The 275,803-nt window shown below is 42.6% G+C and overlaps 2 protein-coding genes across 2 annotated transcripts; one reads left to right on the forward strand and one right to left on the reverse strand.

The window, feature by feature from the left end:
* The first annotated feature begins 36,190 nt into the window (after positions 1-36,190).
* Positions 36,191-176,508, forward strand: LOC117530562 (proteasome activator complex subunit 4B-like). Its single transcript, XM_034193454.1, has 48 exons — positions 36,191-36,387; positions 42,279-42,425; positions 55,418-55,534; positions 66,866-66,910; positions 67,018-67,167; positions 67,835-67,898; positions 75,933-76,007; positions 77,450-77,572; positions 77,648-77,740; positions 77,817-77,995; positions 83,013-83,099; positions 87,572-87,758; positions 88,136-88,225; positions 98,327-98,391; positions 98,576-98,726; positions 102,840-102,938; positions 103,621-103,690; positions 109,110-109,177; positions 114,250-114,453; positions 118,687-118,844; positions 124,637-124,732; positions 124,822-124,877; positions 125,001-125,057; positions 125,139-125,194; positions 125,294-125,392; positions 125,491-125,553; positions 134,467-134,528; positions 134,990-135,008; positions 135,297-135,428; positions 138,499-138,708; positions 138,814-138,950; positions 139,229-139,282; positions 141,418-141,547; positions 144,865-144,946; positions 147,393-147,546; positions 147,986-148,052; positions 148,141-148,266; positions 148,450-148,602; positions 148,701-148,805; positions 153,575-153,666; positions 153,763-153,894; positions 154,110-154,312; positions 155,958-156,043; positions 156,202-156,330; positions 165,947-166,102; positions 168,992-169,130; positions 169,465-169,596; positions 176,164-176,508. Exons 1-48 carry the CDS (start codon positions 36,191-36,193, stop codon positions 176,298-176,300), a joined length of 5,433 nt encoding a protein of 1,810 aa, XP_034049345.1. The 3' UTR covers positions 176,301-176,508.
* A 4,527-nt stretch (positions 176,509-181,035) lies between these two features.
* Positions 181,036-190,131, reverse strand: chac2 (ChaC, cation transport regulator homolog 2 (E. coli)). The gene is made up of 3 exons (XM_034194443.1): positions 189,866-190,131; positions 189,710-189,745; positions 181,036-181,743 (listed from the first exon to the last, which is right to left on the reverse strand). Exons 1-3 carry the CDS (start codon positions 189,998-190,000, stop codon positions 181,366-181,368), a joined length of 549 nt encoding a protein of 182 aa, XP_034050334.1. The 5' UTR covers positions 190,001-190,131; the 3' UTR covers positions 181,036-181,365.
* Positions 190,132-275,803: the final 85,672 nt, after the last annotated feature.

A 275,803-nucleotide genomic window follows, 5' to 3' on the forward strand; every position in this document is an offset into this window, starting at 1 on the left:
TTCGCCCCGGTGCGTCATCAAATAGGAGGAGCTTCCATTCCGCTTGCTGGCTCAGGTTGTCAGTCAAGTTAACATGACGGACCTTGATCACACGAAGTGAGTTGTTGTGGAAAGCTGACAAACGTCATGAGACGTTCCCAATTCAGGGAGTATCATTATTTGCTGCAGGAGCTGCGTCTGGATGATGTCGCTTTCAGCCGTCCTTCCGCCTCTGCGGGACCCAGTTCGAGGACCTCCTGTCCCGTGCACGAGCGCACATGTAATAAAAAAAAAAAAGAAAAAAAAAGAAACTGCTGCTTGCTGTGGGGCTGCTCCTCGCTCTTCCCCCAAAAACTCTGTCATAATTGTGTTTAGAAACCAGTCACCATTTGTTTTATTATACATCTGTGTAGTTAATGAGTAAAATAATCTTCATGGACGATTCGCTCGCGCATGCACGTAAAGTAAGAAGGAAAAGAAACTCGCTCCCCGCTGCTGTGGAGCTGCTGCTCGCTCCAAAAACTCATAATTGTGAAATAAAGGACAAAAGGGACATAAGTCCTGCTCACAGGCTGCTACCAGATACAGGACATGTTCACATCTTCAGTCAAACTCTAGACATCTCCACGTCACTACATATTCAGTCCCTGATTGGTCATCGCGGCGCGACGAGACGAAAAAGTTCAGATTTTTCAACTTGGGGAGGAGGGCAACGCGATGTGATGCGACACAATATCGTGCCACAAATGCACCAATCGCTCAAAATCGCTTCATTCCCGTCCATTGTGTCGCGCTGCGTGACTTGGCGCCAAAACGAGTCGTTCCATAAGGAATACATGGCAGCCTGTCGCTGCTGTCGCTCACATCACGCCCGGTGTGAACGCAGCATTAGAGAATCCACAACACTACGGAACCACCTTGGGTCCTGGATGGCAACCAGCCAGGCAGACAACTGGTTCATACCCACATCTCTAACATAACCATCTATCTGCTTCAGCAAGGTAAAAAGTGGGCATCCCCATGGCCTTCACCAGCCACTGGGGTCCTCAACAATGAGGCACCTGCATGCTGGATCATGCACAGAGAAACGGCCATATGGCGTTTCATATCAACCCTAAAGTGAAATGATTTTTTCTTTTTCTTTTTTTTTCTTTGGATGGCACAAAGTAACCTCTTAGATGCAGCTGTCAGGTTTGGTATAAAACTGATGTTCAAATTAGATGCCATTAATGGAGTTAAGCCATTGCTATAATAAGGAAACAAAACAGGAAAAAATGTTGCAGAGCGCTACCAAAGGTTCACAGTAGTTTCTCAAGCATTCACGTTTGTTGCCCAGTCTTCAGCCTTTTTGTGGTTCTGGTTGTACTCACCTCACACGGTGAGTGAATTTATTGTAGAGTTGTCGGATTGTACCTACTCAGGTTTCAAATTGCTCTTTCCATACCAGCACTTGTTTTCCACATTTTTGTGCTCCTGAGGAATATAGGTCATGGGCATAACTTGCTGACATTTTCTATTAAATACATATTGAGAACATTTTCAGTACAAATGCCAGCTTGGCTCCCTCCCTTGGAAGATGGATTAACAATGTGACCTACTTATAAATGTACAACTCTGTTATTGTATATTAAAAAAAATAACCTGTTTGACGAAATTAAATGCAACCAAGACTCGTTTATTACCTACAATTAAAAGGGCAATCATAGGATTAATGTTGTCAATCAGTGAGTAGGTCTACAAAATTTCCATAAGTAACTCCACAAGAAGTGCCACACATTTTAGAGTCTAATAGCTACAGGCGATGACCACTGAACCTCCTATTTTGTGTCATGTTGGCATCTTTTAACGTGCAAAATGACCATATCACCAAATAGTGACAGACTGACCAAGCAAGTTGCTTGTGGAAGCCTTGATGTTGAGTGCATTAAGGCAACTATGCTTGTTTTCTATTGTAAGAAATTCACTGTCATCTACAAGCTGATGTGGAAGCAGTGTAGGGCTGCAGCCTGGATGTTTATGTTGCCACTATATTTGCTTTTGATGCTGTTATTGTGATGTTGTGAGAGCCCACATGGAAGCTTGTCTGATGCCACAATTGTGAAAATATCCACTTGATTTTACTGGGGTGAATTTGAATAGGATGTACAAGAATATTGGGTAATAACCACTGCAGAACTATGAATCAATTAAGGGCTAGACCAGCATGGAAGATTACAAGCAACCTTCCATCTAGCCCAGGGCCAGAGTCAAGGATGCAAGCAGAGACAGGGTACTATGTGTATATACAACCTAGGGATGGGTACTGATAAGATTTTATCAATATGATTCCGCTTATCGATCCGATTCCTTATGGATTCCCTTATCGATACCTCTTGTGGATTTTCTGTGTACTAAAAGTAAGCTTGACAGGTTTTCTATGTCAACAACATTTTAAATTGGTCACTGAATCCATCTCTGGACATAAATAAAAATAAATAAAATCTGTAGTTTTTGTCAAAAGCATTTCCTTTCAGACATTTTGGCATGAATGTCTCTCCATACCTCTGAGCTGAGCTCAGCCGGCTGCTGCATGTCAGCGCAGGACGTCTCATTTTGGGAGTAAAAAAAAACAAAAAACGTTTTGATTGATTGCAGTTTGTATTACAACATTTGGAAAGATTTGTCATTTGATTTAAACAGCGTTTCGCTTTGAAGTTATTAATTCCGACTGGACTCTATCGTTCTAACTTGACTCAGTAGAGAGCTGCGCAGCGTTTGGAGCTGTGTGAACAGAACGGAGGACGATTCTCATTTTTTCTTGCAACAAGACAGGAGTCCCAGTTAGTGACTTTAATCCACACAAAAGTGACTCACGATTGACATATTCAGGGATGAAAGTGGTGAAAAACAAAAAAGGTGAAACCCAAATTACCCCCCAACACCACCCGCATGAAAATGTTTGAATTCTAGAAGCTCTGAAATGCAATCTGGGACTATTCCAGACAAACTGCAGTGAGTGCAGCATCCATTTTGGTGAGAAAAAAAACAACTTTCCTTATTCAAATTCATTCCAGTAGTATTCTGCTCTTACTAGGATGCAGCAGTTTTCTAGCTTGGCAGATAGTTTTGGAGGAAATCACTTAAGAAATTAACAAATTGAAATATGGTTTGACCAAAAGAAATTGTCATTAAACTTAAATAAAACAGGGATGAAATGGAGGTGTAAGAGTCACTCGGTGTTCAAATCAATTTTATTTATATAGCGCCAAATCACAACAAACAGTTGCCCAAGGCGCTTTATATTGTAAGGCAAGGCCATACAATAATTACGGAAAAACCCCAACGGTCAAAACGGCCACAGTTCACAGGACCAAGTGTTCACAGGAAACACTTATTTATTTCTATATTTATTTATTTATGTTCATTGTTAGTTGGGTTATCTTTTCTGTTGTTTTGTTTTATTAGGTTATTTTTGTCTCTTTCTTTAAAATTGTACTGTAGCATTGTTAGTTATTACTACTATTGTTGCTGTTGTTGTTGTTAATATATAAATAAAAATAAATTAAAAAATTACCATTTTTAATACATTTGACTCTTTTACAGCAACAAACACTGAACCATTCATTATTATACAGAAAACAAATGCACACAAACGTGCTGAGATGTGAACAGCTTAATGCTAACTTTAACATTGAAAATGCCATAGACATGCTAACGTGTTAGCATCGGTCCCGTTTTTTAAGTTATAAAATACATCTGTCAACTCTTTCAGAAGACCATAACAGGTAGGTTAACATAAAAAAGGTAAATAATACTCACAGACATAACTTCTTTAGGGTTTAGTGAGGAAAAATTAAGATGAAGCGAAATAAAACAAAGAACCAACGAAGCAGCAGATTGAAGCATTGCTTCATTGGTTCAAGGTTTAAAGCAAAACTGTGCTGCCGAAATGGTTGCAGACCCTGCAGCGGGTCTGTAAGCAATGTAGAGAAATGATCATTTTCCCAGGAAACACCCTCAAAAACAACAGCCACTCTGAAGGATCGATAAGGGAATCGTTAAGCAAAAAGGCTATTGATGTCGGTGGATCGAATCATTTCTTAACCATACCCGAAAAGAACCAGTTTCTGATACCCATCCCTAATACAACCCCAAATCAGCACTGGTAGGCATGGCATTTACCACTTTAAGTTGCATTTGTGAATGTAATTCCATGTTGTACTGCTTGACAAAAGTTTCCCAAAGTAATCCTTTGCCCATGTGGTTATATCAGCTATTGATGAATGGTGGTTCTTGGTGCAGAGCCATCTGCGGGATCGGATATCACAGGTGAAAATCTTCTTGAATTCTTGAATCTTTCAATGAAATGATGCACTGTAGACAGAGAGATATGCAAATCCTTTCCTATTCTTTAAAAAATTTTTCAAATATTTCAATAATTTTGTCATACATTTCTTGACAAACTGGAGATCCTCTGCCCATCCTTGCTTCTCAAAGTCTCAGACAACTTTTTTGGTAATGTGTAGGCCTGCAATGCAGGAATGGATGTATATTATTATTTTTAATGTGCATATATTACTCATTGAAATAGTTACATAATGTAACGTGAAGTGGAACTGTAAATGTGTGACTTGAAATGAAAGTGTGACGGGCAGTTTATTTATTATTCATAGATTTTTGTATGTGTGCTTTCACGACAGACTGGCGTCTTGTCCAGGGTGTACCCCCCGCTTTACGATTGCTGAGATACGCTCCAGCCCCCTGTGACCCTTAATTGGAGTAAGTGGTTGAAGATGAGTGTGTGTGTGCTTTCACAGTGCTTGAAATTTATTCAAGGATTCAAAGGATTCAAAAGAATTTTATTGTCATATGCACAAAGGAACATGTTCCCTGCACAATGAAATGTTTACTGCATTTAACCCATCCTAATTGCCAGTTAGGAGCAGAAGTCGCCTCTTTGTTGTTATAATTGATGCCAAGGGCTGCTGCAGTGAAAACTCGATGCTGCACTGGTCTGTCCACCCCTGCTGTGCCAGTAGCTTCATCAAAAGTTATCTCCTGATGTCCTGCATATTAATGTCCAGATGCCACATCTGCAGGAAAAGTCTTTAGAGGACAACAGAGTGAAATTAACCACACTGACGCATATAGAATTAAGGTTGTGGTCATAGTTTTGACAAATGTGAGGTTCAAGAGTGAATCTAAGATGAGTGGTATGTCATGAAAACACCACTTTAATATTATTCAAACGGTCATTAACTATAGAGTGTTAGCAGTGTTTTGTTTGAGGTTTTGCTTTATTTTCTGTATTGTTTCTTGATTTATGTGTCTTGAGTATAAATGTCAGATTTGAGTGCTATTTCATAGTAACACAGGTTTAAAGCCACCATTCATTGAAATTTGAATCTAGACATAACGGCTTTAAAAGACCAGCAGCATGACATGTCCATCTGACAGGTGGACATCCCCCCAGAGACACTTGTCAGTTCACGCTCCAGAGAGCAAAACCTAACAAAAAGGGGCCACATAATGCACCAACAGGGAGGGAAGAAAAATGAAATGGCATATAGCAAGTTTTGTGACTTATGGAAGGGGGTGGCAAAGGAGATAAGAGTGAGGTTAAAAGTTTTCACTCACCTGTGTCGTGATTGGACTTGTGGGGTTTGTCTGGGGTTTTATTGTTGTTTTGTTTGCTGTCTTTTTGGGTTTTGTGTTAAGGTGCCTTGACACTTGCAGAAATTTGATCCGAGCACTTGCACGCACTCTGCCGTGCAGAAGAGTAAACTCGTTGTAAACTGTGTGGCTTCACGCAAGTGCGCATAGAAAATTTTGACTGTCACACATTAATTATGTGAACTTCACATGAACATTGCGCAATTACACACTGCGTGTGAGTGCAAGTCATTGCATTAGCGCACTGCATCACAGTGCAGCTGATCGACTATAAAGAGATGTTAAATCTATCGTAAACATACTTTTACAGCTGCTCAAAAGAAGGAATGAACCTGCAACTGTTTTACCAAGCTGTTACAATATAAACATTACAAATAATTACCTTTTAGACTATTCCAAATGCATTCTCCACCTCATGAAGCGCACGAGAGAGACGGGGGGGAAGGCTCCAGCTGAAACTGTCCTCTGTGATTCCAGGAAGCGATTAGAGGTGTTTTCAACAGCCAAACTCTGAGAGGAATATAATTATTTTATATATATGCAGCGTCCAGCGCACAAAACGCAGCATCCAGCTGGGAACACAGTGGGTGGTATTATCATGACGAAGTGCGCAAGAGTGCAGAGCCAAAATGCATGCAAGTGTCAACACACCTTTAGGGATTTCTCTTGTCTGTTGGCTGGGTGTTTGGTGTTGGGCGTTTCCCTCCTGCTTGCCACGCCCTGTTCCAGATCCTTTCACCATGCCTGTCCTGCATTTCCTGCTTATCACTCCCTCTTTATTAGTTGCTCTTCCCTCACTTCTCTGTGAGATCATTGTGCCTTCTTTTGAGTGTTTCCGCTGAGTGTTTAGACCTGTTTTGACCCGCTTGCCTATGTTTCTGAACCTGTTTTTTTGCCTGATGCTTTGGATACTGTTGCTTGTTACGGCCAGCCTTTTTGTGTACTGAACCCTGCTCGAACTCTCATTAAACCCCGATTGAACTCATGTCTGAATCCTGCAGTTGTGCCAACCACCTTGCATCACAGAGTCTGACAACCTGAAGACCTTGATGGAACTCAAAGGGACATTAAAGCCAAGGACCTCATAGTGCAGCAGCTGTCACAACAATATTACAACACCAGATATTGTCAAAAGAATGGATGCATATGTTACACTGACAGATGAGATTTGTGATTTTGCAAGTAAACTGTTGTGAAAGTGTAGTGACACGAACCCACAACAGGGGGTGTAAATGAATGGACAATGAATGAGCCGAAAATAGAACACTTTACTGTTGTGAATGTGCACAACGAAATACAGATGATTACAGAATTTGTATGCAGTCAGTCTACAAAGGTGACTGTGGGCAGGCTTGAGGATAGAAGACATCCGTCCAGAGAGGAGCCGGAACCCACATGATTTCCACCGCCACCTAACCCGGAGAATACTGGAGCCACCAAGTCCTGAGTCCCCAGGTGGTCACCGTCTCCGGCTGTCGGATCTGGTACTGCTGGCAGGAAGCAGAAACAATCAAGAGTGGGTGTGTCCACACCCAGTAACACAGTCAGATCCGTTAGATTTCTCCTTTTGTGGGAGAATCTCCACCTCCAACACAAAAACACAGAAACGTGCAGAGACCGACTGTTACTTCTCTGGTTTGGAAAGAGGAGTGAAGTCCGTCACTCTTCTATGTCCAAAACCCAGCTCCCAGCTGACTGAAGATAACAGGTACTCCTGCAAAGGTTTCAAAAGACAATGATAAGTGCGTTCAGCACAGACATGGCTGAGAGTTTTACCTTCTTCGCTTGAAGATATCTCGGCAGCGAGGTGGAGATGTCATCCAGCTTTATGGAGTGGTTGATGAATGACAGCTGTTGGAGATGATGATTGACAGCTGTCCTGAAGAGGCGGCAGCACCCTCTCGTGCCTGAAGCCCGCACTTCAGGCAGGGCGCCCTGGTGGAGGCAGCAGTAGTCCTCCTCTTCAGCGGCCCACACAACATAAACCACTAGAAAATACAGACAAGACATTTCAAGGATCAACATCAGAAAGAGGTATTAAAATGATGGTATTAAATAATGACAAGTATGGGTCTATCATTGACAAGGCGCAATTTACTAGATCTTCTAGTAAATGTGCCGATGCAGAAGTGGACCTTCAGCCAAACTACAGTCTGCAAAATCAATTCAAGAAATAGATGCGCAGCAAGCAGACATCAATAATCTGGAGAGTGAACGAGAACTCAGATGTCAAACACAAGGAAGCTGAGATGAAACAGACCAGAGAGAGAGAGAAAACAAGATTACCACAGCTAAAACAGAAAAAGTAGTAAAGGCAGCAACTCAGTTGAGAACATACAATGCCTTTATTGTTCCTGAAAGCTATGAGGAAGAGTGTGACCACAAAATACAAAATAATTGGCAAAATACTAAATTTGAACTCTTATAAATCGACAAGCTTTGCCATTTCCACCCCACTATTTACCAAGTCAAGTCTGGGAGCATGCATTGGTGGTACGCTTTACTGCATCCATGACAACTTAGGTGACCTTGGGTCCTGGATGGTAACCACCCAGGCAGACAACCAGTCCATTCCCACATCTCTAAAGTTAGCATCTATCTGCCACAGCCAGTTGAAATGTGGGTATCCCCTTGGCCTTCTCCAGCTACTGGGGTCCTCAACATTCAGGCACCTGCATGCTGGATCATGCACAGCGAAAGGGCCACATGCATTTCATATCAACAAGTGTTGAAGCTGGTACTCCCTCACAATGCAAGTGATATTCCTTATCTTAGTCTCTCTTAATAGCAGCTTATTTGATACAAAGTCAGTCCAGTGATACCCAAAGATCATCTGAAGAGACCAAATACCAAAGACATCCAGTTGTCAACTTAGGTAACTGGTTAGTATCCAAATCTCGCAACCATACAGCAAGACAGGTAGCACCAGAACCCTAAAGACTTAGACCTTTGTTCGACTGCAAAATATGTGCATCGCCAAACACCTTTGTCCAACATCCTTTGTCCAGAGACCTCATAAGCTCTTCCCAGGCACCTCTTGTTCTCTAAAGCTGAGGAACCAGAGACACGAGTGTCACTGCCAAGGTTAGTAAATGTCTCTACAAGTTCAACACTTTCAACATATACAGATACACTTTTGATGGCTGAGTCCAGGAAGTCATTAAAAGCCTGAACCTTAGTCTTGATCCAGGACAATAACAAACCCAGACACTGCACGCCCCCAAGTCTTTAAGAAACCAAGAGGAGGTTAGTCTAATTCAAGTACTTGCAAGCTCATTTATTTTAAATCTGCTTGTACCTGAACCTACACTGTTTATTAACAATAGCTTAAGGTTCATAGATTGTAAGATATCTTTAGGATACTTATTGCCCAGAAGCATCTCCTGCAAGTGAGGAAATGTTATATCTAATGAGTTTTCTTGCAGGGGAGGCACGCAAGGCTGTAGAAATCCTACGTTGTCCTTTGACCTCCACATTAGAGATATTAGGAGGACTGTTTTCTTTCACCTGCGAATATAGCGAAGATTCGTCCCATCCTGTCTATGGCTGATGCTGAGACCCTGATTCATGCATTTGTCTGTTCTAGATTGGACTTCACCTGAAATATCAGTTTGGGCTTACCAGGTATGATCAGACCAGATGACCAGATGATGATAAGTTGACAGCTCTCCAGAGCATGCAGCCTCAGATCACAAAATCACAAAATTGATCATTGACCTTGGGTCTAGGGTGCTCTGGTACCATGTACACTTATGAGCATCCTTATGTTTGGACATGATGTTCATTATGGACAGTCCATGACCAGCACAGAAGTCCAACACCAAACGACCCCCCGTGTCCCAGTCACGCCTCTCCAGGTGTCTGTCATTGCTCACGTGTGTGTGAAGTCCCCCAGCAGAACAATGGAGTCTCCCACTGGAGCCGCATACAGGACTCCATTTAGGGACCCCAAGAAGGCCAAATACTCTGAACTGCTGTTTGGTGCATACGCACAAACAACAGTCAGTTTTCCCACCACCACACCCTCCCTCTTCCACCCAAAGGCACAGGAAGGTGTCCCTCTCATCTAAACAACAATGTAGCAACACTCGGCCGGGAACTCATAAGTATCCCAACACACGCCCAGCACCTCCAACCCCTATCAAGGAGAGTGGTTCTGGAGCTGAGGCTAGTCGTGGAGGTGAGACCCACCAGATCTAACTGGTAGTGCTCCACCTCCCACACAAGCTCCGGCTCCTTCCCCACAGCGAGGTGACTTTTCATGCCCCCAAAGCTAGCCTCTGATGCCCGGGATTGGTCCGTCAAGGCCCTCGACTTTCACTGCCACACATGGGACAATGCCCCCAACCCCAGTGGCTTTCACCTGCAGCTGGTGAGTCCACAGGGTGGAGATGGAAAGTCCACATTGCCTTTCAAGCTATGCCCAACCACGCTCGGTGGCACCACCATGTGCGCACTGAAAGGCCCTCTGTCCAGGCCTGGCTCCAGACCATGGCCCCAGGCTTCTTCCAGGCCGAGTCACGTTTCCTCTTCCTCATTTTTTCATGGAGTCATTGTGAACCATTCTAAGTCTGGCCCTCACCTGAGACCAATTTGCCATGGGAGACCTTATCAGGAGCACGAAGGCGCCAGACAACACAGCTCTTAGGTTCATACTGGCACACAAACCTTTCTACCATGATAACCTCTCAGCATGAATCTCGATGGAACACCAGAAGGACAAGTACTTGGCTTAGTGGTAAATTTAAAATGACACCTTCAATTTCAACATTGACACAAGTAACCCCTTTCTAACTCACCGTGGTGTCCTGTTGGTTGTTTCATCTCTCTACAATTCATTTGATTTGGTGGCTCCGGGTTATCCTGTGTGATAAATGCATCATGCAAGGGCTGTGTCACAAAGGCATAGGATAGGACGATCCCACTTCCTTCGAATTTATGCTCACCACCTTTATAGTGAACTAGAGCAGAAAAGGATTTTAAACAAAGAGATCAAATCTAGCCTTTGAGTGTCCACTGGTGGTAAAACAGACAAAACTTGCACTCTGCAGGTTCCTGATCACACCCACAGAAGCCTATAACTCCTTCAGGATTGTCATTGCTGTCTTGTGGCTTCCCTCACTAATTTAATTCTTCCATGACTGTCCAACTTTACAGATACAAATGACAGAAAATCATCTCGTAATGAACCAACACATCAGCATGGATACATGTGGGAGTGGAAACCAGTGTCACAGCAGTTTGTGATGACATTATGAAAAGTAATTTAATCTATGGTTCATGATACCGTCACAAAAATTGGGTGCTTTTTGTGAAGGGGGCACAAAATGCAAGGTGACACGGGGGTATGGTTAGGGGAAGGGAGACACTTACGTATGGTTATGGTTGGAGTTAGGAGAAGGGGTAGGGTTAGAAATAGAAAAAAAAAGCATCATGAAAATGTCACCCATTTGTGACAGGGGCATGAAAAAAAGCATGAGACTGGGCTGGGGAGTCAACATGTTATAGTAGAGCGGTTAAGGCCAACTTTTCACAAGAATGTTCAGTTTTTGAAGAAAGCATGAAACTTTGCACAGGGATACTATGGGACCTAAGGACCATGAAAAAAAATAGACCCCAAAAATTGCCCCCTGGTGGCTGCCATATTGAATTTTAAAATGGCCACTGAAATTGACCAATTTTTAATTATTTCAATTTATGATATGCAAAGGACAGTAATTACAGCATCTATCACTGTTTTCAATATCAGGGTATATTTCAATGAAGTTCTGAATCTAGTCATATGGCAGCCATGTTGGATTTCAAGATGGCTGCCTTGTTTTTTACTTTTCTTTGCTTTTCTTAAAAATGACAGTAATGCAGGGAAAGAAGTTGATCAAAGTTTAGTATTTTTGGTTCTAAAATCAGTAAATATCAATGAAAGTCAACCTCAAAGGGTCTTGAGGTTCTTATACCAGTGTTATGTAATAATAAAAACACCTATATGGATGCTATGGCACTATTTTATGCTGCCAAGCTGCCCAATACATCAGAGATTACAGTTAAGACAGTGCTAAATTTCCAAAGCAAAAGTGCAACTTAAAATCCTATTTAAATTCTTTATCTCTTGTTTGCTTAATAATGCTTATCTTTAATGCATTTCACGATGTTTGGCAAGCTGCTTCATGGTATATGGGGTGCCATATGAGCATAGTATATGATGCAGATGTCAATTCTGCCCGGATGACATTCTTCACAAAATGCTCCAGAAACATTGACAATATTCCTCCAACAAGGGCAGCACTCGAGGAGCACATCAGGAGATCAGTCTTTCAGGCAGGTTACATCTGGGGTCAATGTTTGCATCTTCAGCCAAAACTCCCACAACCAACAGACTGGGGTTGGCAAAAATCTGCAAATGGAGGTTATCAACCATTTTGGACCACATTACCAGTGGCTGAGAAGGCATGCATGGAGCTTGTTGCATGCGGCTGCACAAAGTCTTGCACAGGCAATTGCAAATGTTTTAAGACATTCAAAACTAAAAATACTTGCACCCAGCTGTGCAAATGCAATGGGGAGTGCTACGATGGATAAGCTTCTGACATTGATCAGACACATGCCAGCAGGGCAACTTTTAATTATAAACTTGCTGGACATTTGGCCATCTGGGTAAGATTTCCCCACACTTGGGCTATTTGAAATGGACGAAAACGTTCATATATGTTTTTAAAGCACTAAACATTTACTGATGCAACTTTAAATCATTCTGTTTGAAAACAAAAACAAAAAAATTGAATATTCAAGTTTGCTGTAACAAAGATAGCATAAAAATCTCCAGTTTTTGCATTGTGCTTTTTAAATAATCTGTTTTGTTCTGTTACAGATCTACACGTTTAATTATAATAAATCAGCTGTTTGTTATAATTTAATTATTTTTTTTATAAATTTGGGTCAATAATATCAGTTTGCGCAGGTAATTCCTTGTAAATAACACACTTTATAATGAAGTATCCCAGGAGCGATACAGATTATTCCACTATGGCTAAAATAATTCAACTGAAATGTGGAACTGGCATTAGCTGGATATGGCTAATACGAACCATATCTTTTGGCCTTGTTTATATTCATTTGGCAGCCCACCCATCTATTTTACCTTTAAAGTTGCCATGGTGCATGGACATGTTTGAACTAGATTTCTGCCTCCAGGATTTAAACATAGATCTTTATTACCAGTTACTTAATTTGAAAGGTAATTCTCTGATGTATACTCAACATATGGCACTGTATGCTAAGTAGGATGCATGGAAAAATAGAAGAAAAATATTTTGACAATAGAGTGAAATATGGCAGCCATCTTGAAATCCAGTATGACAAACATCTAGTAGATGAATTGTGAATGAAACTATTGCAATCACTACTTCATAGATACAAAGGCCTGAGGCTTGAATTTTGAATTTGTCACTAAAATAGCAGAGATAATCAATACTTAATTTTAATTGCAGCCATTTTGGAATCCAATATGGCCGGCATCAGGCAATTAATGTAATAGGTTAATTGGACTCCTCATTACTTATGGGTAACTTTTACAATTACGCTTCCATCTTTACAGAGGACTATTTTTCATAATCTTCATTTTAATGGTGGCCATCTTGGAATCCAATATGGCCTCCATCTCACAAAGTTGAAAATGAGTCCATTGGATTCCCTGACCCCAAAAACATGGGTAAATATTTTGGAATTGTGCTTTTATCTGCCTTAATTTGAAAGTAAATGGCAAAAATATGTTGAAAATAATGGCCATTTTTTAATCCAATATTGCAGCCACCAGGGGGCGTTATTTTTTGGGGTCTATTTTTTTCATGATCCCTAGGTCCTATAGTATGACTGTGCCAAGTTTCATGCTTTCTTCAAAAACTGAACAATTTCTGCCTTAACCGCTCCACTATTAAAATTTCCACACATCCTGTCAGGTCTGATCCTCAATTCTCACAGCGTTCTTGAATAGTTTGTACTTCTAATTTTCAAGGACTTCTATGAAAGGCTGAGTGCAAGTAATTCAGTTAGTCACCTGAAGTTTACATAAATGCGTGCCAAGTTTCAGTGATCTGATATCACTTTCGTAGTTGGCCTGGAAAAGTTTAATCCACTTCAAATGGAACGGGAGATGTTTGGGTGTGCTGTCTCAACTGATCTTATCAAAGGAACACATTGCTGGTTTGATCTTTACATTATATAGAACTTTGTTCAGTACTGACCTTGCAACCGCAACTGGTGCAGCTGTCGACCTCCCACTGCTCCCCCTGTTTGTACACTCGCCCGTCCTGCACACACCAGGCCTCCCCATCCTTGTCTCGGTCCAAGTCTGGATCCTCAGTGCTGTGCTCCTTCTGCTGCTGTTGCTCAACTCAGCCAAAGTTATGCGCATCTCTCATTTTCTTTAGTCTAAGGCATATGTACATTTATCAGAGAAAGGACACTCGCAACTGCATCATCCTATAAAGCAACACATTAGACATTTGCAATCTGATAGTTTCCATTTTTATTCAAGAGCCAATAAGTAGGCTAAAATGGAGACTTAAAGTATTAACAGCCAAAATTTCAACACTGTGGTATTCTTTCTGTTTGGGTATCTTTTCCAAATTTCATTCACCACAAACCACTTTGGTTCCCTGCCAGAAAAAAGAATGCAGCTTAGTGTTCCATTTGCACTGGGTGGAGGGGACCTCTTTTTTCTGTTTGGACTCTCAAAGCCACAAACCCAATATTGTGGATGTAAAGTTTAGGGTTTTTTGTCATTATCATGTGCAATCTTACACTATATTGTCATGCATGTTTACCATAAATCTTTTTGTTTTTAAAGTTACATCAAAAAGGTGTGGATGTTGAATTCCATACAAGTCAAAGAGGACAGAATGGAATATGATGTTTGTTTTATCATGAAACTGACTCAACTTTGTAAAAAAAATAAATTACCATTGTAACTGTCACCATAGATTTGTACTACTCATCATGAAAAGTGCCATGGAAATGAAAACTAGGATTTAGGAATGTTGTATCAGAATTACTATGGAGTGTTTCTGTGAAATCGATTTAATTTATTTTCCCATTGTACAAGGAAAACCATGTAATATGCCAAATGATCTCAGTTTTGTTGTTAATTGGAATGAAGGAAGGGATTTTCTATTTAACCTGATTGTTCAATGCCACATCAAAAATTTGCTTTGGGGCAAAAAAGTTCACTCAGATCTGCTTCATAACTTCACTGAGTGTCATACAATACAACTAGTAACAGATAGTTAAACGTCGACGACAAAATTTACATTTTGAAATTCGAGGATTTTATTTGCCGTAAGTTGGACATTTGCCCACTTTGATAATGATTATATTATGCCTGTACAGGAATAGTTCCTAGCATCATGTCAGCTATGAAGCAGATACACCAAATGGTTGCAGAACTCTTGGCCACAACTGAGAAGTCAGTGTTGTATTCATTAAACCGATCATTTAGCTGAAATTACATACAGTTGTCACCAGGCCAATAAAAAGAAGTGTAAGTCCGATATAGGCCAGCAGGTCCATTGGTGCCTGTGCTTATCCTTAGATTTTGTAACGTGAATCATCTGAGAGCCTATGATTTTAAGGGAAATGCCCATTTACAGCTGGGTGGACAGAGACAATGCAGATGATGTCTTGTCCAACAACAAAAACGATGCAACTGGGAATTGAAACCAGATCTACATATTGGTTGCCCACCTAGTATCCCACGGAGCTACCTGCTCTTGAGGGCCAGGATTGATATAATACCAGATATGAAGCACATTTCCTGAGCAGTTGCCAAGATCTATTTCAAGACAGATGGATGGATTCCCACAACCTCAAGCAGTTCTAATGTGCACCACAGAATAATCAGTGTTCAAACGGAACCTACTAAGGCTTACAAACCTGGCCCTCAATCCTCTGTAATAGTGTCAGAAACACACTCACAAAATAAGATCTCTGTATAGTAGTCATGCATGAATCCTTATGCTTTTGTGTAATTCCTGGAAATAAATGGAATTGTAACCAACCAGTAGATAGAGCAGAGTAAGATTGGGGGGGCACGAAGCGAAGCATACTGTTTACTCTGTTACCATAATAGCTGTTGGAAACTACGCCATCTAGCCACTGGTGACCCACAAGTTCTTAGCTTTGTTTTAACACCTTGTTTAAGTAAAGTGAGCAAGTAGAAATGCACAGTGCTTGGATTTATTCAGTCTGTAATTTCTTAGACCATTTACATTAAGTAGCCTTTATTATGTGTGACGTGCAACTAGAAAGTCTCACTGTTTGATCTTTGGAGGGTGGACAGTCGCTCAAACAGATGGAGCCAAGACCGAAAGCGTTTGCCTGCTTGGGGATTGGGCTACTTGCTATGTCCAGACACACAGCATCACGTCAGCAGATTTAGAATTACATTTGAGTCTTTTTGACTTTACATTTACTTATGAAAACTTTAAGGGACAGCATGCATGTGCATACGTTTGTGCGCATCTTACTACTCTCTCCAGGTCTTCCAGCAGGTTGTTGGTGATGATGCGTAGGCCGTGGATCTCTGTGAACAAGTCCACCAGGTCCTCACATGGGCGACGACACACTCGTGACACGCTGTCGACCTCCGCCCCACCCAACACCTGCACAGGAGGCGTGAGTGTGTGCGGTCAGTTTGTACTTGTTTGTGTGTGCCAGTGGTGTGTGTGTGTGCAGTACCTGATCAAACAGCTGCCGCATGGACGAGATCACAAACCGTGGAAGACCTCTCAGCAGAGGTCATTCCTGTTCAGACATCAATCACATGTGAAGAATGAAATCGGTACTGTTCCTCTATGACGGACACACGTGACGGCAGCCAAGGAGGAAAAGAAGGATTTAACTTTGCCTTGTATACCTGCGTGCTCCCCTCTGCTGTGCCGTTGTCTGCGATTAGAATAATAATAACGACTGGAAGACTCGTTCGTCCCTGCTGCAGCTCCACAGGGGCTGTAATAGAATGCGTGTCTCCTTTTCCCCCTTAATTCCCTTCCTTGTCTCCTTGTTTCTTCCTTACCTTGGCATCTGGACCAACGATAACAAGCGCACAGCTTCCTCAGATATTTCTCACTGCAGCATCCAAGAGAAATAAAAATGAGGAAAGATTTGGGGAAAGAGATCCGACTAAAGAACATGCAGAGAGCCACTTTGGTTCTGTAGGAAGTTTTAATGTGGTTATGTATTTGTGTGTGTGTGTGTGTGTGTGTGGTGTGTGTGTGTGTGTGTGTGTGTGTTGTGTGTGTGTGTGTGTGTGTGTGTGTGTGTGTGTGTGTGTGTGTGTGTGTGAGGCGGGAGCAGGGGGCCATATATTTTCATCTGTCTGGCGATGAACTGGCGTGCATATCTCCCACAGAGAAACCCAGCTGGATGAAGGAACGCTGTCTGTGTGACATCCCGATGTAGGTTCCCAGACACATTATTAACATTATTCTTTTTCCAAATTGACCCACATACACAAAAGCATGTGCCCACGTGTCCTCACACACGCTCCAGCTGCCTTTTCCAATATCCAAGAACCACAAACCTGGCATTGCCACAAATCCATAGCGGAAAAGAGAAGCATGGCCTCAGAGTGTACTTGGGACTTCTTCAAGCATATAGATGATGGGCTTGACAATACCAGTGGCTACTGGATACTTCGGAAAATAAGCGGGCTTCCTTGTTGCCCGCAGGTCAGACACCAAAGTCTTGGCATTGCTAGTCAAAGGTCAAGATAGGCAAGCTGACATGAAAATTTACAATGGCTAGAACATTTGAAGTTCCCAAATCAGACATACTTTAAAAGACACTTTGATTAGTAGAGAAATGTACTGAAGAGCAAACAAAACAAAATCCACTGCCCTGAGTTATCATCTGCATATTTTCAGCTTGATGACTGAGAGTCTTCATGAACGGTGACGTCCTACCTCTACTTGCTAACATGCCACAGCCAAAATAGATATAGACTCTGTTGGCTCGAACACTTTCTTGACTTGACGTTACTCCTGGAAATGAGTTAGTAATTCAGAACTAAATACACATTCAGATTCATATTTGATTAATATCCTCCTGACTACCGGGACACACATATATATGTATATATGTGTGTGTTTGTATGTATGTCCTGGTAGTCAGGAGGTACCTCAAGCCAGTTATCCAAGATGGCGTCCAAGATGGCCACCAAAATAGGGTTTTTTCACTAAAACACCAATGATTTCTGTCATTATTAAGTCTATTGTTTGTTCCTGCTATGTATTTTAATGATAAGGGTCCATTGGTGGCCATTTTGGACACCATTTTGAATCTTAAACCATGAATGAATTTAGGCACAAATGAGTTGGCTGTGATCAGCAATGGTCTTCCCATTGAATCTCTGTGATATTTAAGTTGTTTATATGTTGTGTAAAGGTGTTTTAGTGGGGAAAAAAATTATTTTGGTGGCCATCTTGGATAACTGGCTTGAGGCCAGTTTTAATTTTTAGGAACATCCTGATTGTGTTTTGGCGTCATCTAAGGAACCTAAAACAGTTGGTTTGGTTTAGTCCTGGGGGGGGGGGGGGGGGGGGGGTGCAAAGGTCGTGGTCGTAGCTCCCCTAGTATTGTAGCAGGGATGCCCAAATTCTTTTCTATGGCTCAAATATGAGTCTCGGTGGAGGGCCATGGGCCAAAAATAAATTTTAATGTGAAATCAAAGTCCATTATTTTGTATTTGTGTACGAAGTTAACATTTAAAATCAAAAACTAAATTTTAATATATTAAAAAGACTTGGCTGTTTTGTCCTTGCAGCATTTTATTAATATGCAGACTTCAGAGATAATAAAACGTTTTGTTTTTTTTAAATAACATGCTGTATTTCAAAGGAAGGTCGAAATGAGCTATATTGTAAAATGTCCCCAGACAGACCTTACATTACATTCTTCAATGATGTGGTGAAGGCAAAACAGGCCTCATGAAAACTCTGCCTTTTTTCTGAGCTCAATGGATGGCAGTGTTCATTCAAAGAAGGACTGACCATCATAGGGACTACACGGCGCCCCACAATTTCTACATGTAAAATTGTGGCCAGATATGGAACTGCAGCAAGCCCCATCAGACTGCCATTGGAGTGGAAATAAATATACATCTTTTGCTGTAAACATCATGCTGGGAAACTTAATGGCCAAAATGATGGGAGCACACACTAAACGTTAGCCCGTGGGCCCCAGATTGGGTGGCCCTACCTTATAGTTTTGCAACATTGATTTCTTTTCCATTTGCATTTCGAGAAGACATTAACAGATTTTAGTGGGATTTGGTGGCGACATAGGTATAAAAAAAAAAAACCTTAAGTTTTGAACCAGATGCAGATCTATAATTACTAAAGCCCCTTTCACACCAGGCTTGCATACAGTTGCGTTGTGATGTGTATGGAGTATGCTGGAAAATTGCGCAGATTTGGCATAGTCCCTGTGTAGGCTGGTGTAAGATGGTGTATGGTTGTGTTCCTAGGTTGCTTACAGGCTTGCTTACTGTATGCTTACTGCTACATTTCTGGCCCTTTGCACTATTTTTCTGCCTCTCACAGTCCACTCTTGCCTACTTTTTGTTTTTTTTTGGCAATGTGGAAATGCACTCCATTCTCAAAATGGTACATGAAAAGCAAATAGCACTCACGTTTCCAGACGTACAGCGGAACACAAGCTGGTGGCTCTTCATGGCTGTGTGTGTGTGTGTGTGTGTGTGTGTGTGTGTGTGTGTGTGTGTGTGTGTGTGTGTGTGTGTGTGTGTGTGTGTGTGTGTGTGTGTGTGTGTGTGTGTGTGTGAGAGAGAGAGAGAGAGAGAGAGAGAGAGAGAGAGAGAGAGAGAGAGAGAGAGAATGCTAGACTGCCTGGACACGCAGATGGATTTGATACATTAGAAAAAGTTAGAAGACATTATTTTCAGGAGTTAGTGAACTTTATTAATGTGCCACAATCGTGAGAGAACTTAAGAAGGGGAAAGTAAAGTGCCATGAAGCGGCATTCTGTCCATGAAGAGTGACGGTGGGCATGTCCTCTCGCTGGCCATCCATCCGTGAGAAGTTATACTGTACATGGACATGTTCTCTTGCTGGTGATCAGTCCATTAGCAGGAGTTAATGGGCTTTATTTAACTTGCCACAATCTTGAGAGAACTTGGAGGTGACAGAAGCTGCAGCGCAATGATGCAAGCGAGCCGTCCATGAGGAGTGAACGTGCACATTTCCTCTTGCTGGCGATTTGTCCATGAGGAGTGGATGTGGACATGTCCTCTGAATGTGGAAGCTTGGCCCCCCTCTTCTTCTTCCGTGGTTTTGAAGCTTCACTGCCAGCGAAGTGAAGCGGGATGGATCAAATCTATCAATGTGGTACTGATACAAAACCGATTATTGATTTAAAAACAACAACAAAAAAAAACGAAAAGGTTTTTTTGCCCTGGTGTAGTACTGTGTAGAACTGCGGAGACATGGTGTATAGTAGCGCAGTGTTGTACAGATTTACATATAATAGCAGAGTGCATACTTTCTGCGTCCAGTGCTCTATGCCAAAAAAAATAAACGTATAATTTTTTGCATCTGCATCACGTACCCCTCAGCATACTGCTGCGTAAGGGAGCAAAAACTTGGCGCTGAGCTGCTTAAAGTCATTGTTGCATATGCGAGTGCATTGTTGCAAGTTATGCAGAGTTGCATAACTCGGCATAGTCGATACGCCGCAATACGCAACTCTACGTTGGCCCCGGTGTGAAAGGGGCTTTAATGACAGATAAAGAGGAATGCTGCATGGGCCTTGGTGGATGTGTGTACATTATGGCTGCCCTCTAGTGGTGTATGTGATACATCGCAACACTTTTGCACAAGACAAGTCTTATGCTGCGTTCACACCGGGAGTGATCAGACGCTACAAATTCGCGGGGGTTGCGTGGCGACGGACGCGCCACCATCGCCCGGTGTGTCGCTCTGCTTTTGCTGCGAAAATTCGCCCCGGTGCGTCATCAAATAGGAGGAGCTTCCATTCCGCTTGCTGGCTCAGGTTGTCAGTCAAGTTAACATGACGGACCTTGATCACACGAAGTGAGTTGTTGTGGAAAGCTGACAAACGTCATGAGACGTTCCCAATTCAGGGAGTATCATTATTTGCTGCAGGAGCTGCGTCTGGATGATGTCCGCTTTCAGCCGTCCTTCCGCCTCTGCGGGACCCAGTTCGAGGACCTCCTGTCCCGTGCACGAGCGCACATGTAAACAATAAAAAAAAAGAAAAAAAAAGAAACTCTGCTGCTTGCTGTGGGGCTGCTCCTCGCTCTTCCCCCAAAAACTCTGTCATAATTGTGTTTAGAAACCAGTCACCATTTGTTTTATTATACATCTGTGTAGTTAATGAGTAAAATAATCTTCATGGACGATTCGCTCGCGCATGCACGTAAAGTAAGAAGGAAAAGAAACTCCGCTCCCCGCTGCTGTGGAGCTGCTGCTCGCTCCAAAAACTCATAATTGTGAAATAAAGGACAAAAGGGACATAAGTCCTGCTCACAGGCTGCTACCAGATACAGGACATGTTCACATCTTCAGTCAAACTCTAGACATCTCCACGTCACTACATATTCAGTCCCTGATTGGTCATCGCGGCGCGACGAGACGAAAAAGTTCAGATTTTTCAACTTGGGGAGGAGGGCAACGCGATGTGATGCGACACAATATCGTGCCACAAATGCACCAATCGCTCAAAATCGCTTCATTCCCGTCCATTGTGTCGCGCTGCGTGACTTGGCGCCAAAACGAGTCGTTCCATAAGGAATACATGGCAGCCTGTCGCTGCTGTCGCTCACATCACGCCCGTGTGAACGCAGCATTAGAGAATCCACAACACTACGGAACCACCTTGGGTCCTGGATGGCAACCAGCCAGGCAGACAACTGGTTCATACCCACATCTCTAACATAACCATCTATCTGCTTCAGCAAGGTAAAAAGTGGGCATCCCCATGGCCTTCACCAGCCACTGGGGTCCTCAACAATGAGGCACCTGCATGCTGGATCATGCACAGAGAAACGGCCATATGGCGTTTCATATCAACCCTAAAGTGAAATGATTTTTTTCTTTTTTCTTTTTTTTTCTTTGGATGGCACAAAGTAACCTCTTAGATGCAGCTGTCAGGTTTGGTATAAAACTGATGTTCAAATTAGATGCCATTAATGGAGTTAAGCCATTGCTATAATAAGGAAACAAAACAGGAAAAAATGTTGCAGAGCGCTACCAAAGGTTCACAGTAGTTTCTCAAGCATTCACGTTTGTTGCCCAGTCTTCAGCCTTCCTTGGTGTGGTTCTGGTTGTACTCACCTCACACGGTGAGTGAATTTATTGTAGAGTTGTCGGATTGTACCTACTCAGGTTTCAAATTGCTCTTTCCATACCAGCACTTGTTTTCCACACTTTTTGTGCTCCTGAGGAATATAGGTCATGGGCATAACTTGCTGACATGTTTCTATTAAATACATATTGAGAACATTTTCAGTACAAATGCCAGCTTGGCTCCCTCCCTTTGGAAGATGGATTAACAATGTGACCTACTTATAAATGTACAACTCTGTTATTGTATATTAAAAAAAATAACCTGTTTGACGAAATTAAATGCAACCAAGACTCGTTTATTACCTACAATTAAAAGGGCAATCATAGGATTAATGTTGTCAATCAGTGAGTAGGTCTACAAAATTTCCATAAGTAACTCCACAAGAAGTGCCACACATTTTAGAGTCTAATAGCTACAGGCGATGACCACTGAACCTCCTATTTTGTGTCATGTTGGCATCTTTTAACGTGCAAAATGACCATATCACCAAATAGTGACAGACTGACCAAGCAAGTTGCTTGTGGAAGCCTTGATGTTGAGTGCATTAAGGCAACTATGCTTGTTTTCTATTGTAAGAAATTCACTGTCATCTACAAGCTGATGTGGAAGCAGTGTAGGGCTGCAGCCTGGATGTTTATGTTGCCACTATATTTGCTTTTGATGCTGTTATTTGTGATGTTGTGAGAGCCCACATGGAAGCTTTGTCTGATGCCACAATTGTGAAAATATCCACTTGATTTTACTGGGGTGAATTTGAATAGGATGTACAAGAATATTGGGTAATAACCACTGCAGAACTATGAATCAATTAAGGGCTAGACCAGCATGGAAGATTACAAGCAACCTTCCATCTAGCCCAGGGCCAGAGTCAAGGATGCAAGCAGAGACAGGGTACTATGGTGTATATACAACCTAGGGATGGGTACTGATAAGATTTTATCAATATTGATTCCGCTTATCGATCCGATTCCTTATGGATTCCCTTATCGATACCTCTTGTGGATTTTCTGTGTACTAAAAGTAAGCTTGACAGGTTTTCTATGTCAACAACATTTTAAATTGGTCACTGAATCCATCTCTGGACATAAATAAAAATAAATAAAATCTGTAGTTTTTGTCAAAAGCATTTCCTTTCAGACATTTTGGCATGAATGTCTCTCCATACCTCTGAGCTGAGCTCAGCCGGCTGCTGCATGTCAGCGCAGGACGTCTCATTTTGGGAGTAAAAAAAACAAAAAACGTTTTGATTGATTGCAGTTTGTATTACAACATTTGGAAAGATTTGTCATTTGATTTAAACAGCGTTTCGCTTTGAAGTTATTAATTCCGACTGGACTCTATCGTTCTAACTTGACTCAGTAGAGAGCTGCGCAGCGTTTGGAGCTGTGTGAACAGAACGGAGGACGATTCTCATTTTTTTCTTGCAACAAGACAGGAGTCCCAGTTAGTGACTTTAATCCACACAAAAGTGACTCACGATTGACATATTCAGGGATGAAAGTGGTGAAAAACAAAAAAGGTGAAACCCAAATTACCCCCCAACACCACCCGCATGAAAATGTTTGAATTCTAGAAGCTCTGAAATGCAATCTGGGACTATTCCAGACAAACTGCAGCGAGTGCAGCATCCATTTTGGTGAGAAAAAACCCAACTTTCCTTATTCAAATTCATTCCAGTAGTATTCTGCTCTTACTAGGATGCAGCAGTTTTCTAGCTTGGCAGATAGTTTTGGAGGAAATCACTTAAGAAATTAACAAATTGAAATATGGTTTGACCAAAAGAAATTGTCATTAAACTTAAATAAAACAGGGATGAAATGGAGGTGTAAGAGTCACTCGGTGTTCAAATCAATTTTATTTATATAGCGCCAAATCACAACAAACAGTTGCCCCAAGGCGCTTTATATTGTAAGGCAAGGCCATACAATAATTACGGAAAAACCCCAACGGTCAAAACGGCCACAGTTCACAGGACCAAGTGTTCACAGGAAACACTTATTTATTTCTATATTTATTTATTTATGTTCATTGTTAGTTGGGTTTATCTTTTCTGTTGTTTTGTTTTATTAGGTTATTTTTGTCTCTTTCTTTAAAATTGTACTGTAGCATTGTTAGTTATTACTACTATTGTTGCTGTTGTTGTTGTTAATATATAAATAAAAATAAATTTAAAAAATTACCATTTTTAATACATTTGACTCTTTTACAGCAACAAACACTGAACCATTCATTATTATACAGAAAACAAATGCACACAAACGTGCTGAGATGTGAACAGCTTAATGCTAACTTTAACATTGAAAATGCCATAGACATGCTAACGTGTTAGCATCGGTCCCGTTTTTTAAGTTATAAAATACATCTGTCAACTCTTTCAGAAGACCATAACAGGTAGGTTTAACATAAAAAAGGTAAATAATACTCACAGACATAACTTCTTTAGGGTTTTAGCGAGGAAAAATTAAGATGAAGCGAAATAAAACAAGAACCAACGAAGCAGCAGATTGAAGCATTGCTTCATTGGTTCAAGGTTTAAAGCAAAACTGTGCTGCAGAAATGGTTGCAGACCCTGCAGCGGGTCTGTAAGCAATGTAGAGAAATGATCATTTTCCCAGGAAACACCCTCAAAAACAACAGCCACTCTGAAGGATCGATAAGGGAATCGTTAAGCAAAAAGGCTATTGATGTCGGTGGATCGAATCATTTCTTAACCATACCCGAAAAGAACCAGTTTCTGATACCCATCCCTAATACAACCCCAAATCAGCACTGGTAGGCATGGCATTTACCACTTTAAGTTGCATTTGTGAATGTAATTCCATGTTGTACTGCTTGACAAAAGTTTCCCAAAGTAATCCTTTGCCCATGTGGTTATATCAGCTATTGATGAATGGTGGTTCTTGGTGCAGAGCCATCTGCGGGATCGGATATCACAGGTGAAAATCTTCTTGAATTCTTGAATCTTTCAATGAAATGATGCACTGTAGACAGAGAGATATGCAAATCCTTTCCTATCTTTCTTTAAAAAACTTTTTCAAATATTTCAATAATTTTGTCATACATTTCTTGACAAACTGGAGATCCTCTGCCCATCCTTGCTTCTCAAAGTCTCAGACAACTTTTTTGGTAATGTGTAGGCCTGCAATGCAGGAATGGATGTATATTATTTATTTTTAATGTGCATATATTACTCATTGAAATAGTTACATAATGTAACGTGAAGTGGAACTGTAAATGTGTGACTTGAAATGAAATGTGTGACGGGCAGTTTATTTATTTATTCATAGATTTTTGTATGTGTGCTTTCACGACAGACTGGCGTCTTGTCCAGGGTGTACCCCACCTCACGCTTTACGATTGCTGAGATAGGCTCCAGCCCCCTGTGACCCTTAATTGGAGTAAGTGGTTGAAGATGAGTGTGTGTGTGCTTTCACAGTGCTTGAAATTTATTCAAGGATTCAAAGGATTCAAAAGAATTTTATTGTCATATGCACAAAGGAACATGTTCCCTGCACAATGAAATGTTTACTGCATTTAACCCATCCTAATTGCCAGTTAGGAGCAGAAGTCGCCTCTTTGTTGTTATAATTGATGCCAAGGGCTGCTGCAGTGAAAACTCGATGCTGCACTGGTCTGTCCACCCCTGCTGTGCCAGTAGCTTCATCAAAAGTTATCTCCTGATGTCCTGCATATTAATGTCCAGATGCCACATCTGCAGGAAAAGTCTTTAGCGGACAACAGAGTGAAATTAACCACACTGACGCATATAGAATTAAGGTTGTGGTCATAGTTTTGACAAATGTGAGGTTCAAGAGTGAATCTAAGATGAGTGGTATGTCATGAAAACATCACTTTAATATTATTCAAACGGTCATTAACTATAGAGTGTTAGCAGTGTTTTGTTTGAGGTTTTGCTTTATTTTCTGTATTGTTTCTTGATTTGATGTGTCTTGAGTATAAATGTCAGATTTGAGTGCTATTTCATAGTAAACACAGGTTTAAAGCCACCATTCATTGAAATTTGAATCTAGACATAACGGCTTTAAAAGACCAGCAGCATGACATGTCCATCTGACAGGTGGACATCCCCCCAGAGACACTTGTCAGTTCACGCTCCAGAGAGCAAAACCTAACAAAAAGGGGCCACATAATGCACCAACAGGGAGGGAAGAAAAATGAAATGGCATATAGCAAGTTTTGTGACTTATGGAAGGGGGTGGCAAAGGAGATAAGAGTGAGGTTAAAAGCTTTTCACTCACCTGTGTCGTGATTGGACTTGTGGGGTTTGTCTGGGGTTTTATTGTTGTTTTGTTTGCTGTCTTTTTGGGTTTTGTGTTAAGGTGCCTTGACACTTGCAGAAATTTGATCCGAGCACTTGCACGCACTCTGCCGTGCAGAAGAGTAAACTCGTTGTAAACTGTGTGGCTTCACGCAAGTGCGCATAGAAAATTTTGACTGTCACACATTAATTATGTGAACTTCACATGAACATTGCGCAATTACACACTGCGTGTGAGTGCAAGTCATTGCATTAGCGCACTGCATCACAGTGCAGCTGATCGACTATAAAGAGATGTTAAATCTATCGTAAACATACTTTTACAGCTGCTCAAAAGAAGGAATGAACCTGCAACTGTTTTACCAAGCTGTTACAATATAAACATTACAAATAATTACCTTTTAGACTATTCCAAATGCATTCTCCACCTCATGAAGCGCACGAGAGAGACGGGGGGGAAGGCTCCAGCTGAAACTGTCCTCTGTGATTCCGGAAGCGATTAGAGGTGTTTTCAACAGCCAAACTCTGAGAGGAATATAATTATTTTATATATATGCAGCGTCCAGCGCACAAAACGCAGCATCCAGCTGGGAACACAGTGGGTGGTATTATCATGACGAAGTGCGCAAGAGTGCAGAGCCAAAATGCATGCAAGTGTCAACACACCTTTAGGGATTTCTCTTGTCTGTTGGCTGGGTGTTTGGTGTTGGGCGTTTCCCTCCTGCTTGCCACGCCCTGTTCCAGATCCTTTCACCATGCCTGTCCTGCATTTCCTGCTTATCACTCCCTCTTTATTAGTTGCTCCTCTTCCCTCACTTCTCTGTGAGATCATTGTGCCTTCTTTTGAGTGTTTCCGCTGAGTGTTTAGACCTGTTTTTGACCCGCTTGCCTATGTTTCTGAACCTGTTTTTTTGCCTGATGCTTTGGATACTGTTGCTTGTTACGGCCAGCCTTTTTGTGTACTGAACCCTGCTCGAACTCTCATTAAACCCCGTTGAACTCATGTCTGAATCCTGCAGTTGTGTCCAACCACCTTGCATCACAGAGTCTGACAACCTGAAGACCTTGATGGAACTCAAAGGGACATTAAAGCCAAGGACCTCATAGTGCAGCAGCTGTCACAACAATATTACAACACCAGATATTGTCAAAAGAATGGATGCATATGTTACACTGACAGATGAGATTTGTGATTTTGCAAGTAAACTGTTGTGAAAGTGTAGTGACACGAACCCACAACAGGGGGTGTAAATGAATGGACAATGAATGAGCCGAAAATAGAACACTTTACTGTTGTGAATGTGCACAACGAAATACAGATGATTACAGAATTTGTATGCAGTCAGTCTACAAAGGTGACGTGTGGGCAGGCTTGAGGATAGAAGACATCCGTCCAGAGAGGAGCCGGAACCCACATGATTTCCACCGCCACCTAACCCGGAGAATACTGGAGCCACCAAGTCCTGAGTCCCCAGGTGGTCACCGTCTCCGGCTGTCGGATCTGGTACTGCTGGCAGGAAGCAGAAACAATCAAGAGTGGGTGTGTCCACACCCAGTAACACAGTCAGATCCGTTAGATTTCTCCTTTTGTGGGAGAATCTCCACCTCCAACACAAAAACACAGAAACGTGCAGAGACCGACTGTTACTTCTCTGGTTTGGAAAGAGGAGTGAAGTCCGTCACTCTTCTATGTCCAAAACCCAGCTCCCAGCTGACTGAAGATAACAGGTACTCCTGCAAAGGTTTCAAAAGACAATGATAAGTGCGTTCAGCACAGACATGGCTGAGAGTTTTACCTTCTTCGCTTGAAGATATCTCGGCAGCGAGGTGGAGATGTCATCCAGCTTTATGGAGTGGTTGATGAATGACAGCTGTTGGAGATGATGATTGACAGCTGTCCTGAAGAGGCGGCAGCACCCTCTCGTGCCTGAAGCCCGCACTTCAGGCAGGGCGCCCTCGGGTGGAGGCCAGCAGTACCTCCTCTTCAGCGGCCCACACAACATAAACCACTAGAAAATACAGACAAGACATTTCAAGGATCAACATCAGAAAGAGGTATTAAAATGATGGTATTAAATAATGACAAGTATGGGTCTATCATTGACAAGGCGCAATTTACTAGATCTTCTAGTAAATGTGCCGATGCAGAAGTGGACCTTTCAGCCAAACTACAGTCTGCAAAATCAATTCAAGAAATAGATGCGCAGCAAGCAGACATCAATAATCTGGAGAGTGAACGAGAACTCAGATGTCAAACACAAGGAAGCTGAGATGAAACAGACCAGAAGAGGAGAAAACAAGATTACCACAGCTACAAACAGAAAAAGTAGTAAAGGCAGCAACTCAGTTGAGAACATACAATGCCTTTATTGTTCCTGAAAGCTATGAGGAAGAGTGTGACCACAAAATACAAAATAATTGGCAAAATACTAAATTTTGAACTCTTATAAATCGACAAGCTTTGCCATTTCCACCCCACTATTTACCAAGTCAAGTCTGGGAGCATGCATTGGTGGTACGCTTTACTGCATCCATGACAACTTAGGTGACCTTGGGTCCTGGATGGTAACCACCCAGGCAGACAACCAGTCCATTCCCACATCTCTAAAGTTAGCATCTATCTGCCACAGCCAGTTGAAATGTGGGTATCCCCTTGGCCTTCTCCAGCTACTGGGGTCCTCAACATTCAGGCACCTGCATGCTGGATCATGCACAGCGAAAGGGCCACATGCATTTCATATCAACAAGTGTTGAAGCTGGTACTCCCTCACAATGCAAGTGATATTCCTTATCTTAGTCTCTCTTAATAGCAGCTTATTTGATACAAAGTCAGTCCAGTGATACCCAAAGATCATCTGAAGAGACCAAATACCAAAGACATCCAGTTGTCAACTTAGGTAACTGGTTAGTATCCAAATCTCGCAACCATACAGCAAGACAGGTAGCACCAGAACCCTAAAGACTTAGACCTTTGTTCGACTGCAAAATATGTGCATCGCCAAACACCTTTGTCCAACATCCTTTGTCCAGAGACCTCATAAGCTCTTCCCAGGCACCTCTTGTTCTCTAAAGCTGAGGAACCAGAGACACGAGTGTCACTGCCAAGGTTAGTAAATGTCTCTACAAGTTCAACACTTTCAACATATACAGATACACTTTTGATGGCTGAGTCCAGGAAGTCATTAAAAGCCTGAACCTTAGTCTTGATCCAGGACAATAACAAACCCAGACACTGCACGCCCCCAAGTCTTTAAGAAACCAAGAGGAGGTTAGTCTAATTCAAGTACTTGCAAGCTCATTTATTTTAAATCTGCTTGTACCTGAACCTACACTGTTTATTAACAATAGCTTAAGGTTCATAGATTGTAAGATATCCTTTAGGATACTTATTGCCCAGAAGCATCTCCCTGCAAGTGAGGAAATGTTATATCTAATGAGTTTTCTTGCAGGGGAGGCACGCAAGGCTGTAGAAATCCTACGTTGTCCTTTGACCTCCACATTAGAGATATTAGGAGGACTGTTTTCTTTCACCTGCGAAATATAGCGAAGATTCGTCCCATCCTGTCTATGGCTGATGCTGAGACCCTGATTCATGCATTTGTCTGTTCTAGATTGGACTTCACCTGAAATATCAGTTTGGGCTTACCAGGTATGATCAGACCAGATGACCAGATGATGATAAGTTGACAGCTCTCCAGAGCATGCAGCCTCAGATCACAAAATCACAAAATTGATCATTGACCTTGGGTCTAGGGTGCTCTGGTACCATGTACACTTATGAGCATCCTTATGTTTGGACATGATGTTCATTATGGACAGTCCATGACCAGCACAGAAGTCCAACACCAAACGACCCCCCGTGTCCCAGTCACGCCTCTCCAGGTGTCTGTCATTGCTCACGTGTGTGTTGAAGTCCCCCAGCAGAACAATGGAGTCTCCCACTGGAGCCGCATACAGGACTCCATTTAGGGACCCCAAGAAGGCCAAATACTCTGAACTGCTGTTTGGTGCATACGCACAAACAACAGTCAGTTTTCCCACCACCACCCCCTCCCTCTTCCACCCAAAGGCACAGGAAGGTGTCCCTCTCATCTAAACAACAATGTAGCAACACTCGGCCGGGAACTCTTAAGTATCCCAACACACGCCCAGCACCTCCAACCCCTATCAAGGAGAGTGGTTCTGGAGCTGAGGCTAGTCGTGGAGGTGAGACCCACCAGATCTAACTGGTAGTGCTCCACCTCCCACACAAGCTCCGGCTCCTTCCCCACAGCGAGGTGACTTTTCATGCCCCCAAAGCTAGCCTCTGATGCCCGGGATTGGTCCGTCAAGGCCCTCGACTTTCACTGCCACACATGGGACAATGCCCCCAACCCCAGTGGCTTTCACCTGCAGCTGGTGAGTCCACAGGGTGGAGATGGAAAGTCCACATTGCCTTTCAAGCTATGCCCAACCACGCTCGGTGGCACCACCATGTGCGCACTGAAAGGCCCTCTGTCCAGGCCTGGCTCCAGACCATGGCCCCAGGCTTCTTCCAGGCCGAGTCACGTTTCCTCTTCCTCATTTTTTCATGGAGTCATTGTGAACCATTCTAAGTCTGGCCCTCACCTGAGACCAATTTGCCATGGGAGACCTTATCAGGAGCACGAAGGCGCCAGACAACACAGCTCTTAGGTTCATACTGGCACACAAACCTTTCTACCATGATAACCTCTCAGCATGAATCTCGATGGAACACCAGAAGGACAAGTACTTGGCTTAGTGGTAAATTTAAAATGACACCTTCAATTTCAACATTGACACAAGTAACCCCTTTCTAACTCACCGTGGTGTCCTGTTGGTTGTTTCATCTCTCTACAATTCATTTGATTTGGTGGCTCCGGGTTATCCTGTGTGATAAATGCATCATGCAAGGGCTGTGTCACAAAGGCATAGGATAGGACGATCCACTTCCTTCGAATTTATGCTCACGGTGGGAGAACATTGAAAGAAAAGGTGGTACTATGTTACCACCCTCCAGATTTAGGTAACATTGTTAGTTTGGAATGACACCACGTCTCTGATGTCAGCAATGTGGGTTATGGTGCATGTTCTTACCTCAAATACAGGAATGATAAAATTGAACTCAATTACCACTTTGTAGCAGCCAAAGCAAGGTTTCATCTGCAATATTTACAAGCATCCCAAGATTGGAGCTAGGATGCAGCTAGGATGAGTGTCCTGTTGAAAACTAAACTTCAGATGCAGATTGATGGAGAATTCTTTTTGGCTGACTCTCAAGTAGTTTTTTCCTATATAAACAACAAGGCACGAAGGTTCCATGTTTTTCTTGCAAACTGTGTTCAACTGATAAGAGAGAGTACCAATCCAAGCCAGTTGTACTACAGTGATACAGCACAAAACTTAGCATTCTTTGTGCAGCAGACAAGTTGGTTATCAGGGCCAAAGTTTTTATGGGAATCAGATGTGCTCCCATCGTCTAACCCTTCACCCAAACTGAAGCTTGATATGGTGGTTGCAAAGATAAAGAAAAAAGGGTCCAAACTTGGACAGCATGGCAACTTTGTGACTGTCGAGGAATGTACAACAGGGGTTGAGGTGGCGATGAATCTCATCCAGCAGCAAGCTTTTCCCCAGCACATGAAACTGGAAACGGTCTTCCAAGTTCAAGTCTTCTTGTCTGCCTTTACCCCATTCTGGATCAGGGACTTCTTCATGGGTGGAAGACTCACAAAGTTGACTCTTTGTCCCAAAGGGCAGGCACATCATCATGTTGATTTTGTCTTACCACATGCCATTGCCTGTCATCGGGGGCAAAGTCAAGCCATAATGCAACTCGGAACCAATGGATTTTGGGTGGTTGGTGTAAGCAAAAGTCATCTTCAAGTTGATACTTGGATGAACAGGTTGAAACCTTAGCTCCTTTCACTTTGTGTGGAATGGACTGCTTTGGTCCATTTGTTATCAAGCAGGGCTGTAAAGAATATGATATGAACTCATGCATTCATGCCTGGCTTCAAGTGCAGTTCATATCGAAATGCTTCAAGACACGTCCACGGATTCTTTCATTAATGGATTAACATGCTTTACGAGGTCTGTCCGAAAAGTAACGGACCTTTTTATTTTTTAAAAACTATATGAATATGAATCATGTGCACTTGCATCAGCCAAGCTTGAACCTTCGTGCGCATGCGTGAGTTTTTTCACACCTGTCGGTTGCGTCATTCGCCTGTGGGCAGGCTTTGAGTGAGCACTGGTCCAGCCCCCTTGTCGGATTTTCATTGTCAGGGAAATGGCTGAGCGACTGCCGCTTTGCTCCATGAAATTTTTTTTAGAAACTGTGTGAGACAGCCAGGTGGAAACCATTCGGAAAATTCAGATGGCTTTCAGTGAAGATTCTATCAGCATCACACAGATTAAGGACCATTACAACCGGATTACAGACGGTCCACACCAGCGGAGGGCGCGCCGCACTCCGAGCGGCCATCGACAGGCTGAAACGACCAGATCATTTCCAAAGTGAAGGCTGTGTTGATCCGGGATGTCGTGTGACTACCAGAGAAACCGCAGAAAATGAGGACATCAGCACTTTTGCGGCACATTCCACTGTTACAAGAGATTTTGTAATGAAAGACGTGCGGAGGAATTCGTGCGTCGAGATGGAGCCGCTCATGGTGCACAACAAACACCTCCGTGTTGGAAGTCTCACAGGACATGTTGTGGCATGCCCAGCTGTTACACAATTTCTCGGATACTCACTCGACTGAAAAGCCATCGAAAGCCTTCTGAATCTTCTGAATGGTTTCCAACACGGAGGTGTTTTTTGTTGTGCGCCATGAGCGGCTCTGTCCCGACGCGCGAATTCCTCCGCACGTCTTTCATTGCAAAATCTCCTGTAACAGTGGAATGTGCCACAGAAGTGCTGATGTCCACATTTTCTGCGATTTCTCTGGTAGTCACACAACGTCCCGGATCAACACAGCCTTCACTTTGGAAATTATCTGGTCATTTCAGCCTGTCGATGGCTGCTCGGAGCGCGGCGTGCCCTCCGCCGGTGTGGGCCGTCTTTAATCCGGTTGTAATGGTCCTTAATCTGTGTGACGCCAATAGAATCTTCACCGAAAGCCATCTGAATTTTCCGAATGGTTTCCACCTGGCTGTCTCACACAGTTTCTGGAAAAATTTTCATGGAGCAAATCGGCAGTCGCTCAGCCATTTCCCTGACAATGAAAATCTGACGAGGGGGGTGGATCAGTGCTCACTCAAAGCCTGCCCACAGGCGAATGACGCAACTGACAGGTGTGAAAAAACACACATGCGCACGAAGGTTCAAGCTTGGCTGATGCAAGCGCACGTGATTCAAATCCATATAGTTTTTGAAAAAAATAAAAAGGTCCGTTACTTTTCGGACAGACCTCGTATTAGCGTAAGAGGAACTGTTCACCAACTTCACAAGGGCACAATCTTTATGGGAGCCAGAAATGACTTCACGGAAGCTCTCAAGCAATGTGATGTTCAGTTTATGGAAGATGTCCTAGCAGATAAACAGTATAGGTTCATTGTCAATGTTCCCTCTGATAATGTTTCACTTAGAAAACTGTTTTATGACATTGTAGCCATGCTCAGTAGTCATCCTTGAACTGGACTCTGTGACTTTACCAAAATGTGAATGACATAATCCTCTTCAAGGAAGATATACAGCCAAGGAGCCAGTAGAAATTAGGCTGCATGACAAAAACTACCAAAGGGACTGATGGCTTAGTTTGTCAAGCCAAGGATCGAGTTAGGTATCGGAAACTGACAAAGAAACACAGTCAAGCTTCCAAGCCCTCAGTAATCAAGCAGCCCCTCCAAAAGCTGGTAGTGCTTATTGTAAGTGAATGATTAACTGTCATTTCCTGACAAATTGTTACTTCAGACATAAAATTTTGTCTTTTGTTGTTAAGGTGACCTATAGGCTGTTTAAAAAAAAAAAAAAAAACTTTCTCTTTAAGAGTGTTAATTTGTAATAGCCTAGAAATCATGTATGATCCATTAGAGCCTAGTAAAACAAACAAACAGTTTATCATCCTTGACATCAGAAAAAAGTGATGAGCGAGGGCGAATTATTATTTTTTTAATATTGTTATGTTTAGTTTTAAACAAGAGATACAACAAGATAAAGGATTTTCTTCAAAAGATGATGTGAAATTTCAGCTACAATTTGCCAGAAGACATGCAGAGTAGAATGTGTCAGCACAGTGCTACAACTCCCTGAGGAAAAACTCACCTTGCAACCATTGTACTTGGCGTCCAAGCTACCTCCATTGTCAGGCAGCAAGTTCCAGGCCCGGCTTGGTAAGCTTTGGCTGTCTTCAGCCAAAGCTTACCCTCCACCTAGCGGATGTGCCAGTTCTTGCAACAGCTGTACTGCAATCAATGAAATTTGCCAATAAAAAACGGGATGATTTCAGCATGCGAGCAGGGATGATAAATTAATGTTTTTTGTTGTTTTTTTAATGGGGCCTTAGTCTATTTTGTAGTTGATGCCAATGGCTGCTACATATAGACTGTACTTTTCTACATGGTTCCAGGCAGGAGTCATTTCTTTACTTTGTATTTTAATATTCACCCTCAAAATCTTTGGCCACCCCTCTGGTACCCCATTCTGAATTTTCTGCATACTCCCCTGCCTGCAGACTCCAAGTTGTAAACTAGAGATGCGCAAGCTGACAAAAAACCAAGGCATCTTTTTCCAACGGGATTATCCTCTTTCCCTTCCTCATCTCTCTCTCTCTCTCTCTCTCTCTCTCTCTCTCTCTCTCTCTCTCTCTCTCTCTCTCTCTCTCTCTCTCTCTCTCTCTCTCTTTCTCACTTGCTCTCTGTCTTCTCCCTGCTGAGTCAAAAAGGCATCATCCTGAATCAAATTTTCCATCTGTAGATCCTGCTTGTGGAGTAATGAGTCTCACAGATGTGTGTACACACACACACACACACACACGTGAGTGCAAATGCATGTACAAATGTGCACACATTTCCTGCAGTCAAACTCTCTTGTTTTCAAATACCTAGAAACACCAGAGTGAAGAACAAATAGAAATGGGCAACAGGTTTCTTTCTGGAAGCCAAAGCAGGTGCTGTCAGTGCTACATAAAACAGAAAATCCCAAAAGTAATAAGATTTCAGGGGATATAAAAAGTAACAACCTGGGAGAGATTACTTGGTAAAGACCACTGTGACACTCATGGAGTAATAAGTCAGCCCAGCCAGGTGGAAGGTACGTTCTGTTTTGGGAATCTTGTGTCTTATGACTCTGAATTTAAGGAGGAAAAAGAGATATGAAGACGGCACTACACCTGTCCTCTCACAGGGAGGACCAAGAAACAGTGTTTTATGCAGCTGACATCTTGAATATGGACGTCCAAAAATGACGCGTGTAAATGTGTGCCACAGCACACTAAAGTCCATTTGCTTGGTTCAGTGTGCAGCTTCAAGCAGTTTAGAGAAAAGGAAGTGACACATTTCTTCTGCTATGGGTCAGTGGCACTAAAGTCCATTAATCCTATTAGCAGATCATTCTCCCAGATTAGCGCTGACGTGCACGTTCGCCGCGCCTGTGGGATTTGTAGTGTTAAAGGAGTCATGCCTGTTATCACTGAAGGACTTCATGTGGCAGAACCTCAAAGTTAATCACGTGTTAAAACACCCTCATCTCCAGCACAACCTGCCGTGCGTCATGGCCAGCGCGCTCACTGCACCATCTTCTCTAAAAGCACACAGGGCCTCTGTGCAGTGTGCACCTGCCCTGTACGCTCAGGCTTTTCACGGGTCATTGAGAGTGACACACTTGCACAGTGATTCCTCTGCGCAGACGGACTCAGCAGATTAACGTTTCTTTACCCATAAATGCACGAGTCCTGACACGGTATGACTGTGCATGTGGAGATGGCTGACCCGCACGCGTTCGTCCCACAAAAGGAGATCGTTTACAACAACCTGCTGCCTTACGCAGAGCGGCTGCAGCGGGAGGCCACCATGTTGTTGGAGGAAATCAAAGCCAACCTGTCCAGAGCGGTTCTTCTCAGAGAACTATGGCCTGGAGTTGCATTCTGGACGAGAAGACTCATGGTGTAAGTAATGCAGTAGATAACTAGATGGGCACTCAGAGCACATGGCTCAGTCAGCACTGGAACCTTACACTCATCTCACTCATCTTCAACTGATTATCCTGGATTGGGTCGTGGGGGTAACAGCTACAGTCGGGGACCCCAAACTTCTCAGGCCACATTGACCATCTCTGACTGGGTGATCCCGAGGCGTTCCCATGCCAGTGTGGAGATATAATCTCTCCACCTAGTCCTGGGTCTTCCCCGGGGTCTCCTCCCAAATGGATGTGCCTGGAACACCTCCCCAGGGAGGCGCCCAGGGGGCATCTTTACCAGATGCCTGAACTACCTCAGCTGGCTGCTTTCAACGTGATGGAGCAGTAGCTCTACTCTGAGCTTCTCACGAATGACCAATCTTCTCACCTCATCTTTAAGGGAGACCCCAGCCACCCTCCGGAGGAAGCCTATTTTGGCTGCTTGTACCCGCAATCTAGTTCTTTCAGTCATGACCCAACCCTCATGACCATAGATGAGTAGGAATGGAGATTGACCAGAAGATCAAGAGCTTAACCTTTTGGCTGAGCTCCCTTTTCATCACAACAGTACGGCAGAGCGAATGCAATCCTGCCCCTGCTGCGCCAACTCTCTGATCAATCTCACGCTCCATTGTCCTCTCACTCGTGAACAAAACCCCAAGGTACTTGAACTCCTTGACCTCATTCCCTACCCAGAGTAGGCAATCTATCGTTTTTTTTTATAATTTATTTGTATGTTACTGCTTGCAAATAAGTATTTGAACACCTGTGAAAATCAATGTTAATATTTGGTACAGTAGCCTTTGTTTGCAATTACAAAGGTCAAACATTTCCTGGAGTTTTTCACTAGGTTTTCACACACTGCAGCAGGGATTTTGGTCCACCCCTCCACACAGATCTTCTCCAAATCTTTCAGGTTTGGAGTTTCAGCTCCCTCCAAAGATTTTCTATTGAGTTCAGGTCTGGAGACTGGCCAGGCCACTCCAGGACCTTCAAATGCTTCTTACGGAGCCCCTCCTTAGTTGCCCTGGCTGTGTGTTTGGGGTCATTGTCATGCTGGAAGACCCAGCCATGACCCATCTTCTATGCTCTTACTGAGGGAAGGAGGTTGTTTGCCAAAATCTTGCAATACATGACCCCATCCATCCTCCCTTCAATACGGTGCAGTCGTCTTGTCCCCTTTTCAGAAGACCACCCAGAGAGTATGATGCTTCATGGTTGGGATTGTTTTCTTGGGGTTGTTCTCATCCTCCAAACATGGTAAGTGGAGTTGATTCCAAAAAGCTCTATTCTGGTCTCATCTGACCACATGACCTTCTCCCATGCCTCCTCTGGATCATCCAGATAGTCAGTGGTGAACTTGAAACGGGCCTGGACATGTGCTGGCTTGAGCAGGGGGACCTTGCTGCCCTGCAGGATTATAAACCATGACAGCATCATGTGTTACTAATGTAATCTTTGTGACTGTGGTCCCAGCTCTCTTCAGGTCATTGACCAGGTCCTCCTGTGTAGTTCTGAGCTTTCTCAGAATCATCCTTACCCCACACAGTGAGATCTTGCATGGAATCCCAGACTGAGGGAGATTGACAGTCATCTTGTGTTTCTTCCACTTTCTAATAAATAATCATAACAGTTGTTGTCTTCTACCAAGCTGCTTGCCTGTTGTCCTGTAGTCCATCCCAGTCTTGTGCAGGTCTACAGTTTTGTCCCTGATGTCCTTAGACAGCTCTTTGGTCTTGCTATAGTGGACAGGTTGGAGTGTGATTGACTGAGTGTGTGAACAGGTGTCTTTTATACAGGGAACAAGTTCAAACAGGTGCAATTAATACAGGTAAAGAGTGCAGAATAAGAGGGCTTCTTAAAGAAAAATTAACAGGTCTGTGTGAGCCAGAATTCTTGCTGTTTGGTAGGTGTTCAAATACTTATTTGCAGCAGTAACATACAAATAAATTATTTAAAAAATCATACATTGTGATTTCCGGATTTTTTTTTTTTTTTTTAAGATTATGTCTCTCACAGTGGACATGCACCTATGAAAATTTCAGACCCCCTCCATGATTTCTAAGTGGGAGAAATTGCAAAATCGCATGGTGTTCAAATACTTATTTTCCTCACTTTATGTATATGAACATGCAAACTTACAGTATGGCCTGAATATGAAAGCTGCTGACAGCTTTGGGCTCATAGTCAGACCTGTTCAGTTTCTTCACCTCCACGAAGAACTTGGGTGGTAAACTTTCAATCTGTGTGCATTTTCCTATGCTGTTTCGATATTTATGGAGTACGTTTTTTACTGTCTGGTTTATAATGAATCTGATACGCAATCTGGATGGATTGTTGTGGTAACAGTCTGATATGGGAAAATATCAGTCTGGAAATCAGCCAGTGAGAGTGCGCGTAGTGTTGTAGCCATATAATAATAGGTTTTATTTCTATACACACAAATGCATTGACAACACTGCACATTCTATTCCAAATCAAAATGTAAAGAAAAAAATAGCAAATTTGTTATTAGTTTTCAGAAAGTGAAGAAAAAAGATTAGGCTGTCCAAAAGCAAATAAATAAAGAAAAATACAGTGCTGCGTTTTTCTTTACAAACCCAAACATTTACTTTATAAAGTGGAAAATGCTTGAAGATTTCTCTTTCATGTGAATGACAGAACTAATATTTAGTTCTGTGACCACTGTTTCTGAGAACTGCTTCATATCTGTGTTGCACGCAACGTCTTTCACCTGTATTTCAGCCCAGGATGATTAGACTACATTCCACAACTACTCTGCCTTTCTTGGTTTGCCTCAGAAACAGCATTTTTAATGTCACCTCACAAGTTTTCTATTGGATTAAGGTCCCGGGATTGGGCTGGCCACTCCATAACATTAATGTTGTTGGTCTGAAACCAAGATGCTGCTCACTTGCTGGTGTGTTTGGGGTTGTTGTCTTGCTGAAACACCCATTTGAAGGCAATTTCCTCTTCAGCATAAGGCAACATCACCTGTTCAAGTATTTTGACGTATTCAAACTCTATCCATGATCCCTGGAATGTGATACATAGCCCCAACACCATAGTGTGAAAAACATCCTCATACCATGATGTTTGCACCACCAAAATAATTTTTTTGCGGGGGGTGCATCTTTTGATTTGATTTATTTGGGAATAACATGCATGTATAAAAAATAAACAATACAGTTCATAAAACTGCAGAGGATAACACAATAAAGTATGAAAGTTATTCCCATTGTGGTCCTCAAAAAAATAAAAATGGAATAAATCCAGATGCTCATCCAGCATCGGACAGATGTCCCAGTGGGTTGTAGCTGGGCAGCAGTATTGAACTTATATCTCTCAAAAAAAAAAGAAAAATAAAAGAAGAAATCCAGATGGGGCTTCCCCCACCACTGGACGAGACTCATCCAGCCCACTGCCCCTGCCTGCTCCCTAGCTACTGGATTAGTTCGGCCACTTCCAGAAGCGCTATTCCTGTCTGATCATATAAAACTAAAAGTGTGCCGTCAACAAGTTGTCTCACATGATGCATACTTTCTGAGTCATGGAAACTACACTCAACAAAAATATAAACGCAACACTTTTGGTTTTGCTCCCATTTTGTATGAGATGAACTCAAAGATCTAAAACTTTTTCCACATACACAATATCACCATTTCCCTCAAATATTGTTCACAAACCAGTCTAAATCTGTGATAGTGAGCACTTCTCCTTTACTGAGATAATCCATCCCACCTCACAGGTGTGCCATATCAAGATGCTGATTAGACACCATGATTAGTGCACAGGTGTGCCTTAGACTGCCCACAATAAAAGGCCACTCTGAAAGGTGCAGTTTTCTTTTACTGGGGGGGGGATACCAGTCAGTATCTGGTGTGACCACCATTTGCCTCATGCAGTGCAACACATCTCCTTCGCATAGAGTTGATCAGGTTGTCAATTGTGGCCTGTGGAATGTTGGTCCACTCCTCTTCAATGGCTGTGTGAAGTTGCTGGATATTGGCAGGAACTGGTACACGCTGTCGTATACGCCAGTCCAGAGCATCCCAAACATGCTCAATGGGTGACATGTCTGGTGAGTATGCCGGCCATGCAAGAACTGGGACATTTTCAGCTTCCAAGAACTGTATACAGATCCTTGCAACATGGGGCCGTGCATTATCCTGCTGCAACATGAGGTGATGTTCTTGGATGTATGGCAAAACAATGGGCCTCAGGATCTCGTCACGGTATCTCTGTGCATTCAAAATGCCATCAATAAAATGCACCTGTGTTCTTCGTCCATAACAGACGCCTGCCCATACCATAACCCCACCGCCACCATGGGCCACTCGATCCACAACATTGACATCAGAAAACCGCTCACCCACACGACGCCACACACGCTGTCTGCCATCTGCCCTGAACAGTGTGAACCGGGATTCATCCATGAAGAGAACAGCTCTCCAACGTGCCAAAAGCCAGCAAATGTGAGCATTTGCCCACTCAAGTCGGTTACGACGACGAACTGGAGTCAGGTCGAGACCCCGATGAGGACGACGAGCATGCAGATGAGCTTCCCTGAGACGGTTTCTGACAGTTTGTGCAGAAATTCTTTGGCTATGCAAACCGATTGTTTCAGCAGCTGTCTGAGTGGCTGGTCTCAGACGATCTTGGAGGTGAACATGCTGGATGTGGAGGTCCTGGGCTGGTGTGGTTACATGTGGTCTGCGGTTGTGAGGCTGGTTGGATGTACTGCCAAATTCTCTGAAACGCCTTTGGAGACAGCTTATGGTAGAGAAATTAACATTCAATACATGAGCAACAGCTCTGGTTGACATTCCTGCTGTCAGCATGCCAATTGCACGCTCCCTCAAATCTTGCGACATCTGTGGCATTGTGCTGTGTGATAAAACTGCACCTTTCAGAGTGGCCTTTTATTGTGGGCAGTCTGAGGCACACCTGTGCACTAATCATGGTGTCTAATCAGCATCTTGATATGGCACACCTGTGAGGTGGGATGGATTATCTCAGCAAAGAAGTGCTCACTATCACAGATTTAGACTGGTTTGTGAACAATATTTGAGGGAAATGGTGATATTGTGTATGTGGAAAAAGTTTTAGATCTTTGAGTTCATCGCATACAAAATGGAAGCAAAACCAAAAGTGTTGCGTTTATATTTTTGTTGAGTGTAAATTAAGAGGGATTTGAGATGCCTGTGAGGACTACGTGACTATTTAGAGAGAAAAATTTGTCAGTGTGCAATTGTTGAACTAATCCAAATTGAACCAACACAAGAGCAACATGCTGCGAGTCACACCAAGAGAATGCAAACCACGCCCCCCACTACATTTTGCAAAATTTCACAAATTCCCCCACGAATGCTCGTCGCACTCTGTCACAGCCCGGTGAGATACCACCCTAACCAACACAGGAAGATCTCAAACCATATTATCACAGAAGATGAATTAAGATCATTCTAGTAAATTGGCAAAATTAAATGAGACAATTTACAACCTTCACAGATGTGTCACATTTGTTGCAGGACTGCTTGAGTGGATGAGTGTTCTCGGTATTCCTAACACAGGGTTTGAAAAATGTCTATATGAGATTTTTAGAGTCTAGAATTGCAAAATCCTCAGTGTGATAGTTCTCATTCTCAAAGGTTCAAAAATAAAACAAAGTATTTAAAGACGAGCCTGTTCTGCCCTTTAACTTTAACCACCAGATCTTTAATTGACTTTGTCATTTGGCACGACTCTTGGATTCAGAGAGGTTAGTCTGTTTTAAGCAGAGCCGCCGCTGACATACTGAGAATATAGGTCAGAAGCGGGAAGTGACCACATGCTCGATGACTTTCCACCCGTGTGTGCTCACGTAACCTTCACCCTCAATTTTCTGAAGCTGTACGGCCGGAGGTTCAGCAAAGAGGACCACGTTCTCTTCATCAAGCTGCTCTATGAGTTGGTCACTCTGCCCAACCTGGAGCCCCACATGATGCAGAGCTACGCCCGGCTGCTCATTCACCTTCTCAAGTGGGTGTGGCAAAAACACACACACACACACGGACACACGTGCATAACGCTTTCATAAGGTTGGATTAAACCAGTTCAGCTACATAGATATCCAGGAGGAGCTCAAGTCAATTTTGATAAACCTTTTAGCAGTATATTGGTTTATCGTCATAAAAGATAACTTTTCAGTTATCTGATTAATGGTTATCGAAGCTAACTTTTTGGTTAGCTGTGCCCACCACTGGTGATAAACAATATGTAATATAATCCATCCATCCATCCATCCATCTTCTACTGCTTAGTCCAATTAAGGGTCGCGGGGGGCTGGAGCCTATCCCAGCAGTCATATAGCGCGAGGCGGGGTACACCCAGGACAGGACGCTAGTCTGTCGCAGGGCCACAAATAGACAAACACAGACACACCCACACCCACACCTACGGAGAATTTTAAAGATTCCAATCCACCTAACCCGCATGTCTTTGGATGTGGGAGGAAACCGGAGCACCCGGAGGAAACCCACGCAAACACGGGGAGGACATGCAAACTCCACACAGAAAGGCCATGGGAATTGAACCCACAACCTTCTCGCTGTGAGGCAACAGTGCTAACCACTAAGCCACCGTGCTACCCTGTAATATAATCCATTACTCGAAAATTAAGGTTCTCAACTTTGTTAGACTGCACTAGCAACCAGTAAACTGTTAAACAGGGAAGCAAGTACTAGTGCAGCAGATAAGAGAATCCTTCAAATGGTGATACAAGCACCAAAGTTGGCACAAATACTCCTTAAACATGACTCTTTTGAAAAAACTGAGTATCCGCTTGAATTTTCAATAGGCGGCCTGGTAGGGGTCAATTGAAGAATTACACAGAGGTCAAAAATTTAAAATGTCACAATCATATTGAAAGCTTCACCACATTATTTGTCTGAACATAAATATTCCAAAAAGGTATAGTTGGGACTAAATATGATTGAATGTTATGGGGTCAAAACAGCAAGAATGGTAACAAAGGTCAGTTTCAGTTTGTACAGGGGTCAGAAGTTAAAATTGCTCCAAATATTGTAAAACATGATGCAACTGGTTATTGGTTAAGTTAATGGGATTTTAAAAAGGAATAGTTTGCACCATGTGTCATATTTAGTTATCACGTTACAGGGTAACATATGTCACATGCTATAGAATCCAACGGATGTCGACAGTGTCTGACCTTTACTTTGCAACACAGTTAAAATGATTCCATTTGTTAATCCTATTAGTTGAACCAATAATTTGCACCACTTGTGTACCAAAATTGGAGCAAGTTTAATTTCTGACCACTGTACAACTGAAATTAACCTTTTGTTGTGTGGGCCGCTGAAGAGGAGGTACTGCTGGCCCACCACCACCAGATGGCGCCCTGCTTGAAGTGCGGGCTTCAAGAACGAGAGGGCGTCGGAGCAACCGGGAGTGACAGCTGTCACTCATCATCAGCACCAGCTGTCACTCATCCACAGTTCATCACCACCACCATAAAGGCCGGACTACAACTCCACCTCCCCGCTGAGAAATCAGCCAGTAGAGAGGTAATTTTCTCTGCTGAAGTAAACCCTGACTTATAGTCTGAACTTATTTGCAGCCGTTTTCCTGTGGTGTTGCCTTATCTGGGGGATTGGCGTTTGGTGTGATCAGCGACGGCTTCGCTTCACACTCCAACCAGATAAGTGGTTAGACAGGAGCTGCACGAGTGTGTGACTGGAGGTGGAGATGCTCCCTCCCAAAAGAACACAGACTGTGGGATTACTGAGTGTGCGAACTCACACTCATCAATACTGTTTCTGTTCTCTGCCAGCAGTACCAGGTCTGACAGCTGGAGACGGTGGCCACCTGGGGATCCAGGACTTGGCGGCTCCGGTGTTCTTCAGATCCGTTGGCAGGGAGGGCCGTGTGGGATCCGGCTCGGTTCGGGACGGACGTCTCCTATCCTCAAGCCTGCCCACACGTCACGCTACATATAGTTGTCTGTGGTACCAAAACTGTTACTGTCTGTATTCCGTTGTGCACTTCACAACATTAAATTGTTACTGTTTGGCTTATCCATTGTCCGTTCATTTAACGCCCCCTGTTGTGGGTCCGTGTTCCTACACCTTCACAACAGGATTTCTCGGCCAACGTCATGGATCCCGAGGGGTGTCAACCATCGCTTGAACAGCCAATGGAAGAGCGAGGTGCACAGGCGTCAGCAGGAGGCGTGTTAGGTGAGCTGCAGCAAATCTTAACCGCTTTCACTGCTCGGCTGGACTTAGTCACCGAGCAGAGTGTGATTCTCAATCGGAGGATGGAGGCTCTCACCGCCAAGGTGGAAGCGCATGCTCAGGGCGCTGCGGCAACACCTCCCCCTGCTGACCGGAGGCCTGAAACAGACATTCCGCTGGTCGTTCAACGAACCCCCCCCACCGTCCCCTGAAGCATACATAAGCCCTCCGGAGCCGTACGGAGGTTGTGTCGAGACGTGCGCGGACTTCTTAATGCAGTGTTCGCTCGTCTTTTCACAGCGTCCCGTCATGTACGCGTCAGACGCTAGCCGGGTGGCTTACGTAATAAATCTGCTTCGAGGAGAGGCACGCGCCTGGGCTACGGCGCTCTGGGAGCAGAATTCACGGCTCCTAACGACGTATACTGGGTTTGTGAGGGAGTTCAAGCAGGTTTTTGATCACCCCCATACAGGCGAATCTGCTTCGAACTTGCTGCTGGCAATCAGGCAGGGGTGTTGGAGCGCAGTTAAGTATGCAGTCGACTTCCGCATTGCGGCAGCACAAGCCGGCTGGAATGCTGTTGCGCTCCGCGCCGCCTTTGTAAACAGACTGTCTCTGGTCCTTAAGGAGCACCTGGTGGTGAAGGACGAGCCGCGGGATTTAGACGGGCTTATCGACCTGGTTATACGGTTAGACAACCGATTAACAGAACACCGACGGGAGCAAGACGAAGGGCGTGGTCAGGCACAAGCCGTCCCTCTTCCTCCCGGGTCCGAAAAGGAGCCATCTTCCCCACGCTCCACAGCCAGGGCACTCCACGTGACGACAGCTCCCCCTGCTGACGTTGCTATGGAAAGGAGCAGGGCCAAAAGGCAATCAGATCAGAGACAAAGGAGGCTGGTCCGTGGGGAGTGTTTTCTCTGCAGCTCAACCGAGCACACGCAGAAAAACTGCCCCAAACGGTCAATACAGCAGCACTCGTCCTTAGAGACTGGGCTAAGGGTGGGTCACAATACCCACGCGGGGAGACCCCAAAAATCTGCACGCATCCCAGTCACGATCCTGAGTGGGGATCTAACTCTTCACGCCCCAGCACTGGTGGACACGGGGTCGGAGGGGAATCTGCTGGACAGCAGATGGGCAAGGGAAGTCTGGCTCCCTCTAGTGGCTCTACCTTCACCTTTGAAGGTACAGGCACTAGATGGCACCCTTCTTCCATTAATCACACACCAGACACAGCCAGTGACATTGGTGGTGTCTAGTAATCACAGGGAGGAGATTGTGTTTTATGTAACACCTTCTACCTCCCGTGTGATATTGGGTTATACTTGGATGATAAAACACAATCCCCAGATTGATTGGCCGTCTGGGGTTGTGGCTCAGTGGAGCGAAACCTGCCACCGGGAATGTCTCGGATCCTTGGTTCCGCCTGGTGTGACAGCTAGTGAGGAGGTTAAAGTCCCACCCCAATCTGATGGTGGTGCCAAGTGAGTACCATGATCTTGCTGACGTTTTCAGCAAAGATCTGGCGCTCACCCTTCCCCCGCACCGTCCGTACGATTGTGCCATTGATTTGATCCCGGGCGTTGAGTACCCGTCCAGCAGGCTGTACAACCTCTCACGTCCTGAGCGAGAATCAATGGAGACCTACATCCGGGACTCATTAGCTGCCGGGCTGATCCGGAATTCCACCTCCCCGATGGGTGCTGGTTTCTTTTTTGTGGGAAAGAAAGACGGCAGACTCCGTCCATGCATTGATTACAGGGGGCTGAACGAAATCACGGTTCGCAACCGATACCCTCTGCCCCTGTTAGATTCAGTGTTCACGCCCCTGCATGGAGCCCAAATATTCACAAAACTGGATCTTAGGAATGCGTACCATCTGGTTCAGATCCGGAAGGGAGACGAATGGAAGACGGCATTTAACACCCCGTTAGGTCACTTTGAGTACCTGGTCATGCCGTTCGGCCTCACTAACGCCCCCGCGACGTTCCAAGCTTTGGTAAACGATGTCTTGCGGGACTTCCTGCATTGGTTTGTCTTCGTATATCTGGACGATATACTCATCTTTTCCCCGGATCCTGAGACTCATGTTACGCATGTACGTCAGGTCCTGCAGCGGTTGTTGGAGAATGGCTGTTTGTGAAGGGCGAGAAGTGCGAGTTCCACCGCACTTCTTTGTCCTTCCTGGGGTTCATAATCTCCTCCAACTCCGTTGCCCCTGATCCGGCCAAGGTAGTGGTGGTAAGAGATTGGCCCCAACCAACAAACCGTAGGAAACTACAACAGTTCCTTGGTTTTGCTAATTTTTACCGGCGGTTCATCAAGGGCTATAGTCAGGTGGTTAGTCCCCTGACAGCCCTGACCTCCACAAAAGTCCCCTTCACCTGGTCAGATCAGTGTGAAGCCGCGTTTAGGGAGTTGAAACGCCGGTTCTCGACTGCACCAGTTCTGGTGCAGCCCGATCCAAGTCGCCAGTTTGTAGTCGAAGTGGACGCCTCTGATTCAGGGATAGGAGCCGTGCTGTCCCAGAGCAGGGAGTCCGACAAGGTTCTCCACCCATGTGCCTATTTTTCCCGCAGGTTGACCCCGGCTGAAAGGAATTATGACGTCGGCCCCGGCTGAAAGGAATTATGACGTTGGCAATCGGGAACTTCTTGCGGTGAAGGAGGCTCTGGAGTAGTGGAGACACCTGTTGGAGGGAGCTTCGGTACCGTTCATGGTTTTCACTGACCATCGGAACCTGGAGTACATTCGGACCGCCAAGCGTCTGAACCCCAGGCAAGCCCGCTGGTCACTGTTCTTTGGGCGTTTTGACTTTTGACTTTCGGATCACATACCACCCCGGGACGAAGAACCAATGATCTGACGCCCTGTCCCGGGTGCACAAAGAGGAGGTCAGGACCGAGCTGTCAGACCCAACCAAAACCATCATCCCCGAGTCCACTGTCGTGGCCACCCTCATCTGGGACGTGGAGAAGACCATCCAGGAGGCCCTGACACGGAACCCGGACCCGGGGACCGGCCCAAAGAACAGACTATACGTCCCACCAGAAGCAAGAGCTGCCGTCCTGGACTTCTGTCACGGCTCCAAGCTCTCCTGCCACCCAGGGGTGCGAAGAACCGTGGCAGCTGTCCGGCAGCGCTTCTGGTGGGCGTCTCTAGAAGCCGACGTCTGGGAGTACGTCCAGGCCTGCACCACCTGCGCCAGGGGCAAAGCGGACCATCAAAAGACCCAGGGCCTCCTCCAGCCTTTGCCCGTGCCTCATCGCCCCTGGTTTCACATCGGCCTGGACTTCGTCATGGGCCTCCCGCCATCCCAGGGCAAGACCACCATCCTCACGATAGTGGACCAGTTCTCCAAGGCGGCCCGCTTCGTGGCCCTCCCGAAGCTCCCGACGGCCCAGGAGACTGCAGACCTCCTGGTCCACCATGTCGTGCGTCTGCATGGGATTCCATCTGACATTGTCTCGGATCGTGGTCCTCAGTTCTCCTCCCAGGTTTGGAGGAGCTTCTGCAGGGAACTGGGGGCCACCGTAAGTCTCTTTTCCGGGTACCATCCCCAGACGAATGGGCAGGCAGAGCGGATGAATCAGGAACTGGAGCAGGCCCTCCGCTGCGTGACCTCCGCGCACCCGACGGCTTGGAGTGACCATCTGGCCTGGATTGAGTACGGTCATAATAGCCAGGTATCATCGGCTACCGGCCTCTCTCCGTTTGAGGTGTGTTTGGGGTACCAGCCCCCATTGTTCCCACTAGTGGAGGGAGAGGTCGGGGTGCCCTCGGTCCAGGCCCCTCTGAGGAGGTGCCGTCGGGTGTGGCGTACCACCCGCTCTGCCCTGCTCAAGGCCCGGACGCGGGGCTAAGGCCATGCAGCACCGCCGGCGTGCCCCGGCCCCTACGTATAAGCCCGGACAGGCGGTTTGGCTATCCACGAAGGAACATTCCACTACAGGTAGAATCCCAAAAAACTAAAGGACAGGTTCATTGGACCTTTTCCATACTTAAAGTCTCAGTCCGGCCAGCTTCAGCTTCACTGCGGATTCATCCAGTGTTCCATGTTTCACGAATCAAACCCTACCACACATCAACTCTCTGCACCCCCGGACCGGCGCCGCCTCCATGCCCGGATCATAGATGGAGAGCCTGCCTGGACCGTGCGCAGGCTCCTGACGTCCGTTGAAAGGGCCGGGGGTTTCAGTATCTGGTGGACTGGGAGCCCGGTTATGGCCCTGAAGAGCGCTCCTGGGTGAAGAGGAGCTTCATCCTGGAACCCGGCCCCTCTGGCGACTTCTACACCGTCACCCGGACAAGCCGGGTCGGGCGCCAGGAGGCGCCCGTTGAGGGGGGGTCCTGTTGTTGTGGGCTGCTGAAGAGGAGGTACTGCTGGCCCACCACCACCAGATGGCGCCCTGCTGAAGGTGCGGGCTTCAAGCACGACGAGGGCGTCGGAGCAACCGGAGTGACAGCTGTCACTCACATCAGCACAGCTGTCACTCACCCACAGTTCATCACCACCACCATAAAGGCCGGACTACAACTCCACCTCCCCGCCGAGAAATCAGTCACTAGAGAGGTAATTTTCTCTGCTGAACTAAACCCTGACTTATAGTCTGAACTTATTTGCAGCCGTTTTCCTGTGGTGTTGCCTTATCTGAGGGATTGGCGTTTGGTGTGATCAGCGACGGCTTCGCTTCACACTCCAACCAGATAAATGGTTAGACAGGAGCTGCACGAGTGTGTGATTGGAGGTGGAGGTGCTCCCTCCAAAGAACACAGGACTGTGGGATTACGAGTGTGCGAACTCACACTCATCATACTGTTTCTGTTCTCTGCCAACAGTACCAGGTCTGACAGCTGGAGAAGGTGGCCACCTGGGGATCCAGGACTTGGCGGCTCCGGAGTTCTTCAGATCCATTGGCGGTGAGGGCCATGTGGATCCGGCTCGGTTCAGGACGGACGTCTCCTATCCTCAAGCCTGCCCACACGTCACGCTACATAAATTGGTCTGTGGTACCAAAACTGTTGTCTGTATTCCGTTGTGCACTTCACAACATTAAATTGTTACTGTTTGGCTTATCCATTGTCCGTTCATTTAACGCCCCCTGTTGTGGGTCCGTGTTCCTACACCTTCACAACACCTTTGTCACCATTCCTAATGTTTTTACCCCATAACTCCATAACATTCAGTCATAGGTAGTCCAAACTATACCTTTTTGGAATCTTTGTGATCTGACAAATAATATAGTATAGCTCTCAATATGATTGGAACATTTTTAAATTGTGAAATTCAAGTGGATACTCAGTTTTTCAAAGGAGTATGTGTGCCAATTTTGGTGCTTGTTTCCAGAAATGAACAGTTGTTACAGTTATCTGCTCCATTAAACTGGTTCCTTTTCTTTTTTGTCTTCACTCTTTCAGCTGTCCTGCAAAATTAAAAATGTAGAATAAGTATATCCCATTTGGGCTCTTCTATCAGCATAGTGCTGCAACATGGCAGCCTCCATGAGGGGACTGCGACTCCCATGTACTATAGCTAAGAAACAGATGGTTTTGAATTCCATTCCTCCTGATAAATGCACCTACACTCACCAATCTCCAACCTTCCTTTTCTCTCAAAGATTCTTGAGAGGGTAGTTGTAAAACAGCTAACTGATCACCTGCAGAGGAATGGTCTATTTGAAGAGGTTCAGTCAGGTTTTAGAATTCATCATAGTACAGAAACAGCATTAGTGAAGGTTACAAATGATCTTCTTATGGCTTCGGACAGTGGACTTATCTCTGTGCTTGTTCTGTTGGACCTCAGTGCTGCTTTTGATACTGTTGACCATAAAATTTTATTACAGAGATTAGAGCATGTCATAGGTATTAAAGGCACTGCGCTGCGGTGGTTTGAATCATATTTGTCTAATAGATTACAGTTTGTTCATGTAAATGGGGAATCTTCTTCACAGACTAAAGTTAATTATGGAGTTCCACAAGGTTCTGTGCTAGGACCAATTTTATTCACTTTATACATGCTTCCCTTAGGCAGTATTATTAGACGGTATTGCTTAAATTTTCATTGTTACGCAGATGATACCCAGCTTTATCTATCCATGAAGCCAGAGGACACACACCAATTAGCTAAACTGCAGGATTGTCTTACAGACATAAAGACATGGATGACCTCTAATTTCCTGCTTTTAAACTCAGATAAAACTGAAGTTATTGTACTTGGCCCCACAAATCTTAGAAGCATGGTGTCTAACCAGATCTTTACTCTGGATGGCATTTCCCTGACCTCTAGTAATACTGTGAGAAATCTTGGAATCATTTTTGATCAGGATATGTCATTCAAAGCGCATATTAAACAAATATGTAGGACTGCCTTTTTGCATTTACGCAATATCTCTAAATCAGAAAGGTCTTGTCTCAGAGTGATGCTGAAAAACTAATTCATGCATTTATTTCCTCTAGGCTGGACTATTGTAATTCTTTATTATCAGGTTGTCCTATAAGTTCCCTAAAAAGCCTTCAGTTAATTCAAAATGCTGCAGCTAGAGTACTGACGGGGACTAGCAGAGCATATCTCACCCGTGTTGGCCTCTCTTCATTGGCTTCCTGTTAATTCTAGAATAGAATTTAAAATTCTTCTTCTTACTTATAAGGTTTTGAATAATCAGGTCCCATCTTATCTTAGGGACCTCGTAGTACCATATCACCCTAATAGAGCGCTTCGCTCTCAGACTGCAGGCTTACTTGTAGTTCCTAGGGTTTGTAAGAGTAGAATGGGAGGCAGAGCCTTCAGCTTTCAGGCTCCTCTCCTGTGGAACCAGCTCCCAATTCAGATCAGGGAGACAGATACCCTCTCTACTTTTAAGATTAGGCTTAAAACTTTCCTTTTCGCTAAGGCTTATAGTTAGGGCTGGATCGGGTGACCCTGGACTATCCCTTGGTTATGCTGCTTTAGACGTAGACTGTGGGGGGGTTCCCATGATGCACTGTTTCTTTCTCTTTTTGCTCTGTATGCATCACTCCGCATTAATCATTAGTGATCGATCTCTGCCCCCCTCCACAGCATGTCTTTTTCCTGGTTCTTTCCCTCAGCCCCAACCAGTCTCAGCAGAAGACTGCCCCTCCCTGAGCCTGGTTCTGCTGGAGGTTTCTTCCTGTTAAGAGGGAGTTTTTCCTTCCCACTGTTGCCAAGTGCTTGCTCACAGGGGGTCGTTTTGACCGTTGGGGTTTTTCATAATTATTGTATGGCCTTGCCTTACAATATAAAGCGCCTTGGGGCAACTGTTTGTTGTGATTTGGCGCTATATAAAAAAAAAGTTGATTGATTGATTGATACTTTAATAGGTACACCTATTCAAATGCTTGTTAACACAAGTATCTAATCAGCCAGTCACATGGTAGCAACTCAATGCATTTAGTCATCTAGATGTGGTGAAGACGACTTGCTGAAGTTCAAACTGAGCATCAGAATGGGCAAGAAAGAGGATTTAAGTGACTTTGAATGCGGCATGGTTGTTGGTGCCAGATGGGCTGGTCTGAATATTTCAGAAACTGATGATTTACTGGGATTTTCACTCACAACCATCTCTAGGGTTTACAGAGAATGGTCCTAAAAAGAGAAGATATCCAGTGAGCGGCGGTTGTGTGGACGAAACTACCTTGTTGAGGTCAAAGGAGAATGGACAGACTGGTTGAATGGGCAACTGCATGATGCTATCATGTCAATATGGGCCAACATCTCTGAGGAATGTTTCCAACACCTTGTTGAATCTATGCTGTGAAGAATTAAGGCAGTTCTGCAGGCAAAAGGGGTCCAACCCCATATTAGCAAAGTGTACCTAATAAAGTGGTGAGTATAAATCATACACATTGTAGCTTTAAAGAATATCACACAAAAGAGTTGAATTTTCGCACCTGTCTGCTAAAGTCCAGTTACTTTTGGTGCCTTAAATGTAGGGACTTAAAAAAAAAATAACAGGACAAGCACTATTTCATTGTTGACAGCGATACTAAAACCACGGGTGAGCTTAAAATGACTTTGCTTGTTATTTGTGATAAAAACATGAAAATTCACACTAAAGCACTAAATCTTAAGTATTACACCTGTTAGCACATCTAGCTTATGTGAATAAGTAATAATGTGATTGTGAGCAGGATATGAATTAATATTGTTTTGGACACATGAACATTCACTCACCCTCAGTTGGGCAGTTGTATAATAATGAAGTGGTACTTTAATTGTTTGGCCCTTATAAAGCCTCACTGTGTGACGTGCTGCATTTGTATAGAATATGGGATCTGCCACTCATCCGGCGACGGGAGGAAATTCTCCATGACATTTGCATTCGTCACTCCCCATTAATCTTCAGTTGTTTCCATGACTTTTGCATTCATCACAAAGCAACGGCATAATGTAGATGTCAGTCATCCGAGTGTTTTCCATGAGAGGAAAAAAGGAATTTCTAAGTGACTCATATATTAAGTGCAGGTCTCATCGCTGAGAGAAATATTTAAAACTCCAAATCAAATCTTGCTCATCTTTTTTCTTTATGACAGTGTTTCAACATTACTTATCCTCTTGTATCTTCTTGCCATCATTAAAAAAAAAATGTCTATGAAGAGAGCCCCGTTCTGTAGCTGTTAAATGAATGAGAGAGGAGGAGACGACAGGAATCCAAGGATGTGGAAAATGTGTGTTTGAGTGTGCGCTGGGCTTCCCGACCTTTCTGTGGTGTTTATTTAAGGATGTAAAGCACATAAAAAAAAAATCTAAATTAATGAATCTATTATAACGCAGCCGATTTGGACCGAATGAGCATCACCTGGGGTAAATAAACAACACTTACAATCCACAAACATGAAGCACAACCTTCACAGAGTAGTAGCCTTTAGGAAGGTAGGGGGCTACACAGAGGTCAAAATAAAAAAAATGCTTAAATCATGTTGAAAAATTACAATAAATATAGTTTGAACTTTCTATATCTGCTTCCTGTCATCCCCCCTTCTGATAAAGTCAGATTTCATAGCTAAATATTTGATCCAAACTAGCAATATTTTGAAATTTCTTACCGCATAAACTGCCCACACCATCTCAAAATGCAATATGGCTGTCTCAGGTGGTGCATATTGCATGATACAGATGAGTAATATACAGTAGGTGGTGCAAGTTATGCATCCCTATCACGCAATATGCACCACATGATGCATATTGTGCATCCATATCTCGCAATATCAGTGGTAGCACAGCTAACCAAAAACTTAGCATTGATAACCGCTAATCAGCTAACTGAAAGGTTATCTTTTATAATGCTAAACCAATAAACTGGGTGCCAGTAGATGGCAGTGTTCTATGCATTTTGACCCTGGTTATATCACGCGTTTGTCGACTTGAATCACAACTTAACAGACTTTTCGGTTTTGCAAATGCCTTTTTTTACAAAGAAAAATATTTATTTCACAAAAGCACATTTATTTGTAAACACCAACACATACGTTACATTCACTTGTGTTGGTTTTTACATAGAATGAATTAGTCAACCAGTCAGTATGAGCAGAGGCTAAGTTTACCGATAATCCCTTTGGGCAGCTGCGTGTTAATGTTCAAATCTTCAGAATTAGTATATTTTTAAATTAACAGATGTGTTATATATTCGCTTTGTACATTTTAAGAGTTTACATTAATGTAGTTATTCTATCTGGATTAATTTGATTTATAAATCAAAACCATAAGTCAAACCTGCTTTCCTTTTCAAGACGTCTGCGTCACGGCTGGACCACTGTATGCTGTCAAGGTTAATGACTTTTTTTGCAGCAGTCTGGTGGCCAGGCTCCTTCTGCTGGGGTAAAGTTGAGCTCAGCTCCTCTCAGCTGCCTCACTGCTCCAAAATACATAGCAGACATGAGCCAACAGGGTTTCTAAATGTCTTTCACCGTTACTAACTATGTAGAAAAACATTAGCGGTCTATAAGTTATCAGAACTAAATTTATCGGAAGCTAATTGGTTCACCGATGGTTTTTGAAGTTAGCTGAAAAGCTAACCCGCTAACAAAAAAGTTAGCTTCACTAATTAGCGGATTAGCGGAACTGTGCCCAACCTTGCATGTATATAGCCGGTCTGTTAAATGGGTGTTTTGAAACAAAATAAAGTAAGAAGCTCAAAATTTGTCTGGAGATTAAAGCATGTGTTCTTATTATTGCTGTTAAGTCACTCAAAATGGCTACTGCAAGGTGCGGGATGAAGAAGTGTGAGAAAAGTCACCCTCAGACACCAAAAAGCCTCTGATTTAAGTCCTAGAGGAGGATAAAAACCAGCACAGTCTTCACCTGTGTTTGCACATCTGGAAAAACGAGTGTGTCCCGCTGAGAAACGCCGTATAACCATTTCCCAGAGTTTTCAAACATTCTGCAGCTTTTGATTTTCCAGCATTTTATTGTTATTATTATTAAGATATGTGGCAGGGGTGGTGGCCAAGTGGTTAATGCACTTGGTTTCAGTGCAGAAGGTTCTGGGTTCAAATCCCACCCCTGCCATATTTCTCCATGTAATGTGGAGTTGCGTCAGGAAGTTCATCCGGCGTAAAACCTGTGCCAATTCAACATGCAGATCCACCTTGGATTTGCTGTGGGGACCCCGAGTGCAAACAAGGGAGCAGCCGAAGGGACTTTATTATTATTAAGAAATGTTTCAAAGGTTTGAAAGTCAAAGCCCCCTGGAGTCCTGAAAAATGTTGGACAGAAACACTGGGAGGACAGCTGATAAATATTAACGTCTTTTCCAACAGGAAGAAGGAGCTGCTCTCACGGAATGACCTGCAGTTGCCATGGAGACCACTCTATAATCTCTATGAGAGGATTGCCTACTCCAAAACCGAACATCTCGGCCTCATTTGGTTTCCCAAGTATGTTGTTTTACCTTTACCTGATACTTGTCATGTTTTGATGTGTATATATTTTGTAGACATTGTAGACCTCATACAGTACAGCCCATCTTGTAGGGTGCTCAAAAACACTATTGACTAAACACAATGCGGTTGCACCACAATGTATTTAATGTAAAAGTCTGACATACAAAATGTTGAAGTAAAATGTGCTCAGAATTGCAATGAGTTAAAACAAACATACTTATTAGCCAGTCAAAATGGCCATACTGGGTGAAAACAAGGATAGCTGATAATTACATTGAAATTAGCTGAAATTCAGTCAGAAAATTAGTCTACACAATCATTCATTTCATTCATTTATTTTTTTATATTTTATATAGCCTCAAATCACAACAAAGTTGCCTCAAGGTGCTTCACACAAGTAAGGTCTAACCTTACTAACCCCTAGAGCAAGCACACAGGTGACAGTGGTAAGGAAAAACTCTCTCTGATGATTTCAGGAAGAAACCTCAAGCAGACCAGACTCAAAGGGGTGACCCTCTGCTTGGGCCATGCTATCGATACAATTGAAAATACAAATATACAGAAAATTTTGGGAGACCATACTGGTGAACGGGGGTCCACAGATCCCGTCTATTTCATGACCATTGCAGAAAAAAACACCCACTCCCACTTCTGGATGGAGCTGCACCTCGGACAGAGAGAAAAAACAGACTCAGACAGCAGAAAGACAACAAATAAGGTATAATTTGTCAAAATAAAGCAACAAGAAAAACAGAAGAAATGCTAAGGTGATTGCCGGTGTTGTAGCCCAAACAGTCTGCCCTAAAAAATTGGTCCACCCTGCCTTCACTGCGCATGCATCATTAGCCGCGGTTCACAGATTAACACCTCATTTATGCTTAAAACTGCACTTCAGTCATCAGTGACAGATATCTGAAGCTTTTGTACAACAATCATGTCCACATAAATTCAGCATTATTTCATCATAAAAGACCATCCGGATGAAGCGATCAGAGCACAGTAGCTAAACAAGCTGCTAGCTGACGCGTTCACTGCACGTCTGGCATTTCAAAGCAGAGTTTCTGCTTAAAGTGGCCTCATTTCTGCTTAAAACTGACTTTAGAATGATTTAAGAGGTGTTACCTTTATCATCTGATGGTTCATAATCAAATTAATCCATTTGATTGCTTTGGGTGAAGAGACTCCATCTCAGACGTGCTGCTGTGGTCTGAATTGATGCATGTGCAGTGAAGCAAGGTGGACCGATTTTTAGGGGTGGGGGGGGGGCATTCTGTGTGCGACACCGGCCACTAGCCCTAAGCTTCACTAAAAGCCACAGACTTTAGATAAAGTTGAGGCTGTGGGCCACTCTATTTACTAATAAAATTAATTTAAAAGGGTAGGAAGCATAGTAACATACTAATCAGGTCATCTGCAAGTGATTTAGCACCAGGTTCTCCACAAACATGAGGTGTGAGGGAGGAGAGGGGCGGCCGCATATCCGCCCGCGCCGCAGTCCAGTCACGAGCGGCTCTGCTCACCAGCCCAGCTATCAGGAACCAACCGAAAATCCACGGCGCTGTTGGGGAAAGTGTAGTGACACGGACCCACAACAGGGGGCGCAAATGAACGGTCAATAGATGAGCCAAAAGGTAACAATTTAATGTTGTGAAGGTGCACAACGATTATACAGACAATCACAGAATCTGATAGCAGTCAATACACAAAGGTGACGTGTGGGCAGGCTCGAGGATAGAAGACGTCTGTCCTGAGAAGAGCCGGAACCACACGATTTCCACCGCCAAAGAACCCGGTGAATACTGGAGCCGCCAAGTCCCGAATTCCCAGGTGATCACCGTCCCCGACTGTCGGATCTGGTACTGCTGGCGAGGAGCACAAACAGTGAGATGTGGGTGTGTGCACACCCAGTAACAAAACAGTCAGAAGGTGGAAAGTCACCTCCACCTCTAATCACACACTCGTGCAGCTCCTGTTAACCCACTTATCTGGATTGGGTGTGAAGCGTAGCCGTCGCTGTTCACACCAAACGCCAATCCAGCTGATAAGGCACACCACAGGAAAACGGCTGCAAAAGAGTTCAGACTATTATTTAAGTTTAAGTCAGCAGAGAAATTACCTTCACAGGTAGATGATATCTCGGCAGCGAGGTGGAGATGACGTCCGGCTTTTATGGAGTGGATTGATGAAGTGGAGATGGGTGACAGCTGTCATGAGTTGATGAGTGACAGCTGTCAACCCCAGCTGTGTCCATGGCGGCAGCGCCCTCTCGTGCCTGAAGCCCGCACTTCAGGCAGGGCGCCCTCTGGTGGTGGGCCAGCAGTACCTCCTCTTCTAGCGGCCCACACAACAGGACCCCTCCCTCAACGGGCGCCTCCTGGCGCCTGACCAGGCTTGTTCGGGTGACGGTGGTAGAAGTCGGCCAGGAGGGCCGGGTCCAGGATGAAGCTCCTCTTCACCCAGGAGCATTCTTCTGGTCCATACCCCTCCCAGTCCACCAAATACTGAAACCCCCGGCCCTTACGACGGACATCCAGGAGCCTGCACACTGTCCATGCAGGCTCCCCGTCGATGATCCGGGCAGGAGGCGGCACCGGTCCAGGAGTGCAGAGGGTGGAGGTGTGGTATGGCTTGACATGTGAGACATGAAAGACTGGGTGGACCAGCTTCACTGCGGCCGGACTGAGGACTTTGAGGATCTGGAATGGTCCAATGTAACGTTCCTTCAGCTTAGGGGAGTCCACTTGTAAGGGGATGTCCTTCGTTGATAGCCATACCTCCTGCCCGGGCTGGTAAGCAGGGGCCGGGGAACGCCGGCGGTCTGCATGGGCCTTAGCCCTCGTCCGGGCCTTCAACAAGGCAGAGCGGGCAGTACGCCACACCCGTCGGCATCTTCGCAGGTGGGCCTGGACCGAGGGCACACCGACCTCTCCCTCCACCACGGGGAACAGTGGGGGCTGATACCCCAGACACACTTCGAACGGGGAGAGGCCGGTGGCAGAGGACACCTGGCTGTTATGGGCGTACTCGATCCAGGCCAGATGGTCACTCCAGGCCGACGGGTGCGCGGACGTGATGCAGCGGAGAGCCTGTTCAAGTTCTTGGTTGGCCCGCTCTGCCTGTCCGTTCGTCTGAGGATGATACCCGGATGAGAGGCTCACGCTGGCCCCCAGTTCCCTGCAGAAACTCCTCCACACCTGTGAGGAGAACTGAGGACCATGGTCCGAGACGATGTCCGCTGGTATCCCATGCAGACGCACGACGTGGTGGACCAGGAGGTCTGCTGTCTCCTGGGCCGTTGGGAGCTTCGGGAGGGCCACGAAGTGGGCCGCCTTGGAGAATCGGTCCACTATCGTGAAGATGGTCGTCATGCCCTGGGACGGTGGGAGACCCGTGACAAAGTCCAGGCCAATGTGGGACCAGGGGCGACGAGGCACCGGTAGAGGCTGCAGAAGTCCTTGTGTCTTCGTGTGGTCTGCCTTGCCCCTGGCACAGGTGGTACAGGCCTGGACATACTCCCAGATGTCGGCCTCCATAGACGCCCACCAGAAGTGCTGCCGGACAACTGCCACGGTCCTTCGCACCCCCGGATGACAGGAGAGCTTGGAACCGTGACAGACGTCCAAGACCGCAGCTCTGGCCTCTGGTGGGACGTATAAACGGTTCTTCGGACCGGTTCCTGGGTCCGGGCTCCATGCCAGGGCCTCCCGGACGGTCTTCTCCACGTCCCAGGTGAGGGTGGCCACGTTAGTGGACTCAGGAATGATGGACTCCGGTGGATCCGACAGCTCCGTCTTGACTTCATCTTCGTGTACCCCGGGACAAGGCATCCAATCTCTGGTTCTTGGTCCCGGGGCGATAGGTGATCCGGAAGTCAAAACGCCCCGAAGAACAGTGACCAGCAGGCTTGCCTGGGGTTCAGCCGCTTGGCGGTCCTGATATACTCCAGGTTCCGATGGTCAGTGAAAACCGTGAACGGCACAGACGCTCCCTCCAACAGGTGTCTCCACTCCTCAAGAGCCTCTTTCACCGCAAGGAGTTCTCGATTGCCGACGTCATAGTTCCGTTCAGCTGGGGTCAACCTGCGAGAAAAGTAGGCACACGGGTGAAGAACCTTATCGGTCTCTCCACTCTGGGATAGCACGGCTCCTATCCCTAAGTCAGAGGCGTCCACTTAAACCACAAACTGGCGGCTAGGGTCGGGCTGCACCAGAACTGGCGCAGACGAGAACCGGCGTTTCAACTCCTTGAACGCGGCTTCGCACTGATCCGACCAGGTGAAGGGGACTTTTGGAGAGGTCAGGGCTGTCAGGGGGCTAACTACCTGACTGTAGCCCTTAATGAACCTCCTGTAGAAATTTGCAAAGCCGAGGAACTGTTGCAGCTTCCTACGGCTTGTTGGTTGGGGCCAATCTCTCACCGCTGCAGCCTTGGCCGGATCAGGGGCGACGGAGTTGGAGGAGATGATGAACCCCAGGAAGGACAAAGAGGTGCGGTGAACTCACACTTCTCGCCCTTCACAAACAGCCGGTTCTCCAACAACCGCTGCAGGACCTGACGTACATGCTGGACATGAGTCTCAGGGTCCGGGGAAAAGATGAGTATGTCATCGAGATATACGAAGACGAATCGGTGCAGGAAGTCCCGCAAGACGTCGTTTACCAATGCTTGGAACGTCGCGGGGGCGTTAGTGAGGCCGAACGGCATGACCAGGTACTCAAAATGACCTAATGGGTTGTTGAATGCCGTCTTCCATTCGTCTCCCTTCCGGATCCAAACCAGGTGGTACACATTCCTAAGGTCCAGTTTGGTGAAAATTTGGGCTCCATGCAGGGGCGTGAACACTGAATCCAACAGGGGTAAAGGGTATCGATTACGAACCGTTATGTCGTTCAACCCCCTGTAATCAATGCATGGACGGAGTCCACCATCTTTCTTGCCCAAAAAAAAGAAACCTGCACCCATCGGGGAGGTGGAATTCCGGATCAGCCCGGCAGCTAATGAGTCCCGGATGTAGGTCTCCATTGATTCGCGCTCAGGACGTGAGAGATTGTACAGCCTGCTGGACGGGAACTCAACGCCCGGGACCAAATCAATGGCACAATCGTACGGACGGTGCGGGGGAAGGGTGAGCGCCAGATCCTTGCTGAAGACGTCAGCAAGATCGTGGTACTCAACCGGCACCGCCGTCAGATTGGGAGGGACTTTAACCTCCTCATTAGCATTTACACCGGGAGGAACCGAGGATCCTAAACAATTCCGGTGGCAGGTTTCGCTCCAGTGAGCCACAACCCCAGATGGCCAATCAATCCAGGGATTGTGTTTAATCATCCATGGGAAGCCCAAAATCACGCGGGAGGTAGAAGGAGTTACAAAAAACTCAATCTCCTCCCGGTGATTCCCAGACACTACCAGGGTTACAGGTAGTGTCTTGTGTGTGATAAAAGGGAGAAGAGTGCCATCTAGTGCTCGCACCTTCACTGGCGAAGAAAGTGCCACCAGAGGGAGCCCTACCTCCCTTGCCCATCTGCTGTCCAGCAGATTCCCTTCTGACCCCGTGTCCACCAGTGCTGGGGCTTGAAGGGTTAAATCCCCGCTCAGGATTGTAACTGGGAGTCGTGTTGAAAGATGTGTATGACCCACGTGAATGTTCTGACCCCCCCTCAGCCCAGTCTCTAAGGGCGGGCGTTTGTGTTTTGACCGTTTGAGGCAGTCTCTCTGCTGATGCTCACTCGAGCCGCAGACAAAGCACTCCCCGCGGACCAGCCTCCTCTGTCTGACTGTGGCCCTGCTCGTGTTCCTAGCATTGTCAGCAGGGGGAGCTGTAGCCACACGGAGCGCTGTGGCTGTGGAGCGTGGGGAAGCCGGCTCCCTTTCGGACCCGGAGGAAGAGGGACGGCTTGTGCCTGACCACGCCCTTCGCCTCGCTCTCGTCGGCGTTCTTCTAACCGATTGTCCAATCGTATAACCAAATCGATAAGCTCAGCCAAATCCCGTGATTCCTCCTTAGCCACCAGGTGCTCCTTCAGGGCCGACGACGGTCCGTTTATGAAGGCGGCGCGGAGCGCAGTCATATTCCAGCCGGATCTCGCAGCCGTGATGCGGAAGTCGACTGCATATTCGGCTGTGCTCCGGCGCCCCTGTCTCGTTGACAGCAGCACGGTAGACACGGTTTCGCCTCTGTTAGGGTGATCAAAAACAGTTCTGAGCTCCCTCACAAACCCAGTACAAGAGGCAAGGAGCCATGAACTTTGTTCCCAAAGCACTGTAGCCCAAGCGCGTGCCTCACCTCGAAGCAAATTAATCACGTAAGCCACCTTACTGGTGTCAGATGCGTACATCATGGGACGTTGTGCACAGACGAGCGAACACTGCATAAGAAAGTCCGCGCACGTCTCCACACAACCTCCGTACGGCTCTGGGGAGCTTATGTATGCTTCAGGGCATGGTGGGGGGGTTCGTTGAATGACCAGTGGAATGTCTGTATTTGGCACCGGGTCGGCAGGAGGAGGAGCTGCAGCAGCGCCCTGAGCGCGCGCTTCCACCTGCGCGGTGAGAGCGTCCATCCTGCGATTAAGGATGATGTGTTGCTCGGTCATCAGGTCCATCCGAGCGGTAAAGGCGGTGAGGATGTGCTGCAACTCACCAATCACGCCTCCAGCCGACGCCTGTGCACCCTGCTCTTCCATTGGCTGTCCAACAGATGGTTGATGCCCCTCGGGATCCATGACGCTGGCCGAGATATCCTGTTGGGGAAAGTGTAGTGACACGGACCCACAACAGGGGGCGCAAATGAACGGTCAATAGATGAGCCAAAAGGTAACAATTTAATGTTGTGAATGTGCACAACGATTATACAGACAATCACAGAATCTGATAGCAGTCAATACACAAAGGTGACGTGTGGGCAGGCTCGAGGATAGAAGACGTCTGTCCTGAGAAGAGCCGGAACCACACGATTTCCACCGCCACAGAACCCGGTGAATACTGGAGCCGCCAAGTCCCGAATTCCCAGGTGATCACCGTCCCCGACTGTCGGATCTGGTACTGCTGGCGAGGAGCACAAACAGTGAGATGTGGGTGTGTGCACACCCAGTAACAAAACAGTCAGAAGGTGGAAAGTCACCTCCACCTCTAATCACACACTCGTGCAGCTCCTGTTAAACCACTTATCTGGATTGGGTGTGAAGCGAAGCCGTCGCTGTTCACACCAAACGCCAATCCAGCTGATAAGGCACACCACAGGAAAACGGCTGCAAAAGAGTTCAGACTATTATTTAAGTTTAAGTCAGCAGAGAAATTACCTTCACAGGTAGATGATATCTCGGCAGCGAGGTGGAGATGACGTCCAGCTTTTATGGAGTGGATTGATGAAGTGGAGATGGGTGACAGCTGTCATGAGTTGATGAGTGACAGCTGTCAACCCCAGCTGTGTCCATGGCGGCAGCGCCCTCTCGTGCCTGAAGCCCGCACTTCAGGCAGGGCGCCCTCTGGTGGTGGGCCAGCAGTACCTCCTCTTCTGGCGGCCCACACAACAGGCGCTTCGGTATCACTTTGTCTAGGCAGGATTCTGACTTAGAGGTGTTCAGTCATATTCCCACAGATGGGAGCTTCGCACCATTGGCCCCTCAGCACATACACCAAATGTCTGAATCTGCGGTTCCTCTCATACTGAGCAGGATTACTATTGAAACAACACATCATCAGCAGGGTAAAACTAACCCGTCTCACGATGGTCTAAAATGGCCATCAGTACATCAAAGTCTGGACTTAAAAGTCTCTACAGAATCTGGCTGTTTTATTGATGCAAGGAGATTATTGCACAATGCAAATATGATTGTGGCATAGACCCACAAGCCCGTAGTCTGCAGCCCTCGACATGTACCATGTGTCATTAAATACAACCTGTGTGATAAATGTGTAGAGTTGCATATAGGAAGTTGTCTTTTCCTCTCAGGGGCCTATGTACAGTTACAGTAAAAGGTGAAGTTGTCAGGAAGAGTGTCGAACTGAACACAGGATTGCTGGTGATGATAATTTACTCACAACTGTACAGGCAGGATTAAAAAAAAGGCAGACCTGCTGCCTGTAGCATTGTCACAGCAGGAGATGGACGAGAGGGCAGACGGAACATGAATGACAAACAGCTGGAACAGGAATTGGACACGATCCAACGGTGACAAAATATGAAGAACAATCAGGAAAGGACTCACAGAAAACATGACATTGATACATGAATGCTGATCATATAAAACTGAAGACAAGTGAGTGATTGGATAAAAGACACAGGTGGACATCTAGTTTTAGAGAAAACTGCTGTGTGAATCTTGAGCAGAAGCTAGCAAGAGTCAAGTCAATCCACAACATCACAGCAAAGTGATGTTGTAATGTGATGTGTGTGAATTCCTGGATTGGGCCATCGCACTGCATGTGGTGAAAGTATTGCACTTGCAAAGAGTTCACTTATCTCCGCAGTGATGTTCATGCCTCTGGGTGTTCGACCTTTGACATCCAGGAAGAGTTTATGGAGTCATGAGCTCACTGGACCGAGGTGTTTGGTGATGGTAATACCTTTACAGAAGAACAAAGGTTCAAATCTGTTCAGGTCCTGGTGCTTCATGTCTTACCATGTGGTTGTGACACTTGAATAGTAATAATTCACCTTATGTGATGATTGCATGCCTCTTTGAATTAAGATGATGCTCCTGTTAGGCAATATCAGCTGGGACATTGTGGCCATCAATTCTTTGGGCATGATCTAGTGCACACTGCACAGGTGTCTGAGTGGTGAGGATTCCAGCAAGTGGAAAATACTAAAGGAATACCCATATTCATGTGGTTGCTGCAGATAGATGGATACTGTACTTTTGAGATGTGGTACTGAACTGTTTGTCTGCCTGTGTGGTTACTATTGAGGGCCCAAAATGGTTCTAATGTGTGGTAGATGCAACGACATACAGTAGTGTTCAGAATAATAGTAGTGCTATGTGACTAAAAAGATTAATCCGGGTTTTGAGTATATTTCTTATTGTTACATGGGAAACAAGGTAGCAGTAGATTCAGTAGATTCTCACAAATCCAACAAGACCGAGCATTCATGATATGCACACTCTTAAGGCTATGAAATTGGGCTATTAGTAAAAAAAAGTAGAAAAGGGGGTGTTCACAATAATAGTAGCATCTGCTGTTGACACTACAAACTCAAAACTATTATGTTCAAACTGCTTTTTTAGCAATCCTGTGAATCACTAAACTAGTATTTAGTTGTATAACCACAGTTTTTCATGATTTCTTCACATCTGCAAGGCATTAATTTTGTTGGTTTGGAACCAAGATTTTGTCCGTTTACTAGTGTGCTTGGGGTCATTGTCTTGTTGAAACACCCATTTCAAGGGCATGTCCTCTTCAAGTATTCTGACATATCCAAACTGATCCATGATACCTGGTATGCAATATATAGGCCCAACACCATAGTAGGAGAATTTTACACATTTTACCACATTGCAGTTGTTTTTTAATGAAAACTCAACCTATCATTCTTGTTGAGTTCTACACATGTGGTGATACCTTATTTACACCAGGATGTTAATAAAATCAATGCTGGCTATTCTCAGAATAAAGTACTTATCAGGGCAGTATATAGGAATGTGAAGGGGGGGGTCAAATCCTTGAGTTGGGGGTTCATTGGGCCACAGGGCCTCCGGTGGGGTCGAGGGGCAACGCCCTCGTAGGGGGCTCAGGGGGGCGAAGCCCCCCGAAGCAGAAGCTTTTTGAGGATTTCGAGGGGTAAAAAGCTACATAAATTTCATTTGAAACCCAAAATGTATCATTTTAGGAAATACCGTTTTATATACAAATAGTCCTTGCTTGGGATTGGATCAGTTGTCATAAGAACCACCCAGGAAGAACCAAGATAACATTAATGCAAACTTTATACCTGCCTGTCGGTTGCGAATGACGCAACTGACAGGCGTGAAAAAACTCACGCATGTGCACGAAGGTTCAAGCTTGGCTGATGCAAGCGCACATGATTCAAATCCATATAGTTTTTGCAAAAAATAAGAAGGTCGGATAGTTTTCTAACAGACCTCGTATTTGGCGGTATTAATATTCGCGTTTACATTATGAATATGTACGTATATGTATGTTATGTATTAAAATAGCGGTATTTAATTTGGTGACCTTGTTTAACTCGCGAAATTCGCATAATAAATCCCACACGAATATTTGCCCCTTTACAGTATTTGCAACAGGCTCCCTTTATTTCTCAGCTTATACATACAAACATGTTTTTACAAACCAGACAAGTGTAATTGTGTGTCTACATGGGTATTTACAAGCCTACTAATCTGTTTGATATCATGGGAGGATAGGGACCAGGGAGCAAAAATTCTCAACCCCCATGGGAAAAGTTTATCTAGCAGTTTCCCCTTTCATCACTTAAGGGATTACTCTGGCAGAGGAAATTGAAACTTGAGGGTGTGTGATAATAGCTGTGTAACAGTTAGTGCTTGTTGCTTATTATCAATGAAAAGAAAATACATAACGTTGATATCCAGATCAGAAAAAAATCAGCAGAATTCTCGGGGGGGGGGGGGGGGGGTGTTCGGTTGAACCCCCTGAACCCCCTCTATATACGGGCATGCTTATATCCACAGTTTCAAATTGCATAAATCAAATGGTGTCCACTTTATGGTCTTCTCAAAACATTAAAATTACTGTTCTGGATGCTAAGAATGCATCTGAGCTTATCTAGAAACTGTTGGCTTCTGGGGGCCTAAAGTGGCCCCCAGACTCCCAGCCTATGGGCTTCGGCCCTGCAGGCCTCACACTTTGTCCCCCCAATTTCTAGTTCTAAATTGTGTCCCACATTGCCTTAGAATGCAGGTAAAAAGGCTATATATAGATTTTTATGATCTTCTGTTTGGGGAGGGGGCATGTTTCTGGGAATCCCATCACCACCACCACCTCCAACTAAGTCACACCGCCCCTTCAAAGCTGGCTCCGCCCCTGCATAAAAATAGCTAATTTGTGCTTTTTGAGGCAAAAATAGCATTATTGCACAAGCACAGCCTGTTGCTTTAAGCAGATGTTGGAATTTTTATTTTAGGAATGTGGTGTAATCTTACCGAGCTTCCTGTGTTTAATCTTTATAGCAGCAGGAACACTTGTACAAATTAAAACTATGATAAACAAATGGGACTGTCCTTTTTTTGGCATTTGCAGTCTGTGGACATCTGTGCTATTGATGCGTCTGGAATAAAGACTCGACTCTGGTTCTTTGTATCTCATTTATCTTTCACTCATCTCCTCTTTATCTCTTTGCAGCTCACTGGACCACATACTGAAGGCTTTGATCAAAAGTTGCAGACTGTAAGTCTCAAATTCTGCAGTCACACCATTTGTGAATGGAAACTGCATGTTGCATTTGTCTCTGCATGGGGGCCGCTTGTCCTTTATGCTCTGTCCTTGATTTAAAGGTATTTCCCTGCATCATCTACAAAGGAGATGCTGGATGAGTGGCGCCCCCTGCTGTGCGTGTTTGATGTGGTCATGCAGAAGGCCATCAGTAACATGGAACTGTTCCTGCCCACCATCATGCCCCCGCAGGAACACAGCCAGGGCTTCCAGTAAGCGGGCCAGCTCTCCTCGTCACACTCGCGTTGTTTAGAAAACTGAATTGTGCGCCAAGTGCAGGACGTTGGAGCCAAAGCTCGCACACAGGCTTTATAAAGTCTTAGCACTCTGTTTATTTATTGATAATTCTCTGCCAGGATAAAAAGCCAAAAAATCTTCACTGTTTTGCTCATTTATTGAACAATCGAGCCTGCTTGTTAAACCCTTTATTTGCTTTAATCTTTGTTCCTTTTAAGTGCTTTGCTCTATAGTATTATATAGCACTTACACTTTTTCTATTGGGGTGATCACCTTGACTTGATTTTGTTTTTTTGGAAAACCTCTGCCCCGTTCTCAGCAGGCTTCATGGTTGTTCCACTTCCTAAAGCTCCTCAGAGCATTTCGGGCATTTTTTTTTTCACTCTTTTGAGAGCTATTTGTCTGGTTTTAGTCTTGGATTCATCTGCAGATCCTGTGCCGTTTCCACAATACATCATCTTTAATACACTATTTTTCCATCTCAGTTTCCCTAGTCCATCGCAAATCTATGGAGGATGGCTTGAGATCATTTTTTGGGGAGGGGGGAGTGGAGATAGATGAGGAGGACTCGGTCACTGCATCAGGTGTGTGTTTGGGTGTAAATATAATTAATTTTGTCTTTCTTCTCTCCCATCTTTTCAGTTTGTGGTTTGATGAGTTAATGAATCTTTGGATGTCGGTGCAAAATCAGCCAAGTTGGGAACTGGTGAGACACACATGCACACGCACACGCGCACTTGGATTGTCACTTTGGAGAACATTAAATTGAATAATATTAAATCCCTAGACTGTGATCATAAGTGGTAAAGAAAATATTGTTTTCAGTACAAAGGGTTTGACTTTAGTTTGGCAGCTAGCGATGTTTTACTCGTCCCGTGGGCTGCTCCGGATATAAATACAGATCCATCAGAATGATTGGTACCCCTATATTTTAACTACGGGAGTTAAAATATCTTCAGAAATAAATGCAAATGAAACAACTCTATGCAATCAGAATATTTTTCAAATTGTCCAGTTATTGAGCAATTAAAAAAAAGCTTTCATTTTGTGAAATTAAAATTGCTTATACAAAATGTACGCTGGTGACAACCATTGGAACCCGCTGAATTTACAGTAGTTCATCACTTTCACAAATAATTAATTTTCGACTAATTGTTTGGGCATGAGGGCTGCACGGTGGCTTAATCGTTAGCACTGTTGCCTCACAGCGAGAAGGTCATGGGTTCAAATCCCGCCTGTGGCCTTTCTGTGTGGAGTTTGCATGTTGTCCACACCCAAAGACATGCGGGTTAGGTGGATTGGAATCTTTAAATTGTCCGTGGGTGTGGATGTGTTTGTTTGTCTGTTTGTGGCCCAGTGGCAGACTGGCGTCCTGTCCTGGGTGTACCCCGCCTCACGCTATATGACTGCTTCGATAGGCTCCAGCCCCTGCGACCCTTAATTGGACTAAGCGGTTGAAGATGAGTGTGTGAGTGTTTGGGCGTGTCAGTAGAGTTGAGGAGATCCTCAGATTGTTCCTTCCACCACCTGACAATGTCCCCTGCCCAGTTAAGCAGCTCTCCACCCTTGCTGAAAACACCTTGGCCCAAGAACTGCCTCCCTTTCCTGATTTATCTTACGGTTTTGCCAGAACCGCTGAGGTGGGCTAAAAGTCTTTGCCACCAAGTGTCAGTCCGTTTGGGATTACACTCCTGTCCACCACCCATCGAGCAGTACACCAGACCCTTCGGCCTGTCCTTGCAGGTGGTGGGTCCACATGGATGTGACACCATGTTGTTTATTCTGGCTGAGCCCCTTATGCTCACATTACAGTCTAATTCCTCTACAGCTCAATGGAACTTGGACTATAGCAGTGTTAACCTTAACCATAACCTAATCTTACTCCACCCCCACCCTAACCATAACCATAACCACCCCGACCCCCCGCCCCTCCGCTTCACTTTTAATTTCGTGCAGCCATCACGGAATGAATTAGAATGAATTCATGCTGCCGTGATGAAAATGAGACGCTTTTCGTCACAATATCACGAACCAGTAGATTAATGTATATTTCGTGCTGCTGAATCACGACTTGCCGTGAGACTGGGTTGTGTCTGTCACGTGCTGGAGTGTTGCCCGCCTTCAAGTCAACCAAGAACTTAAGATAGCAGCTGCAGGAGAAACACGATACCCACAAAGCCACCAAATACTGGATCAAAAGTGCAACATAAGAATAACAATAAGATGAACTTTATTATCCCGAAGGAAATTATTTTGCCACAGTACTGACGAGTAAACAGTGAACTTTTTTATACAATTGGTACAGCAAATTTATGTGAAATGACTGAAGATATTTTCACAGATGTTCACGAATATTGCACATAACTGAGCAATTATTCATCCTGCAGAAGGGGGAGCAATTATAGCCTCTGACTGCCACAGGTAGGAAAGACCTCCTGTGGCAATCTGTGGTGCACCTTGGGGGTCTCAGTCTATGGCTGAAGGTGCTTTGACAGGACATCAGTGTGGCATGCAGGGGGTGGGAGGTGTTGTCCCGGATGCTGCGCAGTTTCCTCGACATCCTCCTCTCTGACACCTGCACCACCGACTCTCAGTACTCATGTCCACCTCAGTTTCATTGATGGTAAATATAACAGGAAGGTAAATCCAAAATTAGTTGGGTCGAACATGTGAATTGGGACGTTTCGAAACTTTTCGTTGGTACTGCAAGCAAGTGACATAAACTCAAAGCACTGTTTTGAAAACTTTGAAACACCCGTGATTTCAGCATCTGGAGTCCACATGAAAAGGAAGAAATCATATGTTGTTCTGTCACCTGCTGGACAGTTCTGAAGGTACATCATGTCAAATCAAGTATTTCATATTTAACGCATGTACATTGGTTGAATTGAAAGAAATGCAAATTTACTCTGGTCTAATGAATGTAAAATGTAAAACGAGGTTGGGTGCTTTTTAGAGACATCGTATATTTACTGCATTTTCAACAAATCATTTTTTGTTTTTCAGTAATGAATGCTGTAGTTTCCTATTTTCCTACTCAAGCATATTGGAATCACTTTTGCATCTTTCCCTACGAAGAGTGAAAAGGTTTTGACCGTTTCCATCGAGAACATTTTCCATTCAGCTCCTCCGCTTACATCCAGCCTGCAGGGCCAGTGTGACCTGGCTATAGGCTATATGCATCTTCTTTTTTTTTATGTAGCTACATATAATTCCTGGAATGATGAGGTTTACTGTTGTGTGGGCCGCTGAAGAGGAGGTACTGCTGGCCCACCACCACAAGATGGCGCCCTGCTTGAAGTGCGGGCTTCAAGCACGAGAGGGCGTCGGAGCGACCAGGAGTGACAGCTGTCACTCATCATCCGTACCAGCTGTCACTCACCCACTACTCATCACCACCACCATAAAGGCTGGACTGCAACTCCACCTCCCCGCCGAGAAATCAACTACCAATCAGGTAATTTTCTCTGCTGAACAAAGACATTGTGTAATAGTCTGAACTTCTTTTGCAGCCGTTTTCCTGTGGTGTTTGCCTTATCTGTGGGACTGGCGTTTGGTGTGATCAGCCACGGCTTCGCTTCACACTCCAACCAGATAAGTGGTTAGACAGGAGCTGCACAAGTGTGTGATTGGAGGTGGAGGTTCTCCCTCCTTTACTGAATACAGACTGTGGGATTACTGAGTGTGCGACCTCACACTCATCTGGACTGTCTCTGTTCTCTGCCAGCAGTACCGGGTCTGACTACTGAAGACAGCGGCCACCTGGGGCGCAGGGCTTGGCGGCTCCGGTGTTCTTCAGCTCCGTTGGCGGTGGAAGCTGTGTGGATCCGGCTTCTCTCTCGCCAGGCGTCTTCTATCGTCGAGCCTGCCCACACGTCACCTGGTGTATGATTGACAGTCACTGTATTGTTATTGTCTGTACGTTGTTGTGTGATTCACAACATTAAATTGTTAGTTTTGGCTTATCCATTGTCCGTTCATTAACGCCCCCTGTTGTGGGTCCGTGTCACGACACTTTCACAACAGGATTTCTCGGCCAGCGTCATGGATCCCGAGGGGCGTCAACCATCGCTTGAACAGCCAATGGGAGAGCGAGGTGCACAGGCGCCAGCAGGAGGCGTGTTGGGTGAGCTGCAGCACATCATAACCGCCTTTACCGCTTGGTTGGACTTAATTACCGAGCAGAGCAGTGTTCTCAATCGTAGGATGGAGGCTCTCACCGCCCAGGTGGAAGCACGTGCTCAGGGCGCTGCTGCAGCACCTCCTCCTGCTGACCGTGTGCCAGAAACAGACATTCCGCTGGTCGTTCAACGAACCCCCCCACCTTCCCCTGAAGCATACATAAGTCCTCCAGAGCCGTACGGAGGCTGTGTGGAGACGTGCGCGGACTTCTTGATGCAGTGCTCGCTCGTCTTTTCACAGCGTCCCGTCATGTACACAGCAGATGCCAGCCGGGTGGCTCATGTGATCAATTTGCTTCGAGGAGAGGCACGCGCCTGGGCTACGGCGCTTTGGGAGCAGAATTCACGGCTCCTAACGGTTTATACTGAGTTTGTGAGGGAGTTCCGACAGGTGTTCGACCACCCTCATAGAGGCGAGACCACTTCAAGTGTGCTGCTGTCGATACGGCAGGGGCGTCGGAGCGCAGCGAAGTATGCAGTCGACTTCCGCATCGCGGCAGCGCGAGCCGGCTGGAATGCTGTTGCGCTCCGCGCCGCCTTTGTAAACGGACTGTCTCTGGTCCTTAAGGAGCACCTGGTGGCGAAGGACGAGCCGCGGGATTTAGATGGGCTTATCGACCTGGTTATACGGTTAGACAACCGATTAACGGAACACCGACGGGAACGAGACGAGGGGCGTGGCCAGGCACAAGCCGTCCCTCTTCCTCCCGGGTCCGAAAGGAAGCCGACTTCCCCACGCTCCACTGCCAGGGCTCTCCACGTGACAACAGCTCCCCCTGCTGACGTTGCTATGGAAACGAGCTGGGCCAAAAAACGATCAGATCAGAGACAAAGGAGGCTGATCCATGGAGAGTGTTTTCTCTGCAGCTCTACCGAGCACATACAGAGAGAATGCCCCAAACGGTCAAAACAACAGCACTCGTCCTTAGAGACTGGGCTAAGGGTGGGTCACAACACCCACGTGGGGAAACCCCGACGATCTGCACGAATCCCAGTCACGATCCTGAGTGGGGATCTAACCCTTCACGCCCCAGCACTGATGGACACGGGGTCGGAGGGGAATCTGCTGGATAGCAGATGGGCAAAGGAGGATGGGCTCCCTCTAGTGGCCTTACCGTCACCGTTGTCGGTGCGGGCGCTAGATGGCACCCTTCTTCCACTAATCACACACCAGACACAGCCAGTGACATTGGTGGTGTCTGGGAATCACAGGGAGGAGATTGTGTTTTATGTAACACCGTCTACCTCCCGAGTGATTTTGGGTTTTCCATGGGTGTTAAAACACAATCCCCGGATTGATTGGCCGTCTGGGGTTGTGGTTCAGTGGAGCGAAACCTGCCACCGGGAGTGTTTAGGATCCTCGGTTCCACCCGGTGTGACAGCTAAGGAGGAGGCTTTAGTCCCCCCCAATCTGGCGGTGGTGCCAGCCGAGTACCACGACCTTGCTGACGTCTTCAGCAAGGATCTGGCACTCACGCTGCCCCCGCACCGTCCGTACGATTGTGCCATTGATTTGATACCGGGCGCTGAGTACCCGTCCAGCAGGCTGTACAACCTCTCACGTCCGGAACGCGAATCAATGGAGACCTACATAAGGGACTCGTTAGCTGCCGGGTTGATCCGGAACTCCACCTCCCCGATGGGTGCTGGTTTCTTTTTTGTGGGCAAGAAGGACGGCGGACTCCGTCCATGCATTGATTACAGAGGGCTGAACGAGATCACGGTTCGCAACCGATACCCGTTACCTCTGTTGGATTCAGTGTTCACGCCCCTGCATGGAGCCCAAATTTTCATGAAATTGGATCTTAGGAATGCTTATCACCTGGTTCGGATCTGGGAGGGAGACGAGTGGAAGACGGCATTTAACACCCCGTTAGGTCACTTTGAGTACCTGGTCATGCCGTTCGGCCTCACCAATGCGCCCGCGACGTTCCAAGCATTGGTTAATGACGTCTTGTGGGACTTCCTGCATCGGTTTGTCTTCGTATATCTAGACGATATACTCATCTTTTCTCCGGATCCTGAGACCCATGTCAAGCATGTACGTCAGGTCCTACAGCGGTTGTTGGAGAACCGGCTGTTTGTGAAGGGCGAGAAGTGTGAGTTCCACCGCACTTCTTTGTCCTTCTTGGGGTTCATCATCTCTGCCAACTCCGTCGCCCCTGATCCGGCCAAGGTTGCGGCGGTGAGAGATTGGCCCCAACCAACGAACCGTAGGAAACTACAACAGTTCCTCTGTTTTGCAAATTTCTACCGGAGGTTCATCAAGGGCTACAGTCAGGTAGTTAGCCCCCTGACAGCCCTGACCTCCACAAAAGTCCCCTTCACCTGGTCGGATCGGTGCGAAGCCGCGTTTAGGGAGTTGAAACGCCGGTTCTTGACTGCACCGGTTCTGGTGCAGCCCGATCCCAAGCGCCAGTTTGTTGTTGAAGTGGATGCCTCTGACTCAGGGATAGGAGCCGTGCTGTCCCAGAGCGGGGAGTCCGACAAGGTTCTCCATCCATGTGCCTACTTTTCCCGCAGGTTGACCCCAGCTGAACGGAACTATGACGTCGGCAATCGGGAACTTCTTGCGGTGAAGGAGGCTCTTGAGGAGTGGAGACATCTGTTGGAGGGAGCATCGGTACCATTTACGGTTTTCACGGACCATCGGAACCTGGAGTACATCCGGACCGCGAAGCGTCTGAACCCCAGGCAAGCCCGCTGGTCGCTGTTCTTCAGGCGTTTTGACTTCCGGATCACCTACCGCCCCGGGACAAAGAACCAACGATCTGACGCCCTGTCCCGGGTGCACGAAGAGGAGGTCAAGACCGAGCTGTCAGACCCCCCTGAAACCATCATCCCCGAGTCCACTGTCGTGGCCGCCCTTACCTGGGACGTGGAGAAGACCGTCCGGGAGGCCCTGACACGGAGCCCGGACTCGGGGACAGGTCCGAAGAACAAACTGTACGTCCCACCAGAGGCCAGGGCTGCGGTCCTTGACTTCTGTCACGGTTCCAAGCTCTCCTGTCACCCAGGGGTGCGAAGGACCGTGGCAGTGGTCCGGCAGCGCTTCTGGTGGGCGTCTATGGAAGCCGACGTCCGGGAGTATGTCCAGGCCTGCACCACCTGTGCCAGGGGCAAAGCTGACCATCACAAGGCCCAAGGCCTCCTCCAGCCTCTGCCTGTGCCTCGTCGCCCCTGGTCTCATATCGGCCTGGACTTTGTCACGGGCCTCCCGCCGTCCCAGGGCAACACCACCATCTTAACGATAGTGGACCGGTTCTCCAAGGCGGCCCACTTCGTGGCCCTCCCGAAGCTCCCGACGGCCCAGGAGACTGCAGACCTCCTGGTCCACCACGTCGTGCGTCTGCATGGGATTCCATCAGACATTGTCTCGGATCGTGGTCCTCAGTTCTCCTCCCAGGTCTGGAGGAGTTTCTGCAGGGAACTGGGGGCCACCGTCAGTCTCTCGTCTGGGTACCACCCCCAGACGAACGGGCAGGCAGAGCGTACTAACCAGGAACTGGAGCAGGCCCTCCGCTGCGTGACCTCCACGCACCCGACGGCCTGGAGTGACCATGGCCTGGATCGAGTACGCTCATAATAGCCAAGTCTCATCTGCCACCGGCCTCTCCCCGTTTGAGGTGTGTTTGGGGTACCAGCCCGTGTGGACGGTACGCCGGCTCCTGGATGTCCGTCGAAAGGGCCGGGGGTTCCAGTATCTGGTGGACTGGGAGGGTTATGGCCCCGAAGAGCGCTCCTGGGTGAAGAGGAGCTTCATCCTGGACCCGGCCCTCCTGGCTGACTTCTACACCCGTCACCCGGACAAGCCTGGTCGGGCGCCAGGAGGCGCCCGTTGAGGGGGGGTCGTGTTGTGTGGGCCGCTGAAGAGGAGGTACTGCTGGCCCACCACCACAAGATGGCGCCCTGCTTGAAGTGCGGGCTTCAAGCACGAGAGGGCATCGGAGCGACCAGGAGTGACAGCTGTCACTCATCATCCGTACCAGCTGTCACTCATCCACTACTCATCACCACCACCATAAAGGCCGGACTGCAACTCCACCTCCCCGCCGAGAAATCAACTACCAATCAGGTAATTTTCTCTGCTGAACAAAGACATTGTGTAATAGTCTGAACTTCTTTTGCAGCCGTTTTCCTGTGGTGTTTGCCTTATCTGTGGGATTGGCGTTTGGTGTGATCAGCGACGGCTTCGCTTCACACTCCAACCAGATAAGTGGTTAGACCGGGTCTGACTGCTGAAGACAGCGGCCACCTGGGGCGCAGGGCTTGGCGGCTCCGGTGTTCTTCAGCTTTGTTGGCGGTGGAAGCTGTGTGGATCCGGCTTCTCTCTCGCCAGGCATCTTCTATCGTCGAGCCTGCCCACACGTCACCTGGTGTATGATTGTCTGTACGTCGTTGTGTGATTCACAACATTAAATTGTTACTTTTTGGCTTATCCATTGTCCGTTCATTAACGCCCCCTGTTGTGGGTCCGTGTCACGACACTTTCACAACAGTTTACATCCTGAAATTCTCTATGTACTCTCTGCTTGTTTATTTCTGATGTTGTCTTGCAGCACCTAGTGAACCTGTTTGCACGGCTGGCCAATGATAACATTGGCTTTGTGGACTGGAGCTTTTATATTCCCACAGTGAGTTATTAGCTACATTATGTGGATATACGAGGTCTCTTAGATAATAAACCGACCCTTTTATTTTTTTTTTTAACTATATGGATTTGAATGACATGCGATTACACCAATCATGCTTGAACCCTCGTGCGCATGCGTGAGTTTTTTCACGCGTGTCGGTGATGTCATTTCCCTGTGGGCAGGCCTTGAGTGAGATGTGGTCCCGCCCTCTCGGCTGAATTCCTTTGTTTCACACGCTGCTCGAGACGGCGCGCGTTGCTTTATCAAAATTTTTTCTGGACCTGTGAGGAATATCCGAGTGGACACTATTCGAGAAATTAAGCTGGTTTTCTGTGAAAAGTTTAACGGCTGATGAGAGATTATGGGGTGTTTCTGTCGGTGTAAGGACTTCCCACGGAGCGGGACGTCCTGCAGCGCTTCCAGGCGCTGTCGTTGGCCTGTTTCGAGCTGAAAACATCCTAATTTAAGGCTTAATTCACCCAGGACATCGTGAGAGAACAGAGAAGATTCAGAAGAGGCCGGCATGAGGAATTTATGCGGACATTCCACTGTTTAAGGACATTTTTTTAATGAAAGACGTACGCGCAAATTCGCCGAGTCGTTTCCGTGACGACTCGGCAAATCTGTGTGCGCCGCGACAGGAAAAACACCTCCGTGTTGAAAACCATTTGTAGAATTCAGGCGGCTTTTAATGGCTTTCAACAAGTGAGTAACTGAGAAATTGTTTAACAGCTTGGGCATGTTCCAACTTGCCCGTTAAGATTTCCAACGGAGGTGTTTTTCCTGCCGCGACCCCCCGCGGTCGGGTCCAGCCCGACATGCGACTCTGCCCGCACGTTCTTTCATTACAAAATGACCGTTAACAATGGAATGTCCGAATAAACTCCTCATGCCGACTTCTTCTGAAAGTTCTCTGTTCTCTGACGACTTACTGCGTCAACAGAGCCTGAAATGTGGAAGTTTTCAACTTGAAACGGCGAGACGCTGCCGCCTCGAAGCGCAGATCGGCGTCAGGCGCCGTGGACCGTCCTTAAAGCGACACTACCAGACCAAAATCTCTCATCAGCCGTTAAAATTTTTACCGAAAACCAGCTGAATTTATTGAATGGTGTCCACTCAGTTGTGCCTTACAGTTTTGAAAAAAATTTTATCAAACAAAGCAACAGTCTCTGAGCCATTCCTAAACAATGAAAAAAATCGACGAGCGGGTGGACGACTCCTCACTCAAAGACTGCCCACAGGCGAATGACGTAACCGACAGGCGTGAAAAAACTCTCGCATGCCCACGAGGGTTCAAGCATGTCTGATGTAATCACACGTGATTCAAATCCATATGGTTTTTGAAAAAATAATAAGGTCGGATACTTTTCTAATAGACCTCGTATACTGGTATGTCTGCTCATGTTGAATATTTGGAACTTCTGTGTGTTGTGTTTGTGTAGATCTTCACCAGGATCTTGCGAAGTCTGAACCTTCCAGTCGGGGTCAATCAGATGGTTGCGCCGCGGTATCTCACCAATGCCTGTGACATGGGACACTTAGTGTTGTGGATTACAGCCCTTCTGGTAAACTTTCTGCAGCCTATGTGTGTTTGTGTTTTAATTTCAACTCATGTTTTGTGTTTGCTTTATTTCCTGCAGGGTGGACCAGGGAATCCTGCACAGAAAGAGCTAACTACCCTCTTCAATAGCATTGCCTCCTTTTACCATCCAAGCAATCACGGCCGTTGGCAGGTAAGTCCAGAATACCATCGGAAATATATCACCGATCTGTTCAGGGAAAGCTAATATTTACCGTGTGTTCCTGCAGTCTCGTCTGATGCGACTGCTTCAGCGTCTCCCGGATGGCGTTGTACGCCGAGTTCGGCGAGAGCGTCACGCGGCCCCCAGCTGGATCACATTAGTCCCAGAGAACAAGAGACTGACTGATGAAGACCTGCAAGAGTTCACCCGTAGCCTCATTGGACCTGCCCTGCTGGCCATGTTTAGGTACTGCACACTTTCTCTATACAATCTTGTGTGCCAACCTGGATTTTAACAATTTGGGAAAATGTATTCAGATTAATGTATTTGTCATCTGTCCAAAATGAGCCATGAAGAGAAAAAAAACAGATATAAGTCGTATCAGTCTACAAGTAGCATTTATTTGTGAAACATGGTGCTATGGCTTCACACAATGTGATGCTACATGAATTTAATGTGCATTATTTATTAGAATACAAATGTTAGCAAGCAGAAGCTAAAGAGCTAATTAATGTTATTGTATGAGGCTGTAATGCCTTGATGCTTGAGCATTTCTGGTGCTTCACAATAGGGATGCACCTGGCCACACCTCATTCTAAGACCAACCTGCCCATGAGTACAGATGAGTGCAAGTGCATTTGTGATTTGCAAAACAAGTGCTGTGGAAGGAAACTACTATGCACTAATACTACTGTGCACCCCACTGTGCCAAGTGGAAGATTGGACTCTTAGGGCCTGATTTACTAAAGATTTGCATGTGTTAAAACATGTGCAAACACCATAGTACTTGCAAAATAACATGCATGCTTACTAACAGAGTGCACTGAGGAATTTTGTCTTTGAGATGCGCATAATAGTGTGTATTAATAACAATAATAATTACTAAATTTTATTTATAATGCACTTTACATTTACAATAAATCTCAAAATGCATAATGTCTGTTTGGTGTATTTGCCATCATGAATATGCATTTTGGGGTTTGTCTACCAAACTGTGCAAAATTGTGGGAGAGAACGCGAAAATATAAGGTTTGTACCAACCCAATCTCATGCCATTTAGTAATGTATCATGAAAAGTAAATTAATCTATGATTCATGTTCCTGTGACAGGAGCATGAATTCATTTCATGACTGGAGCACGAAATGCGGGGGTTATGGTTAGGGGAAAGGAGAGGGTTATGGTTAGGGGTAGGGTTAGACATAGTAAAACAAAAGAAAAATGCATCATGAAAATATCACTCATTTTGTGATAGGAGCACGAAAAAAAACATGAGACTGGGCTGTTTGTACATGCATGATTTATCAAGTTAAAAAGGAAATTTAGTGGATATTTTGTCTGTTAGAAAATTTTGTGTTTGCTGCACTTGACAGAATACTGTTCCAGCAGCACAGAGGCTGCTGCCTCCTCATACACAGAAGGATTAAGTCCTATGTAGACCCGTTGGTCCAGTACTTATCTCCAGATTCCTTAGTGTGAAGCAGATGAGTCTGCGCCTCCCCCTGGATGGAATGGCAGTGGGACACAGGGATTTATAATCAGCTTGTATCATGTACCAACTCACAGTACTCCAACTCGTAGCACCCGCTTGGTCAAGTCGTACCACTTTGCACGGGCAGTTTTCACAGTAGGGATTAAAGTATTTGCAAACGTCATCTTCCAAAACAAGGCTGTCTTGTATGGATAACAGTTTTCGTCAGGCTGTGATGATGAATCCGGGTGAAAGGACGCAATAACAGGTAGGATTTATTTCCTCTGTCGGGTTTGGTCACTACTCTATTGGACACAGGGATTTGATTGGAATGAAAATAACAGAGACATTAAGGGTGTCAGGTTCAGACAGAAACATCAAAATGCATGTTGGGTTTGGTCACTTGAGTTAACCAATGAAAAGTGCTAAAATTTGACCAACGGGCTACTAGTTGACCAAGCAAGCACTACGAGTTGGTGTGCTAAGATTTAACCTGACACGACACAGGTTATTTCCCCACCCAACGCCGGTGACCTGTACCCATTTACAGCTTGGTGGACTGAGACAATCTAGATTAAGTGTCTTGTCCAAGGACACAGACAAGTAATGTGCAGGATTCTAACCTAGGTCTAGTTCCTTATCCACTCAGTTCCATGCTCTTATACACATAATTAAAAAAATTATTTCTTTGTGAACGTCAGGCATATTTGAAGAGTTAATAGTATACTTCATAATTGTTTCTTTGAGAAAAAATGGCTCCATGCAACCCATGATAATTACAGTTACTGATGTGTCACAGAAACACACACATCTCAGAGTCTGTGTGAGATAATGCACAGCTGTCTGTACGCACTGTGTGCAATCTGCCAGTGGAACGCACACAGGCAACTGTATGCACAGCCACGGACTCAGAGTTGTGTACGCAGTGCACACAGACAACTGTGCACAATGTGGACAATGTGCACTCTGTGCGCAGAGTTGTCTGTGTGCACTGCATACACAACTCTGAGTCCGTGGCTGTGCATACAGTTGCCTGTGTGCATTCCACCGGCAGAACACAGAGTAATTACTAACTAGTTTGTTTACATACTGTGGTTGAGAAGAATAATTGTTTGAAATAGGAGTTGTTGGGGTTTTTTGTTTAAATTGCCAGTGCATAAACACTCAGTTAGGTAGGAAAGTTTGTGTGTGAGAAAGCACAAGGCACAAACCTACAAGTGGCTGATTTAATGTTATTTTGTGCTTATGACCATTAACACACACACAATCCTCATTTACAGTGGGGCCAAAAAGTATTTAGTCAGCCCCTGATTGTGCAAGTTCTCCTACTTAGAAAGATGAGAGAGGTCTGTAATTTTCATCATAGGTCCACTTCAACTATGAGAGACAAAATGAGAAAAAAAATTCAGAAAATCACATTGTAGGATTTTTAAAGAATTCATTTGTAAATTGTGGTGGAAAATAAGTATTTGGTCACCCACAAATAAGCAAGATTTCTGGCTCTCACAGACCTGTAACTTCTTCTTTAAGAAGCTCCACCTGTTACCTGTATTAATGGCATCTGTTGGAACTCGTTATCTGTATAAAAGACACCTATCCACAGCCTCAAACAGTCAGACTCCAAACTCAATCATGGCCAAGACCAAAGAGCTGTCAAAGGACACCAGGAAGAAAATTGTAGATGTGCACCAGGCTGGGAAGAGTGATTCTACAATAGTCACGCAGGATGGTGTGAATAAATCAATTGTGGGAGCAATTGTAAGAAAATGGAAGACATACAAGACCACTGATAATCTCCCTCGATCTGGAGGTCCACGCAAGATGTCCCCCTGCTTAAGCCAGTACATGTCCAGGCCCATCTGAAGTTTGCCAGAGAGCATATGGATGATCCAGAAGAGGATTGGGAGAATATCATGTGGTCAGATGAAACCAAAATGAAACCTTTTAATAAAAACTCAACTAGACATGTTTGGAGGAAGAAGAATGCTGAGTTGCATTCCAAGATCACCATAGCTACTCTGAAGCATGGGGGATGGAAACATCATGCTTTGGGGCTGTTTTTCTGCAAAGGGGACAGGACCACTGAGCTGTGTTAAGGGAAGAATGAACGGGGCCATGTATCATGAGATTTTAAGCCAAAACCTCCTTCCATCAGTGAGTGCATTGAAGATGAAACGTGGCTGGATCTTTCAGCATGACAGTGATCCCAAACACACCGCTCAGGCAACAAAGGAGTGGCTCCGTAAAAAGCATTTCAATGTCCTGGAGTGGCCAACCCAGTCTCCAGACCTCAACCCCATAGAAAATTTGTGCAGGGAGTTGAAAGTCCATGTTGCCCAGCAACAGCCCCAAAACATCACTGCTCTAGACGAGATCAACATGGAGGAATGGGCCAAAATACCAACTACAGTGTGTGCAAACCTGGTGAAGACTGACAGGAAACATTTGACCTCTGTCATTGCCAACAAAGATTATGTTACAAAGTACTGAGTTGAACTTTTGTTATTGACCAAATACTTATTTTCCAACATAATTTACAAATAAATTCTTCAAAAATCCTACAATGTTATTTCCTGGATTTTTTTTCTCATTTTGTCTCTCTTAGTTGAAGTGTACATATGTTGAAAATTACAGACCTTGCTCATCTTTCTAAGTAGGAGAACTTGCACAATCAGGGACTGACTAAATACTTTTTGCCCCCACTGTATGTATTGTTGTCTATGCCACCTTACCAGCCACTATCAATTAGTAAATCATTATCAAATCTGTCTACACCCCAACGTCTAAAAGTTTGTAAAGCCCATGCAATTTAGCACTCATTATCTGGGATCTTAGTAAATCAGGCCCCTGGCATTTAATGTTGGTTGGTTTGTGAAGGACACATCGCTGTAAAAGGAATGTCTTACACTAATGAAGAAAACAGACCCCAAAAGCTGCACTTTTGTTTAAATTCTATGGCACTGAAAAAGAGACCAACATATAAATATCACATGTGCTGTAAAAGGTTAGAAGCAAAGTGTGAGTTGGATCGCAATAACAATAACGCAATGACTAAAGCTTGCTAGTGAGTGATGGAGCTTGTTTCTTCTGAGGCAGAAACAGCAGAGGAGCTGCAGTGGGTGTACGTGTGAACATTCGGTATCACAGCCTGAACCAGTCAGTGGTCTCATTATCCCATCTGTAATGGCAAAACGAGAAAGAAAGCATTGTTGATCAACAGTACCGGTTGCATTTTTGTTTGGCAACACTATGAGAGTCAAAATACATAATGGTCACAACCGCCTTAACTTTCACTCCAACCAGTGATTTGTAAATGTGTCTATTTGCAGAAATGTTCATTAGTGTATAATTACTGTGCATCTAGAAATTATTCACAGCACTTCACTTTTACATTTTGTTATGTTACAGACTTACTCCAGAATAAATTCATTTTTCCCTCAAAATTCTACTCACAACACCCCATAACGACACCATGAAAAAGTCTTTTTGTTTTTTTTGTAACTTTATTAAAAATTAAAAAAAATACTAAGAAATCACGTATACATAAGTATTCACACCCTTTGCTCAATACTTTGTTGATGCACCTTTGGCAGCAATTACAGCTTCAAGCCTTGAATATGATGCCACAAGCTTGGTGCACCTATCTTTGGGCTCAGTCACTTGAAGGTTTATATTGTTTGTAACGCCCAACTGTGTGTGTGTGTGTGTGTGTGTGTGTCTGCCTGCATAAATGTAGGCTGTTGACAGTAATTTTGTGTCTTTGCGTGTTTGGTCGCCCCCTGCTGCTCGTGCAGTAAAACAGGGAGTACGAATGCAGCCTACGCTCTGCAGAATCTGGCTCTACTTGCTCCTGAACTTGCCATAGCACCTGTACTGGAGAAGTGCCACATCCACTTATCTGGTACAAACCTATGAAAAACTTATACGTACATATATGATATAAAGTGTATAAAGTGCATTCAGAAAGAAAAAAAAACAGATTCTTGTTATTTAAAGTGCCACCAGCTTCAGGAGCAGGTTGTTTTGTGCACTGGTGTTTTAAATTTAAAATCATGCCATAAACTACACAAGGGTTTACAAACCATACACATTTTATATGTGTTATTTATTTTTATTTTTTAATTACCATGTCCAAAACTAACTGTGCTGTTCAGTCAAAATTGCTGTAATCAGAATCACGACCAAAGGTCTTTGGAGATATTCTGCTAACAGGCAATCCCCATCCTCCTCGACAGACTTTGCATTTGCATCACATAGGATCTGCCAGCAATCAGCACCTAAGGGCACTGATGAGGATCAAAGGTCAGAGATCATCATCAAAGATCAGCATTGAAGACCAAAGAAAGGAAAATGTCAACAGAGCCCATGTAAACACATCCCTGTTGGAGACTGGCAGATGTACAGTGTCCTCCAAAAATATTGGGCTACTTGATATTTCTCACATTTTAATTTGTTTAAGCCATTTTAAATAGAAAAAGTAAATCAGGCTTCTCAATATAAAAGATTCTAAAATTATCCTCCTTAAACTCAAACTCAAAACACATCTCTACAACTTGATATAAATTAATTAAAACTTTAAAAGCCAAGATGATGGATTGCATAAGTAATGGGCTACTTTGGTATAATACCTGTATATATCAATTTTATTGCCAGTTTTCTTCAGACAAGTCAGGGGATGCATACATGAACATTTCCAAGTCAACAATTAAAATGTGTGAAATATCAAGTGGCCCAATACTTTTGGAGGGCACTGTACAGTTTAACTGCATGTGGTCCATCTCCATATCTTGAAAGTAACCATCTATCTGCCACAGTGGGGTTGAACACGGGTGTCCTCTTGGCCTTCTTCAACTGTTGGGGTCCTTAACACTGAGGTGCTAGATCATGCAAAAAGAAATGCACCACATAGATAAAATGTCATCGCTGATGGTCCCTCACAATACAAGTGATACCTCTCATCTGAGTGGGCCCAAGTAACCAATCATTTCACATCAGCACCAAAGGATCCTCCAAATGGACCTGGTACCAATGACATCCAGTCATCATCTTAGGTCAGTGGTTAGTCTCACAAACATACAGTAAGACAGGAAGCACCAAGAACCTAAAGACTTGGACCTTCATTCTCCTGCAAAGGTATCGGCATTGCTAACTACCTCTGTACATCACTCATGACTCCACAAGTTCTACCCAGGTGTCTCTTAATCTCTAAGTCCAAGAGCCCAGAGACACAAATGTCATTGCCGAGTCCGTGGCATCATTAAGAGAAGGCAGTGGATATTTTGCCGGATACGGCAAACACGCACCTAGCACTGTTTGACCGGATCGCCTCACTGATTGGCTAGTTAAAATGACGTCATCGCAGAATTTATTTCAACAGTGTGGACTTCTGTATTTTTGTTTTTATTCTGTCTTGAATTTGCAGGTTTTATTTATCATCCCCACCCAACACAGAAAATGACAAAGACTGCAAAAAATTATTTCCACCGCGTGGCGAAAAAAGCACCGGTGGAAATAATTTTCGCCACACGGTGGAAATAATTTCGGGCACGGCTATGCCACGTTTTTGAGCTGCTTTTAGCGTCTGAGAATCCCTCGAGCTGCTTTTACCGTCCGAGAATTCGTCCGCCAGTAGGTGATTTTCTGTTCCGATTCAAACGACTTTATGGCACCCAAAACGGCGTGCAAAGATGAAAAATTAGCACCAACACTCAATGCCGAGGGTGCCACAACATACCATGATGAAATACCCTCTGTGATGACGTCATTTGAACTAGCCAATCAGCAAGGAGATCCAGTCAAATAGTGTTAGATGCGTGTTTGCTGTATCCGGCAAAATATCCACTTCGTTAAAAGAATGGATCTTGTTTCTAAACCCACACATCCTGACTCTTCACTCAGGTTCTTAAGTGTTGCAGTCAGTGTATCCATTGATGTCCACAAACCTACCCAGCCCAGGCAAACATTGATAAGTATAGGAGCTCGGACACATTCCTGTAATTTATAAATGTGAAAGTAAAGTAATGATGAAAATTTCTAAACTTGTTCTTTAAAGTGTGCAAAATAATTAACCTATTGTGACACAGTTCACGAGACTTTGGGGAAGGAAAAAGTTATTTATTCCACATTTCTTCTGAATTTCTTCTTATTCATTCTTATTAATTAATTCTTCTTAATTGTACATTTTCAACTTTGTGTTCCAAAGTTTGTGTTCCAACTTTGTGGGTCTTATAAACTTTCCACGTCATCCACTTTTTCCTAAAGCTGTGTTTCATACCACCTCTAAGTTTTTGTAGCAAACATATTTCTTCATCTTCACTCACAGTTGGTCTGTAGGTGGACCAGCTTTATCCGATTTCCCTGTAATAGCTTTTGTACTTGGCAGTAATAATATCCGAGCCATATATCTGTTCTTTCCTTGAATAATTCCTTCACAAAAAATTACAAAGATAAAGTGCACTGCATCCAGCACCTTCTCAAACACTTCCTACTTCACACAACCAAGTCATTTTAGAACAAAATATATCCCAATTAAAATGGGCTATATATAAATATTGATTTTAATCTTAGTTTTGCAAACTTCTTCAGTAACCATGAATTAGTTGATTAATGGACGATATTTTGTCAGCTGTTATCCAGTAGCATATTGATGACTTCCTTTACCTGCTTTTCAGTCATTTAGTTTCATAGCTCTTCATCGCTTCTTTATGAAACAAGGATGCATTATGATTTATGTTTATTTGAGTGTTATTTTCATTGTAGTTTGAGCAGTTAATACCATAAAAGCTATGAAGTTTTCCAAAATTACCAGATTTCTGGGTTTGGAGTGTGCTTCCTATGACGGTCATTGCTACATTGATGCTAATGCTAACCGCTAACTGTCACAATAAGAATTTAGCTTTGGATTATTTTTAATTAATTTTATTGGCTCTAAAACCTTGAAAAACAAATCTAAAGAGCTAAAGTTTTAATGTGCTGAGGCTTAAACCAGTTTTAGCAAGCCAAGATCAGACGATGATGAAAATGTTCATAAATAATTAAATGAATAAATGAATTAAACCATAGTTTCATTCAACTGTTTATTCACGGCATAGAAAGTATTAAGAAATATAAAGAAGTGAAAAAGACATATTGAAAATACATTTAACAACCTAATTAATGCTTTTACTCTGTCTTGCCCACCTGCTCCTCGGCCTGCTCGAGGTGATGCTTGTTGCTTTTATGCAATGTGTCAAATTTGCTTATTGGTTTACTGTATAAGCTTCAACAGGAACAAACATGATTTTAGGGTTTGGAAACATTTATGATGATTTTTTTTCAAAGGTAGCTGAATTAAAGTTACCAGAAGTAAAGTTGGAGGAAGCTAACTGTCAGCTAATGGTTTTCAAATTAGCTGGAAAGCTATTCTGTTAACAAAAAGTTAGCGTTGTTAATTAGCTGTTAGCTGATTAGCTGAACTGTGACCACCACTAATGGGTGATTCTTTAACTACGGACACTATTGGCCTTGTAAATGTAATTTCCACCACACCATTGCCTTACAATATAAAGCGCCTTGGGGCAACTGTTTGTTGTGATTTGGCACTATATACATGTGCTCTGATGTCACTGTTTATCTCCATAGAAACTACCCAAACAATCTTTCATACAAACTGTTTAAAGGGACATTACAGTGTTGTGGTGGAAATTACGGCAATAGTGTGGGACAACTACATTTTGTTTAAAAAAATCACAACAGTTGTATGATATTGAATACCCCAATTATGTTTTGATTATTTTACTGATATTTTATTCAGAGATATTTTAAAACATTAGAAAAAACGTTTCTTTACCATTCATTTTTATCATTGAAGATCAAAAGTCTGGGTGTGGGACAAGCACAAAACGGCAACATTTGCATATAATGATGCTGAAAAAAGGTGAAAAAGTCATCATAGACTACTAGAACAAATTTCTTAACACACTTTCATTGTAAAGATAACTATAAAAGTGTGAAATTTCCCCTTTTTTCTGTTTTTCATACAATATGATCAAAGGACATAAGTGCCCGTAGTCTAAGAATCACTCTAATATTCATTCATCTTTTTCCTTTTTTCATTTGGGAATGGGAAAAAAATGTTGAAAAATATCTGTTAGCAGTGTTAAACAAGGTGAGGTTAAAAAAAAGAATTCTTGGAGCTGCCATTATCTGGACCCACAATTTCAAGCCTGCTTCGTTAGCTCCAAAATTTCATCGGTTTCAAGAAAATTGGTTCAGCACGCTTTGAGAAATTGATGAAAGTATCCCTCAAAGAACATGAGGGGAAAAAAACATCTGCTTGAAATGTTAACGGATGAATTTGATGTTTCTTTTGTAGGACTTATGCATCGATGGTGACCCTGACAGAGCCGCACACCCTCACGGCCACACTCAGCTGCATGGTCGGCATGGCTCGCAGCATCGTTTCAGCGAACAGCAATTACCCAGAAGGCCGGGTGCATGTGCTCCCGCTGCTCATAGGCTCTCTGCCAGGAGTGGACCCGAATGACTTCAGCAAATGCATGGTGAATAATGTGCATGCTGACTATTAATGAAGACAAACTTTGACACAAGTTGATAATAGAATCCTGAGTGATTAAATTTCCCCCTCGTCTACTTTGGTCTATAATATTAGTAGCTGTTCAAAGCATGATGGATGTCTCAGTTTGAAGAACTCACAATATCACTGATCCAGGATTCCTTTCTGCTCAGATTGTAAAATGGATCAGTTTTCTCTTTTGGCCCACTCATTGTCTCCAGACTATATTAATCCATCACCCCAAAATAAGTACCTACATTTCAGAAAGTTCTTCCTCCAACATCTGTTCGGTAAATTAGTGCCGGCTGTGATCACTCCACATGACGTGACTCGGTCTATTTGCTGTGTTGTCACTCTGTCCAGATAACGTTCCAGTTCATCACCACCTTTACCACTCTGGTGCCTTTAGTGGATTGTTTTTCTGCTCCTTCCCGACACAGCGACCTCGACGAGGTACACAAACACAACACATCAAGAATGTAGTTCTTAAAGAGATTTACCCCCTGAAGAACTGCAGAGCTCTACACCAACTGTTTCTTTTGAAACATCACTGTAATACCATTTCACGGCTGTCCTGCGGTTCCTCCGGCTGTACGCCATCCTGTGATGTTGCCAAAATCATTTCCAAAACAAGTGATTGATTAAATCCATCATGAATCATTGCTTTAAGGTGCTCACCTTGGACCGGTCAACCATAGACTGAAAACAAACTTAACACATGTGAATAAATACAAATAAAACTACTTCTTTTTTAATATTTATCTACAGATCCCAAATCAGCTTTAAGGGTTCATAGTGCCACCTACTGTACTGGAGCGTGTGGAATCATAGCATTAATTATTCTAAGTCAATACAATACAGAACGTGAAACACTAAAATGAAAAGTACAATCACCAAAATATTAAATAAATATCTAAACACTATTAGGAAACAACATTTTAGAACAGTCATACAGTACTTATAAAAAACTGAACAAATGCGTTCTGTGAGGGCTGTAGTTTATTTATAGCCTAAAGCAGGGGTGGGCAACTTGTTCCAGAAAGGGCCAAGAGGGTGCAGGTTTGCTTTGCAGCCACTGATTCCACCAGGTGATTTCAGTGAAATCACCTGGTGGAATCAGTGGCTGCAAAGCAAACCTGCACCCTCTTGGCCCTTTCTCAGAGGTGTCAAGTAAGGAAGTACAAATACTTCGTTACTGTACTTAAGTACACTTTTTAGGTATCTATTCTTTACTCCATTACTTATTTTTCTGCCTACTTCTGACTTCTACTTATTACATTTTCACACAAGTATCTGTACTTTCTATTCCTTACATTTTTAAAACAAACAGCCTCGTTACTCTTGGCTTCAGCGCCGGTGGATGTGCGCTGAGGTGTCAGCGCACATCTACCGGCGCGGCTCCACCTGAAGCCCGAGGCGCCAGCGCAGTTCCACCGGCGCGGCTTTACCGAGGCGCCAGCGCGGAGTTATCTGACCATGGGTCCGAAGAAGGCACTAACGGCGGAGGAGGGAGACGATATCAAGAAGTCCCTGGACTTTTTGTCTGAGGAAATCTCTGTTGTTAAAATGCAGCAGAAATCCATTATGGAGCTGGTGGAAGAAGTGAAGGCTCTCCGGATCCAGAATGCCAAGAAAGACCGGCGTCTGGTGCACCTGGAGAACCGTGTTGCGGAGTTGGAACAGTACACAAGGATGAACGACATTATTACAGGAATTCATATTAAACCTTGATCCTACGCACGGGCGGTGTCAGAAGACAGCGGAGGGGAGGCCAGTGAGCAGGAGGCCAGCTCAGTGGAACAACAGGTGGCTGACTTCCTGCAATCTAAAGATATTCAAATGGACTGTAATAACATTGAAGCGTGCCACCCCCTGCCCAGGAGAGAGGATGGAGACAAGCGAGCTGTTATAATGAGGTTTGTCAACAGAAAACATAAAATGGCATTGTTAAAACAGGGACGTAAACTCAAAGGAACAAACGTATTCATCTGTGAACATCTGACCAAAAGAAACGCAGACATCGCCAGGAAAGCTCGTCTCTTACAAAAGCAGGCAAAAATTCAACAGACGGACATCCAACTGCAAAACATTCATCAAACTGAACGGAACACCAGAACAAGCGAAGGTTATGGTAATCAGGAACATCGAGGAACTGGACAAATACGATCAATAAGGTATGAGGACACAAACACATCACAACACCATGACACAGACCAGAGGAACCTATTCATCTACTACAGGGGTGGGCAACCTGTTCCAGAAAGAGCCAAGAGGGTGCAGGTTTTCTTTGCAGCCACTGACTCCACCAGGTGATTTCACTGATTAACTGATTCCATCTGCTCAAAGTGATATTAATCAGTAAAATCACCTGGTGGAGTCAGTGGCTGCAAAGAAAACCTGCACCCTCTTGGCTCTTTCTGGAACAGGTTGCCCACCCCTGATCTACTACATCATCTACATCTGGAGACAAGAAGGATATAACTCACAGGATTGCTGATCATGGAAAACTAGAACTGAGAACATTTAAATACACAGACCACAATGTACTGGACTTGGAGCACGATATAGACTCGGACAATAATTTCTTCTCAAATCTCAATGACAGTTGTTGCTAATATACATATGAACAGTTTAATCGGATCATTAAAACGGATAACAAATTATCAATAATCCATTTCAACAGCAGAAGTCTGTATGCAAACTTTAACAACATTAAAGAATATTTAAGTCAATTTAAAAAAATATTTAACATAATTGCTATATCAGAAACATGGATCAATGAAGATAAAGGAATGGATTTTGAACCAATCGAAGCAGTGGTTCGCAGATTGAAGCAATGCTTCAACCTATTGTTTCGTTTATTCTTTCTTTCTTTCGCTTAATTTTCCCCCGCTAAAACCCTAAAGAGCATACTTCTGTGAGTATTATTTACCTTTTCTATGGTAAACCGACCTGTTATGGTCTTCTGAAACAGTTGATAGATGTATTTTATAACTTAAAAACGGGAGCGACGCTAATGCGTTAGCATGTCTATGGCATTTTCAATGTTAAAAGTTAGCATGAAGCAGTTCCAGTTGTCATCACGTTCGGGTGCATTTGTTTTCAAATTGTAATATTTCTTAAATTTATTTTTGTTTATATATTAATAATCTAATGATTATTATATACAATTTCAGAGAAAGAGACCAAAAGAACCTGAATAGAAACACAACAGAAAATAAAATATAAAAGCAACTAACAATGAACATACATAAATACATACATACATAAATAAGTGTTTCCTGTGAACACCTAGTGACTCTCACACCTCCATTTCATCCCTGTCTTATTTAAGTTTAATGACAGTTTGTTTCGGTCAAACCATATTTTCAATGTGTTAATTTCTTCAGTGATTTCCTCCAGAACTATCTGCCAAACTAGAAAACTGCTGCATCCTAGTAAGAGCAGAATACTACTGGAATGAATCTGAATAAGGAAAGTTGTTTTTTTTTCTTCACTAAATAGATGCTGCACTCACTGCAGTTTATCGTCTGGAATAGTCCCAGATTGCATTTCAGAGCTTCTAGAATTGAAACATTTTCGTGCAGGTGGTGTTGGGGGGTAATTTGGGGTTTTGGGTCTTGGGCCACATGTAGAACGAATCAGTTTTTAAATTAAGCTTTCAATTCATATAGTGGCATCTACCTTTTTTTTTTTTAAAAGGTTACTTTATACTTTTATACTTTAAGTAGGTTTTCTAGCACATACTTTTTCACTTTTACTTGAGTAAAGAGGTCAAGTTGATACTTCAACTTTTACCAGAGTGTTTTTAAACTGCAGTATCTATACTTGTACTTAAGTAACAAATGTGTGTACTTTTGAAACCACTGCCCTTTCTGGAACAAGTTGTCCACCTCTGGCCGAAAGCCACCACATTGATGTTTCTGATTAAATGGTGTGGTTATTTTTTTAATCTTTCTTCTCATGCAAATCCCTTAAAACTTGGTAATGACTCTTCAGCAAATGGAATGTTATCTCTGCTAGTCACTACAAACAACCCATAGCTACCTGATTTTGTCATTTTCTCATCTCTACATACTCTTTATTGAAATTAATGGTGCTCAGACTCATTAACATTATTACAGTACCTCACAGCTGTTTTCTATTTAAACATTTAGTTGCTGAATGATGTTCTATATGTAGAATGAAGCAACACTCCCTTTGTGCTGTGAGCTTTTCTGTCCCCTGTTTATAATTTTGGTCTTGCCACATGTGCATGTTTAGTGCATGAGATTTCCATGCATGCATGTTTCACCGTCCTGCCCTGTGAAGCCATTACATCTCCCTACTTTTATAAAGAGATAATAGTACTTGCTAATCACTGCACAGCTCTTGAATTTCTTTCACAATTTTAGATGGCAGTGACCATCCAGAAATGCGCACAAAAATCACATTGAGAAGCTAAACTTCTCACTAAGAATGTCGTCTGAGTAATATACTGTAAATTTGTTTTGTTTTGTTGTCTCCCATGTTGTTTTCACCAAATTTTGATGCTGCCATCTGAATATTGCAGCAGAATTCCAACTGAATGATTCCACACAGATGCTGAGATGAACAGGTGATAATTTATTCAATACAAAACCGTAGAAACAGGTGAAAAATACAAAAGTAACTGGACTCATACATTCACCAGCCATTTTTGTAGGTGCACCTACTTTAAGACTGGATTGAACCAAGCTTTTGTTTGAAAACTGGTGCATTTTTCATTCGAAAAATATGTTTGTGAACCGACTTGTTCGTAAAGAGATCACTTCGAAAACTGAGGTTCCAGTGTGCTCTTCTGCCACATCCCTTGGTTAAAACAAGTGTTTACTTCAATTACTAAATTCATTTGATTGGACATGAATTGAAAAGGCACATACCTGTCTAAATATAAGGTCCCACAGTTGACAGTGCATGTCAGAGCACAAACCAAGCATGAAGTCAAAGGAATTGTCTGTAGACCTCCAAGACAGGAATGTCTCGACGCAAATCTGGGGAAATGTACAGAAACATTTCTGCTGCTTTGAAGGTCCCAATGAGCACAGTGGTGTCCATCATCCCTAAATGGAAGACGTTCGGCTCCACTAGGACTCTTCCTAGAGCTGGCCGCCCTTCCAAACTGAGTGATCGGGGCAGAAGGGCCTTAGTCAGGGAGGTGACCAAGAACCCAATGGTCACTCTGTCAGAGCTCCAGCATTCCTCTGTGGAGAGCGGAGAACCTTCCAGAAGGACAACCATCTCTGCAGCAATCCACCAATTAGGCCTGTATGGTAGAGTGACCAGACAGAAGTCACTCCTTAGTAAAAGGCACATGGCAGCCTGCCTGGAGTTTACCAAAAGGCACCTGAAGGACTCCCAGACCATGAGAAACAAAATTCTCTAGTCTGATGAGAAAAGATTGAACTCTTTGACGTGAATGCCAGGTGTCATGTTTGGAGGAAACCAGGCACCATCCCTACAGTGAAGCATGGTGGTGGCAGCATCATGCTGTGGGGATGTTTTTCAGCAGCAGGAACTGGGAGACTAGTCAGGATTGAGGGATGCAGGAATGTACAGAGACATCCTGGATGAAAACTTGCTCCAGAGTGCTCTTGACCTCGGATTGGGGCGACGGTTCATCTTTCAGCATGATAATGACCCTAAGCCAAGATATCAAAGGAGTGGCTTCAGGACAACCCCCGTGAATGTTCTTGAGTGGCCCAGCCAGAACCCAGATGTGAATCTGATTGAACATCTCTCGAGAGATCTGAAAATGGCTGTGCACTGACGATCCCCATCCAACCTGATGGAGCTTGAAAGGTGCTGCAAAGAGGAATGGGCAAAACTGCCCAAAGACAGGTGCACCAAGCTTGTGACATCATATTCAAGAAGACTTGAGGCTGTAATTGCTGCCAAAGGTGCATCAACAAAGTACTGGACAAAGGGTCTGATTACTTGGATATATGTGATTTCTTAATTTTTTATTTTTAATAAATTTGCAAATATTTCAAAAAAACATTTTTCATGTTATCATTATGGGGTGTTGTGAGTAGAATTTTGAGGGGAAAAAAATAATTTGCTCCATTTTGGAATAAGGCTATAACATAACAAAATGTGGAAAAAGTGAAGCACTGCGAATACTTTCTGGATGGACTGTAAGCACTTGAACATGTGTATGGAATGAAGTGGCTGGTGAGCACAAAATTGAAAGGTTGAGGTAAAACTGGGTGTGAATGATTTAAGTTAAGATTAAATTCTATGGAACTTGTATCAAGACTGGAGTGTTGTGGGTGGGGTGCCTGGCGTGCCTGGCTGGCTTTTGTTTGTCTTTTGTTTTCTGTCTTTTGTTTTTCCTTCCAGGTGGCATGCGTTCAGGACTGAGTGGCTGTGTGGCTGAGTTATTAGGACCTCACCCTGATCACCTGAGGCTGGTCATGTGCAGCTCGTCAGGACTCACAGCTGTGGTGCATCTTTATGGATTGGGGCATGGTTGCATTTAAGTCTGGAGTACACAGTGTGTATTTGCCAGAGACTCGACCTTGTGACCAGACGGGTGAGATCGTCGTCTAGAGAGCCATCTCATCATCATGGATGCAGAGACCGTACCAGGTTTGATGCCATGGTCTGTGAAAGAGGAGGGGGTGAGGTCTCACGCTCGTCAGCACACTTCCTGAGGTACTTTAGGTTTTGTGACTAACATGAGTACAGTCAGCAAATGTGGTGTCCCTCACACCTTATTATATTGAGCTGTTATGTTAGTCGTTTAATCAGCTTCCACTGCAGTGGAGAATTGAACTGGGTGTTCCATGCCTGCAGGGTGGGAAGCTGATTGGTAATTAAGCCAGGAAGTGTTTGCTGTTTATGTACACCTTTGAGTGGTCTCTCTGTGTGTGGAGTGGTGGACTCACATGATGGTTTCTTCTTTCACAGACTCGGTTGGTCGCGGCCACCTGGGGGGTGTCGGCGGGGTCCTTGGGTCCGAACTGTTCTGGCTCCGGACTGTTTGTGCTGCTGGGAGCGCACCGTTATTCCACCTCGCCAGACCGCGCACTTATTTGTTGTTATTTAGCACTCACTGTTATGTTATTAAATTCTGTTATCCTTTGTACCATGCTCTGTTTCCTTTTTGCTGGGTCCTGTCAAACGCTGGTCGGTACTCCGCCCGCATCCGACACATAACAGTAGTCTCTGGCCAATACATCACGGACCCAGCGGTAGCAGAGGCGGTACTGCGCCGGGAAGGTGGCAGCAGACGTCAGAAGTTATCCGGATCAGTTGCGGGTGCTCTCCGCCCGGATGGTGCGTGTCGGAGAACCCATTATTGAATAGTGATTTGAGCTCTCTTGCAGCCATGTTCCTGTAGTGTTGCCTTATCCGTGGGTTGTTGTGGAGTGTGAATAGCGACGGCTTCGCATCACACTTCGACCGGATAAGAGGTAAAACGGGAGCTGCATGAGTGTGTCTTTAATGGGTGAACGCGCACGGCGGAGTTCTGTGGCACGGGTCGCTGTGCTTCCTGTTGTTACAGTTGTAGCCCCGTCTCCCCGGGTGAAGATAGCTACTGCGTCTGTTGTATCAGCTCCGGCGTAATTTGGTTGAAGCACATTTTGGTTGTGTGTTACACGTAGCTGCGCACAGGGAAAGCAGCGTGAGTTGTTTTCTCGGTTACCAAAGGGGTTTTTTATTTTTAGCACTTTGGCTCCCCCTGTTGGTGACTGAGTCACATTACCGTCATAGCTCTTAAGGTGGAACAGGTGTGTTCCATTTGTTTGAGCTTGACGGTAATGTGACTCAGTCACCAACAGGGGGAGCCAAAGTGTTCTGGGGTCGTGACCTTGCAGGCTGTCTGGAGCATAGAAGGGACCCAGGTAACCTTATGTTAGTCTGTTAGTCTTTCTTTTTATTTCTTTGGTTTCACCTCCCAGGGTTTGATGGGACGGTCCTCTGGGGGGTGATGGGGGGGTAATTGGGTTGTTTTTTCTTTTTTCTTTGGTGGCGCCGTTTTGTGCCGTCTGCCATTACCGCTGTTCCACTCCTCCCGGTTGACTTCTGGGGTATAGTCGTGGTTGGTGACACTGGACGTACTTCCAGTTTCCACTGCGCCGAGGGGGTGGGGTTGGGGTTGTTTTGTTTGTATGTTTTTTTTTCTTTTGTTTTTTCCCCCCAGTTTCCGCCCTCAGTGTGTGACTGTGGTGTCCTCTTGGGGGGGAAAGGGCTGTGGGTCCATCTAGCCATAGACGGCCGGGGCTGGGTCCGTTAGTCATGAGGGGGGGGCGTCTCCTGGGGTTTGATGGAACGGTCCTCTGGGAGGCGCTGGGAGTCCCCGTGGGTGACTTTGGATCCCAGAGGGACCTCGGCTGTGGTTATTACTCCTGGAGCTGGCGGGATGTCCTCTGGGGGTGTTGGTCCCTACATGGGGGGGGGGGGGGGGGTGTTAGCGTTTTTTGTTTGCAAGCTTAAGTTTGGGTTGTGTTTTTCTTTTCTCCTCTTCCCGGGGTTTGATGGGACGGTCCTCTGGGGGGGGGGGGTTTGGTTGTTTGTGTTTGTCTTTTTTGTTTTATGACTAAACAGACTTTAAACATGGTTGGACAAAGGCTGACCGCACAGGTTTAAGAACTCCTGGCCACACCTGTGCAAATTGATTGACAGAAACAAAGGCAAAGATGCAGTCAGAGGTGAAGACGTCAACAGTTCTGTTAAATGAAGATTCAGTTGGAAGATGAATGCAGATACTGTTTCCAGCCATGGTCCCTGGAGGGGGGTGTTTTTCCTGGGCCAGGTTTGTGTGGTCACCGGGAGGCTTCCCGTGAGGGTGGGGTGCTGTTGTGGCTGGGGTGCCTGGCGTGCCTGGCTGGCTTTTGTTTGTCTTTTGTTTTTCCTTCCAGGTGGCATGCGTTCAGGACTGAGTGGCTGTGTGGCTGAGTTATTAGGACCTCACCCTGATCACCTGAGGCTGGTCATGTGCAGCTCGTCAGGACTCACAGCTGTGGTGCATCTTTTTGGATTGGGGCATGGTTGCATTTAAGTCTGGAGTACACAGTGTGTATTTGCCAGAGACTCGACCTTGTGACCAGACGGGTGAGATCGTCGTCTAGAGAGCCATCTCATCATCATGGATGCAGAGACCGTACCAGGTTTGATGCCATGGTCTGTGAAAGAGGAGGGGGTGAGGTCTCACGCTCGTCAGCACACTTCCTGAGGTACTTTAGGTTTTGTGACTAACATGAGTACAGTCAGTAAATGTGGTGTCCCTCACACCTTATTATATTGAGCTGTTATGTTAGTCGTTTAATCAGCTTCCACTGCAGTGGAGAATTGAACTGGGTGTTCCATGCCTGCAGGGTGGGAAGCTGATTGGTAATTAAGCCAGGAAGTGTTTGCTGTTTATGTACACCTTTGAGTGGTCTCTCTGTGTGTGGAGTGGTGGACTCACATGATGGTTTCTTCTTTCACAGACTCGGTTGGTCGCGGCCACCTGGGGGGTGTCGGCGGGGTCCTTGGGTGCGAACTGTTCTGTCTCAGGACCGCTTGTGCTGCTGGGAGCGCACTGTTATTCCACCTCGCCAGACCGCGCACTTATTTGTTGTTATTTAGCACTCACTGTTATGTTATTAAATTCTGTTATCCTTTGTACCGTGCTCTGTTTCCTTTTTGCTGGGTCCTGTCAAACGCTGGTCGGTTCTCCGCCCGCGTCCGACACATAACATGGAGGCTGTTATTTAATTTTTAAAAAAGGGATTTACTTTGAATTCAGTGCTACAGAAAAACAGGATATGTTCAATCTGGTTCGTGACTCGATGACTGTAATCTGGGGTGATGGAATGAACATGGTTATTTGTACAGAGGGAAAAAAAAATCACGATTATGCATCCCAAAAGCACTACACATGAGTAGGATCTGAGCTTTGCCTTTTTTTTTAGTTTAGTTTTTACTATTATAGTTATTATTATTAGTAGTAGTAGTAGTAGTAGTACTATTATAAGAAGACGCATCAAGCAGACCAGAATCAGTGGGGTGCCCATCTGTTTTGGCCATAATAACAAAAATAAATTAAAATAAAACAAAGCACAACAAACAATTGACAAATGTAGAGACAGAAATGTTGCAGCTGAACAACTGTGTGCATGTTAGTGTCCAGTGACGACAAGAACTAATGTCTGAAAAAGCAACCAAGAGGTGAAGAGTAGAGTCCCAGTAAAATGGACCACAACTGGCAAGTCTGTGTTTTCAGGTCTGAGGTGTGATGGTCCAGACCTCATACAGCTCCCACATAGACCTCCCCCACACATCCCAGTCATGGATGGATGGATGGATGGTTTTGTGTGGATCTGGATGGATCAGGATCCAGTGAAGATAAGTTCAAATCAGGAGGCATTGGGTAGTTTAAAGGATTATAGGCCAAAGATTTGGAATATATGTTGACAGCCAGCTACAGAACACAACAAAATCAACTGAGTCAGATGCAAGTGAAAGAAATCCATATAATTTGCAACAAAGTGAAGCAGATTATGCAAATGTCACAGCTTCTCATCTCTTTTATTCTTTATTTTTCAGATTGAGAAAAGTCTGTGTTTTGCTTCAGCTGAGTTTGAAGACTTTATTCTCCAGTTTCTGGACAGGTAGAGACACGCACTTAAGTTGGGCTGTCACTTGGTAAAGAGACATCTACTTTTTAATGTGAATGTGTCTCCTTCTCCTTGGAAGGCACCAGAATGCACTGCTGGCTCTGTTAGCCATGTAAAACAGACTTTAATTTGACATTTTCAGTTTTTGGTAGCTGATATTTTCAGTATTTCTGTGCAGGTGTTTTGTCCTGATAGGCAGCAGCACACTGGAACAGACGAGAGATGAGACTGAGGCGGATACCCAGACCCAGCTGGAGAGGCTGGTGGAACTCGGCATCTCCTCGACTGTTAGCACCGTTCTGACTCAGTGCTCCACAAAAATATACAAGGTACCAAACACACAGATGCTACGCTGGTGACAGACCAGAAGGATCGCTGCTACTAGCACCACTGTGCAAACATGAAACATGAGCTAATTATAGGCCAATCTCCAACCTTCCTTTTCTCTCAAAAATTCTTGAAAGGGTAGTTGTAAAACAGCTAACTGATCATCTGCAGAGGAATGGTCTATTTGAAGAGTTGCAGTCAGGTTTTAGAATTCATCATAGTACAGAAACGGCATTAGTGAAGGTTACAAATGATCTTCTTATGGCCTCAGACAGTGGACTTATCTCTGTACTTGTTCTGTTAGACCTCAGTGCTGCTTTTGATACTGTTGACCATAAAATTTTATTACAGAGATTAGTGCATGCCATAGGTATTAAAGGCACTGCGCTGCGGTGGTTTGAATCATATTTATCTAATAGATTACAATTTGTTCATGTAAATGGGGAATCTTCTTCACAGACTAAGGTTAATTATGGAGCTCCACAAGGTTCTGCGCTAGGACTGATTTTATTCACTTTATACATGCTTCCCTTAGGCAGTATTATTAGAACGCATTGCTTAAATTTTCATTGTTACGCAGATGATACCCAGCTTTATCTATCCATGAAGCCAGAGGACACACATCAATTAGCTAAACTGCAGGATTGTCTTACAGACATAAAGACATGGATGACCTCTAATTTCCTGCTTTTAAATTCAGATAAAACTGAAGTTATTGTACTTGGCCCCACAAATCTTAGAAACATGGTGTCTAAACAGATCCTTACTCTGGATGGCATTACCCTGACCTCTAGTAATACTGTGAGAAATCTTGGAGTCATTTTTGATCAGGATATGTCCTTCAATGCGCATATTAAGCAAATATGTAGGACTGCTTTTTTGCATTTGCGCAATATCTCTAAAATTAGAAAGGTCTTGTCTCAGAGTGATGCTGAAAAACTAATTCATGCATTTATTTCCTCTAGGCTGGACTATTGTAATTCATTATTATCAGGTTGTCCTAAAAGTTCCCTGAAAAGCCTTCAGTTAATTCAAAATTCTGCAGCTAGAGTACTGACAGGGACTAGAAGGAGAGAGCATATCTCACCCATATTGGCCTCTCTTCATTGGCTTCCTGTTAATTCTAGAATAGAATTTAAAATTCTTCTTCTTACTTATAAGGTTTTGAATAATCAGGTCCCATCTTATCTTAGGGACCTCATAGTACCATATCACCCCAATAGAGCGCTTCGCTCTCAGACTGCAGGCTTACTTGTAGTTCCTAGGGTTTGTAAGAGTAGAATGGGAGGCAGAGCCTTCAGCTTTCAGGCTCCTCTCCTGTGGAACCAGCTCCCAATTCGGATCAGGGAGACAGACACCCTCTCTACTTTTAAGATTAGGCTCAAAACTTTTCTTTTTTACTAAAGCTTTTAGTTAGGGCTGGATCAGGTGACCCTGAACCATCCCTTAGTTATGCTGCTATAGACTTAGACTGCTGGGGGGTTCCCATGATGCACTGAGTGTTTCTTTCTCTTTTTGCTCTGTATGCACCACTCTGCATTTAATCATTAGTGATTGATCTCTGCTGTCTTCCACAGCATGTCTTTTTCCTGATTCTCTCCCTCAGCCCCAACCAGTCCCAGCAGAAGACTGCCCCTCCCTGAGCCTGGTTCTGCTGGAGGTTTCTTCCTGTTAAAAGGGAGTTTTTCCTTCCCACTGTCGCCAAGTGCTTGCTCACAGGGGGTCGTTTTGACCGTTGGGGTTTTTCTGTAATTATTGTATGGCTTTTGCCTTACAATATAAAGCGCCTTGGGGCAACTGTTTTGTGATTTGGCGCTATATAAATAAAATTGATCTGATTTGATTTGAACATGAAGCCAAAACAGCAGTCATAAAACAGCAGGCCAAAATACCATTCTGCATCAGACAGCCAAAATATCACAGCAAAACCAGTATTTATTAAAGGGGACATATTTTCCAAAAATTGCTTTGGCAGTTATGTTGAGGTTTCATGTTAAATATCATCAAAGTCACACAACTCTATCTGTACAAGTCTAAATCAAAATTTACTACTGAAGTGGCTCTGGGTTTTTATTTTTTTATTTATTGTTCATTTTTGATGATGTACATTATAGGACTTCATATCTGGGCTCCTGCTTGCTCTCTAAGACACGCCCACTGTACAAGTCTACAATCTGTCACGCACATTTCTCATGCTTGGACTACTTCAGTGAGTAGCTCAGTGGATGAGCAGTTAGGCTAACCAATATGTAGACCTGGGTTTGATTCCCGGTTGCCCTACCTGTCTGTGTTCTTGGACACTTTAGTGTTCCAGTTCACACAGCTGTATGTAAATACGTAAAGTAACCTCAATCAGACTTTCTTCCTGTCCAATCGTAGCAGACTTTCATTTGCTTTTGTCCACAGAATCTGGGGATAAGCCATATTTACCATAGTTTCTGGACCGTATGTTGCAACAAAGAAGTACTTGGGTCTCTCCAAAAAGGCATCATCAAGAGGAAACAAATATATAAGCACATCAATCTATAACTCATTTATTTTTGAAACCTGGTGCTGCTTCATGCAACAAAATGCAAATTGAATTTAATTGGTGCATTATTTATTTACAAGGCAATCACTACATTAATGACCAGAACAGCCAAATTAACGTTACTGTATGCATCACAACGGAATTAGGAATAAAGTACTTGTCACCAATGAACACACAAAAACTTCAAGGAGCTAAACGTGCATGGTTACCTCACTAAACATAATTAACCTTTGTTATTGATTATACATGTTTAAAACATTATAGTTAGCCTTACTTTAGCCTAGCTGTCTTCCTCTTTGCTATACAACTGTTCCATAAAGTGCAAACAAGTTGAGTGTTGAATATTGCTAAGGTTATTTCCCCTCTTTATTCAAGAATATATGAATGTCAGTCCCTGCCTTTATTTAGGAGTGTGGTCTTTCAGTTTGAGAGCATTATTTATTAATTGTCACTCATTCTTTAAAACCTCATTCCGATCTTCTTCTTCTTGTATTCCAGTGGTTCATGTCCAACTTAACTGACATTATCGCCGCCACCTTCTTTTCCTGAATGTGGGTCAAACATACCTCATTCAACATAGTATAGCTTGTCATGCATGTAAATGGTGCCAGCTTGTGGCAGTACATAATATTTTTTTATATACAAGATATACAGTTTTGACATATTCACCTTCAAAGTCCACAAAATACACTGATTTCACACTGTAAAAAAAATTACACTTTCTCCCATTTATTTTAGGGGTGGAACCTGATGATGACACAAAAATTCCTCACAGCTTGAGATTTTGTAGCATTTATCAGAGGCAGGTGAAATCATGCTGATTTCCTCATGTTTATAATATAATTCCTCTGAGCATACAGTACAAATAAAACAAAATGCATCAATATTTTCATAATTATTTCTTTATTTAGAATAGTCAGCTCATTTAACATTTTATTTACAAGTAATACACACTTTAAACTCAAACTAAAAGTAAATCTTTACAACTTGATATAAATTAAATAAAAACATCAAAGACAAGATGATGGGTTGCATATGTAATTGTCCCCTATAACACGTGTAAATAAACTGTTTTACTGCCAGTTTTCTTTAGACAAGTTAGGAGATGGATACATGAACATTTCCAAGTCATGGAATATGTCTTTGTCTTTATTTGCATCAGTCTTTAACAAACAGTATAGCACTGTATGGTAACTCAAATACTAAGCGACTGTGCAAGAAGAGTGAGGGAAGCCACCAAGATACCCAAACAACCCAGAAGAAGTTTTAGTTACATTGCAAGTTTTGTATTTTGCCTCACCAGCTATACAGCTTCATGATGAAGATTTTCTCTAAAAGAAGACTTGAAAGTTCAGCTACAATTTGCCAGAAGGTTCATCTGAGATACAAGCCTAGATTTCGGGTGGGCAACTTGTTCCAGAAAGGTTACCCCCTGCTCTCAGCTTCACTCCACTATGAAGCTGAGAGCAGTGATGCAAAATGCAAAACATCTGTTCACCCTGCAAGACACTTTGGGCCTTGTTGAAAAAACATACTGTTGTGTTTTGCTTTTTGGACCAAAATATTTGAACACCCTTGTCTTTAGGTGGCGCTGCAAAAAGTGTATACTTTTTCCACCTCAAACACCTTTGAGACGTGCGTGTCAGGCAGGATGGTGGCTCACATGTGCAGGGCTGCAGCAAAGGTACGTGCAGTAGGGAGGACATTTCATTTCTGCATTTCAGTTTCATTTTTCGTTTTTGAAAATATGAGCACCAGCGGATTAGCAGCAATGCTTCACAAGCAACTTGACAGGCATGTTTGTGTTTATTTTGTGTTGTGGGTTTCATGCATGTTCATAGATGCCAACATGACCCCAAGATGGAAGTTCAGTTGTCCCCACTTGTATCTATGTTTTAGATTTAGCGCAAAGGCCAGTTTTTGTTTTTTTAATTGTTGTTTGACTAAATATTTGACCAGTTTTTTGATTAGATTAGATCAAACTTTATTACGTAATCCCTTGGGAACACTCCGGCAGGGAAATTGAGGAGAGAAATTGATAGTTACTTATGGAAATTTTGCCCACTGAAAAGATTACTTTGTTGATCCTATAACTTGCCCAGATGGTCACAGGGAATATAATCACAGAAGAAAGAATTGGGTGTAATCTTTAGGATTACACCTATTATACCCATAAGATTGTGGTATTATTGTCAGAAAATTAGTCATAAAATGATGATAGTGTTTGTTTGTGTGTCATTTATTTCGATTCCATTCTGCAACATACATATTTTGTTAATATTTTCATGTGTTTACTTCTCTGAATAAGAATAAATCTTAACAACACTGTGAATAATTAATTTTATAATTGTGTTGTGTGTTTTCAGTGTAATCCGGCTGAGTCTCTTCGTCTGTTTGTTCCTCACTGCTGTGGCGTCATTTTCCACATTACTGACAGTCAGTACCACACTGTGTGTGTGTGTGTGTGTGTGTGTGTGTGTGTGTGTGTGTGTGTGTGTGTGTGTGTGTGTGTGTGTGTGTGTGTGTGGTGTGTGTGTGTGTGTGTGTGTGTGTGTGTGTGTGTGTGTGTGTGTGTGTGTGTGTGTGGAGTAGATGCTACTGACCTGTGCTGGCATAAAATCTTTTGAAGTCTCCAGAATCTCCTCATGTTTTCACCAGGGGGACTCTTGTACCTCGACTGCTTGTTACAAGCTGATGAGGATCATAAATCTCACTTTGCTTTGACCTCACAACATAACATCAGTTGTTAATAACCTCTGCCAACGAGGTTGGGTGGAAGTTACGCTTTCACCCCTGTTTGTTTTTTGTTTGTATGTTTGTGAACAGCCTGTAATCCCCAATTTTTCATATATCCTTATGACTTTTTACAGAGGATTCCTATCCTGATAGGCAAGAACTGATTCACTTTTCAAGTTCATAGGTCAACGGGCAAAATCAGGAAAAATCTTGGAAAATTGGAAAAATCCCTACTCTAACATTGAATGAACTTTCAGAAATTCATAACTTTTGTCAAAAAGATCAAATTTCTTTCATATTTGACAGAATTATGTAGGATAGTAAATGGACTGCATTTATATAGCGCTTTTCCATCTGCATCAGACGCTCAAAGCGCTTTACAATAATGCCTTACATTCATCCCGATGTCAGGGTGCTGCCATACAAGGCGCTCACTACACACCGGGAGCAATAGGGGATTAAAGACCTTGCCCAAGGACCCTTAGTGATTTTCCAGTCAGGCAGGGATTTGAACCCAGGATCTTCTGGTCTCAAGCCCAACACCTTAACCACTAGACCATCACCTGACAAAGTTTGATCCAGATCTGATCCGGATTACAGATTTTGTGGGCATTTAAGATTAACATTAAAACCCCCTTTTAATGTATATTTTACATTATATCTTTATCAAATGTGCCCCGATCACTCTCATATTTGAAAGTGAGGTGCAGACTGGCACTCACTGTCACCTGACAAAGTGTGATCCAGATCTCATCCGGATTACTGATTTTGTGGCCATTTAGATTTAACATTGAAAATCCAATTTGGTGTACATTTTGCATTATATCTCAATCAAAAGTGCCTCAGTCACTCTCATTTGTGACAATAAGGTGCAAACTGGCACTCTGAATGAATAGACTAAGTTTGATCTGCATCTGAGCTGTATTGTGGATTCAGTGGATATTTGATTTTAACATTGAAAAGCCCTTTTGAGCTATATTTTGTATTATATTTTAGCTTATGAAAACTCACTTCTAACAGGACTTTGACCTTGACAATGGTTTCCAAGGTAGAAATTTGTGGAAATGGAAACTAGTGCTCTCTACGGACGCAGTGCTCTACTTAACAGCACAAATGCTGTAACAAATGAACTAACTAACTTAACAGACTTGTAAACATCGCTGATTGACAGTACGACTCAAACTCTGTCATTAAGTCATACATAGGTTGTGCTCTAAATCACTGGGACAAGTCTACCAGGGATTTTGTGGTATTAGGAGTTGATTTTCCACAACAGCAACTAGATTGTGAGTGACCAAATTCTCTCCATCCAGTCAGTCATGCCTGCTCTTCTGGAAATACCCAAAACCTTGTGGAAATTTGGAACTAATTTTGCTGTCACAGCAAGTAAAACGGTGTCCTGCTGTCTTACATACTGATCAATCAGTGCCATTTAATGTAGAAAGTTCCACTCCTGACTGTGCTACAACACAAAGTGCAACAAGCGAGGTAGCAACCAAAAAAAATACAATTCCAAGTCATTCCAATCAAGTTGGGACTGTAAGGAAAATTTAAATCGTAAAAAAGAAATAGCAGTAATTCTTGCATTTACTTTGACTTCTATTTCATTGCAGACAGTATGAAACCAAGATATTGAAGGGACTTTTTTGTGGTTAACTTCCATTTCATTTTCTGCATTTCAGGGCTGCAACACATTCCAGAAAAGTTTAGATGCTAAAGCATTTACTATTTTCATTGTAATGTTGCCATTCTTTTTCACAACACTTAAAAGATGTTTAAGTATTGATGATACCAAGCAATGAAGTGTGTCAAGTGTTATTTTTGTCCCATTTTTTCCTGCAGACACATCTTCAGATGAGTAAGGTTGTTGTTGATTTATTTATTTATTTTTTAATTTCCAAATTCTCCACACATTACTATGACTGGGGACAGGTCAGGACTCCAGACAGGCCAGTCCAGTATCCGTACTTTCTTCTTCCACAGCCAGACCTTTGTATTCTGTACAGAATGTGGTTTTGCAATGTCTCATTGTCTCATTGAAGAGGACATCCCTGGAAAAGATGTCCTCTTGAAGGCAACATATCTTGCTTTAAAATCCCAGTGTAGTTGCCTGCATTAATGGTGCCATCACAGAAGTGTAAATTACCACTGACACAGCCCCATACTATGACAAACACCGACTTTTGCACGTTACTGATAACAGTCTGGATGAGCGTTTTTGTGTTTGGTTTGGAGCACACAGTGTCCATTTCTTCCAAAAAAAGAATACACATTTCCACTACGTGATGGTCTGACCCAGATGCCTCTGATGCCACTTTTGGACAAGGTTAACATGCTCTAAGGTTTGTTTTTGCACAGTAAAGTTTTAAGTGGTATTTGTGAATGTAATTCTATATGCTCATTGCTTGGCAAAGGTTTCCCAAAGTAATCCCTTACCAATGTGGGAACATCAGTTATTGATGAGTGGTGGATGTTGAAGCAGTGCAGTATGAGGGTTCATAGAATTCTGAATGCTGAAATTCCTCCAGATTGCCCGAGATCATGCACTGTAGAGGGAGGAGTATTCAAATCCCATCCATTGTTTCTTTGAGGAACATTTTTATTAAACATTTCAATAGTTTTCTTACACATTGTTGATATTTGTAGATCTTCTGTCCAACTTTGTTCCACAAGACTCAGCCTTTCATGGATACTGCTTTTGTACTAAGTATTGATTACAATCACCCGCCGACATCACCTGTTTGAAATCACATCATTATTTTATTTTCTGCCTTCATCTCAACTTTTGTTTTGGAATGTGTTGCAGACTTGAAGTGTAGGAAGTATATTACAAAATCAAATGAAGGTGACCAAACAATCTTGGGTTCTTAGTCTCTGCAATGAAATAGAAATGGTAAATGGACTGCATTTATATAGCGCTTTTCCATCTGCATCAGACGCTCAAAGCGCTTTACAATTATGCCTCACATTCACCCCGATGTCAGGGTGCTGCCATACAAGGCGCTCACTACACACCGGGAGCAATAAGATAGAATAGAAGTCAAAGTATCATATTTTCCAGAGTATGTCATGTATTTTTTTTTTTTCCACTGATTTTGGGAGGACCTGCAACTTACACTCTGGTGTGACTTATATACCGTAAATTCACAAATTTGTTATTAATAATAGTAATTATAATGACTATTTATATTGAACTTTCCCAAGAATCGAAGCACTAAACAAAATAAACTCAAATAATAAAAGAATAAATTCTAGTAATAAAAAATATGCTACAACAGTGCACAAAAATCTCAAATTAAAGTGCTCATAACACATTTTGATACCTTACAGCCTTATTCCAAAATGGAGTAATTCTCTTTTTCTCCTCAAACTTCTACTCACAACACCCCATAATGACAACATGATTTTTTTTGAAAATTTATTAAATATAAAAACTAAGAAATCACATTTACATAGGTATTCACACACTTTGCTCCATACTTTGTTGACATACCTTTGACAGCAATTACAGCCTCAAGTCTTCTTGAATATGATGTCACAAGGTTGGCGCACCTATTGTTGGTCAGTTTTGCACATTCCCCTTTGCAGCACCTCTCAAACTCCATCAGGTTGGATGTGGAGCGTCGGTGCACAGCTATTTTCAGATCTCTCCAGAGGTCTGGGCTCTGGTTTGGCCACTCAAGGACATTCACAGAGTTGTCCTGAAACCACTCCTTTGATATCTTGGCTGTGTGCTTAGGGTCATTGTCCTGCTGAAAGATGAACTGTCACCACAGTCTGAGGTCAAGAGCGCTCTGGAGCAGGTTTTTATACAGAATTTGTTTGTACATTGCTGCATTCATCTTTCCCACAATCCTGACTAGTCTCCCAGTTCGTGCCACTGAAAAACATCCTCACAGCGTGATGCTGCCACCACCATGCTTCACTGTAGGGATGGTGCCTGGTTTCCTCCAAGCATGACGTCTGGCATTCATGCCAAAAAGTTCAATCTTTGTCTTATCAAACCAGAGAATTTTGTTTCTCATGGTCTGAGAGTCCTTCAGGTGCCCTTTGGCAAACTCCAGGTGGGCTGCCATGTGCCTTTTACTAAGGAGTGGCTTCTGTCTGGTCACTCTAGAATACAGGCCTGATTGGTGGATTGCTTCAGAAATGGTTGTTCTTCTGGAAGGGTCTCTCTCCACAGAGGAATGCTGGAGCTATGACAGAGTGATCATAAGTTCTTGGTCACCTCCCTGACTAAGGCCCTTCTCCCTCGATCACACAGTTTAGATAGGCAGCCAGCTCTAGGAAGAGTCCTGGTGGATCTGAACTTATTCCATTTATGGATGATGGAGGCCACTGTGCTCATTGGGACCTTCAAAGCAGCAGAAATGTTTCTGTATCCTTCCTCAGATTTGTGCCTCAAGACTATGCTGTCTTGGAGGTCTACAGACAACTCCTCTGACTTCTCTGCTCTGACATGCACTGTCAACTGTGGGACTTTATATGTAGACAGGTGTGTGTCTTTCCAAATTATGTCCAATGAACTGATTTTATCCCAGGTGGACTCCAATTAAGCTGTAGAAACATCTCAAGGATGATCAGTGGAAACAGGATGCACCTGAGGTCAATTTTGAGCTTCATGACAAAGGCTGTGAATACGGTTTTTGTTTTTAATAAATTTGCAAAAATCTCAAAAAAAATAATGTTTTTCATGTCATCATTATGGAGTGTTGTGAGTAGAATTTTTTTTTTTTTTTTGGGGGGGGGGGGGCGAAATTCATCCATTTAGGTATAAGTTTTAACAACAAAATGTGGAAGAAAGTGAAGTGCTGTGAATACTTTCCTGATGCACTATAAATGTAAGAATCAGGAATCATAAAATGTTCATCATTTTCTTCCACTAATGTAGTCTTATGACATTTAGCAAATAGTGGTCAAAGGATGCAAAATGGAGTATGAACATGTGACAACTTTAACAATAATGTTTAAATTAAGTATGTATGTTTATGTGAATCCCATAAACCCACAAGAAATGTCAGAACATACAAACAGCTACTAATTTTGTTGTAAAATAATAAGAAAATAAACTTGTCATTGCAGCCATACAATATGTAACGGGGCTTCTTTCTTTGTGTAGATGAGGAGCTGCAGAATGAAGAGGAGCTTGATAAGGAGCTGCTGTGGAACCTCCAGCTGCTGTCTGAGGTGAGAGAAGGACCTCCAAGTTAAAATAAATAAAATAAAAATTCCAGGAGATGCACTTTTATGGGCTGTGTAGCAAAAGAGGCCGATTGTGGAAACGTCGGTACTATACTCTCTTTTCCAGCGATGTTTCTTGTATTCCATGGCAAACCACATAAATCATCATTAACAGCAAAAATGACTTCAAAAGGGGCTTTCAGATATGACGAAGGAACTGGGCCTAGCAGATATCTGGCGACAACTCCACCCTAATGAGAGGGACTTCACTTTTATGTCTCAAGTACACAGAAGCTATTCGATGATAGACCTTTTCTCTTTAAAAAACTGAATTGTGTAGAGTAAAAGAAAGTACAATTCAGCCCTTCACAATCTCAGATCATGGCCCTGTGACCATGAAAATTAATTTGGGAGTAGTCAATCATTTTAGACACTGGAGCCTTAATGTCTCTTTACTAACAGATACAGACATTAGGCATGAAATTCAAGAGGCCTTGACTGAATACTTCACTATAAATGACGATGGTAGTGTCTCCCCCTCAGTTGTATGGCATGCCATTAAAGCCTCGATGAGAGGGAAGTTTATTTCTATAGGATCTAAAATAAAGAAACAAAGGAAAGCAAAACAGCAGGGATTGGAAGCTGAAATAAAAAGATTAACAAGGGAACACAAGCAATATAGAAAAGAAGACACTTTAAAAAAAAGTTAAGGGAAGTTAGACAACAAGTAGATGAAGCTCTGACATATAAGGCAGAGGCGGCTCTTTGATATACTAATAGAAAATATTGTGAAATGGGTAATAGAGCTAGCTTTTCAACTTAGAAAAGCCCAATCAAACCATGCAGTTCCCAAAATCAGGAACCCAGAAACCAGCCAGATTGAGACCGATCCAACTAAAATTCCAGGCTCGTTTGCAACATATTACAAACTCTGTATAGGGCTGAGGAACTATAGAACTCAAGGAAGAAAAAATTAGAGTTTCTGAGTCCCCTTAAACTGAATAAACTATCGAGTGAAGAAGCAGGACTATTAATAAAATCCATTACAGAAAGTGAAATCAAAGAAATCATTGCCAAATTAAAAAATAATAAATCACGGTTGGTTTTTCTGGAGAATACTACAAAATATTTATGAATGAACTTGCTCCCATATTGTGTAAATTATATAACTATGTAATAAAATCAGGAGATCCCCCAAATTCATAGTCGGAAGCCGTACTAACAGTCATACATAAGGAGGGAAAGGACCCCATTCAATGTGCCAGTTATCGCCCAATAAATTTACTCTGTGTGGATTATAAAATCCTGACTTCTATAATAGCTACCAGAATTCAAAAAATATTAAGAAATCAATACAGCCAGATCAAACTGGATTCATACTTGGATGCCAAGGAACAAACAACATAAGGAGAGCCCTTAACCTGCAGACAATAGCAGTAAGAGACAACCAACCATCAATGTTTCTCAGCTTAGATGCTGAGAAGGCATTTATTGAGTCGGCTGGGCATTTCTGAAGCTGACTCTGATGGACATGGATTTTTTAATAGAATTTGTTACCTGGATCAATCTATTGTACAAGGAACCTAGCTCCAAAGTTAGAGTTAATGGTCACTGTTCTAGTTGTTTCAGGATTGAGCAAGGTGTGAGACAGGGGGGCTCGTTGTCTCCCATATTATTTACCCTAAGCATTGAACCTCTGGCAGAGGCAATACGCCAAAATTTACAAATTGAAGGGATAGCAGATGAAGGAGGGTCAGTTCTTAAGATAGCTCTATTTGCAGATGATATTTTACTTTGGTAAAAAAAAAAAACACTTAGTTCCATTCCTGCACTTACGAAATGCCTACATGAATACGGGTCAGTGTCTGGATACAAAATTAATGAGACTAAAACAGAAGCCATGATGATTTCAGGTACCTGCACACACAATTAAATAACAATATCTCTTTTTACTGGTCCAAACAAGGATTTAGGTATTTGGGAATTATTATTACATCTAATCCCACTCACTTGTTTGAAGTCAATTACAGCAAATTAATTAGACAAATAAGAAATGATGTGACGCGTTGGGAGGTCCTTTCCCATTCTTTAATAGGTCAAGATTGTAAAAAATGAACCTATTGCCTAGACTTCTCTTCTTGTTTCAGTCCCTTCTGGTAAGAGTACCTGCTTTCACTTGAAACATGCTAGACAAACTAATCTTAACATTTATCTGTCAAAATAAGAGGCCGAAGGTTGAAATGCCTCCATCTACCTAAGGACAAGCACCCAATAGAGAATTGTAATTCCTTTCAACTTCTCCCTTATTTCACTGGGTTTGCCACAGCATATCCAAGGTGGATCTGCATGTTTTATGCCAGATGCTCTTCCTGATGTGTGACAGAGGCCAACAGGAATCGATGTGCACATGGTAGTCAATAGCCCCCGACAGCTAAAGGATTCTCTGGCCACTCAGGCCAGAGCCCAGGATTTAGCTGACTGGTCAGAGTGTCCGCCTCCCATGCGGGAGATCGTGAGTTCAAGTCATGGAGGAGGGGTGAGTGGAAGGAGTCAAAAACACAGCGTAGAGCAAAGCTGCTACACACGACAGGGAGCCTTGAAACGAGAACCTTCCACACCAGTAACAACCTCTTGACTACCCCTGTCCCCAATAGACAGTGTGTTCAGAATGCTGAAGCAAAAAATACGACGACGACTCTGTACTGTTGCACACCTGAAGACAAGTCTGCAGGAACAATGGGACAAACTAACAACTAACTGAAGCTTTACATCACTTGGTATCCTCAATGCTTAAAGATCTTTAAGTGTTGTGAGAAATAATGGCAACAAAACAATGTGGGAAATGTTTTAGAGTCCCATCTTTTTTTTAAAAAATGTATTGCCAGCCTTAAATGCAGGAATGGATGAATATTAACAAATGTAATGACATTGACCACACAAAACATGAAACATCGGTTCATACTGTCTGCAATCACATATAAGTCAAAGTAAATGTAAGAATCACTGCCTTTTTTCCATCTTCTATACTGCCCAACTTTTTCTGATTTGGGGTTGTAATGTCAACTACTCACAATGGGCCTCATGTATCAACGTGCGTACGGCGATATTTGAGCGTATATGGGGTGTACACCAAAACGGCTGCGCTACTTGGCATTTATCAATGTGGTCGTTGGCGTACGCTGCGCTGAAAATATACACCAGGTCGAGAGGTGGCGTAAATTATACACCAAAATGAACCAGCACTGGAATCCACATAAAAATGAAACTGATCAACATGATAAACAGTGCCATTATACAAATCAATGCATATGTTACATAAATAACACTTTCCTGATTATACTACATAATAATCAATACAAATCCCGCTTTTGCGGGATTGCTGGTCTATCGAGCACGATCCGTGGCCACAGCGCTGACCGCAAAGAAAGCGCTGCTTGGCTTTTTCTCCAGAACCTGGAGCCAGAGCAGCGCTGAGCTTAACTTTATGTGGTGTGATCGTTTTAGACAATGAAATTGATCATTACAACTGCAGTGTTGTCATTCCCTTCACCCGTGCTGCAATCAGGTTTTGTCGTCTCCATTCGTTTGTCACAATAAAATAAATAAAGAAATACATCTTAAGAATAAAGAAATCTGAAAAATTAGGCGTGTCTTATTAATTGAGCGAGCAAATATCCACATGTCAAGAATTATTGACATGTGAAAAGAGGAATACAGTGGTCCCTCGCTATAACGCCGTTACCTTTCGCGGCCTCGCCGTTTCACAGAGTTTTTAGTCCAATTTTGCATGCCTTTTTTTTTTACAGTGCATTGTGGTCTGTGTGTCTGTTTATAAGAATCTTTTCGCCCAGAAGAAAAAAGAGCGCCAACAACTACTCATAACTGTGTTTGTCACTCAGAAACAGACACCTGCTGCGAGGTGTGAGTGGGAAAAGGCGCGGCGTCAGGACGCAGAGGCGCGATCTGTGAAATACTGGTCAGTCACTATTAATAATTTCTTATGTGTCCAACCTCGTACATTGATCGTTAAAATTAAATTTGTTAGTTCTAAAAGCCATCATATTTATAGGAAAACATTCTATTTTTATTTCTCAAACAAATGTTTGGGCCTGAAAACAGTTTGGTCTTATTTTTCTACTAAGATTTGAACTTTGAGAGTGTTTACACACGAGAGAAAATTGAGAAAATGTTAATGCCTGATTGAGAAAAGTGTATAAAGTGGTTTTACAGGGTTTTTGCAGCTTTAAAACGTCTATAATAATTGTAAAAAAAAATAACGCTTACTACGTCGCGGACTTCGCTTTTTGCGGACTATTTTTAGAACATAACTCCTGCGATAAACAAAGGACCACTGTAACACTTTTTTGATTATACTACAAAACAATTAATACGACGGCCGCTTTTGATGCTCTATTGGCACGCGTCATGATTGGTGGAGTTCTTTTTCTTTGCCGTCTTCCTGGCTTCCATGTCGTAAAATGAGGGTGTGTCTGAAGCGGAGTCTGAATATTTATGGGCGTGTTTATTATAATTACGATTGTTTTCACCCGCCGCATTTATCAAGTACACGTCAGGCATATGCCAGAAATGGGCAGGTGCGCACTGCTTGATACATGTCACTGCAACTTTGGTGTACTTCAAATTTACACCGTAAATTTACGCCACAAGTGCGCAATGTTGATACATGAGGCCCAATGTGTAAAATCAAGTGAAACTATGATCAAAATGAGTGCAAAAGACACATTTTCATTTCTTTTTACATGTGAAAATGTGCGTTGTGCACTCTGCACTTTCATAAATGGCAGGGAGCCACATTGTTAACTAGAACATAGTGATGCCCTCTCTGTTCTCTTGTATTACTCCAGGGAGCATAATGTGTGTGAGAATGAGCCAGATGCTGCGATTTACTGGAGAAGCTCAGTATTTACGACACAGGTCTCCACTGAATTGTGTGTATGTGTCTCTGTGCCTGTGTGTGTGTGTGTGTGTGTGTGTGTGTGTGTGTGTGTGTGTGTGTGTGTGTGTGTGTGTGTGTGTGTGTGTGTGTGTGTGTGTGTGTGTGTGTGTGTTGTTTTTAGGTAACTCGTGTGGATGGCCAACAGCTGTTGAAATACCAAGGGGACTTGGAGCGCATCCTGTGTGTGTGTCTGCACCTGCACTGTAAAAGGGCATACACACTCGCCTGCAGTCTGCTGGAACACACACTCCGATCGCTGTCGCTCATCTATCCCACCGAGTACCGCAGCACCCCTGGAGGATTCGATACTGAGCTCCCCATACGGGTAAATACATACTTTCACAAACTGTGGTGCTGCTTTGTGGTTAAAACAGAGGTCCAATATAGAAAAGTTTCTCTATCCGCAGTCTACAGACCGGTATCAGGTCTTAGGTGGGTTTGTATATAAGGTGATCCTAGTGGTTGCAAATACCGGATGCTCAAGTGCCTTGGTTGACTTCACAGATGATGCTGTGATCTTTGTGGAATCAGTGGATACCCTGATTGCAGCACTTAGGAAGCTGAGTGAAGAATCTGAGTATCTGGGTTTCTGATTGTCCTCGATCAAATCTAAGATTCGGGCTTTCAATAACTTCTTGGACTCCACCATCAGAAGTGTATCTGTATGTGGTGAAAGTGTTGAACCTGTAGACGCGTTCACTTATCTTGGCAGTAACATTCACATCTCTGGGTCCTCAGCCTTTGAGATCGAGAGACACCTCGGAATTACTCATGGACTCGTGAGATCATTAGACAGAGGTGTTTGGTGATACCAATATGTTTACAGGAGAATGAAGACCCAAGTCTTCAGGATACTGGTTCTTTCTGTCTTACTGCATGGTTGTGAAGACTTGGACACTAACCAGATGTAAGATGATGATTAGATGTCTTTGGAAGCAGATCTTTTTGGACGATCCTCAGTGTTGAGGACCCCAACAGATGGACCATTTGTCTTCCTGGGTGGTTGCCATCCAGCATCCAAGACAGTTCTGTAATACGGTGGTTACACTTGAATCTGTTGCAGTTGAATCTATCACAGATTCAACTTAATCGATTTCTGTACAAGTGCTGTTCTCAATGTGCCACCGTCTGTAATTGAAGATACGATAGTTTAGGATTATTACACTGTAATTAGGGAATACTGATCCAAGGTGAGAACATGGTGGATTTGTTGCTTAGGACCACAGCAAGTTGGTATTTTCCAACAGTCCTCCTTCACATTTGGTGTTTTTGTACCAGGGCAGAGGACACAGAGTGGAAGTTTTATTCAAGTCAAGCAGCACCATGTTTTTGGTGTTTTGGTGAAAATAAGCCTCTCATTATTTTCCTTGAGCAAAGTCACTTTGCAGTTTCCACGGTAATTACTGATCAAAAATGAAGGTTTAATGGGAATGTAGCAGCAAATTCATTAAAGGGAGTTTGTTCTGATCTATCAATTTAATGTTCAGAAAAACATGGTGTAATTCCGACACTGTTTACACAATTTGGATGTAATTACCCTCAAATTGAGGCAGATAGTTTGCTTTATGAGCTCATACAATTATTCTGTTTTTACTCTTAATATGCCAACTAAAACATCCAAAAGCTGGACATTGCTACCATTTAGAACAGAATTTGTTTTTAATTGTGCGACTAGTTGGACATCAGTATCGAAACTAAACAATCCAGACTTCACTGGATTATTATGGTTTGTTTGTCTGTTTGTTTCTTCTGTGTTTATGTGCATTTTGAAGTCATCAAATGTGCAGACAGTTTACATTTATGTGCGGAGTTAATGGGACTGTCAAAGTCAACTGAAGTCTGGGTGTGTTGATGTCCTGCATTGTTGTATTCACCACACCGTGGAACTGCCTTGGGTCCTGGATGACAATCACCTAGGCAGACAACCGGTCCATCCCCACCTCTCGAGAATAACCTTGTATCTTCCTCAGCCAGGTGAAAAGTAGCGTTTTCCACTGTGGAGAGACCTGGTATCAAAAACATCTACTTCTCACCTTGGTCACTGGTTGGCATCCAAATCTCACAACCATAGATTAAGACAGGAAGCACCAGGACCCTCATTTATCAAATGGTGTGTTGAAAAGGTTCTAAATGCTATTGTATGGACAAACTTTAGTATGTGTAAGTCCAAAACTATGCATTTATCAAACAGGTAGACGTTGGTTGTGTTTGGTTTGCTGTCACAGTTAGAAAATGAACCCAATATGCAGGCAGCCGAGACGGGAGGTATAATTAAACACCAGTGATTTATTGTCCAAGTTCACACCCATCAGCAGTCACGTGTATACAACGTCCAGCAAATGAATAGGGAATCTGGGGAGAAAAAGTAGGAGAACATAAATACAGTGCCAATACTAAGCCTGTAAACTATATAAAGACTGTGGAGACAGTGACTGTGGAGACAGGGAAACTACTTAGACTATACAAAAGAACAAAGCAACAATCACAGACAAATTAACAAACCAGAGTACTTACACACAAGGGGTGTTACCAAACAAGCACACATGAAAATGTAGGAACCCACGAAAAACCAGGGACCAGGTGCAGACTTAAAAACAGAGATACTAATGAGACAAGAATGTGACAGGTGCGGAAAACCGGAACTAAAGAAACACGTGAATTAACCAACAGAATAAAGCACATACAAAGTGATACAAGACATAACCAAAGACAGGGGTTGTGGAACTAAAAAAACATGATAAATGATAAACAACTCAAACAATGATCAAATTAACCAAGAGACAAATGCAGACAAAACCCACAAAGACAACGACAACCAAGATTAACAGACTACACACACAGAGGCCGGACCACAAGGATGATGAACACAAATGACCAACACACACAGGGGAGTTAACACAATGGGTGACAGACACATAAGACTCAGACACAAACGGCAAATAAGGAGGACACACACACACACACATAAGAGTCAGACACAAACAACAAATAAGGAGGACACACAAACACACAGAAACCCAAAAGGGGATGTGAGTACATAAACTGAATATACAGAAACAGACAGGACTGAACACAAATGAAAGGAACAGACATGGCAGATGGATGTACACACAATTGGTTGGGCATACATCAGTTAGTGTCATCCATCCATCCATCCATCCATTTTCTACACATGATTGCTCCAATTAAGGGTCATAGGGGGTGCTGGAGCCTATCCCAGCAGTCAGTAAATCCCACATGTTCTAAACAAATCAATCTATCACTCTCAGTTCACCATGTATGATTTGTTGCTTGTGCTCCTCACCACAGTCATGGAACAAGGAAAAGAAGAAAAGAACCTTTTGTGAAACAGCTATTGAGATGCATGTGTGTAGTCACAGCCATTCCCAGTGACCATTCACTCATGGTATTGTGTTGTTTATCAAGTTAGACATCACAGTGGACATAAATTTAATAACAAGCTCACCACAAGAACCAGCATTACATTTTCCAATTAATTGAATAAGTAGACAATTGTTTATTGTTACAGTTGTCTCAGAATCCTTTGCACTTCTGTGATGTCATCATGCTGCTGTCTTAAAACTCTCCCCTCATGAAATGTGTCCAGCCAAAATATTGTGGATTGTGGAAGCTTTTCTTGAGCTGCTGCCCCCGCGACCCGACTCCGGATAAAGCGGAAGAAAATGGATGGATGGATGGATGTTTTTTAAAATAAAATTGCAGGAGGGAAAGTATGATTTTTTTTTATGCTCTGCAGTTACGGGTGGAGATCAAGGTGCTTGTAGATGGAAAGGGGTGTTTTTTTTTATTGATCAGGTCAAAAGCTGTAGTTTACTTCACACAGGTGTATTTTGTATGTTTTGACACCAATGAGGCTATATGTCTGTTTCTAACTCTACATAATTCCTAATCATGTACTTAATAATGAGGAAATAAGGAACGTATGTGTATGAATTTGCATGTTACGACAGTAGCAATGATTTCTAGTTGCACATTTCCTGTTTTACCACTAGATGCTGTGCGTTTGCATGGTCAGAACTTACACATTTCTAATTACACAAGTCAAAGCTGGTAAATCACAAAGAAAATGTATATATGCATGGTTTAAGCACTAATCTGTAAGTACAAATGCCAGATAAATGAGGATCCATGACCCTAAAGACTTGGACCTTCAGTTTCCTGTATATTGGCATTGCCAAAAAACCTCTGTGCATGCCACCTCTTGGGACTATGGCTCCCCTAAAATTCAGATGATTAGGCTTTTTGGACCCTGTTTTAGCTACATCATGTGATGAAATAAATGATCTGGACCTACTAAAAAGTCATATTAGACAGAACAAACAAGGAACTGCTCAGCAGGGACGAGAGTCTGCACCTTTGATTTGTTTTTATTTCTTGGTTGTTTAGTGCCGTCACAGTATAACTATGTGCGTGATTGATGACATGGGCCTGTGGTTTGGATTTAGACAGCGATGGTTTTTCTCCAAGCCAGTTCCTGCAGTCACACGACATGGAAACAGCTCACAGCTTTCTCAAACTAATCTCTCTCTCTCTCCAGGACTGGGGCAGAGCTGGAGACGTGAAGGCTTTGGGTGTTTGCTGGCATGTGCCTAGTCAGAAGGAGAAGAACTTTGTGTTCCAGCTGCTGTCCCGCCTACTGCACCCCGGGCTTCAGCGAATCAGGAACCACATCTGTGAAACGCAGTTAATGAGCAGGTGGGCTATCACTTTTGTCAGTGTTCCAGGTTTTCTGAGATAATTTAGAAGCTTGAAATAAAAGACAAAAAGCAGAGAAACTGTAACACTTGATCAGGCATCCAGTAAATTTGTTTTATGTGGGTCCCAAATATAAATCTGTGTTTAATTTCTGTCTTAATCAAGAATCAAGATTTTAGATGTGCGAGAATATCACTAAAATAAAACTGAGCAATGATCTCATACCGTATTGAAAACATCAGTTAATACAAGACATTTGATGAGTTTTATTTATTTATTTATCCTTGACTAATACACCATGATTAAAACATATTGGGTCCATATTGGCTGCACATTATTTGTTAAATATTTATAACTTTGACCATTCAAGGTCACCCAAAGTCAAAGGTCATGTGCCTAAGAGAAAGGTGATATATTCATATCATATTCATAATATTGACATATTTAACCAGTTTCTCAGAAAAGAAAATTAAAACATCCCCTATATATAGTATAAGGACTGGGCCCGAATTTTGACCTTGGCCCATGACCTTGACATTTAACGATCTGATGTGAACAGTAATGTAGTAGCCAATAACTATTTTCAGTGAACATCTGTAGTAGGATCCGTCATACAACACTCCCTCTGTGTGTGTTGTAAATGAGGGATTTTGGTTCCTTGTTTTCATAGTCGGACCGGCCACACGTGCATGTTTAGTGCAAATCACGCCCTGTAAACCCCACGTTCAAAAAGAGACAGTCGTGACTGTCCATGTACCTCATCACAAATGTTCAGTTCTGCTCTTCTTTGTTTTGTGCCACTTTCAGTTTTTGGCTTCACAGGACCTCTTTGGGAAAGAAAAAAAAAAAAAAAAAAAAACAGAGGGAGGAGTAGGCAGTTTTTGGAGCTGAGATGCTGTTGTTAGTGCAACTGAATAATGTCTGACTTTTTAACTTATTTTTCAAAATCAAATTACTTTTTTCCTTCATTGACCAATCCGTTTGATCCAAATTGGAACAAAAAGTTTCAAATTACTTTGTTCGCATGCAGACAGACAGATGGACACAAACTCCCTCCATGTACTGCTGAGCACAGGTATAAATACACTTAGGTATATATGTATTGAGTACTTTGTCATTTTTGTTACGATTTATGATTTTGTATGTTTGGCTAAAGGTGGTACAAAACAAAATGATTTGTTGCATTTACGCTTAAACACACACACACACTTGGAAATAAAACATTTTAATATGCATGCAGTAGTTGAATATTTAGTGCAGAGTACTTTGCAGTTTGAATGGCATGTCCTTGCATGTGGAAATACAGCTTTGTGAACAAGGCGGACAGCAAGATAGTCAAGGACATCACTGGAAAAATGTCACTCTGAAACAGAAACGTAAAGCTGTACAGCCTTTCCAATTTCATCTAACTGAAAAAAAAAATTAGCTTTTACCTAAATCTAAGCATCATAATGTCAGTTTATTTTTGAAACATGTTGAAAAATTACAGCTCATTTTAATGAAGAGAACATATTTATAAGAAAAGTTTCTGTGTAGGCTCTCAGTTGTCCAGGTGGTTTCCATAGTAGAGAAGCTTGAATCTTCGACTGGACTGGGTTGCTTGACGCGAGGACGTTTCGCTTCAAATCGCAGAAGCTTCCTCAGCTAAAATTCTTGCTCTGGAAGTCTGACTTCTGTCTGACTCTTGTAGAGAAGAATAAAACAGAAGCCATCAAAAGCTGGAGTTTTAAACCTATCCAGACCCCTCCTACTGAGAGGCAGACTGCTATAGGCTAGTGACTAAACAATAGCTCTAATTAGCAACTATTGTGCTGTAGTTAGCACACCTAATGGCAGGACAGCTGTCCCTCTAATGATGGGATGGATGCCTTTCTGATGGCTCTCTTGATGATGTGAATGACTCATTACCATGAACAAAAGACTGAAACTCCTTTGACCAGAGTACCCCATTGTAAACAGGGGATAAAGTGTGTCTCAGACCCCCTCCCCGGTTAAGGCTGGGTTTCAAACGCTTCACAAAGAATGCCTCCTTGACCCCTCTCTCAAACCATTTCTTCTCTCTGGCTAATATTTTAACTTCCTTGTCCTCAAACGTGTGGTTAGTGTCTTTAAGGTGGAGGTGAACTGCAGGGAGAGAGAGGAGAGGAGTGTCTCTACCTTATTTAGCAGGAGTAGGGGAAAAACTACAGAGGATCTTCAGACAGCACAAAATCCCAGTTTACTTTAAACCGGTTAACACCTTGAGACAGAAATTAGTTCACCCTAAGGACATGATCCCTAGTTACAAACAGAGCAATGTAGTGTATTCTATCAGATGTCAGGAAAACTGTAACGAACACTACATAGGTGAAACGAAGCAACCTTTACACAAAAGGCTATACCAGCACCGCAGAGAGGGTGCCAGTGGACCTCAGTCTGCGGTTCACCTCCACCTTAAAGACACTAACCACACGTTTGAGGACAAGGAAGTTAAAATATTAGCCAGAGAGAAGAAATGGTTTGAGAGAGGGGTCAAGGAGGCATTCTTTGTGAAACATTTGAAACCCAGCCTTAACCGGGGAGGGGTCACACTTTATCCCCTGTTTACAATGGGGTACTCTGGTCAAAGGAGTTTCAGTCTTTTGTTCATGGTAATGAGTCATTCACGCCATCAAGAGAGCCATCAGAAAGGCATCCATCCCATCATTAGAGGGACAGCTGTCCTGCCATTAGGTGTGCTAACTACAGCACAATAGTTGCTAAGTAGAGCTATTGTTTAGTCACTAGCCTATAGCAGTCTGCCTCTCAGTAGGAGGGGTCTGGTTAGGTTTAAAACTCCAGCTTTTGTTGGCTTCTGTTTTATTCTTCTCTACAAGAGTCAGACAGAACTCAGACTTCCAGAGCAAGAATTTTAGCTGAGGAAGCTTCTGCAATTTGAAGCGAAACGTCCTCGCGTCAAGCAACCCAGTCCAGTCGAAGATTCAAGCTTCTCTACTATTTATAAGAAAAATTTTATTTTATTTTTAATGCTGTCTGCAGTAGGATGTGTATGTGCATGTGCACATGCATGAGGTTTTGAAATTACCGGAAGTTACCTTTTGACCATGCGTGTGTGTACAATGTCTTGTTAATCACTTCAGAGGTGTTATCTGGTTTCAAAAACAAAGTTTTTAAATTTTTTTTCTCACTAACATTTAAACATATCGGAGAAACATATTAGATTTATGCAGAAATGCAGCTGTTTCAGAGCGTTTAATTACCTCCACCAAGGAGGTTATGTTTTCGGTTGCGTCCGTTTGTTGGTTGGTTGGTTGGTTGGTTGGTTTGTTAGCAGGGTTACCCAAAAAAAATCCTCAACGGATTTCAATGAAATTTTTAAAAGGAGTGTATCTTGGCCTAACTTAGAAGTCATTAAATTTTGGTAATGATCCGGAACACCATCCGGATCCAGTAATTTTTTAAAGGATTCGTTATCATTGCAGGATAGGGCCAATTTCAATATTTTTACATCTAACTTCATGAAGACAGGTCACAAAGGCTGAACAAAAATTAAGTTACGACACAACAATAATTCAGCATTTGTTTCTCCTCAGTGAATAAACTTGTTATTAGAAAATAAAAAAACTTGTATAGTTCATGCAGTTCCTCGTTATAAATACATTTGCTGAATATCTAAGGGTTTAACCCTCTGGGGCCGACGCCGTTGTATACGATGGCTGAGACCAAACTTTACTAAATTATAAATAACTTTTTAATGATATGAGATAGAAACTTACTTTTTTTGCTGAAAAGTTAACTCCGTGGACTTTCGAGCCACTGTCCACCATCTTTCTACTCCTCATAGAAGCTGTGTGATGACGTGAGCAATGTGAGTGTCCAACTGGAATTGGTTCACTGTCACATGGTTTTCCAAAATCCAATTGTAGGGCAGATTCACCTCACGTGACACACCAAAGATTGTTTTTAGGAGTGATGTGTTACTAGTTGGCCTGTTTGAATAGCCCCCTGGCTGCTCCAATGCACCCTGCGCCATTACGCACAGCGAAAGTGAAAGTGAGCAGACGGAGAGCCTCTCATACAATCTCACATGCTCAAACAGTGTGTGAGTATCAGGATTGCTCGACTAGTTTTCCTGTGAATGTTACTGGATAAGCCTGTGGCAAGCTCTCTCGCTCCGGCATAAAGCACTGTTTACTATATGAATGGAGCAAGGGGGAGGGGCCGCTCCTCAAACTGAATGAGCCTCAAAGTGTGAATGTTGCTTTCAGAGCAGGAGAGAACAAACACACAGTCAACTTCTTAGTAGAAGTTTGTGATGTGACCTTTGGGTAATAGCAGACAGAAATTGCTTTGAGATGAAGACAAAACACATAGACCATTTTGTATATATTGTGTTCAAAATGTGCATTTGTGTTTATTGTTTGAACCTTTCTGATGTACAGACTTTCACACAAGAGCCCAAATTACCTTTATAAAGTGTCAAAACAGTTGTTTATTATAGTTTGCTGTGTGTTTTGAATAAATGTGTGTGGAAAATATTTTCCGCTTTACTTTTACCTTTCTTATTTCTGATCGTAAACCTTTATTACACTTATAAAACACAACTATAGCATATATATTTTGAAAGTACAGGTTGTCCTGAAAAAAGAGACATAAAACTTGATTGTGGGATGCAGGGAGAGCTGTTAACAGCAAAAATAAAACATTTATGCCAGGTGAGTGAACTGTCCAAAAAAATACCCTCGGACCCCAGAGGGTTAACCACTGAATCTGAAACATGACGGTAGATGTGTGAAACAACATGGAATAAGTCTCTTTGCCAAAGGGTATTCCATGTGATGTCAGTGACCTTCTAGCCTTGGTGGGGGTTTACGCTCTCCGAGTGCTTCTAGTTATTTTGCTGTTGTTGTTGTTGTTGTTCGAGCGGGCAGCCACCTGACATTACCGTGCCTCTCTACTCTGATTGGCTGTCACCGTGTGCTTCCCAGTATCCCTCACGTGAGACAGGGGAAGCACACAAGTGATCTATGACATCACTATCATAGACGGACTCCATGTGTCGCTGCTGGATGTAGTTCAAGGACATCTGTTTGTTAGAATTTTTCCCTATACACTCAAAACACTGACGCATTGGCTAGGATTTCCATCTAATAAATATATGTAGTCCCAACTAAATTAAATTAAATTATCTTGCATGGATGTGCTTTTTTTGAGTTGGGGCTAAATATAATTATTAGATGAAATCCTGCACATAACTGAACTGAGTTCATTCAATGATTCATTTTTTTCCAGACAATGCGAATTTTGATCCCCTATTTAAAGGTTTATAAATAAAAGTATAGTGGTGCCAAAGAAAATTATTTTTATGACTTAAATCTTAAATACGCTTTTAATGAAATAGCCTGTATAATTTTTCTTGTGATAAAAGTAGAGCAGCATTCATTGCGACAGATCCCTCCATCAAATGAATGACCCCCCCCCCCCCCCCCCCCCACCCCCCCCACACACACACACCATCAAAGGCACACATGCCTTTGAATTTTGTATCAGCATATGTTAGTGTTGAGTTAGTGGTTAAAAACTAGAGGGTCACCTATCAGAGTGCATCCCACAGATGAAAACATGAATGGAAATATTTCCCAGACTTTCCAGTTTATCTTGATTTAAACCCCAAAATCCAGTGGTTTCATAATTGTTTATCAGATTTTGGGGGGAAAAAAATCATACAAACACACAAATGGGTTAAAGCACATTCATTTAGATTGAAACGTTTGCATATGCAGAAGGCCTGTAATGTGCATCCTGACTCACAGGGAGGAGCTGTTGCAGAGTCTTGCGATCGTGCAGCACTGCCTTCTGGGAGCTGGAAGCCTGCTGCCCCCTCTGGACGGGCCTCTCGTGTGTGACCTGTGAGTCCTGCACATACACATATATGTATTTAAAATGACAAAACACACACACACAATAGACCTTCCTGGTTGTGGCTTTTTCTTCTCAGCGTGTCCTCCATGGTGAACCTGTGGGAGCTCAAGCTTCACACTGGTGTTGACTACGGTAAAAAAAAATAGAACAAATAAATCTACATGTATATGTTGCTTCTGTGCGAGCTGTTTCTGTGCATGATGCTGCCACTCATCTTGCATTCTGCTTCCATACAGGATGTCTCCTCCCCTTCAGATGATTCGCAGGAGAATTACAGAGAGTCCATCTGCCAAACCATGAGACTGCTGCTACGTGAGTGAAGATTATATCCTCACTCTGTCTCACATTAGTGAACAAACAAAGTAGCACTTGTACTTTTTCCCACCCACACAGATCACATTTTGGAGCACTGTGAAGACGACACAAAGTCACTGTTCGTCATCATTAAGGTAATTGTTCAAGTAGCCTTGCATGAAATGTTAATGTCCCACACGCTTGTAGGCCGGTGAAGATCTCATAAATCCCTCTGTGCGTCTGTCTCAACACAGATCATCAGTGACCTCATGTTTTTCCGCGGCACTCAAAAGAAGGAGTTCGACTCGCGCTGGAAAAGCTTCACCCTTGTCAAGAAGTCTCTGGAAAACAGAGTGAGTCAAGAAAAAGGCGCACAAAGCCGCTGATTGTTGCCGGCTTCGAGTGAGTTACTTTGCATCCCAATTAAAGCGTGTTGTTTTCTCTCCTGCAGCTTCTTGGCAAAAAGCACCACATTCGAGCGCTGCTCATTGACCGGGTTTTGCTCCAGCATGAGGTCAGCAGAACAATGTGCACCTGACATTTTACAGTGTACTATTTGTTGCTACAGCTACACTTTAAAAGTTGTTCAGTCAGCCTGCTCATGCAGACTTTTTATATATATACAGTCACAGTTGAGGTGATGTTTCCACAGCAATCACTGATATTGAGCAGGAAGCTCAGTGGGTTAGGAGCTGGGCTGCCAATACGTATGTAGACCTAGGTTTGATTCCCAGTGACACTTCATCTGCTTTGTCTCAGTCCACCCAGTTGTTAATGGGTAGTATATGATGCCTAAATAGATCCTTGTCATTTGATTAGTAGTTTGCAGTGGTGGGCAAAGATAACTAGGGCTGCAGCTATCAATTATTTTACTAATCGAGTATTCTATCGATTATTCTGGCGATTATTCGAGTAATCGGATAAAAAGTACTTCTGCGTTTTTAAACATCAATACGAGGTCTGTCCATAAAGTATAGGTCCTTTTTATTTTTTTCAAAAACTATATGGATTTCATTCATATGTTTTTACGTCAGACATGCTTGAACCCTCGTCCAGCCCCTCGGCGGAATTCCTTTGTCTGAGAAGTTGCTGAGAGACTGGCGCTTTGTTTGATCAAAATTTTTTCTAAACCTGTGAGACACATCAAAGTGGACATGGTTCGAAAAATTAAGCTGGTTTTCAGTGAAAATTTTAACGGCTGATGAGAGATTTTGAGGTGATACTGTCGCTTTAAGGACTTCTCACGGAGCGAGACGTCGTGCAGCGCTCTCAGGCGCCGTCGTCAGCCTGTTTCAAGCTGAAAACCTCCACATTTCAGGCTCTATTGATCCAGGACGTCGTGAGAGAACAGAGAAGTTTCAGAAGAAGTCGGTTTCAGCATTTTATCCGGATATTCCTCTGTTAAAGGAGTTTTTTTTAATGAAAGACGTGCGGGCGGATTGCAGCGTCGGCTCGCAGCCGGCGCGGTGCGGCGGCACAGGAAAAACACCTCCGTGTTGATAACCATTTGTAAAATCCAGGCGGCTTTTGATGGCTTTCAGTGGAGTGAGTATATGAGAAATTGTTTAACAGCTGGACATGTTCCAACTTGTCCTTAAGGCTTCCAATGGAGGTGTTTTTCCTGTGGCGGAGCGTCGCGGCGGCTGCGAGCCGACGCTGCAATCCACCCGCACGTCTTTCATTAAAAAAAATCTCCTTTAACTCCTTCCACAAGGAGTGCTCACAGGCTAATGACGTCACCGACAGGCGTGGAAAAACTCACGCATGCGCACAAGGGTTCAAGCATGTCTGACGTTAAAACATATGAATGAAATCCATATAGTTTTTGAAAAAAATTAAAAGGACCTATACTTTATGGACAGACCTCGTAGTCCAGGGCTCTCCCTAAGCAGTGGCACAATGCCACTGCACCAAAGTCTTGACATTTTGCTGAAATGGTGATGGGATGTGGCTTTCTGTTTTGTTTTCTACAACTTGTAAAACGTAACCATTTTTATGTTTTTTTTTTTTTTAATAAAGGTTGATGGACTGGTCCCTTATTTTATTTTTTTTTTTTATCCCTCGTTCTCTGCAATTCAGCAGATGCATTTCAGCTGGAGGTTGAACATGCAAGCCTCAGTCAGGTTTTTTTTTTTATTATTTTATTTAAGTTACCGTGTTTGTGAAGTGTTGTGTGTTGCCCAAAAAGCAAAAATTAAAACGTCAAGCAGTGTGAGTCTGAGGGAAACAGAAGAAAGAGTGGACTTCTGCTGTTTGTCAATGTAGCCGGGGACAGAGCTGTGACTCGCCTGCTCTGAGAGCCCCTCACACTGGGTAGAGAGAGACAGCAGCTGGCCACCGGGTCCGTGTGTTTTTTAAAAATACACAAACACACTGCTTCGCTTTAAATGCACAGTAAGTCTATTTCAGATGATCAGCATGGACCATCTTTCTCTTAAAGGGCTTTATTTTACTCTATGTGTCACGTTGGAAAGCGGTAACTGTCATTGCTAATTTGATTAGCTGTTATGCTCCAGTCTTCTTCTGTTTTTTTTTTTTCTGCGGCCGTTGCAGCACCACACACAGGCCTGGCATATGTACTACAACGTTAAACGAAGCTTAGAGGCACAGAATTTGCCTCGAACATTTTTTGTAATCGAATTATTCGAGTTACTCGATTAATCGTTTCAGCCCTACAGATAACCAAAAAATTAACTTTGATAACAGATAATCAGATAACTGAAAAGTTATCTTTGATAAAGATAAACCGATAAACCACCCAAAAATGTATTGGAAGTTACAGATAATCGATAACCGATAAATTCCAGTATTGGCTCTGGTACATTTGCAGTTACTAAGAAGCTGAAATTGGCTTTTAACAGATGGCTTTGAAAAGCATCAAAAGCAATAAAAGACCCAAAGAATGAGCCAGTATTTCCATGTTTGGCCATGCTGCCCCCTGTAGGAAGCTGCACAGAAGAATCCTGAAAGCACCCACAAAATGAGCTCTCTACTAATTACATGCTCCGGTCAGGCGGAGGTCTTGAAAAATAAAGTCATACTAACTTATGGTTTTGAGAAAATACTGATAGAATAACTCCATTAATGTCAATTCTGTCATTTGTACAAAGTTAAAATATAACATATATCTTTTAATGTTGAATAATGCACTAATTCTGAGGTTTTGTAACAAACACAGACTGCAAAGCATTCTGGGTAAAAGTGCCTCTGCTAACCACTGATTGGTTCAGTCATTCATTATGTAAACCAACACGTTAATGTGACGTGTGTCGTGTGTTGGTTTAAAGATAAATGTACTTTTGTAAAATAAAACAGGCATTTTTACAGAGCCCTGGAAGTGTCATCGCAAAATGTTTTGCATGTGGAGAGAATGTTTGATGATGTGCGCACGTTTTATGATGTTGTAAAAAGTGCACGCAATATTAGTAAGTAAGTAAATTTATTTATATAGTGCCTTTCACAGACATAAGTCACAAAGCACTTCACAGGTTAAAATGCAATAATAAATAATAAAAACATAGATAAAACAAAGGACAAGGTTAACAATTGGTCAGTTCTGAAAAGCCTTATCTTGACACATAAATGTTGGCTTTACACTGTGCGTGTTTTGGCCATTTTTCAGATGATTTTTCATTCGTGCGAGAATTTTTTGGACCGAGTTTCAGGTTAATCGCACGTCCTGCATCTCCTTTGCCTACAGAGGATAGAGTAGTATTTTCTGAAAACAGCTCTCTTCTGTTTGCAGAGGGTAGAACAATATACTTATTAGGAAACTTTTAACAGGTAGGCCTCAGCTTTTAGTTTTCAAGGTTTAAAAATGTTTTTCACTGTTCAGCTTGATTTACTACGTTATCGGTCTAAAAGTTATCGGTCGGCAATTGATCGGAAGATAATTAGTCAGATTATGGTTTTTAAAGTTATCTAAAAAGATAATCTGATAATGAAAACATTATCTTCAATAATTATCTGTTATCGGATTATCGGAAGTGTGCCCACCACTGGTAGTTTGTATACAGTGGTGGGCACAGCTAACCAAAAAGTTAGCTTTGATAACCATTAATCCAATAACTGAAAAGTTATCTTTTATGATGCGAAACCGATAAACTGCTAAAAAATTTATCTTTATTACAGATAACCGATAACCAATAACCTTTAGTACTGTTTCGGATGCCACATCAGATTACACTGGCAGCTTCTGATAAACCAGTTTTACTTTAAGTGCCGCAGGGGCTGCTGGGTAAATTCAAGGATCACAAACACAAAAAAAACGTATGAAAAATGAATGAATAAAAAAATAAAACCCCAAACACTGTCATTGTCTTTCAAAAGCAGTAAAACACAGTATTACAACCCCTGGCAATAATTATGGAATCACCGGCCTCGGAGGATGTTCATTCAGTTGTTTAATTTTGTAGAAAAAAGTAGATCACAGACATGACACAAAACTAAAGTCATTTCAAATGGCAACTTTCTGGCTTTAAGAAACACTATAAGAAATCAGGAAAAATAATTGTGGCAGTCAGTAACAGTTACTTTTTTAGACCAAACAGAGGGAAAAAAATATGGACTCACTCAATTCTGAGGAATAAATTATGGAATTACCCCCTACATTTTCATCCCCAAAACTGACACCTGCATCAAATCAGATCTGCTCATTAGTCTGCATCTAAAAAGGAGTGATCACACCTTGGAGAGCTGTTGCACCAAGTGGACTGACATGAATCATGGCTCCAACACCGAGAGATGTCAATTGAAACAAAGGAGAGGATTATCAAACTCTTAAAAGAGGGTAAATCATCACGCAATGTTGCAAAAGATGTTGGTTGTTCACAGTCAGCTGTGTCTAAACTCTGGACCAAATACAAACAACATGGAAAGGTTGTTAAAGGCAAACATACTGGTAGACCAAGGAAGACATCAAAGCGTCAAGACAGAAAACTTAAAGCAATATGTCTCAAAAATCAAAAATGCACAACAAAACAAATGAGGAACGAATGGGAGGAAACTGGAGTCAACGTCTGTGACCGAACTGTAAGAAGCCGCCTAAAGGAAATGGGATTTACATACAGAAAAGCTAAACAAAGCCATCATTAACACCTAAACAGAAAAAACAAGGTTACAATGGGCTAAGGAAAAGCAATCGTGGACTGTGGATGACTGGATGAAAGTGATATTCAGTGATGAATCACGAATCTGCATTGGGCAAGGTGATGATGCTGGAACTTTTGTTTGGTGCCGTTCCAATGAGATTTATAAAGATGACTGCCTGAAGAGAACATCTAAATTTTCACAGTCATTGATGATATGGGGCTGCATGTCAGGTAAAGGCACTGGGGAGATGGCTGTCATTACATCATCAATAAATGCACAAGTTTACGTTGATATTTTGGACACTTTTCTTATCACATCAATTGAAAGGATGTTTGGGGATGATGAAATCATTTTTCAAGATGATAAGGCATCTTGCCATAGAGCAAAAACTGTGAAAACATTCCTTGCAAAAAGACACATACGGTCAATGTCATGGCCGGCAAATAGTCCAGATCTTAATCCAATTGAAAATCTTTGGTGGAAGTTGAAGAAAATGGTCCATGACAAGGCTCCAACCTGCAAAGCTGATCTGGCAACAGCAATCAGAGAAAGTTGGAGCCTTGTCATGCAACAAAATACTAGTGATGTGTTGGAGCGTTCTTTTGTTTTTCATGATTCCATAATTTTTTTCCTCAGAATTGAGTGATTCCATATTTTTTTCCCTCTGCTTGGTCTAAAAAAGTAACCGTTACTGACTGCCACAATTTTTTTTCCTAATTTCTTATAGTGTTTCTTAAAGCCAGAAAGTTGCCATTTGAAATGACTTTAGTTTTGTGTCATGTCTGTGATCTGCTTTTTTTCTACAAAATTAAACAACTGAATGAACATCCTCCGAGGTCGGTGATTCCCTAATTTTTGCCAGGGGTTGTAGAAGTCACAGTTTATCTCGGTATTATATACACCATCATTTACGAACTAAAAGTTGCTGCTTTTTTCACACGCTTTGAACCCTGCGGCTTAAACAACCAAAATGCGTCCATTAATGTATTGATTGGCAGAGTAAAAGACACGTAGTAAATATAAATTCTTACCTGTTAGTTTTAGTGGGATTCATGAAGAGAATCCACATAAAGTCTCCTGATTATCCAAAACGGTGTCTAAAACAGTGAAGCAAAGTCCCTCTGTAACACAGCTGTGCCGTGAGAGCTCCTCTCTCCCACAGAGTCTTGGCAATTAAATTATCCTGTCATCCACAAAGAAATAAAATAAAATAATGTTAAAAGTCCATTTGTTTGTGTCAAGCAGACGATAGCAATGTAACATCCAAAGTGAACCTGAACTACACTACCCACAATGCTCCCTGCGTCGATAGGCCAATCATGTTTTGCGCTTAATGATGACGTCATCAGCAAGCGACAGCCAGTCTGCCAGAAACCACTGATCTACACATGGAAATAGAGACCTGGAATGGACGTCACGTGACTAGCGGCGTGCCGCATGGCGGCCATTACTAAGGGTAGACAGAGCACCTTGAGCCAGTTAAACAGAAGCAAAATGAGGGAAAAAAAGGTAGCCAGTGCTTCACCATCAACTGCACCAACTACAAAAACAAATTCAAATATATATATATATATATATATATATATATATATATATATATATATATATATATATATATAGTTGCAGTTGTTGTTTAATATGATATGAAAATTCAGTAAGGTATATCTTATATATTATATTCCAATATAAGGTGGAACTATGCTAGTATATAAAGGTATATCTAAAGAGGAAAATAGGAGAGTAGAAAAGAGAAGAGTAGAGCCACTTAGGTGCCTGGTCTTGAGAACCAGGGATGGTGAATGGCTTTATATCTACTTGTAATAAAATGCTAGTAAAAATCATATATACGAGGGCTGTCAATAAAGTAAGGGTCCTTTTTATTTTTTTCAAAAACTATATGGATTTCATTCATATGTTTTTACGTCAGACATGCTTGAACCCTCGTGCGCATGCGTGAGTTTTTCCACGCCTGTCGGTGACGTCATTCGCCTGTGAGCACTCCTTGTGGGAGGAGTCGTCCAGCCCCTCGTCGGAATTCCTTTGTCTGAGAAGTTGCTGAGAGACTGGCGCGTTGTTTGATCAAAATTTTTTCTAAACCTGTGAGACACATTGAAGTGGACACGGTTCGAAAAATTAAGCTGGTTTTCAGTGAAAATTTTAACGGCTGATGAGAGATTTTGAGGTGATTCTGTCGCTTTAAGGACTTCCCACGGTGCGAGACATCGCGCAGCGCTCTCAGCCGCCGTCGTCAGCCTGTTCAAGCTGAAAACCTCCACATTTCAGGTTCTATTGATCCAGGACGTCGTGAGAGAACAGAGAAGTTTCAGAAGAAGTCGGTTTCAGCATTTTATCCGGATATTCCACTGTTAAAGGAGATTTTTTTAATGAAAGACGTGCGGACGCGGTGCGGCGGCACAGGAAAAACACCTCCGTGTTGATAACCATTTGTAAAATCCAGGCGGCTTTTGATGGCTTTCAGTGGAGTGAGTATATGAGAAATTGTTTAACAGGCAGGACATGTTCCAACTTGTCCTTAAGGCTTTCAACAGAGGTGTTTTTCCTGTGGCGGAGCGTCGCGGCGGCTGCGTCCCGACGCGCGGACCCGTCCGCACGTCTTTCATTAAAAAAATCTCCTTTAACAGTGGAATATCCGGATAAAATGCTGAAACCGACTTCTTCTGAAACTTCTCTGTTCTCTCACGACGTCCTGGATCAGTAGAACCTGAAATGTGGAGGTTTTCAGCTTGAACAGGCTGACGACGGCGGCTGAGAGCGCTGCGCGACGTCTCGCACCGTGGGAAGTCCTTAAAGCGACAGAATCACCTCAAAATCTCTCATCAGCCGTTAAAATTTTCACTGAAAACCAGCTTAATTTTTCGAACCGTGTCCACTTCGATGTGTCTCACAGGTTTAGAAAAACTTTTGATCAAACAACGCGCCAGTCTCTCAGCAACTTCTCAGACAAAGGAATTCCGACGAGGGGCTGGACGACTCCTCCCACAAGGAGTGCTCACAGGCGAATGACGTCACCGACAGGCGTGGAAAAACTCACGCATGCGCACGAGGGTTCAAGCATGTCTGACGTAAAAACATATGAATGAAATCCATATAGTTTTTGAAAAAAATAAAAAGGACCGTTACTTTATTGACAGCCCTCGTATATATATATATACACGTTGTTGTCATTAAAAGACTAGCAGTAATATTAATGTGGAAAAGCAGCAAGGTAAATGACCACAATGGCAAGGCATATTTCAGATTTATATTTTAATACATAAGGATTTTTTATCCGAGCTTTTAATCAGCTTGAATACAACTTACAAGGCTTCATTTATAAAAATCCATCGAGAATTATGATGACAGGGGAAAAAAAACCCCCCCACAGTAAATTCCCCAAATTTCCACACTTTACATAAAACATTTTTTTCTACCCAGGCATGTATGGGTTTATTAGAAAGAGCAATTAAAGGGCTTTAATACAAGCCTACTTTTATTAAAATTTGTTAACAAATAGCGACAATAGAGTGAGAAAAGCAGCAGTTTGTCATAATTTCCCCAAATTTCTGCATTTTACATAAAAGTTTTTTTTCACTCACACATGCATAGTTTCATTGGAAAGGGCTTTAAAACAAGCCTATATCAAAATCCGTTAAGAAATAGTGACGCTAGTGCAAAAAAGCGGTCAGTTTATTATTGATGATCTGCACATCTCCACCCTTAGTAATGGCGCCTTCCTGTCCTGAGTGACGCTAATAGATTGAGGTGCGCACGTCCATTCCAGTCTATATTTCCACTGATCTACGACAGGGACTAAAATGTTTGACTGTTAAACTTTGCTCACTTTACCAACAAAAAAAAAAAATAAAATGTTAGCGGACTAAAAGTTATTGGAACTAAATTTATCGGAAGATAATTCGTCTGCTGATGGTTTTTAAACTTATCCGAAAAGCTAATCCGTGGACAAAAACATTAGCTTTGATAATTATCGGTTATCGAATTAGCTGAACAGTGCCCCCCACTGTTTGTATGTCATGCGATATGGATCATTCATGCCATTTTGTTCCATTTAGCGTGCAATTTTGATTCTATACGTTTTGTGCTACTGCACGCTGACCACTGCGCACTCACACTAGTGCTGATGGTGCTTAGCTTAACAAACAAGATTATTGATGGTACTAATTCTTCTAACACACACATTAACAAAAAAATAAATCCACTACGCAGTAAGCCACCTGGAAGCATTTGCAGTATTCACTGGGACGTCTCTAGCTGAAGCAGAAATGTTGTCGGATGAAGTGCTCAGCAAATTTCTGTTGCAGTTTTTTGCTGGACTGAGGAAAGCAGACTGCGGTCTGTACATGAAGAAGTCGGTGCACGGCATCAGCTACGGTTTATATCGTCAGGATGGTTTTTGGACTGTCTGATTGTTTATGCAAGTTGACTGAGAACAATTTTGGTTCTCCAAGTACAGTGTGTGTGTGTGTCCTCTTGATCTTCTATGGCCACTGGGGTCCTCAACACTGAGGCACCTGTGTGGTGGATGATGCACAGAGAAACACACCACATGGCCAAACTTTTGACGCTGACGCTCCCTCACAGTGCAACTGATACTCTTCTGTTCATCTCTCTAAGTAGCAGCTCATTTAACACAAAGTCATTCCAGTGGTACCCAAGGATCCTCCAAAGGGATCTAATACCAGAGACATCCAGTCTTTGCCTTAGGCTTGTGTCCAAGTCTCACAGCCATACAGTAAGACAGGAAGTCTTTCTCATAAAACACAAGCGTGAATATCAGCAGTGCATCTTTGCAGCCAAAATGCTGATTTTGTCCGTGGTGTTGTGGATGTGGCAAAGTGCAGCACCAGCACACACTCCCAGGTTTCACTTGACTTGTTGGGGAGGTTGTTTGTTCAATGCAAATTTAGATTTTTTTTTTTAAATCCAAACAGCTTTATCCACCTGAAATCATGTGTGAAACAGGGGTGGTGTTTCTTTTTAAATTATATTTTAAAAGTGTATTTTGTGTTCACAGAGGAGGAAGCTGGTTGTTGAAGGGAGTGAATACACCGCACACACAACCGCACACAGCATGCTGGTCACAGCTTAATATAAGTACAGCATCTGCAAGGAACTTGGAATTAAGAATGTGTATATGTGTGTGTTTAGGTCCGAAGCAGGGCCCAGAATGTGCTGACGGATGCACTGGGAACATATAGTTTCTCCTACCAAGACCTGATTCCCAGAATCATACAACTGCTCTCTCCAGAGCACACTGCAGGCACACAGCAGCAGTTCAAGGTACAACGAACACAGTCACACATATAATACACGTGCATGTAACTCACTTCTAAATATGTCACTGTCCGTGGTCCTGAATCTTCAGGTAACCTGTTGTTTACCGGATGCATTTGTAGGCTACATACTATCTGAGACAGAATTCAACTCGACACTAAAAAGAAAGCTGCAAAAGCACAACATTCTCAGGTGAAAACAATATTATTATGGCAAAGGCTATTTGCCCAACCGTTGGGGAGATAAATATAATGTCTAACAACTATATAGTATAATCCAACTATATTGGATTCTGGATCTATTGGACGACTATTGGATTAACCATGGAATTGATCAGCTGGTCTCTGAACGCTATTGACACCATTTTTTCTACAAGAAGGTCAGGACCGGGGGATCCTGCCTGGCCAGATGGAACATATCCTGCGGGCTATGTCCTCGACTCCTGGAGTTCCTGGCGTGTGGCATGCTTGGTGCCTTTCTCTGTGGAGGACGTCGAAGACCTATTCATTTTTGGTCTTATGGTAGCAGGGCTGGTACTTTTTGGCTTATGTGCTGCCCTGATCTACCGGAAAATTGGCAAGACGGTGGCATCAAGAACCACGGCCCCTCGCTTGTCCGTCATGATTAACGAGGTCGGCAAGGCAGTGCATTCTCAGACTGCGTTGACTCTTGAACTTAGACGCAAATTGGATGACACCTTGGAGCTGATGCGTGCCTTGCAGTTGAAGCTGAAGGTTTCGGAGGCCGGTGAATATTCTTAATTCAAAGTTACGAATATTCTTAATTTATAATTGGGATTTGGCTGAGTGAGTGGATCTATAAAAAAGTGTTTTTCACTGCTCGGCTGCAGCACTACAGGCATCAAGGTCAATTGCCCTCTGTTTACCTCCAGAGGAATTTATCCAGGCTCTGGTGAGACTATTTGGCTCCATTCTTATCTCAACCCACAAGGACAATAAACTGATAGACTTACACATGGACCAAAGCATGCTCCCGCCTCTCCTCTTACCACTCTCTGCCCCTCCCTCCCTGCAGCAGGCCTTGTTCCCTCTCAAGCTGGTCTGGCGGCGCGACTTACAGTTGCAGCGGCCTTCACCCACTTTGCCTCAATTCAGATGACGGACTGCTTCAAGTTTAGTGCACATAAACAATGTCAAATGTATATGTGTTGTCTTTAATTTTGATGTGTGCCATTATTACGGTAAACAAGTAATAATTGTGGATTAATTGCTGTATTTTGTCTGAGGTAATTGGAGTGTAAAAATAATTGCCCTTTTTTGGGATCAATAAAGTTGTCTGAAGTCTGAAGTCTGTCTTACCTTATTCGCCCAACCATCGGGCAGATAAATATAATGTCTTACCTTATTCGCCCAACCGTCGGGCAGATAAATATAATGTCTTACCTTATTCGCCCAACCATCGGGCAGATAAATATAATGTCTTACCTTATTCGTGCAACCGTCCGGCAGATAAATATAATGTCTTACTTTATTCGCCCAACCGTCAGGCAGATAAATGTCTTACCTTATTCGCCCAACCGTCGGGCAGATAAATATGTCTTACCTTATTCGCCCAACCGTCAGGCAGATAAATATAATATCTTACCTTATTCGCCCAACTGTTGGGCAGATAAATATAATGTCTTATCTTATTCGCTCAACCGTCGGGCAGATAAATATAATGTCTTACCTTATTCGCCCAACAGTTGGGCAGATAAATATAATGTCTTATCTTATTCGCCCAACCATCGGGCAGATAAATATAATGTCTTACCTTATTTGCCCAACCGTTGGGCAGATAAATATAATGTCTTATCTTATTCGCCCAACCGTTGGGCAGATAAATATAATGTCTTACCTTATTTGCCCAACTGTTGGGCAGATAAATATAATGTCTTATCTTATTCGCCCAACCGTCGGGCAGATAAATATAATATCTTACCTTATTTGCCCAACTGTTGGGCAGATAAATGTCTTACCTTATTCGCCCAACTGTTGGGCAGATAAATATAATGTCTTATCTTATTCGCTCAACCGTCGGGCAGATAAATATAATGTCTTATCTTATTCGCCCAACCGTTGGGCAGATAAATATAATGTCTTACCTTATTCGCCCAACCGTGATCGTGTATTTGACACATTTTGTGCATCTAAGCTACATTTTTTACACCACTTTGTTAAGGCTCTATTGTAGCGTGAAAAGTGGCGTATGTTTGACACATTTAACGGCGCGTCTTTAATTACTGTGAAAAAAACTCTGCAATGAATGAAAGCAGACAAACTTCATAAGCATTTTGAACGGAAGCCTCTTGATGATGACGAAACAGTTTTTATGAACAAAATGCTGCTTGTTGCCTGTAAGATGGAGTTAATTTGACACAGTTCCCTGGGTGTGATGAGCCAAACAGAACCGCTTTAGATCACAGCCCCTCCGTGGCCCGTGAACCCTCCCACAGTCAGAGAGAAAATATCTGCCTTTTTTCCCCACGTCAAAACCGGACGTGAACTTACAAGCATGCTCATTGATCGGTTGCAGTTGGGCTTATATGCTTGCATATTTACTTTATTGAACCAACAGTTGGGTGTATAGCCACTCTGTATTATAATATAGTTGTCTACTGAAGTTGCATTACACACGTTGTAATGCAGTGGTTCCCAGTCCCAGTCCTCAGGGATCCTGAATCATCGGAGGTTCTTCCTCTCCCTCTGATTTGCCAAAAGCTGATTAGCTCATTCAGGTGTGCTAAGTCAATTAAACATTAACTGACACAGAATGTGCACGTTTTGAGAACCAAGAATTGAGAACCACATAAAATAATGAATGATACTAAAAAGCTAATATTTTTAAGTAATGTTGTATTAGTAGAAAGTGTGACATCTGTACACTTTTAATTAATTTTTTTTATTTATTCAATTTATTTATGGTGGGTAGGGGTGGTAGCAGTGACTCAGGGAAGCCTGTCCAGTGAGCAAGGCTTTTTTAAAGGTGTCTCCTACCTGTGGTTTACCTTGTTTCTTTATTGAGTGGAGATTCCTTTTGTTAGTGTATGTTTTCACTGTCTGTTTGTGTCGAGCAGGGCGCCCTCTACTGCCTGCTGGCTATTCACAGTGGTGTTTGTATGGTCAATGTGAGGGACTGGGACTGTGTCGGCTTGGTGTGGCCCGCTCTGGTCCGTTGTGGCCTGTCGCCCTCCATGTCCTCAGAGAAGCCTTCCATCAACCAGTTGCTTGATGACGTCATTGACAGAATTCATCGACAGCACGACACCATCGGGATCTGTTTCACTGTAGTGTCCATGAGTCCACTTTTTTCAAATTTTCATCATCCACTGTCATCTTCAGATTGGTGTTTGATTTCATGTTGTGGCTTCTCATCTTTGTCCCACGTTCAGGTGTCTGAGAGCTGTGCAGAGACAGCAAATCAAATCTCACAGACTCAACATCCGACCTCCCAGTTAGAGGCACCAACCATCGAAGAGCTGAAGGAGGGGCTTCAGCGGCAGCGAATCAGAAATGTGGTTGCTGCAAAGTAGATATTTATTGTTGTTGTTATTATTATCATAATTATTATTTTTGTTATTGTTGTTGGTATTTTTATTTATTATTACTGTTGTTGTTTTTGTAATTGTAGCTACTGCTATGTTATTGTTATAATATTGTTTTTATCTTTGTGATTAGTATTATTGTTGCTATTGATTGTGTTGTGTTTTTGTTATTGGTGTTGCAGATGTTGTTGTTGTTATTATTATTACAAGTCACAGACGTAAGAAGAATAAAATTGCTGACTTAAGTTGCTTTTCTTTGTAGGAAATATGAGAAACTGGTCAATGATCTGCTGGATTGCCTTGAAGACAAAGACCTGTAGGTGTCACACTCTACATGTAGTGTCTTACCTTATTTGCCCAACCGTTGGGCAGACATATATAGATATGCACAGTCGTGGGCACAGCTAACCAAAAAGGTAGCTTCGATAACCATTAATCCGATAACTGAAAAGTTATCTTTTATGATGGTGAACCGATAAACGTCTAAAAAAAAATTTCTTTATTACAGATAACTGATAACCAATAACTTTTAATTTTGATTCTGACGCAGCCACATCAGATCACATGGCTTCTGATAAACGAGTTTCACATTCACTTTTCACTGCTGGGTAAATTCAAGGATCACAAACACATAAGAATGCATGAAAAATGAATGAATAAAAAATTAAAACCCCAAACACTGTCATCATCTTTCAAAAGCTGCTGCTTTTTTCACACGCTTTGAACCCTGCAGCTTAAACAACCGAAATATGCCCATTAATGCAGTGATTGGCAGAGTAAAAGACACGTAGTAAATATAAATTCTTACCTGTTAATTTCAGTTCAATTCATCTGAAGAAATAATCCACATAAAGCTTCCTTTTTCTTATCCAAAACAGTGTCTAAACGGTGAAGAAAAGTCCCTCTGTACACAGCTGTGCTGTGAGAGCTCCTCTCCCCCGTTGAGTCTTGGCGATTAAATTATACCATCAGCCACAAAGAAATAAAATAAAATAATGTTAAAATTATTCCATTTTGTTTTTTGTGTCGAGTGGATGATAACACTCACTGTAAGTGAACCTATTGTCAAATTTATTGGAAGATAATTGGTCCAATGATGGTTTTTAAACTTATCCGAAAAGCTAATCCACTAGCAAAAACATTAGCTTCAATAATTATCTGTTATCGGATTAGCTGAACAGTGCCCACCACTGTTTGTCACGTGATATGGATCATTCGTGCCATTTTGTTCCATTTATCGTGCAATTTTGATTCTATATGTTTTGTGCTACTGCACGCTGTGACCACTGCGCACTCACACTAGCACTGATGGTGCTTAGCTTAACAAACAAACAAACTTATTGATGTTGCTAATTCTTCTAACACACACAACAACAAAAAAAATAATTCCACTATGCAGTAAGCCGCCTGGAGGCATTTGCAGTATTCACTGGGACGTAACTGTGCCCACCACTGGATATGCAATATGCACAAAAATAAGTCATTTTTATGTTGTCCTAATATTTTATTTATTATTATTATATAATATGAGCTCTATGGTAGACAGAGGCACAAACCGGAAATGGCACAAAACAGTCCGGTGTAACAATTTTCTTCCCCCCGGATATCTTACCCCCTGGGGTGAAGTTGTCCTATGATATCTTACCCCCACCCCAATGTTTGTCAATATGTATGGTTTTTGTTTGTTTGTTTGTAATCATTGCATTTTTCACCTTTAACTCGCTGTGCAGCACACAGTTTACATCGCAGGCTACTGAATGGTACTAAGGTACCATTCAGTACACAAAAGGATCAAGCTCAAGGTCAAAGGTCAAGGACACAGGATGGTCAAACACGCCTGCACGTCGTGCACACCTGTCTGACCGTGCATCCCTCCCAAGGAGTGGTTGCTTTGCAAAGTGATAAATGTTTACGCGTCCCAACTTTTTTTTTTCTTTTTTTTTAATGTTTTGCAGGCCTTAAATGCAGGAATGGATGTATAGCAACAAATAAATGAAATTAACCACACAGAACATGAAATATCTTGGATTCATGCTGTCTGCAATGAAATAAAAGTCAATGTTAATGTAAGAATCACTGCATTTTTTTTATTTGCCTTTTCCATATCATCCCAGCTTTTTCTGATTTTGGATTGGTATGTTAAATAATTAAGAGGCTGTTTTGCATGCACCTTTCAGCTATAATAAACTAAGAATGCATTATAATAGACACTTTGAGTGTATTTAAGTTGTATTGAGATACAATTTTCACAGTACTGTATGCAGTACATTAGCCCAACACATATAACAACAGGTATTGGTCTGATAATTACTGTAAAATGTGTAAATCCTTGGTAGGACATTCAGCAATTCTAGTACTGCTTCTTTTATTTATTTATTAAATGTATTTAATTCATTCATTGTGGGTAACAAATCTAATTCTAACACGTGACTGTGCTTGTTTGTGTTATAGTTCATGGAAGTTTGAGCACATGGCCACAGACCTCCTGTCTCTCCTGCTAAGAGAAGATCACCCGCTGCCCCCGGATGCCGTCCTCTACTTCACACAGAGCCTCATACATGACTCCATCAGCATCCGCAAGGTCTGATCACATTTGTCCACTGTGTGGATAATTGTAACGATGAAACTGTGACCACTTTCCGATCTAATGGTCCACTAATGTGCGGGTCTGTCGCGCGTCTCAGTGTAATCAACGCAGCATGTAATTGCTGATTTCCTGACAGTGCAGTCTGCTTTGTTATTGTTGCATCATCACAGAGAGAGCATAGTGCAAAGATGGGAGGAGAGAGCATCCACCTTCATAGCAGGATGCGGTGGTTGGGCTAAGACCTGCTGAGATATGCTCAACCTAATATCTTCAGTTTTCTTGTCAAAAGTGTCCAAAAAGTCCTCTGCTGAAAATGGAGAGTGAGTAACAGGTGGCCATCCATGAATGAGAAATGCTACCGTGTCAAACAAAAACATTTGAGTTATGCTTGTTTTTATTGATCAAATCAGAATAATAGACCCACTTTGTAGCCACAAGTGCATGCTTATAAATCTAAGATAGCATCACGCCATGCAAGGTGGAACACCTCTAATTTGGAACTACGCCATTTCTGTTCCAAACCTCTAGCCTTCTGCTTAAGTCACGCAAGTAACCATTGAACCAAGGAAAGTGTGGCTTGGGAAGGTGTGGCCTTAAAAGAGGAGGTGCAACCTTATCCATTGTAGTCTTGAGCACTGAATTCAAGCCACCCGCAAGACTATCCACTGATTGAACATTCTTCAAACCAGAAGCCAAAATTTCAGGCAGTCTAGCTTCGAGTTCAGTCATAGCAGAGAGTTTAATGTATCGCCGCAGTAGTAGACAAGGCTTTCATTCCACTAAATGCGGCAACGCAAATGTAAACCTAATAAATGAGTGGTCAGAGACCACCGAGGCAAGAGGCAAAATGTTGATGTTTGTGACAGCAAGGCCACGTGTGAGAACTAAATCCAGGGTATTTCCACTAATGTGCATCGAATCCTGAATGCATTGCTGGAATCCCAACGCATCCACAAGTTCCATAAATGATTTGCAAAGGGGAACAGAGGGCTTATTTATATGAATGTTAAAGTCACCAATATTCAAAATGTTGTCCGCACTAGCTGACAGGCTACAGATGAACGCACCAAATTCATCTAAGAATTCAGAATATGGGCCTGGAGGCCTATAAACAGTGACAGAATAACATGACTGACTTTCAGACTTCTGACCCTGACAATACGGGACATCATGGGCAGAGCGGAGAATCAGATGCTCAAACAAAAGGCAACCCGTTGACACACACTATGAAATGACGGTACAGGGATGGACCTCAAAGGATACTGGTACAATTCTCTGTACACTACCAGGGTATGAACACCATACCTTTGAACATGATCAGCAAAGATTTTACCTTTAAAATGTAACATTTCACAGTTATTACTTTAAGGTCCATTACTATATCGTATGGTGTACATTTCTGACCTTTGGTACAGAAATGATACCCCTTTTTCCCTTTGTGTAGACTGGCTATGATGTCTTGCAACTTCTTGGAGATCCTCCAAATTCTCAGGATGTCCCAGAGAGCAGCACGGTCAACAGAGCTGGACGCTTTGCAAAAATCAACATAGGCTGCAAAGAAGCACTGCCCAAACTCAAAATTTCATTGAATGAGTACTCGCAGAGCTAGGACACAGCTGATGGTTGACCAAAAGCCAAATAAATACTTTTAATGGAAAATCTGTGAATGCAATTCAAAGGAATTTCAAAAAGTTGTCAGTTTTTTTTGTTTTTTTTTTAAGTTTGTACTTACTAAATTGATGGATGATTCCTATTCTTACATATTTGTCACCAGTTTCATACTGTATAATTTTATTTATTTATTTATTTGTGCAAAAGAGACTTTGTGTGTTTTTATTTTTAAAAATTAAATGTGACTTGAAATTAAAAAAGATAAATTTGGACAGAAACATTATTAGGATGGATGAACTCATAAACGGCCAAATTGCTGTTTATGTTTTATTGTTATATTTGTTCCACACAGGCCGAGTACGATGATATATTTGATATCACAAGTCACGATGAGCTTTATATTGGTTATTGAACCACTTCAGCAACACACGCTGCTAAGGTGTAGTGTACGTCTTTTCTGACACTGGAGTAGCCAGGTCTGCAACAAAACCAGCCTAGTACCAGAACTCAGTATCTCTGGTAAACCACAAATACTTCTTTTAATATCCAAGAGCACTACGATCATACCCAGAAATGCAAACCCAAAAATTAAATCTGCTGCAACGCTTCAACTGTCAACCAATTCCACAGGAACACAGACCTGGCAACTCTGTTCAGCAGCCGTGAGATGTAGTGTGTGATTCCATCCTTCAACCACAAGGAAAGGGTGTGTGTGACATGTTCGAGGTATAATTTATGACATCATTAGAAAAATATGTTTTAGACACTTGAACAAGCACAGCAATAGTTACAAAATAAAACTATAAAAAGATTAATATATGAAAAAATTTTAATGGGGGGATGATTTCTGTTTCATTGCAGACGGTATGAACACAAAGTTTTTCATGTTTTGTGTTTTCAGCTTACGTTCATTTGTTAATATCCATCTATTCCTGCATGTCAGACCTGCAACACATTCCAAAAAATTTAGAACTGATCAATTTATTCGAACTATATGGATTCATTCATCAATTTTACAGACTGTTTTCTTTTGAGAAGTAGGATGATGAACACATGAATATTTCCAAGTCACTGAATCTGTCTTGTATTATATTTGCATCAAACATTAAGGAAATACAAACAGTATGACACTGTGTGGTAGTAGGCAGTTCTCCAAAATTGAATGAGTGTGCTGGAAGGAGACTAGTGAGGGAAGCCACCAAGACATCCATGACAGCTCTGAAAGAATTATAGGCTTCTGTGGCTGTGATTGGACAAACTGGGAATGATGCAACATTTGCCTGTTGCATTCATGTTGGAGTGGACTAAAGAAGGATTGTCAAACTGAAAAATATCAGATCTAGACTAAGGTCAGGTTTCCCATGAGATTTCTGGTGAACAGCAGCTGAAATTTTTCATAATCTTTTTAAGAAAATCCTCGTCTATACCACTCCATCATTAAGCTGTATTGCTAGTGATGCAACAGACAAAAGTTGCACTATGCACAGTTTCTCCAACCACAATCACAGAAGCCTGTAACTCTTTCAGAGTTGTCTTGGTGGCTTCCCTCACACATCTCCAATCAAGTTCACTACACAAACATGAAATATATTTGTTTCATATGTGAAATGGAAGTCAAAGTACAGATCACTGCTTTTTTTGCTTTTACCATATTGTCCCAACTTTTTTCTGATTTGGGGTATACAACAAATTTTTCACAGGTGGCAATCTCAGCAATGGCTGGAATTCTGAAACAGATGAAAAGGCCAAGAAAGAAAGTAGCTGTGAGGCCGTCGATGATCAGTGAGTATACGGGCAAACAACAGAAACTACCTTTCGTGTTCCACTTCCAGATTTAGCATGAGTGCTATCTATTCCCATAACGTTGTTGCGATGTTGCAGATTCAGATCTTATTTTCTTATTGCCAAATGCGGCTGTTTTAAGTTTATTATGATAAAGTTTTAAGCTTGCTATTGTTGTTCTTTTTCTTCTTCTTTATTTAGTTTTGGAGGTGGCAGTAACTTAAAAACTATTGCACATAATGCTAATATAGTTTTTCATATGCCACACCTTGATGTTTTTTACAAAGGCAAATTGGTGTAAGGTTTTGTTTTCCAAAAGCGTCTTACAGCTTTGATTATAGAACCTTTTTAAAAATGAAAGACTTGTTTCCCAAGAGCAATCTTGTAGGAAAAACAACAAATAAAACAAAGACTGATTATTGAATGTTTCTGACCTATGACTTTACTGTGAAATATGAATAAGAAAAAGGTATTTTGAAATAAATCTGAAGGTATTTAACTTTTTTAATTCTGTTTCATACAACAACGATCACAGTATCACTTGCTGTCCTAATGGAGAAACATGGAGGCCGCTTGAAAGGATTTGCCATATTAGGTGTAAATGTCAGCATTCTCTATGTGCTGTTAGTGTACTATACATTTGCTTCTCCTATTCTTTACAGTTTCTCTGTATGCTCTCATTTTGTAAAACCTACTCTGTGTATTTCAGCTACTGGCATTGTTTCTTTCTGCTTCCATTTGTGATGGAGACATGTTTTAAGTTCCGGGACTATCTAATGGCCTGTGGCCGAAATCCAGCCAGAAGAGAGAGTGGGAGGCTAACAACACAGACCTCATCCACATGCTCGAAAGTACTGAAGGGATCTGTGGGAAGAAAACTGGAGAAAATGGGTACAATCACTTATAACCACAGTGTCAAGAGATTTGGGGTGAAGGGGAACAGAGGAGGGAGGCAACAGGAAATTGGCAGGCTAGTGAAGAAAAGAAGACAGCTCAGAAAGTAGTGGAGGAAGGCCACAGAAGAGCAAAGGAAAGGTCTTAATGCAGTGCAGACTGAAGTAGAACAGCATGTGAAAGCTGCAAACGGCAGAATACTTGAGACAAGAAGAAGAAGAAGAAGAAGAAAGAGGAACAAGAAGAAAGAACTGGCAAGGACCCGCTTTGTCTAAGGACTCTTTGGCAAGTGAAAGAGTGGAAACCTCAAAGTACCCATACAAGTCCTGGAGGTGCGCCTGAGGAAGACTTACTCTGATAACCAAAAGCATGTATTAGTCATCATGCTGGACAACATGACACCAATTCATCCACCTGAGGACCACTTGGATACAACAACAAAACTCTGAACCAGATGTCTGCTACAGAAACTCCAGGAAAACATCAAAGGAGCACATACAGTTCCACTCAAAAGTTCAGTTGAATTGCAAAGTGTTTCTGAATGGTGACCTGTAATCAAGCAAATGGCACAGCATTTCCATTGTTATAGGTCAGCTCACAGGTGAAAGGTTCTATATTAACGATGAACCAATTCTAACAATCCCGGAGAAACTCGTCAAGAGCCTTGGAAGGTGGCATAATGCAGACCTAAAATACACCTAGCAACTGAAACAACTCAGGCAGGATACTGTAAACAGCATCAAGCAAATTCGCAACACTGCCCTACCAGGGAAATTGAAACTGGTGCTTTTTGTATGTACTGTTCCCCTGACTCATGTGGACAATAAGGGTTGCACTGTTCACATGCCGAGAGGCTGGTGAATTTGGAGGTGGGGAAATGGCTTGGTCTGCCAAGGTGCCTCAGCGACATCAGATTCTACGTGAAGGGAGGCCTGTCATTGCCAATCTTTAACTGGTGAAGGAGTTTAAATGTGACAGGGCAAGACTGAACATGTCCCTCACAGAGTCCTGGGACCCTGTGGTGAGAGGAGTCACTCTAACCCTAACAAAAAGGAGAAAGTGAACTGCAACTGCAGCTGTGCAGGTTGCTAAACCTGTCCTCCAACACAACAATATAACGGGCCACATCCAACCAGACCTGGCCTGGGAATACAAACACTTGTCTCAGAGATGGCGATCCTGGACGATGGTAATAGAAAAGATGTGCCATTAAGGAGAAGCAACCAGGTTTTCCAACGCTGTATCACAAGTCCAGCAGGGTTGCATACATTCTAGTTGTTTGCAGTAAGCAATGGTCACGGTACTGTAGCATGTACACTGATTCTGTGTACGTCCTCCAACATCATTCATGGTCTTGATGGTTCTTCATTGCCTAATATCTATTGGTTTTTGGAACTGAGGCTCAGATAGACAGTTCCAGATCTGGTGGATTGGTGGTAAACTGTACTCTCACTATGAAACCAACACACCAAGCGTGCACATACAAAAGGGACTCACAACATGCATGTACGTGTACTTTGATGACAATTCCTGTTTCCATGTATTTGTCTAGGTGGTCTAGAAGATCCCGAGGGTGTGTGCGTGGGGGACCGTGAGAGCAATCGCTGGCTGCAGTATGACAGCAACAACCTCCCTCTAAGTCAGGAGCAGTGGGACTCGCAGCACTTTGTGGAGAAAACACACTGGGGATACTACTCATGGCCGCGGTAAGAGAACTGCCCGTTTAGCTGCTGGATTTAGTAAGTGGGAAGCTGATTAACTGCGTGGTTGGATGGAACTAAATGGTTTTGACCTGATCGCCTGCTTTATTTGATGCTTGTCTTTGTGGCCGCGCGGCTAACTTTATGCCATTCTGACTGCTGGATGAGGGATCTGGTTGGCTGAGCGGTGAATTGACTCCCTGCTCCGGCCCGGATCAGCCTCGCTGACTGACTTACTGCCTGGAGTAAATAGAAAAATTGATGTAGAGTAGCTGGTCTGGCTGACTGCCTTTGTGTGCGGACAGCTTGCTGACTAACTGACTTTTTAATCCTTCATTTATCGTCGCCACTGATTTGAAGACACTATCTGTCTGTCCACATTTTTCACTGTGTTGTTATCTATAAATCACTTGCAGCTTCTCCTTTTGTCTGCCGCTCCTTTCAGAGAAATGATGATCTATGCAGCTTCTGAGAAGCCGAAAGACGACCAGCCGTATGACGAGATGTGCGAGGTACAGTGTGCGCGCACAGCGACACGCGTGCAGGAATCGCCTCTGCATTGCCACGGTTACGCTTCATCCACGCATATGTGTCTCACAGGGTGAAAAGATCATCTTTGAATATTTCTCTGACGCAGAGTTTATTGATCAGCTTATGCACTTCCTCTCTCTCGAGGATCGGAAAGGAAAAGATAGCTTCAACCCGAGACGCTTCTTTATGTTCAAGGTAAAATTTCAAATTCCAACATTAGTCAATTTGGCAAAAACAAACCACAATAAATCCCACGATGCATCGCTCTACATCCGCCAAGCATTTGCTAGCGTAAAACTGAATCACTGTCATTTTTTTGCACAGCAAAAAAACTCTAACGCCCCCCAAAAAACCTCCTTCCTCATGTTTGATTGACAGGGGCTGTTTTGTAAATATGCCGATGCGTTCCTGACGGTGCTGATGCCTCACCTCGAGCAGCTCGCTGGTGACCCTCGTGAGAGCTCCCAGCGCTGTGTGTGTGAGATTACTGCAAGACTAATCAGAGGCAGCAAGCTGTGGAGCTTCAGCAAGGTGCTGCAGACTCACACACGCACACACACACAGGGCAGCTTTTTGATAAGAAAAGTCAATATTAATAAAAACTTTTATTATTGTGTGTGTGTGCACAGGTGAACAGGTTGTGGCAACGTTTGTGTCCTTTGATCAGGACCTCATTAAGCAACATCACAGTAGAAACTTACAAAGACTGGGGCACCTGCATCGCCACTGCTTGTGTGAGCTCATCACGTACACAACACATAGACAGGATTGCAGGTTTTGTGTGTGAGTGGAGGAGGGGGGGGGTTAAAAAGTCATTAGAAAGCCATTTAAATTATGTATGTTTTAAAATAAAATTATGTATACCTACACACACACAGAGTGTATATGAAGTGCATGCAAAAAGTATCCGGCCATATTTTATCCCAAAGAAACAAATGCAGCATGCAGAATTTTTTCTTGTCAAACACGAGCACCAAGTCAAAGACTGCAGACATGTACTGCGCCTCCGTTGGATTTTCATGACTGAATGACTTGAGGCCATCCACAAGCCAAAATGAACAAGTGATTGACGGAATACAGACTTTGGTCATGGATGACGTCATGTCTCCATACAAGAACTGACTTAGGACATGGGGATTAGTGCAGGTTCCAGAGGATTTGGGCATATGGAGAGTGTCAGCAAAATTCTTCCCAAAGGAGCTGACGGCAGAGGAGAAGCAACTGTGTCTGCAAGCCCCACTCAGCTGATTCAAGCTTAGCTGGCCAAGCACAACACCCCTGTGATTCCTCAGAGTCCCTACTGTCTCACACACTTCTCCCAGCGGTTCTGCCATTGATAGAAGCATTTCTGGAAGTCCTGTTTTGGAATGGTATCCAGCTGGGCCGCCGCATTACGCATGAAGTCTTCTCATAACTCAAATCGAGTTCATTTTAGTGCAATTTTGAACAGCCAAAAATCTGAGAGAACCATATCAGTAGAGTCAGAAATCTGAGGAATTAGAGGAGTGATGTGTTTGGCCCGAAAAGGCTGGATGAGCTCTCTGCATGCCCAAACACTTTGTCAAACATCTCTCCTTAAAGTCATTCTGTCATGTTAAGTTGTTTATCTGTCCCTAGCATAGTGTTTACTAAAGTAGAGCAAAATTTTTCTAATTACATGGCACACATGGTGAGCTAATGTAATAGTTGCTACCATAAGTTAGCATTGGGAATGTTGCAGTGAGTTAGCTACGATCTCTAGGTAGATGTGAAATTAATAAGTACTGAGAGTATTTGCATTATCTGGTGTTGTGCTAAACTGACTGTAAATTATACTGATCTTCGTGGGGAAGGACCCCCCCGCCCCTCCTAAAAAATCAGTTCTGTTAACTGTACGAGAACAATTTTATAAAACCAGATGATATAGCTAACTGGCATGGTAGCCATCACCATATTGGATTTGTTTTGTTGTTTGTTTGTAGTAACTGTTGGCTGGTTGGTGCTTTTTCTTTTTACTTATCAAGCTCCAGAGCCTTTCGGAAAGGAATGTACAGTCATTTAACTCTCAGAAGGGAGGCTAAAGGCTTTTACTGCAAACTGAAATGGTCACTTTTTTAAGCACAACCTTTCAGTGCAAGGGAAATCAAAGCTTGAAAATGTAATTTCACTCCATCTGGTCCTTTTTAAATTGTCGGTATTTTATGGTGAACAGGGATTAAATTAGGCAAGAGCCCAGTTTTGCCTCTATAAAGCCAATTCATAGCTTGGCAGAGCTCAGTCCAGTGCTTCACTGGGAGCTGTAGATAGACAATTGCTTACACAGAAGTACATTTAAAAAAAGTTGAAATGGCATATTGCACATTTGTTACTCTGGTGACTGGCTCCAAAACTGCTGTTCCCCAATACCTACCCACTCAAGAATAAACGTGAAAAATACCTTTCAAATTAGCTTCTTTTTTTTCGGTCAATATATTATTTCACACAACCAGCAATGAATTATTGTATGTGACTGTTTTCATGCTGGAAAATACAGTGGCGATCTGGGGGAAGTGCTCGCTCTGAAAACAGACAGTTCCCAAGTGTATGTGTGAACAGGCTCAGAGGATTATTAATGTTCATTTTACAGTGTTGTTTTATGGTGTTGTGCCAGTTATTATGTTACAATGTTACTGTTGTAAAGTTCCCTGTGTTTGTTGACAACAGAGTGGAATTTTTACTCATGGGGCTATTCCACAGAGTGCTGTTCCTTCCCGTTTAAATCCAAATAGCAAATCACAGAGCATTTTGAAGCATCACAGTAAATTTTCAGTCCTTCTTTGTCAATCTTGAACAAACTTGGTATATGTAGTAGTTACGGCCATCATCGGCACCAGTTTTGAATTAGGGGTCAAATTTTTGAAGTGTTCAAAAATTTCATCACAATTCACAAAGTCGTCGCTCGTGAGTGGTAACTACTGGATTTTTGTAGTCTTAACAGCTTAAGTCATGTTCGAACGTCCTTAAACGGGGTATTCCTAGTACGTACGGCTTGAAACTTGTTTGATCGTACTCCACTGGGGTAATATTTGATGTGGAAGCAGCATTCATTGCAGTTTTTGATCAAAGTTGAACAGCTCGATCATGTCTGGCTGTGGGTGCAGCTTTTTTCTTTGGTTTTTGGATGAGTTTCCAGGTCTGCATGTTATAAACCAGCCTGTGAGGAGGCAAGCAAGAGTAAGCTGTTTCATCCCATTTTTGCACTTTTTTGGGCAGTCGTAGTAGAACGGTACCCTGTGGAATAGGGGTGTTACCAAAGTGGCCACCCTACTTGTGCTGGGTCTATACTATCAGAGCTGGACCTGCCAATGTTGGAACCCTAAGAAAAATTTTATAGTGGCACCCTGACCTCCGGGTCATGATCAGAGTACTGGAGAGGTGATTTGGGCAGGAAACCATCACCAACTATAACTGGGAGTGGCTGACCAGCTGCTGCTATCAAGAAGGGAAATGCCTGGTCATCCTTTCCACTCATAGCTTCCTATGCATTATTTGCTAAAGCTCCCAGTAGTCCAAGGGGTGCCTGCATGACCAACTCACCATGCCCCAAAGTCTTAGTGAGGCTCTCCAGAAAACTGAATGGACTGAGGTGCTGTTCTCCACTTGACCTACCCAATAGATGGCTCCTGCTCCCTGACCATATATCAGGTTATTCAACTATGACAGGGGTGGCCAAGTTTGGTCCTCGAGAGCCACCTTCCTGACACTCTTAGTTGTCTCCCTGCTCCAACACACCTGAATCCAATGAAAGGCTCATTAAAAGTCTGCTAATGAGTCTTTCATTGGATTCAGGTGTGTTGGAGCAGGGAGACAACTAAGAGTGTCAGGAAGGTGGCTCTCGAAGACCAAACTTGGCCACCCCTGAACTATGACAACAATGCAGAAGACATCAGCCCATCATAGTTTCCACAGCAATGGCCTCCACCATGCTGGAGATGTCCATCCTGGCTGAACAATCACAATTACCTCTATGATGAACTGGTTACAGAGATTATCTCTACCCAATTCCAGTTCTGAAGTCCCAATTCCAGTCCACCTCCAAAATTGATGCACATGCACTGGCCACATAGGATGCACCGAAGGACTGTATTTGAGTGGTCATCCTGATAGCCCACCATCATAGGCCATGGTAGACATGAGATCTACCATCTCACAGATACCATCTAGCATTCTCCCAAGCACCACTGGCCCGTTCTCAGTGTTGTGGTCATCAGCCAGCACCTGCTGAGAACTGATTTGTGCATAGGTTCTGGCTTGCCAATGGCCTGGCGATTGGCTGGGACCTGCTGAATGACTGGGGTGCCCATATCAATGTATCCAAGGCAACTATCACCCTCAACACAGAGACTACGGCACTCCAGTCTGTTTAGAGCAAGAAGAAGGGGCCCCAAGATCAAAAAGTCCGCGTCCAGGCAACTACCACTGCGCAGACACCAAGCCTTCATGTTTTGCTACCAGACAGAATGTAGATGGTGGCAGCTGTCTGACCACCAGCAAAGAGACAGAGTGGTTCCCAGAGTTAATGGTGCCTGGACTGCTGCATCCCACAAGGTTCTCCAGATTATCCAAGGTTCTTTGGTAGCAGGTCACTATAGGAGTGCCAATACAGTCCATGAGACAGTTTACTAGCCTAGCTGTTGGTATGATGGAGAGCTTTATGTTGAGTGATGCAGCTCCTGCACCATCAGAGGGCACAGGAGAAAGGACGTCCACCCGCAAAGTCAATATTTGAATGCAGAAGATGGGGTACTGGACCCCAGCCACCAGCCAGGAGACACTTCATGTTGCTGCACCAAGAGAGACTGTCATCATACCATCCCCTTCTTAAGGAGGTGGATGACCATAGCAAAGCATGCACTAATCAGACTCTAACCCAGTGGTGCTGCAACAGTGAATCAACATGTTTTCATTTTCATAACTTTTAGAATTATATACTTTATGTACTTTATATCTCCATGGGAGTGGGCCCTCTCATGGAGGCCACCAGGTTGCACCACCATGTGGCCACAGTAACCCAAAAGGGACATACATACGAGTACTTACACCACTTTTTGCATTTTGCAGCACAGAAAACTGAAGAAAAAGGAAGAGGAATCAGTTGTTACTCCCCTGTACACTGGCTACACTTTCCTACTGTAGATGAACAAGTCTGAGAAACCTCATTTTTGTGAAATGAATGATCAAACATATTGGTTGTCACAAGAGAACACGAGGGAACATGACTCCCATCACCAAAGAAGCAAAAACATAAAAGGAAACAAAACTGGCAACAGCATAATGCAATATGAATCCTCACCACTAGATGGCACTAAATCCTACACACTGTAGCTTTAATGTTAAAAAGAAAAAAGTATTCTATGTATTTTTGTAGCTTTCGTAGGAAACAAAGTATTGGAATCTGTGCTCAGATTAAAGTCCTGCTCAAACACTTAAAGGAAATGTGTCCTCCACATATAAATACGCGTATTCATTATACACGCTCCAACAGGAAGGCCGGGAGCCGAGGAAACTGCACTGGCTGTTTGAGCTGCTGATGGAGAGCCCCCTCAGCAGAGAGGGAGGCTCCTTCCGGGATGCCAGGTATACTTAAATGTCCGTGCACATGATATGTGGTTGCATTGTCCACAGTCACACGACCAACCCTCTCTGTCCTTCCCCCACCTCTGTCTCTGTCAGTTTGCTGTATGTGCTTCAGGGTGGTTTGGCCCAGCAGCAGTGGAGAGTTTCTGAGCTCCTGCACCGGCCGCTGGCTTACCTGGAGCCCAGGCTCACCCAGGTCTATAAGAATGTCAGGGAGCGCATTGGCAGGTACGACAACTTACCACCGCCACATAGTCACACTGAAATGGGTTCATTAGTTTGTGTTGTTTGTTCATTAGTTTGAGTGTGTGTGTGTGTGTGTGTGTGTGTGTGTGTGTGTGTGTGTGTGTGTGTGTGTGGTGTGTGTGTGTGTGTGTGTGTGTGTGTGTGTGTGTGTGTGTGTGTGTGTGTCTCTCTCTCTTTCGTTTTCTCCCTCCCTCCAGTGTCCTGACCTATATCTTCATGATAGACGTGGCCCTGCCCCACACTCAGCCCACCTCCTCCTCCCACGTGGCAGGGTTTGTCACTCGGGTCCTGGGGCGGCTCAGGCCGCTCACATCAGAGCCAGAGATCTACAACCACAAAAATAAGGAGAACGCCCCAGAGACGGATGAGTGCACCCAGGCTGTCAAACTGCTCAAAACGGGTCAGTTTATTGATGCAAGCTTGTACAAAGTGTGCAGAATACATACACACATCAAGCTGAAAACTGATCATTTGATTCCATCTTTTAAATGCAGGCACGGTGTTGGGATTCACTTATTTTGAAAGGATTCACTTATTACTCGATGACCATATTTAATGGTGAAGACTTTGCGTCTGTCCATCCATCTGTGTTCAGCATAAATCCAGTCCTGTTACTGTCACAGTCTTCAAATTCACAGGGAACATTCTTGTGACACAGACCTTTGACAAGTTCAAAGCTGGCTAACCTTGACCTATTTTAAGAGGTATTTTAAGAGGTTTAAAAAAAAAAAATCACATTCTGTTTTGTTTTTTGTTATTGTTGTTTTTTTTAAGGGGCGGGGTGACAGCCAATCAGAGTAGAGTGACACTGTGACGTCAGTTTAGCTAGCTGCAAACTGCTGTTTTGTTTGTGTGTAAATACAACCTCATTGTCATATATTATGTAAAAGCTAGTGACAATTTTTATAATCTGATAAAATCTATGGAGTGATTTGCAAGACATTTTGCGGACATCATAGCGCAGGCTAACTCAAAGCTAATGTCTGCTCTTGTCAAAAGCTCATGTATGCGCACCCCCCCCCCCCCCCCGCAGATGCCATTAAAGCATAAATATTGTTTATGATTGATTGTATGTAAGACAAAAGGATCTTAATAAATAATGTAAATAATTAATAATGATATAGTATAATATAATATAATATAATATATATATATATATATATATATATATATATATATATACATATACATACAGGGTTTGGTAGGATTACTTTGAAATGTAATCTAAAAGTAATCCAAATGTATGTACATACATACATGTAATCCACATGTATTCTTTCAAAGTAATCCTACCCAACCTTGTATATATATACTTTACACTGTTAAACACCTTCAAATTATAAAGAAGACAATGCTCATACAGCTGAGGGTATTTTAGCATATTATATTTTTTAAATAAGTGAATCTTGTCTTTCAATGTCATCTTTTATTTTCAATTCAGTTTCATCAGTTTCACGCATCTGACACCTCACTTTTAGGCCGTCATGCCAATGGGCACACACATAAGCCCGGTCATACTATGTACCCTACCTGTGTGGTGGGGTACATGGTGGTGGGGTGTCGGTTCTACACTGGGGACTGTTTTGCGCCTCATTTGTGACGCAGCCCCATGGTGAGAGAAGAACCTATTGGCCTGGGCGGAGGTATGCACTCGCCAAGTGTCCTCCAGTTGTTTCTCAAACACTGGATTTAGATCTCACCTGTTGTGTTATCATCGGTGCCTTCACCCTCTGATCTCCTTCATAGAGATTAATATGTGGTTAAGACGTGATCCAAATCATTAGATGCTCGATGAGGATGGATTGTGTCGTACAAGCAGGGTGGTGCAGTGAGGTCACACAATCACGGCTGTTGTTTCTGTTCTCTGGCAGAAACCCAGTTTTCCCCTCATTCCTTGTGTGTGTGTGTGTGTGTGTGTGTGTGTGTGTGTGTGTGTGTGTGTGTGTGTGTGTGTGTGTGTGTGTGTGTGTGTGTGTGTGTGTGTGTGTGTGTGTGTGTGTGTGTGTGTGTGTGTGTGTGTGTGTGTGTGTGTGTGCTGTTTTCAGTTTTGAAATGGCTGATGGCAAGCGCGGGGCGAACCTTCACCACTCCAGTGCAGCAGCAGCTCCAGCTCCTCCCGCTGCTCTTCAAAGTAACACACACACACACACACACACACACACACACCCCAGTGCAACGTTATTACCCACTCAATCTTACTTGGCCATTAAACTCAATTTCTCTCTTCATTTACTCAAAACGGTGCGTACCTGTGTCTTCCTGCCTCGCTCTGCCTCTCTCTCCCTGCAGATTGCCCCGGTGGAGATTGATGAGAGCTATGATGAGATGAAGCAGGACGCGCGCACGTGTCTCTCTCTCATGTCCCAGGGCCTGCTGTATCCTGAGCACATCCCTCTGGTTCTGACAGCGCTGGAAGAGGTAAGGTGCACACAGACGCCTCCCTGCTGTCAACGCTCTCAGCCTGACGCTGTCCGAGCTGCTGTGCTGTTTTAATTTGCTTACTATGTGATGCTCATTTTTTGCTGTGACTTTGGAATTTGAGTGGCACCCCTGTTGAGATGGTTCTCTTGCTCTGCAAACCAGCATGGCTTCAGTTTCTTATTTTATGATGGATATGCTGAGAAAGCATTTCAACATTTCTTTGTTTCCCTTACAGTTGTGTCTGTATATAATTGGCATTGTTTCCACGGCTCCTAATAATCCATTAATAGATAAAAGAACAGTGAATCCAAACAACACTGCCTCCTTATTATTATTATTATTATTGGTGTTTATGTGTGGCTTTCCCAGGAATGAAAGCAGTAAACAAAATAAATGCCAGTAATAAAAGAATAAATGCCAATAATAAAACTACACTACAACAGTGCACAAAAATCCCAAATTAAGACCAGATAAAAACAAAAAAAAATTGAATGGACTCACATTTTTATTGTAGTATTTCCAACACTGTGAGCAGCAATCTGTCCCCATCTGAGGATTTCTTTTGTCAAGCCAGCATCAAATAACATTTAAAATGTTTTCTATCACACATTTGCTTGTCTGTCTTGCTTATTTTTGGAATTTAACAGTCCTTGTGTTACACACCACAAGCTAAGTGCTTCCTGCATAAATCCACTGTTTACTTCTCTATATTGCTCTGAGCCAGCAATCTCTGTTTATCTGACAATTTCTTTTGTCCAAACTGCATCAAACAACACCAGATATGCTGTCCAGTGCATGTTTATTTGTTAGTTTTGGAATTTTAACGTCCTTATGTTAAGTAACAGCACAGGCTGTGATGTGCACATTTCCTGTCTGTTGTTAGACAGAGAATCGCTGTATTTCAGTGAGCTTCACTTTTACACTGGTGCAACCTATATATGTTTATCTCCTCCTCACAGTGCATTTTTTTGACAGATGCAAGTTGTATTCCAGTGCAACGTTTATTGGATTGCCTTGAACATTATTACATCCATGTGCCGTAGTGCATCGGGGTGTTGTTTCCATTCCTATGCCTGTCCAGCCTAGAGGTCTATCTAGGCCATTGCAAGCCGTTACACATACAGTAGTGTTCAGAATAATAGTAGCGCTATGTGACTAAAAAGATTAATCCAGGTTTTGAGTAGATTTCTTATTGTTACATGGGAAACAAGGTACCAGTATATTCAGTAGATTCTCACAAATCCAACAAGACCAAGCATTCATGATATGCACACTCTTAAAGCTATGAAATTATTATTAAAAAAAAAAAAGTAGAAAAGGGGGTGTTCACAATAATAGCATCTGCTGTTAATGCTACAAACTCAAAACTATCAGTGGTGGGCACACTTCTGATAATCCGATAACAGATAATTATCAAAGATAATGTTTTCATTATTGGATTATCTTTTTAGATAAATTTAAAAACCATCATTGGACTAATTAACTTTTAGACCGATAACGTACTAAACTAAGCTGAACAGTGAAAAACATTTTTAAAACTGTTGAGACCTACCTATTAAAAGTTTCCTAATAGGCATGTTGTTCTACCTTCTGCAAACAGAAACCACTCTATCATCTATAAGCAAAGGAGAACTGGTGACCAAAAAAAAGTCATTTCCTTTAACAAAATACTAATATAATCACAATGTCACCAAGTCATCCAGAGGCATACATGTTTAACTTATGGTTCAAATTTTAACCACTCATTTTAGACAAGTTATTTAAAATTATTGTCATGTCTGAAGTTTATAAAGTGAAAATATCAGATATATGTTTTTGTTTTAAAGTAATGTGCTAATTTTTAAGGTTTTGTGAGCACATGCTGTGCCAGGCAGCAATGCATTATGGGTAGCATAAGGTAATCTCAGACATTCATGACAGGACAAATGCATTTCAGACACTCTGTTCAGGGTCCACAGATAACAGTTAAAACTCTCGTGAATATATTCTCTGGGTTTATAGACGTTAGTGTATTTGCATTTGTTAAATTCCACACATCTTAAATGTAGCAGACACGGATTATCTGGAATTTTGTTTGACATTTTTCAAGGCCGCTAATGCCATCTACTGGCCAGGAGTGTTCATGGCAGTATTAAACGTCTGGGTACATGGCTGCTCTCAAAGTGTTGGTATTGTCCATTGTCCAGGCACTTTTTGTGTGCATATATTTGTTAACTTTGTATTCTAAAACTACGGTTAGAAGTAATTCCGACTCCTTATCGGTCTACACGAACGAGGTTGGTGCCATGTTTTTAGTTTTTGTGAAAGTGACGACAAGAGAATAAGGCTCCTGATTGGATAGAATTTTAATCAGTACCACCACCCAAAGGTTTGGCAGACTAATTACAACACATTATACGGTTCGATGTGGATGGATTTTTTTTAAACGACGTAGTGTGGATGAAGTTTTTTCCCCAAACTGAAAGGGTGAGATATTCGGTTTTACAAATACGGACAATGTGTGTACATGGCCTTATGTCTGTGAAAGGCACTATATAAATAAATTTACTTACTGACTTATATAATATATATATATAATATTGAGTGCACGTTTTTACAACATCATAAAAGTTTTAAAACATGCAATTGCGATGACACTTCCAGGGCTCTGTAAAAATGCCTGTTTTTACAAATAAAAATGGAATATTTTACAAAAGCACATTTATCTTTAAACCAACACACGACACACATCACATTAACGTGTTGGTTTACATAATGGATTACTGAACCAATCACTGTTTAGCACTTTTACCCAGAATGCTTTGCGGTCTGTGTTTGTTACTAAACCTCAGAATTAGTGCCTTATTCAACATTAAAAGATATATGTTATATTTTAACTTTGTACAAATGACAGAATTGACATTAATGGAGTTATTCTATCAGTATTTTCAAAAAACCATAAGTTAGTATGACTTTATTTTTCAAGACCTCCGCCTGACCGGAGTGTTGAAATTGATAGGGATTTGGTCTTATGGTTGCTCTCGGTGTGTCTCTGTGGTGGGAGCGCTGTTGTAAACAAGAACTTCCAGCAGGAGCAGAATGTTGAAAGAAAAATGATTATGATTAGTAAAGAGTTGATTTCGTGGGTGCTCTCAGGATTTGTCTGTGTTGCTTCCTGCAGGGGGCAGCATTCTTGCTTATTCTTTAGGTCTTTTACCGCTGTTAAAAATCAATTTCAGCTCTTTAGTAACTGCAAATGTCCCATAGACAACACCGGAATTTTAGTAACTGCAAATGTCCCGTAGACAACACCGGAATTTATCGGTTATCGATTATCTGTAACTTCCGATACATTTTTGGGTGGTTTATCGGTTTATCTTTATCAAAGATAACTTTTCAGTTATCTTATTATCTGTTATTGAAGTTAATTTTTTGGTTATCTGTGCCCACCACTGAAAACGATTATCTTCAAACTGCTTTTTTAGCAATCCTGTGAATCACTAAACTAGTATTTAGTTGTATAACCACAGTTTTTCATGATTTCTTCACATCTGCGAGGCATTCATTTTGTTGGTTTGGAACCAAGATTTTGCTTGTTTACTAGTGTGCTTGGGGTCATTGTCTTGTTGAAACACCCATTTCAAGGGCATGTCCTCTTCAGCATAAGGCAACATGACCTCTTCAAGTATTTTGACATATCCAAACTGATCCATGATACCTGGTAGCGATATATAGGCCCAACACCATAGTAGGAGAAACATGCCCATATCATGATGCTTGCACTACCATGCTTCACTGTCTTCACTGTGAACTGTGGCTTGAATTCAGAGTTTGGGGGTCGTCTCACAAACTGTCTGCGGCCCTTGGACCCAAAAAGAACAATTTTACTCTCATCAGTCCACAAAACATTCCTCCATTTCTCTTTAGGCCAGTTGATGTGTTCTTTGGCAAATTGTAACCTCTTCTGCACATGTCTTTTATTTAACAGAGGGACTTTGCAGGAGATTCTTGCAAATAAATTAGCTTCACACAGGCATCTTCTAACTGTCACAGCACTTACAGGTAACTCCAGACTGTCTTTGATCATCCTGGAGCTGATCAGTGGGTGAGCCTTTGCCATTCTGGTTATTCTTCTATCCATTTTGATGGTTGTTTTCCATTTTCTTCCATGCGTCTCTGTTTTTTTTTTTTGTCCATTTTAAAGCATTGGCGATCATTGTAGATGAACAGCCTATAATTTTTTGCACCTGCGTATAAGTTTTCCCCTCTCCAATCAACTTTTTAATCAAACTACGCTGTTCTTCTGAACAATGTCTTGAACGTCCCATTTTCCTCAGGCTTTCAAAGAGAAAAGCATGTTCAACAGGTGCTGGCTTCATCCTTAAATAGGGGACACCTGATTCACACCTGTATGTTCCACAAAATTGACGAACTCACTGACTGAATGTCACACTACTATTATTGTGAACACCCCCTTTTCTACTTTTTTACTAATAGCCCAATTTCATAGCCTTAAGAGTGTGCATATCATGAATGCTTGGTCTTGTCGGATTTGTGAGAATCTACTGAATCTACTGGTACCTTGTTTCCCATGTAACAATAAGAAATATACCTGGGTTAATCTTTTTAGTGACATAGCACTACTATTATTCTGAACACTACTGTAGGTGTTATAGGTAATGATGATATTTATTGCTTATTCTGTGCACCACTAATATATTTATGGCCAAGTTTCAACCAAGACAAAACCTAAATACTAGCACTTGGAGAAGTGTATTTCCAAGGCATTAGTCAAAAAGCTCATTTCCTTCATGACCTGCGGGGTATTTTAGGGGGTCCTTCACCTTTTTGTGCGTGTGCGTGTGCGTGTGTGTGTGTGTGTGTGTGTTTCCACCTCAGGGACTACCTCTGAAAGGTGATTTTCTGTGGTGAGATAAGTTCCTTCTCCAGGGTAGGTTTTTCTGAGCAGCCCTGAAAAAGCGTCAGGTGTTGCTCAATGCTGATTGATCTTTAACTCATGCAAGAGAAAATTTCAACATGTAACAAACATCAAGTCAGACTAGCAAAATGAGAACAACAGCAAAGAACCTAAAATATCTCAGAATTATAACTTCAGTGCATACGTTGCTGCTTGAACCTGGTGGGTCTTCACTGCAGTGGGGACACAATAGTAGAGAAGGTTGATTATGGGGCTGTTCTTCTAATTTTTTGCAACATCTGAATAGTAGGTCGCATTCTAGTAGTGAAATTGTACCTCATGCTTGAACAAAAGGACTCAGAGATCTTTGAGGTGATTTGCAGCAAACTTACTGGACTCTTTGAATTTCAAGGGAAGTGAGAATGGAGGTTTTGGCTTGTGTCCAGAGGATCCTGGGTTTAATTCCCTATCAGATCAGAAAATCAATAAGGTCCCTTAGGAAATGTCCTGAGTTGCTTCCAGTATGTAACTGAGCACCTTTCAGGGCAGTATGATAACATCAGTGAATGATTGTATTTGTGAAATTGTGTGAAAATGAGGTATCATTGTAAAGTGCTTTGAGCATCAACTGGAAAATCACTATGGAAATGCATCCCATTCAGCCAAGAACAAATTAATTTGATTTTGAGAAAAAATGTTATAAAAGTCAATGTCACAGGCCAAGATATAACTTTAGACTAAATGTTTAAGTACAGAAGATATTAAAAATGGCTGGTTCTAGGAATCATTTAAAGATGCACCTATGGTTGCTATCAAAGATTAATATTAAAGGATTATTAACAGAATGTGAGGTCTGTATGGGGAAATATCAGACTGAGGCATTAGTTGCTGTTTAGATATTTGTGGAGTACGTTCATGTCTGACTTTGTTTTTCTAATCATGTTTTTAGCTTCCTGGTTTGCAGTGGTGTCAAATCCAGCTTCAGAAAGTAAAAGTCCAGCCACATATTTGTTCCATTTTCCCAATAAACCAGCTGATTGTAATTAGTTCAGCTGGTTAGTTCAGAGGGTTTTTACTTAATGAAGCCGGATTTGACACCTCTGCTGGTTTGTAACGAAAATGTGCGTTGTGGACCAATTGTCATGGAAACCGGTCCGATATGAGAAAATATCCAACCGGTAATCAGCCAATCAGAGCATGTGTTGCGTCGCAGCCATATAATAAGTTAGATATCACTTTTCTATTGTCACATGTCCAGTTGTGACTTTGGGGGACCTTGGAAAATCAAACTGAATCTATAATTGCTTAACTTGAACCATTTGGAGGTAAAATGGATTAAACATTGTGGAAAGACTGTGTGCTAGTCAGACGCCAAAAATGGTTCATTTCTGGATAGAACTGATCAAATATCAAGACCCTCTGAACTGTATATTATGGTATCTTAGAATCATCTACAATTTACTTGCACGATTCTATGTAAAAAATGTAAGGTTTCAGAGATGCACTCCCTTGGTGTCCTTCCTTGTTTCATAATTTTTCAGTCTGATTTTGTGCCCCATTAGCTCCATTAAAAGGCATCAGTGACTGGAAGGTCATGTGTACATTTTCTTTCTATTATGGTTGAATTGCACAAGATGTGTAAATGCACATATCTGATTACTTTTTGTGCTCGTGTAAACCACCAGGCGGCACGGTGGATTAGTGGTTAGCACTGTTGCCTCACAGCAAGAAGGTTGTGGAATCGCTTCCCACCTGTGCCCTTTCTGTGAGGAGTTTGCATATTCTCCCCGTGTTTGTGTAGGTTCCCTCCAGGTGCTCCGGCTTTGTCCCACATCCAAAAACAAGCACGTTACTTAAATTGGAAACTTTAAATTGTCTGTAGGTGTGAATGTGTTTGTCTAAATGTGATAGCCTGGTGTCCTGTCCAGGGTGTACCCCGCCTCATGCACTATGACTGCTGGGATAGGCTCCAGCCTCACCGTGACCCTTTAATGGAGTAAGTGATTATAGAAAATAGATGGATGTAAACCACCAATGATCAGAATAATTTCACTCCAACTGCGAAGAAAATCCTTCAGGCAAACATAACATTAGACTCAGTTTTTGCTGTTGCTAGCTGACTAGCAAAGTACATTACAGTTGAAAGCAAATTCTGAATATGGGTTTGCAGTGTTCACTGTCACATTTGATTTGAGGGTTAGGTCAAGTTTGAGTTGGACCTTACTGGGTCCATCACTTCATGGAACTATCCTGGGGCTTAACCGTCAAACACACAAGCAGACCTATGGTCTATTTATATCTGCTGAAAGTAAACATCTACGTGCCCCAGCCAGGTGTTATATGGGCATCCCTTTAGCCTGGTTTAGTTTCTGGGAATCTCAGCAAAAAGGCATCGTTCTGCTGGATTGTTTTCAGGAAAATGTACCACATAGGTGTAGTATTGTGGGTGACAACATGATGCATGTAATATCTGTCATCTGAAATAACCACTGGTCTGAGAAACAACCCTTCCCAAGGGTTCTCCAGCTCAAATCATGTGGACAATGTTGGGATTACAACAGATTTTGTCTGTATTACTCCATTTGTAAGGGGTCAACAGTAATTTGATAACTGGCTGATGATTCAGGCCCAGACGTGGGCAGGAAAATGGTCTAATCTTCAAATACAGCTCGCAGTGCAGTAAGACCCAGAGTAGTACTATCTCAGCTCACCCACCAACTCCAGCAGCCCTGCACCACCCTTGGGAACTCTGATATGTTGCAGGCACACATGGCACCCCCATTAAGTCAACCAGGGACATAGTTACTGGGAAACAAACAGGGACAGTAAGCTTAACCGAAGTCAGGGGAAAAATGGTCTTGAGTTCATGTCAAGTGTTGCATATTTCTTGAAGTTTCGTCAAACAACTCATTAAGAACTGTGACAAATCTGCAGAGAGTAGATTGTACTCAATAACTATGACTGAAGGAAACTAGCAAGGGAACTCTGAAGCAGTTTCACACTTCAGTTGCTGTGAGAGGAAAAAGTTTAAAAGAAATTGTGAAATCCACACTATAGTTTCCCACATAGCATCCAGCAAACTGAAACCTCAATTATCTTGTTTTCCTATTTTATATGATAGGAAAAAGAGGAAAGCTGACTAAAGGATTTAGCTATCACAGGGAAGTAAAGCAGGACAATTACAAGTGCCTGGGTATTCAACCATCAAATGAAAATTACAAGTCATCCTAAAAGTTAACCACAACCAAGTCAGGATGAGTGTGCTAAGTGGGAAAAATAAGTTTCAAACTGTCAACGTCTGTGCCCTAGCAGACACTCAAAACCCAGCTGTCATGAGTTGTTGGCAAAAGGAAAACATAGAAGCCACTAACGTCAATGCAGATACTCATCAGAGTGAGTGGAGGATTCCACCCTGGGACTAGAAGAGAGAGGAGGTGAGGGTTATTGACGGTTAAAGATACAGTGTTGGATGAAGTAGTCATGAGTACGTTGGGAAAATGGGGCCCAGCAATCCGAAGGACAACACATTATCTTTGATCCTGTCTGGACAGGAATACATCCATGCATCCATAGGTATCGGGGTCTATCACCCCAGACTGAACAGAAATCATAAACATTGTATAAACGTCACAAAATTCTACACACAATACCCCACAATGACAATGTGAAAAAAGGTTTTGTTTTTTTTAAATATTTGCAAATATGTGAAAAATAAAAAAAAAACGAAGTCATCACACGTACATAAGTATTCACAGCCTTTGCCATGGAGCTCAAAATTGAGCTCGGGTGCATCCTGTTTACACTGATCATCCTTGAGATGTTTGTACAGCTTAATTGGAGTCCACCTGAGGTAAATTCAGTTGACTGGACATGATTTGTAAAGGTGCATACCTGTAAAAAAAAAAAAAAAAAAAGTGGTGCAGATTATTGGTTGAGCTAATAGGCTTAATAAATGGAATAGTTTTAACTATGTTGAATGTTTGGTGTCCACAGTAAATGTCGATGTCCATTGGATTCTGTGACATGTGACATATGTTACCCCTTAATGTGATAACTAAGCATGACACATGATGCAAACTATTCCTTTTTAAAACCCTATGAACTCAACCAATAATGTGCATCACTTTTTTTTTTTTACCAAAATTGAAGCAACTTTAACTTTTGACCCCTGTACAAACTGAAATTGACCTTTGTCACCATTCTTGCTATTTTTACCCCATAACTCCAAAACATTCAGTCTCAGATAGTCCAAACTATACCTTTTTGGAATCTTTGTAATCAGACAAATAATGTGGTATAGGTTTCAAGCTGATTGGAGCATCTTTTAATTTTGACCCCTGTGTAATTCTTCAATTGATCCCTACCTGACTGCCTATTAAAAATTCAAGTGGCCAATCGTTTTTTTTCAAAAGAGTCATGACAAAGGAGTACTTGTGCCAAATTTGGTGCTTGTATCAGCATTTGCACGATTCCCCTGTAGATATCCTGTTATCTGCTGCACTATATACCCTACCCCCAGCACAGAACCGTGCCCGCACCGTCCACATACACGCTGCTTAGTGAGCGTCGTATACGTGCACAACAGGACAGCTACTTGAAGTGGACTTTCATGCAGAGGTTTGTGCTGCCATGATTAAGGGTATTTTGTTCTAACCTTGTTACAGTTTGAGTAATTGATTTGCTTGGATTCTTTGATTAGCTCTCTTCTTTCGCTAGATGTCAATCAGCAGGTCGTGGCATGCTCGCTACTCAGTGCTAACCTACCTCCAGATCATGGTCTTCTACAACCTGTTTACCCTGTTCAGTGTGCCTGCAGAGGTGCTGCGCATCCAAACCCTGGTGATGCAGCTTCTTCTTGATGAACAGCTTGAGGTAATGCATGCACAAAAAGGTGACAAACTCCATTTTAATACAGACATTGTAACTCTACAACTGCCTTTGGATTATAAATGACCACTTATTGTTTCCAAGTCTTTCTCTACTAAATCATAATCTTTCTTTTGTGTTAACACTTATTGCTTTAAAATAACCCTCTGCTTCACTGCTTGGAGCTCACTTTACAGTGTTTTCTTATTTTTATGCTGTTCTGGTGTCATTTTGTGGTTACAGAGATGGGTATAGGGCATTATAGCTCTGACATATTCTTTCTTGTACACTCTTTAAAAAAAAAGGAACAGCTGTCTCAACAAGAAAAATGTATGAGAAGAACATAAAAGTGCTCTTGATTGTAAGTCTCTCCGCACACGTGCTAATAATTAGTGATCGGTGATGTATTTTATTCCTCTCACTCTGAGCGTTAGCAGGTGCATTTCTGGAAAACGTCTCACTCTGCAGTTCTCATACAACATTAAATCTGACGAGAGTTTCACTCGGTGTGAATATTGCAGCAGAAATGTCTTAGACGGTCTGTTAGGACATTTTATCACACAAGAAGCCATATTACTCCACTTGTTTATGATAAAGTACTCCAAAACGACAGACACAGCAACAACACAACAGCGAGCAGCTGCATCGAGCGGACATTGACTTATAATTGGACGGTACAAGAGGTGAACTCGCTGGGCTCAGATGCTGTCACTCAAAGCAGCAGCACCCCTAATTTTATACAACTTTATGGTTTCAAACATCTGAAACTTAATCCAAGGTCAAACGGCACTAACAAAGGACACAGAAGCCAAAACAAAAAATTTGGACTTACGTTGACTTTAAGTTGACTTTAAGTTTAACCGTCGTCCAGCTTCATTTCTGTAGCTGGTGCTTTGTCAGAATTTTCAAACTGTTGAAAAATGTGAACGAATCCTGACGACAACCTCAATTCGTCTGTATTCCCTTTTGCTTTCTGACTTGACGGTTCCTCATCGTTTGCATAGTTCCCTTACCATCAGCGTTCTGTATGCTTGTCGTCTAACCTCCAGCCTCTCTCTCTCTCTCTCTCTCTCTCTCTCTCCAGTCTTTCAACGTCTCTGGCTATGACATGTCGCAGCTGCAGGTGGCTGTGGACAGCACAGACTCGCTGCAGAAATCATCACACACTGGCGCGTTGTTTTGATTTTTTTTTAAAGCGTCAAGGTTGCCGTTCCCTTCATTTTTCTTTTGTTAGTTTCAGTTTCGTTTTGGTCTTTTATGCACTCTGCACTCGCATGCTTTTCGGTGATGGGAGAAGTCCAGGCTCATTCACCCACTTTTTCTAAATGATTTGTGACTTTGAGACTTTTTTCCTGCCGTGTGACTGGGTCCTTAAGAAGTTAGAAAAGTTAGAAAAAGTTTCACTTCCGTACAGTTGTTATGGAGAGGGAAATTATCTATAGAAACCAAAATCATTTTTTGTACCAGGCTGTAAACATGTTTATTTCTACTCTAAAGTTGGACATCTTATGGGAATGTGCTCTGTTTTGAGGCCGTGCTCAAGTGGCCAGTCAAGGAACTGCAACATGTTCCACTTACAGTAGAGCTTCATGTGGTGTCATCGCAGTTCACCACTTGGAAACACCAAGGCAGTTACTCATACAAGAAGGCTAACAAAAATATTGCAGAAATTAGCCCCATGTCCACTCTAGTCCTCCCCATCTTTATGGTCCTGAGGTACTATTTTGTTGCCATTGTACAACTAAGTGGCATACATAAATAAGTAATGTCACAAATTAGCAGCCTAATAGCTGAGAGCTAAGGACAAATTTATTGTAATACATAACATGGTTACTGGTTTAAGCAACAACACTGCTAAATCTTTCCTGAAAAGCCCATTTTTGTTGAATTTACAATTCCAAGTTGCGCTCTGGCAACATTTGTTGGCTTCACTATCTTGAAAGAGAGAGAAAAATTGTCCTTTTTTTTTTTTTTTTTGGCCATTTAAATTTTTATTGATATTTTGGAGGACACAGAACACAATAAACAAAGACCTGAAGTGAAATATCAAATATTCAAAAGAAGAGAAAAAAAAACAGTCCTCAACCTCAAATTATGATCAATATTATGTAAACAGAAAATGTTCTTGCATAAGTCCAAAACAGTGAGCTTGCCATTTATTTTGATATTTTTAATTGCAGTGTCAGAAGAAAACAAATAAAATTCTGCTTCCCATGTTTTGACATTTTTTAAGACTTTTTAAGGATCCACTGGAACTTTGAGAGAGAAACACAAAGTGGAACTCTTCCAATGATTTTGCACGCATGCACTGTTGCACAGCAATACATTGCATTGTGTGTAATGATGAAGAAGTGAATTGCTCATTCCCAAATGTAAATGTCGACATGTTTCCATGACTGCACTTCTGGCTATTAGTGTATAATGTAAAGCAGTAATAACAACCTTTATAACACGCTACTTTCACAGCCTGCTTACATTACTGGATACTGTCTCTGTATTTTACAAACGTCTTGAACTTGTCTCTTCCATTGATCGAGGTCCTCAGGTACAAATCTATCATTTTTAGCTGACTGAACAAATTCTGTGAATAAATTGTCTGTTTTAATGCAGCAGCTGTCACTCAGCACTTGTCCATAATTTATGCAACGTGATGCAGGAAGACGGCGCGAATTTTACATCTGCCCATCTCCTCATATCCCACTGCTCTTATTTCTGTTCCGTGCACCACACACTTCCCCTCATGTAGGTGCACTTGCCTATTTTTTTTTATAAATTGTGCACACTTTGTGTCGCCCTAAAATGGCATTGCGCCGCTTCTTTGCAGCGTTTGCCAGCTCTGATGTCGACAGGTCTCTCTGTACTCTCCTTGCATCCTCCCTGCCTCCCTCCCTGTAGGTGAGGGACATGGCAGGCACCACCCTCAGTGGTTTTCTGCAGTGCCAGTTCTTCCCTCTGGACTCCAGCCTGCAGACGCAGCTTCAGACGCTGAGTCAGACTCACCTACTTAAGGCGAGAGGGGAGCTGGCCTCCGCAGGTACGCACACACACAACTACACACCCGCACCATGAAGCAATCACAGTAATACTTGCCCTATTACCCTTTCTTATCCTTGGGGAATTGTGAGCCTTGAAATGCTAAGGTCCATTTTAGCTCTGCCTTTGTGTGTGTTTGAGCGTGTCTATCTAACTTTGCGGGGACTCTACCTTTCCTGCGAGGACATTTTGGGCAATCCTCAATTCTTCAACAGGCTGTTTGAGGGTTGAGGTTCAGATTCTAAAGTTAAGGTGCCTTTTAGCTTGTGGGTTCGGCCGTCAGGAGGTCCTCAGAAGGATACAATCGCCAGTGTGTGTGTCTGTTGTGTGTTTAGACTTAGTGCGACGCCATGCTGGAGTGCTTGGGCTCAGTGCGTGCATCCTGTCAAGCCCCTACGGCGTCCCAGACTGGATGCCTCAGATCCTGATGGACCTGAGTGACCATCTAAATGACCCCCAGCCCATCGAGATATATATATATATACTCAACAAAAATATAAACGCAACACTTTTGGTTTTGCTCCCATTTTGCATGAGATTAACTCAAAGATCTAAAACTTTTTCCACATACACAATATCACCATTTCCCTCAAATATTGTTCACAAACCAGTCTAAATCTGTGATAGTGAGCACTTCTCCTTTCCTGAGATAATCCATCCCACCTCACAGGTGTGCCATATCACAATGCTGATTAGACACCATGATTAGTGCACAGGTGTCCCTTAGACTGTCCACAATAAAAGGCCACTCTGAAAGGTGCAGTTTTGTTTTATTGGGGGGGGATACCAGTCAGTATCTGGTGTGACCACCATTTGCCTCATGGAGTGCAACACATCTCCTTCGCATAGTTGATCAGGTTGTCAATTGTGGCCTGTGGAATGTTGGTCCACTCCTCTTCAATGGGCAGTCTAAGGCACACCTGTGCACTAATCATGGTGTCTAATCAGCATCTTGGTATGGCACACCTGTGAGATGGGGTGGATTATCTCAGCAAAGGAGAAGTGCTCACTATCACAGATTTAGACTGGTTTGTGAACAATATTTTAGGGAAATGGTGATATTGTGTATGTGGAAAAAGTTTTAGATCTTTGAGTTCATCTCATACAAAATGGGAGCAAAACCAAAAGTGTTGCGTTTATATTTTTGTTGAGTGTATATACGAGGGCTGTCAATAAAGTAACGGTCCTTTTTATTTTTTTTCAAAAACTATATGAATTTCATTCATATGTTTTTACGTCAGACATGCTTGAACCCTCGTGCGCATGCGTGAGTTTTTCCACGCCTGTCGGTGACGTCATTCGCCTGTGAGCACTCCTTGTGGGAGGAGTCGTCCAGCCCCTCGTCGGAATTCCTTTGTCTGAGAAGTTGCTGAGAGACTGGCGCGTTGTTTGATCAAAATTTTTTCTAAACCTGTGAGACACATCGAAGTGGACACGGTTCGAAAAATTAAGCTGGTTTTCAGTGAAAATTTTAACGGCTGATGAGAGATTTTGAGGTGATTCTGTCGCTTTAAGGACTTCCCACGGTGCGAGACGTCGCTCAGCGCTCTCAGCCGCCGTCGTCAGCCTGTTCAAGTTGAAAACCTCCACATTTCAGGCTCTATTGATCCAGGACGTCGTGAGAGAACAGAGAAGTTTCAGAAGAAGTCGGTTTCAGCATTTTATCTGGATATTCCACTGTTAAAGGAGATTTTTTTAATGAAAGACGTGCGGACGGGTCCGCGCGTCGGGACGCAGCCGACGCGGTGTGGCGGCACAGGAAAAACACCTCCGTGTTGATAACCATTTGTAAAATCCAGGCGGCTTTTGATGGCTTTCAGTGGAGTGAGTATATGAGAAATTGTTTAACAGCAGGACATGTTCCAACTTGTCCTTAAGGCTTCCAGCAGAGGTGTTTTTCCTGTGGCGGAGCATCGCGGCGGCTGCGAGCCGACGCGCGGACCCGTCCGCACGTCTTTCATTAAAAAAATCTCCTTTAACAGTGGAATATCCGGATAAAATGCTGAAACCGACTTCTTCTGAAACTTCTCTGTTCTCTCACGACGTCCTGGATCAATAGAGCCTGAAATGTGGAGGTTTTCAGCTTGAACAGGCTGATGACGCCGCCTGAGAGCGCTGCACGACGTCTCGCTCCGTGGGAAGTCCTTAAAGCGACAGAATCACCTCAAAATCTCTCATCAGCCGTTAAAATTTTCACTGAAAACCATCTTAATTTTTCGAACCGTGTCCACTTCGATGTGTCTCACAGGTTTAGAAAAAATTTTGATCAAACAACGCGCCAGTCTCTCAGCAACTTCTCAGACAAAGGAATTCCGACGAGGGGCTGGACGACTCCTCCCACAAGGAGTGCTCACAGGCGAATGACGTCACCGACAGGCGTGGAAAAACTCACGCATGCGCACGAGGGTTCAAGCATGTCTGACGTAAAAACATATGAATGAAATTCATATAGTTTTTGAAAAAAATGAAAAGGACCGTAACTTTATTGACAGCCCTCGTATATATATACCCCAGTGTTGGGGAAAGTAACTTTGGAAAGTTACTTCATTAGTTAGTCTATACTGTTATATTTTACAGTTACTTCTTACATTTACTTCATTAGCAGCTGCGGACACCTTGTCGGCAGCTGCTGAATGTAATTAATAAAGTTACTCATAATCTAATTTGGTTATTTTAAGATTTAGTACTCAGAAAAGTAACTATTAGTTACTTTGCTGATTAGTTACTTTTCTGATTGCTCAATTTTACGAGTAACCAAGTTAGATTACTCGTTACCTTATTAGTTACATTACTTATTAGTTGCAAGTTTTCTGCAGATTCTAATAAAGTAATTGCATAAAGCTACTAATGAAGTAACTGCATAAAGCACCTGTATAAAGCAACTAAAAAAGTAACTAAAAAAGTAACTTGTCAAAGTTACTTTCCACAACACCGATACACACACACACACACACACACACACACACACACACACACACACAGAGTATGCTGAGGGAATACAATTTCATTGTCCATTTGAGGAGAAAATTGTGTCATTGGCCTTACGTCAGGCATAAAGACAATGCAAGACACAATGTAATCCGTAGTGCATAATGTGAATAAATACATTACACTGGGGGAACCACCAGTGATGATAATTTAGTGCCTCTCTTATCGTGAAGTGAAAAAGATAAATAAAATAAAATGGAATACAGTAAAAAAAAAAAGAAAATAATAATCATAACTAAAGCACTGCACCCGTAGAGTGCAAACCTCCACCAATGCTAGTTTCCAATTCCACCCATTTTTACCTTGAAACAAAAATTCAAGATCAAAGTCCTGTTAGAAGTCACTTTTTACAAGCTAAAATATAATACAAAATATAAATCAAAAGGGCTTTTCAATCAAATCAAAATCAAATATCCACTAAATCTACAATACAGATCAGATGCAGATCGAACTTAGTCTATTCATTCAGAGGGCCAGTTTGCACCTCATTGTCACAAATGAGAGTGATTGAAGCACTTTTGATTGACATATAATTTAAAATCTTCACCAAATGGGCTTTTCAATATTAAATTCAAATGTCCATAAAATCCACAATCCGGATCAGATGCAGATCAAACTTTGTGAGGCGATAGTGAGTGCCAGTCTGCGCCTCACTATAATGTAAAATATACATTAAATGGGGTTGTCAATGTAATATTTAAATGGCCACAAGATCTGTAATCCAGATCTGCTCTAGATCAAACTTTGTCAGTCGATAAAGGATACCATCCTACATAACACTCTCAAATTTTGAAAGGAATTGATTGATTGATTGAATTCTTTGACAGAGTTATGAATTTTTTCAATGTTAAATGATAGGGATTTTTCCAATATTCCAAGATTTTTCCTGACTTTGGCTTTTAACTTATGACCTTGAAAATTGAATTAGTTCTTGCCTATCAGGATATGAATCCTCTGTAAAAATTTCATAACGATATATGAAAAAATGTGGCTAACCAGGCTGTTCACCGGCAGACAGACAAACCCAAACAAACAGGGGTGAAAACATAACCTCTGCCCAACTTTGTTGGTGGAGGTAAAAATAACTAATTACAAGTACACAAATGACCCAGTCTGCTACAAATGCTACTGTGTCAAGTAATCCTTTGGCCAGTAACTATACCCGCTTATCCTGTTGAAGGTTGCTGAGCTAACCAATCCAAGCACCTGCTATGCAAAAGGGAGGTTCCATCCAGGACAGACAGATGGGGACCAGCACACTGCAATGAAAATTTTCCATTTAGAAATGACACAAACAAGAAACTCTTTTTTCCCCAATGAGAACTAGCTGTCATAAGGGATGTATTGTGATTCTTACTTGGATGGACTGGATGTTGGGTAGGATTGTAGAAAGCAGTGGCAAACATGCCTTGATTTCGTGGATGATGCTGTGATCTTTGTGGAATCAATGGATGCCCTGATTGCAGCACATAACGAGTTGAAGCACAGTGTCTGGGTTTGAGATTATCCTGGATCAATACTAAGATCCAGGTTTTCAGTGACTTCCTGGACTCTGCCATCAGAAGTGGATCTGTATGCAGTGAAAGTGTTGAACTTGGGCAGACATTCACTTATCTTGTGACATTAATGTCTCTGGTTCCTCGGCCTTTGAAATAGAGACACGCCAAGGACATATCTATGGAGTCATGAGATTGGTGGATAGAAGTGTTTGGCGATGCAGATATTTTTGCAGGAGAAAAAAAGGCTTCAAGGTCCTGGTGACTCCTGCCTGTCTCACTGTATGGCTGTGAGACTTAACCGGTGACTTAAGGCAACGATTAGAAATCTTTGGTGCAAGGTCTCATCAAAGGATCACCACTGGAATGTCTTTCTGTCAAATGGACAGTTACTTACAGAGACTCAGATGAGGAGTATCACTTCCATCAGCTACACCATTTTGGCCATGTGGCACATTCCTTTGGGCACTATCCAACAAGCAGGTTAGGGTTAGTGGCTTAAGAAGGCCAAAGGGAAGTCCAAATGTCACCTGGCTGCAGCAGATAGATGGTTGTTTTTGAGTGGTGGGGAAAGATCAGTTATCTGCCTTGGTGGTTGTCACCCAGGACTCAAGGTGGCTCCATGGTGTAGTACCAGCACAAGCTCTAAGACCTGACCAGAAATAACAGGTTATGTGCAACATAAATCATACTCAGATCTGCAGTCAGTTGTGTTTGCTGGAACAGAAGCATGTTCCTTTTAATAATGTAATCCGACAACTATAATGTAAAATGAATGCAGTCACTGTATAAGTCATGACTACATGCTTCGTCAGTGCAATCATCTGCTTAACGCCCTGTTTGTGGCTACTTGTTGCGCCATACTTTTCATCCCAGGCTGCTTTCACTTTAAATAATTTCTGTCATGGTTTAATTTTTATGTGATATTTTAGCACTAAACAACTGGAGCACTCAGAAGTTGAAAACCTTCGCAGGCCTGCTTCCTTAATGGCTGGAGTTGGAAATGAATCACTTGATTTAGATCTTTATATGGAGGTTAGTTTATTTTTTAACTGGAGGTTGAATCCTGAATATCGTCCCCTGCTTTTTAGGAGTCGCACTAACTGTGATTAACAGAAGCTTCTAGCTGTGTGACAAAAGCACTTTCAGTTTCAGTCAGAGGGAAATGTTTGCATAAGGGATTTATCACATTTGGCGACAATCAGGCAATTAGGGATGAATTTATTTAGTCCACAAGCCAGAAGGCAGTTTTGACCCAATCGGTACCACTTAAGGTGGCTAAACAACTCTTACAATCCAGCCTCAGTGTACCATGACCTCCACAAAAATGTATGATAGCCATCCCAGGGTGGCAGGTATAGTGTGGTTGGGGGTCAATGAAGGATTACATGGGGTCAAAATAGAATAAAAAAAAAAGTCCAATCATATTATTTGTCTGATCATAAATATTCCAACAAGGTATAGTTTGGACTATCTATGACTGAATTCTATGGAATTATGGTGTAAAAACAGCACAAATTGGGACAAAGGTCCATTTCAGTTTGTACAAGGGTCAAAAGTTAAAGTTGCTCCAGTTTGGTAAAAACTAATGCAAATTATTGGTTGAACAAATAGGATTAATAAATGGAATAGTTTTGGCTGTGCTGAATGGTTGGTCTCCAAAGTAAAGGCCAAACAAGGTGGAGGTCCCTTGGATTCTATATGATATGTGACCAACGTCAGACAGCCTGTAACGTGATAACTAGGCATGACACATGGTGCAAACTATTTCTTTTCAGAACCCTATTATCTAAACCAATAATTTGCATCATGATTCACCAAATTGGAGCAATTTCAATTTTTGACACTTGCACAAACTGGAATTGACCTTTGTTTTTACCCCATAACTCCACAACATTCATTCATAGATAGTCCAAACTATACCTTTTTGTAATCTTTATGATCAGACAATGTGGTATAGTTTTCAATATGATTGATGCATTTTTAAATTTTGACCCTCTTGTACTCCTTCATTGACACTACCTGGCTACAGCTGCCACCTGGGGATGACATCACACACAGCCTATGGTACACTGAGGCTGGATTGTAAACATTGTCTGGCCATCTCAAGTGGTACCAACAACCTGCTTGGCTCATGAACAAATTGCACTCAAAGATTTTTTTTTTTTTTTTTTTAAACAAAGTATGATCCAGTAAAGTTGAACTTTTGGCCCTAAAGACAATAGGCTTCTTGAGGTCACTATACCTAACACACATACCAACTTTGGTGACCAGTAGGGAGTTAAAAAACAAGCTATTGTGCTTGCATTTCTCCAAAGTACACTTCAATAACCTTGACCTTTTGACCCCAAAACCAATAGGCTTCAGGCCAGTACAACTGAAATAATCTCACTCACAAGTGAAATGTCACATTACTGTCTGAGTGACTTCCTGCACATCGTGACGTCCAGCTATCTGCGTTGTTGTGAAAAGCACAATGCTTAAATGGATCTTTTCATTCACAGAAGAGTTTCATATTTCAGTGGTGATTATTCAGTTTTTCTTTGTCCAAGATGACCGTGAAGAAGACACTGTCGGAGTTCAGGCGTACTCACCATGACAACTGGCAGGAGCATCGGCAGTGCTTCACCGACGACCAGCTGCTGGTGCTCACAGATCTGCTGGTGTCGCCCTGTTACTATGCCTAAACCGTTGCCTTTTCCACCCTCACCACAAACTGACAGGTCGCTGCTACTAATGATGTCGCCTCACTGATGCTCTGTTGTCCACCAGTTGACTGTTCAGCCTGGTGCAGAGCTCCATCTCTGGAACCTCACGCACCGTGTCGGCCTTCAAGTCAGTTTGAAATATTTAATTTACTTGCACTATTTGTTTAAAGTGATGAGGATTTTACGTTGGGCAACATGGTGGCTTAGTGGTTAGGACTGTTGAATCACTAATAGCCCAATTTCATAGCCTTAAGGGTGTGCATATCATGAATGCTTGGTCTTGTTGGATTTGTGAGAATCTACTGAATCTACTGGTACCTTGTTTCCCATGTAACAATAAGAATTATACTCAAAACCTGGATTAATCTTTTTAAGTCACATACCACTACTATTATTCTGAACACTACTGTATATATATATATATATATATATATATATATAATATAAATTTTCAAAAATCTCAACAAAAAAACCCTTTTTTTCCACACTGTCATTATGGGGTATTGCGTGCAGAATTTTGAGGGGGAAAAATAATCCATTTTGGAATAAGGCTGCAACATAAAATGTGGAAAAAGTAAAGCACTGTAAATACTTTCTGGATGCCCTGCATGTCCTTCTTGTATGGTGTATTAACATTTTCCGTGCTATCCCAACTTTTTCTTATTTCAGATGGTACATGATTTTCTTGAAGAAAACCACCAAAAAATGTCGCCACTTAAAAAAAAAAAGATGTGATTTCAGAGGTGAAAATGGTAACATTTTACTTTACATTCGTTTATAAATATCATTTAGCAGCTTTTATAATTTGTCAAAGTCTGACATTGAATGCTTGCAAAATGAACACCCATCAGACTGTGTAGCCAATATACTTTTATGTACAACATAACACCAACAAAGTGGTATTTCTTGGGGGAAAAAAAAATCCATTGTATGTGCAAACCAATGAGGAAATGTTTGCTGTTTTAAAGCGTCATTTTTAAAAACAATGTAGTTTGGCTGACAGGGGAACACAGAGGAATACAGAGGACTGGATAGATGATCAGTTGTGGCAAATCGCTGCAGTTCATCTTCATAGGTCGAGGTGGGAAGCAGGCTTTTGTCCTCAGACACCTCCTCATGGAGGACTTTTCTCCTAATGCCAAATGTTCTGCTGTGCAGCTGCTCAACAACCAGTAAATGCACCGAAGTGGTTCCAAAGGCTGAGTCCCAGTGTATTTTACCAAACACAGGATCGCAGTCTGAGCTGTCAGCGTGTTTATTCTGCATGTAGCAGAGTTTTTGTTTGTTTTTGATGCAGTTGTTGACTTTGACATCTTCACTGTGCTGAAACAGCTGCTGACAGACTGAAGACGATGCTGCAGCAACACCTGCAGATGCTCAGAACGAGAAGCCTGTTCTCTGTCTAAACTCGTGCACCGACAGGGGGCAGTTCATCTCCCTCCGGCCATAAGGCCAGATGGGACACACAGAAATACTCTGTGCATGCATCTGTGCAAAAGCCGCACTTTCATGTACACATAAAACTTGAATTTCTGATTTTCACTCAATTTGAACTAGACATCCAATCCAATCCAGTTTATTTATAGAGCACATTTAAAAAACAAAGTTGACCAAAGCGCTGTACAATGACATAAATCAATCAATCAATCAATCAATCGATTGGCAACAATAAAAGTTTTTAAAAACAATAAAATCATCAACCCTCTAGTCAAAAGCCAAAGAAAGCAAGTATGTTTCAAGACGAGATTTAAAAACTAGAGGTGACTCCGCCTGCCTGATACAGAGAGGCAGGTCATTCCACAATCTGGGACCAACAACAGAAAAAGCTCTATCACCTCTACGTTTGAGCTTTGTCTGAGGAACTACAAGCAAAGCTTGATCTTGTGACCTAAGAGAACGTGATGAGGAATAAGACACGAGCAGGTCAGACAGATACCGTGGAGCAAGATCATTAAGACATTTAAAAACAAACAAAATTTTAAAATCAATACAATAGCGAACAGGCAGCCAGTGAAGGGAAAAAAGAATGGGCGAAACATGGTCATACCTCCGGGATCCAGTCAAAAGACGGGCTGCAGCATTCTGGACCAGCTGCAGCCGTGCAAGTGAGGCCTGGCTAATACCAGCGTACAGTGCATTACAATAATCCAGCCAAGTCATAAAAGCATGGATTAAAATCTCCAAGTGATGCCTTGAAAGTGAGGACTTAATCTTAGCTAGCTGCCTCAGATGAAAGAAACTTGCCTTCACAACAGCATTGATTTGTTTATCAAACTTAAAATCTTTATCCATTCTCACACCAAGGTTGCAAACCGTAGATTTAATACATTGTGTCAATGGTCCAAGGTTTATTGAACCACAACTACCTGATTTACTTGGCCCGACCAGAAGAACTTCAGTTTTCTTTTCATTAAAGAGCAGGAAGTTTGCAGACATCCAGTCTTTAATGTTCTCAATGCACTCCAGAAGATGAATGGCACCAAAAGCATTCTCACGCTTTAGGGGCACATAGATTTGACTGTCATCAGCATAAAGGTGAAATAACACCCCAAATCTATGAAAAACTGATCCCAGCGGAAGCAAATACAATGAAAAAAGAAGTGGCCCAAGAATGGACCCTTGTGGTACACCACATGACAGAGGAGCTGTGGAGGAAACAAAATCTCCAAGTCTTACACACAAACTCCTATTCGTTAAGTAGGATCTGAACCATTCTATAGCATAGCCCTGAATGCCGACCACATTCTTAAGGCGATCCAGGAGGATCTCATGATCCACTGTGTCGAACGCAGCGGTCAGATCCAACAACACCAAAACAACAGTGTGACCAGAATCAGTGGACACCAACATGTCATTAAAAACCCTCATCAAAGCTGACTCAGTACTATGAAAATTCTTAAAACCAGATTGAAAGACCTCAGGGATCTTATGCTCATCTAAAAAAGCTTTCGACTGATTAAAAACAATTTTCTCCAACACCTTTGACAAAAATGGTAATTTAGAAATAGGGCAAAAGTTGGATAGATCACTAGGATCAAGACCAGACTTCTTTATCAAGGGTTGAACAACTGCATGCTTCAGGCAAGCAGGCACTACCCCATTTATCAAACTTCCATTGACGCAGTGTAGGACAGAGGAAGCCATTGTGGGAAACGCGTCTTTAAACAGACGTGGAAGAACATGATCATTGGGTGAGCCAGCAGGCTTCATCTGACACAATACTTTTTCTAAACAGGAGACTGTCACAGGCTCAAACTGATACAACACGGCTTTACAAGTGACAGAATCAAACACATCAACAGATGGAGGGCTAATAAGGGCCCTAGTTGACACAACCTTGTTGATGAAAAAATTTAAAAAGTTTTCACACGCCACAGGTGAGGCTTCAATGCTCTCAGGCTGGGGAACATTAAGAGCCATATTCACCATGTTAAAAAGAACACAAGGGTTGTGTCTATTAGCTGTAACCATATCAGCAAAATAAAGAGCCTTAGCAGATTTTACACATTTTTGATAGCTGGACCAACAGTCCTTTAACATTTTAAAGGAACTTTGCAGCTTATCCTTTTTCCATTTTCGCTCAGCTCTCCTGCACTCGCGTCTTGCAGCACGAGTAGATTCATTTAGCCAGGGCTCAGATCTGGGTCTGGGGCGTCTCATTTTAAATGGCGCCACACGATCAAGAATAGACTCACAGGTAGAGTCAAAGCATAAGAAAAACTGTTCAACATCACAATCAAAGTAAGAATGGTCCCTAACCAATGGAGAATCGTTAAAAGCCACAGAGAACTGGGCAGCAGTAGTTGAATTAATTACACGACAGCGGCGTGCAGGAGTGCACGGTTTGACAGTGTTGCATAAATAAGGCACGTTAAAAAGAACTGGCGCATGGTCAGAAAACACAGCATCACAGACTTCTAAATTACACACGGAAATACCATAAGTTAAAACAAGGTCCAGTGTATGTCCATGTATACTTGTGTGGGTCCAGAAACACACTGCACAAAGTTAAAAGAGTCAATAAGCTCCAAAAAGTCTTTGGCCATAGGATTATCAGCACAACATACATGAACATTAAAATCACCCACAATCAAAATACGATCAAACTGAGGCACGATTTCGGCCAAGAAGTTAGAAAAGTCATTTATAAAGTCTTTGTTGTATTTAGGTGGCCTTTAAACAACGGCACACAACACGGGAGGCTCAGCAGTCAGAACAAATGCGTTTAGCTCAAAGCTTGATGCTGTAAATGTTGAAGCAAACTGTTTACACTTAAAACTTTCTCTGTAAACAGTTGCTACACCACCTCCACGACCCAGAGCTCTCGGCGTAGAAAAGTAGACATGCAAAATGAGTGCATGTCAGACCCTCTAAGAAGCTCCCACTCTGCTGAACAGAGGACTGATTCTTGTTTCCAGTATAATGAACAAAATTGATCACCTAATTTAAACTGGACACCCCAATTTTTAGCCAGTTAGCCTGCAAGTGTTTCCTTTTTTCATCAGTACTGTACCAATTAAATTCTGTCCCAACTGAAAACATGAAACACAACTTCTAAAAATAGAGATCAGGCTGGAAAAAAGTTCTTTAAGGACAAAAAATTAATACAAAAACATTAATTTTATGTGTAGGATGCCTCTTTGGCACACCTTGACATTGCAGTGGACACACACACACACACACACACACAGTAACTTTCCTTCTGATGGATTTATTCTGTTGACTTCTGTTTGCAACAAGTTTATCCAAAGCACATTTTGTGATTATTCAATGTGTAGTCTGGATGCCACTTACAGTTTTCTATTGTCAAGCAGTTTTTGCTACATGTCATATAAATGTGATGATTTTAGTCTTGTTGTGGAGTAAAAGTGTAATTTTGTTGATTTATCCAATGCAGGCAGGGATAAAAAGCAGGAATAGCTTATAGGCAAGTGAGGAACATTTGCATCTTAACCCCTGAGATGCTTCAACATATCCAGCATGTCATCACCACAAATTAAGTCTGATTATTTCATAAGATAATGACTCAATCCGTATAAGTGTCTCAATGTTTTTCCACATTCTGCATTCTTTCCCTCACTAAGGATTCCAGAGAAAACAGGTGCGTGTCAGAGTCCTCAGGCAGAATTGTCCTCACAGCGTCAGCCAGCTGAAACAGGTACTCTCTGTTCTGTCCGCTTGGACCAGCGGAGCTGATGATCTGGTTGGCTATCTCCTCCAGAGGGGCGGGCCCAAGATAGTTTGGATTGTCCTCAGAGCCAATGTAGAGCAGCGTCTCACTGGGCAGAGGAGCAGACGGCGGACGGGGATAAAAGGTCACCGTCATCACCTTGTAGCCACCTTTTTCCCGGTAGTCCAGGTAGCGCTTCACCTCCTGTTCACGGCCCATCGGCAGCTTGTAAGCAACGCCCCAAACGCATCCCTGTCAAGCGAGAGTGGAGGGAGAAAACAGGTGGTTGACATCTATAGGAAAGATTAATGCAACTTTAGTTTTTACCCGAGGCTAAAATATGACCATCGGGTATTGCGAAGGCTTTGCATCCGTCCATCTGTGCTCAGCATAGTCCAGTCCTGTTACTATTATTATGACTCATGTTTTTAAGTGGTAAATGTTCATTTTGATGCAGTCACGGTAAAAGGAGCTGCTTTCCACTGTGCAAAAAGTTAGTGCGCATGCACATTGTGCAAGTGGTGCACGCTGCTCCGTTACAGAACAGTCTCGCGTCAAGACAGACACTCAAAGTAAAATAAAAATAAAGCCTACCAGCTCCACTGAGAAGAAGAAGAAAAAACCCTGACCAGTCATCCACTTGTGATGTCCAAAGTCCGCTCCACCACAAAAACACCATCATGGAGACATTCCCCGTGCACGCTCACAGTGGGGTTAAAACTGTGTCCTGCGACACAAACCAGAAGATCCAGACCAGACCAGAAGATCCTGGGTTCAAATCCCCACCTGACTGGAAAATCACTAAGGGCCCTTGGGCAAGGTCTTTAATCCCCTATTGTTCCCGGTGTGTAGTGAGCGCCTTGTATGGCAGCACCCTGACATCGGGGTGAATGTGAGGCATAATTGTAAAGCGCTTTGAGCATCTGATGCAGATAGAAAAACGCTATATAAACGCAGTCCATTTACCATTTACAAACAGCAGCATCACTGCATGTTAGAATCCAAAATCCGACACTCTGAAAAAATTAAGAATTTTGGGGTGAAGTGTGTCGCCTCCCATCTTTCTGCAGCTTCTGTAAATGTGAACCTTTACTTCCGAATGGAAGCTCAGAAGCTTCGTTTTCGGACGAAGCAGTCTTCGTTTCACTGTCTGTCAGCCAGCGGGATGTTTCTGCTTTTCCTTAAATGTGCATGTAAAATGCACAAAGTAAAATGCAGAGTAATAAGATGTTTTCCAGAAATGCACCTGCTGACGCGGGGAGGAAAGCTGGACCTTTTGTTTTTCTATTTTCATTTTATTTTTTGATAATATAGAGGGGTGTGAAGAACAAGGTGAGATTTTCACACTTTGAAGTGAATGCCCTCTGGAATGTCCCACATTTTAAATTGTCTTTCTGTAAATTCTTTTTTTTGTTTCAAAGTTTATTGCACTTTTGTAACATACAGCGTATCAATGAAACACAAACATTTTAGATAAATTTAACTAATCAACAATTCAGCACAGAATCAGACCAGAAACAGAACTAAAAGATTTTCATTTTTTGTCTTTGGGCTTCAGGACAAGGTTGGATAGGACCCCGAGTGGAAGCATTGCGCGCGGTGATAGTTCCCAACAGCACCGCTATACTAAAAATTTCTAATCAGAACATCAAACAGTTTGTCAAAACAATGCTACTTACAGCTTTTTATATAGGAATAAAATGATTATTGTGCAGACTTAAGTTTAGCCTTTTGGCCTCCACAATATTTTCTGTTTCTCATTTGGCCCTTTGCAAAAAAATAATTGCCCACCCCTGCTCTAATTGGTTTACTTCATTTTACTTGTGTTATCAGTGTTTTATCTTACGCTGGAATAACTGACTATTTTGTGACTATCAGAAGGTTCACCATAACACATTCTCAAACACATTCCATCAAAACAAAACCCTGGAATCTTATTAAAGAAAGTTTGCTGCACGACTGCTTTAGGTTTATCAAGGTGTACCTAATAATGTGGCAAGTGAGTGTCCATGTCATGACACTTTTACTGAAATGAACATTACACATTGAACACCTTGGCGGTAAAACCAATTTTGATAGAAGAAATAATTAATTTGATGCTATTCTTCATATCGCATATCAACAAAAAACAACCCAGTAAATGACCAGGATTTGTTGTTGACAGCCAAACCTCTTGTCACTTTCACGCACTGAACGGTTTTGCGTTGCAGCACCTGGCAACTACGTTTTATTTCTGTGAGTCTACAAGAAAGCTTTTTTTGGGGGGGGGGGGGGGGGGGGGGGGGGGGGGGTGGAAGAAAGCAACCGTGACAACTCATTTCCACATGGAGTATGGTTCGTGTCCATAATATACTCGATGCACCTCCTAGTGATCAAAGAAATGTGTTTCTTTACGGAGACCAAAGCAGCAATTTGAGGCTGTTTTTTTATCCGTTTTTCATCATACAGTTGTGTGGAATACGCACAAGTAACATACAGACAAAAACAAGCTGTGCCTCTTACTGCTGCAAAAACCAACAATCAAAATGTGTTAAAGTTGCTAAATTACTTTTTACTTCTCCAGCTGCTCTTTGAATGTCAACATTCAAGTAACTGAAACAAAGGAGTGAGCTTGTTAGCTTTTCAAAGCTTTGTCAGCTTTCCAAAGCTAGCTTTCTTTCACACCACGTACAATGGTCTCTCCAAAACCCACCGCAGAAGTTCAACTTTTTCAAAGTGTCGAAGCAAATACCAGCACAAAAGCCCAAGAGACAAACAAAACGATGGCGGGTGACAACAGTGGTCAGCTCTGTTTGTAATCTCACCACGAAAACCGTGGCGTGGACTCTGGAGTTTAAAACAATTACCACCGACTGGCGTCAGCGATGTATATGCCTATCTGCTTACTGACTGTGGTTGGACAAAAGAAAGAATCAAGAAACATAAAACAAGGTGATCGTGCTTCTGGATGGCTCATGTCTGGCATGTCAAACTTGTATGAAAGCATATGAAGCTTTGCGAAACCCAAGGCAGAGTGTCACACAGCGGCATGACATTCTATGTGGTTTCCATGTACCACTTCAGGAGAAGTAAAATCAGTGTGATGCTCTTGTGTTGCAAGGAATGTATTTATTAGTTTGTTCAGTCTGGTTTACACTTATTTGATGCATTTTTAATGTTCACTCTAAACACTATGCGAGTGACTACAAATCTTGGCAAAATAAGGGAGTAAGAATAGTGTGACTCCTATGTTGATTCACAGGAGACTATATGTGATATGTGTAATTACACACTTATGCTAAATATAAATGAAATTGGTCAACTGGTTCTAGAGGTATCACGCTAACAATGGTAGCAATGACAATAACTTGAATATGTGACTGTGTCCTTGAAATTGACCCCAAAATCACTGAAATCCACTGGTCTCACCCAAGTACACCCTTATGCTAAGTTCAAATTAAATTGGTCAAGTGTTTCTTGAGGTATTGTGCTAACAAGGGTGGCAATGACGGTATCTTGAATATCGGACTGTGACCTTGAAACTGAACCCAAGGTCACCGTAATCGACTGGTATCAGGCAATCGCCCAAGTACACCCTTATGCTAAATTGTGCTAACAAGCGAAAACGGATGGGCATGGTGATTGTTATACCAATCCCCCCCGGGGAAACTTTGGCTACTGTGTCGGAGTGAACAGTAAAAACACTAATTTTTGCAGTTCAAAATTGGTGGGGTTTTTTGTGGACTTTGACGGTGAAAACGTTGAAATGGTGAACAGGTGTGTTTTGGGAGGTTCCATGAACACTGGTCGTGGTGTTCATTAGTTAGACAGTTTTCCCACAGATGAGATTTCGAGGGAGAAATTGAAGTGGGTTTTTGTCTTGTTTTTTTAAAGGCGCCTCCAAGGACAGACTGCAGAAATTAAGCCACCAGTTTCAAAAAACTGTTGATCCTTTACATTTGTGTCACCAGGAGAGCTCTAACAAAGCATATTGCCTCTCCCAAAAGTGTGGAACTGGCCACGACTGTGGTTTGTGCCACTGTGGCACCATGCTAAGCTAAATTGCTACGTGTGGCACCGATGAGTCGTGGAGGAATGCCGCACATTTGTTCGTAAGTGTGAACACAGAGAGTGGGAGAGAAAGTGACGGGTGTCATCTGTAATGGCTGTTGGACTTTTTTAACAGGAGAGGCCGCAGCAGTTTAAGAGACGTGGACCGTTTACCGTGGAAGGACAGATGATGCAGCCAGACAGCTGAACAATAATTCCACATGGCTCTGTGCGTGAACACACCAGGAGTAAAATCAGCAATGCGCATTTCAAAGTATGTATTTATGTAATTAGTACTGCATTGTGATTATTCAATCTTATTGAGACATACGTCTTTTTTTTCTTCTGTACTCACTGTGGGTTACAAAGTGGTGGACAGAGGCATATGTTGATCACAAAATACAAGAATTTCACTCAAAAGCCAAATTAAAGCCATAGTACACTTGCAGACAAAAAACAACCCGAACTGACTGCGTGTGCTGACGTGAAGTAAACACGAGGCGGACTGTAACTGTGACCTTCAGGTAGCTAAAAGTCGGTTCCAAATGTTACGTAATGATTCTCGATTAAAAATGGCTGTGAATCTGTTGTGCATTATTAAGATGCACTCTGGCTTATTTTTAATCAGCTCAATCACAACCTACATACAACCCCTGGCAAAAATTATGGAATCACCGGCCTCGGAGGATGTTCATTCAGTTGTTTAATTTTGTAGAAAAAAAGCAGATCACACACGACACAAAACTAAAGTCATTTCAAATGGCAACTTTCTGGCTTTAAGAAACACTATAAGAAATCAAGAAAAAAAAGATTGTGGCAGTCAGTAACGGTTACTTTTTTAGACCAAGCAGAGGAAAAAAATATGGAATCACTCAATTCTGAGGAAAAAATTATGGAATCACCTTGTAAATTTTCATTCCCAAAACTAACCCCTGCATCATATCAGATCTGCTCGTTAGTCTGCATCTAAAAAGGAGTGATCACACCTTGGAGAGCTGTTGCACCAAGTGGACTGACATGAATCGTGGCTCCAACATGAGAGATGTCAATTGAAACAAAGGAGAGGATTATCAAACTCTTAAAAGAGAGTAAATCATCATGCAATGTTGCAAAAGATGTTGGTTGTTCACAGTCAGCTGTGTCTAAACTCAGGACCAAATACAAAAAACATGGGAAGGTTGTTAAAGGCAAACATACTGGTAGACCAAGGAAGACATCAAAGTGTCAAGACAGAAAACTTAAAGCAATATGTCTCAAAAATCCAAAAATGCACAACAAAACAAATGAGGAACGAATGGGAGGAAACTGGAGTCAACGTCTATGACTGAACTGTAAGAAACCGCCTAAAGGAAATGGGATTTACATACAGAAAAGCTAAACGAAAGCCATCATTAACACCTAAACAGAATAAACAAGGTTACAATGGGCTAAGGAAAAGCAATTGTGGACTGTGGATGACTGGATGAAAGTGATATTCAGTGATGAATCTCAAATCTGCATTGGGCAAGGTGATGATGCTGGAACTTTTGTTTGGTGCCTTTCCAATGACATTTATAAAGATGACTGCCTGAAGAGAACATGTAAATTTCCACAGTCATTGATGATATGGGGCTGCATGTCAGGTAAAGGCACTGGGGAGATGGCTGTCATTACATCATCAATAAATGCACAAGTTTATGTTGATATTTTGGACAATTGAAAGGATGTTTGGGGATGATGAAATCATTTTTCAAGATGATAATGCATCTTGCCATAGAGCAAAAACTGCAAAAACATTCCTTGCAAAAAGACACATAGGATCAATGTCATGGCATAGGGTCAATGTCAACGAGCAGATCTGATTTGATGCAGGTTTTAGTTTGGGGGATGGAAATTTACAGGGTGATTCCATAATTTATTCCTCAGAATTGAGTGATTCCATATTTTTTTCCTCTGCTTGATCTAAAAAAGCAACCGTTACTGACTGCCACAATTTTTTTTCCTGATTTCTTATAGTGTTTCTTAAAGCCAGAAAGTTGCCATTTGAAATGACTTTAGTTTTGTGTCATGTCTGTGATCTGCTTTTTTCCACAAAATTAAACAACTGAATGAACATCCTCCGAGGCTGGTGATTCCATAATTTTTGCCAGGGGTTGTAAGTTATACCCACACAAGTTAAAGAGGTGGAAGAAATTATTTATAAGTGGATATAGAATTTTGAAAGTGGCTATTTACGGCACTCATAACCCAAAATCTTGGAGCTATGCTCACAGGAGCAGCCATAATTGATGCTCTGTGACTCTGTGTTCGTTGCTAACTTCTCGTTAATATAGTAATAAGTATCCCCGCCTGTCATGCGAGGATCTGGGTTTCGATTCTCTGACGGAGACTTTTTTTTTAACTCCCTTCATATCAACCAACATTTCTTGTGTCAGTTATTCTTTCGGATTTGGACGTCATGTGACTGCAGGAATAACAACACATACAACCCCTGGCAAAAATTATGGAATCACCGGCCTCGGAGGATGTTCATTCAGTTGTTTAATTTTGTAGAAAAAAAGCAGATCACAGACATGACACAAAACTAAAGTCATTTCAAATGGCAACTTTCTGGCTTTAAGAAACACTATAAGAAATCAAGAAAAAAAGATTGTGGCAGTCAGTAACGGTTACTTTTTTAGACCAAGCAGAGGAAAAAAATATGGAATCACTCAATTCTGAGGAAAAAATTATGGAATCACCCTGTAAATTTTCATCCCCAAAACTAACACCTGCATCAAATCAGATCTGCTCGTTAGTCTGCATCTAAAAAGGAGTGAACACACCTTGGAGAGCTGTTGCACCAAGTGGATTGACATGAATCATGGCTCCAACACGACAGATGTCAATTGAAACAAAGGAGAGGAGTATCAAACTCTTAAAAGAGAGTAAATCGTCACGCAATGTTGCAAAAGATGTTGGTTGTTCACAGTCAGCTGTGTCTAAACTCTGGACCAAATACAAACAACATGGGAAGGTTGTTAAAGGCAAACATACTGGTAGACCAAGGAAGACATCAAAGCGTCAAGACAGAAAACTTAAAGCAATATGTCTCAAAAATCGAAAAATGTACAACAAAACAAATGAGGAACGAATGGGAGGAAACTGGAGTCAACGTCTGTGACCGAACTGTAAGAAACCGCCTAAAGGAAATGGGATTTACATACAGAAAAGCTAAACGAAAGGCATCATTAACACCTAAACAGAAAAAAACAAGGTTACAATGGGCTAAGGAAAAGCAATTGTGGACTGTGGATGACTGGATGAAAAGTCATATTCAGTGATGAATCTCAAATCTGCATTGGGCAAGGTGATGATGCTGGAACTTTTGTTTGGTGCCTTTCCAATGACATTTATAAAGATGACTGCCTGAAGAGAACATGTAAATTTCCACAGTCATTGATGATATGGGGCTGCATGTCAGGTAAAGGCACTGGGGAGATGGCTGTCATTACATCATCAATAAATGCACAAGTTTATGTTGATATTTTGGACAATTGAAAGGATGTTTGGGGATGATGAAATCATTTTTCAAGATGATAATGCATCTTGCCATAGAGCAAAAACTGCAAAAACATTCCTTGCAAAAAGACACATAGGGTCAAAGTCATGGCATAGGGTCAATGTCAATGAGCAGATCTGATTTGATGCAGGTGTTAATTTTGGGGATGAAAATTTACAGGGTGATTCCATAATTTTTTCCTCAGAATTGAGTGATTCCATATTTTTTTTCCTCTGCTTGGTCTAAAAAAGTAACCGTTACTGACTGCCACAATCTTTTTTTCTTGATTTCTTATAGTGTTTCTTAAAGCCAGAAAGTTGCCATTTGAAATGACTTTAGTTTTGTGTCATGTCTGTGATCTGCTTTTTTTCTACAAAATTAAACAACTGAATGAACATCCTCTGAGGCCGGTGATTCCATAATTTCTGCCAGGGGTTGTACTTAAGGTTACCTGAACAATATCCACAGATGGAGTGAGATATGCCCTTTAAACCACACCCACTCCTAATTTCCTTTAAATTCACCAACCCTTCAGCTAGGTGGCAGTGTTCCACAGGTGCACACAGCTTTCCCCCTACTTATATATATATATATATATATATATATATATATATATATATATATAAAATTATTATTATTATTTAGTATTATTAGTTATTTTTAGCTCACCTCTGGATCCTCTACAAGTGTGACAACACGACCAGGCTGGAAAAACAAGAACAGGTTTTAAAATAAATCAAAGCACAGATACGTTGATGTATCTTTTAAAAGAGTCTCCGCTGTTGTGTTTGTCAGTTTTCGTTAGCGTCTGTAAACCGGACTCACCTTCCCCGGTACTCCCCGGTGGTCGGTGCTGCCCTGCCAGAACCGACGGCTGAAGCCTTTTATGAAACCGACCCGCTTTTCCTCGTAAGGAAAATCCACCTTCCATATCAGAGAGCCGTAACCGAACACCCACATAACGGGACAAGGGGGGAAACATGTACACGGCTGAACCAGCGGCACCGCGAGTTACAAAGTCGACCTGTTCGTTTACTCAAATTGACTTTACCGTCAATATTGACCTGACGTACTGTCGTAAAGCTTCCTTCAAGACCGTCGATGGCGTCCGCCATCCTTCCGTTCAACTTTCAAAATTCAAGGCATAGCGCGAACTTGTACATTTAAAAAAAACAAAAAGCAGAAAATTACGCTTTTTAAATAAGGTTGTGTCATTCTTAGTTTTATATTTTTAACATGACATAATTTTACCTGTAAATATATCAAGGGTTTTATGAATTTCTGCTTTTATTTTGAAGGTAAGACGTAGAGCGTGTAAGCAGAAAGGAAATTTGTCAAAACCTTATTTTGAAATTATTGCTATTATTTCATTGAAATAGTGTTTATGTTAAAACACCTAGTTTGTTTAAATTGATTTTAATTTGATTTTTTAATAATTTAGTATAAGGTCATTGAGATTTAGCATCAACTATGAAACTACAAAAAAACACAGTGATGCTACTTGCTCAGATCAGTGTGGGGTATAATTACCACTGTTAATTTGTTTAAAAACAATTGTCAAACTGAACTAAATTTTACTTGCATTTCAAAACAAAAGAACACCATTTGGGTGTACTAATGAGGTCGTTTTTGCCAAGCAGCAACCTCCAGTGCTGAAAAATGAAGCCAGTATGGAAGTGCCAAAAGTTGCAGTTCCTTGAGTGGTCAGTTGAGGCTGGCTCCAAAAGTCAATCCCATAGACTATATATATATATATATATATATATATATATATATATATATATATATATATATATATATATATATATATATATATATATATATATATATATATATATATGGAGGAAGAATTGTCTTGTTGGTGGAAGGTTACTTTATCCCTAAAGAAGAGAGTTCAGTAGGGATCAAGCAATTTCGGACAGTTTCACTCCTCAGTGTTGAGGGTAAGATATTTCTTGGGATTTTGGCGAGGAGGTTGACAACCTTCATGTTGGACAATGATTAAATGGATACTTCAGTCCAGATGGGTGGGGTCCCAGGGGTATCAGGGTGCCTTGAGCATACCAGCATAATTACTAAAATCACAGAAGATGCGAAGAGGAACCATGGGGACCTGGCAGTCCTGTGGTTAGACCTTACAAATGCCTATGGGACAATACCCCACAAGCTAGTGGAGTTGGTGTTGAAAACCTACCATGTCCCAGAGCGATTCCAGAATCTCTTGCAGCGATATTTTGATAACTTCAGGATGTGGTTCACCTGCAGGGACTTTACCACCGATTGGCAGAGGCTCGAAGTGGGAATTATCAGGGGATGCACAATCTCTGTGATTTTGTTCTCAGCAGCGATGAATCTCCTTGTTAAGTCAGCAGGAAAATTGTGCCAGGGGGCTAAGCTGGCAAACGGCATCCAGCAGGTACCTGTAAGAGCATTCATGGATGACCTTACCATCACGGCAAAGTCAGTACCAGAAGGAAGATGGATCTTGGAGGACCTGGTCGAGCTCATTGATTGGGCACGGATGGAGTTCAAACCTGGAAAATCAAGGAGCCTGGTACTGAGGAAAGGATGTGTCCAGGACCACTTCCGCTTTAAGATCAAGGACACAGTTATCCCTACACTTAAGGAAAGACCGATGAAGAGCTTAGGGAAATGGTATAGGGCGGACTTCAATGACAAACAGAGTGTGAAAGAGATGTTTAGCCAAACAAAGACTTGGATGACATCCCTGGAGAAGAGCGGTTTACCTGGCAAGTATAAGGCCTGGGGGTACCAGTACGGGGTACTCCCTAGGTTGCTGTGGTTACTGCTTGTTATTGGAATACTGGTCTCCTCTGTTGAGGTACTGGAGAGATCAATCTCCACCTCTCTAAGGAGATGGTTAGGTGTACCAAAAAGCTTTAGCTCCATTGGATTGTACAGCACAGGTAGCAAGTTGCAGCTGCCTGTAACATTGGTTGTAGAGGAGTTTAAAGTGACAAAGATATGGCAGGCCATGATGTTGCGAGGTAGCAAGGATGAGAGAGTGCGGCAGGCAGATATTACCATCAGGACGGGTCGCAAGTGGTCAGCCAGTAGAGCACTCACAGAGGTGGAGAACCGGCTGTACCAGGCGTACATCGTGGGGACAGTAGCTAGGGGCAGGCTTGGACTGGGTTGTTCAACTAGGACAAGCTGGGAAAAAGCAAATCCAAATGAATGACGATACATGGTGCAGAGAGAGATCCGTAAGGTCGAGGAGGAGACCCGGCATGTAAAGGCCATAGCCATGAAAAAGCAAGGCAGCTGGACAAGATGGGAAGGAGTACAAGAGAGGGGTTTGACTTGGCGGGACATCTGGAGTATGGAAGCATACCGGATAAAGTTTCTTCTGTGCTTGGTTTATGATGTTCTGCCGACCCCATCAAACCTCTACATATGGGGTTTGGTGGAGAGTCCCAACTGCAAGCTCTGTGGGAAGCCAGCCAACCTGGAGCATGTCCTCTCATCTTGCCAATCAAGCTTGGCCAATGGAAAATTCCGGTGGCGTCATGATAAGATTCTGTCGCAGTTGGCAGATGGGGTTGAGCAGGCAAGGAAAAAGGCAAAAGACCTTTCCAGCAGGCTCTGCTTTATCAATTTTGTCAGGTCAGGCGAGGCAGCTGCCGCAGGACATAGGAACAGAGGCATTTTGGCCTCAGCAAAGGACTGGGAGATGCAGGCAGACCTGAGGAAGCAGCTCAAATTCCCAGAGGAGATAGCCCACACTAGCCTTAGACCAGATATGGTCCTCTGGTCTAGGAGCACTAAACAGGTAGTACTCATAGAGCTGACCGTACCCTGGGAAGAGAGGATTGAAGAGGCACATGAGCGCAAGAAGGGGAAATATCAAGGCCTGATACATGACTGCCAGCAAAACGGGTGGAAGGCCTGGAACCTTCCAGTAGAGGTTGGCTGTAGGGGTTTTGCTGGGCAGTCACTTTGGAGGATGCTGGGGCAGTTGGGAGTTGAGGGGGTGGCTAGGAGGCGCTTGGTGGGCAACATCACTAGGCAGGCAGAGGCAGCATCCAGATGGATTTGGATTCATAGGGATGTGAGGTGGTGGAGCCAGGCTGTGGAGGGATCAGTGATGGAGAGTTGAGTGGCGGTCAGCGGGAGTGGATTCAGGACGCTGGATTTGCTGTCAGGCCCTCCCGATGTGTCATGGGCTTAATTTGACGAAACATCAGAAGAGGGGAGGGTGCCCATCTGGTGACCTGCGGTGGCCACTCAGCTCCTGCCATGTGCTGGTGCCTGAAAAGATGGAAGGTGAGGAGAGAGCGATGCTACTGGCCCACAGATGGTGCAGGGCAGAGTACCTGTAAAGGTGGGTCAGTTGTGATCAGACTTTTTTATTTTTTGCAAAAACCTGATGGATTTGAATCACATGTGCTTGCATGAGCAAACCTTGAACCTTCACGCGCATGCGTGAACTTTTTTACGCCTGTCGATTGCATAATTTTCTGGTAAGCAGTCTTTGTGTGAGGACATGTGTAGTGCGCTCGGCAGATTTTCATTTCAAGGAAAAAGACGGAATGACTGGACCAGCGCCGCATCAAATTTTGCCAGAAACTGGGCGACAGCCAGGTGGAAACCATTCGGAAGATTCACATGGCTTTCGGTGACAATGCTTTGGGCATCACACAGATTAAGGAGTGGTACAACCGGTTTAAAGACGTCCGCCCAACGGTGGAGAGCGAGCCGCGCTCCGGTCAGCCATCAACATGCTGAAATGAGCAGATCATTTCCAAAGTGAACGCTGTGGTGATGCAGGACCGTCGTGTGACTCAAGCCCGGCGCCAGAAAAAAAATATTAAGGGGGCGATGAGTTTATCACAGGGGGCGGGGTCCCCCCCCCCCCCCCCCCAAAAAAAAAGCACCCCGGAGGGGACGTGCCTCTGAGCATGTGTAATGAATTGGGTGCGCTCCTGGAAAGCTTATGTATTTAGGCTACACCATTGTAAGAGACTGACTGACTAAGATTAAAGAGTGATGACAATATATATTTTTAATTATTATTTGAACGTATAGACCCTCGGTCAAGTGATATCCTGCATACCACAAAACCAAACCAACAAGTGATCTGAGAAACGACACGAGACAGTAGATTAACCCCACATACAGCCCTCCATCACAAGCGCAAACACAGCGCAACTGGGCATGTGTGCCACTCCATGGCACAGAGCCCAACTACGCATGCAGTCACAAAGTTCTTCTGAAAAACTGGAACGATCTGCATTCGGTTGGATGAATATGGGTGTGTGTGTGGAAACAATTCACCTCGCTCACAACGTGACACAACTTAATGATGCACTGTTATGCGCAATAGCGCGCAACAACACAGAACATTATTCTTGACCGTGCATAATGGTTCCTGATAATTCTCCAGCAACACGTGACATTAATCGTAACGTGTGGTAACAGGTTGCAGCAGTTCCTGAGGACACCTGACACCTCTGCCCCAAATCATCACATTCGTGATCAGCAGCCAAGAATGTGTACTTCATTGCATTCGTGACTTGTCGTCTTTATGTGTAAACGCAGCATTAACACCCTCCCCAAGTGAGTTGTGCTGCATGATCTGCCTTTTGCTTGGTGGACTTGATGAATCCCAGGAACTCCAGTTCTGACACTTCTTGAATAAATTGAGCATGCTTTAGTTCGTCCATCTTGCCATAATCGCTGGACTCAGGATCCTTGCCCTCTGCCGCACTGACAAGCGCAACCCTCAACCTATCAAATCGCTTGAACACAGACACACGCCATATCCGTTTGTTTTAAAAATTAATTACTTTAGTTAATTACTTTGGTTTATTTGTTAAATATGTGATATTATTGAATAACTAATATTTTACTATATTTTCCAGTATTTTTTTTTCTTTCTTTTTTCTTTTTATTTTTTGATAACTCTCACATCCGAGGGGCCAGGGTTGACGATGTGAGGGGGCGTCGCCCCCAAACACCCCTCGTGGCACCAGGTCTGGTGTGACTGTCCGAGAAATTGCGGAAGATGTGGCCATGAAAAGAGTGGCGGTGAAATTCATGCTGCAGCAAAAGCGCCTCCGTGTTGAAGTCTCACAGGACATGCTGTGACATGCCCACCTCTTCCACAATTTCTCGGATAGTCACACAACTGAAAAGTCACAGAAAGCCGTCTGAATCTTCTGAATGGTTCATTTAAAATGGTTCATTCATTTAAAAACCTGGCTGTCGCCCAGTTTCTGGCAAAATTTGATGCGGCGCTGCTCCAGTCGTTCCGTCTTTTTCCTTGAAATGAAAATCCGCCGAGCTCACTACACATGTCCTCACACAAAGGCTGCTTACCAGAAAATGATGCAATCGACAGGCGTGAAAAAGTTCACGCATGCGCACGAAGGTTCAAGGTTTACTCATGCAAGCACGTGATTCAAATCCATCAGGTTTTTGCAAAAAAAAAAGGTCCAATACTTGTCTAACATACCTCATATGTATGTATGTATGTATGTATATATATATATGTATATATATATATATATATATATATATATATATATATATATATATATATATATATATAATATTGCACAAAGCCCAAAGCATTTGCACAAAGCATGAATATTGCAACAGAGACGTCTTAGAAGATCTGTTGGGACTTTTCACCGCACAACAAGCCGTATTGAACCACCGAAGCGTTTTGAACCACTGAATCAATATGAAGCAATTGTGTTGGGATGGTTCAGTGTTTGAAGCATTTGATATTTTTAAACTTAGGGTTAGGGTTACCAAAAATTTTCGTCAATCTCACTCCAGTCAAGGTCCCAAAGTTGGCAACCCTGTTTTAATATCCCAGCCAACATAAGAACCATTCCCAGTTGTTGTTCATTCAGCTGTTCTCGGTTTTGTTCGCGGTCACCACAGCGGATATAGCCCAATCCACATTGGTAATTGGCACAAGTTTTACGCCGGATGCCCTTCCTGACGCAACTCCAGCTTTACCTGGAGAAACACACACAGCCGCTGGTGTTCCGAAGAGGTCTCCCATCCAAGTACTAACCAGATCCTGCTCTGCTTAGCTTCTGAAATCCGACGGGATCAGGCTGACACAGAGCAGACCGGCTGCATAAGAACCACTCCCAGTCTGCAAAAAAAAAAAAATGTGTTAGTCAATCATGTGAATTCAGATGACCTAGCCTGTTAGCCTTAGCTAGCCTGATAACTTCAAAATAGGTGGATGTGTCTGGGCCCCATGCATCCTAACTAGGTCATGCTGTTCTTGCCCATGCTCCACCTCTTCACACATACACTCACCGATCACTTTAACACCTGTTCAATTGCCTGTTAACACAAACTGCTAATCGGCCAATCACATGGCAGCAACTCAACACATTTAGCCATCTAGACGTGGTGAAGACGACTTGCTGAAGTTCAAACTGAACATCAGAATGGGCAAGAAAGAGGATTTAAGTGTATTTCAAAAACTGCTGATCTACTGGGATTTTCACAAACAACCATCTCTAGTGTTTACGGAGAATGGTCCAAAAAGAGATGATATCCAGTGAGCAGCAGTTGTGTGGACGAAAATGCCTTGTTGATGTCGGCGCTCAGAGGAGAATGGACAGACTGGCTGACTGGGCGACACCTTGTTGAATCTATGCCATGAAAAATTAAGGCATTTCTGACAGCAAAATGGGGTCTAACCCGATGTCACAGACCAAACACCAACCCCCCCCAAATGGTCCGCCCTGCCTCCACTGCACATGCGTCATAGGACCACAGCAGCACCTCTGAGACTCGCTTCACCCAAAGCGATCAAAGGGAATAATGTGATCATTAACCATCAGATGACAACCTCTTAAATCATTCTAAAGTCAGTTTTAAGCAGAAACGAGGCCGTTTTAAGCAGAAACAAGGCAATAATCGGTGAATCACTACTGAAGATTTGAAATGATGGAGGCGCAGTGAACGCAGCAGCTAGCAGTTCATGTAGCCACGGCGCTCTGATCACTTCCTCTGTATTTTATTATGAAATAATGCTAAATTCATGTGGATTGTTGTACAAAAGCTTCAGATATCTGTCACTGAGATAGATGATGACTGGAGTGCAGTTTGAAGCAGAAACAAGGCGCTAATCGGTGAACCGCGGCTGACGCACAGAAATGATGCATGCACAGTGAATGCAGGGTGGACTGATTTTTAGGGGGACCGTTCAGTCTGCGATACTGGTACTAGCAAGGTGTACCTAATAAAGTGGCCGGTGAGTGTATATGGGTTGGTGGGGAGTAGGCGGAGTCAGGCGCTGCAAAGATGCTGATATTTGGATCCGCCCCATTTTAACTTCAAACTCGCCTTTCAGAAATCCTGTGGGTGACATCCTGGAGGGTTTGTGCAGTCTGGTTTTAGCTTGGGAATTTTGGATTTGTATGAGATGTATATTTCTTGAGTGAAGTACGTTTAAGTAATAAGTGATCTAGGCTTGATTATAACCGATCAAATGCAGATGGTTACATAAAATTATTACATAAAATATTTTGAAGAGGAAAAAGTAAGGGGGACGAAGACCATTCATTTAAAAACCAAGTCTTATCCCCTCTCCAGCCCCCAGTTTCCTACACCCATGATTAACATGATTAAATTATGGATACAAATACGAGTATACTAGCAAGTGATATAAGGAATAACACAAGACATCGTAACTGTAATAAAAGCTTTTGAAGCTGTGTAAAGCTTGTTTACTGCCAGTAAACATAGCCTCAAAATGGCAAATTATCTTGCATGATGACATGTTAAATGCATATTATTATTATTATTATTAAATGTATTTATTTGTGCTAAAAATAACAACTTCAGTTATTTATGTGAGCTTAAATCAAACTGTTTTTGCAGACATACAGCATACAGAATATAATCTTTGTGTAAGTAACTAAACTAGAAAGGAACTCAGATATGTCTTTGCCAGAGTAATACAACCCCATCTGACATCTGTGGTACAGCCACTGCGCCATTTCCAGCAGAGATCCGCATTGGCACAAGTTTGATGCTGGATACCCTTCTTGGCACGACTCCAGGTTTACCTCCCACACAACTTCTAACCAGGACCCACTCTGCTTAGCTTTTGAGATATGATGGGATCAGACTTACAGTGCATCCAGAAAGTATTCACAGTGCTTCACCTTTTCCACATTTTATGTTACAGCCTTATTCCAAAATGGAGTAAATTAATTTTTTCCCCTCAATATTCCGCTCACAACACCCCATAATGACAACATGAATATTTTTTTTAACTTTTGCAAATTTATTAAAAATAAAAAACTAAGAAATCACAGGTACATAAGTATTGACACCTTTTGCTCAATACTTTGTTGATGCATCTTTGGCGGCAATTACAGCCTCAAGTCTTCTGCAGCACCTCTCAAGCTCCATCAGGTTGGATGGGGAACGTAGGTGCACAGCCATTTTCAGATCTCTCCAGAGATGTTCAATCAGATTCAGGTCTGGGCTCTGGCTGGGCCACTCAAGAACATTCAGAGTTGTCCTGAAGCCACTTCTTTGATATCTTGGTTGTGTCCTTAGGGTCATTGCCCTGCTGAAAGATGACCGTCGCCCCAGTTTGAGGTCAAGAATGCTCTGGAGCAGGTTTTCATCCAGGATGTCTCTGTACATTGCTGCATTCATCTTTCCCTCAATCCTGACTAGTCTTCCAGTTCCTGCTGCTGAAAAACATTCCCACAGCATGATGCTGCCACCACCATGCTTCACTGTAGGGATGGTGCCTGGTTTCCTCCAAACATGACACCTGGCATTCACACCAAAGAGTTTAATCTTTGTCTCATCAGACCAGAGAATTTTGTTTCTCATGGTCTGGGAGTCCTTCAGGTGCCTTTTGGTAAACTCCAGGCAGTCTGCCATGTGCCTTTTACTAAGGAGTGGCTTCCATCTGGCCACTCTAACATACAGACCTGATTGGTGGATGTTTGCAGAGATGGTTGTCCTTCTGGAAGGTCCTCCTCTCTGCACAGAGGAATGCTGGAGCTCTGACAGAGTGACCATCGATGGTCTTTGTCACCTCCCTGACTAAGGCCCTTCTAACCGATCTCTCAGTTTAAACAGGTGACCAGCTCTAGGAAGAGGTGCGTCTGAACTTCTTCCATTTATGGATGATGGAGGCCACTGTGCTCATTGGGACCTTCAAAGCAGCAGAAATGTTTCTGTACCCTTCCCCAGATTTGTGCCTCGAGACAATCCTGTCTCAGAGGTCTACAGACAACTCCTTTGACTTCATGCTTGGTTTGTGCTCTGACATGCACTGTCAACTGTGGGACCTTATATGTAGACAGGTGTATGTCTTTCCAAATCATGTCCAATGAACTGTATTTACCCCAGGTGGACTCCAATTAGGCTGTAGAAACATCTCAAGGATGATCAGTGGATACAGGATGCACCTGAGTTCAATTTTGAGCTTCATGGCAAAGACTGTGAAAGCTTATGTACTGTACATGTGATTTCTTAGTTTTTAATAAATAATAAAAAAATTCATTTCATCCTTATTTGGAATAAGGCTGTAACATAACTATGTGGAAAAAATGAAGTGCTGTGAATACTTTCTGGATGCACTGAACAGTAGACTGGCTGCCTACGCAGGAGGACAGAATCTGACTTTTATTAGTGTTCACACTTTGTGATGCCATAAGGCAAGAATGCTGCAGAAGGAGATCAAATTAGAACAAGTGAGGAATTTTAAAGCAGATCTGGATAAACAACAGAAATTTAACCAAACTTTTTCCCTAGTTCATGCACTAAGTTTTGACACATTTTGCCTTCAGAAAACAGACATGGGGGATCACAACATCTTTGCCGCTCTATTAAATATGTCTTTAATACATTAAAATCAGATGTTATATTGTAAACTACTGTACATTTTAAGGTGTTTATCAATCAGCTACGCATTAAAACAATGAAATAAAGCAAACATGTTGATTTGAATTAATGTTCTTGTGTAAAATGATGCTGAAAAACAGAAGCTGCCATTCATTTAATTATTCTAATTATCACTGAGGTCCAAATTAATAAATAAATGTATTACTGACAAAATAACATGTGTCTTCAGCTTCCCCAGACTTTAAAGCAACTGCTATAAATCAAATCACTGAAAGACGACATGCATCTTTTTTCCTGACACCAGGGGGTGCTGAATTTCTATTTGCCAACTGTGATTTACCCCCACAACAAATCCTGGCATCAGCTCCAGCCTGGGCAGTCTGAGCAAGCCAGTCAGCAAAAGCCTTTTGGTAACTTAACCTGGGTTTAGAGAGGCAGACCGGAGGGTCAAGGTTCTGCCATTGTTCCACCTCATCAGAAGAATCACATCAAATAAAACAAAAAACACCACTTAAACCTGTAGCCACCAGCTGTAAAGCACCACACTCTGCCTTCAAGTGCTGCCTGAATTACAGTCATTACCTTTGCTGTCATTGGGAACGGGTTGTAAATGCAGCGGGTTCCCCACTGTGACAGAAATGAGCTATTTGGATTAACTCTCCATGGCTGCAGAGCGACTGGAGTGTACTTACTGATGTGGTCTAAATCCTGCTCCAAACATCATAAACCTAATGCACACATAATTGTTTTCTCATTCATATGTGGATCAGTGTGGTACAGCGCAGGCAGCGCTGAAATTGCCCCTGCCAGCTTTCTGACAATACTTGTTATACCCCCTGCAAACACATGCATATATTTTATGCGTGCATGTGTGTGTGATCTCTTGCAGGATCACCAACAACTTGTAGGACATGAGAGCCAGTTGAAACACGTCATATTTTTTTTTTTTTTTTACAGTGAATGCTGGTGTTTCACAGGGAGGGGTTCTGGGTGTTGGGTAGAGTTGCTGAAACTAAGGCCTTCTGTGCCTTTTCTGCACCAATAGTGCAGCAGATAAGAGAATATTTACAGAGGAATCCTGCAAATGATGATACAAGCATCAAATTCGGCACAAATTCTCCTTAGACATTCCTCTTTTGAAGAAAAAAAATGGTCACTTGAATTTTCGATCGGCAGCCAGGTAGGGGTTCTCTCATTCTCTCACTGCTAGTAATATTAGCTGTAGCTGAAGAAGGCCAACTGAATGCCCATATTTCACCTGGCTGCAGCACATAGATGGCTAATTTTGAATAACGGGGCTAAACATTACTTCAAATCTTGTTCCAGTAAAATATGGGGTATTGCAGGGATCTGTATTAGGCCTTTGTTATTAACATACAAAATCCTCCATGGACTAGTGCTTCCCTGTCTGACTGATGTAATTAGATCTTATGTACCGGCCTGCTATCTGTGTTCTCAGGAAGCAGGATTACTGTGTTCATAGAATTCATAATAACTCAGTTTTGGGCTATTAGAGGTCATGTGATGATATAGCTGTATTAATTTGTGCATTTGTATGAACAGTCGAAAGCATATTCCAGTCCAAACAAACAGCTACAGGAGACACAAAGTACTCAAAGTACTAATTTTTTCAAGTGTTTCCAACTTTGTTTACATCACTCTGAGCAAACATCCCAGCATGCATTGCTGAATGGAATGTAGACAAACTGCTGCTGAGAACGGAGCTGTGGATTAACAGCAAAGTTTATCTAAGTGTGATGTCATGTCATAATGATTCATTTTTAAAGTGGAAAAAGTGTTTATTATCGAAGCAGTCGTGGTAACAGAGCAGCCGCTCTCCACTGCAAGAAGACACCCTGCGCATGCACGTCGATTAGTCATGAACTCAATGTTATGTGCAGACGCGAGTTGAGGAGCGCGACCAGCGTCTGACTGAACCCAGCGCTAAAATAACCAGAAAACGGTTCCAAAAACAAAACAAATTTCCCTTTTGTGCAATAATTGTGTACAACATAAATGTGCGTTTGTCTGGCGAGGTGAAGGACGGCGCGCTCTCCAGCGCCCAAATGGATCGAAGCCCGATGCTTCTGGACCCAGACTCACTGCCGAACACCCCCCAGGTGGACACGACAAACTGACTCTGTGAAGGATGGAAAAGGTGAGGTAAGTCAACAGCTACAACAAATATCCTTCAAAGGCACACACTATCAGCAACACATTCAGGTCTGAATTTAAGCTTTATGTAAATGACCAGCTTCTCACAACAGGTGGAGGATCATCATTCCGTACGCCACGGCAGTGAAAAGCGAGCTACATAATTCTCATCAATGTTCAAATATACTGTGTAACAAAATATCAAATTACTGTTAACACTTATTCAGACAATCATCACCTCTGATGTGTGCTGACAGCATGTGTCCCTCACCCGTCCTCCTTCACAGGCATGATGTGTCAAACCCAGGCGCGGTCCTCAGCGTCTCACAACCGAACGTCACAAGGTCGAGTTCCCGGCAATTCTGCTCGAATCACTCATGGCTTAAATGCAGAATGCCATCTCATTATCTGCTTCAGCTGAAAGTCTTTAAGTCTGCATGTGAGCATCATCCACAGGTGCTGCATGTCATTAGGCCTGCACGTGAACATCCTCCACAAGTGCAGCTAATAATGCTGATGAGGGTGAAGGACTCTTCTGCCAGTACCTTCTCCACAGACAAAAAACCAGTTTGCATACCACCTGGAGAGCAAAGAAAAGAAAACAACACCAAAATGTCCAGCCAAACCCCCCAACACACAACACTCAACCTATTATCAACAGTCTCTGCTGGAGGCACAGCTTTGTGCACGTTCATAAGTGTTTTTGTTGATGCAGTAACTGTAAAAAGTCCAACAAATATATCTGTCTTTTCAGGCAGCTTGTAAAAATAGCGTTGCAGAAAGTTAGGTGGGCGAGTTCATGGCAGCAATCATGACTGGGTTAAAACAGCATCCTGTTCCAGTACAGGTAGAAGACTCTGCACACATCTGGATCCAAAATCCATCAGATGCTCTCAAAAAATTTAAAGAGTTGGGGGTGAAATGTGTCGTCTCCTCTCTTTAGGGAGATCACTGAATAAACCAAGCGGCGCATGCAACGCTCGTGTACATACGCGAGCTGATACAGGCCCGGTGCCAGAAAAAAAATATTAAGGGGGCGATGAGTTTATCACAGGGGCGGGGTCGCCCCCCCCCAAAAAAAAGTGCGCACCGGAGGGTACCTGCCTCTGAGCGTGGGTAATGAATTGGGTGCGCTCTTAGAAAGCTCGTGTATTTAGGCTACACCGTTGTAAGAGACTGACTGAGTAAGAGTAAAGAGTGATGACAGTATTTTTTTAATTATTATTTGAATGTATAGACCCTCAGTCAAGTGATCTACTGCATACCACAAAACCAAACCAACAACTGATCTGAGAAAGACACGAGACAGTAGATTAACCCCACATACAGCCCTCCATCACAAGCGCAAACACAGCGCAACTGGGCATGACAGTCACACAACGGGTCAAAGATAAACATTTCATGTAGATATACAGTGGTCCCTCATTTATCGCAGGAGTTACGTTCTAAAAATAGCCTGCAATTGGCGAAATCCATGAAGTAGTCAGTGTTATTTTTTTACAATTATTATAGACGTTTTAAGGCTGTAAAACTCCTCACCACAGACTTTATACACTTTTTTCAAACAGGCATTAACATTTTCTCACTTTTCTCTCATGTGTAAACACTCTCAAAGTTCAAACCTTAGTAGAAAAATAAGACCAACCTGTTTTCAGGCCCAAACATTTGTTTGAGAAATAAAAATAGAACGTTTTCCTATAAATAATTATGATGGCTTTTAGAACTAATGAATTTAATTTTAACGATCAACCTACGAGGTTGGACACATAAGAAATTATTAATAGTGACTGACCAGTATTTCACTGTTCCTCTGATCGCGCCTCTTCGTCCTGGCACCGCTCCACTGTCGCGCCTTTTTCCACTCACACTTCGCTGCAGGTGTCTTTTTCCGAGTGAAGAACACAGTTATGGGTAGTTGTTGGTGCTCTTTTTTCTTCTGGGTGAGAAGATTCTTATAAACAGACACGCAGAACACAATGCACGTACTCTCCCTTTGCGGTGCCGCAACAGGTGTCCTGTCATCTTGACAGAACACCGGCCTGCTTGATGAGGATGCAGAGCACAATGCGCTGTTAAAAAAAAAAAAAAAAAGCATGCAGAATTGGACTAAAAAATCTGCGAAACTGCAAGGCGCTATATTTTCCAGTATTTCTTTTTCTTTCTTTTTTATTTTTATTTTTGATAACTCTCACACCTGAGGGGGCGAGGTTGATGACGTGAGGGGGGCGTCGCCCCCAAACGCCCCCTCGTGGCGCCGGGTCCGAGCTGTTAGAAAGTCCACATCTCCTGAAAATAACATTCACAAATGTTTCAATGTTCAAAATACAGCTGCATGTTCAAGCAGCCTGTAAAACAGCATCTTGAAAGAGTTTCAGATGCGTGTCCTCACACCCAGGTTAAAACAGCATCGGGGAAAATTCCACTTGTGCGATCACAGCGCCAGATACAACGGGGTTCATCCTCTGGTACGCAGAGTGGACTCCTCACACATCTGGATCCAAAATCCTACAGACTCCCAAACATTAAAAGCGTCATTTCCTCTCTATACAAAAAACTGAACCGGGCAGGGCGTGTGAATCTCATGCACATCCGCGAGTGGGTAGAAGGTGCTGAAGCTTGTGAAAATAACCATTCCTGACTTCTTCCGAGTGTCTGGTCACAGGTCCACTGATCTGAATGAATGTTTTAATTAGCAATAAAGTCTGGCGACGACCACTGATCATGACCACGTGCACGGATAGACTTACTATCACAAATACTTTGATGTTGTGTTGTTGAACGGCACATTAAATAACATGACATGTCCTTTAAAAAGAAGTCCGCAGGCCATAGAGCTGTCTCTTACCGTGCTCCTGTTCTATGGAACAATCAGCCTGCAGAGATAAAACAGTCTGATTCTGTCGATGAAGGTTATGACGGATAGTCGCCTCATAAAACTTGTGCCAAATCAAAATGCAGATGCGTACCAGATTCAGAGCGACTACAAAACAGGAGAAACCAAGAGAAATCGGTACATGTACAAACAGATCAGATGAGTTTTTCATCTACAGATGTTAACCAGTTCATTGAGGCATAGGCATAGGAGTCTATTTGGGGGGGTGACACCAAATTTACCCAAATTTCAGAAACCCCCATGACTCTTTAAATTACCATATTTTTATATACCCATATTTATATTTATATTGGTGACCAAATAGTGGTTTGATTGTTTACATTAATTGCAAAAATAAATCTGGCATTTTAGGTCATTCTATTCTGTATTCAGAGTCTACATGGCCCATGCCCAAATTTCCCAGCCCATCTGCCCAAATTTGAGCATTTTGCCGAGCCCGGGGGGGTTGCCCCCCCCCCCCCGCTCCCCCACCTCCTACACCTATGCATTGAGGTGTTTCGTCACATCTACTACCACCAATATACAGTTATAGTACATGTGAGTAATCAACACCATGGGTCAGATCATTTTGTGATTTTGCTTACAAAGTTCCAGGAAAAACATTTCAGGAAGCATATTTCTCTGGTGCTTCATCATGTGGAAATTTACAGTAAATTCAGTCCACTTTTTAAGAGATTTTTTTTTCCTTCACAAATGAGGCTTTAAAAAGATGAGAAGATTTGGACTCATACTGTTATCTCATATTTGGAAGATGGTAAATAGAGATGTAATGACCATGCAGATAACTCAAGACGAATGAGCAGAAGTCACCAGAAGGAGCCTGTGTTTCTCTGATTAATTTTCTTTCAATTCAGACCACAGGCAATTGCAGAACTTCAAAAATCCAAATTAAATCTGCTGTAATACAGTCTGTGTTCCTGATGGAATCAGAAGAGTCACTGTATCGTCTATGTAATCACTCCAAATCAAATAAGTCATTATTCCCAAACAATGAATCCGTCCTGGAGTGCAGGTGGCTTTGCCCTTGTGCTTTCCTCCAGCTGCCTGTCAGTACTATATTCTCCCTCGTTCTCAATTACATGTTCCGTTAACTTTATTTCAATACGCCTTCTTCTTCTCTGACAAGCACGTCCATTCAGCCGCAGCCCATTTTCCCAGAGCTCCTCCTTTCCTTTCTGTCCCTTCTCCAACTACCTTGTTGTTCCCATATAAACCTTTGCATTCTCCTCCTGCAGACGTCTCTGTTGAGACATTAGGGAGGGGACCAAGATGGAATTTCTCCAGAATTTTACTCATCTGTACAAGCTTGCTTTATTTCACAAAAATCCACATTTCATTTGGCAAAAATAAGACTTGAGATTTCTTTCAGGGCTTCATGGTGGAGTAGAATAGAGAAGAATTTGAATGCAAGAAAATGAATCAAACCTTGACTCCAGGCTTCGAGCACCTTCTTGAACTGTAGCTGAACATTCACATCTGTTGTGTGGGCCGCTGAAGAGGAGGTACTGCTGGCCCACCACCACCAGAGGGCGCCCTGCCTGGAGTGCGGGCTCCAGGCACCAGAGGGCGCCGCCGCCCCACAGGAGCTGCCTCGGTAACAGCTGTCACCCATCACCTGAGACAGCTGACGGCAATTATCACTGGGGTATATCAGCAGGACGGCATCTCCACCTCATCGCCGAGATATCGTTCTACCTGGAAGGTAATAATCTCAGCTGACTGCTTGACAGTAACCTTTGTGATTTTTGTGAGTGATTGCAGACTTTTTTTCTCCAACGAGAGGTGGAGGTAGCTTCCCTGCCGTGCAGGTTGCTGGGTGCAAACGCGCCCACGTTTAATTGTGTTCTTGTTCCTCGCCAGCAGTACCAGGTCCGACACGCGGAGACAGTGGCCACCTGGGAGTTCGGAACTTGGCGGCTCCAGTATTCCCGGGGTCCTGTGGCGGAGGAAACCGTGTGGTTCCGGTTCTACTTTGGAGAGGCGTCTCCTATCTTCGAGCCTGCCCACACGACACCTTTGTGAATTGAACTTTGTCCATTGTTGTAATTTGTTGTTTTTGTTGTGCACGTTCGCAACAGTAAAGTGTTGTTATTTGACCTATTCCATTGTCCGTTCATTTGCGCCCCCTGTTGTGGGTCCGTGTTCCTACACTTTCCCAACAACATCTTCTTTTTAAAGCAGCCCAGGCTCACGCTTTATTATTTTTTTTTCATTATACCGTCATGAAATGAGTCACATTTCTGTGATGCGGTCAAGTTTAGTTCACGATTTTTAACCCTACCCCTAACCATAGCCATAACTGTAATCCTAACCACAACCCCCAGCCCCAGCGTTGCCCCAAATTTTGTGATAACACCACAAAAAATGTAACACATTTCATGTATCACAAACTGATAGATTAAATCATTTTTCCTGATGACATCAAGAACTGGCATTAGATTGGGTTGTTTTAAAGCTAAGGGTGTAGGATTTAGTGTCATCTAGTGGTCACGTTGCATATTGCATTATGACATCGTCAGCCCCAATTTTGTTTCCTTTGGTTTTCACTTCTCTAGTGATGTGGATTCCTGCTCCCTTGCCTTCTCTTGCGAAAAGTAAAATATAAGATCCTCCATTTCACAAAACAAAGGGTTCTCAAACTAGCAACAAGTAGACACTGTATAGGTGAGCAACCACTGTGTCCTCTCCTTTTTGGATTCAGTCATATGGCTGTGCTGCAAAAAAAATGCAAAAAAAAAAAAAAAAAAAAAAAGGCAAAGTAAGCATGTCCCTTTTGGGCTGCCGTACCAAGATGGAGGCGCAACATGGTGGCTGGATTAGTTCATGGACTAATGAAAAACGTGCAGTATGCTGCCTCCAAAAGACCAGGATTAGGAATTACTGTTTTAGTAACTGATGGAACTGACATTCAAGACATATTCAGTGATTTGTAAATGTTCACATTTCCATTTAATGACTTGTCCAATGAAGACTGATTAAAACTGATTATTTTGTATTGAAAACTATTCTTATATTTACTTTTCCCATTGTAATTACAAATGGCTGTAATTCTTAAATGTTATTTTTAACCCTTTAAAGATGAAAGTCTACAATACAAGAACCTTTTGATCATTTCATTTCATCTCCATTGTGCTGTTATACACAGGCTTCGTGAATATAGGCCATGTAAAATGTGGCCTCCACATTATACACAGATGGGACAAGTATACACATATGTCCAACATCTAAGCACAGTTCCCTGTTTGAAAAGGTGTGAACTTTTCACCAGTCATTCCGTTGCCGCTCGCTACAGTTTCAAATTTCAAACTGGCCCCACCACTGCATCTGCCCCTGTACAGAGGCAAAACTTCAAAAAATTGTTACTGTCCAAATACTTATGGACCTAACTAGCTTTTTTGCAATGTGAAGACTTTCTATGTTGACTTTACCCACATTTTCAAGGCAGGCAGGGATTACTAGTTAAAGCAGCCTGAGATATGTTAGTCAGTTTCTAGGAGCTTCTGACCAGCAGCCTCATCGTCACTATGGAGGCATCCTTCAGCCCAGATGCACCGTGCTGTGTGATCTTTACCTCCCTCAGTCTTCTGTAGTTCTGTAGAGAATTTTTTTCAATTCATGGGAGTTTTTGTCTTCTCCCACTAACCTCACTAACCTTCAGCATCGTCGTTTTCCTGCAGAGTCTATAAAAACTATCCGAAGGTCTTCTCCACTGTGACACCATCTCTGGCAGTGGTCCTGCACAAAAAAAAGCCCTTGAACTCCTTCACCTTCGCCGCCGCGCTGAGACATTTGCCAGCTGAGACATAATCGTGCACAATGTACGTGGAGTGCACGGCAAAGTGGGTCATTCTGGGTTTCCGAGGAGTCGGCCTGTTTGCTCCTGAATATGACTCCTGAGGATTCTCTAACGGCCTCACTTTCATGTGCAGTGAAAGCAGCCTCATCTGGTTGCGTGGTTTTTATATAGCAAAGAATATGGGGCTTTTCTGGAGCGAAGAACGAATCATGATGAGTTGAAGCACTGCGGAAAGGACGGATTCTCCCATTATTTACAACGGATGAGTTGGAAACAAAAGGCTCTTGTGTGCATGGAGTTGAAGCGCAGATTTTTTGCGTATATCACACAGAAAGGCTATATATATATATATATATATATATGCTATGCAGCACTGCCGCGACGCGCGGAATTCCTCCGCACGTCTGTCTCAATGTGCCGAAAAAGTGCTGATGTCCACGTCTTTTCACAATTCCTGTGCTACTCAGACGACATCCCGGATAAGACACAGCGTCCAGTTTGGAAATGAACGGCACATTCCACTGTTACAGGAGTTTTTGTCATGGAAAGAGGAGCAGAGGCTTTGCGCGTCGCGGTGGTGCCGCATGGCGCAAAGCAACGCCGTGATGAAGCCTCACGGGACATGTTCTGGCATGTCCAGGCACATCCACAATTTCTCGGATAATCACTTGATAGAAAAACCACCGACAGGTGTCTGAACGCCATCTCAAAGCCGTCCTGTGAGACCAAAACGGAGGTGGTTTTGTCTCGCTCCAGTAGCAAATCCATCGTGACGCGCGAAGCCTCCGCTCGGCTTTCCATGACAAAATCTCTTGTTAAAAGTGAAATCTGCCAGAAAATGGTTGATGTCCAGCTCTTGTCATAACCAGAGAAATTGCACACGATGGTCACAGATCCATACAGCCATCCGTTTAGAAATGAAATGGTCGTTCAGCCTGTCTATGGCGGCTTCGGAGCGCGGCACACCCCACAGCCACTGGGGGCCGTCCTTAAAGCGACAGTAACACTCCTTATTCTCTACCAAGCCCGTAACATTTTCACCGAAAGCCAGCTAAATTTTTCTAATGGTTTCCAGCTGCCAGTCTCTAACAGTTTCTGAAAGAATTCTGATGGAAAAAAAGCCCAAATCATTCCGCCATTTCCTGGCAATGAAACAATGACGAGGGGGCTGGACCAGTCCTCACTCAAAGCCTGCTCACAGGCGAATGACGCAACCGACAGGCGTGGAAAAACTCACGCATGCGCACGAGGGTTCAAGCATGTCTGACGCAATCACACATGATTCAAATCCATATGATTTTTGAAAAAAATAATAAGGTCGGATACTTTTCTAATAGACCTCGTATATATATATATGAATGGTCTACTGGTTCCATGCTCCCCGTACTTCACTATGTATATTTGTCAAACTTGTACATTTGATGTCCTGCTATTGATGTAGGGAATCTTTCTTAAGCAGCGATGGTGGAATTGCTCTGGCTGTCTGATAATGACAACAACATGGGATCTACATTTGGTATGATGCTATGTTACTATGTAGCATAATTCAGTCCAGTCTTGTGCTTTTTTTTGTGATACCATCAGGAAATCCATTACATTATCATGACGGGTCGTGTTCTTTTTTTTTTTTTCATTATTTTTAACCCTACTCCTTCCCCTAACCGAATCAGACTAGCCTTTATTCACCATAACCCTAACTATAATGTAACCCTAACCGTAACCATAATCCCAACCATAACCCCCATGGCCAACCCCCCTGTCACCCCAAATTTTGTGATTAATTTTGTGGTCCCATCACAAAAATGTGACGAATTTCGTGACATTATCACAAACTGATCAATTAATTTTCAGTTCATTTTTCATGATGCCATCACAAACTGGTGTAAGATCCAGTTGTGTAATTCTACAGTCTTGAGACAGATGTGGGGCTCCTGTAACATGTAGCAAATTTACAGATATTCAGGCCTCACACGGAAGCACCAAAAGATGTAACAAAATTACAAAACCTCGCAACGGGGGACCATAAAGAGGTAACCAAATTATTAAATAAAACGTCACAAGCGGGCACGAATAAATATATATAGCAGATATTTAATAAAGCCTCCACATGGGAGCACCAATAAATGTAACAATTTTGTTAAATCTAGATCCGCTCACACCGGCGCACCATAAGAGGGTAGTGAATAAGCAGTTAAACTCCCAAATTGAATTAGATCGGATTAGGCCCCATCTGATGAGTCACCAAAATAATTAACAATTTAGGGTTTAATACTTATTATTTAATTATTACTCGGGGCACCACCTATTTATAGCATAGGTACTTAATTTAAACATTCATTAATTTATCAGTCTAAAATGAATTAATCAGTCTCATTTTAATTAAATCAATCTTAATTAATCAGCCTCTGATCTGAAAGTCTGAATTCACAATACGATTGACCAAGGGTTTCCTTCTGAACACAAAATGAACCACAGCAGAAATATTTACAATTTATTTACAAGTACACAAGAAATGAACAGTTTACTTGCATTTTTGTGGACAGTGATTCAATAAGTTCATTGATGGACACAATTCTTACTAACTCATGAGACCTTGAAAGTGAGAGAGAAAGATAAAGCTTAAAGACTTTAAGTGAATAAATCTGATTAGAATTTAATGATGGTAAATGGTAAATGGACTGCATTTATATAGCGCTTTTCCATCTGTATCAGACGCTCAAAGCGCTTTACAATAATGCCTCACATTCACCCAGATGTCAGGGTGCTGCCATACAAGGCGCTCACTACACACCGGGGGCAATAGGGAATTAAAGGCCTTGCCCAAGGGCCCCTAGTGATTTTCCAGTCAAGCGGGGATGTGAACCCATGATCTTCTGGACTCAAGCCCAACACCTTAACCATTAGACCATCACCTCCCCCTAATAATGAAATTTGAAGCCAATTATTAAGAAAAATATTAAACAAACATATGAATATGCTTAAAGGTGATAGAGGTTGAATGGGGCATTAATCCTTGTTCTGTGATGTGATATGTAGCCCAAAAAAATTGGTTGGGTCTGTAATGGCTCAGAACCTTCCTAAAAGGCTCTCTGAAACAGCTATGTTACTATGCTGGGTTTAGAATGCCTCGTTTGCTTTTAATGGCGTCGTTTCGGAGCTTATTGGCAACCTCATTATGAAATGCACGTAGGTGTTAACGCTGATCGGTTGCCATTGTTTGATTGGCTTCCCTTGCTCTCACTGAAAATGCCACTAAGAGGATTAGGAAAGTCTCCAGTTCAACTCAGAACAGAATGAAAATGATCGCTGTCAATCAAAAATGGATTCAGCCTCAGACAGATCATCCAATCATCATGCATAAGCTGGGCGTCCGGGCCAGCCAAGGCCAGCCCACTGCCCCATAGACCCCCAGACACGCAGAGCCTCCGATGGGCAGGACAAAGCCCAGCATTTATCCAATGACTCGTCCCGTTTTGCTGCACTTGTGTCGCTATTGAACTCTGTGGACGACGGTTTAAAGCACTGTGAAGCTGCGGATTTGAGTGAGAGGAAATCCGCGTTGTTACCAGTGATAAGAAGCTGATTCTGAACAAAAGTTGAGCGCGTTGTAACGAAAACGAGACGACAGTAATCTTCACTAACTTATTTAACAGATCACGTTTCAACATTGCTGTTGAGTGATAAATCTTGTTCCTCGCCCACCAACATGAAGTCAGCCAGAGGCTGACTGTGACATAAAGTCCAGTCACAAAATAATAATGATAATTAAAAAAATGATCCGAAATAAATTTTAAAACAAATTTAAAACAAAAGAAAATGTGATACTTATAGGCTGTACTGATTGCTGGGGTTGATTTTGTCGCAAAGTCGGAACTGACCCTCTACTGAGTATTAAATGCCGACTGAAGTCAGCTCGAAATCATACAAGGTTTGTGAAACAGTCCTCCGTGAAATGTGCAGAGCAAAGAAATAGTCGGCGGTTGTATGTCCTGGGGATGTGGTTAAAAATGAATAAAAGCCATTGATCGCGTACATTGCTTTCGGTGGGAAGAATATGTAAAGATCGTAGTCCGCTATGACAGCCTGGGAAGGCACACCTGTAGCTCACCATAGCTTCTCTTCGAGTGTTACGAATGGGTGAGCACAACCTTATGAATAATTAATTTCGAAGCGGCGTGTGTGAAAGGGGGTGGGTGTGGGTGTGTGTGTGGGGGGGCTATTGGTGAAAAAGTGACGTAACTTTTCTCTCAAAAACGGATTGGCCTGTTTTCTAGGGGCAATTTTAAAAAGGAGAAATACTTGAAATAGAGGTTCTGAAACTTGCTGGCACTTCGTGTGTATTCCCCACAGCGGGGAGACTCTGAACACCAAAAACATGAAAAAGATGATTTTGATTCTCTATCCCCTTTAAAAGGATGCCACTTTGTATCCATTGACAACAAACCCTTTCCTGGAACCTTTAACTGGGTCACTTAGCTGGTCTGTTGAGATGGTGGTTCGGAGGGATCAGTCCGTCCATCCGACGTGCTCACTTGGGTCAAGGGATTAACTCAGCGGTCTCCCCAGGTGATCCCAAAGGCTGTCGGCTTTACCAACAGGATGGCTGATGGTTTGAAATCAGCACCATCGTCAGCTTGCAGGAACCCAGAGGGCGGAAGGTGTTTGTTGAAAATGGTTTCTGGTAGCTTTTAAAAAGTTTGTTGGAGACAGATTAAAAATCTTTGTGAATTTAGAAAAAAGTTAAAACTTTAAAAGCGTTGAAAAAACAAAATTCGCTATTAATTTGAAACGTTCAGCTCGGAAGTTCTCTTAAAAATTCAAAAGACTTGATGCACCTTAAAGCGTCAAGTTAAAACTTTGTTAAAATGATAAAAAATGAACAAAGAATGAATGCCACGTGGTAACTTTAGCTTTAGCTTAGCTTAGCTTAGCTTAGCAATGGGGCCTTGGCCCAAGAATAAAAATTAAACGTTTAACAAAGAAGAGAGAGAAGAAAAAGAAGTGTTGCCGGCGGAGAAGAAAGCGGCAAGACTAACTTTCTAACTTTTTAAAGGGGACTGACGTTACCAAACTCCATCCATTTAAAGTGTGTAACTTTAAAGAAAGTTTCATGTCTTCACAGGGCAGGCTCAAATGATTCAACTATTTAAACACATTAACTATTTTGTTATACTATTGCTCTAAGACACTCAAATGGATACACATTATTAATCACTTAAACACATCCTTTGGATAACAGAATATTTCACCATCAACATTTGATAATGCAGAAGACTTAAACGCATATTAGTTACAATAACACATATCAATAAAATGGAATAATTATATGCAAAGCATTTCGTTTGATTAAGCAATACCACCAACATTAGAAGTTTTGTATATGAATCAAAGAATACTGATTCTTTTATTTTAAAAGAATGTCTTTCTTCACTTAAACCTAAAGATAATAGCTGTTATCAAGACAAAGTTTTATGGCCCTGTGTTGTGTAAGGGATATCGTCTTGCAGTCTTGAGAGGGTCTGGCCTTGGTGTGAGGCCATAAAATTTGGGTTCTCCTGGCCTGGAGAAACTCAGATTCTGACATGAAGCCATTATAATGTCATGTAATTCATAATGACCGAAAATTCACTGATAGAAAGGCAAGGTCTCCCCTTTGAAGAACTTTGAATTACAGTTTTGTTTTGCTGTGAATCCCAGTGTTGGCCCATGGGGGATGTCTCCAAGCTTATCTTAAGATCTCCAGATGACTTAGGAATTTCGCAGCTGAGAGGGAAAACACAGTCTTTGTCTGCAGTTCAAAACTCAGGTTTCTGTTGAGACAGCATTAATGTATTTATTTAATTAGGGTGAATCGAGGCCATGCACTACACTCCGAAGGTACACTGTTATGGATGTTGCTTCCCAAATAGCAAAATTTCTCCATAGTTTCAATGTTCATATTATAGATGGAAACAGATAGTACCGGACAGTAGAAATTATAATACCACAGTCATGTGGTGGTGGTGGGCACAGCTCAACAAATGGCTAATTAGTGAAGCTAAATTTGTTTGCTGGCGCAATAGGTTTTCAGGTAACTTTGAAATGGGAATGTGTTCCCCCAGGTCAGTTCTCTGTTAACACAGCTTAACCCTCCCATTACGTTCATGTCAGGACACATTTTAAATTGGAATATTTCCATATGGCCCCTTTTGGAAAGCATGAGTGGACCACTTAGCTTCCCATACCTTTTAGTTCTGTTCTAGCATTTTTTAAAATAAAGTTTATCAGTCAAAACTATTTTCTTAACCCTAAAATCATACACTGTTGCTCCTGTTAGTGCTTATACATTAATACATTAAGCAAAGCTGACATATTGTGTGAAGGCAGAAAGTATCACCTTGGGGAAGGGTTCACTATTCCGAACACAGCAAAATCACCAGTGTTAAATTAACACTGACAGTGTTATTTTACACTGGTGATTTTGCTGTGAAGGTTCAGTAGTCTGAAGGTTCAGTAGTCTGTGTGTGTATTTACTCCAAATTAGGCCAAACATCACAATTCACAGAGTCCATCGAATGTGAGCATTTACCCACTCAGGTCGGTTACAGTGATAAACTACAGTCACATCGAGACCCCGATGAGGATGACCAGCATGTAAACGAGCTTCCCTGAAACAGTTTCCGACAGTTTGTGCAGAAATTCTTTGATTCTGCAAAGCGATTAATGCAGCAGGTGTCCTGTTGGGAAAGTGTAGTGACACGGACCCACAACAGGGGGCGTGAATGAACGGACAATAAAAATGCCAAAAGATAATTTAATGTTGTGAAAATGTGCACAACGGAATACAGATACAACTTTAGGTAACAGTCAATTAAACAATAGGTGACGTGTGGGCAGGCTCGAGGATAGGAGACTCCTGTCCAGAGAAGAGTCGGCCCCACACGATTTCCACTGCCAGCGGAGACCTGCAACACACCGGAGCCGCCAAGTCCTGAGTCCCCAGGTGGCCACCGCCTCCAGCTGTCGGATCGGGTACTGCTGGCAGGAAGCACAAACAGATTATGTGGGTGTGTGAAACACCCAGCAACAGTCAGCAACTCACAGTTCTTTCTGGAGTGACACATCCTTCACTCTCAGGTAGCAGGAAGACCAAGTTCGTGCAGTGCCTACAGAAACACTCAGAAATTTAGGAGCGGAATCGCCGACTCCTCCAAATCCGGGTGGCTGGTCTAAGACGATCTTGGTGGTGAACATGCTGTATGTGGAGGTCCTGGGCTGGTGTTGTTGCACGTGGTCTGTGGTTGTGGTCAGTTGGATGTACTGCCAAATTCTCTGAAACGCCTTTGGAGATGGCTTATAGTAGAGAAATAAACGGGCAAGAGCTCTGGTGGATATTCCTGCAGTCAGCATGCTAATTACACATTCCCTCACAATTTGAGACATCTGTGGCATTGTGCTGTGTGATAAAAGTGAACATATCACAGTGGCCTTTTATTGTGGCCAGCCTCAGGCACACCTGTGCAATAATCATGCTGTCTAATCAGCATCTTGATATGCCATACCTGTGAGGTGGGATGGATTACCTTGGCAAAGGAGAAGTGCTCACATAGACAGATTTGTGAACGATATTTGAGAGAAATAGGTCTTTTGTGTACTTAGAAAATGTTTTAGACCTTTGGTTTAGCTGATGAAAAATGGGAGCAAAAGCAAAAGTGGTGCATTTGCATTTTTGTTCAGTGTAAGTATACAGGTAGGTGTGCAGCCTACTGAAACTTAGCATCAAAATATATTCATTTATTGACCTCAATCTTCAGACTAGCGAACCTTCACACTAGTGGGATGTTCCCATCACCTTGAGGAAATGGAAGGAGGTCAAGTTATAGTTAATGCCTTAATTGGTGGTTGGTAAGGTTACTTGGTAAGGTTAGTTGTGTGAAGCGCCTTGAGGCAACTTTGTTGTGATTTGGCAGTATATAAATGAAAATTAATTGAAATAAATTGAAAAAATAATTAAATTATTCATTTAATACTTTCTTGTAATGTGTATAAACTGTACATTAAATGTAAAGTACTGTTTAATTTCATTTCTTCCCTTAATTATTTATGCACATTTTTTATCAACATCTGATCTTGGCATGCTAGCTTGTTTTGGGAACCTCGATGGTTACGATTAAACATATTAAAACCTCAGCTCTTTAGGTCTGGTTTTCACACCAAGCCAAAGCTCAATTCATATAATTAAAGTTAGTGGTTTGGAGTTTCAGCTAAATGTTTTATTGGTTTAACGGTTTAGCGCCATCACTGTTAGCTCTTCAGTTAGCGGATTAGCAGTTATCTCTGTTATGTTTTAGGTTAGCTGTCCCACCACTGGTAGCAGGAGGTGGTAATGGTAGAAAATATTTATTTTTTCAAATATGCTTACATCCACTTCAGAGATTGTGCATTGTGTAATTTGGGAGATATTTCATATAGGAAGTGGGTGTCTACCATGACAAAAACCCCACCCCATGCAAAAAAGAAAACTGCAATATATACTGTAACTGTAACATCTTTCGAAATATTAGAATGTAATTGTTTTGACTTCATGGTTAGTTTTGATGAACCCTGCATTGAACACAACATTCAAGTTTATGATATATAATACTCCTGACATGGTAGTACTTGTTTTAGAGAAGTCACAAAAGCTACATAAGTACTGATATTATTACAGTGATCATGCAATTACACATGTAATTTCAAGTCACAGCATGGCAAGTTGTAGTAAATCAAGTGTCATGGCCAAGCCAAAAACAAGATCTCGGGCTAACAGTGTGACTGAAATAAAACCTTTGACAATGGTTTATGTTTTTAAAGTTTTTGAAGAGCATGGCCTCCTCCTAAGTTCTGTTATTCACACATGACTGAAATAAAACCTTTGACAATGATTTATGTTGTTAAAGTTTTTGACGAGCATGGCCTCCTCCTAAGTTCTGTTATTCACACAGTGTGACTGAAATAAAACCTTTGACAATGGTTTATGTTTTTAAAGTTTTTGAAGAACATGGCCTCCTCCTAAGTTCTGTTATTCACAGTGTGACTGAAATAAAACATTTGAGAATGGTTTATATTTTTAAAGTTTTTGAAGAGCATGGCCTCCTCCTAAGTTCTGTTATTCACACAGTGTGACTGAAATAAAACCTCTGACAGTGGTTTATGTTTTTTAAAGTTTTTCAAGAGCATGGCCTCCTCCCAAGTTATTTACACAGTGTGACTGAAATAAAACCTTTGACAATGGTTTATGTTTTTAAAGTTTTTGAAGAACATGGCCTCCTCCTAAGTTCTGTTATTCACAGTGTGACTGAAATAAAACATTTGAGAATGGTTTATATTTTTAAAGTTTTTGAAGAGCATGGCCTCCTCCTAAGTTCTGTTATTCACACAGTGTGACTGAAATAAAACCTCTGACAGTGGTTTATGTTTTTTAAAGTTTTTCAAGAGCATGGCCTCCTCCCAAGTTATTTACACAGTGTGACTGAAATAAAACCTTTGACAATGGTTTATGTTTTTAAAGTTTTTGAAGAACATGGCCTCCTCCTAAGTTCTGTTATTCACAGTGTGACTGAAATAAAACATTTGAGAATGGTTTATATTTTTAAAGTTTTTGAAGAGCATGGCCTCCTCCTAAGTTCTGTTATTCACACAGTGTGACTGAAATAAAACCTCTGACAGTGGTTTATGTTTTTTAAAGTTTTTCAAGAGCATGGCCTCCTCCCAAGTTATTTACACAGTGTGACTGAAATAAAACCTTTGACAATGGTTTATGTTTTTAAAGTTTTTGAAGAGCATGGCCTCCTCCTAAGTTCTGTTATTCACAGTGTGACTGAAATAAAACCTTTGACAGTGGTTTATGTTTTTTAAAGTTTTTCAAGAGCATGGCCTCCTCCCAAGTTATTTACACAGTGTTACTGAAATAAAACCATTGTGAAAGAATTGTGTTTATAAAGTTTTTGAAAAGCATGGACAAATTTTATACATAGCGGAATAGCCAGATAATTGAAAATAGACCATACTTTGTTACATTCAACGGGTGGGAGGTTATTTTCAAGATATAGGATTAATTTTGATGCCAAAATGCTGGTATTAATATTGTGAATCATTACCCAAGTGGATGTATTGAAATTCTGACTCGTGATTTTACCACCTCCTGCTACCACTGTCTGTGGCACAGATGAACATTTTATCCAGATGTGGTTAAAAGCTTCTTTTCTTCTGAATTTAAATAAAATATTTCAAAGAATGGCTTTAAAATGTAAGAACCAGGGGGATTGCATAGACTCTCCTCTTGCAAAGTTGTCTCTGTGATGCTAGAAGGAAGTGTGCACTTACTTCATATTCTTAATTAATGACGCTTTAACACACCTAAATTAGATTAGTGCTGATCTTAATTTATTTTCTAACAAAGAACCACAGGCTACGTTTCTTATTGCCTGATATGTCATTCAAACAGTACAATTTTTTTCCGTGCCATAGTTAAACATACTTTTTACTTTCATATAATTATTGAGTCAGATAAATTAAATGTGCTCCGAAAATTGAGGTTATTGTAACCTTAAGAAATTTGAAGTGTCCAATCGTCCAAATTGCATATTCACTCATACTTCTGTGGCAAGTACCAGAGATATATATTCTTCAAAAGAAAGTGGGGTTGCTGAAAGGATAGAACATCGTTCCCCTAAAATTGGTTAAAATAGTTATTAATGTCCTTTCTATTCCTCAGCTTGCTCGAGCTGAACAAATTCTTATAACTTTACCAGCACATGTCTCCTTGAGCTTATCTCTGTTTCTGTTCTGGCTGCAGGATTGTCAGGATTGTTAAATTTATTCATATTTGTTTGGGTGAAAGTGAGCCAAAATCCCACATTGTTGTGTTGTTTGATGTAGGATGGAATAAGATGCAAATATTCATACATTTAAAATAAATAAACCTGAAAAAGTAAGCTGTATTTGGCAGATGTAGAATAAAATCACCACTAGCAAAAGGAGAATTTTCAAAACAATTAATTAAATATATGAACAGACGTGTATGGGTGATTCTTAGACTACGGGCACTTATTATGTCCTTTGATCATATTGTATGAAAAACAGAAAAAAAGGGGAAATTTCACACTTTTATAGTTATCTTTACAATGAAAGTGTGTTAAGAAATTTGTTCTAGTAGTCTATGATGACTTTTTCACCTTTTTTCAGCATCATTATATGCAAATATTGCCGTTTTGTGCTTGTCCCACACCCAGATTTTTGATCTTCAATGATAAAAATGAATGGTAAAGAAACGTTTGTTCTAATGTTTTAAAATATCTCTGAATAAAATATCAGTAAAATAATCAAAACATAATTGGGGTATTCAATGTCATACAACTGTTGTGATTTTTTTAAACAAAATGTAGTTGTCCCACACTATTGCCGTAATTTCCACCACAACACTGTAATGTCCCTTTAAACAGTTTGTATGAAAGATTGTTTGGGTAGTTTCTATGGAGAACAGTGACATCAGAGCACATGTATATAGCGCCAAATCACAACAAACAGTTACCCCAAGGCGCTTTATATTGTAAGGCAATGGTGGAAATTACATTTACAAGGCCAATAGTGCCCGTAGTTAAAGAATCACCCGTATGATGCTTGGATTTGAAAAGTTAATACTTTTTAACATTTGTACAAAAAAGCAACATTTCTACCATCAAGATTCAGGAGATGAAAGATTTGAACATTTGTTATATAGATTTAAATTGTACAAATGAAATAGTCTTTGTTTTGGGGCTGGTCCCCATTTTATATCAAACTCAAATCCTGCTGTCGGAAGAAGGCAGGGGAGGAGCCTACCATCCAGTGCTGGACAGGGACCAACTGGTGGAAGAGGAGTTTAGGAGGGCCTAGTGCAGGATGGTGACTAGGGTGGATGCAGGAATCACGTGAAGACAACAAGAGGAGGAGGCAGAGGCAAGGCCTGCGACAGACAGGGGCCAATGGGAGATGGCGAGGTGGAGGAGATAAAGCCTCAGGCAGTGTCTGCAAACAGCCAGGAGGTGAGTCAGCTCCACAGACTGCCATGAGACTGGGTTGCATGGTGTTAACTTGTAACTATGTCGTAAAAAATCAGTACAAACCCGTGTGTGTATAGTGTGGATGTTACAATCACACTGAGTGTGAAGTAAGTTGAAACTCTATCACCAAACTGATGATTGATACACACACACACACACACCTTGAACTACTTATCCAAGGTTGGATCACGGGGGGCTGGAGCCTATGCCAGCAGTCATAGGGCATAAGTCCGAGTACACCAGAAGGCAGTCAGTCTCAGGGAAACATATAGGCAAACAAACACATTCACCCCCGCACACACACCTATGGACAATTTCAATTCACCTGACCTGCGCATCTGTGAATGTGGGAGGAAGCTGGAGCACCCGAAGAGAAAACATGCAAACGTGTGGAGAACATGCAAACTCCACACACAATGGAAGCAGGTGGAATCGATCTCATGACCTTCTCGGTGTGAGGCAACAGTGCTAACCACTAAGCCAATGAGCTTCCCCGATGATTGACACATTAACTATAAACAGATAACCCATATTATTTGGTTATTCCATTACTGCTGTAAATTACCACTGTACCGCTGTAAACAAGGACGGAAAAAAGTCCACACATTATGCTCCAAAATGAGCGCAATGTGTGTAAAACCATCATGCGTTCTATCCATAGCATGGCATGTGCAACTGCTCCAGGCATGAATTATATATTGATGATTTATGCATTAAATATATGGAAGGAGGAAGTGCAAGTGTTTTGGGAATATTTAAGACATGGCAACGGTTGAAATGAAGAAATCAATATTCCATTCAACGTACGTATACTGTCGAGTACTAAACTAATCCAGTCAATGGTTGTCCATATTACAGTGGACAATCTGGTAAGAACATATGGCCTTTTTATCCTTAAAGCCTTTGAGGGAATTCTTTGGCTCAAAATACAGTTTGGCCAATCATCTGTCAAAGGATTTTTTATTATTCTAAGAAGGGAGATGAAACTGACCGCAAGAGTCCCCAAATTGCTCATGACCAAAAACGTTGATGGCAATCTCTGCCAGTTGGCTGATGTCAGCATGACGTCCCCTAATTCTGCAATGGGCTTCCTGTCCATCCCTTAAGATAATTATATTCTTTGCTGTTACATTAGTTTCCTGTTGGTACTGCATAAAGGTTGATGGGATAAATGGTAAAGACACTACTTGGCATTAAATTGCCCTATGGCATGACTTTGGACTATACCTTGTTAACTGGTAGAGCAGAGCACATGCTGCTTTCTTGGACTCACCTTCAGTCTATAAGACCTTCTCCACCATGAGAGTCGGACCCTATGGGCCCTGTTTTATCACTAAGACACAAAAAGGACTTGTGCAGAGGCCACAAACACATTTGAGGCATGTCCAAGCACAAATTATTGTTTAAGTAGAGGAGAATGCCAGCACAAAGCTGGGTGCTGTGTACAAAAAGGTTGGGTTTCCTGAGTTCTTTATTTGTGTCTGTAATGTAACCCAGACATGATGTCACCCAATCAGTGTGCCACCTGTCCTTCCATTTAAACTTAACTGCACTGCAGTATCATGGAAGATGATGGAAGTGAAATGGTTTCTGGTTCATTAAGTGATTAGCACCAAAGCTCCCTGAGGTGAAGCCTACAGCAAGATGAGCTCTTTTTTTTTGTATTTATTCATTTATTTATTTGCCGGTGGGGGGTGGGGTGTCTTCTCGGCTATTTCATTTGCTGGCAGTTTTCAATTCCTTTTCATCATATATTTTATGTATATAATGTTGCCTGTCTCTGTTTCAGCCATGCCACTCTGTGCATACCTGATCCCATGAGAACCCAGCTGTGAACCAGAGTAGGTCCTAATTAGCACTTGGCTGGTTGCTTGGAAACATAAGGAGCTGTATACATTTCTAGAACTGGAGTCGTGTCATAATAACAAAGAAAAACGTCTAAGTATCTAATATTCGTAAAGATAAACACATAAAATGCATACCCATGTTACATCTTCAAAGATACATCACTTACTTTCAATGGTCATCTACACTTTATGAGAAAAATCTCCCCTGTGCCTCTCCATAATGCGCTTTTCTAAGACATCACTAGTAAATCATGAATTCAGTAGTTGTTAAAAATGCATTAGCTCAGTCAGTGAGCAAATAAAAACTCACTGTGCATTTTCTTCATCTCTTAAGTTGTTGTTGTTTTATGTGATAAATTAGATTTTTGTATTTTAATCATCCAGTTTCAATCCTTCAGTGAATCTTGGGAGCTAATGAGCAGCAGAAGTGAAAAAACTTATGCTTCTTGAGCATTTCTTTAAAGGTCTGCAGATGGCATTTTAAACAGTAATACAGCAAACAAGAAGCATTTACAATGTAAAGACATTGTAGAATAATAATGTCCCACAGGGACAATGACACAACACTCCTTATGTATGTGTTGTAATAGAAGCTTTTCTGTTCCTTGTTTTCAATGCAGCACGGGCCCATTTATGGGGCAAACATATTAAAATCTTGCCTATCACCTGCTGAATACTGCCACCTGGTGTATTCGTAGTGGATTAGATGGATTGATGATGGATTAGGAGCAAGTGTGATTGTCAGTGGGACACACAGAAATGTACTGAATCTTTTTTCTGATTTCGGCTGCTCCCATTAGAAATGTATTGAATCAGAGAAGTAAGTCTATTTTTTTTTTTTATTATTGTTTTACAATGACTACCTTCTAATTATTGGAAAAAAGACTGCATGAATTGAACCTCAAAAGCAGAGAAAAGCACGGGTGGTGGTCGAGCGGGGTAGGGAGTGAATGTGGTCAACGCAGAAATTTACTAAATCAGAAAAATAGCACATAATATTCTTAAAAGTGTTTAATGTATTTACATTGTAAATTACAAATAAGAGTCACAAGTCCTTACAACCCTGTGGAATGGATTTTCTGTATATGTAGCTAAAGTAGACATTTCCTCTCTGTCTCCCTCAACATATGTGTGTTTTAAAGTTGTGTTTAGCTTAAAATGAGCTCATTTGTCAAGTTCTTTCATTTCTAAAGCCTCAGTCTGGTGGCCATCAAGATAACTGCCATTTTTGGGGACTTTATTATCTGGTTAGGGGCCACAGTAGCATAGCACTTTGCCTTAGCCTGGATCAGAACTTATACTGTTAAATTATTTCTGAACATATAATATGTTGTCTTAGTGTGTTCATCTGAAATATCAATGATAAATAGTTATCCTAGCATTTATATTGTTGCATATTTGTGCGTGATTAGTTCCACATGGACATTCGTAGCGTCTGTCCCCTCCTGTTTCAGATGAAATAGCAAATAAAATTTCCATTCACTAATATGACTAAGCTCATCAAATGCTAAAAGCACTGAAAGATTAGTGTTGAAAATGAAAAGAAAACCAAATAAAATACAATGAATTGAAGTTATTGTTCTTCCAGACAAGTGTAAATCTGTTTACAAGAAGGTTTCAATTCTAAACCGATGATGTAAGGGGCTTGCTATCTTTATGTAGGTGAAGACTTGTGTGATCCATGTCGTATTTTCTTCATTGAACAAAATAGTTATTTATTTTGGATTTCGATTTTATTTATGTCGTAAAAATATATGGATGTAAAAACCAGACGTTTCTCGTGGATTTGAAGGATATGGCTTGTAACAAAACAGTTTTGTTCCCAGAAGATGCTGCATTAACTATTCAGGAATAACTTTGGACATCAAAATGAATTATTTTTGTGTTTGCATTGTATTAAAAAAAACTGCTTGAATCAGAAGCTGGACAGCTGGGATTGAGTCAATACAGATTCTGGGCCAAAGTGAAGTCATAACCGTCATCAGAGCAGAATGGGCATCAGCAACAATCTGACTGTGGAATCACTGAGGAGAGGGAACTGAAAGTGAGCCAATGGTAGAGAAATTTTTGGCTCAAAGCTGAACCGATGCCCATTCTAGAGGCGGGTATCAGAAGACGCCGGAGTTTCACTTTTACTCATAAAGTGGGAGCTGATGACAACTAAGACAATGAACGGAGTCTGAGTTGCGTAAGAATGAAATCAAGCAGATAATTCCTGGAGAAGAGCCAGAGGAAGTTGCTGGAATCTGAGCTACAGTTATACTGCCGGAGATGTAAAACCTTTTTCTTTTTCATTCCTTTTCTGATTTTAATGTTGTGTTGATAAGAAACAGAAAAAAAAAAACCCTATGAAGCTCAAGATGAAAAACTGCTGATAATAATATAATAATATATTGAGCTTGACATGTGAAAAGGACTACGCTGACTTGATGAAAGTGTTTGTCTACAGACAGAAATTTGTGGACACTTGATAGACTTGTTGTTAGCCCAAGAAGCAACAATTCTGCTACTAACATTGGGCGCCACCTTGGCTGGTTGACATTGGGCAGTGCAAGACTGATGATGAAGAATCCTCATAAGAAGGTCACCTTTGAACTACCGTGTCAAGAATTGGCCTCTCTACAGCACAGAACCTCCTGTCAGGTATCACTGCAACTAGATTACGTAGGCATGAGCCAGTAGAAGGGCATATGGCATCTGGAAGAACATCAGTGGATGGAAGCACCAGATATTCTTTGTCAAATCAATCATCCAGGACTCTGACACCAGACAGACAGACAGACGTGAGGACTGCCTTAATTAACAACAAGAAAGCCAATGACTCAACGCTCTACACATTGATACTGCAGTGTTTGGTTCTATACAAATTCAACAGGATGATGATGGGCTCCTTCAGGAACTCAAAAGGGATTTGGGGGTCAAAGCCCAAGAGAGGCGTTACATATACCAAGATGATGCACCGTCTGCCCTCCTCTTCTGCATAGACCACAATGCCCTCAGCAGTGGTGGGCACAGTTCCAATAATCCGATAACAGATAATTATAGAAGATAATGTTTTCATTATCGGATTATCTTTTGAGATAACTTTAAAAACCATTATCGGGCTAATTATCTTCCGATAAATTTTTGTCCGATAACTTTTAGACCGACAACGTAGTAAACAAAGCCGAACAGCAGCAAACATTTTTAAAATTTAAAATCATTGAACACCTACCTGTTAGAAGTTTCCTAACCGATGTATAGTTCCACCCTCTGCAAACAGAAGAGAGCTGCTTCCAGGAGAAACTGCTCCATCCTCTGTAGGCAAAGGACAACTGGTCACAAAAAAAAAAAAAATCATTTCCTTTAACCCCATACCTGGGCAATATCACCCAAGTCATCCAGAGGCATACATTTTTAACTTATGGTTCAAATTTTAACAAACTAATTTTGGACAAGTTATTTAAAATTACTGTCATGTCTGAAGTTTTATAAAGTGAAAATATCAGATATATGTTTTAGTTTTAAAGTAATGTGCTAATTTTTAAGGTTTTAGTGAGCACATGCTGTGCCCAGCAGTGCATTATGGGTAGGATAGGGTAATCTCAGTACGTTCACGACAGGACAAATGCATTTCAGACACTCTGTTCAGGCTCCACGGACAACAGCATTAAACTCTAGTGCCTAAAACTCTCGGGAATATATTCTCTGGGTTTATAGATGTTGTTATTGTATTTGCGTTTGTTAAATTCCACGCATCTTAAACGTAGCAGACACAGATTATCTGGAATTTTGTTTTGGCAAGTTTTCAAGGCCTCTACTGCCATCTACTGGCCAGTAGTGTTCATGGCAGTTCATGGCAGTATTCGTCCTGAAGCTGAGCAGACACTGTATGATATTTTAATCACTGTACTCGGTTTCAGTTCAAACTGTACCACAGAGGCGCAAGGTATAAAAGTTCAGAGCGCACGATTTATGTTCTCACACACATTGTACATTGAAAAACCACACGTCGAACTTGTGTTTCCAAAAGCAATACGTAAGCTTTTTTCAAACTTAATTTACAAAAACTCTCGATGGGAGACATCAAAGTTTAAAAACAAAACAAAACAACAACAACAAAAAAATTACAAGACAGCTCTGCGGCATTTGCACATGCACAATGCGAGCGGTTGGACGCTTGTAGCTCTTCAGCAGCAGGATACCCTCACAACAGCTAACCAGAATAATATCAAACAGGTTTGATTTTCATCTGACCATATGATCGGCGATCAGGAGGTGGTCGTGAGATGTTAAACACAGCTTGTTACTCCATGTACACTACACGATGCAGGACGCGCATTTAACCTGAAACTCGGTCCAAAAAATTCTCGCACGAATGAAAAATCATCTGAAAAAGGGCCAAAACTCGCACAGTGTAAAGCCAACATTTATGTGTCAAGACAATATTGAGTGCATGTTTTACAACATCCTAAAATGTGCGCACATCATAAAACTAATAATAAAACTAATAAAATGAGCACACATTCTCTCCACATGCAAAACATTTTGCGATGACACTTCCACGGCTCCATAAAAATGCCTGTATTTACAAATAAAAAATGAAATATTTTACAAAAGCACCAAGTGGTTAATGCGCTTGGTTTCAGTTCAGAAGGTCCCGGGTTCAAATCCCACCCCTGCCACATTTCTCCATGTAATGTGGAGTTGCGTCAGGAAGGGCATCCAGCGTAAAACCTGTGCCAGTTCAACATGCAGATCCACCTTGGATTTGCTGTGGCGACCCCGAGTGCAAAACAAGGGAGCAGCCGAAGGGACTTACTTTTTACATTTATCTGTAAACACCAAAACACAACACACGTCACATTAACGTGTTGGTTTACATAATGAATGACTGAACCAATCAGTGTTTAGCAGAGGCACTTTTACCCAGAATCCTTTATGATCTGTCTGTGTTTGTTACAAAACCTCAGAATTAGTGCATTATTCAACATTAAAAGATATATGTTATATTTTAACTTTGTACAAATGACAGAATTGACATTAATGGAGTTATTCTATCAGTATTCACACCAAACCATAAGTCAGCATGACTTTATTTTCCAAGACCTCCGCCTGACCGAGCATAGTAATTGGTAGAGAGCTGGCTTTGTGGCTGGTCTCAGGTTGCTTCTGTGCTGGAAGCTGTGTAGTAAGCAAGAGCTTCCAGCAGGGGGCAGAATGTTCAAACATAGAAGTGTGGGCTCATTGTTTGGGTCTGTTGTTGCTTTTGATACTTCCAAAAGTGATTGTGATGTTAAAACTCAAATTCAGCTCGTTAGTAGTTGCAAATGTACCAGAGACAATACTGGAATTTATCGGTTATCTGTAACTTCCGATACATTTTTGGGTGGTTTATCGGTTTATCTTTATCAAAGATAACTTCAGTTATCTGATTATCTGTTATCGACGTAAATTTTTTGGTTATCTGTGCCCACCACTGGCCCTCAGCCAAATCATCACAAAGATTGTAGCTATACTGATATGCTGATGCATCAGCCAGCTCTTTCATCAAGCCGTATGCCAAAAGTGAACATGACATGGATTCACAGATCTACTTCACCATCAAATTCAGCAATGACATCAGTATGTCATTTAGACTTGACAAATCTGGACAAATGGAGGCAAAGAAGAGGGAGGTGGTTAAAATCAATGGAATGAAGTTACTGGAAGGCAGGATTGTAAATATACATGACAGTTATAAGAACGTAGGCATCCCGCCGGTCAGCAGAAGCCACGATGAGGAAGCCAGGAAGACAACCGCAGCCATGTGCTGCCAGAGAGTAGCAGAACCCAGTTAGTAATACAATGACTGCCTAATCAGCACGACTCAACTAATGACAGTCTCCTATAGTTGATTTTTTTTTGGCCCCAATTTGCATCTTGTTTCCAAAGTTAAGAAAATTAGGCCTGATTTATTAAAATACCAGGAAAAGTTAATATTAACTGCTATGTTATGACCATTTACAATGAGTGTAACCAATGATAACCAAGTATTGCAGCTTATTGCTGAATGCACCTGAGTGTGGACGAGTCCCATGACACAATTTTCCACATAGATAAAATGTATCTGTTGACATCTTAAACTGTCTCCTGTGGCATGCCTCTTATGGAATTTTTCTTGCAGAGGAGAATCAGGAGGTTTCTGCTCCGAGAACACAAAACTCCAAGGAACAGCATGTCCCAATTATTGCATGTTGCACCCAGATGTCCACTGTCACCTAATTTTGCAAAATATTACCCCGCTCTGCACAAATTACATCCAGCTATTCACTGTTTTGGATCACACAATGTATCTTGGAAGGATGCCCTGTGACCCTTGATGGGCATAAACAGGAATAGAAAATAAATAAATTAATGAATGTATTTTGGCATCATAAATTTTTTCAACATTTAAAAATTTTGCAATCACTGTCTTTCCATGATTGGGTATCTGTTTTTTGTTTTTTTTACTTATTTATTTACTTATTGTTTGTTTGCACCAAAAACATCCAGAATCATTTGTTTTCTATACCCGCTTATTCCAGTCAAGTGTCATGGGGGGACTGGAGTCTATTCTAGCAGTCATGGGGTTTGATGCAGAGTAATCAGGGGCCACATATAGATGAACAAACGTATTCACGCGTTCATGCACGCACACCTACAGTCAATTTAGAGTCACCAGTTTACCTAACCTGCACGGTGTATCCAGAAAGTATTCACAGCGCTTCACTTTTTCCACATTTTATGTTGCAGCCTTTTTCCTCAAATTTCAACACACAATACCCCATAATGACAATGTGAGAAAAGTTTTTGTTTTGACTTTAGTTTTTTCTGCAGATTTATTACAAATTTCAAAAAAAAAAAATGAAGAAATCACATAAGTATCCACAGGCCATGAAGCTTAAAATTGAATTCAAATGCATCTTGTTTCCACTGATTATCCTTAAGATGTTTCTCCAGCTTAATTGGAGTCCACCTGGGGTAAATTCAGTTGATTAGCCATTGATTGGACAAGCACACATCTGTCTTCATGTAAGGTCCCACAGTTGACGGTGCATGTCTGAGCACAAACCAAGCATGAAGTCAAAGGAATCATCTGTAGACGTCTGAGACAGGACTGTCTGGTGGTACACATCTGGAGTAAGGCTACAGAAACATTTCTGAATTTACTTCATTTTGGAATAAGGCTGTAACATAACAAATATGGAAAAAGTGAAGGGCTGTGAATACTTTCCGGATGCTCCGTATGCCTTTCGAAATGAGAGGAAACTAGAGCACCCAAGGGGAACCCATGAAAACCCAGAGAGAATATGCAAACTCCACACAAAAAAGACCAGGTGGGAAGCAATCCCATGACTATCTTGCTGTGAGGCAACAGTGCAAACCACCAAGCCACCATGGATCCCCAAGCCACCGTGCCACCCACATCCATAGCCAGGTATCAAAATAATGAGAGACTGCCCTAAGTCTTGACGTAGTTCCACTGGGACTCCTCTGATGTTTGGTGGACAGTCTTGACTGTTGTGTTAATCATTTGCTACGTGTCAATACTGCAGTCTTTCTTTTGTCTCCTGTTTTGCTCTGGGTCCCACAGAGAATCTGGTATTTTTGGCACAATTTTATGTCAAATGGTCATCCTCATGTACTTTCAAAATGTACGCTGAGAATAGAGAATGTTGTGGCCTTGAACCGGGGACCTTCTGGTTGGGAGGCAGGTGTTGTAACTTTCTCTACCATGCTGCCCCCTCTTGAATACTGCCGTACAGCTGTCAGTAACAGTCTCGGTGCAGTCATGGGCCTGAGCGAGCCTATGCCTTCCTTTTCCAGGACAAATGCACATTTTCAGAGTGGATCTCATTGTTACTTTTCTGCACATGGTAAGACACAGTGCCATAGCCTATTTCTGCTGCAGTACAAAAGTGGTGTGACAGAGCTAATTCCCATTATATTCCCATGTTGTTGCTCAAATTGAAAACAAAAGCATTCTGTGTCATCATCTATATTTTTGCTTTCTATACAACCTTCTGCCCCATGGTAATAATTATTTTTTGCATACTTGGCATAACTCATAAGGCTTCTACCCATCAGTCAAATCCACTGCTAATCTACTGTTAAATTCCAGAGCAGCACATTAAAATTTAACCCATTATGACTTGTGGATGTTTCCGGGCAATTTCTGCTGTAATTATGGTGCATCCAGAAAGTATTCACAGAGCTTCACTTTTTCCACATTTTATGTTACAGCCTTATTCCAAAATGGATGAAATTCTTTATTTTCCTTCAAAAGTCTACTCACAACACCCCATAATGAGAACATGAAAAAAGCTTATTTTTTATTTGCATATTTGTTAGAAACAAAAATCTAAGAAATCACATGTACCTAAGTAATTACACCCTTTGTTCAGTACTTTCTTGATGCACCTTTGGCAGTAATTACAGCCTCAAGTCTTCTTGAATATGATGCCACAAGGTCGGTGCACCTATCTTTGGGCAGTTTTGTTCGTTCACCACTCAAGCTACATCAGGTGTGTGTGTGTGTGTGTGTGTGTGTGTGTGTGTGTGTGTGTGTGTGTGTGTGTGTGTGTGTGTGTGTGTGTGTGTGTGTGTGTGTGTGTGTGTGTGTGTGTGTGTGTGTGTGTGTGTGTGTGTGTGAAGTTGTCCTGAAGCCACTCCTTTGATATCTTGGCTGTGTGTTTAGGGTCATTGTCCTGCTGAAAGATGAACCGTCACCCCAGTCTGAGGTCAGAAACGCTTTGGAGTAGGTTTTCATCCAGGATGTCTCTGTACATCTTTCCCTCAATCCTGACAAGTCTCACAGTTCCTGCTGCAGAAAAACATCCCCACAGCACGATGCTGCCACCACCGTGCTTCACTGTAGGGATGGTGTCTGGTTTCCTCCAAACATGACACCTGGTATTCACACCAAAGAGTTCAATGTTTGACAAATGACAAACTCAAGGTGGACTGCCATGTGTCTTTTACCAAGGAGTGTCTTCCGTCTGGCCTGATTGTTGGATCACTGTAGTGATGGTTGTCCTTCTGGAAGGGTCTCCTCTCCATAAAGGAATGCTGGCGCTCTGACAGAGTGACCATTGTGTTCTTGGTCACCTCCCTGACCATCACTTAGTTTAGACGGGTGCCCAGCATCAGGAAGATGCAGATGGAAAAGTGCTATATAAATGCAGTCCATTTACCTTCAAAGCAGCAGAAATGTTTCTGTACCCTTCCTCACATTTGTACCTCAAGACAATCCTGTCTCAGAGGTCTAGATTTCTTAGTTTTTTTATTTTTAATAAATTTGCAAAAATGTAAAAAAAAAAAAAAAAAACCTTTTTCACATTGTCATTATGGGGTATTGTGTAAAACCTGAATATAGATATGTTTTTATGATGCATCATTTCAGTGTTTGTGCAGCATTTTGCCTTCAAAACATTAAAAATAGTTTTTAGACACCCAGTGATTTACAATTGCTTATGGATATAATATGATATATAATATGACCCCTTTAAATTCCACGTGGCATTGATGCTATATAAGGGACATAGTGTGTACTAGACAAAACAATCCACACAAATCCTGGCATATTATGTGTATGGTTGGTCAATGCATCACAGTTCATATATTTGCTCCGTAGCCTTTTCTGCACTTTTGACCTGTAACTTTGCTTCTCAATGCTTTGGGTTCATTTTATTGTGACAGTCACAGCACATGTAATAAGTGCAGAAGTTGAAGCTCAATTGGAGCCCAACCAGCTTCTAGCCAGAGACGATGAGGTGGCCGCAACTGTGCGAGGGTCAGATTGGAAATTTAGCCAGGCCGCCGCGTATGGTAACTGTTTTCCAGGGATTGCAAGAGTTACGTGTGGAAGCTAAAGGAATAAATGGGAGAATGGGACATGAGTAGTTTAATGACACTCGGAACCCTTCTCTCCCCCTCCTCCACCTCCTCATCCGGTCCCTCCTCCTCTTCTCCTCCTGCTCCTTGTCGTTATCAGATTAGCGAGGACGCCATCGTTCTCAAGGTGCCACTACACATCTCCTGCAACGGCTGTGTGTGTTCATGTGTGTGTTTCTCATGACTGTTATGTGAGCTTGTCATCATGCACCTCCAGATCAATGGTGCGCAGTTGCCTAGCAACCTGCTGATCGGAGGAATGGGGTGGGGGGAAGAGAGAGGGAGGGGGGCATAAGATTAGAAAATGGAAAGATGGAGAGGTCTGGAAGGGAAAGCGGGTGAGCTCAACAGTCAGGAATGCTATGAGACAGCAGAGTTTAGTTGCGTCCGTGTACCCTTCATGTGCACGCGTGTGAGTCGTGTCAGATGCAACGTGAGGTGTGAATGTATGAATTGTATGTAATTATACGCGTGTGCAACAGCGGCTTGGGACTGATGATGTGATGTTGATGCTATCGCTACCATGGTGACGCCAGCAGCACACATGCTCTCATTTAGCTGCTGATTTAATTATCTTTATCTTAAAGGGGAACAAAGTGGTTTAAATGTACTGCGTCAGGAGGGAGCGACGGAGGAGATAAACAGCAGGGAATGAAGGGGGGTGATGGAGTTGGAATTGAGAGAGAGATGAACCTGGACAGGAGGAAATGAGAAGTGGGGAGACGGGGTGTAAAGAAGGTAGAGGGGGAGGGCAACCACAATGAGCCAAATCCGGAGGGGGGGGGTGAAGATGGAGGAGCGGTGAGAGATGGATGAGGGAGAGAGAGATCAGGTGTGCCATGGGTCTCCTGAGAGATGCACACATATGCTGCGGATCGTCCGTGATATTTACTCAGACGCTGTCTTCCAGTGACGGCAGGGGAAAGGGGGAGATGACGGGGGGGTGCCATAATAAATGGGGAATGGGGGGATAGAAAAACTGTAGATCCCAGAGGTGCCTACACTCTGTGACTGAGTTAGAATAACATGTGGTGGCAGAGTGGCTGTTAAACTTATGGAGGATTGAAAATGGACAATTAGCATCTCAACGATCTCACTGTGTCACCTGGGACCCCCCACCACCAACCCCACACCCCTGTCGTCATAGTAACCCTCCTCTCCAGTCGCATCTTCTGCTTCCAGTTTACTTTGGCCAAACTGGACCACCATAAAAATACGAGGGCTGTCAATAAAGTAACGGTCCTTTTTATATTTTTCAAAAACTATATGGATTTCATTCATATGTTTTTACGTCAGACATGCTTGAACCCTCGTGCGCATGCGTGAGTTTTTCCACGCCTGTCGGTGATGTCATTCGCCTGTGAGCACTCCTTGTGGGAGGAGTCGTCCAGCTCCTCGTCGGAATTCCTTTGTCTGAGAAGTAGCTGAGAGACTGGCGCTTTGTTTGATCAAATTTTTTTCTAAACCTGTGAGACACATCGAAGTGGACATGGTTCGAAAAATTAAGCTGGTTTTCAGTGAAAATTTTAACGGCTGATGAGAGATTTTGAGGTGATTCTGTCGCTTTAAGGACTTCCCATGGTGCGAGACGTCGCTCAGAGCTCTCAGCCGCCGTCGTCAGCCTGTTCAAGCTGAAAACCTCCACATTTCAGGCTCTATTGATCCAGGACGTCGTGAGAGAACAAGAAGTTTCAGAAGAAGTCCGTTTCAGCATTTAATCCGGATATTCCACTGTAAAGGAGATTTTTTTTAATGAAAGACGTGCGGACGGGTCCGCGCGTCGGGACGCAGCCGACGCGGGTGCGGCGGCACATGAAAAACACCTCCGTGTTGATAACCATTTGTAAAATCCAGGCGGCTTTTGATGGCTTTCAGTGGAGTGAGTATATGAGAAATTGTTTAACAGCTGGGACAGTTCCACTTGTCTTAAGGCTTCCAACAGAGGTGTTTTTCCTGTGGCGGAGCGGCGCGGCGGCTGCAGTGGAATATCCGGATAAAATGCTGTGAAACCGACTTCTTCTGAAACTTCTCTGTTCTCTCACGACGTCCTGGATCAATAGAACCTGAAATGTGGAGGTTTTCAGCTTGAACAGGCTGACGACGCCGCCTGAGAGCGCTGCGCGATGTCTCGCACCGTGGGAAGTCCTTAAAGCGAAAAGAATCACCTCAAAAATCTCTCATCAGCCGTTAAAATTTTCACTGGAAACCAGCTTAATTTTCGACCGTGTCCACTTCGATGTGTCTCACAGGTTTAGAAAAAATTTTGATCAAAACAAAGCGCCAGTTCTCTCAGCAACTTCTCAGACAAAGGAATTCCGACGAGGGGCTGGACGACTCCTCCCACAAGGAGTGCTCACAGGCGAATGACGTCACCGACAGGCGTGGAAAAACTCACGCATGCGCACGAGGGTTCAAGCATGTCTGACGTAAAAAACATATGAAGAAATCCATATAGTTTTTGAAAAAAATAAAAAGACCTATACTTTATTGACAGCCCTCGTAGATGTGCGTATACCCGTGCGCGCCTGTATTTTATAGTCTTTCACCACGTTGTTCTTCTGAAGACCATATGTGTGTGTTTTAATGAACAGTAACAGCAAAAAGCACTTTTTTTTGTAATGTTTCAGGCCCAAGTGGATTCATAAGGTCATGGTTGTGTTGGCAAGCAAACACAAGCTAAGTTGGCTAATTATTGTTACTTGACGGGGTAATAAGAACTTCTTAAACAGGCAAAAGCATCATAAGAAGTGTGCGGTTGCATGGACTATTTCCTTCTCAATGACCTTCACTACTGCCAAAATAAAGCTTTTGAAGAAATTCTAAGGTTAACTTTTACCCACATACAATAGAAAATTTGATGGAATTTGGCCATGTAGGAGGCCAAAAGTGAACTGCTTGAAAGTGAACCGCTTAGTCCAATCAAGGGTCATGGGGGGCTGGAGCCTATCCCAGCAGGCATAGGGCGCGAGGCAGGGTACACCCAGGGACAGGACCCCAGTCTGTCGCAAGGGCCACAAATAGACAAACAAACAGACACACCTACACACACACCTAAGGACAATTTTTTTAAAGATTCCAATCCACCTAACCTGCATGTCTTTGGATGTGGGAGGAAACCGGAGCACCCCGGAGAAACCCACACAAACACGGGGGAGACAGGCAAACTCCACACAGAAAGGCCACGGGAACTGAACCCACGACCTTCTCGCTGTGAGGCAACCAGTGCTAACCACTAACTGCCAACAGACATGCAAATGTTTGCTTAAATTATAGCATATTTGGGCAGCTTAGAAGAAGCCCAGCATCACCCAAATCTGTTCCAATGCTGTTTCTCTTGATTTGCACAATACTGGTACTAAGTTTGATACTCTTGTATTGAGTCAAGAGCCTTTAATTATACAACCCCTGGCAAAAATTATGGGAATCACCGGCCTCGGAGGATGTTCATTCAGTTTTTAATTTTGTAGGAAAAAAAGCAGATCACAGACATGACACAAAACTAAAGTCATTTCAAATGGCAACTTTCTGGCTTTAAGAAACACTAAGAAATCAGAAAAAAGATTGTGGCAGTCAGTAACTGTTACTTTGTTAGACCAAGCAGAGGAAAAAAATATGGAATCACTCAATTCTGAGGAAAAAATTATGGAATCACCATGTAAATTTTCATCCCCAAAACTAACACCTGCATCAATCACATCTGCTCGTTGATATTGACCCTATGCCATGGACATTGGACCCTATGTGTCTTTTTGCAAGGAATGTTTTCACAGTTTTTGCTCTATGGCAAGATGCATTATCATCTTGAAAAATGATTTCATCATCCCCAAACATCCTTTCAATTGTCCAAAATATCAACGTAAACTTGTGCATTTATTGATGATGTAATGACAGCCATCTCCCCAGTGCCATTACCTGACATGCAGCCCCATATCATCAATGACTGTGGAAATTTACATGTTCTCTTCAGGCAGTCATCTTTATAAATCCCATTGGAACGGCACCAAATAAAAGTTCCAGCATCATCACCTTGCCCAATGCAGATTCGAGATTCATCACTGAATATGACTTTCATCCAGTCATCCACAGTCCACAATTGCTTTTCCTTAGCCCACTGTAACCTTGTTTTTTTCTGTTTAGGTGTTAATGATGGCTTTCGTTTAGCTTTTCTGTATGTAAATCCCATTTCCTTTAGGCGGTTTCTTACAGTTCGGTGACAGACGTTGACTCCAGTTTCCTCCCATTCGTTCCTCATTTGTTTTGTTGTGCATTTTTCGATTTTTGAGACATATTGCTTTAAGTTTTCTGTCTTGACGCTTTGATGTCTTCCTTGGTCTACCAGTATGTTTGCCTTTAACAACCTTCCCATGTTGTTGTATTTGGTCCAGAGTTTAGACACAACAAGATGTTGGTTGTTTAGAACAACCAACATCTTTTGCAACATTGCGTGATGATTTACCCTCTTTTAAGAGTTTGATAATCCTCTCCTTTGTTTCAATTGACATCTCTCGTGTTGGAGCCATGATTCATGTCAGTCCACTTGGTGCAACAGCTCTCCAAGGTGTGATCACTCCTTTTTAGATGCAGACTAATGAGCAGATCTGATTTGATGTAGGTGTTAGTTTTGGGGATGAAAATTTACAGGGTGATTCCATAATTTATTCCTCAGAATTGAGTGATTCCATATTTTTTTTCCTCTGCTTGGTCTAAAAAAGTAACCGTTACTGACTGCCACAATCTTTTTTTCTTGATTTCTTATAGTGTTTCTTAAAGCCAGAAAGTTGCCATTTGAAATGACTTTAGTTTTGTGTCATGTCTGTGATCTGCTTTTTTTCTACAAAATGAAACAACTGAATGAACATCCTCCGAGGCCGGTGATTCCATAATTTTTGCCAGGGGTTGTACAAGTGTCACCATTTCTTAAATCATCGTGAATTGTTGTGAAAGTGTAGTGACACGGACCCACAACAGGGGGCGCAAATGAACGGTCAATAGATGAGCCAAAAAGTAACAATTTAATGTTGTGAAGGTGCACAACAAATACACAGACAATCTCAGAATGTGATTACAGTCAATCCACAAAGGTGACGTGTGGGCAGGCTCGAGGATAGAAGACTTCTGTCCTGAGAAGAGCCGGAACCACACGATTCCCGCCGCCACCAAACCTGGTGAATACTGGAGCCGCCAAGTCCCGAATTCCCAGGTGATCACCGTCCCCGACTGTCGGATCTGGTACTGCCGGCGAAGAACAAAGACAGTCAAGTGTGGGTGTGTGTACACCCCGTAACAACAACGGTGGGAATGCCACCTCCACCTCTCACTCAATATGCTGAAGAGTACCGCAGTGATTCCTCAGGGGAAAAGAGTGCCGTCCTGCACTCACTCAGCTTCCACAGAAAAAGGAACTGGTACTCCTGCAAACACTCACAATATACAGATATATTGCAACACAAACGGCTGAGGATATTACCTCCAGTGAAGTACGATATCTCGGCGATGAGGTGGAGATGACGTCTGGGTTTTATGGAGTGGGATGATGAAGAATGAGTGACAGCTGTCAGGACATAATGAGTAACAGCTGTCACTCCCAGCTGTGTCCGTGGCGGCAGCGCCCTCTCGTGCCTGAAGCCCGCACGTCAGGCAGGGCGCCCTCTGGTGGTGGGCCAGCAGTACCTCCTCTTCTGGCGGCCCCACACAACAGTGGAAGGTAGTTTTAGAATCAGGTAGGTTCTATTCCCCAATCAGGAAAACTCACAAAGATGCAAGAGGAAGGTCCTTAACCTCCAGATTGCTCCCAGAGTGGAGTTGAGTACCTTCAGCAGAATTCTGACATCAGTGTGTGTGTGTGTGTGTGTGTGTGTGTGTGTGTGTGTGTGTGTGTGTGTGTGTGTGTGTGTGTGTGTGTGTGTGTGTGTGTGTGTGTGTGTGTGTGTGTGTGTGTTGTGTGCTCTGAAACATCTGCAAGAAAAACCAGTCCAATCCTGCACTAAAAACTGTTGTGAGCATGATACTTTGACAGCTTGTATTCAAGGTATGAAAGGTTTTTCTTTCTTTCTTTTACTTCCCACTTCAGTAACAGTCAACTTGCATTCACAGTGCTGCTGCAGAGTCCAACATGAACCAAAGTTATCCATGAAATCATTCGAAAAAACTTCTCAAACCACAACTGCAGCATAATCCACTCCAGTGCTGTTTATACATATATGTGGTTTGCTCCCAATAATCATATCTTTAATAATAATGGACAACTATGAGGCAAAAATATTACAGAATGTATTGAGTGGAACAGAGTAAAGGGACACTGATAAGCGTTATTGTTCACTGGACTATACTTTGTGTTGCTCCATGTAATTAGTGATTATTTATATTTTACATATATGAATTTTTATTATAAATTAAATATCAGTGTGTGCATGTTGTCCGGTGCACTGTATGTTAGTCTGCCAGCCGGTCTCTGAGGTGCACGTGGCTTCAGGCAACCAGCGTGTTCTCTGCCCTCTGCTGTGATATTTTCAGGCATCGAGTGGAAAGGTGAAAGGTGCAAAAAGACTATGTATTCCTCATTGGTGATTGTCATTTATTATAGATCATGACATGCTGATGCACAGTGCCAAAATGGCCTGACCGTTGGCCTCTAAGTATAGGGCATAAACTGCTGCGAGCTGAAACGGCTGGATTGCCATGACAACCAATGGTTGGTCACGAGTTATGGTCAATATGACATCTAGATGAAATTCCACATGCACAGTCATACAATGGTTCATCTTGTGCTTGTTGCCAAGGAGAAGTATCGTTGAAGTCCATCTATGTGTTGATGTCCTTTGTACGCCGCTCACACAAGAGTAAAAATATGATGACACCCTCCTTCTAACTAGGAGTAAATGGTGGTCGCCTGGCGATCGGTGATCATGCCACTTCCAGTGAATTGCAAGGAGTTGCGATGAAGAACTAATCTGTCAACGTTCACAGGTGGCTACGGTCAGGAGATAGGATAAACATGAAAATGACTTGTGGATGAGTTAGATTAACGTGAGAGAGAGTTGGTAACATCAGCGTCACTCTTTCTGCCTGTGCTTCACCTGGATCTATTGGCAGGTTGGGGTCCAGGTGCAAGTGGAGCTTTGGCTGTGCTCGATACACGCCACAGTGTGTTGCTGATCATGAGAAAGGCATCAGCCCTTTGAACCATATAGGCGGTCGTGCAGTCCACTGAGGTCCAGGTATTTAGGAAGATGATCTGTATCACCGAATGCAGGTCACCCATCACTTACTCTCCACCTGGTTTAGCTTGTGGTGTAGCCGTGAGTATGCTACTGCCTCTTGGAGCCACAGGTCCAAAGAGGCTGACACATTAATACACATGTGGATTGACTGTAGGTGCTCGTGCACATGGGCATCCATGTGTGCATGTTTCTGCACACGAACTAATGTTATGTGTTTAGAAATTGCAATACTTTGACGAGGACAGGTCAGCTATTGTTATAAATGAGTGCAAGATTGCACGGAGTTGACCTCTCACCGTACACACATAGGCGCTGTTGTGCACGTGGCTGTTTGCACTATTGGCAAGTGGAATTAGTAAATGTATGCGCTACACAGAAACTCATTACAACACGATTAGAGACAAACCTCCCATTTAATCTCATTTAGAAAAGGGTGGTTGCCTGTCAAACACACTCGCCCTTACAACACACACACACACACACACACACACTAAAAGCAGATCTGTGCTTCTATAAGCGCTCGTAAATATCCCCGCGCGGCTACGCTAATTGTGGGGAAGTGTAGCTACGCGGAGCTGCTTCACATATGCAGCCTTCCCAAATCGTGCAAGTTGAAACAAGATGATTGGTTGAGTTGTCTGACTCTCTGGTCCATTTCTGCTGATACACACAATTTGTGTTTATTTATATAGCCCCAGATCACGCTTCACAACCACACAACCCCCTCCGTGGACACCTGAAGAGAAATGGAGGGAAAAGTGAAAAAAAAAATGCACAGAGCATCTTCCAAGATGGACAGGCGTGCAGTCAGTGCTGCAGATACAGGAGAAGACATTCAAAGTGAGCTTTAGTGTTACTTCAGGCGTGACATTGAGGCTGAGGCTTCATTAGTTGAATAGCTTGAGCTGTTTCATTCATATTTCTCAGCCAATGGCTCACTCATCAGGGAAAAGCTTCAGTTAAATTCTAACATCCAGTCATATTTATCCATGTGCAGGGCAGCATTCATAATACGTCAACATTCATATTTACTCATCGCTGTTCTCTCAGAATGCCAGTTGCTGGTGTTGATTCTAGTATTCTTCTCCGGGTGTTGTTGACATCACCCATGTTTGTGCGCTGGTCATACTGTTGGATCAGTTTTTTCGCAGTCTTTCAGATTGTTTGAAGAGCCATTTCTGCTAAATCTAACTCATTGCCCATTATGGTTATGTGCACTACTTATGACACTTTCTGTTGTGTTGGGGGGTTTGGCTGGACATGTGGGTGCTGTTTTCTTTTCTTTGCTCTCCAGGTGGTATGCAAACTGGTTTTTTCTGTGGAGAAGGTGCTGGCGTGCAGACTTAAAGACTTTCAGCTGAAGCAGATAATGAGATGGCGTTCTGCATTTAAGCCATGAGTGATTTGAGCAGAATTGCCGGGAACTCGACCTTGTGACGTTCGGTTGTGAGACGCTGAGGACCGCGCCAGGGTTTGACATATCGTGCCTGTGAAGGAGGACGGGTGAGGGACACATGCTGTCAGCACACATCAGAGGTGATTATCGTCTGAATAATCGTTAATAGTAATTTGGCGTTTTGTTACGCAGTATATTTGAACATTGATGAGAATTGTGCAGTTTGCTTCTCACTGCCGTGGCGTACGGAAAATTTGTTTCTTGGAACCGCTTTCTGGTTATTTAGCGCTGGGCCATTGTCAGATGCTGGTTCGGTTCTCTGACCGCGTCAGCACATAACAGTAGTTCCCAGCCAGTACTAAATGGACCAGTGGCAGAAGCGGTTCCATTTGCGGAAAGAGTTCAAGAACACTTGGAGAAGATATGGGAGCAATTACAGCATCTCGCAAACCAAATTAAACAAACAGATGCCCGCGTTACGGAGCTCGTTACGGAGCTCGATACCGGTGCAGATAACTCCGTCACCCAGAGAGTCGGCTTCCGAACCAATTATTTGTCATCCGGAACCTTATGCGGGAAACGTTTGAAGCCTGTGCTCCGTTTTTGATGCAATGTTCTCTGGTTTTTGCTCAGCGACCGGCTTCCTTCTCTTCGATGGTAGCCGTGTCTCATATGTGACAAATTGTTCGAGGTGATGCCTTAGCTTGGGTCACTGCATTGTGGAGCAATAACTCTCCATTGTTAGGATCCTTTAAGGATTTCTTCCGAGAGTTCCGATTGGTTTTTGACCATCCGGTGAAAACAAATACCGTTGCCCAACGGTTGCTGAATCTCAGGCAGGGGAGACGGAGTGCGGCAGATTATTCCGTGATTTCTGAATTTTTTCTGCTCAGTCTGGTTGGAATGCCGCAGCTTTGAGAGGAGTGTTGTGTGGTTTGACGATTTATTAAAAGACGAGCTAGCAGTCCGTGACAAACCAAAAGATTTAGATGAGCTAATATCTTTGGTTATTCGTCTAGATGATCGGATAAAGGAGCGTGGATGCGAGAGAGGGGCGACATCTGAGCGGGTCTTTCCGTCTCGGGGCTTTCCGAGATCAGGGCCGCCTCTTCTTCGCCCCACTGAGACTCCTCTGACGGACCTCTGGCTCCTCTTGCGGATGAGCCCATGCAGCTCGGACGAGCTGAAACAGCCATATCGCCCGGTCACATAAGCGTCAAGAAGATAACGATGACGTATCTCCAGGTGTTTTTGGACAGGCATAATATATATTAAAAAAGGGGGGGGGGGCAGACCTCTGGTTATTTAGTTATTTGGTCTGTTTTCATGTAGGGTTATAAAATGTTTAGGCAATTAGAGGCTGTTCTGGTTGGGTGAACGACTGGCAGTTCGGAGCTCGCCGGACTCAGGTAATCGTATGTCTTCATTATTGAACTTAGGTAATTTTTGTTTGTGGATTGGTTCTTTGTTTTGTTGTTTTTATTCCCTGTTTCCCTAACCCCAACCTCAGGTACTCTAAGACCGTTTGTCTTTTGGGTTGTGGGGTGGTGCAGGTTGGTTACACTGAGCGTTTCTCAGAAAACCTCTGCGCCTAGGGGGGGGTGTCAGGGGCGTTTTTTTGGGTTTGGTTGATACCCGGTTCCACTCCAGCCCCGGTGGGCCTTTGACCGTTCGTCATTGGCGTTACCGGGGTGTAGTGCAGCAGGAACGTACCTCAGTCGGAGTGGTGGGCCGATCTGTGCCGTTCGCCATTTCGGTAGTTCCACCCCTCCCGACAGGCTGGTGGTATGGTTGGTTTAGGGGCACCGGACGTTTTTCCGGTTTTCCGCTGCACTTAGGGGATAGGACTGGGTTAGTTTTTCCTGTTTCCTTCCCCGGCTTGGTAGTTTTGTGCCGTTCGCTGAAGATGTACTGACGATAGGCTCTGGGAGTAATCTGGGGTCTTTCGGGGTGCTGGGGAGGGTAACAGGGTTTCCGGTTGTTTTATTTGCCCCCGGGGTGGTTTAATGGAGTCCGCCGGGGGTTGGATTTTTGTGTTTTTTATGTTTCCTTCCAGGTTCCACCTCCAGGGTTGATGGGACGGTCCTCTGGGGGGGAATTGATTGTGGGGCCGACTAGCCAAGTGTGGCCTGGTCTGGGGTTCCTGGGTTGTGGGGAGGGTGCCTCCTGGGGTTGACGGTACGGTCCTCTGGGGGGCGCTGTTGCTCCATGTATACCTGGGGACCTCTGTGGGATTCCGACTTTGGTTATTACTCCTGGAACTGGCGGTAAAGGTCTTCTGGGGGGTGTTGAGCTCTGCATGTCGTCTGGAGGGGTTGTTTGTTATTTTTCTTTGTGAAATTGTGTTTGTATTGTGTTGTCGGGGCTATGTTGGGTTATTGGATTTGGGAGTTTTTCTTTTCTTCCCAGGGTTGGATGGGACGGTCCCCTGGGAGGGTTTGGGGTTGGGTTTTGTATTCTTGTATGTTAGGTTGTACTTGGGACTCTTTTGGGGTTTTTGTTGATGCCAGCCGGCCTTCCTGCCGCGGTGCCCTGTCCTGTTGTCTGCTGTGGACTTTGGGGGTGTTACACTGTCTGCTTCCTGTCGTGGACCCCGGAGGGAGGTGCTGTTCTCGGGCCTGGTCTGTTTGGTTGCCGGGAGGCTTCCCGTTGATGGGGGGTACTGTTGTGTGTTGGGGGGTTTGGCTGGACATTTGGGTGCTGTTTTCTTTTCTTTGCTCTCCAGGTGGTATGCAAACTGTTTTTTTCTGTGGAGAAGGTGCTGGCGGAAGAGTCATTCACCCTCATCAGAACTATTGGCTGCACCTGTGGAGGATGTTCACGTGCAGGCCTAACAACATGCAGCACCTGTGGATGATGCTCACGTGCAGACTTAAAGACTTTCAGCTGAAGCAGATAATGAGATGGCGTTCTGCATTTAAGCCATGAGTGATTTGAGCAGAATTGCCGGGAACTCGACCTTGTGACATTCGGTTGTGAGACGCTGAGGACCGCGCCAGGGTTTGACACCTCGTGCGTATGAAGGAGGGCGGGTGAGGGACACATGCTGTCAGCACACATCAGAGTGTTGATTATCGTCTGAATAATCGTTAATAGTAATTTGGCATTTTGTTACGCAGTATATTTGAACATTGATGAGAATTGTGCAGTTTGCTTCTCACTGCCGTGGCGTACGGATTGATGATCCTCCACCTGTTGTGAGAAGCTGCTCATTTACATAAAGCTTAAATTCAGACCTGAATGTGTTGCTGATAGTGTGTGCTCTGAAGGATATTTGTTGTAGCTCTGTTGACTTACTCACCTTTCCGTCCTTCACAGAGTCAGTTTGTCGTATTAACCTGGGGGTGTGTTCGGCGGTGAATCTGAGTCCAGAAGTGCCGGGCTTTGATCCATTGGGCGCTGGAGAGCGCGCCGTCCTTCACCTTGCCAAGATAGCTGACTATTTGGTGTACATGGATTATTGCACATGAGGGGGAATAAATTGTTTCTTGGAACCGCTTCTGGTTATTTAGCGCTGGGCCATTGTATGTGGTCGGTCTCTGACCCGCGTCAGCACATAACACTTTCAGCTTCAATTCAAGGGGTTGATCAAAAGGCTGCATTAAAGCCATAGTGCCTTTCAAATTTCCAAAACAGAGAAAATTAAATTTCTATCGAAATTCAAGTATTATAATGTAGGTTATTTTTGTAACAGGTGCAAAATTACAGCTCATTTAATGAAGAGGAATATTTATCTGGGGGGTAAATGCATAGGGAATATTGTGTGTTCCCTCATCACATCATGCAGACGAACTACAGGAGGAGCACGTGTGCGCATGTGATGTTTTGAGATTACCTGTGACACATCTTACATTATATATGATATGAGATTTTGCCAACTTTGATGGCCCATTCACCACTTTCTGAGCTGTACCACATGCCGAGTTGACCGCTGGTGGAGCCGAGCAGACCATGCGTGCGAAACGAGTACACCTTGCGTGTAGAGTAGCGCTAGCTAATCGAGCAACACCTTCTATCGATACGACCAATCAGATAAGCGATACAAGGCCTACTTTGGCTGTCAGTTTGTTGACAAGATGGCAGAAGACAGGTTTGCATCTGTTAGCGACGCTGACTTAAAATGATTTTACATGAAAAGATGCAAGGAACACCATAAACAGTCAGCAGCCAACCTGTTTCCACAAGTACGTCACTAAAAAGGGGCATGCGCCAACTTTGAAACTTTGACGGATGCTTGACAGAATACTCGGTCAATTTTACGTGGAAGCTAGACAAGCGAATGGCGAACTTTATAAGAAAACAAGCCTGATGACTCTTCATCACGGACTTAACAGGCATCTCCAGTCAATCGATGGGATGCCAGTCAGTGCAGTATGACAGTAATAATAATAGTTGAAACTTGAGATTGATTTTCAGTTTTAGTATGTTTGACAAACTTCCAGTTTTCTTTTACCTCAGTGAACCCCATCCTGACCAAGTCGCATAATCGGGTACACTGAAATCAAAAGTCTATGTGTATAAACATCATAGATTTCTTGTAAATCACTTCCAATCTACCAAATGTTGGTCATAGCATCTCAGCCCTTGAATTCTCCCCCTTATGGGTTGAAATTCTAAATTGTTGCCAGACAGCATCAATTATAATCATATTGGCAATATAATATTATAAATTCCTTAACTAAATGCTAAGGAATAAAATTATAGTGGTGCCAAAGAAAAATCTTTTTATGACTTAAATCTTAAAAACCCAGTGGCACTATACCTATACCACTATACCTGCTGCTTGGACGATCAGGAAAGGGTTCTGTGTCTCCATTTGTGGCCTAAAAAATGGAATAATCTAACTGAGGAACTCAAACGATGTCAAAATATTAACTGGTTTAATATCTGTATAAAGAAATGGTGTTCTCTGGATATGTATCTGATGAACTAAGTTGAGTTTTGCGTTTTATGTGTCACTAGACTGCAAATGTATATTGCCGATAACATCTGAATTGTGTTCCTTTAAGTTAGAGTTATTAATGTGACTGAAAAAGGGGAGTGGGAATAAATAAGTTTACTTTCCCCCCCACTCCTATTCGGGACTGGATGACTGGATGGTAAGCCAGACATGTAGGTGCACTGGTATTGTTGGAATGTTGTTGTATGCATTGTGTCCGAAAATAACCTATTCATTCATCATTCACTAAATGTGAATGAAACTGGTCAACTAGTTATTGAGATATGTGCTACAGGTGGACAATGACATATCTTGAATATGTTGCGTGTCCTTGGAACTGACCCCAAGGTAACAATAACTGACTGGTGTGTGGGATCACCTGAGTGCACCTTATGCTAAATGAATGAAATTGGTCAACTGGTTCTTGAGCTAATGCGCTAACAAGCAAAAATGGAAGGACGGACAGACAGACATGCTGATGTTATATCCCCCCATATTTCATACCGGTGGCGCAGACGAACAGTCCCCCAAAATGTGGTCCGCCCGGCCTTCACTGCGCATGTGTCATTTGGGACCACAGCAAACGTCTGAGTCTTGACTCTATACTAGGGAGGGTGGCTCGATCAATATCGATACCAACGTTGGTATGATATGAACGATCCTCATGTAAAAAGATCGATACTCAAGCTTTTTTTCTCGCGCACGCACTGACAGCTGCGCACGCAGATTCATCAAAGTCTACTCTCTGTCTGTAAGAGCAGCGCTGCGCTGTGTCACACAACACGGAGCAGCGCACCCTTGTATTGTGGTTTGTCAGCCCTCTACCTCAGGAGATTTTGTTTGTTTGTTGAAGTTGTGTTGAGTGATATTTTTTTAAACAAAAATTTTGATTGTGATAATAAAGTATTTTGTTGTCACGTACAATGTTTGGCAAATTCTATCCTAGGTTTGGATGCTTTGGATCTATGAAGCTTAAATATGAAAAAGTGGCAGTATAAAGCTCTATCATTCTAAAGTCAGTTTTAAGCAGAAACGAATCATGACTGACACTGTGTTATGACGTAGGCGCTCTGATCGGCCCCCGTATTTTATACTCACAAAAATATAAACGCAACACTTTTGGTTTTGCTCCCATTTTGTATGAGATGAACTCAAAGATCTAAACATTTTCCACATACACAATAACCATTTCCCTCAATACTGTTCACAAACCAGTCTAAATCTGTGATAGTGAGCACTTCTCCTTTGCTGAGATAATCCATCCTCCTCACAGGTGTGCCATACCAAGATACTGATTAGACACCATGATTAGTGCACAGGTGTGCCTTAGACTGTCCACAATAAAAGGCCACTCTGAAAGGTGCAGTTTTGTTTTATTGGAGGGGGGGGGATACCAGTCAGTATCTGGTGTGACCACCATTTGCCTCATGCAGTGCAACACATCTCCTTCGCATAGAGTTGATCAGGTTGTCAATTGTGGCCTGTGGAATGTTGGTCCACTCCTCTTCAATGGCTGTGCGAAGTTACAACGACGAACTGGAGTCGGTCGAGACCCGATGAGGACGACGAGCATGCAGATGAGCTTCCCTGAGACGGTTTCTGACAGTTTGTGCAGAAATTCTTTGGTTATGCAAACCGATTGTTTCAGCAGCTGTCCGAGTGGCTGGTCCGACGATCTTGGAAGTGAACATGCTGGATGTGGAGGTCCTGGCCTGGTGTGGTTACACGTGGTCTGCGGTTGTGAGGCTGGTTGGATGTACTGCCAAATTCTCTGAAACGCCTTTGCAGACGGCTTATGGTAAAGAAATGAACATTCAATACACGAGCAACAGCTCCGGTTGACATTCCTGCTGTCAGCATGCCAACTGCACGCTCCCTCAAATCTGCGACATCTGTGGCATTGTGCTGTGTGATAAAACTGCACCTTTCAGAGTGGCCTTTTATTGTGGGCAGTCTAAGGCACACCTGTGCACTAATCATGGTGTCTAATCGCATCTTGATATGGCACACCTGTGAGGTGGGATGGATTATCTCAGCAAAGGAGAAGTGCTCACATCACAGATTTAGTCTGGTTGTAAACAATATTTGAGGGAAATGGTGTATTGTGTATGTGGAAAAAGTTTTAGATCTTGAGTTCATCTCATACAAAATGGGAGCAAAACCAAAATGCTGAATTTATGTGGAAATGATTGTTGTAGAAAAGCTTCAGATATCTGTCGCTGAGATAGATGATGACTGGAATGAAGTTTGAAGTAGAAACAAGGTGATAATCAGTGAATTGCTGGTTTCTTCTGAATTTAAATAAAATATTTCAAAGAATGGCTTTAAAATGTAAGAACCAGGGGGATTGCATAGACTCTCCTCTTGCAAAGTTGTCTCTGTGATGCTAGAAGGAAGTGTGCACTTACTTCATATTCTTAATTAATGACGCTTTAACACACCTAAATTAGATTAGTGCTGATCTTAATTTATTTTCTAACAAAGAACCACAGGCTACGTTTCTTATTGCCTGATATGTCATTCAAACAGTACAATTTTTTTCCGTGCCATAGTTAAACATACTTTTTACTTTCATAATTATTGAGTCAGATAAATTAAATGTGCTCCGAAAATTGAGGTTATTGTAACCTTAAGAAATTTGAAGTGTCCAATCGTCCAAATTGCATATTCACTCATACTTCTGTGGCAAGTACCAGAGATATATATTCTTCAAAAGAAAGTGGGGTTGCTGAAAGGATAGAACATCGTTCCCCTAAAATTGGTTAAAATAGTTATTAATGTCCTTTCTATTCCTCAGCTTGCTCGAGCTGAACAAATTCTTATAACTTTACCAGCACATGTCTCCTTGAGCTTATCTCTGTTTCTGTTCTGGCTGCAGGATTGTCAGGATTGTTAAATTTATTCATATTTGTTTGGGTGAAAGTGAGCCAAAATCCCACATTGTTGTGTTGTTTGATGTAGGATGGAATAAGATGCAAATATTCATACATTTAAAATAAATAAACCTGAAAAAGTAAGCTGTATTTGGCAGATGTAGAATAAAATCACCACTAGCAAAAGGAGAATTTTCAAAACAATTAATTAAATATATGAACAGACGTGTATGGGTGATTCTTAGACTACGGGCACTTATTATGTCCTTTGATCATATTGTATGAAAAACAGAAAAAAAGGGGAAATTTCACACTTTTATAGTTATCTTTACAATGAAAGTGTGTTAAGAAATTTGTTCTAGTAGTCTATGATGACTTTTTCACCTTTTTTCAGCATCATTATATGCAAATATTGCCGTTTTGTGCTTGTCCCACACCCAGATTTTTGATCTTCAATGATAAAAATAATGGTAAAGAAACGTTTGTTCTAATGTTTTAAAATATCTCTGAATAAATATCAGTAAAATAATCAAAACATAATTGGGGTATTCAATGTCATACAACTGTTGTGATTTTTTTAAACAAAATGTAGTTGTCCCACACTATTGCCGTAATTTCCACCACAACACTGTAATGTCCCTTTAAACAGTTTGTATGAAAGATTGTTTGGGTAGTTTCTATGGAGAACAGTGACATCAGAGCACATGTATATAGCGCCAAATCACAACAAACAGTTACCCCAAGGCGCTTTATATTGTAAGGCAATGGTGGAAATTACATTTACAAGGCCAATAGTGCCCGTAGTTAAAGAATCACCCGTATGATGCTTGGATTTGAAAAGTTAATACTTTTTAACATTTGTACAAAAAAGCAACATTTCTACCATCAAGATTCAGGAGATGAAAGATTTGAACATTTGTTATATAGATTTAAATTGTACAAATGAAATAGTCTTTGTTTTGGGGCTGGTCCCCATTTTATATCAAACTCAAATCCTGCTGTCGGAAGAAGGCAGGGGAGGAGCCTACCATCCAGTGCTGGACAGGGACCAACTGGTGGAAGAGGAGTTTAGGAGGGCCTAGTGCAGGATGGTGACTAGGGTGGATGCAGGAATCACGTGAAGACAACAAGAGGAGGAGGCAGAGGCAAGGCCTGCGACAGACAGGGGCCAATGGGAGATGGCGAGGTGGAGGAGATAAAGCCTCAGGCAGTGTCTGCAAACAGCCAGGAGGTGAGTCAGCTCCACAGACTGCCATGAGACTGGGTTGCATGGTGTTAACTTGTAACTATGTCGTAAAAAATCAGTACAAACCCGTGTGTGTATAGTGTGGATGTTACAATCACACTGAGTGTGAAGTAAGTTGAAACTCTATCACCAAACTGATGATTGATACACACACACACACACACACACCTTGAACTACTTATCCAAGGTTGGATCACGGGGGGCTGGAGCCTATGCCAGCAGTCATAGGGCAAGTCCGAGTACACCAGAAGGCAGTCAGTCTCAGGGAAACATATAGGAAACAAACACATTCCCCCGCACACACACCTATGGACAATTTCAATTCACCTGACCTGCGCATCTGTGAATGTGGGAGGAAGCTGGAGCACCCGAAGAGAAAACATGCAAACGTGTGGAGAACATGCAAACTCCACACACAATGGAAGCAGGTGGAATCGATCTCATGACCTTCTCGGTGTGAGGCAACAGTGCTAACCACTAAGCCAATGAGCTTCCCCGATGATTGACACATTAACTATAAACAGATAACCCATATTATTTGGTTATTCCATTACTGCTGTAAATTACCACTGTACCGCTGTAAACAAGGACGGAAAAAGTCCACACATTATGCTCCAAAATGAGCGCAATGTGTGTAAAACCATCATGCGTTCTATCCATAGCATGGCATGTGCAACTGCTCCAGGCATGAATTATATATTGATGATTTATGCATTAAATATATGGAAGGAGGAAGTGCAAGTGTTTTGGGAATATTTAAGACATGGCAACGGTTGAAATGAAGAAATCAATATTCCATTCAACGTACGTATACTGTCGAGTACTAAACTAATCCAGTCAATGGTTGTCCATATTACAGTGGACAATCTGGTAAGAACATATGGCCTTTTTATCCTTAAGCCTTTGAGGGAATTCTTTGGCTCAAAATACAGTTTGGCCAATCATCTGTCAAAGGATTTTTTATTCTAAGAAGGGAGATGAAACTGACCGCAAGAGTCCCCAAATTGCTCATGACCAAAAACGTTGATGGCAATCTCTGCCAGTTGGCTGATGTCAGCATGACGTCCCCTAATTCTGCAATGGGCTTCCTGTCCATCCCTTAAGATAATTATATTCTTTGCTGTTACATTAGTTTCCTGTTGGTACTGCATAAAGGTTGATGGGATAAATGGTAAAGACACTACTTGGCATTAAATTGCCCTATGGCATGACTTTGGACTATACCTTGTTAACTGGTAGAGCAGAGCACATGCTGCTTTCTTGGACTCACCTTCAGTCTATAAGACCTTCTCCACCATGAGAGTCGGACCCTATGGGCCCTGTTTTATCACTAAGACACAAAAGGACTTGTGCAGAGGCCACAAACACATTTGAGGCATGTCCAAGCACAAATTATTGTTTAAGTAGAGGAGAATGCCAGCACAAAGCTGGGTGCTGTGTACAAAAAGGTTGGGTTTCCTGAGTTCTTTATTTGTGTCTGTAATGTAACCCAGACATGATGTCACCCAATCAGTGTGCCACCTGTCCTTCCATTTAAACTTAACTGCACTGCAGTATCATGGAAGATGATGGAAGTGAAATGGTTTCTGGTTCATTAAGTGATTAGCACCAAAGCTCCCTGAGGTGAAGCCTACAGCAAGATGAGCTCTTTTTTTTGTATTTATTCATTTATTTATTTGCCGGTGGGGGTGGGGTGTCTTCTCGGCTATTTCATTTGCTGGCAGTTTTCAATTCCTTTTCATCATATATTTATGTATATAATGTTGCCTGTCTCTGTTTCAGCCATGCCACTCTGTGCATACCTGATCCCATGAGAACCCAGCTGTGAACCAGAGTAGGTCCTAATTAGCACTTGGCTGGTTGCTTGGAAACATAAGGAGCTGTATACATTTCTAGAACTGGAGTCGTGTCATAATAACAAAGAAAAACGTCTAAGTATCTAATATTCGTAAAGATAAACACATAAAATGCATACCCATGTTACATCTTCAAAGATACATCACTTACTTTCAATGGTCATCTACACTTTATGAGAAAATCTCCCCTGTGCCTCTCCATAATGCGCTTTTCTAAGACATCACTAGTAAATCATGAATTCAGTAGTTGTTAAAATGCATTAGCTCAGTCAGTGAGCAAATAAAAACTCACTGTGCATTTTCTTCATCTCTTAAGTTGTTGTTGTTTTATGTGATAAATTAGATTTTTGTATTTTAATCATCCAGTTTCAATCCTTCAGTGAATCTTGGGAGCTAATGAGCAGCAGAAGTGAAAAAACTTATGCTTCTTGAGCATTTCTTTAAAGGTCTGCAGATGGCATTTTAAACAGTAATACAGCAAACAAGAAGCATTTACAATGTAAAGACATTGTAGAATAATAATGTCCCACAGGGACAATGACACAACACTCCTTATGTATGTGTTGTAATAGAAGCTTTTCTGTTCCTTGTTTTCAATGCAGCACGGGCCCATTTATGGGGCAAACATATTAAAATCTTGCCTATCACCTGCTGAATACTGCCACCTGGTGTTCGTAGTGGATTAGATGGATTGATGATGGATTAGGAGCAAGTGTGATTGTCAGTGGGACACACAGAAATGTACTGAATCTTTTTTCTGATTTCGGCTGCTCCCATTAGAAATGTATTGAATCAGAGAAGTAAGTCTTTTTTTTTTTTATTATTGTTTTACAATGACTACTTCTAATTATTGGAAAAAAGACTGCATGAATTGAACCTCAAAAGCAGAGAAAAGCACGGGTGGTGGTCGAGCGGGGTAGGGAGTGAATGTGGTCAACGCAGAAATTTACTAAATCAGAAAAATAGCACATAATATTCTTAAAAGTGTTTAATGTATTTACATTGTAAATTACAAATAAGAGTCACAAGTCCTTACAACCCTGTGGAATGGATTTTCTGTATATGTAGCTAAAGTAGACATTTCCTCTCTGTCTCCCTCAACATATGTGTGTTTTAAAGTTGTGTTTAGCTTAAAATGAGCTCATTTGTCAAGTTCTTTCATTTCTAAAGCCTCAGTCTGGTGGCCATCAGATAACTGCCATTTTTGGGGACTTTATTATCTGGTTAGGGGCCACAGTAGCATAGCACTTTGCCTTAGCCTGGATCAGAACTTATACTGTTAAATTATTTCTGAACATATAATAGTTGTCTTAGTGTGTTCATCTGAAATATCAATGATAAATAGTTATCCTAGCATTTATATTGTTGCATATTTGTGCGTGATTAGTTCCACATGGACATTCGTAGCGTCTGTCCCCTCCTGTTTCAGATGAAATAGCAAATAAAATTTCCATTCACTAATATGACTAAGCTCATCAAATGCTAAAAGCACTGAAAGATTAGTGTTGAAAATGAAAAGAAAACCAAATAAAATACAATGAATTGAAGTTATTGTTCTTCCAGACAAGTGTAAATCTGTTTACAAGAAGGTTTCAATTCTAAACCGATGATGTAAGGGGCTTGCTATCTTTATGTAGGTGAAGACTTGTGTGATCCATGTCGTATTTTCTTCATTGAACAAAATAGTTATTTATTTTGGATTTCGATTTTATTTATGTCGTAAAAATATATGGATGTAAAAACCAGACGTTTCTCGTGGATTTGAAGGATATGGCTTGTAACAAAACAGTTTTGTTCCCAGAAGATGCTGCATTAACTATTCAGGAATAACTTTGGACATCAAAATGAATTATTTTTGTGTTTGCATTGTATTAAAAAAAACTGCTTGAATCAGAAGCTGGACAGCTGGGATTGAGTCAATACAGATTCTGGGCCAAAGTGAAGTCATAACCGTCATCAGAGCAGAATGGGCATCAGCAACAATCTGACTGTGGAATCACTGAGGAGAGGGAACTGAAAGTGAGCCAATGGTAGAGAAATTTTGGCTCAAAGCTGAACCGATGCCCATTCTAGAGGCGGGTATCAGAAGACGCCGGAGTTTCACTTTTACTCATAAAGTGGGAGCTGATGACAACTAAGACAATGAACGGAGTCTGAGTTGCGTAAGAATGAAATCAAGCAGATAATTCCTGGAGAAGAGCCAGAGGAAGTTGCTGGAATCTGAGCTACAGTTATACTGCCGGAGATGTAAAACCTTTTTCTTTTTCATTCCTTTTCTGATTTTAATGTTGTGTTGATAAGAAACAGAAAAAAAAAAACCCTATGAAGCTCAAGATGAAAAACTGCTGATAATATAATAATATATTGAGCTTGACATGTGAAAAGGACTACGCTGACTTGATGAAAGTGTTTGTCTACAGACAGAAATTTGTGGACACTTGATAGACTTGTTGTTAGCCCAAGAAGCAACAATTCTGCTACTAACATTGGGCGCCACCTTGGCTGGTTGACATTGGGCAGTGCAAGACTGATGATGAAGAATCCTCATAAGAAGGTCACCTTTGAACTACCGTGTCAAGAATTGGCCTCTCTACAGCACAGAACCTCCTGTCAGGTATCACTGCAACTAGATTACGTAGGCATGAGCCAGTAGAAGGGCATATGGCATCTGGAAGAACATCAGTGGATGGAAGCACCAGATATTCTTTGTCAAATCAATCATCCAGGACTCTGACACCAGACAGACAGACAGACGTGAGGACTGCCTTAATTAACAACAAGAAAGCCAATGACTCAACGCTCTACACATTGATACTGCAGTGTTTGGTTCTATACAAATTCAACAGGATGATGATGGGCTCCTTCAGGAACTCAAAAGGGATTTGGGGGTCAAAGCCCAAGAGAGGCGTTACATATACCAAGATGATGCACCGTCTGCCCTCCTCTTCTGCATAGACCACAATGCCCTCAGCAGTGGTGGGCACAGTTCCAATAATCCGATAACAGATAATTATAGAAGATAATGTTTTCATTATCGGATTATCTTTTGAGATAACTTTAAAAACCATTATCGGGCTAATTATCTTCCGATAAATTTTTGTCCGATAACTTTTAGACCGACAACGTAGTAAACAAAGCCGAACAGCAGCAAACATTTTTAAAATTTAAAATCATTGAACACCTACCTGTTAGAAGTTTCCTAACCGATGTATAGTTCCACCCTCTGCAAACAGAAGAGAGCTGCTTCCAGGAGAAACTGCTCCATCCTCTGTAGGCAAAGGACAACTGGTCACAAAAAAAAAAAAAATCATTTCCTTTAACCCCATACCTGGGCAATATCACCCAAGTCATCCAGAGGCATACATTTTTAACTTATGGTTCAAATTTTAACAAACTAATTTTGGACAAGTTATTTAAAATTACTGTCATGTCTGAAGTTTTATAAAGTGAAAATATCAGATATATGTTTTAGTTTTAAAGTAATGTGCTAATTTTTAAGGTTTTAGTGAGCACATGCTGTGCCCAGCAGTGCATTATGGGTAGGATAGGGTAATCTCAGTACGTTCACGACAGGACAAATGCATTTCAGACACTCTGTTCAGGCTCCACGGACAACAGCATTAAACTCTAGTGCCTAAAACTCTCGGGAATATATTCTCTGGGTTTATAGATGTTGTTATTGTATTTGCGTTTGTTAAATTCCACGCATCTTAAACGTAGCAGACACAGATTATCTGGAATTTTGTTTTGGCAAGTTTTCAAGGCCTCTACTGCCATCTACTGGCCAGTAGTGTTCATGGCAGTTCATGGCAGTATTCGTCCTGAAGCTGAGCAGACACTGTATGATATTTTAATCACTGTACTCGGTTTCAGTTCAAACTGTACCACAGAGGCGCAAGGTATAAAAGTTCAGAGCGCACGATTTATGTTCTCACACACATTGTACATTGAAAAACCACACGTCGAACTTGTGTTTCCAAAAGCATACGTAAGCTTTTTTCAAACTTAATTTACAAAAACTCTCGATGGGAGACATCAAAGTTTAAAACAAAACAAAACAACAACAACAAAAAAAATTACAAGACAGCTCTGCGGCATTTGCACATGCACAATGCGAGCGGTTGGACGCTTGTAGCTCTTCAGCAGCAGGATACCCTCACAACAGCTAACCAGAATAATATCAAACAGGTTTGATTTTCATCTGACCATATGATCGGCGATCAGGAGGTGGTCGTGAGATGTTAAACACAGCTTGTTACTCCATGTACACTACACGATGCAGGACGCGCATTTAACCTGAAACTCGGTCCAAAAAATTCTCGCACGAATGAAAAATCATCTGAAAAAGGGCCAAAACTCGCACAGTGTAAAGCCAACATTTATGTGTCAAGACAATATTGAGTGCATGTTTTACAACATCCTAAAATGTGCGCACATCATAAAACTAATAATAAAACTAATAAAATGAGCACACATTCTCTCCACATGCAAAACATTTTGCGATGACACTTCCACGGCTCCATAAAAATGCCTGTATTTACAAATAAAAAATGAAATATTTTACAAAAGCACCAAGTGGTTAATGCGCTTGGTTTCAGTTCAGAAGGTCCCGGGTTCAAATCCCACCCCTGCCACATTTCTCCATGTAATGTGGAGTTGCGTCAGGAAGGGCATCCAGCGTAAAACCTGTGCCAGTTCAACATGCAGATCCACCTTGGATTTGCTGTGGCGACCCCGAGTGCAAAACAAGGAGCAGCCGAAGGGACTTACTTTTTACATTTATCTGTAAACACCAAAACACACAACGTCACATTAACGTGTTGGTTTACATAATGAATGACTGAACCAATCAGTGTTTAGCAGAGGCACTTTTACCCAGAATCCTTTATGATCTGTCTGTGTTTGTTACAAAACCTCAGAATTAGTGCATTATTCAACATTAAAAGATATATGTTATATTTTAACTTTGTACAAATGACAGAATTGACATTAATGGAGTTATTCTATCAGTATTCACACCAAACCATAAGTCAGCATGACTTTATTTTCCAAGACCTCCGCCTGACCGAGCATAGTAATTGGTAGAGAGCTGGCTTTGTGGCTGGTCTCAGGTTGCTTCTGTGCTGGAAGCTGTGTAGTAAGCAAGAGCTTCCAGCAGGGGCAGAATGTTCAAACATAGAAGTGTGGGCTCATTGTTTGGGTCTGTTGTTGCTTTTGATACTTCCAAAAGTGATTGTGATGTTAAAACTCAAATTCAGCTCGTTAGTAGTTGCAAATGTACCAGAGACAATACTGGAATTTATCGGTTATCTGTAACTTCCGATACATTTTTGGGTGGTTTATCGGTTTATCTTTATCAAAGATAACTTCAGTTATCTGATTATCTGTTATCGACGTAAATTTTTTGGTTATCTGTGCCCACCACTGGCCCTCAGCCAAATCATCACAAAGATTGTAGCTATACTGATATGCTGATGCATCAGCCAGCTCTTTCATCAAGCCGTATGCCAAAAGTGAACATGACATGGATTCACAGATCTACTTCACCATCAAATTCAGCAATGACATCAGTATGTCATTTAGACTTGACAAATCTGGACAAATGGAGGCAAAGAAGAGGAGGTGGTTAAAATCAATGGAATGAAGTTACTGGAAGGCAGGATTGTAAATATACATGACAGTTATAAGAACGTAGGCATCCCGCCGGTCAGCAGAAGCCACGATGAGGAAGCCAGGAAGACAACCGCAGCCATGTGCTGCCAGAGAGTAGCAGAACCCAGTTAGTAATACAATGACTGCCTAATCAGCACGACTCAACTAATGACAGTCTCCTATAGTTGATTTTTTTTTGGCCCCAATTTGCATCTTGTTTCCAAAGTTAAGAAAATTAGGCCTGATTTATTAAAATACCAGGAAAAGTTAATATTAACTGCTATGTTATGACCATTTACAAATGAGTGTAACCAATGATAACCAAGTATTGCAGCTTATTGCTGAATGCACCTGAGTGTGGACGAGTCCCATGACACAATTTTCCACATAGATAAAATGTATCTGTTGACATCTTAAACTGTCTCCTGTGGCATGCCTCTTATGGAATTTTTCTTGCAGAGGAGAATCAGGAGGTTTCTGCTCCGAGAACACAAAACTCCAAGGAACAGCATGTCCCAATTATTGCATGTTGCACCCAGATGTCCACTGTCACCTAATTTTGCAAAATATTACCCCGCTCTGCACAAATTACATCCAGCTATTCACTGTTTTGGATCACACAATGTATCTTGGAAGGATGCCCTGTGACCCTTGATGGGCATAAACAGGAATAGAAAATAAATAAATTAATGAATGTATTTTGGCATCATAAATTTTTTCAACATTTAAAAATTTTGCAATCACTGTCTTTCCATGATTGGGTATCTGTTTTTTTTTTTTTTTTACTTATTTATTTACTTATTGTTTGTTTGCACCAAAAACATCCAGAATCATTTGTTTTCTATACCCGCTTATTCCAGTCAAGTGTCATGGGGGGACTGGAGTCTATTCTAGCAGTCATGGGGTTTGATGCAGAGTAATCAGGGGCCACATATAGATGAACAAACGTATTCACGCGTTCATGCACGCACACCTACAGTCAATTTAGAGTCACCAGTTTACCTAACCTGCACGGTGTATCCAGAAAGTATTCACAGCGCTTCACTTTTTCCACATTTTATGTTGCAGCCTTTTTCCTCAAATTTCAACACACAATACCCCATAATGACAATGTGAGAAAAGTTTTTGTTTTGACTTTAGTTTTTTCTGCAGATTTATTACAAATTTCAAAAAAAAAAATGAAGAAATCACATAAGTATCCACAGGCCATGAAGCTTAAAATTGAATTCAAATGCATCTTGTTTCCACTGATTATCCTTAAGATGTTTCTCCAGCTTAATTGGAGTCCACCTGGGGTAAATTCAGTTGATTAGCCATTGATTGGACAAGCACACATCTGTCTTCATGTAAGGTCCCACAGTTGACGGTGCATGTCTGAGCACAAACCAAGCATGAAGTCAAAGGAATCATCTGTAGACGTCTGAGACAGGACTGTCTGGTGGTACACATCTGGAGTAAGGCTACAGAAACATTTCTGAATTTACTTCATTTTGGAATAAGGCTGTAACATAACAAATATGGAAAAAGTGAAGGGCTGTGAATACTTTCCGGATGCTCCGTATGCCTTTCGAAATGAGAGGAAACTAGAGCACCCAAGGGGAACCCATGAAAACCCAGAGAGAATATGCAAACTCCACACAAAAAAGACCAGGTGGGAAGCAATCCCATGACTATCTTGCTGTGAGGCAACAGTGCAAACCACCAAGCCACCATGGATCCCCAAGCCACCGTGCCACCCACATCCATAGCCAGGTATCAAAATAATGAGAGACTGCCCTAAGTCTTGACGTAGTTCCACTGGGACTCCTCTGATGTTTGGTGGACAGTCTTGACTGTTGTGTTAATCATTTGCTACGTGTCAATACTGCAGTCTTTCTTTTGTCTCCTGTTTTGCTCTGGGTCCCACAGAGAATCTGGTATTTTTGGCACAATTTTATGTCAAATGGTCATCCTCATGTACTTTCAAAATGTACGCTGAGAATAGAGAATGTTGTGGCCTTGAACCGGGGACCTTCTGGTTGGGAGGCAGGTGTTGTAACTTTCTCTACCATGCTGCCCCCTCTTGAATACTGCCGTACAGCTGTCAGTAACAGTCTCGGTGCAGTCATGGGCCTGAGCGAGCCTATGCCTTCCTTTTCCAGGACAAATGCACATTTTCAGAGTGGATCTCATTGTTACTTTTCTCACATGGTAAGACACAGTGCCATAGCCTATTTCTGCTGCAGTACAAAAGTGGTGTGACAGAGCTAATTCCCATTATATTCCCATGTTGTTGCTCAAATTGAAAACAAAAGCATTCTGTGTCATCATCTATATTTTTGCTTTCTATACAACCTTCTGCCCCATGGTAATAATTATTTTTTGCATACTTGGCATAACTCATAAGGCTTCTACCCATCAGTCAAATCCACTGCTAATCTACTGTTAAATTCCAGAGCAGCACATTAAAATTTAACCCATTATGACTTGTGGATGTTTCCGGGCAATTTCTGCTGTAATTATGGTGCATCCAGAAAGTATTCACAGAGCTTCACTTTTTCCACATTTTATGTTACAGCCTTATTCCAAAATGGATGAAATTCTTTATTTTCCTTCAAAAGTCTACTCACAACACCCCATAATGAGAACATGAAAAAAGCTTATTTTTTATTTGCATATTTGTTAGAAACAAAAATCTAAGAAATCACATGTACCTAAGTAATTACACCCTTTGTTCAGTACTTTCTTGATGCACCTTTGGCAGTAATTACAGCCTCAAGTCTTCTTGAATATGATGCCACAAGGTCGGTGCACCTATCTTTGGGCAGTTTTGTTCGTTCACCACTCAAGCTACATCAGGTGTGTGTGTGTGTGTGTGTGTGTGTGTGTGTGTGTGTGTGTGTGTGTGTGTGTGTGTGTGTGTGTGTGTGTGTGTGTGTGTGTGTGTGTGTGTGTGTGTGTGTGTGTGTGTGTGTGAAGTTGTCCTGAAGCCACTCCTTTGATATCTTGGCTGTGTGTTTAGGGTCATTGTCCTGCTGAAAGATGAACCGTCACCCCAGTCTGAGGTCAGAAACGCTTTGGAGTAGGTTTTCATCCAGGATGTCTCTGTACATCTTTCCCTCAATCCTGACAAGTCTCACAGTTCCTGCTGCAGAAAAACATCCCCACAGCACGATGCTGCCACCCACCGTGCTTCACTGTAGGGATGGTGTCTGGTTTCCTCCAAACATGACACCTGGTATTCACACCAAAGAGTTCAATGTTTGACAAATGACAAACTCAAGGTGGACTGGCCATGTGTCTTTTACCAAGGAGTGTCTTCCGTCTGGCCTGATTGTTGGATCACTGTAGTGATGGTTGTCCTTCTGGAAGGGTCTCCTCTCCATAAAGGAATGCTGGCGCTCTGACAGAGTGACCATTGTGTTCTTGGTCACCTCCCTGACCATCACTTAGTTTAGACGGGTGCCCAGCATCAGGAAGATGCAGATGGAAAAGTGCTATATAAATGCAGTCCATTTACCTTCAAAGCAGCAGAAATGTTTCTGTACCCTTCCTCACATTTGTACCTCAAGACAATCCTGTCTCAGAGGTCTAGATTTCTTAGTTTTTTTATTTTTAATAAATTTGCAAAAATGTAAAAAAAAAAAAAAAAAAAAAAAAAAAAACCTTTTTCACATTGTCATTATGGGGTATTGTGTAAAACCTGAATATAGATATGTTTTTATGATGCATCATTTCAGTGTTTGTGCAGCATTTTTGCCTTCAAACATTAAAAATAGTTTTTAGACACCCAGTGATTTACAATTGCTTATGGATATAATATGATATATAATATGACCCCTTTAAATTCCACGTGGCATTGATGCTATATAAGGGACATAGTGTGTACTAGACAAAACAATCCACACAAATCCTGGCATATTATGTGTATGGTTGGTCAATGCATCACAGTTCATATATTTTGCTCCGTAGCCTTTCTGCACTTTTGACCTGTAACTTTGCTTCTCAATGCTTTGGGTTCATTTTATTGTGACAGTCACAGCACATGTAATAAGTGCAGAAGTTGAAGCTCAATTGGAGCCCAACCAGCTTCTAGCCAGAGACGATGAGGTGGCCGCAACTGTGCGAGGGTCAGATTGGAAATTTAGCCAGGCCGCCGCGTATGGTAACTGTTTTCCAGGGATTGCAGAGTTACGTGTGGAAGCTAAAGGAATAAATGGGAGAATGGGACATGAGTAGTTTAATGACACTCGGAACCCTTCTCTCCCCCTCCTCCACCTCCTCATCCGGTCCCTCCTCCTCTTCTCCTCCTGCTCCTTGTCGTTATCAGATTAGCGAGGACGCCATCGTTCTCAAGGTGCCACTACACATCTCCTGCAACGGCTGTGTGTGTTCATGTGTGTGTTTCTCATGACTGTTATGTGAGCTTGTCATCATGCACCTCCAGATCAATGGTGCGCAGTTGCCTAGCAACCTGCTGATCGGAGGAATGGGGTGGGGGGAAGAGAGAGGGAGGGGGGCATAAGATTAGAAAATGGAAAGATGGAGAGGTCTGGAAGGGAAAGCGGGTGAGCTCAACAGTCAGGAATGCTATGAGACAGCAGAGTTTAGTGCGTCCGTGTACCTTCATGTGCACGCGTGTGAGTCGTGTCAGATGCAACGTGAGGTGTGAATGTATGAATTGTATGTAATTATACGCGTGTGCAACAGCGGCTTGGGACTGATGATGTGATGTTGATGCTATCGCTACCATGGTGACGCCAGCAGCACACATGCTCTCATTTAGCTGCTGATTTAATTATCTTTATCTTAAAGGGGAACAAAGTGGTTAAATGTACTGCGTCAGGAGGGAGCGACGGAGGAGATAAACAGCAGGGAATGAAGGGGGGGTGGATGGAGTGGGAATTGAGAGAGAGATGAACCTGGACAGGAGGAAATGAGAAGTGGGGAGACGGGTGTAAAGAAGGAGAGGGGAGGGCAACCACAATGAGCCAAATCCGGAGGGGGGGGGGTGAAGATGGAGGGAGCGGTGAGAGATGGATGAGGGAGAGAGAGATCAGGTGTGCCATGGGTCTCCTGAGAGATGCACACATATGCTGCGGATCGTCCGTGATATTTACTCAGACGCTGTCTTCCAGTGACGGCAGGGGAAAGGGGGAGATGACGGGGTGCCATAATAAAATGGGGAATGGGGGGATAGAAAAACTGTAGATCCCAGAGGTGCCTACACTCTGTGACTGAGTTAGAATAACATGTGGTGGCAGAGTGGCTGTTAAACTTTATGGAGGATTGAAAATGGACAATTAGCATCTCAACGATCTCACTGTGTCACCTGGGACCCCCCACCACCAACCCCACACCCCTGTCGTCATAGTAACCCTCCTCTCCAGTCGCATCTTCTGCTTCCAGTTTTACTTTGGCCAAACTGGACCACCATAAAAATACGAGGGCTGTCAATAAAGTAACGGTCCTTTTTATATTTTTCAAAAACTATATGGATTTCATTCATATGTTTTTACTCAGACATGCTTGAAACCCCTCGTGCGCATGCGTGAGTTTTTCCACGCCTGTCGGTGATGTCATTCGCCTGTGAGCACTCCTTGTGGGAGGAGTCGTCCAGCCCCTCGTCGGAATTCCTTTGTCTGAGAAGTAGCTGAGAGACTGGCGCTTTGTTTGATCAAATTTTTTTCTAAACCTGTGAGACACATCGAAGTGGAACATGGTTCGAAAAATTAAGCTGGTTTTCAGTGAAAATTTTAACGGCTGATGAGAGATTTTGAGGTGATTCTGTCGCTTTAAAAGGACTTCCCATGGTGCGAGACGTCGCTCAGCAGCGCTCTCAAGCCGCCGCGTCAAGCCTGTTCAAGCTGAAAACCTCCACATTTCAGGCTCTATTGATCCAGGACGTCGTGAGAGAACAGAGAAGTTTCAGAAGAAGTCCGTTTCAGCATTTATATCCGTATATTTCCACTGTTAAAGGAATTTTTTTTAATGAAAGACGTGCGGACGGGTCCGCGCGTCGGGACGCAGCCGACGCGGTGCGGCGGCACATGAAAAACACCTCCGTGTTGATAACCATTTGTAAAATCCAGGCGGCTTTTTGATGGCTTTCAGTGGAGTGAGTATAGTGAGAAATTGGTTTAAACAGCTGGACATGTTCCAACTTGTCCTTAAGGGCTTCCAACAGAGGTGTTTTTCCTGTGGCGGAGCGTCGCGGCGGCTGCAGTGGAATATCCGGATAAAATGCTGAAACCGACTTCTTCTGAAACTTCTCTGTTCTCTCACGACGTCCTGGATCAATAGAACCTGAAATGTGGAGGTTTTCAGCTTGAACAGGCTGACGACGCCGCCTGAGAGCGCTGCGCGATGTCTCGCACCGTGGGAAGTCCTTAAAGCGAAAAGAATCACCTCAAAATCTCTCATCAGCCGTTAAAATTTTCACTGGAAACCAGCTTAATTTTTCGAACCGTGTCCACTTCGATGTGTCTCACAGGTTTAGAAAAAATTTTGATCAAACAAAGCGCCAGTCTCTCAGCAACTTCTCAGACAAAGGAATTCCGACGAGGGGCTGGACGACTCCTCCCACAAGGAGTGCTCACAGGCGAATGACGTCACCGACAGGCGTGGAAAAACTCACGCATGCGCACGAGGGTTCAAGCATGTCTGACGTAAAAACATATGAATGAAATCCATATAGTTTTTGAAAAAAATAAAAAAGACCTATACTTTATTGACAGCCCTCGTAGATGTGCGTATACCCGTGCGCGCCTGTATTTTATAGTCTTTCACCACGTTGTTCTTCTGAAGACCATATGTGTGTGTTTTAATGAACAGTAACAGCAAAAAGCACTTTTTTTTTGTAATGTTTCAGGCCCAAGTGGATTCATAAGGTCATGTTGTGTTGGCAAGCAAACACAAGCTAAGTGGCTAATTATTGTTACTTGACGGGGTAATAAGAACTTCTTAAACAGGCAAAAGCATCATAAGAAGTGTGCGGTTGCATGGACTATTTCCTTCTCAATGACCTTCACTACTGCCAAAATAAAGCTTTTGAAGAAATTCTAAGGTTAACTTTTACCCACATACAATAGAAAATTTGATGGAATTTGGCCATGTAGGAGGCCAAAGTGAACTGCTTTGAAAGTGAACCGCTTAGTCCAATCAAGGGTCATGGGGGGGCTGGAGCCTATCCCAGCAGTCATAGGGCGCGAGGCAGGGTACACCCAGGACAGGACCCCAGTCTGTCGCAGGGCCACAAATAGACAAACAAACAGACACACCTACACACACACCTAAGGACAATTTTTTTAAAGATTCCAATCCACCTAACCTGCATGTCTTTGGATGTGGGAGGAAACCGGAGCACCCGGAGGAAACCCACACAAACACGGGGAGAACATGCAAACTCCACACAGAAAGGCCACGGGAACTGAACCCACGACCTTCTCGCTGTGAGGCAACAGTGCTAACCACTAACTGCCCAACAGACATGCAAATGTTGCTTAAATTATAGCATATTTGGCAGCTTAGAAGAAGCCCAGCATCACCCAAATCTGTTCCAATGCTGTTCTCTTGATTTGCACAATACTGGTACTAAAGTTTGATACTCTTGTATTGAGTCAAGAGCCTTTAATTATACAACCCCTGGCAAAAATTATGGAATCACCGGCCTCGGAGGATGTTCATATCAGGTTGTTTAATTTTGTAGAAAAAAAGCAGATCACAGACATGACACAAAACTAAAGTCATTTCAAATGGCAACTTTCTGGCTTTAAGAAACACTAAGAAATCAAGAAAAAAAGATTGTGGCAGTCAGTAACTGTTACTTTTTTAGACCAAGCAGAGGAAAAAAATATGGAATCACTCAATTCTGAGGAAAAAATTATGGAATCACCATGTAAATTTCATCCCCAAAACTAACACCTGCATCAAATCACATCTGCTCGTTGATATTGACCCTATGCCATGACATTGACCCTATGTGTCTTTTGCAGGAATGTTTTCACAGTTTTTGCTCTATGGCAAGATGCATTATCATCTTGAAAAATGATTTCATCATCCCCAACATCCTTTCAATTGTCCAAAATATCAACGTAAACTTGTGCATTTATTGATGATGTAATGACAGCCATCTCCCCAGTGCCATTACCTGACATGCAGCCCCATATCATCAATGACTGTGGAAATTTACATGTTCTCTTCAGGCAGTCATCTTTATAAATCCCATTGGAACGGCACCAAATAAAAGTTCCAGCATCATCACCTTGCCCAATGCAGATTCGAGATTCATCACTGAATATGACTTTCATCCAGTCATCCACAGTCCACAATTGCTTTTCCTTAGCCCACTGTAACCTTGTTTTTTTCTGTTTAGGTGTTAATGATGGCTTTTCGTTTAGCTTTTCTGTATGTAAATCCCATTTCCTTTAGGCGGTTTCTTACAGTTCGGTGACAGACGTTGACTCCAGTTTCCTCCCATTCGTTCCTCATTTGTTTTGTTGTGCATTTTTCGATTTTTGAGACATATTGCTTTAAGTTTTCTGTCTTGACGCTTTGATGTCTTCCTTGGTCTACCAGTATGTTTGCCTTTAACAACCTTCCCATGTTGTTTGTATTTGGTCCAGAGTTTAGACACAACAAGATGTTGGTTGTTTAGAACAACCAACATCTTTTGCAACATTGCGTGATGATTTACCCTCTTTTAAGAGTTTGATAATCCTCTCCTTTGTTTCAATTGACATCTCTCGTGTTGGAGCCATGATTCATGTCAGTCCACTTGGTGCAACAGCTCTCCAAGGTGTGATCACTCCTTTTTAGATGCAGACTAATGAGCAGATCTGATTTGATGTAGGTGTTAGTTTTGGGGATGAAAATTTACAGGGTGATTCCATAATTTATTCCTCAGAATTGAGTGATTCCATATTTTTTTCCTCTGCTTGGTCTAAAAAAGTAACCGTTACTGACTGCCACAATCTTTTTTCTTGATTTCTTATAGTGTTTCTTAAAGCCAGAAAGTTGCCATTTGAAATGACTTTAGTTTTGTGTCATGTCTGTGATCTGCTTTTTTCTACAAAATGAAACAACTGAATGAACATCCTCCGAGGCCGGTGATTCCATAATTTTTGCCAGGGGTTGTACAAGTGTCACCATTTCTTAAATCATCGTGAATTGTTGTGAAAGTGTAGTGACACGGACCCACAACAGGGGGCGCAAATGAACGGTCAATAGATGAGCCAAAAAGTAACAATTTAATGTTGTGAAGGTGCACAACAAATACACAGACAATCTCAGAATGTGATTACAGTCAATCCACAAAGGTGACGTGTGGGCAGGCTCGAGGATAGAAGACTTCTGTCCTGAGAAGAGCCGGAACCACACGATTCCCGCCGCCACCAAACCTGGTGAATACTGGAGCCGCCAAGTCCCGAATTCCCAGGTGATCACCGTCCCCGACTGTCGGATCTGGTACTGCCGGCGAAGAACAAAGACAGTCAAGTGTGGGTGTGTGTACACCCCGTAACAACAACGGTGGGATGCCACCTCCACCTCTCACTCAATATGCTGAAGAGTACCGCAGTGATTCCTCAGGGGAAAAGAGTGCCGTCCTGCACTCACTCAGCTTCCACAGAAAAAGGAACTGGTACTCCTGCAAACACTCACAATATACAGATATATTGCAACACAAACGGCTGAGGATATTACCTCCAGTGAAGTACGATATCTCGGCGATGAGGTGGAGATGACGTCTGGGTTTTATGGGAGTGGGATGATGAAGAATGAGTGACAGCTGTCAGGACATAATGAGTAACAGCTGTCACTCCCAGCTGTGTCCGTGGCGGCAGCGCCCTCTCGTGCCTGAAGCCCGCACGTCAGGCAGGGCGCCCTCTGGTGGTGGGCCAGCAGTACCTCCTCTTCTGGCGGCCCACACAACAGTGAAGGTAGTTTTAGAATCAGGTAGGTTCTATTCCCCAATCAGGAAAACTCACAAAGATGCAAGAGGAAGGTCCTTAACCTCCAGATTGCTCCCAGAGTGGAGTTGAGTACCTTCAGCAGAATTCTGACATCAGTGTGTGTGTGTGTGTGTGTGTGTGTGTGTGTGTGTGTGTGTGTGTGTGTGTGTGTGTGTGTGTGTGTGTGTGTGTGTGTGTGTGTGTGTGTGTGTGTGTGTGTGTGTGTGCTCTGAAACATCTGCAAGAAAAACCAGTCCAATCCTGCACTAAAAACTGTTGTGAGCATGATACTTTGACAGCTTGTATTCAAGGTATGAAAGGTTTTTCTTTCTTTCTTTTACTTCCCACTTCAGTAACAGTCAACTTGCATTCACAGTGCTGCTGCAGAGTCCAAACATGAACCAAAGTTATCCATGAAATCATTCAGAAAAAACTTCTCAAACCACAACTGCAGCATAATCCACTCCAGTGCTGTTTATACATATATGTGGTTTGCTCCAAATAATCATATCTTTAATAATAAATGGACAACTATGAGGCAAAAATATTACAGAATGTATTGAGTGGAACAGAGTAAAGGGACACTGATAAGCGTTATTGTTCACTGGACTATACTTTGTGTTGCTCCATGTAATTAGTGATTATTTATATTTTACATATATGAATTTTTATTATAAATTAAATATCAGTGTGTGCATGTTGTCCGGTGCACTGTATGTTAGTCTGCCAGCCGGTCTCTGAGGTGCACGTGGCTTCAGGCAAACCAGCGTGTTCTCTGCCTCTGCTGTGATATTTTCAGGCATCGAGTGGAAAGGTGAAAGGTGCAAAAAGACTATGTATTCCTCATTGGTGATTGTCATTTATTATAGATCATGACATGCTGATGCACAGTGCCAAAATGGCCTGACCGTTGGCCTCTAAGTATAGGGCATAAACTGCTGCGAGCTGAAACGGCTGGATTGCCATGACAACCAATGGTTGGTCACGAGTTATGGTCAATATGACATCTAGATGAAATTCCACATGCACAGTCATACAATGGTTCATCTTGTGCTTGTTGCCAAGGAGAAGTATCGTTGAAGTCCATCTATGTGTTGATGTCCTTTGTACGCCGCTCACACAAGAGTAAAAATATGATGACACCCTCCTTCTAACTAGGAGTAAATGGTGGTCGCCTGGCGATTGGTGATCATGCCACTTCCAGTGATGATTGCAAGGAGTTGCGATGAAGAACTAATCTGTCAACGTTCACAGGTGGCTACGGTCAGGAGATAGGATAAACATGAAAATGACTTGTGGATGAGTTAGATTAACGTGAGAGAGAGTTGGTAACATCAGCGTCACTCTTTCTGCCTGTGCTTCACCTGGATCTATTGGCAGGTTGGGGTCCAGGTGCAAGTGGAGCTTTGGCTGTGCTCGATACACGCCACAGTGTGTTGCTGATCATGAGAAAGGCATCAGCCCTTTGAACCATATAGGCGGTCGTGCAGTCCACTGAGGTCCAGGTATTTAGGAAGATGATCTGTATCACCGAATGCAGGTCACCCATCACTTACTCTCCACCTGGTTTAGCTTGTGGTGTAGCCGATGAGTATGCTACTGCCTCTTGGAGCCACAGGTCCAAAAGAGGCTGACACATTAATACACATGTGGATTGACTGTAGGTGCTCGTGCACATGGGCATCCATGTGTGCATGTTTCTGCACACGAACTAATGTTATGTGTTTAGAAATTGCAATACTTTGACGAGGACAGGTCAGCTATTGTTATAAATGAGTGCAAGATTGCACGGAGTTGACCTCTCACCGTACACACATAGGCGCTGTTGTGCACGTGGCTGTTTGCACTATTGGCAAGTGGAATTAGTAAATGTATGCGCTACACAGAAACTCATTACAACACGATTAGAGACAAACCTCCCATTTAATCTCATTTAGAAAAGGGTGGTTGCCTGTCAAACACACTCGCCCTTACACACACACACACACACACACACACACACACTAAAAGCAGATCTGTGCTTCTGTATAAGCGCTCGTAAATATCCCCGCGCGGCTACGCTAATTGTGGGGAAGTGTAGCTACGCGGAGCTGCTTCACATATGCAGCCTTCCCAAATCGTGCAAGTTGAAACAAGATGATTGGTTGAGTTGTCTGACTCTCTGGTCCATTTCTGCTGATACACACAATTTGTGTTTATTTATATAGCCCCAGATCACGCTTCACAACCACACAACCCCCTCCGTGGACACCTGAAGAGAAATGGAGGGAAAAGTGAAAAAAAAAAATGCACAGAGCATCTTCCAAGATGGACAGGCGTGCAGTCAGTGCTGCAGATACAGAGAGAAGACATTCAAAGTGAGCTTTAGTGTTACTTCAGGCGTGACATTGAGGCTGAGGCTTCATTAGTTGAATAGCTTGAGCTGTTTCATTCATATTTCTCAGCCAATGGCTCACTCATCAGCGGAAAAGCTTCAGTTAAATTCTAACATCCAGTCATATTTATCCATGTGTGCAGGGCAGCATTCATAATACGTCAACATTCATATTTACTCATCGCTGTTCTCTCAGAATGCCAGTTGCTGGTGTTGATTCTAGTATTCTTCTCCGGGTGTTGTTGACATCACCCATGTTTGTGCGCTGGTCATACTGTTGGATCAGTTTTTCGCACGTCATCTTTCAGATTGTTTGAAGAGCCATTTCTGCTAAATCTAACTCATTGCCCATTATGGTTATGTGCACTACTTATGACACTTTCTGTTGTGTGTTGGGGGGTTTGGCTGGACATGTGGGTGCTGTTTTCTTTTCTTTGCTCTCCAGGTGGTATGCAAACTGGTTTTTTGTCTGTGGAGAAGGTGCTGGCGTGCAGACTTAAAGACTTTCAGCTGAAGCAGATAATGAGATGGCGTTCTGCATTTAAGCCATGAGTGATTTGAGCAGAATTGCCGGGAACTCGACCTTGTGACGTTCGGTTGTGAGACGCTGAGGACCGCGCCAGGGTTTGACATATCGTGCCTGTGAAGGAGGACGGGTGAGGGACACATGCTGTCAGCACACATCAGAGGTGATTATCGTCTGAATAATCGTTAATAGTAATTTGGCGTTTTGTTACGCAGTATATTTGAACATTGATGAGAATTGTGCAGTTTGCTTCTCACTGCCGTGGCGTACGGAAAATTTGTTTCTTGGAACCGCTTTCTGGTTATTTAGCGCTGGGCCATTGTCAGATGCTGGTTCGGTTCTCTGACCCGCGTCAGCACATAACAGTAGTTCCCAGCCAGTACTAAATGGACCCAGTGGCAGAAGCGGTTCCATTTGCGGAAAGAGTTCAAGAACACTTGGAGAAGATATGGGAGCAATTACAGCATCTCGCAAACCAAATTAAACAAACAGATGCCCGCGTTACGGAGCTCGTTACGGAGCTCGATACCGGTGCAGATAACTCCGTCACCCAGAGAGTCGGCTTCCGAACCAATTATTTGTCATCCGGAACCTTATGCGGGAAACGTTGAAGCCTGTGCTCCGTTTTTGATGCAATGTTCTCTGGTTTTTGCTCAGCGACCGGCTTCCTTCTCTTCTGATGGTAGCCGTGTCTCATATGTGACAAATTTGCTTCGAGGTGATGCCTTAGCTTGGGTCACTGCATTGTGGAGCAATAACTCTCCATTGTTAGGATCCTTTAAGGATTTCTTCCGAGAGTTCCGATTGGTTTTTGACCATCCGGTGAAAACAAATACCGTTGCCCAACGGTTGCTGAATCTCAGGCAGGGGAGACGGAGTGCGGCAGATTATTCCGTTGATTTCTGAATTTTTTCTGCTCAGTCTGGTTGGAATGCCGCAGCTTTGAGAGGAGTGTTTGTGGATGGTTTGAACGATTTATTAAAAGACGAGCTAGCAGTCCGTGACAAACCAAAAGATTTAGATGAGCTAATATCTTTGGTTATTCGTCTAGATGATCGGATAAAGGAGCGTGGATGCGAGAGAGGGCGGACATCTGAGCGGGTCTTTCCGTCTCGGGGCTTTCCCCGACACAGATCAGGGCCGCCTCTTCTTCGCCCCACTGAGACTCCTCTGACGGGACCTCTGGCTCCTCTTGCGGATGAGCCCATGCAGCTCGGACGAGCTGAAACAGCCATATCGCCCCGGTCACATAAGCGTCAAGAAAGATAACGATGACGTATCTCCAGGTGTTTTTGGACAGGCATAATATATATTAAAAAAGGGGGGGGGGGCAGACCTCTGGTTATTTAGTTATTTGGTCTGTTTTCATGTAGGGGTTATAAAATGTTTAGGCAATTAGAGGCTGTTCTGGTTGGGTGAACGACTGGCAGTTCGGAGCTCGGCCGGACTCAGGTAATCGTATGTCTTCATTATTTGAACTTAGGTAATTTTTGTTTGTGGATTGGTTCGTTTTGTTTTGTTGTTTTTTATTTCCCTGTTTCCCTAACCCCAACCTCAGGTACTCTAAGACCGTTTGTCTTTTGGGTTGTGGGGTGGTGCAGGTTGGTTACACTGAGCGTTTCTCAGAAAACCTCTGCGCCTAGGGGGGGGGTTGTCAGGGGCGTTTTTTTGGGTTTGGTTGATACCCGGTTCCACTCCAGCCCCGTGGGCCTTTGACCGTTCGTCATTGGGCGTTACCGGGGTGTAGTGCAGCAGGAACGTACCTCAGTCGGAGTGGTGGGCCGATCTGTGCCGTTCGCCATTTCGGTAGTTCCACCCCTCCCGACAGGCTGGTGGTATGGTTGGTTTAGGGGCACCGGACGTTTTTCCGGTTTTCCGCTGCACTTAGGGGATAGGACTGGGTTAGTTTTTCCTGTTTCCTTCCCCGGCTTGGTAGTTTTGTGCCGTTCGCTGAAGATGTACTGACGATAGGCTCTGGGAGTAATCTGGGGTCTTTCGGGGTGCTGGGGAGGGTAACAGGGTTTCCGGTTGTTTTATTTGCCCCCGGGGTGGTTTAATGGAGTCCGCCGGGGGTTGGATTTTTGTGTTTTTTATGTTTCCTTCCAGGTTCCACCTCCAGGGTTGATGGGACGGTCCTCTGGGGGGGAATTGATTGTGGGGCCGACTAGCCAAGTGTGGCCTGGTCTGGGGTTCCTGGGTTGTGGGGAGGGTGCCTCCTGGGGTTGACGGTACGGTCCTCTGGGGGGCGCTGTTGCTCCATGTATACCTGGGGACCTCTGTGGGATTCCGACTTTGGTTATTACTCCTGGAACTGGCGGTAAAGGTCTTCTGGGGGGTGTTGAGCTCTGCATGTCGTCTGGAGGGGTTGTTTGTTATTTTTCTTTGTGAAATTGTGTTTGTATTGTGTTGTCGGGGCTATGTTGGGTTATTGGATTTGGGAGTTTTTCTTTTCTTCCCAGGGTTGGATGGGACGGTCCCCTGGGGAGGGTTTGGGTGGGTTTTGTATTTTTCTTGTATGTTAGGTTGTACTTGGGACTCTTTTGGGGTTTTTGTTGATGCCAGCCGGCCTTCCTGCCGCGGTGCCCTGTCCTGTTGTCTGCTGTGGACTTTGGGGGTGTTACACTGTCTGCTTCCTGTCGTGGACCCGGGGGGGAGGTGCTGTGCTCGGGCCTGGTCTGTTTGGTTGCCGGGAGGCTTCCCGTTGATGGGGGGTACTGTTGTGTGTTGGGGGGTTTGGCTGGACATTTGGGTGCTGTTTTCTTTTCTTTGCTCTCCAGGTGGTATGCAAACTGTTTTTTTTCTGTGGAGAAGGTGCTGGCGGAAGAGTCATTCACCCTCATCAGAACTATTGGCTGCACCTGTGGAGGATGTTCACGTGCAGGCCTAACAACATGCAGCACCTGTGGATGATGCTCACGTGCAGACTTAAAGACTTTCAGCTGAAGCAGATAATGAGATGGCGTTCTGCATTTAAGCCATGAGTGATTTGAGCAGAATTGCCGGGAACTCGACCTTGTGACATTCGGTTGTGAGACGCTGAGGACCGCGCCAGGGTTTGACACCTCGTGCGTATGAAGGAGGGCGGGTGAGGGACACATGCTGTCAGCACACATCAGAGGTGATTATCGTCTGAATAATCGTTAATAGTAATTTGGCATTTTGTTACGCAGTATATTTGAACATTGATGAGAATTGTGCAGTTTGCTTCTCACTGCCGTGGCGTACGGATTGATGATCCTCCACCTGTTGTGAGAAGCTGCTCATTTACATAAAGCTTAAATTCAGACCTGAATGTGTTGCTGATAGTGTGTGCCTCTGAAGGATATTTGTTGTAGCTCTGTTGACTTACCTCACCTTTTCCGTCCTTCACAGAGTCAGTTTGTCGTATTCACCTGGGGGGTGTTCGGCGGTGAATCTGAGTCCAGAAGTGCCGGGCTTTGATCCATTTGGGCGCTGGAGAGCGCGCCGTCCTTCACCTTGCCAAGATAGCTGACTATTTATGTTGTACATGGATTATTGCACATGAGGGGGAATAAATTTGTTTCTTGGAACCGCTTTCTGGTTATTTAGCGCTGGGCCATTGTCAGATGCTGGTTCGGTTCTCTGACCCGCGTCAGCACATAACACTTTCAGCTTCAATTCAAGGGGTTGATCAAAAAGGCTGCATTAAAGCCATAGTGCCTTTCAAATTTCACAAAACAGAGAAAATTAAATTTCTATCGAAATTCAAGTATTATAATGTAGGTTTATTTTTGTAACAAGGTGCAAAATTACAGCTCATTTTAATGAAGAGTGAATATTTATCTGGGGGTAAATGCATAGGGAATATTGTGTGTTCCCTCATCACCATCATGCAGACGAACTACAGGAGGAAGCACGTGTGCGCATGTGATGTTTTGAGATTACCTGTGACACATCTTACATTATTATATGATATGAGATTTTGCCAACTTCTGATTGGCCCATTCACCACTTTCTGAGCTGTACCACATGCCGAGTTGACCGCTGGTGGAGCCGAGCAGACCATGCGTGCGAAACGAGTACACCTTGCGTGTAGAGTAGCGCTAGCTAATCGAGCAACACCTTCTATCGATAACGACCAATCAGATAAAGCGATACAAGGCCTACTTTGGCTGTCAGTTTGTTGACAAGATGGCAGAAGACAGGTTTGCATCTGTTAGCGACGCTGACTTAAAATGAATTTTACATGAAAAAGATGCAAGGAACACCATAAACAGTCAGCAGCCAACCTGTTTCACAAGTACGTCACTAAAAAGGGGCATGCGCCCAACTTTGAAACTTATGACGGATGCTTGACAGAATACTCGGTCAATTTTACGTGGAAGCTAGACAAGCGAATGGCGAACTTTATAAGAAAACAAGCCTGATGACTCTTCATCACGGACTTAACAGGCATCTCCAGTCAATCGATGGGATGCCAGTCAGTGCAGTATGACAGTAATAATAAATAGTTGAAACTTGAGATTGATTTTTCAGTTTTAGTATGTTTGACAAACTTCCAGTTTTCTTGTTTACCTCAGTGAACCCCATCCTGACCAAGTCCGCATAATCACGGGTACACTGAAATCAAAAGTCTATGTGTATATTAACATTCATAAGATTTCTTGTAAATCACTTCCAAATCTACCAAATGTTGGTCATAGCATCTCAGCCCTTGAATTTCTCCCCCTTATGGGTTGAAATTCTAAATTGTTGCCAGACAGCATCAATTATAATCATATTGGCAATATAATATTATAAATTCCTTAACTAAATGCTAAGGAATAAAATTATAGTGGTGCCAAAGAAAAATCTTTTTATGACTTAAATCTTAAAAACCCAGTGGCACTATACCTATACCACTATACCTGCTGCTTGGACGATCAGGAAAGGGTTCTGTGTCTCCATTTGTGGCCTAAAAAATGGAATAATCTAACTGAGGAACTCAAACGATGTCAAAATATTAACTGGTTTAAATATCTGTATAAAGAAATGGTGTTCTCTGGATATGTATCTGATGAACTAAGTTGAGTTTTGCGTTTTATGTGTCACTAGACTGCAAATGTATATTGCCGATAACATCTGAATTGTGTCCTTTAAGTTAGACTTATTAATGTGACTGAAAAAGGGGAGTGGGAATAAATAAGTTTTACTTTCCCCCCCACTCCTATTCGGACTGGATGGACTGGATGTGTAAGCCAGACATGTAGGTGCACTGGTATTGTTGGAATGTT

This window comes from Thalassophryne amazonica, chromosome 18, assembly GCF_902500255.1.
Source record: "Thalassophryne amazonica chromosome 18, fThaAma1.1, whole genome shotgun sequence".
In the NCBI taxonomy this organism is placed as follows: domain Eukaryota; kingdom Metazoa; phylum Chordata; class Actinopteri; order Batrachoidiformes; family Batrachoididae; genus Thalassophryne; species Thalassophryne amazonica.

Bases quoted from the DNA above. Each gene is read 5' to 3' on its own strand.
- chac2 (XM_034194443.1), bottom strand. From the start codon at position 190,000: ATGTGGGTGTTCGGTTACGGCTCTCTGATATGGAAGGTGGATTTTCCT. The intron at 189,746-189,865 runs GTGAGTCCGGTT...TTGTTTTTCCAG, and splicing joins ACCGGGGAGTACCGGGGAAG to CCTGGTCGTGTTGTCACACT. The intron at 181,744-189,709 runs GTGAGCTAAAAA...CTCGCTTGACAG, and splicing joins CACTTGTAGAGGATCCAGAG to GGATGCGTTTGGGGCGTTGC.
- LOC117530562 (XM_034193454.1), top strand. From the start codon at position 36,191: ATGACTGTGCATGTGGAGATGGCTGACCCGCACGCGTTCGTCCCACAA. The intron at 88,226-98,326 runs GTACACAAACAC...TTTATTTTTCAG, and splicing joins GACACAGCGACCTCGACGAG to ATTGAGAAAAGTCTGTGTTT. The intron at 144,947-147,392 runs GTGAGTATACGG...GTATTTGTCTAG, and splicing joins TGTGAGGCCGTCGATGATCA to GTGGTCTAGAAGATCCCGAG.